The sequence below is a fragment of the Crotalus tigris genome, unplaced genomic scaffold (assembly GCF_016545835.1).
Source record: "Crotalus tigris isolate CLP2741 ecotype Arizona unplaced genomic scaffold, ASM1654583v1 scf7180000020518.712944, whole genome shotgun sequence".
In the NCBI taxonomy this organism is placed as follows: Eukaryota; Metazoa; Chordata; class Lepidosauria; order Squamata; family Viperidae; genus Crotalus; species Crotalus tigris.
Genome location: NW_024098057.1, coordinates 24522 through 312879, shown reverse-complemented (window position 1 = coordinate 312879; position 288358 = coordinate 24522). Strand labels below are relative to the sequence as shown.

At 37.6% G+C, this 288358-nt stretch overlaps 1 protein-coding gene across 9 annotated transcripts; it reads left to right on the top strand.

Moving 5' to 3' along the window:
* Positions 1 to 58979: 58979 nt before the first annotated feature.
* Positions 58980 to 232883, top strand: SEMA6A (semaphorin 6A). 9 transcript variants are annotated; one of them, XM_039366991.1, is made up of 19 exons: positions 58980 to 60193; positions 159458 to 159593; positions 163186 to 163303; positions 173559 to 173619; positions 177941 to 178003; positions 179418 to 179519; positions 184020 to 184110; positions 186608 to 186727; positions 188804 to 188892; positions 189789 to 190006; positions 194082 to 194213; positions 195884 to 196039; positions 197631 to 197807; positions 199307 to 199447; positions 199566 to 199646; positions 201022 to 201080; positions 205772 to 205792; positions 213602 to 213766; positions 230369 to 231558. In XM_039366991.1, exons 2-19 carry the CDS (start codon positions 159494 to 159496, stop codon positions 231556 to 231558), a joined length of 3084 nt encoding a protein of 1027 aa, XP_039222925.1. In that variant the 5' UTR covers positions 58980 to 60193; positions 159458 to 159493. The 9 variants fall into 9 exon arrangements, with proteins under 9 accessions (XP_039222925.1, XP_039222931.1, XP_039222932.1 ...); XM_039366996.1 differs by lacking the exon at positions 58980 to 60193 and adding an exon at positions 60781 to 61371 and having other exon boundaries at positions 230369 to 232883; XM_039366992.1 differs by lacking the exon at positions 58980 to 60193 and adding an exon at positions 62202 to 62814.
* Positions 232884 to 288358: the final 55475 nt, after the last annotated feature.

Below are 288358 nucleotides of genomic sequence, written 5' to 3'. Positions count from 1 at the left end.
TTCAAGAGTGAAACTTGCTTATTCATATCCCAGAGAGAATAAGGAAGAAATTCAAATGCATTTCCTCCCTATTCAGTGGCAATCTTTTAAAAATATAATTATATTGATAGTGGAATTTATTTTGCTAAGTGGCTTCTACAGATTTGAATAGGTTAAACTAAAATGTCTAATTTGTTAAGCATTCAAACTATAATTGGGAGGAAATGTTTACACTTAACAATTTTAAAAAATTAATTACCATACAAAACCAGGGTACTACAAAAGTAGATATTTCTTTTTCATTTTCAGTTGCAGAAACCTCTTGCAAGAAACCAATCAGGGTTTTTTTTCCTGTCAAGTCCAAATATTATCTAACATTTTATATCTTTGATAAAGATTCCATAAACCTAAAAGCTGTCATTTATTTGTTTCTTTTAAAGAAAAATGCAGGTGTTGTTAGCCGTTGTGTTTAGTGCTTGAATATGAACTAAAGTATCAAATGGTTTTATTTTGCACTTGGCATTCTCCCAGACATTGATTTGGTTCTACTCCCTGAGTTCATGCTTGGCATCTGGAAAAGTGTTCTAATCCATGTAAGTGAACTCAAAAGGGCAACTTTTGAAAGATTATAGAAAAAAAAATTGAAATTCTGGTAAGCTTCACAATATCATCCAGTCTAACTCTTAATGGAAACACAGACTTGTTCTTTACAAGTGTGATGGAAAGAAATTCACTATCAAGCCTTGAAGGTCTGAGAAAAGGCAGGATAAAGAAATTTCTGAAGCTAAATGGGATCCAAATCATGTTTGTAGATATTTATAATCAGTCTGAGTTTATGTACTTCTTATCCAGACTCTGTGAATTCTGCTGAAGCCAGCCAGAAACAGCATTAACACCAGAACACATTCTGAATATTAAGAAATACTAATGTTTAGAACCATCCAAAATCTTATAAAATTGTCAGTAAATGTTTGTTGGGTTCTTCCTAAGGTTAAATATTATATTATAGTGGAGATCCAGTTTGGTGTAACTAAAAAAGAAGGAGATGTGAGTTCTTAGTCCTGTCTTAGCCATGAAAGCTGGCTGGGTGACTTTGGATCACTCACTCTCTCTCTCAGCCCAACCCACCTTACAGAGTTGTTGTTGTGGGGAAAAAGAGGAGGAGGAAGAAGAAGCATTGTGAATATTTGTCACCTTGAGTTACTTATAAAGTAATAAAGGCAGAATAACAGTCAAATGAATAAATTATAGAGAATTGAAAAGGGGGATATGATCGGAAGCAAGCCTCAATGTTGCAGTGCTGTAAGCTTTTTCATGACCTCTGAGATTGTGTTTATGGGATAAAACTGTAATACAAGTATATGGAAGCAATCCAAGTCTTGAGCTCCCAGTGATTTCCAGTATCACTACTGACCACTTGAGAGATTTGGGAATAGGAGGAACTGGTTTGCAGCTATTAATTCCTATCTCTCTTGTAGGTTTCAAATAGTTTCATTTGAAGACAAGTTATTAAAGCCATTTCATTCCTTCGGCAAGTCTTTTCAATATGAAACTACTGAAGGAGATCAGTAAGAGTTTTCCAGGTTGGATAAATGGAGGTTGAATCATTTTAGTTCTTTGGTGAAGTCAGATTTTCAGTTAAATGTTAGAACCTTGGAAGTGCATCTGGATCCAGATCTGTCACTGATTCCCTTTACAATTGTACTATTTTCTGAATGAAAATTCAGAGATTCATACATTTTCAGTATCACCATCTGAAATACAGTGATTAATTCTACTTATGACTGTTTCGGTATTTGGCCCAGAAACTTCAATTGGCACCAATCCCAGCAGCCAGACTAATCTCTAGAAAATCTCAATAAGATCAGATTAGGGAAGAATAATACTGGCTATCCATTTGTTTCCTGGAAAAAATGCAAGATATTAGTTGTTACCTTAAGTCCTTTAAAGCTTATCTTAAAGATTTTTTTCTTTTAAATGGTAGATAGGGACCTCTTGGGGTCTGGACAAAATTTGGAAATTCGAACTGTTATCACATGATAATTTGCTTGTTCACAAAATGGCTGCTGTGATTATGTGTCTGTTCAATCACTAAAGCCAATATTAGAGGGCAAAAGAGTCCCTTATTTATATTTTTATATTTTATAAATATAAATATATTTATATTTTTATACCATTCCAGTGTGAATTTTTTAAGATCCAAAAGCAAAATTAAAAATATAATACTATGGATCAGTATTTCTTTTTGTATCCATTTTCAATTGAAAGAATTCTTTAGAATTAATCAAATGGGGCAAAATTAAGGTTTTTTTTCCTATTATCTCCCATTCTCATTGTTGGATATATAATATCTGTCCACCAAATTGTATCTTTTCTGGTGCGGAATACAGTAGAGGAGCAAATTCCTGATGTCTTTCCATCTCTATTTTGCTATGTAAGTAAAGGAATTATATACATAAAAATATTAAAACTAAAATCATTAAAGGTCATCTCATTTGACACTAGTAATGTTAATTTCTCATGGTATTATTGATCTAGAAAGCTCTATGGAGAAAGAGAAAGAGAGATAGAGACAGAGACTGAGACCCAGACAGAGATAGAGAGAGAATTAAAAATTGTTGCCTGTAATTCATATCCCTCTCTCCTTATTTTTGCCTGCTTTTTGCCCATTATTGCTAGTTAATTGTTTTGTTGCTTGCTGATTTTTCAGGAACATCAACTATAATTTTCGTAGCTGAACTGGGTGGTATAAATGCTTGCTCGGATACACCTATTGGGGATAACTGGAAGTACAAACCAATTTTTCAAGAAAAAGATTATGGCCCCAGCAAGGAGGCAGAACTAAACTTTGAACATTCAGAGCACCTCAAAACACCCCAATAAGAAAACATCCCAGTTTTAAATTATTTCCAGGAACATAGTGAAACATACAGATAAATCAACCTTCAACACCCTACATCATAAAAACTCATTTGGACCAAAACATCCTAACAGGGAATTTTTTTTTTCACAGCTAAAATCTAGCATGGCAGTTTTTGAAAAATGGATTGACATCAGGATGGATCTGATGCTTGAAAATTGGAAAGAATACCGTCTCTGGAGCATGAAGTTATTCTCATTTGAAAAGCTCGACCACTCAGAGGTTTAAGAGGTGCCATATGCAGAAGAAACTTAAATCACGGTAGCTTGGATAAAAAAGGAGAGATTCTTGAAATCTAAAATATTGCTGAGGTTGACAAACTGTCACTTGACCAAAATTGTGCTCAGGAAAGGAAATCTGAAAAAAGCAACAGACATGTTTATGTATGCTCATAAATGAGCAGTAGTGCAGTAACATACAGAAAACCACTGTAGCAATTTTGAAATTATCAGGAAATGGAAGTTTAATGGAAAATGTGTCTGGTATATTTTTGCTAGCTGATCTGAATGATGTGTGTGCTGTCTCCAACCTGGATATAAGGGTTGACTGGAAGGACACTGCATGCAAACTAAGCTAGAAATTACTCACAGTTATTTTCCAACACTCATAGATCAGCTAACCCTAGTCCTTTTATGATAGTTGCCATCATATCTTGGGGGCAAGCCTTTGCTGCAGCTGCCCTACTTCTGACCTCTAAGATAAGGAGACTAAACTTAAGCTAGACCTTTGAAGACTTTTGAAATGAACTTTATTGTAGATCTGAACTTATTTTTAAACATTTCTTTGGTTTTGTTTTTACCAGGAGACTTCAGCCATAAGCAGAATGAAATACTCTAAATCTATAAAAATAAATGCTGTGCATTTGTGCAGAAACTTCTTGAATCAGACAGAAGAATGTCAGAAGCAGAAAGTAGGTGTATCTCAAATATATGCAGAAAATGTATCTCTGTTTAACTTTACCCGAAACTAGGTTTATCAGGATTTCCACACTGCAAAATTACTCTGTCACAGGAACATCTACCTAATGTTTGTTCTCCTGATGCTGAAGAAATCCCACCTCAGATGCAGATTGTATGCTTGGCTCTCCCTTGTTTTTTTAAAACAGAGAATACTATATTTACAACCTCACCCAGGAAGGTGGTTTTTCCATTAGAAGGAATTCTTGCTTTGGCTGTCTTTTTTCATTAAACAGCAGTTTCAATGATGCATTTTCAATGATGCATTTTCACTTATAAAGGTTCAGCACTATGCTCCAGTAGTTTCCGGTACATACACATATAACTTATTTTGTTATATTTTCCCCCACCTGTCATAGCAACATGCAAGACTGGGGTTTGCTATCATGAAAGGTGCCAAATAAAATAAAAGCTTGCCATAACTACAAATTGGGTTTGAATGCAAGAGTTGACTGTAGAGCTTCTTCTGCTCCTTCATAACAGCATTGAGTTTTTGAGATTGCAGAGGGGGTTTTTTATTCAAAAAACAATGTATGCAAATAATTTGTAGAAATGAATGGACTGTTGGAATGTTAGCGGGAATGTTTGTTTATTCATGAACCCAATGGAATCTGAGGGGGTGGGATAAGACACTCAGCCCATTAATCATTTAAGAATGATACTGATTGAATCCCAGGAGGGGGGACAGTTCTCTGTGTTAGCTATTGGTAAGCTCTTTAGAAAAAGCAAATTGGGCAGTTTTCTTCAAGTCCTGAAATCCCACAAGTATGTTTCTAATGATCTTGTTTAAATGTCAAGTAAAAAATAGGTAATAATGAAGACTATCTGATCAATTTAAGTGGTTCTGAAATGGGCTGACAAGGGGTGGAAGGCAGAGAAATTTTGTAATCCAGAAGACACCGTAGAAAGGCTAAACATATAATGCACAGCCCTGTTTAACTCTGAAAGATGGGAAAGAAAAGGTCTAAAATATTTTGGAAGGCTTCTGTCCTTATTTGTTTATGTGACTACCCACTCCATCACAGCTCCGGGGGCAACTTACAGTATAATTTTAATTTAATAAAATACTGATAAAGGCCCCAAAAAGGAAGACCTGGAGAAAGACCAAACTCTTAAGATTATTTGAATAAAATTAAGGTAGGGTATATAAACCTATAAGAAAATATTATTTTAGACAGTGAAACAAGAACAGTGAAAATTGTCAAAGATCATCTAATTATATTTTTAAAACACAAGCTATGATATAATTATGGTTTAAAGGCAGACATTACCGCTACCATAAGAGTCTTTTTGTAACTAATTTTTATTAAAGATTTTTTACAGAGCAAAAATAATGCACATTTAAAGAAGGAAAAGAAAAGTAGAAAAAAGAGATAAGTAAATAAGAAAGAAAAGAAAAAAAATATAATGAGAGTTCTTAGGTAAGTCAGTAATGTTCTTTTTACATTGCATGTAGACCACTTGCATGATTTTTCTTGCTCAGACATTGATTGCTAGTATATCATTGCAGCCAAATGTTTGATTTCAGAAGCTTTTGTTACTGAGTTTAAGAAACAATAGATTTTCATCTGATAGCTGCTTCTAGACTAGAAACTACTTTGATAATCAGGCACACTATTCTCTTTCAGATATCTTTTGGTTTGTCACAGCACAACATTTTCCAATATCCTGGGTTGTTAGTTTACATATGTAATAAAAGCATGTTTTAAAAATAGAAAATCCAGTAAAGATATCTATTTATCAGCTAGGCAATCTAGTAGACACAAACCTAGTATACAGTTGCGTTCAAAAAGTATTCAGACCCCTTCACTTTTGTCAATTTTGTTATGATGCAGCCTGATTCTGCAGTTTTTGAAATTCATTTTTTTTCTCATTAATCTACAGTCAGTACCCCATAATGACAAAGTGAAAACAGAATGTCTGTACAACTATTAAAAAGAAAAAAACTGAAATATCACATTGGCATAAGTATTCAGACCCTTCACTCAGTATATTGTTGAAGCACCTTTGGCAGCAATTACAGCCTCAAGTCTTTGGTGGTATGACATGACAAGCTTTGCACACCTGGACTGGGGGATTTTCTGCTATTCTTCCTTACAAATCCTCTCAAGGTCAGTCAGGTTGGATGGCGACCGTCGGTGGACAGCCATTTTCAGGTCCCTCCAGAGATGTTCAACAGGGTTCAAGTCAGAGCTCTGGCTGGACCACTCTAGGACATTCACAGAGTTGTCCCTAAGCCACTCCTGTGTTGTCTTGGCTGTGTGCTTAGGATCGTTGTTATGTTGGAAAGTGAATCTTTGGTCCAGTCTGAAGTCCTAAGCACTGCGGAACAGGTTTTCATTGAGCATATCTCTGTACTTTGTTCCATTCAGTTTTCCTTCATCTCTGACCAATCTCCCAGTCCCTGCTGCAGAAAAACATCTTCACAGCATGATGCTGCCATCACTATGCTTCACTGCTAGGATGATATTGGGCAGGTGATGAGCAGTGCCTGGTTTCCTCCAGACATAACATTTAGAATTGAGGCCAAACAGTTCAGTATTGGTTTCATCAGACCAGAGAATCACAGTCTGAGAGTCCTTCAGGTGTTTTTTGTTTTGTTTTTTTGCAAACTCCAAGTGGGCTTTCATATGTTTTGTACTGAGAAGAGGCTTCCCTCTAACTATTCCATCATAAACCCAGATCAGTGGTGGGCTGCAGTGAGGGTTGTCCTTCTGGAATTCTGTCTTATCTCCACACAGGATCTCTGGAGCTCAGTCAGAGTGAACACCAGGTTCTTGGTCACCTCTCTTACTCCCTGATTGCTCAGTTTGAGCAGGCAACCAACTCTTGGAAGAGTCCTGGTTGTGCCAAACCCCTTCCATTTGATAATTATAGTCAGAAATTATACTGTAGCCTTCTCAAGTTCTGTGCCTTGCAATAATCCTGTCTCTGAGCTCTGCAGACAATTCTTTTGACCTCACGGCTTTTGCTCTGCTACAGCACGCATTGTCAGCTGTGAGGCCTTCTATAGAGAGGTGTGTGCCTTTCCAATCATGGAGTAGAAACATGTCAGCAATGATCTGGCAGGCACCTGAGCTAAATTTCAAGTGTTGTTGCAAAGGGTCTGAATACTTATGCCAATGTGATATTTCAGGGTTTCTTTCTTTTTAATAAATTTACAGACATTTCTAAAATTCTGTTTTCACTTTTTCATTGTGGGGTGATTTACACTGAGCATAAATTAATGAGAAAAAAATGAATTTCAACAATTGTAGAATCAGGCTGCAGCATAACAAAATTGAAAAAAGTGAAGGGGGTCTGAATACTTTCTGTATGCATTGTAGATTATTATGGAAGTTCCATTGATAGCTAAAAAAAAACATCAAAATCATTGCTATTTGGATAGTGGGCTACTTTGCCTGTGCATTCCCATCTTGTTAAACCATACTTATACCATGCTGAAAATACATATCAGGGATCTATATTCTTATGTTATAACAGTTTAATAACAAAGGCTTTAAAAGCCATTTGGTAGCTGAGCTCCTGGTCAGTAATGCAATATTAAACTAAAATCCTGCCAATTTAAACGTAAGAAAAAAAACTGCAGTTAAGCTAGCCAGAATCAGCAGACCAAGGAAGTGATGGAAGTGCAGCAGTAGAAGACGTAAGCTCAGAGTTAATTTTTGGCAAGCAATAATACTTTTGGCAAAATTTTAATGTACAGGCTCTAAGCCAATCTTTGTTTCTCCTTATGATTACCCAGCAAGGGAAGAGCAAATGTGCATACGTATTTTATATAGATAGTATATGGACAATATCACTTGCTGGAACTGCATTTAAATTCTATTACACATACATTTCTTACCTAGAAGTTATATTTATTGGAAGACATTTCATGAATTATGTGTGTAATTCATAGATATTTCCACATGTTTAATTAGAACTAACCAGGCCTGGATTCTAAGTTAAGGGAATGGAAGCATGAGGATTTTGAACAGCCTTCTCTCCTTCAGCCATCAACATCTCTGAAAAGCTATATTCACATCAGAGGGTGAGAAAAGGAGGCAAGAACTTTCAGTAGAAAGTTGCTGTATCTATCCACTTCTGTGCTCACTTCTGTGCTGAAGAGGACAATAGGAAGAATTAAAAATAACTATTTTTTGGGCTTTTTGGATGATTGCACCTTTGTCAAGTTATCTTTGAAAACTGCAGTTCTTTCCACCAGTCACTTGCTTGGTGGAACTCTCACTCAGATCATTCTTAATCCTGCTGGATCTCCAACTACAGTGGATTCCTCCTCCTTGGTACATACAGTATTATCAATCCATGCCATGCCACACCATAGGAATTTCTGGAATGCCCAATATTCTTTCCCACCTTTCTTCCTCAATCCTTCAGCCCTTTATATGTTTACTTCTTCTAAAACAAACATGACTGCAGCAAGGAGTTCTAACCAGGTATGAAGTCTCTACATAGAAGCTTTTTTTTGTTACCTACAGGGAAAAAAATTAACCTTGAGATCATTGCATAAGCCACAGTTCATCATTATGTTGGGATAATTCTTCCCAACATAATCCTTCAAAAGAATGGGATTTCTGAATAACACAGCTGGGTAAATACGGCAATGGGAAACTTTCCTTCGTTAAAAACCACAGTTACCACAGTCTTGCACTCAAAGCTTTTGCCTAGTACAGTGTTTCTCAACTTTGACAACTTTAAGATCTGTGGACTTCAACTCCCAGAGTTCTTCAGCCATCCATCCCAAAGTCCAGAGTTCTTGAAGTTGACCAGGTTGAAAAACTATTCTCTTATGAAATAGCTTTTGCAAAACTGCACCAATTGCCAGTGAGAATCTTTGGGATCCTCAGTAATTTTCAAAGCTGGGAGAAGACAGGTTTAACTTTTACTTCCAACAAAGGAAGTTAATGTTACTGTTGCCTTTATGACTCACAATGTTTTTACAGGAAAGGAAGTTATCATTTCCTTTTCACACAGGGAAAGGTAGTCCCTATTGCCCAATGTCAGCTAATGAGTGATAATGTTAGTTTGGAAATTCAGAGCATAGAACCTGTGGAAGAGCATGCTAGGTTCTTCTACAGATAGCTCATAAAAGCTTAAGTGAGCCTAGTGTCATGTGGATACCCTCCAGATGGGTGGATTTGAATTCCCAAGATTTTCAGTAAGGGCCACACAGATTTGGGATAATGGAAGTCAAAGACCACACATTTGAAGGATGGCCTTTTTATAAAATGCTAACCTAAGCAAGCCAGCTCTCTGTTGTATTCATTTTTTATATTGAATGGGCCAGGAATCTAGATTCTTGGATTCTTTTAAATTATTTAACATTAATGTTGCTAATCAATATTTTTTAATTAATTAGCTTAAATAGTGTCATCATGCCAGTAAGAAATTCATTAGAATTAAGCTTCCTGAATGTAGTATAACATTGCTGTTTCTTTGTTTAAAGAGAAATACAGTGAAAATGAAATGCTTATATCTACTGCATGTGAAATCAAGTTATCTTTCTTTTCTTTCCATCTGCAGATTAGAATAATCTCCTAGGATCCTGCTGAGAATGAATTTTCAGATGCCACATTAAACATATTTATAGTAAAACTTCACTCTCAAAATTTTAGTCATCTGCCAAGATTTGTTCTAATGGGACTCAGCCTGGGGATCTTATTTTCTCTCCATTCAGCAGTGATATCTTTAAAAAATAATTAATATTTTCATCAGATTCTCCACAGTTCTTTAAGAGGACCATCAGGACACTGAAGCTAATTGAAGAAAGAGGAAATGTCTCCTCATTTATTTATTTTATAAGCAGTTTTCATCAACTAGAAGAGGCTTTCTTCTTCAAAAATCTACATAATTTAACACCAGGAATGCTATTTCCATGCCTCAAGACAAGAAGAGTAAGGATGCCACAACTGTAGAAAATCTTCTACCCTCTGTGTCAACAGTTCCAATTAGTTACATCTATTTCCATCTGTTTCAGTTGTGAACTTTGTGAGCAGCTGCATCCTTTAGAGAGGTACACTGAATCAATAAACTTCTGAAGCACCTGGCAATTTACACCAGTTTTTATTCTACTATTAAATCACATTGCTTTTGGCCAAATAGCTAAAAGTACATTCAAAGTCATGATTTCAAGCAAGTGTGCCTCTTTGTGAGCTTTCTAGCACTTACACTATAGAACCATTTTCTAGAACTTCAGAGTAATCTATAGTTTTTTGTTCTGCATGAATGCCTAGCTGATAAATAAATATCTATACTGCATACAGTGTTGGATTAATCAGAATGTTGGTAGTCTCATAGGTTGATTATAATCTTATGCAAAAGATTACTCTTTCATCTATTTCAATGGCTACTGGATTTATACTCAGAATTAGAGTCACGTGGGTTTAGATCAGTTGAAGAAATTGCAAAGCTGAACTAAATATTATGTGAAAAGGGACAATTGCACAGGGCTTCATTTTAGAACTCTGACCAGCAGGAACAGATTTTCTTGTAGGATTTTGTATACTTTCAATTGGCTTAGTTTACCAAGGAACACAAGGATGATAGCATTTCTTGAAGCACCTTGGTATTCCTAATTCCAAGAGAGACCATACATCTTTTTTACAAGTTTTGCTTTTTAAAACTAAACTCAGCTTCATGTATTCCCCAGCTTTATCACCACAATCTGGATTGCATGGGTAATTTTATTGAACTGATTTTAAATTTTGATTTTGACTGTATCAATTTTGCTGTTTTCTTATAGCATGCATTTTGTTCTATTTCATAAGCTTCTTGGAGTCCTTATATAAGTGGAAAAGCAGGATATAAATTTAATAATAAAATATTTCAATGATTAAAACCAATAGTTTGAAAATAATTTTTTGAAATACTAATTTAAATCTAAAATAATTTCTTGAAGTGTTTATCTTAATTACATTTGAAAGATCCAAAGTTTAGTTTTATTAGCATGGGTTCCATAAAATAATAATTTTTTGTTGTAGTTGTTATTGTTGCCATTGGGTTCCATTCTCCCATACAACCAGCTACCAATTCCTTCAGCTGTCCAACTTTCAGGGACTATATATAATTCTGGCCTTTCATTGTGCATTTTTGAATAAACTGGGAAAACCAAAAGGAGTAATCAGTGTTACACCTCTTCGTTTTCTTACAAAATTCCTTAATATTTTACTCTGTCATATTTAGTTTATTGAAACAAATATTTTTCTCCCACAAGTGGAAATGTGCTCAAGGTCAAAGTTCAGTATACTTATTTGCTTATTCCTTCACTTTTTACTAAATATGTCTGCATGTGATTCCCAAATATTTATGCATCTTTTCATATTTTTCTTATAGATGAAGTCAATTATTTACTTCCTCTGCCCAGACATGAATTGTATATATAATTGCTTGCTCAGAAGTTGAAATCTAACATGTGTAGAGGATCAGCAAATGTTTGGAATTAGCTCTTATTTCATTACAAATTATTGTTATGACATGCTTCAAAATTCAAATTCATTCTTGCTTGTTTTCTACTTTTAAAATTTAAAGCATTCCAGGTCACTTTGAAGCTAGACAGCCTTTATGTTTAAGTAATAAATAAAATGAATTTATTACTTTTTGGTTATTCCTAAGAAAGCCTTCAAAGGTTTATTTCCTGTAATTAAGCTGAATTAGAATGTTCTTTAGATGATTTTTTTTATTAAAATAATGAATTTACAACAAAAAACTCACTTTCATTTAATATTTTGAATTTTCTTCCAATATCATATTTATACAAGTAGTCTAGCAAGCATTATTTCATTCTTGGACATTTGTTTTTATGTCTCAAAAATATTGCTTATTGTAGAATTAAATATTTTTCAATAGTTGAATTTTTGGTCAGAAACATATGACTATTGTTGTTAATTGCGAAGTCGTGTCCGACCCATCGCGACCCCATGGACAATGTTCCTCCAGGTCTTCCTGTCCTCTACCATCTTCTGGAGTCCATTTAAATTCACACCTACTGCTTCAGTGACTCCATCCAGCCATCTCATTCTCTGTCGTCCCCTTCTTCTATTGCCCTCAATCTTTCCCAGCATTAGGCTCTTCTCCAGTGAATCCTTCCTTCTCATTAGGTGGCCAAAGTACTTGAGTTTCAACTTCAGGATCTGGCCTTCTAAAGAGCAGTCGGGGTTGATCTCTTCTAGGACTGACCGGTTTGAACGCCTTGCAGTCCAAGGGACTCGCAGGAGTCTTCTCCAGCACCATAGTTCAAAGGCCTCAATTCTTTGGCGCTCAGCCTTTCTTATGGTCCAACTTTCACAGCCATACATTGCAACTGGGAAAACCATGGCCTGGACTATACGCACTTTTGTTGGCAGGGTGATGTCTCTGCTTTTTAGAATGCTGTTTAGATTTGCCATAGCTTTCCTCCCCAGGAGCAAGCGTCTTTTAATTTCTTGGCTGCAGTCCCCATCTGAGGTGATCTTGAGCCCAGAAAAATAAAATCTGTCACTACCTCCATTTCTTCCCCATCTATTTGCCAGGAATTGAGAGGGCCGGATGCCATGATTTTGGTTTTCTTAATGTTGAGTTTCAAGCCAACTTTTGCACTCTCCTTCTTCACCCGCATCAAGAGGCTCTTTAGTTCCTCTTCACTTTCTGCCATTAGAGTGGTATCATCTGCATATCTTAGGTTGTTGATATTTCTCCCGGCAATCTTAATTCCAACTTTTGATTCATCTAGCCCTGCCTTTCTCATGATGTGCTCTGCATATAAGTTAAATAGGCAGGGTGACAGTATACAGCCTTGCCGGACTCCTTTTCCAATTTTGAACCAATCAGTGGTTCCGTGTTCGTTCTCACTGTTGCTTCTTGACCCGCATATAGGTTTCTCAAGAGACAAATGAGATGGTCTGGTACTCCCATCTCTTTAAGAACTTGCCACAATTTGTTGTGATCCACACAATCAAAGGCTTTTGCATAGTCAATGAAGCAGAAGTAGATGTTTTTCTGGAACTCCCTAGCTTTCTCCATGATCCAGCGTATGTTGGCAATTTGATCTCTAGTTCCTCTGCCTCTTCGAAATCCTGCCTGTACTTCTGGTAGTTCTCGATCCACATACTGCTGGAGTCTAGCTTGTAGGATTTTAAGCATAACTTTACTAGCATGTGAAATGAGTGCAATGGTGCGATAGTTTGAACATTCTTTGGCATTGCCTTTCTTTGGAATTGGAATGTAAACTGACCTTTTCCAATCCTGTGGCCACTGTTGAGTTTTCCAAATTTGCTGGCAAATTGAGTGTAGCACTTTTACTGCATCGTCTTTTAAGATTTTGAATAGCTCAGCTGGAATACTGTCACCTCCACTAGCTTTGTTGTTGCTCAGATTTTCTAAGGCCCATTTCACTTCACATTCTAGGATGTCTGGTTCGAGGTCAGTGACCATCTCATTGTGGTTATCTGGGATGTTAAGCTCATTCTTGTATAGTTCTTCTGTGTAGTTTTGCCATCTCTTCTTAATCTCTTCTGCCTCTGTTAGGTCTCTGCCATTTTGGTCCTTTATCATGCCCATCTTTGCATGAAACGTTCCCTTCATATCTCCAATTTTCTTGAAGAGATCTCTGGTCCTCCCTATTCTGTTGTTTTCTTCTATTTCTTTGCACTGTTCATTTAAGAAGGCATTCTTATCTCTTCTAGCTATTCTCTGGAATTCTGCATTCAATTGGGTGTATCTTTCTCTTTCTCTTTGCCTTTGCCTTTCGCTTCCCTTCTTTCCTCAGCTATTTGCAAAGCTTCCTCAGACAGCCATTTTGCTTTCTTGCATTTCTTTTTCTTTGGGATGGTTTTAGTTGCTACCTCTTGTACAATGTTGCGAACTTCCATCCATAGTTCTTCAGGCACTCTGTCTATCAGATCTAATTCCTTAAATCTATTTGTCACCTCTACTGTATATTCATCAGGAATATGATTTAGTTCATACCTGAGTGGCCTAGTGCTTTTCCCTACTTTTTTCAATTTAAGCCTAAATTTTGCAACGAGAAGCTCATGATCTGAGCCACAGTCAGCTCCTGGTCTTGTTTTTACTGACTGTATAGAGCTTCTCCATCTTTGGCTGCAGAGCACATAGTCAATCTGATTTCTATGTTGACCGTCTGGTGATGTCCATGTGTAGAGCCGTCTCTTGGGTTGTTGGAAAAGAGTGTTTGTTATGACCATCGTATTCTCTTGACAAAATTCTATTAGGCTGTGCCCTGCTTCATTTTGTACTCCAAGGCCAAACTTGCCTGTTATTCCGGTTATCTTTTGGCTTCCTACCTTAGCATTCCAATCCCCCATGATGATAAGGACATCATTTTTTGGTGTTAATTCTATAAGGTGCTGTAGGGCTTCATAGAACCGGTCAATTTCATCCTCTTCAGCACCAGTGGTTGGGGCATAGATTTGGACTACTGTGATATTGAATGGTTTGCCTTGGATTCGAATTGAGATCATTCTGTCATTTTGGGGATTGTATCCCAGTATTGCTTTTCCTATTCTTTTATTGACTATGAAGGCTACTCCATTTCTTCTGAGGGATTCTTGCCCACAGTAGTATACCTGATGGTCATCTGAGTTAAATTCACCCATTCCTATCCATTTTAGTTCGCTGATTCCTAAGATGTCGATGTTCAGTCTTGTCATCTCTTTTTTGACTACGTCTAGCTTGCCTTGATTCATGGATCTTACATTCCAGGTTCCTATGGAGAAAAAATCTTTACAGCATCGGACTTTCCTTTCACCACCAGATATATCCACAGCTGAGCGTCCTTTCGGCTTTGGCCCAGTCGCTTCATTCTTTCTGGCGCTACTAGTACTAGCCCTCTGCTCTTCCCCAGTAGCATATTGGACACCTTCCGACCTGAGGGGCTCATCTTCCAGCGTCATATCTTTTTTCCTTTTAGTACTGTCCATGGGGTTTTCATGGCAAAGATACTGGAGTGGTTTGCCATTTCCTTCTCCAGTGGATCACATTTTGTCAGAACTCTCTGCTATAACCTGTCCGTCTTGGGTGGCCCTGCACGGCATAGCTTATAGCTTCATTGAGTTACGCAAGCCCCTTCGCCACGACAAGGCAGTAATCCATAAAGGGGATATGACTATTAGGAAACCATATTTCACTTTAATGCATTGCCTCAATATTTGAGTTACTGATATTTTATTTCTCTGGCACTTTTCTATGTTTGTATGTTTAGCAGTTTTTCTATGTTGATAACTCTGTTACAATTTTTTTTTACAATATACTTTTAGACTAAAATAAAGCTGTGATTTGGGTTTTTTTTTGAGAAAGTATATGATATTCATTAATAAAAGTTTAAATTATACCCTAAAATCATTTTTTTCTTTATTTCTGATTATTTTTAAATCCTGTACCCTCTTAACTTTTCTTCTGCTAAGATTAATAAAACATTTGTCTCCTGTATAAAATTAATTTTCAGTAGTTTTGTAAATTTCAACATTCTACTCCCACTCAGGAAGTTTCTTTCTTCCTGCATTTAAAATATAACCTTGCTACAGACTAAATGCCTTTTGTCACTGCAGTATGTCACTTTATAAACTCTTTTGTGCTGACACATATTTCAACTGGAAATTTTTGTGTGGATTAATTTTAGCAATACTTTTTTGAAAGAGTTAATCGTAGCTTTAAATATGATTTTGCACTATAACTGAAGCTTGCTAGACAGATGGAAATGCAGTGGGGTAAAAATAGAGATAAGTCAGAAAGAAATCCTGGTTTTCCCCCACAGCTGCATCTCTACATGATCTATGAATTGAATTCACAAATTCGCAAAACGGGGGGGGGGATCACACAAGTGAGAGAGAAAATGACTTTCAGTAACTTCTTTTTCCTCTTGAAAATCTGTTCTGGAAGGTTGGAATACAAAGGGAGAAATAATATTTAGCCTACAGAGGAGGTTGGATCAATGAAAATCATCAGTCATTCTTCCAATAAGAAAGGTGCACTGGGTCTTAATTTTCCCTGTTGTGAATCAATTAAGTCCAGATATTGTTGATTGTTAATCATACCACTCGCTGAATTGAAAGATGACAAAGGTGGAAGTAAAATTAATTTCACCAAGAATTTGTAACTGAATATCACAGACCTTTCATCACTGTGCATAACACATATACTGCTATCCATTCATCCTTGAGTTGAGAGAAAACTACCTTGGCACAAACTTTGATGGCACTACTGCCCATCCCTATCCTATTACTCATGCTTTTATTCCCATTGATTGCCCATCACCAGACTTTTTTCCAAATAATGAGTAGCAAAGGCTAATAGATTTTACACACCAGAGTCTACTTTTGGATAGTATTGTAATAAAGGGGAAAATACTATTTTAACAGCAATGACAGCTAAGGACCCCCTAAGTTTCTCTTATTCATTGGCTGGGAATAAGATGATGATAATATTAGGAGCACACAACTGAAAAAAGGATGTTGCTAAGGCCTTTTTATGATGGGTTTACAAGGCTGGATAAAGTCAATTTATAACTGCATGTTGTTTTAACATCAGCCTGCATTTTAATAGCCTTTGAAAGCCGTTCATAATTTTTACAACATTAAGCATGACAATAAAACAAAGTCAGCTCTGAAAGATGTAGGTGATCTTCTGGCAAAGGATGCAGAAAGGTAAATAGGCCCTTACAGGTCAATGCAGAGATGAAGAAATGCTACCATATATGCAGTGACATCACACTGCCATCCCTTCCTTTTTAGATGAATGTTCTGACATAAGTTGCAAGAACGCAAGTCATGGAGTCTTCATCATGATGCCAAACTACTTCTTTCTTCACTCTTCTGTTCCTTGTGGGGACCTATAGAAAGGAGGAGAAAAAAGAAATGATCTTGCTATTTTCTTACTTGAAAAGTTGGAAAACAGGTTTTCCTTAAGAAAGAACCAATGTGCAATAAATGTGGAATTCTTTTATCTAATTCATTACTGGTTTCTTTTCTATTATTCTGGGTTTTTTTCCTTGTTTAGTATTTTCTTATAAAAGAATTAAATAAAAAAGGAAGAGTATCACATATATAAATAATGGCTGGGTAAATGTTCTTTGCTCTGGCAGGGAACCCAGCCTGCTAGACCAAGTCACATACAGTACATTAATATTTTGGGAAACAGCTTAAATTTAGCTCAATATAAATTCCTGTAGAAATAATTCAGACTAATGACACATGTATAAATCAATGAAACACTTCTATCTGTGAAGGTTCAAATCTAGAACCAACCCAATATGTACTTACTTTATTACAGTTATAAATAGAGCCGTACAAAGCACCCTCTGGAGATTGCTTTGTAGAACAGCATGTCTTGTTCATTTCTAAGAGTGAAAAAAAAATGGACACATATTGCTTCATTTGTTCTGCTTTGCTTTTTTTTTTTCAGTCTCTGGCACTTGAAATAGATGGAATAGATTATTAAGGCAAATCAAAGCCATCCTGTATATATCCACAGTACTTGCTGGTAAATTCAGCTTGATCCACAACTGCTGCAGTTCTAACCACTTTTGCATTTGGAGCTTTTGGAACTTTTGGAGTTGTGAAGAACTTGTAAAAATACCGCTTTCAGAATTAAATAGCATATAAAAGTATAACAAAACTACTGTTTCATAAAACAAAAATAATCTCTCTGCACTACCAACATGTCAATTTCATTTGAGAATTTAGAATTAGGTTTATAAGATGGACCACTTCTACTTGCTTACCTCTGTCTGCTTCCTCCGGTCTGAAACATAAGACACGTGGCAGATCCCATCTGCCAAGGAATTACATATGGCTGGTCCCAGGAGGTGGGACTTCTCTGCTGTGGCACCCACCTTGTGGAATCACTCTCCCACCCAGAAGTGAGGTTAGTTCCATATCAACAAATCCTTCAGGATCTGGTCCCAGGAGATCAGGAAGATTTTGTTATAGCTCCCTTATTGTGGTTAATATTGCTCTCTCTTGTGTGCCTTTTTATAGTCATTTTAACTATGTTTTCTATGTATTTATTTATTTAATTAAGCATTGTGAATCACCCAGAATCACTTTCTTGTGAGATGGGCAGTACAAATATGATAGAGATATCTATCTAGCTATCTTGCTATCGAGAGAGAGAGAGAGAGAGAGAGAGAGAGAGAGAGAGAGAGAGAGAGAGAGAGAGAGATAACACATGAGAATCAGAATCAAATGTTCTATGTCAGTGCTTTTCAAACTTGGTAACTTTAAGGTGTGTTGATTTCAGCTCCTAGAATTTTCGATCTAACATACTGGTTGAGAAATTCTGGGAGTTGATATCCACATGTCTTAAAGTTTCCAAATTTGAAACAGGTTCTATGTAATATTTTTAAAAGACCTTACCATAACTGGAACAGACCAAGAAAAGTAATATTATTAGTATGGCATATTATTAAGAGCTGTGTTGGCACAATGAGTTAGACTGCAGTACTGCAGGCTACTTCTGCTGATGCAGGCTGCCTGCAGTTCGGCAGTTCAATTCTCACCAGTTCAAGGTTGACTCAGCCTTCCATTCTTCCGAGGTCGGCCAAATGAAGGTGGTTGGGGGCATCTGACTCTGTAAACCTCTTAGAAAGGGCTGTAAAGCACTGTGAAGTGGTATATAAGTCTAAGTGCTATTGCTGTATATTACCATAAGAGATGAGTACTTTAAATTGTCCATCCTGAGACACATCTTGTTTATAAACATTACAGTTTTATTGTGGAGTGCATTCTTCAGCAGCAGAATACTTGAATCACTCTACCTAGAGGTCCTTTGTTACCTCACTTTTGAAATCTAAAATATTTATTCAACTTTACTTCTGCATCGAGGAAAGGATGAGCAGCTTACCCAAATGCTGGGTATCTGAATTTGGCATAAAGATTCAGTTGCCCGTGTCACCAACATCTATCAACTTTTCTCCCAAATTTCAATAGATGCTGTAATTATGCCCCTGTCAGCTTTAAAAGAAAACCCCACAACTTTAAAAAGTGATTAGGTGGCTGTTATTGTGTGCCCTCTGGGTACAGCAGCTGCTCCCAAACTCTCAAGTGTCAAAAGTGTTACAAGAAACTTTACAGTTGAAATGCAGATGGTGAATTCTAATAGGTCGCTATTTAGTCTTGCCATTTCTACTAATGTTTTTTTCATGGTTTGCTTTTGTAAATACTGTGGCTGTTGTTGTATTGTTTTAGCACATAACTATATTTCTAAACACAAACAGTATTTATAAAGGCAGGCTGGTTTTCCATGCCACATTAAGCCATGATTTGCTTAATTATGTTGTATTTAATATACTACAATTGACAGGATTCACACAAAACATTAAACCAAAATATCTGCTTCCCAGAAGTAAAGTATACATATGAAATCTGTAACTTTTTCATTAAAGCCAAGTGCATTTCTACTTTGGTCTTATATAAAAAGTACCATTAATTGAACATTCAATTGAACTTGAACATTTGGAATGCCAGCTAAAAAGATTATCAAATAAAAACAAAAAAAGTAGCTTTGTGCCCACAAAAGCCTTTGAGAAAAACCTTTAATTCTGCAGGGGGAGTAGACAAGAATGCAGCTTTTATCGTATTGCTCATAGCAAAGGTTAGCATTTCCCTCAGCTTTAAAAAATGTTGAACTGTTGTATACATCCAACCATTGTCTTGGAAAAGGCTACACTGAATGTTAAAACCAAGATCTGAGACCCTGTTTCAAAAGAAAGAAGCATAACCGACACTGTAAACTAGGACACAGAAGTCTCTAGAGTTCAGTGTGACTGTTTGATTGTACAACAACATGAACTTCTGTCTTTGAACATTTCTTACAAGAAAAAAATGAATCCCTGTGAAACTCAACCTATAATTTGTTCCTGTTTGTTTTTAATCCAATTATCATCCAAATGACAAACATTCAGAAGCATTTAACAAAATCCTGAATACACAGAGCCAAAATATTGTGCCCTTCAGTACCAATGTATGGTCTTCAATCACCAACTGGGACTAAGAGGGAGAGGACAAGAGAAGATAAGAAGACATTCCTTTGCTCTTCTTTTCCATTTCCTTTTAAGCACAGTGACTTTTTCAAGCAATTACCTATAAAAGTCAAGAAATCTGCCTAGCAACTACCTACTTCAATCTCTAATGTTTAGAATTCTATGGAGGAGCTAGCTTGCCTTTTGGGGAACTAAAGAAAAGCAATAACTATAAGTCTTCACCTAGAAGTTTAAGTTATCAACCCCATTTCACAGGTAGATGAACAGGTTGAATGTTAATGTAAGTGAAAAATTCTGCACAAGCAGTAGCACACTCTAGAAGCAAAGAATGAAAAAGATTCTTGCAAAATGATTGTGATTAAACCAACCATCTATATTTGGTACTAGAGCTACTGATGTTGCACATATGGTTCTAGGTGGGGAGTGTTGTGAATATACTCAATTGCAGATATCACAAACATTTAATTTAATTATTCAGTTTAAGATTTTTCACCCACTAAATCACAGGGCTTGTTTCAGACTCTCAGCTTCCTAGGTTGCTAAACATTCATACAAAGGGATGAAACAATAGGCTGCTTTCAAGAGGGCACAGTTTATTCTCATAGACATTGTTAAAGCCACTTAACCCTGGAAGCTGAAGTCATTATTTCTGACTTAGTAATCATTATTAATTGTAGCTTATCAATTCTGATATTACATCTAGTTACAGACATGTTTCTTGAGCTTCAGCATGGTATCTAACTTGAGTCAGTGTTTACAGAGACACCTACTGGGTTTCTAAAGATCACTGATCTCCTGAAGATATATGACCAGGAAAGTTTCACATGCATTTCACAAAGTTTCACATTGCATTATTTTCTAACACAGAACTACCATTTGCTTTTAAATATCATTAATTATGGCTAGAATAATTAAGTGAAATGAAAAATGGCAAGCAATTTGTAAAAGAATTACATTCAGTGCAAATAAAAAAACTAGGATTCACTTTGAAACAACCATTCTGAAATTTGCCTAGGCAACTAGCAGATTAGATCCTTTTCAGATTAGAACATGGTATTAATTGAGGATCTTGAACAAATACAGAATTATGTTGGTAGATCTAGTTGCAAAGATATCATCTATATGTCTGCCCGTACACAGGTACATAACAAGTCTAAGTCTTGGTTCATTACTGTATAAAAAGATTTTGGAATTCTGTTTTTTAAGCAAATGCATGGGACACAAATAATTATATTTACCATTTACAGATAAAGTAAAATAATCTACATTTGTTATAAGCAAAACTGTCTAGACTGCCCAAGAGGAAATAGGAATTGGTGTACCATAGCATATTTTAAAAACTATCAAATTCAAAAGCCACTATTTCAAAACATATCTTCATTTCCTGGGAATTGTAAGCATTTTTTCTATGGTAAGCCATATCTCAACATTTACTATTTAATCATTTATTCAATTTATATCTTTTCTTTAATCTTAAATGCTACTTCACTTCCATTAACAGGAATGAGTCAAAGGGAACCAACCATATTCTCGTGGCTCCTTCTCTTATTTTGAGATAATTGTGGAAGGGATTTCTAGTAGGCTTCTTCTCCATATTTGACTGATCATATCTATTGCCTCCTTCAAACATTAACATTGATTTGCAAGAAACCAAATTCAAAACATACATGATGAAGCTAGCTCATTTCAACATTAAAATTCATCACATATGAAATGAAATTAGGATCATTCAACAAATGGAAGTGAAAGTTTAAGCATCTTCAAGTCTGTGATGGGGAAAGTCTGAAGCTTATTTAGATTTATTGCCATGATGATAAATCAGAATTTTAACTTGATGTGTACAATAAATCATGATAGAAAAACTGGGTTGAATCTGTGCATTCACTCCTTGAATGAGTTTTATTAATCATGAAAGGAATGCTATAGGAAATGTACAATCCTTGCAGAATTAAAAGTTAAGCTTCAAGGCATTATCTTAAGGAGAAAGAGAGACCACCTTTTTTTAATATAATTTGGAAAGATTTTTTTAAAAAATGCAATCAATTTCCTCAATTTAGTAACTGATGTATTTTACTTTCAAGTCACTCCTGATTCCCAGCAGCTGCATGGACAAGTCCATGCAGTTTCTTGGTAACATTTTTGGAAGGGGTTTGTTTTCTGCCTAGGGCTGAGTGAAAATGATGGCTTTGTGCCTAAGGAAGGACTACAACTCATAGATTCCTTGCTACTAATTCAGCACCTTAACCGCTAGACTGTTAGACCAACTATAAGACTGGATACATATGTGATGCTGTGGTGTTAACATTAATTAGTGATTGGGTCAATTTAACTAATGTAGATGTATTCCTTTTGGAGGGATGGGATTTACTTTTTGGATGGCATGCCTATTTAATTTTTAATAAAAAGGTCGATAGGGTTTTTAAGTCTCATATTTTAAGAACTTCCTTACTTTAGGTTTGGAAGAAATATTAGCGAAGTGACTCTAGAATTCCATTATGGGCTATCCCATGGCATGCGATAGAAGTGATAAGGAGAGGAGTTAAGATGGATAGTATCTCTTATACACAATTACTTAAATGGGAAAAATTGGCAATTAAAATCTATGGAAGATTTAATACAAGAAAACATCACTTATTCATGGTTTCAGTATAGACAATTATTGGAAAGGTGAAAGATAGATTGCAAGGTGGGTTTGCTCAGAGAGGATGAGAATTTGTTAAAACAAATAAAAGATCAAAGACGAACTCATATTAAAAGAATTTATGGGGTGTTAGTGGAATTGGATTCAGAAGCAGAATTAGTTAAAGATTGTATGGTTAAATGGGCACAAAATTTTGATGAATTGGTTCCATTAGATACTTGGGAGATTATTTGGGTGAGAAATGTCAAATTTACACAAGCCCAAAATTTATGGGAAAACTTTTATCAAATGTTTTATAGATGGCACCTTGATCCACAAAAAATGTCTCGTATGTATTCAAACTTGCAGCCTAAATGTTGGAGATGTGGTTGCTTGGACGCCACATATTATCATATTTGGTGGTTATGCAAAAACATAAAAGCTTTTTGGATTAAGATATGGTGGAATATTCAAAGAATTTTTAAAAGAAGGATAAAATTTACTCCACAATTGTTTTTGTTGGGTATTGTTTCCGATTGTGACAGTAAAGAAACTATATTAATGTTAAATCTAATTACAGCGGCTAGGTTGTTAGTAGGGCAATGTTGGAAGAAGGAATCTTTGCCTACTTTGCATGAATGGTTTCTTAAAGTTTCTTATTTAGCGGAAATGGCAAAGATTTCGGCTTTCTTGAAAGATCAATTGCAAGAGAAGTACCTTTTGGTATGGAAAAGATGGATAAATTTTATACAATACAAGTATGATATAAAAAATATTATTTAGCTTTTGAATAATTTATATTTAAAGTTTAAGATATTCTTTAGATATATTTTTTTCTTTTTCTAAATTTTTTTTTCTTTCTCTTTCTTCTTTTTTTTGTTTCTTTTCTTTTTCTCTTTCTGTTTTTTAAATATTGGTGTTAAAGTATTTTATGATTTGTTTAATTATTGTAACCAAATTTGTATATGGTTTATTTGTGTTTAAATTTTTTTCTTTTAAATTTTAATCAAGCCTGTATTCAGCTCTGGGAAGGTTGGGGGAGGGTTGGGGTGGGTTGGGAGGGTTCGGGGAAGGGAACTTTTTTGTAAAATTTTAAAAATTTTCAATAAAAAAAAAAGACTGGATACATATGACCTTATTCTATGTTCACATTACAACAATGGATGTCTTTACTAATATTGCCACAGTGGCATATTTGTATTATAACTCATATTACCCTCAACCAGCATGGTGAAGAAAATGCATTGTGCAAATGTAATCCATACCTCTTGTAGGGTGTCGCTTCTGAACTGCTTTGTACTTTGTAGTTCAAGCCCCAATGAAATATGTAGCATTACATAAAAAATGTGTCTCTAAAGATCAAGAAGATGACACAACATTTATAAGCTTCAAGCCCCACTGATCTCAATAAATGAGGATTTTGAAACATTGGCTTCATGTTGCCACTAAAACTTACAGGGATTTAAAACATGCTTGATTTTGTCTGGATTGTTCTTCAGCTCTTCTACCCTGTAATTAATCCAAAATGAGATTCACTAGACTGAAGAGAACTTGCCAACGGAGCCTGTATTGCAAAAGATTTGTGGGATTTCTTTCTCATAGGATTTGGAGGGGGAAGAGGAGGAAGACAGGTGTGGTGGGCCTTTGCTTAGCATACAGACAATCTCATGCCAAACATTGTTTGGAAGCCCCCTAAGTATAGGGCATTGTGCTTTAGTGCAAATTGTAAGGATACATTGTGCATCTGCTGGTTGATCATTGCTGAGCGCTTTTAATCATTGATGAGAACTTTACCCTAGTTTCTGTCTGGAAAGGATCTTTTTGAATCAGTGGAGGCAGCACAAAAGGAAGAAGTTTAAATAGTAGAGCCAGTTTTCCCTAATCCCTCTTCCAAGCCTTCTCATGGAACAGAAACAACAAGAAGCTTGTGAACTTTCCGGTAACAAGCCTGTTCTTTAATATATTGTTACTTATTTGTAGTCCAATATAAATCTTGCCAAACTGTGTGTAAAGTCAGCAGGGTGTGTGTGTGTGTGTGTGTGTGTGTGTGTGTGTGTGTGTGTGTGTTTGTGTGTGTGTGTAAAACCTGAGTTATCTTTTATCCCTACTACTGAATAAATGATTTCAACCCACAAGCTCCAGAGACTCATCCTCATTAGTATGTATGAGTTGTTATAGTGTGAAATGAGTGGAATAAAAACTGAGCAATGGAGATTGTTCTATATTTAATGTAATTTAATTAATAAGGAGAACGTACTGATTTTTGATGGGGGTGAAAGAGGCAATGTCCGTGAATTTTCACACTGTTGCTGTAATTAGCAGTATAAATCTATCATGGGCATAGAAACTTTAAAAAGTATCTGTATCATTTCCTTTATCCTGATAAAGCCAGTTTTTCTATGACCATATTAGTATGTGCCACCCTCAGGAAGTAGAGTTTTCATCATGAAACCATTTTCCTTCCAGAAGTATAAGTCTCAGCAGGAATATTTTAGGGGGCAAACAGGATACTGACAGCTTTTTTTAAATATGATGTGAATTGCACCTGTTCGTCCTGAATTCCAGAGAAATTATAATCCTTCTCCAAAAACAGAGGGGGGGACATAAAAAAAAACATTGTAAAAAAATAATTCTAATTAGCAGCATAAGAATTGCCACAACTTTATCATTGAGTGTTTAAGAAAAAATTAAATAAACTTATCTTGATGTGTGTACTATCACCAACCTAAATACACACCAGTCCATAACCAAGCTCATGTGTTTGATTCCTGTTAAACAAATAATTGACCCTGAATAGTTTGTACAATAAGCAGTTCAAGGTCAACTTGAAGTTCAACTTGAGCAGTTCTCTACTCTCACTTTATAAAGATACCCAATTAAAGGTAGTCTTCAACTTACGACTACAATTGAGCCCAAAATTTCTGTTAAGTGAGATATTTGTGAAGGGAGTTTTGCCCCATTTTACAATCTATCTAGCCATGGATGTTAAGTGAATCACTGCAGTTGATAAGTTAGGAATACAGTTGTTAAGTGACTGTGGCTTCCCCATCGATTTTGCTTGTCAGAAGGTCGCAAAAGGTGATCACGTGACCTTGGGACACAGCAACAGTCATAAGTATAAACCAGTTGGCAAACATCTGAACTTTGATCACATGATCATGAGGATGTTTTTCATAAGTGTGAAAAGTGTGAAAAGGTGTCATTGTAACTTTGAATGGTCACTAAAGCAGAGGTCACCAACCTTTGTCGGTTGGTGGACCAGAGGAAAAGGGAGGGGAAAGCATTTTACATGCATGTGGGCATGTGCACAGGCCCACAAGCACGTGCCTGCAGCAAATGGGGTGGGGCTAGCACCCACGTGATACGCACTAGCCCTTCCCCATTCTTGTGTGGCACAGCACCTTATTTCTGGACCCCATGGCATGGCAGTGGCTATTTTTGCATCCTCTGCCACAGCAATAGTGCAAGTGATGGGGTGTGCATGCACACATGCACACACTGACCAGCAGGCCATCGCCCACTACCGGGCCTCAACCCACAGGTTGGGGACCCCTGCACTAAAGGAATTTTTGTAAGTTGAGGGCTACCTGTAAATTCAAGTATGGCAAATACTCTCTGGATTAGACAATGAATGCAGCTGTGTTACTCCTGTATCTCTCAATAGCTTTCAGCCCCATTCATCATGCTATCTTCTTGAGGACTTGATGGAGTTCAGGTCTGGAGGTGCCACTTTACCAGCTGCCTTTTGAGCCCACGCAAAATACTCACAATATTGTTGCATTTCATTAGACCATTGCTTCAACTTTAAGCCTGATAGAGAAAGATTAAAACAACACATTGCTTTTTGATAACATTGCTTTATAATAGATTTTAGACAATATCTAATTAGAGCAGAAAATAACCAGAACTTGCTGACTATAAGTCTCAAGCCATGCCTTTCCCCAGGTTCAAATCTTATCATTTTTTCCATCTCTGCATCCCGAGAGCTGGTTGCTTCTCTGAAGAGTGTGGGCAGTTGAATCTACAGAATTGTAATTTTAATCTATCTTGCCTAGGGCTTTTTTGCATCTGATCTTCATCTTTCCAGACTTTAAACAGATTAGAACCAATCATCTTGCAGGACCACTTACCCCCATCGAATGCTCCCTGCACTCAAGGGGCAACCTACTAGAGGAAAATAAGCAAGTCCCCTTCTTATTCAGTTCAGAAGGGCATTCAAAATACTTTTTGCTAAAACAAAAACTGTGCCTTTCAATTGTTTCAATATTTGTTTTATGAAGTATTGCTTATTGGTTTAATAATATTTTAATATTTGTTTTAAATTACACTTCTGCTTTAACTTGTTTCTGTGGGCCTCTTTCAGCAGTTAAAGCAGTGGGGGTCATACAAACAGACTTCTTTCATAAAAGCAATATCACTGAGGCTAAGAGATAAGAAATACACATATTAAGTGTAAGACTGAGTTGATAGAGCCCCAAATCCACAAGCCTCTGGACATGGTTTGAGGGTTTTATTGTGTCCTTCCCCTTTTCCATATTGACTTGCCAGAAACAAGATGCAATGACAAAACAGTATCCAAGGAAGGACACAAATAAAAGAGAAAGCAATTCTTTTCATATATAATTCATATGTTTAAAGGCCGATTACCAGTCCTATAAATAATGCCAAACAGTGCATTTTCAGAATTAATAAAACATGTCAGTCTTCAGTACAGCTATAGAAAACAAGCTACCAAAATCCATCTTAGCTCTATACAATGTAAGGAAAACAGATACTTGCATATTCTTCATCCTTAAGAGCCTTGTGTTTCTGCTGCTGTTGCTGAATTGAAGTGGAGGAATAGAATAGCAGAATACCAGAGTGGGAAGGGACTTTGAAGGTCTTCTTGTCCAACCCCTGCTCAAGCAGAAGACCCTACACAATTTCAGATATATGGTTGTCCAATCTCTTCTTCAAAACCTCTAGTAATGGAGCACCCACAACTTCTGAAGGCAAGATTTTCCACTGATTCATTGTTCTTACTGGCACAGAATTTCTCCTTGGTTAGAGCTTGGTTCTCTCCTTGATTAATTTCCAGCCATTGCTTCTTGTCCTGCCTTCTAGTGCTTTGGAGAATAGGTCAATCCCTTCTTCTTTGTGGCAGCCCTTCAAATATTGGAACACTGATATTATCTCACCCCTAGTCCCTCTTTTCATTAAACTTGACATGCCCAGTTCCTGCAACCATTCTTCATATGTTTTAACCTCCACTGTGATTCTGTATAGCCTGGGTTCCCAATATGAAGCTTGTGAGTATTAAGATGCCCATAAATACTCCCTTGGAATCAGTGGTGGGATTCAAATATATGAACAACCAGTTCTCTGTGTGGATGCCACTTCTGGAAGTCCATTCTGGGCCAGGGCAACAAAAATCAGCTACCGATTCTACCGAAGTGATGCGAACCAGCTGAATCCCACCACTGCTTGGAATCCATTAGATTCCATGTTGCATCCATCTTTATTTTATTTAGAATTTTTATTTAAAAAAAATACTGCAAAGCAAACTTACAATCTTAAACATAATCTTTACTGATAAAAAATAGCTCTGGACCTTGTATATAGCCCAGAGAGATTCTTCAAAAATAAAGGAGTAGTAAATCAGTGCTATATTTATGAATGTGCATGTGCTAAAAAAAAAAAAAAAAAAGATAGAAATGAGTGAAAATAGCAGATAGTTTCCTGGAGCCTGTAGAAAATTATAGGGAGACATATATGGGATTCTGAGTCTAGTGCTCCCACTGTGACTTTTTATGAGACTGGCTGTATTTGCTTATTAGTCCTCATAAACTGGGGACCCCTACAAAAAAAGCCTCCTAATGCTGACTTTTATCCACTAGATACTAGCAATGTTGATGTTCCTGTGGTATGAAGGGATAAAGCTTCACAATCTGTATGTATAGTTTTTTCTTTGGGAATGCAGAATGTCTTATATCAAAACAATGATAAGAATAATTGAGCAGCTAATGAAGCTAACAACCTAGTTGGGACCACCACCAAGGGGGGGTCATTCATGTCTATTCATCTCTTTTCCGATGTATAACATTACAGTAGGCTTACAAAGAGACAATAAATGAGTGACTGCAACCACAGCAAAGCAAAAAGAGAAAAAGTACTTGGAATGGTGAGTAAGGGGTTAATTGATAATAATAGCTTCACTGGAATATCTGTAAGAATGATCATGTCAGGGTTGAAATGTGGGTTTTTTAGTGCTTTTTGAGAGCACCAAGGATACACACACACACACACACACACACCAGTTATCATCTGCCACTAATGAAACACTGGTGGAATCAAAAATGAGCAAATTGAAATATTGTGTGTTTTCCAAATACAAACTGATAAAGTCTTGACTCCTTACAAACCAGAGTTGACTGTGGTTGAAAAGAAGAAAGTGTGGATAATTGATGTGGCACAATTCCAGGGTATAATAGAAGACAAAAAATTGGAGAAGATCACAAATTATCAAGATCTGAAAAAGATCAAAACTGAAAGATTGTGGCATAAATCAGCCATAGTGGTCCCAGTGGTTATAGGCATAATGGGTGCCATACCAAAAAACTTGGGCAGCACTTAGGAAATCTGCACATTGACAAAATTTCCATCTGTCAATTACAAAAGGCAATCTTATAAACTGTATTATATTTCTAGTTAAACTGCATTCATCATATTTCCAGATTTGCATTTATACATACAAATTAGCAGAAGCTAGCTTTGTGTAAATCACTCCTTTGTCCTCTTTTTTGGGGGGGAGGGGGGATACTTTGTGCCTGTCTCTAATGATGTGTTAGCAGGTATCCCAGTTCCTTGTGGGCTGACAATGAGCAAATAGATTTGATCAAAGTAGTCATTTCAGTAGGCAATTCAGAGTACAATGCATACCAAATGTTATCTGATTGGGACTTTATATCCTTTTTCCCCTTTAAAAGAACTCAGCAAAGACAGCTACAGAATTGAATCAGAACCAAAGAAGCAAAATTAAATATGCAATTCTATACCTGTCTACCTAGAAGTAACTCCCACTGAGTAAATGGAGCTTGCTGCCCAATACGTGAATGTAGAGTTGAAGCCTTATTATAAAATGGCAGGGTACAAAAGTATTTGTATATAGCAATAATATAAAGCAGATAGTCAAATAATCAAATATCTGCCAGCAGTGAAACAATCTAATGCACCAAGTATTTTTTTACAAGAAGAAAAAAAAACCACACAACAGTTGAAACCCCATTCCTATACTCCCAAAATTCTCCAAAGTTTTGATGCTAAGAAGCACCAAAAGAAACCCCTTCCCATCTTGAGAAGCATTATTGAGTTTTGGCAGCATAATTTCTTAGGAAGTCAAGTTACCTAAAGAATATCTTCCAAAGCTTTCCCATGTCTCTGGCTAGCTAGCTGCTTGGAAATAGGCAGTTCTTCATATATATGTTGTATATGTACGTATGTATGTGTGTATATATATATATATATATATATATATATATATATATATACACATACACACACACACATACACACACACACACACACACATATATATATACATATATATATACATACATATATAATATATATATACATACATATATATATATATATATACATATATATATACATATATATATATATATAATATATATATATATATATATTTGTTTTCTGAGGTTTTCGCGGGTGTTTGTATGTAGGTCTTTGGTTGTTCGGGTTTTCTCCCGCGTAAAATTGGAAGTGTCTTGGCGACGTTTCGACGAAGTCCCATTCGTCATCTTCAGGCTGGTAAAGTATTCATCTCATTATCATCCCTAAAGTTATTTCCTTGATTTAATAAAGTACCACTCAAACAGTGTTGTTTATACAGTTTTTCAGCAAGTTTGCACAAAGATAAGTGTATATATTATTTGAAAGCATTCCTAAATTAAAATTATTTACATAAAACACATAATTGATATTTAAGTTTATTTTCCCCCAAATTTTAACCAATTTGCTGAAATTTTAGTTTGTCCCAAATATTTTACCTTTCTCTGATGAGATGTTCCTTGTATGGGCCTCTAATTAACACTAGGATTTTGTGACAATCCACAAATTTCCAAAAAGCTTGCACAGTTTCCAAGATTTGGAAGGGCACAAAGACTAAAATATGAAATGTCTAAAATGAAACATGAATTGTGCAGGCTGGGAATTATGACTCCTGAAAGCAGTGGTGGGATTCAAATATGTGAACAACTGGCTATCTGTGTGGATGCCGCTTCCAGAAGTCCATTCTGGGCCTGGGCAACAAAAAATTAGCTACCAGTTCTGCTGAAGTGGTGCGAACCGTCTGAATCCCACCACTGCCTGAAAGCCAATATATCTCAAAGATATCAGACTTAGGACAAAGTAGCTTAGAACTGGAGAACTGGAGAAAATTTTATTAAAATTCCAAAGACAAGATTTGCTCCTGAGATCCTTAATTTCTTTATCAGAATCTCTAGTGCAGATATCAAAAAGCTGGCACTGTGCATTAAGCTCTAGAACAGTGTGGTGAACCCATGGCACGCATGCCATAGGCGGCACTCAGAACCCTCTCTGTGGGCACATGCACATCACCCCAGTCCCGCCTCCCCCACGGCCCTCTCCTCACCAGCAGCCCCCCAGAAGAGAGTCACCTGTGCAGAGCAGCGGGGACAAGACTCCACCCTCACACTCCACCGCATACAGAGGATGCTGCAGGACATGGGCAGAGGGCATGGTTGCCATGCACTGCTGGGCCGCCTGGGCAATCTGCTGCAGTGGGCCGTGCAGGCAGTGAGTGGCCCTGCAGGTAGGTGGGGCAGAGAGGAAATGGGAGGCAGGACAGGACAGGAAGTAGGCAGGGCGGAGCAGAGGCGGGCAGGGCAGGGGCAGGGCAGCTGTGGGGCACTCGGTCTCTAAAAGGTTTGCCATCACTGCTCTAGAATATGCAGTCTATTTAGGATTCTACATATTAAACCTAATTATATCCTCATCTGTTCAGTTAGGATATGTACATAATTTAGAATTTTAAATCATACAAAAAATGCATATTAAAATGTTTAAGTACATAGAATTTCTAATCTTATATATTTATGTACACTGATATTCTGCCTGGTTTCTAGTCATTCAGAGTTATAATTTAGTTTCCTAGCTCCCTGGAGAAGTAAATTTTTCTGTGAAGTTATGATTTGCCAAGGCACCCAGTTGAGCTTCACAGTTCACAGGGTCTAATAGCTGTTTTTTTTTCCCCGTTCTTGGCATTCTGGTTTAGCACTCTACCTAAAGCACCATGCCGGTTCTAAGTGATTTGGAAATTATGACAGAAAACTTCCACAATATGTTTTCCATTTGTGGGAACATAAAATTAATTTTATTTACGATAACATTCTGTTTATAAGTGCATAGGTTTTCTAGATGATTTGCAAAGGACATTTCCCCCCTACTGATTAAATCTCAGTATAAAAGAGAAAAATATCCCTATCTCACCCCTCAGATTAAACTCTAATGCACTAAAAAGCTCTTACAAATACCTAAAGTACAACCTTCGGGCAAAAAAATGAATATCCAAACCCCTTGATTTAGATTAGAGCTCTTTCAATAAGGTATTTATTTTCTATTCTACAGATCTTTTATATATATACTATCCTTCAGAATTGTACAAATTCAGAGTTCTTAAAATATCTTGCTCTTTCAAAATCCCAAGCTCTCTGAACTGTTGTTATCTACACTTACCTCAACAGTACTTCAGGATTTATTCCCGATGAGAAATTAAGCTTGGCTGTCCTAACAACAAGAAATTATAGTCAAAGATTATTTGGAAATTTAAAGTAAAGTATGTTGAAACCAGTTCAACTCTTTTCCATCTAATTTTGACATCAAACAACTGTATGTAGTTAGTAGTGGGTTGGGCAAGGACTAAGTAACTAAAGCGCAATTCAGGTAGGTGAGGCTTGCCTTCCTTGCAGGATGGGAAATGCAAAAGGGGGCATGACAAATCCACATGTCTCCTGTTACAAATGCCCATCTCACCCTGTCTAGCAGGAGAGGCATCTTCCTGTCCTGTCTATTAGGGAATGTCATCTGTCAAGAACAAGGAAGAGTCTTTTCTGTTGTGGTACCCACCCACTGGAACATCATGTCTGCAGAGATTACATCAGCTTCAATGCAGCTGGCCTTTTGCAAAAAAATTTAACTTCATGGTTTTGTAACTAGGCTCTTGGATCTTGATGTGTGGCATAGCCTGTGCAATAATTATGTGGATTTTTTTTCTTGCTGGTTCTGTATGGTGGTTGTTTTTTTATTTTGGCTGCTGATTCTATGTATGTCGCTTTTACAGTTCTGTATTTTATGATGTTTTTCACTGGCATTAGTCACCCAGAGTCATGAATTTGAGATTGGCAGCCATACAAATAAAGTAAATAAATAAATCCATACTGACACCAGCCAAGCACCCACTGCAATCTGGATTGGAATTTTTGGATTGGACATAGGTGATTTTAAAATTGAATATGTTCAGCTGCACTGCAGAATTGCCAAATGAATTTTCTCTGTCTCAGATTAATATTCCAGCCACTACATTCTGCTAATAATATATCCTTTCTCCATTAGTCAACAGAATAACTGTACAATTCCTTTTGTTTGGCAGCATTATAATCTTTTCATTTGGAAGTGTCCTCTGTCCTTATGCTTCTTCTGCTCTCTTCTTCTCATTTCTTCGTCTCTAATAAGTAGAAAGATGAGCAGGATTGTCATTATAGGTAGTGGTCACCTCCTGAATTTGCTTTTATTATCTGTTCCTGCATTTATCTTGAAGTGAACCTTTAAAAAGAAATTCTGAATTCTGCCATGTATTTCAGGTTTTCTAAGTGCATCTGACAAGCTCATATGCTAATAAACACTCAGTTAATTTTGTTCTGGCAACACAGTGATGCCTTATGTCTGAGGGTTCTGCTCTGTCCCTCACCCTTTCATTTCCTTGTTGCAGCCAAAGTAAACAGAGCTGGCACCACTGAGCCATGTTGAGGAAGCAGTTCATTATAATGTAGATTTTCAAATGATGCACTCAGTTCTTTACGCCAATCCAGTTCTAAAATGTGCCTAATTGCATGATATTTTTAACCAGATACCTTTGGTGGATATACAATTATTTCCTTAAGCCCAACAAAATGTGGGCTCAGTTTTAGTTCATATAGTATGTCTCCAAAAGATTTTGATTAGAATTTTATCTGCCAAATGGCTATAATAAAACTATGAACAATGAATTAAAATTATCGTTAGACCTGCCTGTCCAAAACATATCTTTAGACTTTTTGAAAAGTTTCTAAAGAAATGGGATGATCTGAAGGACCTGGGGTAGCAACAGAGAAAGTTAAATCCAGATTTGCTGCGAAATGCAAAATACCCACTCAAAGGAACTTTAGAGAAATGAATTCTTTCAGGTAATCTAGACCAAATCATATAGGTCTTTAAATATGATAACCAGGACTTTGTATCCTTTCTGGAAACAAATTTGACAAGATATATGTGGTCATAAAAGGAAACTACTAAATGAGAGATCCTTGATGCTCTCTGAATTTGCTTGTTTTTTTGCAGACATTTCATTACCCAAACTAGGTAATATCATCAATGCTACTAAGGAGTGTGGTTTGGTGTCAGTTTATATTCTAGTGGCTTGTCCTGCTGGAGTTGGTCTGCATGGTCTTAGATATTCTTTAGTTGGACTGTTTACGGTTGGCTTCTTTGACAGTTACTTGATTGAAATATTGTTTACTTGATTGTTGGTTTGATGTTAACCTTAGAGTTAATCTATGTTGATCTGGGTGCTGATGGCTGCAGAATATAAATGGACAGCAAACCACACTCCTTAGTAGTACTGATGATGTTACCTAGTTTGGGTAATGAAACATCTGCAAGAAAACAAGCAAGCTCAGAGAGCACCAAGAACACCACATTTCAACCCTGAACTACAAATATTCTCCTTTATTGAAACTATTAAAGAAACAATCTTTCATTCTTTGATCTGCCAGCAACATTTCTTCTTCTTCTTCTTCTTCTTCTTCTTCTTCTTCTTCTTCTTCTTCTTCTTCTTCTTCTTCTTCTTCTTCTTCTTCTTCTTCTTCTTCTTCTTCTTCTTCTTCTTCTTCTTCTGCTTCTTCTTCTTCTTCTTCTTCTTCTTCTTCTTCTCCTCCTCCTCCTCCTCCTCCTCCTCCTCCTCCTCCTCCTCCTCCTCCTCCTCATCCTCCTCCTCCTCCTCCTCTTCTTCTTCTTCTTCTTCTTCTTCTTCTTCTTCTTCTTCTTCTTCTTCTTCTCAGTAAAATCTACCCCAGCTAACAGCATTTTTAAATTGAATGTATTTGCTCCTACTCTCCAGAACTATTGTGTCCTTTGAGAAATCAGGAAATTTTTTTTCTTGATGCTCTATATACCGTAAGTTATTTATATCTAGTGTTTTACCTATCTTTCACCTTCTCTTTTGATCGCCTACATAGAATGCATTATAGGATGTAATCTAAGAGGAATTATATTAATTCTGAGCTAATTCTGTCCTTGTTCAGGGAATGGCAAAAACAGGCAGCTCAGGAACAGCAGTAAGCAGAGACCAGGCTGCACTTTCTCATAAATAGAGAGTACAGGCCAATCTAGAAAGGGAAGGAAAATATAAAAAAAATATGATATTGGCAACTTTAAGATATATAGTCTTCAATTCTCAGAATTCCCCATGGAGATGGGTTATTTGAATAACTGCCTCTCCCCTGTTAGATCTACCTGTCCCAACAAATCCAGCAGAAAAAAATTGTATTATAGGTCCCATCTACAAAACAGTTTCATCTGGAAAGACCCAGGAGGAGAGTCTTTTCTGCTATTGTACCTTCCCTAAGGTTAGACTGGATCCAACTTTGCTAGCCTGTAGGAGATCCCATAGTGGTCGGGAACCTGAGAGATGGCCATATTGTTTGTGAACTATTAGTTGGCTCTGTCAGTTTACTCTTTTAATGTCTTTGGTTAATTGCGTTTTTTTAAAAAATATATATTATTTAACTTGTAAGCTGTCCAGAGTCATGTATGCAAGATGGGTGGCAATATAAATTGAAAAAAATTAGATATGCAGGTGGTCTTGTATTGTTACTGCCTAGATGTCATAGTTCTTCAGATTTACAGGACTTTTTTCAAAATGTTTCAATCAAGCAACATAACACCTGAGTCTGGCTCTAGTGTCTTTTGTTTTAGCATAGAAAAGACACAACAATAGAAATGAAGCAGGATAACTTTAAAAGGCTCCCAAGATTCATCTCTTGAAGGGGAGAAAGGGCAGCCAAACAAAAGCATGAAGCAATCAAACAGAACAGTTTACAGTGGGTAAAGAAACAGAAGGATAGAGCACAGCAGGATGGCTAGCTTCAGTAGAAACGTGGATATGTTCAACAGTATCACAGATGACTAGACATGTATATATAGAGAGACTTGAATGAAGCTTGGAGGCACACAAGACAGTTGCAGAATAAATAATGCCAATATTACTGAGTAATATGGTAGGCGAAAGCAAGCCTTTCATAAAAAGGCTGCCCCAGCAAATCTTCACAATTTATTTGTGCAGAAATAGTAAAAAAAATAATGTTGGAACAATCAGTGCCAGAACTGTTATTGGCTGTAGAGTGTTTTAGGTTACAGAATTTCAGATAAAGAAGAAAGAAAGTCCATTGTAGTAAATAAAGCTGGATTTTTAAAAATGTCTGAACATTGCATATTTGGTAAAGGGATGAATGATATACTGAGAAATCAGCTAGTCAGTAGAATTAGGGAGGAAATAAAAAAAGTTCTTAACAGAGAAAGATCTAACATTTAAAGGTGTTTGAAATTGCTATCTCCACAGAAATTGCTTCTAGAAATATTATAAACTGTTTGGAATAAAAGCAAAAGTAAATAAGTTTGCAATACCATATAGAGTGCAACAAGTCAAAATGTATTATGCTATTGTTCTGGCAGACGTTCATATGTCAGCTTGATGCAGATTTAAAAGAAAAACCAGCAAAATATGCACTACACTAAGATACATTCAGAGAGCTTGTCACTCAGGTAAAAACACAAACCATTTGCAGGCAGTAAAGTATTGATAAATAACAATTGCACTTAGACTTATATACCATTTTGCAGTGTTTTACAGTCCTCTCTAAGCAGTTTAGAGAGCCAATCTATTGCCTCCCAAAAACTGGGTTCTCATTTTACCGACTTCAGAAGGATGGAAGGCTGAGTCAACCTTGAGCGGATGGAAATTGAACTGCTGATTCAGAAAACGAAAATGAAAAAGGCACAATTAATTTGGAATTGTGTCACATAAAAGTAGGATCAAGTCAACAACATGGCTAACAGCAAAAGTGAATCACAAAAGTGTACTAATGCTATTGGACACTGGTTTTGTCCTACTGGTTATAGTTCAGTATGGTTTCAGCAGAATTTCAGAGAGGTGCTGAACTAAAGCCATCAGAAAAACAGTTAAAAACATATGCTGGAGAAAATTAACATTCCCAATGATATCTGTAAAATGTAATACCAGAAAAGGAGGTTGCATTTGTCAAAATAGGGGGACCAACTCTGGAGCCAATATTTGGTTGAGGAAGCTGCCAATTGCTCAACAAGCTATACACTATATTAACTATAATGGAAACCATCAAGAGTAAACTGAAAAAAGTACTGAATAATTCAAAATGGCATTGGCACATTCCAATACAACAAAGGTAAAATAATGGCAAAGAAGAATGCTGCCCCCAAGTTTCAGAAGGCATGTTCAACTGCATATGCTTTACACAAAAAGAGATAAACTGAACTGAATCCAATGATAGTTGAGGGATTTTTTTTTAAAAAAAAAAGTTTATTGGAGCCCATGGGTGATACAATAGCAAAAAAAAAAAATGCTGTCATGATTTGTACTTTTAAAGTTTTCATTAACCCACTATTATTTTTACTTATTACTGAAAAAGTTTGCTAACCTTACTGAGATTTAACCTTTCAGCAGGATAAAACTAGCAGAAGCTTATTTACAAAATGCACAATGATTCCAAAGTTTTCCTCATAATAAATACATATAAATCATTATAAAGTATACAGTACTCTTGTTTTCAGAGTAGCATCTGTATCAGTGCTTTGGCAGAGAGCGCCATGTGCTACAAGACTGTCTAAGAATCCAGTGCTATTTAACTGAAATCATTGCCACCAGAAAAAACAATGCAACTGCATCTGAACACTGTATTGGAAAGATTGGTAGACTATATAACAAATGTGAATTATTTAGCTTGGTCCTACATATTAGAGTCTCATCACAAGTAGAAAAAAATCGAGCATTGTGAATGCCCAAAGGGTACAAAATGTGTCACAGCTATTATTCTTTTTAACTAAATTCCATTATGCATTCCCTGGATGGTACCAAAAATGGGACAAAACAATGAAAAGAAGTCATACACACCACTCACACATTATTCACCAATGCAATTGGCTTGTAATGCCTCCCAATATAGCAATGGCACACTTATGTCACATATTGTGAAAGATAGCAAATGTCCTATACTGCAGAGGAAAAAAAATATTCACAATTAAGGACATGTTGAACTTGTTTTGAGGAATTATATTTCAACCAGTGCTGATGTGGACAAGAGTTTAGCTCAGACATGTCAAACTTGTGATGTCATGTGATGTCGCGCAACGTATCAGGATGGTTTTGCCATTGCCGGCAATGGGGAGGGCACGGCTTCCAGATGATACGTCCGGCCCATGGGCCGGCAGTTTGACACCCCTGGTAGCTTCATCATTTTTCATTAGGCACTATTGTCAGTCTTCAGTGCTCCTCCCCAAAGGTATTCTGTTTATATGAGCTGTTCCAATGCAGCCCTGAGCTTTATTTCTTTGAGTATACAGACACAATCATGCATGTGTAGATTAATTGTCTTATTTACCTCTGTAGAATAAACAGTCTGAGAAATCCACAACAGGTAGGGATTCCTTTGACATGTTTTCTCTCATAGAGATTGAAAGTCTTTTTAGAAGACATTGTAGGAGAAGAGACACGTGGGGTCCTTGATGCTCTCTGAGCTTGGTTGTTTTCTTGCAGACATTTTATTACCAAACTAGGTAACATCATCATATCAGCAAGAAAACAACCAAGCTCAGAGAACACCAAGGACCCCAAAGTTCAACCCTGAGCTACAAAGATTCTTTTTTATCAAGAAGAACTATGTTAGCCTTTGGGAGCCAAAGATCAGAAGGCATCTGGTAGCACTTTTTCAAATGAACAATTTTTTATTAAAAGGTATAAGTTTTTGTGAAATCGGGTACACAGATCTGATGAAGTCCATGTACCTTATAAGATCCATACATGTGATGAATTGAGCTATAGTTCACAATTTTAGTATAACCTTAATATTTCCTTCAGTATAAAAAGTTGCCACCAAATTCTTCCTGATTTTCATCAGAGCTTAGATGATGAAAAGTTAGAAACCTAATACTAGTAATAGTGCTTAGACTTATATACTGCTCCTTAGTGCTTTACAGAACTCTCTGAGTGGTTTACAGTATCAACATATTTCCCCCAACAATCTGGGCCCTCATTTTACTGACCTTGGAAGGATGGAAGACTGCGCAACCTTGAGCTAGTCAGGATTGAACTACTGGCTGTGGGCAGAGTTTGCCTGCATTTCTGCATTCTAATCATTGTGCCACCCATGGCTCAATCTGGAATACACCTGACTAATTTCAGTTTATGTAGTTTTATCAGTGCCACTATAAATTTACATACTTTTTAAAAGTTATTATAATGTTTAAAATAGAATAAAAAACAGTATACAAAACATATTAAAAGAAAGAAAAAAGTAATATCTAACATTAAAATTGTAATACCAAAATGAATAATAATAAAATAAACAGAAAAACTTAAAAGTTAGAATATTAAATGAAATAAATCACCTAAATATATCACATATTCACTTAATCACCTGATAACACTCTATCCATGTAAAAATTTGTTCATTCTTGTAAAATATTGTGAGATATGTATACAAAGGAAACATATCAGGTTATTGGTAGAATTAGATGAGTAGAAAAGATTGAAAGTCAGTTCAAAATGAACAAATTACATATTTTAAGACAGCCTTTAATAACAGAGGAATGGTAATAGTGGTGAACCCATATTGACTACAGTTGTATGTGAGGACTGAGGATAATGTCCAAGGTGAGAACTGAAATAGAACCCTTTGCACTCTCTAGCCTTGGTTGTTTGCTTGCAGACATTTCATTACCCAACTAGATAACATCATTAACGTGATATTGTAATCCTGAGTTACAACTAAGTACTGGTCTACAGCATGATACTTAATATATAACTAAAGTATATTCTCTTTTGCTGAGAGCACAAGTATTACAGGAGCTGCATGATGGATGTCTTTGATAATCAGGAATAGATCAGCATCTTAAACAGCAATCTTAAACAGTTCAGGTGGCCAACATATTCTAAAGATGCCAAGAATAGTAGCCTTTCACCTATGCCCTGCCTTGTCATGACAAAAAATTCATACATACAGGACCATTGATGGGCCCAATATTTGTAGTTGGAGTGGATGCATATTCAGAATAGCTAGGAGTGTTTTCATGACTTCAAGAATTGCCATGCAAACGACAGATGTATTTAAAAATTCTTTGTGAGAGCAGGTATTCCATAGTGAGTAGAGTTTAGCAGAGTAGAGTTTAGTGAGTATAAAGGATCACAGTTAGTAAACGAAGAACTTCAGGCATTCTTGGAAAAAATGCAATCAAGCATTATTATCATCTAGCTATAAATGGATTGGCTGAAAGTGTTGTTCAAAGTTTCCAGACTGTTTTGTGCTCAATGTCTGAAGAAAACAGCACCTGAATCAAAAGCTTGATTTTTTTCTTAATTTGCATATTGCAATGCAGTACATTTAACCAAGCAATAAATTTATTATTTATTAAACAAATATTACAACTGTAATCAAGTATAGGGCCACCCGACTCATACACGGTGGCTCTGGATGGTGTAAAATAATGAAAAGCCACAATTTAAAATCCTCAAATACCTCTACTTTTTTCCCTCAGTGGCTCCTTATTACCTCATGGTCTCCAAGCCCATTAACAGAACTATGTTTTCAGGGCCTTTCAGAAAAGTAACAAGGTAGGCCAATTTTATCTACAGAGAAGGGAGCCACCAAAGACCCTTTTTCTTGATACCATCAGATTTATTTCCTTAATAAAAGGGATCCGCAACATGCCCTGCCTTCCTGTTTTGATCACCTGAGTAGATGTAACTGGGGAGAGATGAAATGCAAATGATGTTGTTCTTAAGCTTTAAGTTACATTCAAAACTGGACCTTCTGAAACATAAATTGAAAAGTGTTCAGAGCAAACAGCTAAAATAAGCTAAGCAATTTTCTTACACCAAAGCATGATTCATTGACCCAGTGAAGAGAACCATAGTACAGAATGCAGATGTTGTACTTGACATGGTTGGAAACCCAATTATAATTCTACTACCAGTAGAATCTTCTCATGAAGCAGACAAACGACTGGCCGGAGGAGAACCAAACCAGCCGGAGGAGAACCAAACCAGCCGGAGGAGAACCAAACCAGCCGGAAAGGTAGAATTTTCAAAGCAACAAAAGAAGAAGCAGCGGCTTCCCTCCCTTCCTCTGGCTACTCTCCGCTCCTCGGCCCCGTGGCTTTGGCCGAGGCTTTCAAGGTGGCACAGCAGTTTGGTTGTAGTACTGCAGGCCACTTTAGCTGACTGTGTTCAGCAGGTCAGCGGTTCAAATCTCACTGGCTCAAGATTGACTCAGCCTTCCATCCTTCTGGGGTAGGTAAAATGAGGACCCAGATTGTTGGGGGCAATGTAAATATATATATATATATATATATATATATATATATATATATATATATATATACATTGCTTATTGGTGTACACCGCTTAGAGAGTGCTTGCACTTAAAGCAGTATATAAGTCTCATAAATAAATAAGTGTTCTATAGTCAACAGTACCATTGGACACAATTGGTTTCTGGTGATAAATCTGGTCCCATTTACACATGAACACAATGCTTAAATTTGTAAATATCATAAAGTCTGTATTTTCGTGAGAAGGGGTGTGGTGGATTATGTTATTGTTATCATCAATATTAAGCATGTCTATGGAACTTGTACTGTCACTTATTTTTGGCTGCTTGTATCTTGGTTGGTGGTTGGTTGATTTTATAATATGGAGGCCACCTGACTCCTGATGATAATGGGTGGCTTTACAATTCAAAAGGAGAAAAGAATTCCAAAAAACCATAAAAACTGTCATAAACGGCCTAAAGGCAAGCATCAAACAAAAACCCATCTACTGAGGTCTTCAATGGCTTCTTGAATGTCATCAGGATGAAAGTAATCCATATCTCTGGGAAGTGGAATATCATTCCAGAGGGCAGGTGATACAAGGGATATAACACATGTCCTGGGTCCTGCTAGATGACATTGCTTAATTGATAGGACCTGAAATGTATCCATTCTGCCCAGTCTCACCAGGTGGACAGAAACAGATTGAGACTGGTCATCCCTCAACTGTCTTTACCTTGGTCTTATGCTACAAAGTGCTTTATTAGGTGATAACCAGCAACTTGAATTGGACTTGGAAGTCTACTTCCATATAACCCGCACAGGTCAAGAAACACTGATGTGAATGAGTAAAATGAGGTTTATCTACAACTGCCCTCATCTTTGAATCCTGGAAGAATTGTATCTTCTGAGTGCTCTTCAAACATAATCTCATTTAAAGTACTAAGGCATAAGCAACTGTCTGAAGAGCTCCTGATTCAGGAAATGGCACAACTAGCACTATATATAAATGCAAAGGCCCTCTTGTATCCAAGGCCATCTTAGTCACAGCTTCCACAAGCTCCTTGAGCAGAATTTGTCAGTCTAAGATTACTTCCATCCCATGCACCAATTATGAATAGGGAAATGCAACCACATCCAATATGTGTTCCTTGTCTTAGGGTTCCTAAATATGGGCAACTCCTCAGTCTTGTTAGTATTTAGGCTACATCTGTTCTTGCCCATCCAGACCTGCATAGCCTCCAGACCTTGAGACAGTATCACTTGGTTGGCCCAGAATGTCCTGGAAGTATTGGACACAAAACATCAAAAACTCACGTACACATCAAAAGAAATTACTCAGAAACATATTTTCCATGAGCTGTGGGTGTTCAAATTTGTATTCAACAAGAGTTCTCATTGTTTTTATTGTCAAGCAAGGATTTTAGAACTGAATTTAATGGTAAATGTTTGCCCAGTTATTTCTGCAAGAAATGGTAATTATCGGACTTCATTATCCGCTGATTGAATAGTAACCTGCTGGCTAATTTCTGAAAATTTTTCCAAAAGGATACTTATCTTTGCAAGATAGTAATTATTTCCTGGACATTCAAAAATGACTTTCTGGAGGAAAAAAAAATTACGTGGTGAGCTTTATTATTATATTTGATGCATATTATGGTTAGCCAGATTTAGACTGGACTTGGCATTTTTATCCACCTATTAAGTTTTTCTCAGGGATAGGCAGATGTTGATTGCAGATATTAAATATATCATAAACTGCCTTTTGCAATTGACTGAAATGATTTTGTCAATGCCAATGGTGTTCAAGTGGTGCGCCAATTATTCTGGGATTGCATCAAAGGTGACTATCACGATTAATAATATATTTGCTCTCTTTTGCTACAATTATTCTATTTCTATTTGCTTTTGTATTTTATGATTTTTTTTCAAGTTCTTTTCCAATGAATGATTTTAGAAACTTGGTCATAATGCTGCTTTTGTCAGTTTATGAAATTTTGCTGCAACGTCTGGTCAATTGTTTCATGCTTTTGATTACAAAGATGATGTGCTGTTTTTGTTATATCTTGAGTTTTCACCTTCATGTGATTAATTGGCAAAGCTTGTTCCTGAGCCATTAAAATATAGTCTTCCATTTCTTTCTCTAATATTCCTGATCTTAACCAATCCTATGTGACCATGCATTGGGTTATTCTTCCAATTAACAATTGGCTTTCTATTGTTCTTTTCTATTTTCAGCCTTCACCTTATTTGTTTTCAAGAGCTTTCCTTAACTGATTTCTTTCAGCAAGAACTCTTGGCTTTTCTTAATGTAGTCATTCAGGCCATACGTTTCTTCCTGCACAATTTATTTCACCTATAGGAGTCCTCTACCTGCTTAGGGTCTTGGCAAATATAGCTGTTCAATATCATATTTGGGGTACAGACATGGTGCATTATTATTAGTTTTCTTGCCATCCAATCCAATTTACTAATTTCCATCTGGGTCTAGTTAAGTAATCCTACTGTATAGTGATATCAGAGAATGGCCAGATATTTATTGCTTTAGTGATGTTTCCACAATTTAATTTCCAAAATTCCCAATTTTTTCTGGTTTTTAGTCTTTTGGCCTTTATCAAATCTTCATGGTTAAGCTATATTTGATTATCTTCAACAATTTTGCCTAGGTTTATGACTGTGTTTACACACCTGCTGATGCCAAATCACATTCTAGTGATTACTGGATTATTTTACAATTTTTAATAAGGAATCTAATTCACCTTTATTTTTCCAAAGAATTTTAAGTCATCAATAGGATAAATGCGACATTTTTTACTTCCTTTTTGGCCAATTATATCCACAGTTCTCAACTAAATCAGGTCTAGAAAGTCTAGAATGTGAAACAATATGTTTTACCATATCTAAATCCTCCTTTAGCTTTGGTAGTCTTCCTTCTCTATTAAAGCTGATGTCTTCTTCGAAATTTAGCTGAGAAGTCACTGAATCTTTGTTTAATGCAGCATTTTCCAAACTTGGCAACTTTAAGATGTGTGGACTTCAACTCACAGAATTTCTCAGCCAGCATTAGAATTGAAATGCACACATCTTAAAGTTGTCACGTTTGAAAACACCAGTTTAGACAGTTTGATGTTGGATCTGTTTCACTATTGGCTGCAATCTGTTTGGAAAGTAGCTGCAAATAACTTTGATTTTTATTGATCTTTACTATGTTAGTGGATGGTTTTAAATGCTTTTTTTTTTTTACTTTGATCATTTGTGCTGCATCTGTGATTTGTTAAGCAAGCATAGGGGCTTCCAGTTTGGAATTATAGTTGCTTTACAGCTGCATAAATTTTAAAATTTATTTCAATCATTTCATTGGCTAATAAGCGCCCATGAAGTGCCTTGTGATAATACCACTGTCTACTTAATCAAAATAAGTCTCACATTTTTGGTTATGCTCATTTTGTCTTTGAACTCCCCACTTTTGGAATAGGCTCATAAACAACAGAGTAGACTAAAAAGATTCTGAAATTCATTACAAGGAACATTACCTAAAATAAAGAATCATTAACTCTTCCAAAGAGAAAGAAAAGTTACTTGGACTTCTCGGCACCATAATTAGTCATTTCTGCTCTGTGGGCAGGTTACCAATTTTTATTTCTGTCAATTGCCTTCTTCCAAAACAATCTATTTCACCATTTACTTTTACAGGCAAAAGCTATCCAAAGGTATTTGGATAAGAATTTTTCCTATTGTCTCTGGGAACATCTAAATTTGAGTCTGAAAACTATTCATGTTCAAGCTGCATCATCTACCACTAAGTTAAACTCTTTCTTTAAAAACACTTCCTGAACTCTGAGACCAAATTAATTTATAACAAGTATGCTCTTGGAGGTTGTTTCTCTGAACAATGAAGCTGCCTTTAATACAATCAGATAACCTGCCCATCTAATTGAACAGCGGCTTCTTTTGCAGCAGTGATTCATAACTTCAATCCAGAATTTTTGCATCCAAGTTGTATTCAACTTGGATATAAAAGTAACTTTCAATTAACAGCTTGATCTGAAATTTGTATAGTTTGATAGAGAAAGGGGCGTTGTCTTACCTGAACGCCTTTTTTCAGCATGATGATGGAGAATCCACGGATGGGTTGTCTTAATCTATCTGCTCCAATTGGACTAAGTCTGAAATTGGTAACGCCCCCTCTGTGCCAAGTGCACCCCAGTTTTAGACTAAGGCGATACCCAGACTTTAGTCCGACGCGTCTGAACAAATGGGAACCAGGCCAACTGACCTAATGGGAGGGAGTGGATTCTCCATCATCATGCTGAGAAAAGGCGTTCAGGTAAGACAACGCCCCTTTCTCCAGCATGATTGGATGGAGAACCCACGGATGGGACATACCAAAGCCCTGTGTCCCTAGGGTGGGAAATTAGATTGGGCCTGGGTCCCATCCAATGTTAATGCGTGTTCTAGTACCTTGCGGCCGAATGAAGCCGTAGAGGATGCGTATACATCCATCTTGTAGTGACGGACAAAGGAGGAGGGCGATGCCCATGTTGCTGCCCTACAAACTTCCTCTATGGATGCCTGGGTAGACCAGGCTGCTGTAGTGGCTGCGCCCCTGGTGGAATGGGCCGTGATATGGCTGGGAGCTTGAAGTGACTGAGTCTGGTATGCCAGAGAAATACAAGCTCTAATCCACCTGCCTATAGTGGGCGAGGAAACCTTTTGTCCTAACGACGATGGGTGAAATGACACAAACAAAGCCTCAGTCTTGCAGAAAGATGAGGTTCTCTGTATATAACAATATAAGGCCCTGCGAACATCCAATCTGTTCCACTGAGCCTCTGTGTTATTAGATGGGTTCGGACAGAAGTCTGGCAAAACTATGTCCTGGGACCTATGATATAAGGAGTTAACCTTGGGCACAAAGGAGGGATCTAACCTGAGAGTAACCCTGTCCTTATGGAAAATACACAGGTCCTTTCTTACTGACAGGGCAGCCAGCTCAGAGATCCTTCTGGCTGAAGTTATAGCAACCAGAAATGCCACCTTCATTGATAAATGTTTGAGCAAACAAGTGTCAATAGGCTCAAAGGGTGGTGAGACGAGAGCCTGTAGAACCTGATGAAGGTCCCAGGAGGGATATCTATGTACCGTTGGTGGTCTGGCATTGTTAGCTCCCTTTAGGAAGGAGCGTATCATAGGGTGTTGTGTTAAGGGCTCCTTGCCATAGGAAATAACCGTGGCAAGTGCTGCTACCTGCCTACGGATGGTACTTGTGGAAAGACCTTTGTCCAGACCATCCATCAGGAACTCCAGGATAACTGGCACTGCAGCTTGTAAGGGTTCAATATTGTGCGCTAAACACCAATTACAGAAGCTCTTCCATGTGGCATCGTATATTCTATTCGTCGAGGGTCGCCTGGATTGCTGGATCATGGCTATGACCCTTGACGAATATGAGTCTAGGCCTAAGGCCTGCCTCTCAAGTGCCAGACGGTTAACTGGAGCCATTGAGGGTCTGGATGATGTAACTCCCCCTGAATGAGGGAGATCCAATTGGCTAGAATCCTCCATGGAGCCGATGCGGAGAGCTCCATCAGGTCGGCGAACCAAGGTCGTCTCGGCCAATGTGGGGCGACCAGGAGAACCTCTGCTTGTTCGCGAAGGATCTTCCTGATCGTGGCCGGTAGGAGAGGTAATGGAGGAAAGGCATAGAGCAGTTCCCTGGGCCAGGGACTGCGGAGTGCATCTGTTCCTTCTGCTGATGGAGACGGGAACCTGGAAAGGAATCTGGGAAGCTGTGAGTTGGCTGGGGAGGCAAACAGATCTAGGGTTGGGGAACCAAACCTGTCCATGATCTCTCTGAAGATCTCCGGATTCAACTGCCATTCGGAATGGTCCACGGTGGCTCTGCTCAGTGAGTCCGCCTGCTGGTTGGCCACTCCGGATATGTGCTCCGCCCTGATGGAGGCAAGATTCAGTTCCGCCCAAGACCCCAGCAATCTGGCCTCTTGCATGAGAGGCTTGGACCTCGTTCCCCCCTGTCTGTTGATATGGGCCTTGGCTGTGATGTTGTCGGTTAAGACCAGGACGTGCTGGCCCTGTACTAAGCTGCTGAATCTCTTTAGGGCCATGTGTATGGCTCTTAGCTCCAGCCAGTTTATATTGTTCTTTAGATCCTGCCTGGACCATTGCCCTTGGGCCCAGCGTGTGTGGAGGTGTGCCCCCCACCCAAATAGGCTTGCATCTGTGGTGATGGTGATCCTGTCTGGTTCTTTGAATTCTGCTCCCCATGACAGTGCTGGAGAGTCCCACCAACGAAGGGAGTTCAACACCGCCTGTGGAACTCGGACCTTCTGGTGGGATGTGCTGGTATGAAGTCTCTGAAATGGAAGGAGAAGCCACTGTAATTCCCTGGCATGGAGACGTGCCCATGGCACAATTTGCACGCAGGACACCATCTTCCCTAGTAGCTGTGAAAGGGATGCCAATGTGACTACTCTGTCCCTTCGGATCCGACGTACAAGAGTCTGAATAGAGTTCCGTCGGTCCTGAGATAGGTATACCGTGCAGTTGTCTGTGTCTATAACTGCCCCCAAATGGAGGAGCCGAGTTGATGGTACAGTCTGACTTTTCTGGAAATTAACGGAAAACCCATGCTTCTGCAGAATTTTGATGGCTAGGGCGAGATCTGCTCGGGCCCTCTGCCATGATGATGACTGAATTAGAATGTCATCTAAATAACATTGAATCCTGATGGGAATTAGTCTAAGGTGGGCTGCGATCACTGCCAGTACCTTTGTAAATACTCTCGGTGCAGATGAGAGGCCAAATGGAAGGGCTCTGTACTGGTAATGGCGTCGGGCATAACTAAATCTGAGGAATTTGCGGTGTCCAGGAAAAATGGGAATGTGCAAATATGCCTCAGTCAGGTCTATGGAGGTAAGAAAGTCACCTTGCCTGACGCTAGCCAGGATTGATTGAAGTGATTGCATCTTAAATTTCTTATACCTCAGGTAGAGGTTTAGACCTTTTAAGTTCAAGATCGCCCTCCAGCCCCCTGAAGCCTTGGAAATGACGAAGAGGTCTGAGTAAAACCCTCGCCCTTCTTGTTCTTTTGGAACTGGTTTAATTGCCTGTATTTGCAATAAATGAGCTATTGCTTCTGACATAAGTTCAGCTCTGGCCCTGTTCGTTGAAATAGGAGAAGAGCGGAACCTGTCAGGTAGATGGGAATAAAACTCTAATCGTAGGCCTTGGGAGACGGTGTCTAACACCCATGCATCCATAGTAGTGGCCGCCCAAATGTTGGAATAGAGGGCCAGCCGGCCTCCTATGGGAGATGAGGCTGCAGACTCACTTGCCTCGCTTGAAGGAGCGGCTCCCTGTGCCCCGAAAGGACCGTTTAGTCTGGAACTGTGGTCTGCCTCTGTATGCTGAACGATCTTGTTGTCGTTCCTGCCTCTGAAAGGAGGGGCGAGAAGCCTGGGCCCAATCCCAGGATGGCGCTGGCCGAAAGGGCTGCCTTCTGTAGTTACTCTGCGACAAGTTCCCCCAGCGCCTATCTCCCCTCCTTGATGTATTGACCAAGATCTTGCGTTTATCCTTACCTTCGGTTAGGTATGGCTCTAGCGCCTTACCAAAGAGTTGTCCACCTGTGTAAGGCTTGGAGGCCAGACGCCACTTGGCCTTGGTGTCTGCTCGCCAGTTTCTGAGCCAGAGGAGCCTTCGTGCTGAAATGTCTGCCGCGATGGTCCGGGCAGTGTATCTGGCCGTGTGTAAGGAGGCATCGGCCAGATACTGGGACGTGGCCACCAACTTACCCAGATTCTGGTGGACTCTGAGCTGGTCCGGAGGGATCATATCCTGGAGCTCCTGTAACCACAGGACCGAAGCCCTGGCAAAGAAGGCCATGGAGGTTGCCGCCCTCGTTGCCCAGGCTGACGCTTGGTGGGCTCTGCGTAGGGCAGACTCGATCTTCTTATCCTCTGCTCTTAGTGCCTCATTTATGTCCCCAGGAATATTGGACTTGGGAAACAATGAGTTCAAGGGTTCATCAATTTCGGGTATCTCCAAAAGGGAGGCCAGGGAAGGAGCGACATTGAACAATTGTCTTTCTACTGCCCCAGGGCTCAAGGGGGATCCTAGCTTCTCCCATTGTTTCTGGACCATTTTTAGAAAAAGGGGAGGGCAGGGAATATGATTCTGTGAGACAGAGGGTTCAGTGTAAATGGCATGGGGACCTTGGGATGTTGGTGGGGTCTCCTGTTGTTGAGTGAGGTTAGCAGTAGTACAGGCTTTGAGTAAGAGGGAATTAAAGAAGGAATGGTCAAAGAGACCAACAGGAGGGGTGGGCTCGGATGGGGCGATGCCCTCGTCCTCAGACAAGATCAGGTCAGGTTGTTCAGCTCCTGTAGATTCCAGGTCCGATGTGGGGTCATCCATCCAGTCCGGAGATTGTGAGTGATGTGTGGTCTGGGGGGGTGGCTGTGGAGTGTTGGAGGCCATAAATTGAGCCACAGCCTGGGCTATCATGGACTGGAGCAAGTTTGGGTTCAGGGCCTGGTTCTCAGGGAGGCGAAGCCCTGCTACAGTGGGTGTAAATGTGGCCTGGGGCCCTGAGGTGTCCTGACCAGTCATACCCCTCCCTGAGGTCACAGCTATGCTTGAATCTGACTCGGTAATTCCTCTGGGGGGAGACCAAGCCCCTGGGGCCGAGGCACTATGTGAAGAAAGGGGCTCAAATATAGACCTCCCCCTTGTGCCTGCCAGATCTGGGGATACCGTTCTCGGTCCTTGGCCCCCTTCCTCTCTCTGTGGCTCCCTGCTTAGTCGGGCTCGCTTGGTGGTGCTCTTTCCACTTGCCTCTGATTGACAACTTCTCTTGACCGGCTCGTTGCCTCTCTCTGCCATGACGGTTGCTCTGGTCTCAACCTTGGCAAAACGCCCCTTCAGCGCTGTAGTTCACCAAGGGAGTCTACAGAGATAATTCAGCCCTAGAGGGGAAGGGCAGGGAACTGATGTGGGCACCCCGATCACTTAGGATCGATCAGGCCCTCCCCGGTCGGAGCTGCTCTCTGAAGCGTTGGCCACCGATGATCGAATGCTGCCTTCAGAAGAAGGTTCCAGGCAGCCTGGACTCCGGCCACACCCAAAAAGGCCTCCAGTGGCTTTAGCCACGCACAAAATGGCCGACGATGACTTTAGTAACAATTAAAATGGCCGCCGAGGCTTCAGCCCCACTCAAAATGGCCGCCGAGGGCTTCAGCCCCACTCAAAATGGCCACCGAGGCTTTAGCCCCACTCAAAATGGCCGCCGAGGGCTTCAGCCACAAACAAAATGGCCGCCGAGGCTTCAGCCCCACTCAAAATGGCCACCGAGGGCTTCAGCCACAAACAAAATGGCCATCGAGGCTTCAGCCCCACTCAAAATGGCCACCAGTGACTTTCGCCACTCCCAAAATGGCCGTCACTGGCCTCAACCACCTACAAAATGGCCGTCGGGCTGAGCCACACCCAAAATGGCCGCCGGAGGTAATTCAAAATGGCGGCCGCCAATTTGGCGCCTTAAAAAGGCCCAGAAAACAAACGGCCGTTGGAAGGAGGCCTTGAGGCCCGGGGTGTAAGCTGCGACGAGCCCTCGTTCGGATGAATCGCCTGGGCTCCTAAGCAGCTGGTGGCATGCGATTAGGCCGGCTGAGCTCCGAAAATTGGGTTGCGCCCAATTTCTCACCTGTTGCTGTCGGCTGGGATCGAGGGACCTGGGAAGGCTCCCTGCCGGCCTGACGAGGCTCGACGATCGTTGCGGAGCCCTCAGTGCGATCGGCAATGCCTCCGACGATCAGCTGGCAGTCGGAGGATCGTCAAAGCAGCTCCGGATGAAAGCGAGTGATTTTGAAGGTTCGAACTGCTGTCCCTAACTGAGGGAAACGAACAAGGGGAAAACTTCCCCCCCCCAGGGGGAGGGGGTGTGGGTCTGTCAGCCTAAATAGGCTTCAGACTGGTCTAATTGATCCTTTTTCCTAGCTAATAATCGATTCAAATCAATAATAAAAACAATACTAATAGCCTGAGCTAAGCAATTAAATGGAATCTAACAGTCTTCTGCTCCAGGAGCGAAGACAAAACGCGTCTTAGAGCAAATAAGACTAAGTCTAAAACTGGGGTGCACTTGGCACAGAGGGGGCGTTACCAATTTCAGACTTAGTCCAATTGGAGCAGATAGATTAAGACAACCCATCCGTGGGTTCTCCATCCAATCATACTGGAGAATCTGAAATTTCATAAATCTTCAGTGTTCCCATTGAAAGTTTGTGCTGCCTAGTTTCACACTGTCTAGCACAGTTAATAAGGACCATCATCAGTTTTTCTGATGATTCACTCAAATATTCACTAACCTCTGATTCATTCATATTTGGACACATTATACACACACACACACACACACATACACACACACACACACACACAATCAAAGCCAATCTCTTAGTAAATTAACCATCCTTATTATAACTCTTTAAATTACCTACTCTAAATCTTTGTAACTTCAAAAGGAGCTGCCAGGATCAGCATGATGAAAAAAAGAAATTCTCAATGTGATGTGACTATCTATGTGGTATATGACAAGTTATTACTGGAATAGTCATTTCCAATGAGGAAGTTTTCCGACCTCAAAGATACATGCGATATTCATTCCTCTAAACTATTGGATGGGAAGAAAAATACAAAGTACAACTATTTTCTATGTCAATGCGTGCGTTTTTTCCCCTTTTGAGTATAATCTTGCTAACAAAATGCACCCATCTTCATCAATTGTCCTTTTGAGTAAATTCTGTTTCAAGTTTTCATTCAAGAGCAATATAAACAATATATAAATTTTCAGTTCCCTTCTTTTGGTTTGAACAGTTACCTTGCATGCATATTGAGTTTAAAGTATCTTGAGAAGGAAACATTTGCTTGATCAAGAAGAAAGCTTTTCCTTGCAATCTAACATTGGAAGCAAATGAATGTATGTGTATCTTAGACTGGGAAATCAAAGCAACTCCACATTCTATCTGTCCTTTCATTATCTAAAAGCAAAAAGCAGACATACAGCACCATGTAATTATTTTAATTTTAATGCTATGCTTCTTGTAACCACATAGTAAATTGCTGGAATGTTTTCAATCTGTTCACTTCTCTGGATTTGAAAATATAAATCATCTTAAGGCAATTGCTTTGTGAGTGAATCCACTGGAAAATAGGCACCTTCCAAGATGAAATGAGTTGAGCATGTCATTGTAAAACCAAGTCAGTTGAGAATTGAATGCTGCTTGAGATGTGGGATGATTCTTTGCCCATATTACTCATTGCAGGATTTTAATAAAATGAAGGGTCTCTTTTAAGAAATCTAAAGGCTTTCCCCCTTTCTTTGTGGTTCTTGAATTTATATTGCCTTATTCTTTTCCAGTATAATTTTGAATTTGTCTAATGATAATTTCATATCAAAAGTGAATAAAGCTAAAAGGAATAAATGAAAGGATTTAACAAAGTACAGTAGAATGATTGTTGAACACAAAGGATAACACAGAGCTGAGAAGCTATTCATGGAACAGTGATATACTGAGGGCAGTGTTTGGAAACACTGGCATATTTCTGCAAGCAAAATAGAAGGGAGATGGTCCTCTTTTTGTCCCACATGAATTCAGATTATAGCTGAGCTGCTTCCCAGGATTTTATAAGTTATGTTTTCTATCCCCATTAAAAAGTATTAAGAAGCCCCCCCCCCCCCGTGTTCTTCTGAATTGAGGTTTCTTTTTCCCTGGAGACTGGATTGCTTCATTCCTGCCAGGAAGACTTTGATTCAGGCATCCCCTGGCAAACAGCTACCATCACCGCTTTGCTCCCAAATTCCTGCTGGTAATAAAGCTTATGCCTGCTTATTCAGATATAAGTTCTACTTTGTTCAGCAAGTCCTACTTCCAAGTAAGTATGCATAACATTAGAGTCTAAGGCTACACAACAAAGCCTTTCCTCTGTTACCTTGTTAAATTATTCTCCATCCATCTTGAACTGTTGAAAAACTATATAGGCATCTAATGTTCTTCCTCTATCTTACTTTTATTGTCTTTATTCCCAATTTCTGCAAGTCACCTAATTCTATACAGGTAATCCTCAACTTACAACAGTTCATTTAGTGACCGTTCAAAGTTACAACAGCAATGAAAAATGTGACTTATGACCATTTTTCACAACTATGACCTTTGCAGCATCCCATGGTCATGTGATCAAAATTCAGATACTTGGCAACTGGCTCATATTTACAGTCGTTGCTGTGTCCAAAATTCATGTGATCTCATTTTGTGACCTCCTGACAAGCAAAGTCAATGGGGAAGCCAGATTCACTTAACAACTGTGTTACCAACTTATCAGCTGCAGTGATTAACTTAACTGTGGCAAGAAAGGTCGTAAAATGGGGCAAAACTGACTTAACAAATGTCTCAGTTGTGCTCGTAAGTTGATGATTATCTGTACTCTGAGGCATTTCAGAATAAGGGGGAAATGATAGTTTAATTCCTATAAACAAAAACCACTGAAAATTTGGTTTGTCTGTTTCCATGATCCTGATGAAGTGATTGGTAACATACTGTGTCGATATTAATTTTACCTAGTAAAACAAGCATTCTGATTCAGTACAGGCATGTGCACTGTGGTTTAACCAAAGCAAGTGAAACACATGATTTGAATCAGCAGATAGATTGATTATACTCTGCAATTGGAGAAGCAAACCCAGACCAAGAAAAAGAGATCAACAATATGCCATATAATGTCCATGTTATTATTATGTGTTGGCACAATTGCTCAATACAGCCCGTAATGTATGTGTATGGCCTAGAGGTTAATACAGTTGCCTAACATGCAAAGCAGCCCAGGTTCGAATCTCAGAAGGGTATGGCTAGCTGATGAGAGCTAAATAACTCAAAATAGTTATACTAGTCTCCCTTTAACTCTTTGTCGGCAAAAATCCAAATTGAACATATACGTGTATATATGTGTGTATCTGAATCAGCAACCAGGATTTGAAAAACCTAAATAGTTATCAAATCATGAATAGGAAATGGTAATTCGGGGAAAGTGGATTGGGATGTGCATGGTTTTATAATTTTAAATAAGTACATATACTATAAATACAAAGCAGAACTGCCGACAAAATATTGCAACATAGAATGCTTTCACAAGGAATATCAATTTGGCATGCTGTTTTTCAGGAGAAAGAAATTTTACTCCAATAGTTTCTCTGGTTCAACAGCTAATCAACATTATGGGTTCACTTTGTATCTGTCAATGTTCTGTTTCCCTTTTCTTTCTCTTCCTCTCTCCATTCAGCTTATTTTTCCCTCTCTAAAGAGTGTTCTGCAAAACTCAGAACTTCTGCAATAGCCAATTTCTACCTTGTGTGCCTTCCTTTTGGCTACAAGAGGAATCTAGAGCATCCATAGATAATGAGCCTTATGAGTCTGTTATTAGTAGACATGATTTATTTTTAGAAGAGGCAGAGTGATTGATTTCTCCCTCTACCCACTTACAGAACTCAGGGTGTGGCAAACTGGCTACATCTTGTGCTCAACTCACATTTCATGTCAAAACTGATTTCTTCCATTCTCTGTTAGAGTGCATTGGATGGTTTTGAAACTCAAAATGGCATATATATGCTTTATTCCCTCTCTTTAAAAACAATAATGGTACACAGACTGTGAGTGGAGAAGCAGGAAAATGGCACCAGAGGCATTTTTGCTGCATTAAGATTCTTGTTTTCTCAAACTGGCTAACAGATGATGCGCAAAAATGGTGGTTAGCTAGATTCTTTTTTAATTAACTTACTATAAATGAAGGTTGGGAATTCCCGTATCCCGATTACCAATGTTAAAGATACTTTTCTAAATTTGGGGCAGTTGTTGCTTCCTTGATCTTGTCCAGGTGTGTGGGGCTCAAAAGTTGACAGCCTGACCCTTTCCTTGTTCTTCCCTCCACTTGTTGATTGTTTTCCCTGGAAAAACAAATAAAAAGTGTGGTGTTTGTTTTTTTTTTGTAGGGATACAGCAAAGCCACCCCTCTGAGTTGCTAGAAAGCAGCAGAGGGAAGGCAGAAAGATGCCACAGTGCTCTTGTGTCAGGATCTGAAGAAACCTCAGGAGTCAGGAAGAATTGTGGGCTTCTGCCAAAGGGTAACTACCTCCCTGAATCTCAGCTTCAGAGGAAATGCAGCAAATCTGTCCTCTCTGATTTTTTTTTTTTTTATGGAGCAGTAGCTGAACTGATTAAAGTTAATTGGCTCAACATGTCAAGCCTGCCAAAAGCCCTACAGCATCATGGGAAACAACAGGGTGTTTCAGATTCAGAACCAGTGCTGCCCTTGTTTTTATCGTTTTTGTTTTTTAGAAATAATTATTATGAAGATTATTTAAAGGAAGATAAAAACTAATACAAATGAACACAGTATAGGAAAAAGAAAAGAGAAAAAGAAATCAAAGAGAAGCCAAGAGTGCAATAAGGAAAAAAAGAAAAATAGAAAAGAATGTAAAAAGGAAAAAGAGAAGTAGCTTATAATCTTTATAGCAGTTATGTAGTTACAAATTCATCTCTTACTCTTGCTACGATGACAACACAGCTCTTTTCTTTCTCTAATCTAACCTGTCCAATCAGCAGAGACATAAATCATAAGTAAAACTTTTCTGTTTTACACAAAAAGTCTAAAAGGGAAAATTCTGTGCTGTTCTTAGATGTGGAAGTAACTTTCTCACGCAGCTTCAGGTGAATTAAGCTGCATTGGTTATTACTGGTTTGCTCTTTTAAATTTATTAGAATTACTAGCTGTACCCAGCCACACGTTGCTGTGGCTCAGTCTGGTTAAATGGAAAAGAAAGAAAAGAGAAAGTGCACATTTGTAATATGTTTAATTTCACAATGCTTGCAGGTATACAATATTTTTTGTTGTTCCATTGTCTGTGCAGATAGATTGTCTGAAATCGTAGCGTGTATTGCTTTTACCTCCAACAGACCGCGCTGTTTTTCAAAAAAGCATGTTTTTGCCTGTCACAGGTGTGACATCTATATAATATAGGTATATAAAAACATGCGCGTATTCAAGTGCAATGTTGTGTCAAACTTCCAAAGCAATCGGTGAAGAACTTTCAGAGATTTAAGATTTTGAACAAATGAACATTTACATTTTTATTTATATAGATTTGCTGACTTATTTACATTACCGATTTTGGTATTGATCAGCCTGAAATCATAAGCACCAGAATTATTTTATTAATCGATACTACAGTATATGTCATTATTATTCTATTGCTTTATTAATAAGAATACAATACATCATCTAACGCAATTGTGAGATAATAAAAATAAATTCTGTATATAAAGCAATAAATACACACAGTTTTCAAATTTGCATGCAATACTGACACTTGATCTTCCTCCAGGTTGGCTCCCTTTGACTAACCTGTTTCACAGGATTACACTGAAGATAAAATTGTGAAAGGTGGAAAGTTTTTGCTTGTTTGTTTTAGACCATGCTGCTGCATCTGGTTAATATGAATGAACAATTTATCTCCCAAAACTTTTCTACGATTCAGCATATTTCTTTATTTGAAGCCTGATTATTTATCGGTTTCAAATTTCTCTTAGTGCTCTTGTACAGTGTGGTGAGGATGATCCAAAGTCAGATAACATGCTTAGAAGATGGTTAAGGTCAGAGATAAAGGAGTGGTGGCCGTGGTCATCCATGGGAGGTGGGGTGGATAATGGTCACGCTATCAGATCTGCCATGTCGCTGCTTCAGCCTTGCTTCACTGATTGCATCCTGCTATAAAGCATGAGGAGAGGGGAGCTGTAGGGAGGGGGAATGATAGAAACCACTCCAAGATCCCGCCAAAGACATCAGTTGAACGATCCAAGGACACAGGCATGGGAACGGCCCATCAAAGAGGTGCCAATCCTCAGAACTGTTACCAAAAACAACTAATTTGAATTTTATTGAACACTAGGGAGATGACCAGGAGAACAGTTAGGGAGAGACCAAGGGGAAAAACAACCTGGGCTTCTGCAGGAATCTTTAGATCTGGCTTTCTATCGCTGCAACCACTTGGCGTTAGTAAAAGTTTACCTTTCTACAAATGGAGTCGAAGGCCTTTCTTTCCTAAATGACCAAGCTGGGGTAGACCTGACACACACATCCCTGATGGCATCATCCCCTATATGGACTAACTTATGTACCTGCACCAGATGTCAGGTGGAAGTGTATAATGAAATCATTGGCATGATGATGTCATTGTGCAGATTTTATTTATTAATCAAAGTTATAAAGCCACCCATCTCATAAGAGGTGACTATGGGCAATCAATAAAAACAATACGTATATTTAAAGCAAAACAAATATTTAAAAAAATATAAAAAGCAACATAAATAAAGATGAAAAAAATTACAAGCCACAAACAGAGAATGAGTGCATCCAGCCTTAACAGAGGAACTATCTAAATAACTTTCCAATTCCTGGTCTTTTTGCAAATATCATTTTGGCATCCGCAGGATTTGCTGGTATGCACTTGCATGCATATCAACCAGACACTCTTGGAAGAAATAAAGAAAATAACAGAGCACTGCATTGTCTTATTCATATGTCTTGAAACTCTTCAAACTTTTAAAAGATTTTTTTTTATTTTACCTGTATTATTTTCAGAAATAATTCAAAGCAGCAAACATACTTAAATACTCCTTCCTCCTATTTTCCTCACAATAACTCTGGGAGTTGAATTGGGCTGAGAGAGAATGACTGATCCAAAGTCATCCAGTCATTCAAACCTAAGAGGGACCAGAATTCACAGTCTCCCAGTTTCTAGCATCCTGCCTTAGCCATTAAACCAAACTGGTTCTCCAGTTTGCCTCACCACTTATCAAGACTAACCAGTACACTTTAACACGATTAGAGTTTGGTGGCTATAACTGCATGCTGCTACACATGAATCATTTTCTGTTTTTAATTTAGAACTTGAATTTCAAAATTGACTGTTGGAATCTACCGATGGATGGATCCGTATGTTTAAACTTGGCAGGTTTCTCAATTCAACCGGATGCATCTGAGAAAGGTAAGATTCAAATTAGAACAAGAAGAAACAGAGAAGAAGAGACCCGTCTAACTCTGAAAAAGTCAATGCGTCTGACATTCAAATGTAGCCATAGAAAGCAAACAAGACAGCTTAATTGTTTGTTGCTCTAAGGGAAGGAGCTAAACCCAGAATTAATTTGGCTCCGCTCGTGGAGCAATCCGTTTGCTCTGCTTAATTCTGGCAATTAAATAAGCTTTTTCAGACACAATTAATATGTAAATCAGCCGCGGAGTGAGGGGTACGTTGGAAGGAAACAGGAAAACAAGAATAGGAAGCGGGGCAAAGTGGCATCTTTCCTCTTGTGTTGAGCCTCCTTGTCCGCTAGGGGCGCAGATGACTTTCTGAAGGAGCAGATAAGCGGCAGTCAGTCAGTTTTCTTGGCGGGAGGGGCTGGGCTGCCGAAGGATTAATTTATTACTGCTGCTGCTGTTCCTGCTGTTCGCTGGGCTGATTGGCTTCGAGGCAAAGACGGATTAACCCAGCCAGTGGCTGTTAGACTGCGATTTGGGTATACGGTGGGGAGGGATGGGGGGGTGGAGTGGGAAGGAAGGCGTGGGAAGGTCCAGACCGATATGGCAGAGATCCCCATGAAAAGATTGCGACGAGATGGCCATTCCGGGACGTATTTGATTAGCATTCTCCACGCACGCAACTGTCTGCGTATGGCCAGTGGGGCTGGCACGTCGATAAACGCTGCCATTTGCCTGCGAGGACAGTGCTTACCCCGCGTTAGTCAGCATCGCCAGGAGTATCGCCCGAGACCGAGAACTTAGCCAAAAGACGGTCTCGCTCCGGCACATCGGCTCCTCATTACGTGATGAGCCCATCCTGTTCCTTATGGGGGAAAAAGACGTCCTGGAAGCAGAGCAGCCCGCATTTGCATTCGCACTAAGGCTTCGGTCAAGAGTTGGACCAGTCATTGTAGGCGCCAAACTTTTGTCGAATTGATTAAAGCATCACTGGTGTAGCGTCCCTTTCTGGCAAAAGCGACGAACTGCAAGAGGCAAAATTACTATTTCTCTCCCTTGGCGGTAGGACTTTCGTGGTTACGTAGATTGAAAATACACGCGTATGCTGCGTACTGATGATCTCTGAGCGTTTGAGTGCGCGTGACCGGACGGGAAGAGGTTGCGGCAGAAAGCTTTCGTCTCCCTTACTGCTTCTCGATTTCTTCAGCGATTTCAATTGGGGTTTTGTCCGCTGATCCTTCGCTGGGCAGGAGCAAAGCCCGGCAGTTCTGTCCCCCCGCCCGTTTTATTTCTTCAGGACCAGATAGACCTTTTTCGACGGCTTTTCCCTCTGCAAACTCCTTCACAAACACATTTGAGTTAACCTCCGTTTTTTACTCCTTTGTTGACACACCATCCGTTGAGCCGCCAAAAGTTTTATGCAGGCAAGAAAAAAGTCGAGTAACTACGGCACGGTCAGATAAGGGAAGAAAGTTAATTTTTAACTGCTTTGGACCAGTTTTCTAAGATTATTTTAGGACAAGTAGTGCTGCTTCCTCGTCAATAGTTTTTTTTTCTTTTAAGAACAATGGCTGTGCATTTTATTTATCTTGTATGTATTTCAATAGTGTGCGCGCGCACGGACGCACCGATGTCCCAGGGATGCTTCTGAGCTCAAAAGCTCTTGATCGGGGTGAATGCGAAATGGTCAGCCAAAGTATTATTCCAGAGATCTTTATATCGTGAAGACTTGCACGCCCTTATTGGTAAGTTATCTCTTGTCAGGCATGGAAACACCAGTTCATGTGCATGCGTGGGATGCTTAATGTATATAATATTGTAGAGTTAGTTAGTTTTCTACTTACGATAGGATTGCCATTGCTTTAATTTTACACGTGCCTCTTGCGCTTTGTTCTTGCGGATGATTTCTTCAATCTTCGGTACGGTACGGTAGGCTTGTTTGGAAACTATTTCCATTTTTTTAAAAAAATCAAACTCTTCTTTACAGTTGTTTAAAATAAAACTATTCTCTAAAAACCTAGAGGTTTAAATCTTCAATTAAAGTTATCCTAAGAGCGTGGGATAGAAAGGTACCGATTTATCACTCTTTCGTTTCTGTTTTGTCGGTGGCGGTGGGTAGGGTGAACAAATTCTGAAAGAGATCTGACAGTGCCCACACCTCACACATACCTCCCACCCACGCACCACAACTAACCCACTCTGTCGCCCAATCGGCATACACTCATTCATGCGCAGAAGTGGGTGTAGGTGGAAATAATTATTGGCCCGGTCCGTTTCCACGGAATCCAGCCCGGGATTTGACTCCACCCCCAGCCAAGCTGCTTTCCAGTGGCAGAAAGTATTGGGACGGAGTCTGGCAGGGAGAAGAGGCAGGGCAGGGGAGATCGAAACACAGAGGGAGAGTGGCGCTGCTCCGAAGTCATCCCTAAACACATTTCAATGACCAGGAGAGCTTGGGAAAAGCGCACTTTCCTGCCGGCGCACGAACGAGGCTACTTCCCTTGGAGGAGTTTCCACAAAGCAATTTCGCCAGCCGGGAGCACTTTTGGGGAAGGGCAGAATAAGACAACGAAAGGACTTCCCAGGTCTGTCGGAAAGGGACTTACTGGAGTGGAAATCAGAGTGGCATTTGGACGAGGAGTAATCGAAGAGCCTGTATTTTCTCCCCGCACCTACCCTTCTCCCTCCCCCCCTCCAGTAGAGATGAACACATTGCGTTTGCCTTCCCCAAACTAGTACGGCTACTAAGCTTCTCTCCCCCTCTCCGTTTCCCCAAGAAGCCCCCCCCCCACGTAATAATGACAAAGGATTGCAAAGGGGAGAGTGGATCGAGTTTCGCTGAGCGATCCCCTTAACTGGATTACTAAATGGGACGCTCCATCAGCTAGTCTTCTTAAGGCTTCCAAATACATGCACCGACGAGGTACGTGCACTCTTCTTCCATGCCGTTTGTCTGCGCCTAGAGATCCATGCAGGGCATTGTTCGCGAGTCGGGGGGGAGGTTGCGCGGCGAGGAGCTTTGCGAAGTCCTGCAAGGCTGCAGCAGAATGAGGAGCAAGTGGCGGCAGCGGCGGATCCTGGAAGGCGAGGCAGGTCGAGGCCACTTTTCCCACCGGCCCTCGTGCTGGGCTCCCTTTTTAAGACTTATGTTTGCCGGAGGGATGGAGGAAAAGAATGGTTGCCACGCTCTTCTTTGCCCGAGCCGCCAGCGTTGCGGAATTGCTCGGGGATCGTTCTCCCTTCCCCCTCCCGCCGAAGTCCCTCTATTTTTGCAGCTTTGGGCCACTTTGTCCCGCCGGCCGGCCGAGCGCTGTGGAAGGGGAGGCTGCTCCGCGGAAGCAGCGGCGAGCGCGCACAATGCGCTCCCGGTGGGAAGAGCCGCCGTCGCGTTTCTGCCCGGCGCTGCCCATCCCTTGACACGAGGCTTCCTTGGGGGGCTTAGCTGGGCGTGGAGTCTTTTGTCTCCGAGACAATGTGGCAGGCGAAGGCGACTGCGGGGCAGGTTGGCTTGCTTTTCCTGAAGGCGGGGAACTTGGGGCTCAGGCGCCCCCTCTTCTCCGAGCCAACGCCTCGTAGCCTTCTTTGACCCTCTGTTTAGTGCCCACCCTGGTCTCTGGGGTGCTGGTGTCGACTGGCGCCGCCGCCCGCTTCTGGCTTTGTTTGCAAAGGCAGGAGCCTGGGGTTGGCGCAAGCTCGGAGCTACTCTACCCTCTTCCTCGAGAAGCTGGGGGGGGGAGTGGGTGCGTGCGAGGGGCTGTCACTCCACTTCGCTCGGGAGACCTAAGGGGCTAATCTGAGGCAAAGGGAATGGAAGTGGGGTATTTAGTTGGATGTGTCAAGGGAAGGGAATGCCTGGCAGTTCCTCAGCGCCTGTCAGCTCTCGCGCAGTGCAGGGCTCTTGCTGCCACCCTTCCTTCCCTCGCTCTGTCGCTGGGGCAAAAGGGGGTCGCCCGGCTGGGCTCCTGTTGTCATTCGCGCAGACGCACACGCTCCGCGAACTCCGCTTAAGGGAGAGTTAATTGGGTTATTGGGCCACATGTTGGCTTACTTCCTGCCTTGGAAAGTGTAGACTGGATGTGAGGCGGGGCTCACGTTTCGTTCGCATCTCCATACCGCCGCCGTCCCCCCCTCCCACCGCCCACCCGAAGTCCCAAAGCGGAGGGTTTCGCAGCTGTGCGTCTGGAGGCAGAAGAGTTATTTGGGCGGCTCAGCGGCTCCAGGATCCCTCTGACTGGTGTGGGCAGGGTAACTTAGGAGGAGGGAGAGGCGAACAGTGGAAGGAGGTGTGATTCGAGGTGATTAGGAGCTCCTTCCATTGGACAAAGAATGGAAACGAGGAGCATAGAAGAGATATTTCGGTGCTCAGGTAATGAATGGGGTTGGGGAAAGGGCACAGTTATGAGAAAGAAGTAAAGGAGGCGATGCCGGAGAAAGCAACAATTGCAAAGTGGGCCTCTGGGAAAGGAATGTCCTTGTTTAGTTTGTGTGAATATTCAGTAGACTGAGCAGGCTGATCTAAAGGCAGAGAGGGAGGGGTCCCTGTGTGTGTGTGTGTGTGTGTGTGTGTGTGTGTGAATATCTGCATGTGTATGTATAAATGCACCTTGCATTCAGCTACTTTAAGATTGGTTTAACAGAAACAGAAGTTTATCAGCAATACAAGAAACAGACTCTACTCAGTCACTGTACTGATTTTTGGAACATCATTTGGAATTATAATAACAAAGGGTGTGTCTTTAAGCATATGCAGCATGACTTTCCGTGACCCCTGGAACAATTGGTCAAACTGATCATTGGACACCAGTGAACAGGAAACCCAGAACAGAAAACAAAACAAAACAAAAAGCTTTCCTGTGCAACTGTGAACCTCATAGGTTTGTTCTCCCTTGAATTCCACAAGCGAACATAATACACTAAGGAATTGGGGGGCAGAGTTGTGATTCCCCCTTCTCCTTAATAAAAGACTGGGCTGCATCAAAAGTCTTAAGGAAAAAGGATAAATGGAAGTAAGTAACCAATGTACTGGGGAAAGTGCAATTTTAACTGCCCTCACATTTTTTTCCAAAGCTACCTAGATTCAAAGAAAGCTGCCCATCATACCAGCAACTATCTTAAGCCAGTAGGAGACGAAATTGATGCTGAGGGCAGAAGATGGTGCTGTTGGGAAGAATTTAGGTTGTGTTTGTGTGTTATGTCAGTATAAACAGTTTTTAATTGAAAGTTTTGTGTATTAAATGGTCCAGTTGTGATTTTGCATGAGTAAAAGTGGGAGGTTTCAATCCCCTGTGAATTGTTTTCCCTGGCTGCTGGTCTTTTGGAGAAATGGAAAGGAACTTGGGCATTGGGGGGGGGATCCCTTTGGGATGAACAGAGTGGGATTAAGAATGGCTGCTGGATCATTCCATAACCCAAATACAGTAAATGGTGTGGATTTCAGATCTAAGAAGTGCATTTGGATATTATCAGAAAGTTTTACTGAAAAGTTTGGGTTTCTTACATAGGAAAATACGTTTGTAGAGTTCCTTGTTTTGTACAGAATATTGTTTTGGAAAAGTTTCATTCAAAAGAGAAGTAAAAATCTATAGGATTAAGTAATTAAGTTGTGGGTTTGGTATTGTTGTTTCCTCACATGTATTCATGATTTTATAAATCAATCCATCTTTTTTGCTAGGAAAAATTAGTGGATACTTATAATTGTATTTGAAAAGATCCAGATCTATGCCAAATTAATCATCAGTTTAAATATTGTTAGCAGGGATCAATATTTGGTTATGCACAACATTGTAAGAGCAAAATGGACTTTAGGTAATTATAAATTTATAAATTATTATAAATTATAAACATATCTTGAAAGTAACTGCAAGTACTATGTAATTTCTGTTAAACAGAAGTAACTATGCCAAATATTTCAGAACCAAGATTAAATATTGACCTAAAATTAAAATGGCAACATTCTCTCTCTAGCTAGTATCCTTTTATGTTGTTATTATTTGTCTTTGTGAAAGCACTGTGGAGTTTGCGTTCCTACATTTATAGCTTTCGGTAGAAAAGAATCCTTCTGATTACCACAATCTGACAATGAACCAGAAAAATATGAATCTATAAATCTTTACAATGTTTTTTTAAAAAATTAATTAGATGTGTTTGTGTATGTGTGTGTGTACACACAGACATGTAAACATATGTATGAGGAATACTTTTAAGTGATATTTTTCTACAAATAGAATATTTTTAATTGGAACATTGATTGCTCCTAGGAAAGCTTCAAATCAAAATTCATGGTCTTCTGGGTAACGATTAAAAAAGTAACATACAGACCATTGTTCCTTACTGTTTTTTATTTATGAAAATCTCTTCCAAAATAGCTTAATACATATAGGCTATTGAGGAGAGAACATCCTGCCAGTAAAAACTAAAATATGAAGGGCGGGGAAGGAAATATAATAGAAGATAGTTGGTTCCATTGTTTTATGCAACAAATCAAAGAAGATCTGAACCATGTGTAAAAAGAACCTAATGTCCACATATGTTGCTCATGCTTTCCATCATAAAAAAATGTTTATTTTTTTCCTAATGATTAAAGAGATGTACTTTATGTTCTAATCCACTGTTCCTGAGTGGGAAATAACTGGCAGCAGAGGAATAAAGAACAGGTCTACCAAGAATCTCCAGCTGTTTTAATACTAACAGACTATATAATTGGAATAGTTGAAGTTATGCCTGTTAAATTCTGAAGAAAAAAAAGGCAGTAGGAGTTAAGGGCAAGGACCTGCTTTAATTGATTTTTTTTAAAAGGTCAAATTAATGGCCTGTGATAAATTCAAAAGAAAACTGTTCATTAAAAGGAAGTGGGCAGTCGTAAAGTTATTTGCTTCTCTGGGAAAGGAAGGGAGAAAGCTGTTACTTCAGCAAGAGTAGGAAGAATCTTACATAAATGCAACAGGAAGGCAATCACATTGTTTCCTACACTGAAGGATATAAAAGAAATTCATTTGAACTCCCCTAATAGATATATTACATCCTGCCTACTGACAAAAATATACTGTTATGCCACACATAAATTCCGTATTATGCCACAATTCCGTAAACAAGTACTACTTAGTCTGAAAAGTTAAAAGGATAAGTTTAGTATAATATTGGAATTTTGAATGTATTATATTCTAAATTCTTGAAAAATTAATATGGACAGAAACAAAAGATAAATTCAAAACAAAAGTAATGCATTACCTTCAAGACAGATAATAAGTGATGGGTTTAATCTTTCAAAGGCTAAAACATGTGAGATTGAACAATCCTATGAATAGGAGAATGGCTACATTGAAATCAGTGAAATCGAATGCATGAAATAAAACATAGTTTACAAAATTCAAGGTTTAGAGCAGGAATAGGAAACTCTTGGTTTTCCCCAGCATCTCTTACCTGCTTAGAGCAGTGAAATAGGCCGTGAGGGTCATGTCCCGGAGGAAACACAAGGATAACTCTGGATTCTGTGACCTTGATTAATATTTAAAAAGTATGCTACTGTGAACCAGTAAGGGATGTCTAGAATCCCTGCTTCACACATTACAATAAGCTATAATATATTTTCAGTTTAGCGTGATGTGTAAATCATTCATTATGACTTATTATGGTATGTATGAACCTGATGTTGTAGCTTGCTCAACAAATTATGGCTTAGTGTTTAAAGTGAAAGCAATTAAAATTGTCTTAATAAAGTTGCAGGCCATTTGTTTCTTTGGACTATAAATTAGCATGTATCTTAGTTACTTGTTATCTACTTCTACTTTATAGAAACTAAGCTCCCCTGAATTTAAGTAATTTAGAATATTGATAATCTTTTCAGAATATGGAATATTGTACTCACTGTGACTTCAAACTGTTTCATGGAACTACCCAGCATATGTCAAAGCAAAGACTATTTCCTAGAGTATGTTTAACATGTAGGTCAGTCTGTAAGAGACAAAAAAACCCTAACCTAACAGAATAGAAAGTGTCCAAAATGGTATAGGGTTTCCTGCCTGATCAGGGGGTTGGACTAGATGACCTCCAAGGTCCCTTCCAACTTTATCATCATCATCGTCGTCGTTATTATCATTATTATTATTATTATTATTATTATTATTATTATTATTATTATTATTATTATTATTACTACTACTACTACTACATTGGTCACCTCCTCAGTTGTCAATCTGTCTCTTGATTTTCATCTTTGCCAACATTTTCTCTATACCAGCAGAACAAGTTAGAAGCTAGTCTTTCTTCTGCAATGTCTTTAATTAGCAGGTCGTGAAATGCTTTCAGTAATTAACTAATTACATTTCAAAGCAAAGATAGGTAAGAGATATGCTGCGATCAATTCACCTGACAAAGATACAGCTGCCTGTGGATTTGCAGCTGCTATTTTAACCTATGGTTACAACATGATTATTAACAACAGGAATCAGATTTATAACACTAGAACCTGTAGCCTTCTGGATTCTAACCTATAATCCTGTTTCACTGTTCTTAAAGTTAACACATTTTCTGTTCAAGACTTACTTGGCTACTCTTTAGCTAATTTTTCACCTCTATCTATGAAGCCTAAACTCAACAGATCCTTACTAATTATCTATATGACACCTTGCAGAATGAATAGTTTTATAGGGTTGAGTAATTTCCCTAAGTGATTAGCACCAAGTTTAAATGAATTTGGTGAGCTTTTAGAGCAACCATACATTCATTATTGTAGTATGAACTTTAAAGATTATTTTTGACTATTTTTGGCATTAACCTCAACTGTGTGAAATTTCTTTTGCTTGATAATATGCCCTCATAGGACATGATTTTAGTGCATCTTTGTGTCAACAATGAAGACAAAAAGCCATAGATGCATTGCTTTGTCAATCTGAAAATGTTTCATGATAAAGACTTAGTTTCTTTTTTTTAGAAATTGGCTTTGAACAAATATGTCAAATTTTGATTATTTGATACCAGTAACATTGTTTATATAACTGGATTTATCTAATTGGTTGATTATCTTACTCTTCATAAAGTAATCCAGTAAACTAACTGGATTTAAGCTGAATAATTATACCGTCAATTTCACTGATGCTCAATTGGCTTAAATCCAAGAACTTTGTAAATTGTGCTGGAAGAAAGGTCAGCAGTTCTTAATCATATGATCAGGAATTTAGTTTCAAACAATGAATTCATATCTCAATTTTCTTGGTGGGTTTCTAATACTGCAAGTCTAATAATCCCAGTATGGAAAAACAGAGGCAGATTTGTGGAATCCTCAGTTTAAAAAAATTATTGACTTTTTTAATTCATTCATTCCAGATGATTGTAATTTTCCATTGGGTTATTGAACTAGTTTAGTGTATTTATTAATAGAGTCTTAGTGGAATGTATAGTACAGTTAGCACCTTAGAGAACAAGATGTCTCTGCTGAATTACATGCAAAATAATTGCAAAATATTTTTCTTAATAATTAATAATTATTAAATAATAATTATTTAAACTCCACCTTTGGGGTAGCATTGTAACAGGTTCAGTCTGTCACTAAATTAAAACACTGGCTTAATTTTTTTTACTAATAACTGCATACCAGATATGTAGTGCTCATGTTTAACGAAAAAGCATTTGGGGAACTCTTAATAGAAGCAGTCACAACTCAGATAATGTCAGGACATCTGATGTTATCCTGGGCTTCTGAATCTTGCTGTGAAAAACTGAAAATAAAGCCTTTGAGATATTCAGATTGTCAGAGGATAGTAGTACATGCTTCCATGTATATACAATCTAGAAAACTTGGCATGGAGCATAAAAGCTACTAATGTTAAATTAAGAACCAGAGCAGGATTTTGGAAGCAAGATAATGTAGATATATATATAGTTAAGTATATGGAGACATTATGTATTAGCAAATACATGTAAAATAATCAGAAATGAAATTTCTCAATAGTCAGTTTTCCTATTTTAAACTTAACTCAAGCTAAAGTTTAATCAGAAGTATCTTAAGCACTTTTGAACTCTTCTTGACAGACCCATAACATATCAGTTTGCTGGGAAATAGCACAACAATTTAATTTTCTTGAAATCTTGAAACAATTTCACATGGAGTTTTATCACCCCCAGTATGTTTTTGTTTGGTATACTGAATAATGTAATTTCTCCTTCCCCACCCCTCAACCCATGGTCTATTTAAAACAAAATCCAAAACTAACTGTGTGCATACTGAACAAGAAATGGAAAATAATAAACCAGCTATAAACAGAACTGACAGTTGCTGAATCTCAAGAGAAGAGACATATGGTAACTCACTGAATTCATTACTGACCTTTTCTTCTAAGAGTATTTTTAATAGTAACTATTGCTATATACACGGTTTCGGTGCAGTGACTTGGAATTCACACTGAATATGTTGGTCTTCCCAGTTCTGTTTTATAGCTACAAAGCAAAAGCTGTGTAGGAAGGAATCTATAGAAAGGTGTGGTATTTTTATTTCTATGTGCATGTCAGTCTGGAGACTCATCCAGCCTTATTTTAAGGAGTTTATCTTTGTATCTATGTGCAACCATCACCCTATAGATTAGGCGTGTCCAATGCCATCCCATAAGTTCATAAACATTTAACATTACTACGCGATTTATATACATTAAGTATATTATATATTTTATATGCAACCTAAGACATTTTCTTTTCACTCAGTGCGTCTAGGCAAGCCAAAAGATTGGAAAACCATGCTATGGATTTTGATTTTGCCTGCCTTCAGCGGAAACCAAATACTTCAAAGGGAACAGGATAAAAAAAAAAGCCTGATACTTTTATTGCAGGGATTCAGCCAGTCTGGGTCAAGGATATAATATTTTATAGGGTGAAATTGCGATTATCGTATTGATTATGTCCTTTAAAAACACGATTTGTTCTATACATAATCCATGATTGCTGGTGGGCATGACATAAAACTTTCCAGCAATTAAAATGAACACTGTTTTGCAGCTACTGTAAGGGAAAGTATTGTTTTTGTCTTTGTAATAAAATAATTAAAGGTTATACCTTGGCATCAGAAATCTCAATTTTCCCCTCCAAATATCACATTTCATAAAACTCTGTATCTCTTTACTGCTTGAGTCTTGATCATGCCTTTCGAAACATTTGCACAGAAGGCATCTTCTAAGGAAGAGAGAAATAAGGAAGCACATAATTTGTTATAACTTAATCATATATCTGTAAATAGCCACTTTTTATTGATAGCTTTCAAAATCATCTGCTTAGTGCCAGTTTGACAGGAATCTATGCTAATTCCTCTGCCTTTCTTAAATTATAGTTTGGCTTGACACTGTCCTTGGCCTCTTCATCTATTAATCATGGAAGCTGTTTTCTTATTCAGTTGCCATAGTTTCAGTGCCTCTGATAGTGTTGGGGTGCCTTGGGAAAGGCTGAAGAGATACTAAGACTTGCAAGCCTTGCAGTTCTGGCTGTTTTGTGGCTCTGAAAGTACAGAAAACATATTCTAACATAATTCAGCATTGGATTAAAAGAGGCAACTTCTGGATATGTCTCTCTGGACCTTGTTATGTGCACAGCCAGCTGATATTTACTTCAGGATTTGCTTCTTATCAGTTCAGAGAGTAATGGTTGCTTTCCTGGACTTCAAGAAAAGGAAAGACTTTTTTTTCCTCTTAAATCAGGGATGTTAATGAATATTTGCATAAACTTGGGCTTACCAGGTGAGCTCGATAATTTATTTCAGAAGGTTTTATGCCTATTTACCATGATAGGTCATCATCATTTGATACGGCAAATTTTAAGCTCACTTGAACTATTTTCCCACAGCAAAGAACATTTGGCTGGCATCTGTGGCTGTTTCATTTGTCAAAGTTGAAAGAAAACTGAACTTCTGACACCTCAAGATATTACATTAATTGGAAACATCTTTTGGTCCATCCATCTTTTCATACTTTCTGCACATTCATTTCCAGTTTATAAGCTACCTGAAGCTTTGACACTCTTATAAAGCAAATAGTGTTTTAGATATAGGAAGATCAATCTGGAGAGATAATCCCAAAATAATAATTCTTGCACCTTTTAAAATAATTAAAAATTCTTGATTTAGCTTAAATCCATTTATAAAATTTCATTTAATTTTTAAAGAAATCCTGATTAGCAATATTAAAGTGCTGGGGTAGTGTAGTGGTTAAAATACAGTATTGCAGGCTAATTCTGCTGACTGCCAGTTGTTCAATTCTGACCAGCTCAAAGTTAACTCAACTTTCCATCCTTCCGAGGTCAGTAAAATGAGGACCCAGATTGTTGGGTCAATACCCTGATTCTGTTAACTGCTTAGAGAGGGTTGTAAAGCTCTATGAAGTAGTATATAAGGTTAAGTACTAAGTGCTAGTGCTATAGATCTTGGGACTGCACTTTGAATAATAGCATTCATGCCCAGCAGGGTTGGCACACTATGCTGTCATGCCTGATTCTGCTGAACTCCAATTCCTATCACACCTTGACATCATAGGCAATAATGAGGGAAAGTGACTGCCATTCAGCAATATATGGTGAGCCATCCATTACCACCATGTAGTACAAGGTAGTTCAAAGTAGTTGATGGCATCCTGTTTTAACACAAAAAGGGGATGAATGCTTTTGAAGGATGCATAATTATACTTACTACTTTCTTCTACCAATTCTCCCTGTGAGTTCATTTTTCCTCACTGAATTTCAGCAATAGAGGTAATTTTGGTTGGTTGAAAATTATATGGGAGAGACTAGCTATGAAGATAGAAACAGCAGGACAGGAAGTGTTCACTTGAATTTCTCTAATGTTGTTAAAGTTGGACTTTTACTTTTTTATGTTCTAGGAGCCATTATAAGTTTTAACACATGGAAATTCTGCAAACAAAATTTGACTGGCTATTATAAGTAGGCTTCATTTTCTTTTTTCTGCATAATAAATATTAAAAATGTATTCCTATATGTTAAAGCTGTGCAGAATTTCAGATGAGAATGTGGAAAGCTGCTTCAGGATGTGCAGGAGCATGTATTTAATACCTATAAGCAACTGAGTAAACTAAATATATGTTTTCCTGGAATTGCATAGCAGCTTTACAATACCCAAAAAAGATGTAGCTGTTTTAAAGAAATTCAGTTAATATATGCATCTCTATGTGCTCCAAAGCACCTCTTTGTGTTTTAATCTGAACTTCTGCATAGTTGATTTAATGCCTAATCTGAAATTACCCCAGTTAATTCAATAAAATCGCGATGTATCAGTTGTGTATAAGATTGAATCTTAAAACTGTATGAACTCTGTGTGAATTGTAATATTGTTTGAAAGTTGTATATAATTTTCTCTGGTACAAAGTAAAGGATTTGCTTTCCCCTCAGTTGAGATGAAGGTATGAATAGGTTTGCATCTAACTATATATTATCCAAAAGATCAAAATCTGACAAATAGTTATACTGTAACTTTGCATGAATACAATTATATTGTGCTATGGGACTTGGAAACTCCCATTCACATTTGTAATTACTGAAAGTCTGAAAAAAATTAAACATTTTTATTTATTAAAACCAAAGGGCCCCATATCAAGTTGAAAATAGCAAATCTAATCTGTACCTGAATAAACAGTCTAAACCAGAGTTCCCCAACCTTTTGGGCACCAGGGACCAGTTCCGTGGAGAAAGGTTTTTCTGTGGACCGGACAGTGTGTGGTTTTGTGTGCTGCCTGCACCCCAGAGATGGGGCTTTGCTTGTTTGTGCGGACCAGTTGTTGGCATACCGCGGCCTAATACCGGACCGGGGCTTGGGGACCAAACAACTAACTAGTTCAATCCTAAAACAAATGAAAGATAAGATTTTGTAGTGCCTCAAAAATGCAATTAAAATTAATTGTAGATCTTATAGAAGGGAATTTATTGCACAGCTTTTATCAATTATTGTAAAAGCCTGCTTCACATTTTGTATAGAGTTGAAACTTGAAGCAGCATATGAGAGAATGGTCAATATAAGAGATTCTGTCTCTGAAACATAAGTATCTCAGGCTATACAGGTAGTTTTCGACTTACAACCACAATTGAGCCCCAAATTTTTGTTACTAAGTGAGACAATTGTGAGTTTTTTGTCAGAATTGTTAAGTGAATCATTGCAGTTATTAAGGTAGTAACAAGGTAGTGACTCTGTCTTCCCATTGACTTTGCTTGTCAGAAGGTCACAAAAGGTGGTCATGTGCTTCTGGGACACAGCAACTGTTATAAATATAAACCAGTTGCCAAGCATCTGAATTTTGATCATGTGACCAAGGGGATGCTGCAACAGTCGTAAGTGTGAAAAATAGTCAAGTCGCTTTTTTCAATGCTGTTGTAACTTCAGATGGTCACCAAATGAATGGTTGTAAATGAGGACTCTCTGTATTACTACCCATCCATCACCTTTAGTACAATACTATATATATATATATATATATATATATATATATATATATATATATATATATATATATATATATATAGTATTTTAATACTAATTTTAAAATGGTATTTTAACTGTTTCTTGCTTTATTTCTTGTTGTCCATCCAGACGAAGTTCATCAAGTTTTTCTGTTTCCAGAACTTGGCACTGTTTACCATCATAAGAGGTTTAGATTGAAGAAATATTTTTGCCTGTAGGACAGAGGTCCCCAACCCCTGGTCCGTGGACCAGTACCGAACTGCAGCATGCCAGCAACCAGTCCGCACAAACAAACAAAGCCCCATCCACGGGATGCAGGCAGCACACAAAACCACCCTCCGGTCCGCGGAAAAACCTCTCTCCATGGAACTAATCCCTGGTGCCCAAAAGGTTGGGGACCTCTGCTTTAGGGAACCATTGTTCTTGAGCACACATTTGTTAATAAAAGCAGTTGTTAGATGCTCAGTTCTAAAAAGTATATACATATCGTAGGTATTCTTGGGCTAGTTTGCTTCAAAGGCCAAGTGGTAATAAGTTAAAGTTATATCACAGGCTGAAAATTGCTTTCTGTAGGGCAATTATTCAAAAATTGTTGTTTTGACTTAATTTAAATAGTATCTTATTCATGTATTAAAAACAAGGCAACTATCTCTTTATACTGAACAATTTCTGATTCTATGCTTGTTTTCTGCAATAAAAATTGTGTGGGAAGTTTTTGGTGTGTGTGTGTGTGTGTGTGTGTGTGTATGTGAAGGGAGCTCTCTGAGCAATCTAGGTAAATGAGTAATAAAATGCTGTTAAAAGTCTGAGCATGATGGAGAGTGCCCTAGTACTCATTGGCTTATTTTGAGAATATGGCTTCATTATTCCTGACAAAGATTGTATCATTTCTGCATTTAAGTTGGATATGTAACTGTAACAGAAACAATATAAAGAAGTTTATTTACAATTTGAGAAATAACTTTTCTTAATAAATTAAGTAGTTAATTATTTTAAAACACTGTTTGCATTCATCTAACAGTAGTGAAAAGAATAAATTAAGTGTTTACTTCTTACAAGTAATAAACTGTTGAAGGAAAAGTCTTTATCATGGTTCAGTCCAAGCAGGGAATAAACAACACGGCGACTGCTTTAGAAAGAAGGTTGCAGTGTATTGAAGAGGAGAGCCAGACAGAAAGATGGCTCCAGAAGAAAAGAGAGCAAGCATGTGTAGGGAGTTGGTTTTTATACCCTCTAGAGCCTTTTGTTTGAGTTGTTCCTGTGGCATGAACTTTGACCTGAGTCTGAGTGTGCCCTTCGACATCTGTGGGTTAATCCTATCATGTCCTGTCTTAGAGTTTGGATGGGATATGTAGATTTTAGGTGTCTTTGTCTTCCTAAGCTTCTAGTTGGGGGCCTTCAACCTTCCTGGATTGTTTATATCTGCATTTCTACAGAACTGTTTCTGCTTGGGGGAAGGGACGCTTGGGACTATTAAGAAAACTGGGCATTCTTTTCTGTCTCTTTAAAATCCTTTGAGAAAATATATTTTTCTGCCCTTTTAATATTTCCTTATCTGGGAGGCTGACTTCCCACAAACCTTTGCACTTTAGACTCATTCAACCATGTAAATGATAAATAAACTCAATAAATTTGATTTAATATTTTTTATATACAAATTTTATTTATAATACAGTTAAAAACAAACAAACATTGGATTTAATGTGACATTCCAGTATATACATTCTTATCAGATTATTCCATTTTTTACAATCAATTCTTCATCTCTACATATACATCTAAGTTTTATATACAATACTTGTTCTAAAATAACATATATTTCTATCTTAACATTCATCTTTAATCCCGACCATCCTCTTCAAATTCCTCCAGCGGTAAAATTTATCCCAGGTTTCATAATAAACTGATCCACATTTGTCTTTTAATATCATTGTGAGTCTGTCCATTTCCGCACATGCTAATATTTTATGTATTAACTCTTCCTCTGTGGGAATTTCCTTGCTCTTCCATTTTTGCGCAAAAGCAAGCTTAGCTGCAGTCAGGATGTGTAGCAACAGGTAGATTGTTCCCTTGTCGTATTTTTCTGTCGTTAGTCCCAACAAGAAGAGTTCAGGTTTTAACTCTAAGTCCAGTGTTAATACACCCCTCAACCAGTTTCATGTCTTTGGGCATTCCCACCACATATGGTAATATGAACCTATTGCTGTTTTATATTTCTAGCATAGGGGTGAGATGTTTGAACCCATTTTGGCTAACCTTACAGGTGGGAAATGCCATCTATAAAACATCTTGTAAAGATTTTCCTTATATGAGGTAGCTAAGGTGAGTTTTCTATTCCTTTCCCACAGTTCTTGCCAAATATGCAGGTCAATACTGAAACCAAAATCCCTACTCCAAATTAACATGGTCTCCTTAACCTGTTCTTCATACATTGTCTGATCTAAAAGAAAATGATATATTTTTTTAATCATTTTATCCTCAGGACCTAATAAAATTTTATCTAGCTCTGTCGGTTCTATCTTTATACCCCACTCTTTTTTATCTTGCTTGTAGTTGGAGGTATGCCCACCATTCTAATTCTATCCCTGCATCTTGGAGATTCTTCCTCGATTTTAATTCTCCTTTCTCGTCTAGTATGTTTTTATAGGTTATTACTTTCCCCAACTGAATAAACCTTGGGTGTATGTACATTTCTAGTGATGAGATCCAATTGGGGATTTGCCTATAGTTCTGTCGTCAAATTTTGATCCATACATCTATTAGTTCCCGTCTGATGTAGTGCCTCCGGAAGTACTGGTGAACTTTTTGCTTCTCAAAATTTGATTTAATATTTATGGCTCTCTTTTCTAGAAAAATGACTGGAACATAATTCCAGAAGGATTGTCTGGATAAGACTGATTTTTAATAGAAATACAATCACACTTTTTCCCATTTTATGAATTTGAACAAAGGGAGGAAACAGCTTTAATTTTAGCTAAGTAAAATGTAAAATAATTTTGAAGCCACTTTTTGTCTTATTATTATGACATTTAAAGAGGAAAAGGGAACCTTTACATATTGTGTTCCTAAACTCAAATTTGCCATGGTGATATTGTATTAATGGAACTACTATAGGGAAGCAATTTACGAATCAACTGAAAAAGTGTTCCTCTTGGTAGTTCTGTATGTAAAATAATTCTGGCAAGAGGGGAAGAAATACCATGAAAGGGAATCTACAATCTATAATCTACATTTGTCAAATTGCAAATTTATAGCAGAAAATTCAGTATTTCTGTCATAATCACTATTTTTGCCTAAAGCTAAGTTTAAAATTATACCAGGTTTGTGTTTTTCATTGTAAGGGTTGAAAGATTTTTTTTTTCTAGCAACAGCAAAACACTGTTATGTAAACTTTTGCAATAATTTTATTATTTTCAAGGTGTTTCCTTTTTATTTTAATGAACAGAAGTTCAGCACTGCTTTTATTTCCTTAGAAGAAACATGTAATGTTGTCGTCCCAACCTTTCACCTTGATTGGCACATAAAACCAAGACATTTTGCCAAGTTATCTCCTTACTCTAACTGGAATAGGTTGTGTTTTTTTTCCTTCTACAAACAAGTGCATTTCCAGTTTCCATTATTAAGTAACCCAAGTGCATTCTGAAGATTGGGATTATTCACAGACCTTTGGATTACTTGCTTTGGATATAGAACTCCGGGAAGGAAAAGGAAAGGTTAGTAATGTTACCCTTCCTGTTTCTCCTTTGCCTTGCTCAAAATACCATTTTCATACCACCCAGTTTAGAAGAGTATATGATTTCCCAATAAAAGGGGAAGTTATAAATTCATTTAACAGAGGAGATAGGGAAATTTGGTGAACCAGAAAGAGACAAATATCCTGAAAAAAATCATAAACCTCTATCAAAGAAGGGATTTGTTTAGATTTTGTTTATTAAAGCAGCAAAACTTTTTATAAATGAAACTGCATTCCCGGTCTCAAGCCGTATTATTTCACCTTTACAAGTGGTTTAAAAGTGTATTTGCCAAATATTTTACAAAACGTTATTTTTATCTGTTCTTGTGGGAGAAGTGCTGAAGGTGACAACATTTGCAAAAATATAAATAGCACTAACACAAGTAATTGTTGGTGACAGAAAAAAGAATTATCTCCAAGTAGCTTTTTTATATGTGTCATAGTGCTGGAAATTAGTGTGCCTTTTATAGGAAGAGAACGATGAACATTATAGTGTTTATGAGATCAGTTGCAAGGATTTAAACCATTATGTGTGATGGCTATAATATTAAGGTATATGAATGATCTGTAATTTGCAAAAGAGATGCAATATAAATTTATGGAAATATGGGAGAGGTCATAAAGTTCATCCAGTGATGTAATAGTAACAATTTTTATACTAGGGTTGGACATACAAATATTAGGAAGCTTTCTTATATTAATTAGATTCCATATCAAATAAGTCATAATATGGTTTGTTTGGTTTTAACATAGAGTGCTTAGAAAATCCAGCCAATTTTGACTTGGTAAGAGGGGAGTTTTACTCAGGTATTATATCTGGAATCTTCCTTGTGTTCTCTGAGATCTCCCCTCTCAAATTTGCCTTTAAAAAAAAACTCCAGTGCTTTTTTAATGTTTTGATGTGAGACTCAGTCTGGGTATTTTGATAGATTATGATAAATGGCATTAAGGAAAGGGTTGAAAACTTTTAAAGAGAAAGTATTGGTGATAAATTGATAATGTTAGTTTTCACCAAGCACATTTACCAGCCAAGGAGTATGCAAAATAATTAAAGTGGCCTCACCCTTCAGCAGAAAGTAAAGTCCCCTCAGATATGAAGGCACCTTTCAGTAGCAGTCAAAGAAAGATGGAGCTTTACATCAGGGGTCTTCAAACTTGGCAACTTTAAGACTGGCTGAGGAATTCTGGGAGTTGAAGTCCAAAGTCTTAAAGTTGCCAAGGTTGAGGGCCCTTGCTTTACATCATCCCAGGAGGACAACTTTTACCCTCACTTTCATAAAAGTAATTATTTTGCAGTAGGTCTAATTAAATTCAGTGAGATCTACTTCTGAGTAAATATATATAGATTTGAACTGTCAATTATGTTGCTTCCTCAGGGAAATAGACGTTGCAGTCCTGGTACTCTTTAAAATTCCTCTTGGCATGAATGGACTTGAATAGATTTTGCTTTATCTCAATATTAAATTAAGATTAATTTAAGAAAGAAATAGGGAGTCAGTATTATCCTTTCAGCAATATTTTTCTAAGTTCATAACAATTCTGAAGTGGCTTGAGATAATAGGGATTTAAAATCAAGAATATATTTATAATGTAGTTTTTTTTCTGCTTTAGATTTTAAAATGCAAGTGTCCAATCTTATTGCATGCCTTTTTCCTGCCGAAATTTAACTTAGGATTTTGTTGACTGGTGTAATAAAAGTGTCAAGGAAACAACCATCTGGATAATATTTATCTAATTATATGGTATTACTTGTTGAAAATCCAGGATTTAAGACAAGGGGGAAAATCTATTTTATTTTCTCCCGGCTGCCCTCTTGTGATAACTGGTTTCATTGCAACTTCTTTTACAAGTTAGATGCTTAAGAATATAGTTTAAATTAAAAAATGTGCATATAGTATTTTTGAAATCTAATTATTTTTGAAATGCATTCTTATGCTATTTATATCTAAAAAAGAAAGACTTTTACAACTTTTTGAGCAAAATGTTTGGTAATGCATTTTGAGATGTACAAAGTAATTTTTCCCCTTTAACAATAACATTAATGCTAATATAGAACTTGTACAATTCAATCTCTGGGTTTTTTTATTCTCATTAAATTCTGAAAATTAAATTCAACTATAGTCAAATGCTTTTAAAAATGACACCACAGGAAAGCTCGCTAAACCTTTAAATAACAATTTTCTTGGCACACTTGAGGGTAAAAATTACTCTTAAGATATTAAACAGTTCCTGGAAAAATCCCAATTCTCCTGTTCACTGAAACAAAGCATAGCTTTATTGAGTTGAAAAAAAAAATCTTTTTGTTTAAGAAATGTAGGAACATTTTCAAGTATGTAAAACAATTGCCCGGTAAAAAGAGAGTTATGCCTATTTCCTGTGATACAAGAAGCCTTGTCTATGATGGGCAGTAATATAGTTTTTCTCTTATTTGTTAACTATGATTCACATAATTCATTTCAACTGTCCAAATAGAATGGGACTGTATAACATGCTGTCCATAACACACCAACAACTGCATTTGTTATGCAAATGTAATTTAAACACACCAACAACTGCATTTGTTATGCAAATGTAATTTAAAGAACAGAATATGGTATATGAAACAGCATATGGACTTAATGGAAGTAAAGTTAACTTTCAAGAATAAAGATTAGCTAATGCTAATAATATAAGTGAGAAGTAGATATAGGTTTCTTTTTTTATTATTATTATTATCTCAGGCTTTTAATTTTGAATTAGTATCTTTTACATTGTTTACCCCCAAATCAAATAATATGATGGACATGTATGTATATAAGGAAGGTCAAACTAAAGCAGTTGAAATGGTTTTAATGGAATATATGAAGCTGGTCAATTATTTGAATGAATCCTGATTGGTTAACAGGATACAATGTGGGCTGATGTTAAAAAGGGGCAGTTTATGGAATCAGTACTAGGTAGATTCACGCATGCATATTAAGTTTGGAATGGGACAACTCGCCGCAGCCAACTCACCGTGGCCAACTTGCTGCAAGACAACTCTCCATGGCGAACTCGCCGCAGCACATTTTGCTGTGGGACAATTTAACAGTTTAATTATTTTAAATAAATAAAAAAATATTTTATTTTTTGTCATTCACATTTCATTCTGTTCCTCCTTTTGCATCCTTACTTTAAAGATTCTATTCCACTGTTTCTTTGATATTAGTGTAATTCTTATCCTGCGGCGAGTTGGCTGTGGTGAGTTGGCTGCAGCAAATTGTCATTGACCCTATTAAGTTACCCTGTCACCACTGTACCATCTCATTGGTTACAAGTAGCTAAAATTCCAAATCTTTCAGAGCTTTCCCAGATATCTTTCTAAAACGTAGTACAAAAACTATCAAGTCTCAGTATTTTATTTAAATTGAAATTATTCATCATCACACCTTTGCTGCTATCTAGTGGTCATTTGGATTTTTGCAGACTAGATCTGATAGCTCTAACACTTCTAGGGATCTCCGTATAAAGCTGGATTTGGAGATTGGCAAGGAAAATATGTAGTCAAATGTCTACTTAGTCTTGATGCCCCTGGATAATCCTAAACTCCTGGAATTTATTATGTGCATAATGAAGGGTAAACTATGGACATTTTACAAATAGGTCTCAACCTACAACCATTCATTTAGTGACGTTCAAAATTACAGTTGCACTGAAAAAAGTGATTTATAACTGGTTTTCACACTTACGATCCCCATTGGTCACTTGATCAAAATTTGGATGCTTGGCAACTGGCATGTATATATGACAGTTGCAGTGTCTCAGGTTTATGTGATCACCTTTTGTGACCTTCTAAATAAACAAAGGAAGCCAGGTTCACTGAACAACTATGCTAACTTAACAACTGCAGTGATTCACTTAACATAGGGGTCCCCAATCCCTGGTCTGTGGACTGGCACTGGACCGCGGCATGCCAGCAACTGGTCCATGCAAACAAACAAAGCCCCATCAGTGAGATGCAGGCAGTACATGAAACCATGCCCCTTCCGGTCCGCAGAAAAACCTCTCTCCATCGAACTGGTCCCTGGTGCTCAAAAGGTTGGGGACCTCTGACTTAACAGCTGTGGCAAGAAAGATCATAAAATGACACCACGCTCACTGGACAACTATCTTGCTTAGCAATGGAAACTTTAGACTCAATTATGGTCGTAAGTCAAGGGCTGCCTTCATATATTTAAATACTTATGCAAATTGATAATTTTAACAATTTTAAATTCATTTTAATATCAAATTATCAGTCAAAGACCTTAATAAACTTCCATCCATTCATTCATAATATCACAGTGGTATATGATTAGTATTAAAAATTGAAGTTTTTTTTTCTGCTCAAACTTAACAGGGTTATTTGAAGATTTTCCTTTTATTTTTCTATAGGTTTTTGGGAGTTTATTATTATTCTATCAACCCTATTAAGTTCTGTTATACTGTTTTACAGCAAGTACCTGGTTATGGGTCTGTGAAAAATCTTCACTCAGTCCTTTTACCTGCCTAGAAACCAGACTTTCAAGTCAAGCATTTCATTTGTTTACATTTGAAAGATGTGTTAATTAATAATCTCGGCACATGAGAAAGCTTAAGAACAGTAATTATGCAGTCTGAAACATGTCCCAGTGCCAACAAAAGCCTTTATAACCATTGACTCTGTAGCCCTAGGCAACATCGCTCTTGCCCTGTTGTTAACATCACTAGACTAGAAATAGGATGTGAACAACATCTTATCTAGATAAGGGTTGACAGAGGACAGACTTCATGAAATGTAGGAAATTTAAAATAAACACTTTGGATTACTAGCTTCCCAGACTATGAGTCCAAAGTCTTGTAATAATAGCTTTATGATTGCTGGGAATAGTGGTAACAAAAAGATTTGCTTTACCTTCAGAGATCCCAGGTTCAGTATATGATATTTTTAGTAGAAAGAATAAATACCAGTAAACGAAAAATATCGTTGTCAATGACACTGGAGAACTGCTTCTAACTGAGTTCTCAAATCTCCTTCCAAGAATGCCAGTTTTGTTTCTATATTAATGATTTCCCAAAAACTATTAAGAAGCCTATTGTTTTAAAATAGGGTGCTTCTATATAATTTAATTAGGATTTTTTTTTGCTTTCAGATATTTTAAAGCTTTCATCATTGTTCCATTCTACTTCCTGCTGTTCTTTGTGTTTCAATATATAATATTAATTTTTAAACTTGAAAGTTGTATTGAAGCATTAGTGAGGCTGAAGCTATCTCTATTACTATGGTCCTGGAATTTGTACCTATTTTTATGGATCAATGACTGTTCTCTAAATGGCCTGATGGTGATTTATTCTAAAAAAATGTCAGGGTCAAAAGAAAAGTGTATGTGCACGTATCACATAGATCAGTGGTGACAAAGCTATGGCATGGGTGCCAGAGGCAGCACTCAGAGCCCTCTGTGGGCACGCGCACTGTCACCCCAGTCCTAGGCCTTCATCTGGGTTTTATAAAACCTTTTCACTTTAGGCCTCCGCCACCGTGTGCAAAAAAAAAAAAAAGTTCAATCAGTCAATTTCAACTTCTTGCGAGAAAAAAAAGGTCTTGCAAAGTTGGAATGGATTGATTGAACTTTTTAGTCCCACCCAGTCTGCCGTTACCACCATAGCCATGCCCAGCCAATGGGCCACGCCCAGCCAATGGGCCACACCCACCCAACACTCAACGATGCATAAATGGGTTTTGGGTTGCAGTTTGGGCATTCGGTCTCTAAAAGGTTTGCCATCACTGACATAGATTAAAATTTCATATTTGCCTAATAGACTTTGCATGCAATGGGGCAAACTATTGTGATCTATCTTAATTAATAAATGACAGTATTATGCAAATGACAAATACCCATGGTATTTATTTCATTTACATAATACTGATTCAGTGGACAATATGATGATACCTTCTTCCATTCTCCCATTAAAATGATATTTTAGCACATGTATGTTTGTGAACAAAAATAACTTCCTCACTGTTGGTATTTTAGATGTTTTCAGCTCAAGAAAACTTCAATACCTACCACTTTTAAGGGAAATTAACATAATCTACAATGATGATGATGTTATCCATTCAGTCATGTCCAACTCTGAGCAATTCTATGGGCCAGGTCTCTTTCACATCTTCCAATCTTGCACTACTTCTTTGAGTTGTTCTGTGCTCTGGCTGGTGTCATCTGGTGTCCAGCTACTGTGTTCTTTGATAGCCTGGTTCCTTTTACTGCTAACTCTTCCAAGCATAATTGCTTTCTTCAATGAATTCCCCTGAGTGATAAGGCCAAAATAAGTTCTGTTATTTTGCCTTCCAGTGACAAGTTTCATGTTATACTCTCCAGTACTTGCTTATTAGTCACCTTTGCTGACCAAGTATACACAGGAGCCTTCTCCAGCATCACAACTCAAACAAGTCGATTTTCTTCTTGCTTTGTTTGTGCTTTTTTAAGGTCCAACTTTCACAACAATAGGTAGCTATGGGGAATTCAATAGAGCAGTGGTGTCAAACTCTCAACGTCATGTGATGTGTCGTGATGTATCACAACTTTTTTTCCATTGCCAGCAGTGGGTTGGGCGCAGTTTCGGCATGACGGATCCAATCCGGAGGCTGGCAATTTGGAATTTGGAACTCCTGCAATAGAGTGAACTAACCTGAATTTGGTTACAGGCTGATATCCTTGATTTACCATATTCGGCTCATGTTCCTCGTTCTTGTGCGACAATTGCAATCTCATGTTTTGTTTTCTGGTCTTCAGTCACTGCTTTGAGTGATCTGTCATCCTAATAAATATTTCCATGCATTCTATCTTTGATCCTATCTAGTGGAAAGGTTAATACTATCTAATAATGTAGGCTAAAATTAGTTCGGAGTGTTTATTACTGAGCATCATCTTAATATTTTGTGTGAACAGCTTGTCACAATTAGCAGTATTAGGGCTTATTTCTTTGTGCACATAATGAAAATATAGCACTTGTGTTTTGAAAACCTAGGTTTAATGCTTTGTGTGAACTCAGCTGTAATATTTTCATAGTGAAGGAAGCATGAAGAAGGCTTTACCTATGAACTGGAATTATTCTATAGGCTTGTAGCTGACTTATGTACATTGATATAATTAATAGACCCGTGAAGTGCTTTGTAGAGCACGGGAACATAAATATGTCTGTGACTCTTTAAACCAGGCCTGATCTTTTTTCTGGATCATAAGGGCTGCTTTAATGAATTGCTCCATCTGCACTCCCATATGCTTTGAAGTCATCTGTCTTCAGACCCAAAGTGCTGCACAACTATAATGATTACCCCTGCATGGCCATCCTGCTGGCACAGTGGTTAGAAAGCAGTATTGCCGGCTAATTCTGCCCACAGCAAGGAGTGGGGCTCAAGGTTGACTCAGCCTTCCATCTTTCCAAGGTCGGTAAAATGAACATCCAGATTGTTGTGGGCAACATGCTGATGTTGTAAACTGTGAATGAACTGAGTGCTGGAAAGCACTATGAGGCAGTATGTAAGTCTATGTGCTATTGCTATTGCTATTGCGATAACGTGCATAGAACCAGTACTCATAAACAGAGAATGGCATTGATAGAACTTAACTTTCTTGTTAACTTTTTAATTATGACTCCCATTTACATACTAGAAATATAATACTATAATAATAATAATTAGGATCACAGTTTGGTCAAAATTTCTTGGTAATAACGGTTTTAAAATGAATTGAAAATGCTTTTGTTCTTGAACTGTTTAAATTAGATTACAGTTAGCATATTAAATATCCTTTTCTTGGTGGTTTCCTTTGAAGGAATGGAAAGGAGGTAATTTTTGCTGAGTTTTCTTTCTCTAAAGCCCTGAAGGCTTTTTGAAAAGCTGTTGGAGCTCTGATCTGTAACTATTTGGAAGATGACATAAGAGAGAGCTAGAAGACATCTTTGAATTCTTGAGATGCTCATTTTGTAAAAGATTCAACTTATGTTATGTGTATTTGCTTCCTGGTATTTGATGGGTAAATACATCTTATTTGGTGTACGGATAAGGTAGCAGGCTAGAAAGAGGGACTTTGGGCTAATCATTCTCTCATAACCCTAAGAAGGAGGTTTTGGCAAACTACTTCTGATATTTTGCCAAGAATACTGCAGGGACTTGGCCAAGCAATCTCCAGAAGGCACCCAAAAAAAACAATGGGGGGGAAATAATCCATATAGATCATGAAGTAAAGTGAAGGAATGTGCCTATTTATTAATTTGCATATTATTGCCATAAATTAGTTTATCGAGATTTAATGGAAGTTTCATTTAACACTACACTTCTGTATAACTATATTATGTAGCAGTATGTGAAAGTTGAATTTATCTTTAGGATATTATTCTGATTAGAACTTTATAATCAGAGAAGCAGATGTGCTAAATTTCTTCTATTCTTGCCATCATATTTACATATTTCCTTTTGCAATTATATGACCTTATCATTAAAAAAATGGAGGACCCCCCCAAATTGTTAAAGAACATGTTTTGCACAAGAAAAAAAAATAATGACAACTTTGGTTATTTTTGAAGAGCCCTGCTAATATAATTTTTGATATAGCCCTGCTAATATAGTGTAAAATAGATATTTTGCCTAGGAAACCAATACATCAAAAACCGGAAACCAATGTGATATATCTAATAGAATACTAAATTAAGATTTGGAAAATCCAAGTTTAAATATCCATACAATCACAATACTCAATGAGAAAAGCATACAGTATAATAAAAAATGTTCTAATACTTTTGATTAAGGTGCTAGAGTGAGAACATCTGTTATCTCTCTCTTAGGTATGAAAACCAGCAGGGTGATCTTGGACCAGTCTACTGTTTCTCATCTCTAGGAAGATAGATAAAATTTATTTCATAAAATAATCGGATGACAAGATAAATCAGTATATAAATAAACAATATAGCATTAAAACAACCACATAATAACCAAAAATTGAAAATCTTTGAAAAATTGATAACAATTTCCCAAACAAAAACTGAAAATTGAAATTAGATGAATGTATTATGAATTTGAATGTCCAAAGTATTGAAGCAATTGTTAAATAAGATAATAGAGTAATGGGAGTCAGTATTCCATTCCTACATAACCAAAGATAATAGGATCAAGTATGTATGGTAATCAATTATTTGTGCACATTCACAGCAACTATACCAAACTTTTTATATTACGGGTGATAAAATTTTGCTTGCCTGATAAGAGGAAATTAACATGGAATTCCTCAGAATAATTTGGTGCTTTCCATAAGAAACAGAAGCTATTAAAAGGCTAAAAATAGACTACATCTGGCTCTGAAGAATAAGTTTTGTTGGGCTGGAGAGATGAGTGAGTTGACTGATTGCCACCTAACATGGTTGAACCAAATTTGGAGTTCTGGTGATGCAGTGGTTAGAATGCAGTATTGCAGGCAAACTCTGCCCACAACCTTGGGTTCGATCCTGATGGGGCTCAAGGTTGATTCAGCCTTCCATCCTTCTGAGGACCGACATTGTTGGGGGTAATATGCTTACATTGTAAACCAGCCAGAAAGTGCTGCAAAGTACTGTGACGTGGTATATAAGTCTAACTGCTATTGCTATTCTGGGACTCAGTATCTGGAAAGTTTTATTTAGTAACTTTCCTAGCCTAAGTAAAATGAAGATAATAATAATAATAACAACAACAACAACAACAACAACAACAACAACAACAATAATAATAATAATAATAAAGCTGGAAGGGATCTTGGAGGTCATCTAGTCGAACCCCCCTCTCAGGCAGGAAACCCTATATCATTTGGAATAAATGGCTGTCCAGGAGTCAAGGAAAAGGCCACATGATAGAAGTTTTTTAATGCATTATGTCAGTCCAAGAAAACTCAAATTTTCCAGATAGAAGGGATAAAATCAGCCCAATTTGAAAATAATGGCATTTTAACCATTAGGGATCTTTGAACTTGCCTGTTTTCTTGCAGATGTTTCATTACCCAAACTAGGTAACATCATCAGTACTAGTTAGTGATGATGTTACCTAGTTTGGGTAATGAAACATCTGCAAGAAAACAGGCAAGTTCAGAGAGCACCAAGGACTCCTCGTGTTAACCCTGAGCTATAAATATTCTCCTTTATTTAAACCGTTATTTTCAACAATTGATGCTTTAACCTTAATCTGCCTCTCACCAGTTTTTAATCTCAAAATTGAATTGGAACTCTTCTAAACTTGGTTTCTAAAATTTCCACATGTGTGTAGTTTAGAAAGGGCCTAGCTGGAAACAATATAGCAACTGAGAAAGGAATTTTGCTGGGATATATTCTCAACGTTTTATAGAGAAGAATTTTAGTATGACTGAAAAGTTTTTTTGAGCCCATACAACCAACACACTGAGATATGCATTCCATGACTCTTGAAAGGCAATACCTAAATATTTGAAAACCCACACATGGTTAATTTCCTGATCTTTTGTTACTCTGAAACTTCCTGAATGTTTTAGCAAACATTTTGGTCTGTTAGAAGTTTGGACAAGGTGATTTTTATTACAATAAGACACAAAGCTTTTGATGGTGATCTGGATCCTTGAGATAATGACTGCATCATCTGCACAAAGCAGAAAAGGAGCATCCATATCTGCTATTCCAAGTGGATGGAAGTTTGGATCTGAGAATTCTTTGCTAATTAGTTGATGCATATAAGGTAAATAGAGAGGGAACTAAAATACATTCCTACCTGACTCCCCTGTATAAGAGAATGTGTCTGAAATTAGACCTTGTGGATCAAATCTTTTTCTGACGTAGAATTTTGATATAACTTCCAGATTAGGAACTATAGCCTCAAGTGAATGTCCAACTCTCTTCTTAGTTGAATGTTTTATAAAAATTAAATTCTGCTTTGCAAATAAATAGCACACTTAGCAATAGTCTTACTAAAATCACATGTTGATGACAGTAGGTTTTTCGTCACAACTTTTGTAAATTAAAATGAAAAATATATTTATTTCAGCATCTAAAAATGAAAAATGCTATGGATGCATTTGACAAGCCACCCCTTCATAAGGTGGAGAAATTGTTCATTCTTGAAAAGAGCCGAAGTTGTCTTCAGTTTTGACATTTGTTTTGTTTTCCAAAGATCTTTGTGAGTATTATTGAAGGTTGACCAGCTGTCCATGTGGAAACCAAGTGCTAAAAATCTAGTTTGGCTGACTGCATGGTGTTTTGTTACATTGGAAACCTCAAGACAATAACACATCTATGTGCATGCATTAGTGTGTGTGTATATATGTGTGTGTTTTTAAAGGGATGTGACTCAGGTCTGAGTATATTCATGGTACATTCATGCAGGAATCCAACAGTATAAAATGTAAGCTCCTTGGTTTTTGCCCTTTTGGACCTTCCCTTCAACTTTCTCCCTGTGCACCATAGAAACCTGCCCTCATTAAAAGAACATTCTGCACTATAGGAGAAGAGTTAAAACAATGGGTTTCATAGTTCAAAGCCAAATCTGGTTTTATGGCACAATGTGTGGTTGAATTTTTACTGGATTCTCTATTTCTTCATTCATCACTGTGTTGTCTTTGCTTATACTATTTATATACTAATATTCAGTAAAGACTATGGATGCTGTGAACTAATCCAACAAGTACATTGTTACATGTAATTTATATGCTTAAGTGTTACTAAAATTAATGGCAATGAAATCTATTTAAATCAGAGATGAAATTGAAGCCTGTATTTGCTCCCCATTTTCTCATTTATAATTTTCATCTTGTTTAGAGTTCCAGGGTGGCCTCACTAGAAAACTGCTGACAAATATTTGTGATATGTGTGTGGTATCTGGAAGAACAGAAGTTACTAATTTGTAAAATTAACAATATACTTCTTTGTAAGCATTATTACAGCTTCAACAATACATTCAGATCAGGTCTGTGGCTGTCAGCCCTCCTGGGTAAATCAGACAGCGAACATTTGACTAGATGAGCTAAATCTACTTTATTTGTAAGGTTACATTAACAAAATCTTGAAAATCTGAAAGTACAAAACTTTTCACTGCCATTTTTAACTGCTTGATCCATTAGGACAAGTCAGTGTCTAAGTTTCTCTGACTGAAGCTACTGGGGGCTCCTGACCCTCTTATCTGATTGTTTTCTAGGCAGCATTTCTTCTCCCCCTTCTTTCACCAAGGTCATTCCCACATTCCATTTCAGTGATTCAGACAGAATAATACATTTTCAGAACTGTAGAACTGTTGTATGTTTTTGAGAGCACCTTATAATTTTTAACTGTAATACAAGCCTTGTGAATACGTCTGTGCAAAAAATGTCCTTATTATTCATTTTAACCTTCATTGTATACATTTTTTCACATCAGTACATCTTTTTTTAACTATTTCTATTATTCTAATTTATATTACAGATGATTCTCCTTTAAAAAGGCCCTCAACGATTACATTTCCATAATGGGTTATATGTAGAATTATTATTTTCAAATTAGGTGGATCTAGACATTTTAATTTGGCATAGCAACAGGCCTAACACCAGTACTTTATATTAGCTCTCCTAGAATTTAAAATACTATGTCATGGGAACTATTTATCTGGAATCCTGGAAGTTTAAAGTCATGTTGGAGAGGACTGCTTTAAAGAAAGGAAAAAGAATAAGTGTGAATAAATAAATAAAATACAGATCTTTCCCTCTCCTTTAACCATCTTACCTTTCTGTGGCCTGTAGACAATGGGGATATAATAGAAAACATTTAAGAGGACTAAGTGTTATTTCCATGAGTTACTTTGAGCATAATTTTGAGAAAGGCATAGACTGGTGTTTCTTGAACATTTTTTTTCCTTAGTATCCTTTCCCACTGTTAAAATGATGGAGTATCCCCAAAGATACTTTTGTTTGGATAGATTATATTGATGCATTTGCTGCCAGTGCCACTTCTTGTGATTGGTTGGTGAAATTTTAATACTGTATTATTTTTCAACATAGGCTGGCAAATAATTTTGATTTTGCAGACCTTTGAGAAGGTCTTAAGGGACCTCAGAGATCCTGGGAAGATACATTAGAGATCAATGCCATAGACAAAAATTTTTTCCACATTTAATTATTTTTATAAGTCACTTTGACATTTTCATGAAATTCAAAAACAGTATACCTTTTTGGAAAATATATCATGGTGATGATGGTGAATATTTCTGTTCCAGGTCTTGCATTTCTCTGTAAATGTTTGAAATTATTTCAGATATGAAGGGAAAGGCATACCTATAGAAGGATGAAGTCTTCTTTAATTTTATATACTGTATCATTTTTCCCTTATTAACTAGAAAAGTCTAAATTATTTCAGATAGCATATGGAGCTACAAAATTTCTAAACTACAATTTACGTGCAGGTTGAGCAATGAACCGTGGTTGGCTTATAGATAGTTACTTGCAGGGAGCTCACAGAGAGCTTATATCTTCCAACATGAGTAGTACTTGCTCTTTTTAGATTTATGACTCTAACAGCCTCAGTTGAAAATAAAAGGAAGAATGGAAACATTGCAACAATGATATGCGAATCACAAATACAATGATTAATATAGGGGCATAGTGTAGCTAGTGTTAATTTATTGTGCTTTAGCCTAAATCCCAAACAAGGTACATGTAGTGTTTACCTACAGAGCTCATATCTCAGATGTTGACTATTCTTGTTCGTATGCTTGATATTTATAAGCTGGACCATGGAAATATATGCCTTTTTATATTATACATATAAAATATGTATAATATACATATTCACTACCTGAAAGATATGGCATCTAAGTTTTACATTTCTAGTAAGTCATAGGGGTATGGTCAATGACTGAATAATATGGGCATTGTAGTCCACAGTAACAGGAGAATATCAGGTTGCTTACCTCTGACCTATAAGAAAAGTCTTTTTAGTGGATTTGGCTTTAACATTTGCTATTATGAGAAACACAACATTGTTGAATTGATTTTATTCCCTGCCTGAAATAAGGTGATTACAGATGCTTGGCAGTATCATTTGATGAAAGTATTGGGCAAGCTGAATATCTGGATATAATGCAGTGTTTTATTGTTAAGGGGTAGATTAAAATGGCTTAATATGAAAAACTGTTTACACAGTATTAAAGTGGTTGGTTTCTACATGTGTTACAAGAGAGATCTTAAGATTCTCTATAATACCCATGATACCTTTTTATGGTATCTAGAATTGGAAAGCTTTGCTGCTTTAATTTGATGTTCTCGTCAGTTCCCAAAAGTATGAAACATACAACCATTAACTATATACACTATCTTCCTTGGAAATACATTTTTCTTTCTTACATAATCACAGTATCAAAAAGTTGGATGGATCTATTTAGACCATTGTGCTTAACCCCTGTTAAGTGTTGAAATTGTCTAGGACAACTCACTGCCACCATCTCGCCGCAGTCATCTCACTGTTGCCAACTCATAGCAGGACAACTTGCTGCAGGAAATCCAGGAGGTATAGCTCAACACACTAAATGTTATCCATCACTGTTTATTTTCCATTTTTCCATTTTCGTCAATGGAAATAATGTTGAAAAAACAGTGACAGATAACATTTATTGCACTGAGTTATCCCTCGTAGAATTCTCCTGCGGCAAGTGGTCCCACAGTGAGTTGGCCTGCAGCTAGTTGGCCATGGTGAAATGGATTTGGTGAGATAGCCATGGTGAGATGGCCACGGTGAGTTGGCCACATCGAGTTGTCCCATTTCACCCAAACAGATACCTGTCCAGCCTTTAACTTACTCATTACTTTTCTAAGTAATTCTATTCTTAAATTTTCCACTAGGCTTGTTTTTGTTTATCTAATCCACTTTATTCTTCACACACTTTTCAAGCCTTGTTCTTGTCACCTCAAACATATCCCTTCATTTTTCATAATGACGTTAAAGTGGCTCTTGCCAAATCAGAGCCTTTTGTTATAGTTGGCATTCATAAATGTATTCATATACAGTAAATAAATAGATAAAATCTCTTATAAGAGATGATATAAGCACACAGAAGTAACTCCAAATTCATATACTGAAAAAAAAACACTATTATATTGACTGTAAGAATGGATTCCAAAAATTGCTTTGACAAGATTTGATTTGCTGTTATAGACGAGTGGGTTCTGGTTTGCAGCGCCTCTAGCCGTACGAAGAGACTTGTCTCCTCGTCGGCTAGCTTCCCTCCACCGGTAGACCCTTATGCGGGTTGAAGGTTGCCCTGGAGGGTGCGACTTCTGTCGAGGAGGCTTTGCTTGGCTGCGGAGGAGCAGTGGCTCCTCCAACTGTCCAAGCTATCTCTGAGGGCCGACGGAGGAGAAGATCGGCGAGTAAAATGGCCGATCACCCTGCCGCTTCAAACCGCAAGTCAAAGAACATCTAAGCTGTAATAACGCCCATGGTGAATCCGGGTGAGACTTTTCCTTGCTACTCTCTCTACTCTATCTTGTTTTTGGTGCCTGTAAGAGTCTTGTTGGAATTATTTCCCTGGCTTGAAAAAGCAGCTTCTGCATGTTTGGGAAGAAAGGCGAAAATAGAACAAAATTTTAAAGACTATATTTTATTTCCATATTTTTTGGGATACAGAAAAAATTTTTTCTCTTTCTAAGAACTGTACTATCATCTTATGCTGGAAGATTTTTTTTTCACATATACTTTAAAAGACAGAAAAAAGGAAATGGTGTCTGGAAAATATCTTTTTTTTAACCTACTGAGGACATCTAGTGGCAAAAACGTAATACTGTAACTTCTGGTTACTCTTTGAAGATGGAATAGACCTGACCTTCAAATTATTTTTGAAGAGAAAAGATAAGCTGTGCAGCTGTGGGAATTGTGGGGATGAACACTGCCTAACTTTTATTAAATATAGCCTCTACAAAAAAGAAAAAAGAGACTCTTTTTAACTATTGTCAAAATGGAGAAACCTCAGTTACAATTAAACTGTAAACTTATATTGGAAAAGATTTATGAGGCTACTGCAGAAATATGTGCTACAATGAAAGAGTTTACTACAGAATTAAGATCCAGAAATCTCACTTCAAACATTCAAACTGATGTCCAGACTACATCTGACTATTGTATAAATCAAAACATACTAGAAGAGGAATCAATAGAGATAAAAGAGGAACTTATTCTATCTTATAAACTTTCCATCTGTAACTTTCAGGAACAGAAGAAGCAAAGACTGAGATTTGAAACTACAAAGCAACAATGGTTTAAGGATGAGAGAAATAGATGCCTAATGCAGAGGATGGGACTCCTATCCTTTCAAAGGCCACTGCAAGCAACAAAAATAGATCTACTGGCTAAAAGGGAAGCGTGGTTATGGAAACTTGCCTGGCACAGAAAAAAAGCCAGAATCAGACTGAAAAGAAAAAATTAAAATTGTGTAATGGATTAAAAGGCAATGTTGGATTTATGGACTGTTTTAAGGATTAAGATTTAGAGTTAGAAGTAAGGGAAAAAAAATATAGGAGGGTGATTATTAGAATAGATATTTTAAATAGATTAAGAATGTACCTTTTGGAATAATAGGTTTATTTTGATGAAAATTATTATGCATTGGCTTTTTAGATTTGGATGGTTTCAATAATTAACTGAGTGTCTTAAATTAGTAAGATGACCTTTCTGTATGATAACATAGATGTGATAAGGCATGATAATCAACTGGATGAAATTTGAATTTTGTTTAATGAATTGAAATGATTTAAGGGTTAACATTATTTTGTTATCTTAAAGAGACTGATTGATTGTGGGACTATATATGTATAGGGTAGATTAATATTTTATTTTAATTAGGATATCTATTTTGTAGTGGAAGAAGAAATAAATGAGATTGGTGATAAAATGAGGGAGGTGAGAGATTAAGAATTAGAATATATATGGAAGGGATACCTGAATTAATAACTTCTTGATTTAAAGTTAAATTTGATTATGGTAATTGTAAACTGACAAAGTTTTAAAACAGGTTTAGCAGTAATAGAAATTTAAATTAGAAATGGAATATTTTAAACGTATTATGCTATTTGAGGGAAATAGAGAGGGGACAGTGAATGTATTGAGTTGAGTTGTTTATATATGTTTTCACTTTTGAATGTTTGATTACCCAAACACCACGGTGTGTCCTGAGTACTTTTTCTTAAGAATTAAAAAACCAATAAAATGTGTTTAAAAAAAAATAAGAGTAAGTATAAAAAGCCTGATGCCTTCATGTTTCTTCATATGTTTCCCTCTTCCTGTTTGTTCAAGGAAAGATATTAGAAACTTCTTGTAGAAACTTCTTACAGCAAATAATATATGAATCTGAGAAACTATGGATTGTATTATCTCATTGATTTGTGTAAACTGTGTTCACACTTCAGGCTCCAAAAAGCTTTGGTAAATTTCAATTGTAGGTAGGACAGCTGGAACAAATAATGGCACAAAATGAGGCAACCTGGAAAGATATTTCAGGCTCCAGGTCAGACAGAAGCACTTACTTACCTGGAGAAACCATGATCATGAAGGTGGTTTTCCCAGGGTCAAGCTCATATATTCCACATATTTAAAGTCAATTCCATTCAAAAGAACAAAAAATATGAAATTAGTGGGTGTTGAAATATGCATGGTATAGTGGTTAATTTTGTACTATGTTGTACTATATTCATGCATGATATAGTGGTTAATTTTGTACTATGTTGCAAAAGGAACATAAACAGCAGAAGAACTGGTTGAATAATACTACTTTGGCTCTCTGGAGGTTGGTAAATCTGATAGAAGAGAACAGAGGAGCCATATTGGTAACTAAATTCTTTAATCTTGTTTCCTATATTCAATGTAGCATTCTATACAGAGGCAATTCTGCTGCTGTTTTGACCTAGTGCTGATTTTAATTCCCAACCCAGGAACAATAAAATATAATAGTATCAAACAATACTTCAAATAAAAATTACTTCTCTGACCTTTCTGCAATTCAGAAGAATATTGCTGACAATGTACAAATGTTATAGCCAGCCTTCTATCTCTCTGGGTTATTTCTGTTCATTTATTATGAAATGCTGATTGTGGTGACAGCTATATATGAAATTGGAATTAAGATTCCACTGTGGGGAGCATCTATGAAAATGTAGTTATGAAACAAAAAGATAAATGTATATTAATCCTGTAGCATCTGATTACTTTTAGCATCTCATTAACATTCTCTATGCAAAACTGATACAAACTCTGTGAAGTGAAATGGAAATGTGGATAATCTCTCTCTTTGTGGATTAGAGAGAAATATGCAGCTTAATTATACACAAGCAATTTATCTACAGCATATGACATAAGAAAGTGATGATATATAAAATCCATGGTGTTAGAATTAAATTATTCACATGATACCTCACCTTTTACAAAATAGTATAACCTTCTCAAGATCTATGGCTGCTTTGCATTTTGTTAGCTACTCATTTGATGCAAGAAGCAATTTAGCACATACATAAAAATCTGAACTCTTTATATGACTAAGAGGTTATTTAAAATATTGCAAACTTTCACACTTTGGGGTTTTTTAGGTGGAGTGTAAAACAAAGAAAATGTTAGGGAACAGACATTTTTCTTCCCAAGTGGAAACAAATTCTTTGGAATGCAATGACACTCTTCTGTAGAGTGTCTCATTTCACAAGTTAAACAAACACTTGGGGAGGAAAACATTAATCTGGCCATACAATTAACATTGCCTACCTTTTCCTTTCTTTCACTGTTTGGAATACAGATGACAAGTTTCTATCTGCAGATAGAAGTACACCTATAGTTTGAATGAAAACAAAGATTTCAGGATAAGAGGCATCTGCAGAGAGGCCAAAGAGGGCAAATGAGAAAATCATGATCATGATAGAAGCTCCACCCCTTTTATACATGTGTCCTAATATTGTATTCATGTATGAAAGGACTGGAGCTTATGCCATGAAATTGCTTTCATCATTTTGATTAAAGTGTTAGATCCAATGGATGTCTCTAAAGGGATATATCATATATATGCCTAACGAGCATGCATAAATATCCTATCTTTTTTCTTTGCTTTTTAATAAACCAAAACTCCATAATGATAGCTGTGGAGAGGGTCTGAAAATGTTGTATTATGTCATATTATTTATTGTGCAAGTTTTTTGAGGGATATTTGATCTTGTTTGAAGAAAGAATAGAGAAGCACCTCATTTTAAAATGATTTTTCATCCGCCAGGCCATTTATAATGAAGTTACTATTTATGCTTGAATTCAATTAGGTTTTGTAGTTACATTACTTTAATATTACTATTTTCCTTGCTGTTTCTCTTTCTGCATCTTTTAATCTATGCTTTTGAATTCTAGATATCTAAATTAGGAACTCCCTTTGTTTTTTCTTTCTTTTAGATATATGTTCATTCTGGATCCTATTACAGAATGCAGTTTGAAGATGTAATTCCTTTTATAAAGTTCTTTTTTCAAATCCATTCCAAACAGCATAACTTTGACAGCCAGCAATATCCTCATTTTTTTTTCAATATTTCAATCTTAAATCTTTTATTTCTCTTCACATACCATTCCAATGTATAAATATAAAAGGCAACATCCATGTCCCAACAAGTTTGAAAATAGTAAAGCGTGATTATTCTTTGTACTAAGCGCTGAGCATAGATCATATCACAGTTTTTCTTGCTGCCACTTAAATATTGCCATTTGGTATATCAGCAATCTTCAGATGTTTCTTTAACTGTGTCAATAGATCAGCTTCCATTAAGTGTCAGGAAACAAAACTGTCCAAGGATTGAAATATGCCACACCAGAAATTTTAATAAGCACCTTCATCAAAGATTTCTACAACTTATCAAGAAAAAATATTTACTTAGCTGGCTTATTAAGCAAGCCTTGAGCAATCAGTGTTTGCCAGGAGATTATACCTTTGTTTTTTCATCACTCATTGATTGTCAAGATACCATTACTGCCAACAAAAAATCAGAGGCTGTTATGAAAAAATCCTCTGTAAAATTTTGAAAGGAACTTTTTCTTCTGGCTACTTGCTTGATATACAGCAGAGTAAAAAATAATCAAGTTGTCTTTTAGATAGTGGTATTAAATAGATGCAGTTTTAATAGCATGATAAAAAAAAATCAAAATTACCCCAAGTGGCATGAATATATATAACAGATTTAACAGATTTTCTAAAAGAGTTGAATCTAATGTATAAATGTCTACTTAGAAAGTGTATTATTTCTGAATATACATGTGTACAATTAATTGTTAATTAAGGTTATTTGAAGTTATACTATAACTAATTTTGTATTTATTTCAGCCCAATGTAGCTATAACTACCTTAATTTGAATCTAATTATTTGTTTAGTAATTCAGTTAATATTATTGCTATTGTTTAGTAATAATATATTGTTGCATATGGTACAATAATCTATTTTGTAGAGTGTTCCTGAAGTCAATATGAATGCAGCACAGGGTTAAATGATAGTAAAGTTGCTAAACCTTAATATTTGGCATGTACAGCACCTTGGATTAAGAATAAAGTATTTTGAAATGCAGAAGATGTATATGTAGCACTTAAACCAGATATGTTTTTTCCAGGATTGTGTGGCTACTAAGATATCTGAACAATCCCAGAAAAAGAGTAATGTGCTGTAGGGAGTTAGAGACAAGTTTAACATTAGTGTCCTTGTGTGCTCCAAAGCACCTTTTCATGATCAAATCTGAAATGCTACACAGGTAGCCCTCTACTTACAACAGTTCACTTAGTGACTGTTCAAGGTTACAACATCACTGAAAAAAGTGACTTATGACCATTTTTCATACTTATGACAATCGCAGCATCCCCGTAGTCAGACAGTTGGCAACTGACTCACATTTATGACGATTGCAGTGTCCTGGGATCATGAGATCACTTTTTGCAACTTTCTGACAAGCAAAGTCGATGGATAAACCAGATTCACTTAACAGCTATGTGACTAACTTAACAACTGCAATGATTCACTTAACAACTGTGTTAAGAAAGGTTGTAAAATGGGGCAAAACTCAGTTAACAAGTGTCTCACTTAGCAACATAAATTTTGGGATCAATTGTGGTCATAAGTCAAGGAGTGCTTGATACCACTCGGGATGGCATCTGAGCATAACTTAGTAGTGTGTAAGGCTAAGTTTGTATATTAGATATGTGAGATATAAAACATGCAACCAATGGCCATTAGAAAAGGGTTGCTGTGTTGCTTTTGGATAATGATATTAAAGTACAAAACCTTAATCTGGCACAAGAGTCATAGCATTGACTTTAAAAAAAATCATATTTTTGTGAGTCATAAAAACAAAATAAATTGGCAAGTCTGCCCCAGGTTTATTTATTTATTTATTTATGAGACTTATATACCGCTTTAAGTGCAAGCACTCTCTAAGCGGTGTACACCAGTAAGCAATGTATATATATATTTACATTGCCCCCAACAATCTGGGTCCTCATTTTACCTACCCCAGAAGGATGGAAGGCTGAGTCAACCTTGAGCCGGTGAGATTTGAACCGCTGACCTGCTGCACACACAGTCAGCTAAAGTGGCCTGCAGTACTGCACCCTAACTGCTGCGCCACCTATCTCCAAATTTTAATGAAATTGAAATGGTAGGGATAAGATCCCTTCTAAGTAAAAGTGCCTCTATAATAGCACTTTTTCCCCAGAGAAATCTGTTGAGCCAAGTACAATGAAACCTTTGTGAAAATTATAAATTTTTCAAAGCCATTCAGTAAGGGCTTAGGGTTGTGGCAAGGTGCTAACCTTTAAACTGCTGCTCAGTTGTTTTATGTTGTTAACAGTTTACATCTGGATTTGCTTAATGAGGTGTGTTAATGTATTTTATTGGCATTTATTTTATTGTCCCTAAAACTGTTTTGAGGCTTTCTTTGAGGCATATTACAGGATTTAAATATTAAAAAAAGAAGCTGAAATAGGTTCCATACAATTGTTGAAAATATATCCTGCATTAACAAGGAAAATATTTTTAATAGCTAATCTCAGACCCTCAACTCTTGTTTGTACTTGCATTTTCCTTGCTAGAGAAAGAATATTCCTACAACTTTCTCCAGCACTGGAGATGGATAATCCACTCAGTGGGTTGAGACTGTATTCCTTGCCCAATCAGATCAGTCAGCCAAAGTTGTCACGCCTGTCCTGGACCACGACTTCCCAGTCTTGACTGATCTGGCCCAGAGAACAGACGTACAACTTTGGCTCCTAGGCAGGTATAGTTCCTTTCCTTTGGGGGATTATCTTCTAGTAGCTGAAATTGCTTAGTTTAAAAGTTAATTAGAGATAATTTAATTCAATTTAATTGATTACTCTAAAATTCCCTTACTAAATTGTAAGACTCAGGAAGTCAGATTCCCTACAGGGGAAACCACCCTCACTTAAAAGGGGGAATTCCCTAACTCCCCTCCCTCACCCAAACCCCAACCCCCTACCCTCCCACAGCCGGAGCAGCCGGCAGCCGCCTTAAACAAACGGGGAAGCTCGTGCAACCCCGTGTGTTATTAAAAAAAAAAGAAAGACAGAAAGGCAAGCAATTAGTGAGGGGAGCAGAGGACAAATGGGACGCATGCCGGGAGGGAGATTGATTACGGGAAACAGCTGGCGAGCGAAGGAGCAGTTTTTTTCACTCACCAGGCTGCTCAGGGTCATTTAAACGAGGCGCCATTGTCTGGGCAGCTGGGAGCACACGCGGCTCTTTGTTACAACCGCACGTGGCACTGGCAGCTTCTTTAGCACAGGCGCAGTAGTCTCCTGCCTCTTTAGCACATGCGCAGTAGCGTCCTGGCCTTTTTAACACATGCGCAGTAGTTTCCTGGCAGCGGCGGCCATATTTTTGTGCAAACAGGGGATCCAAGGCTCCCTGAGAATCCTAGGTCCAGCTGCTGGAGTAAATTAATAGGCAAGCAGTACTAAGGTACTAGAGCACCTATTATTCATTCAGAGACATTCAAATCAGACACATAGCTGCTTGTTCCAGGACTTGGTGCCTTCAATCCAAAGTAAATAAGAACCTTTCATAACTAAGTTGTGTTCAGTTGCCTTTGGCTCCTTCCGGACTTCGGGTCCCCCATTAGTGGCCCATACGCTTCTGGATTTAGTGGTGGGTTCCAGGCATCCCCAGTCGCGTGCCTGTCCTTACCCACCATAGTCAAGCCGGATTCCAGGCATTCCCACTAGTGTGCCTGTTCTTATCCGTGCACAGTGACTAACTCTGACAATTTTGCAGAGTCTGCTCCGGAGTTCCAGACGCCCCCTGTAGTGCGCCTGTCCTTACTCAAAGTTGGAGCTCTCCTACTACCTGGGTCCCCCCTATCGCGGCCCGGCGTTAGTGGAGAATGGAGGAAGCAATCATTCCCTCCACTGGAGCCCTGCCTTCATTCTCTGGAGCACCCGCTTCAGAGGATTCGGAATCCTCTGCAGCCCCTAGAAAGACTGCAAGGAAGTCATCAAAGAAGGCTGACAAGCAGGCAATCAGAAGACACCAAGCCCTAGAAAACGAGTTCAACAGAGCCCAGAAATTTCAATTCTCAGAATTGAAAATAGGCAGAATGGGGGGGATAGGTCCCGAACTACCACTGGGTCTCCCTTCATCCGCAAGGGGCGTTTGGTCAATAGGGAACTCATCACAGTCCCAAACAGAGGGCGGAATAGGCGAATTCTCATCGCTCTCCCGATCCCCCTCCCCACGGAGGTTACAGGAAACCCCGAGGACCACGCTAACCACAGCACCTGCGGGGTCGCAAGCAATGGTTACTCCTCCTGCACTGACGGGGGATCTGCTAGCTACCCTAATAGCACAGGCAGTAGACCGAGCATTTGAGGCTAGGGCTCAAACTTCCAAAGCCAAGCCTCTAGGACTTAGAACAAGGCATCGGGAGGAAACGGAGGACCATCAGGACCTTTCCTCCTTCTCAGACTCGTCGGTCTCGGAGGAAGCTTACCTGGACCAGCCCGGTACGTCACAAGGGATTCAAATGTCTGAGGAAGAGGAGAACACCTCACCTCAAGGGCCGTCCTTCAGCGGCCTGTTTAACCCTTCTCTTTTTGTTACCATTCTGCGCAAGGCTGAGGCCACAGCCCATCTGGGGCATGGGACACCAGCGGAACCTGTCACAGTTGACACGGAGGCTGAGCCAACGTTCGCCGAAAAGGTAACCACTCAACACCGCATACCATGCCCGACCATGTTCCTAGACACAATAAGGAAACAGTGGGCAGTGCCAACCTCCCTACCGCTTCCTAGCAATACGGAGAGGAAGCTATTTAACGTAGCAAGGGAGCTAGAGGGAACATTGGAGGTGCCGGTGGTGGACGAACCCATAGGTCCCCTGATATCGGACACGGCCATATCAGGAGATTTTGCTGAGGCTCTTAAAGCCGAGGACCGAAAGAGTGAGTCCAACTACAGGAGAACGCACCAGGCAATAGCTTGGGCTACCAGGGCAACTACCTCCGCTTCCTTTTTCACCAGAGCCACACTCTGTTGGCTCCGCGAGTTACAGGGCCGGGTTCCCATGGAGGACATACGCACTCACCAGGAACTCAGCAAAATGGTAGCGGCCACGGAATATGCGTCGGACGCGACACTTTTAGCGACCAGGTTTTCAGCCAAGGCAATGGCAGCAAACAACACAAGCAGGCGCCTCCTCTGGCTAAAGAACTGGCAGGCGGATACCAAATCCAAGTGGAAAGTGGCTTCGGCTTCGTACCAAGGGGCAAAGCTGTTTGGTGAGGCACTAACGCCATACCTGACAGAGAACAAGGACAAGCGCAAGGTTCTTAAACACATGCTTAAAAGGCAGGACAAGAGACCCGGCTCCTGGGGAAGGAAACAATCCTTTCGTACGGAAACCAGGGTCAACTATTTTCAAAATTCCCAACCCTTCCAAGCTAAACAGGATAGGGAAAGACAGGGGGACAGACAGAACACAAGACATAGGCAAACGCAGGGAAGACGGCCCTTTCGGGGGAACAACCGCCCCTTCTGCAGTACCAGATGACTCCCACCCAGACCTTCCCATAGGGGGCAGACTAGCAGGGTTTGCTCCCCAGTGGGAAGAGACCACCACGGACGTATGGGTCAGGAACACCATACATCACGGTCTATCCCTAGAATTTCTCTCAAAGCCCCCGAATCGCTTCCGCCCATGCCCCTGTCCCACGAACCCAACAAAGAGAAAGCTCATGAACGAGGCCATTCAGCACCTTCTAAACATACGGGCCGTAGAGCCGGTGCCTATGAACCAGAGAGACTAGGGGTTTTATTCTATCCTCTTCGTGGTCCCAAAACCCTCAGGGGGTTGGAGAGCCATTCTGGATCTAAAAAGGCTAAATTTCTACATAAAATACCACAAATTCAAAATGCAGACACTACGCTCCATCCTTGGAAGCGTAAGGAAAGGGGATTTTCTGGCATCGATCGACCTGACGGAGGCATACTTGCACATCCCTATCTCTCTGGCTCACCACCGCTTTCTACGGTTCGCCTACAGGGGGCACCATTTTCAATACAGGACACTTCCATTCGGCCTGTCATCAGCACCCAGGGTGTTCACCAAGATTCTGGCGGTTCTGGCAGCACGCCTAAGAAACGTCCCGGTCAGAGTCCAGTGCTACCTGGACGATATTCTAATCCAGTCATCGTCCACCCAACAATCTCAGGCAAACCTAAAGTTAGTGATAAAATTGCTGCAGGACCACGGCTTCTCGGTGAACTTTCCAAAGAGCCACCTAACCCCAACTACAAGAATACTCCATCTGGGAGTGGTCATAGACACAAAGGAGTGCAAGGTGTACCTATCACAGGAACGCCTCAGCAGCATAAGTAAAGCCGTAAAACAGGTAAGCCGCGGTCAGTCAGTGACGCTGGTCTGCCTCTCCCAGCTGCTAGGGAAGATGATACCGACCATAGCAATAGTTCCTTGGGCAAGGCTGCACTCAAGAGAACTGCAGTGGTTCATGCTCCCGTTTCAGAGACGGCAACTCAGTGCATCCCGGAAGAGGGTAGGCATACCTCTGAGAGTACGACACTCCCTCAGGTGGTGGCTATCTCCAGCACTCCTCAGAGGGTCCCCCTTCAGGGAACCAGACAGAGTAGTAGTCACAACAGATGCGAGCTTATTCGGCTGGGGAGCCCACTTGGGGACCAAGTGGACACAGGGCCGCTGGTCAGCGGTGGACCTCCGACACAACATAAACTGGCTCGAGCTGTGGACTATTCACCTAGCGTTAAGGCATTTCCAGGGCATCATAAAAAGCAGGCACGTACTGGTCCTGACGGACAACGTGACAGCCAAGGCCCACATAAACCGTCAGGGGGGCCACACACTCTCGCTCGCTCTCGGCCGAGGCCCTCCTACTGGGGGCCTTGGCGGAACAAAATCTGGCCTCCATAAAGGCCGACCACATATCGGGGGAGGCAAACATCCAAGCAGATCTGTTGAGCAGATCAACAATAGATCACTCGGAGTGGCAACTACACCCGAGGATCTTCAGGGAGATCTGTTACCGCTTCGGGCTTCCCCAGATGGACCTATTTGCCTCTCCTTCCAATGCCCACCTAACTCTCTTCTTCTCCCAATTCCCATCCAGGGGAGCAGAGCAGACAGATGCGTTATGGAGCCCATGGCCAAGGGGACTCCTGTACGCGTTTCCACCCTTACCTCTCCTTCCGGCGATAGTACGCAAGATTCTGCGGGAAAGAGCCGAGGTAATCCTTGTGGCCCCTTATTGGCCAAGGAGACCTTGGTTCGCAGACCTGAGGAGTCTCTCCCGCACGAATCCATGGTGTATTCCTCCGGAGAGGATCTCCCTCAAGCAGGGGGAGATCTCCCACCCAGAGCCACAATGGCTACAACTAGCCGTCTGGCTCTTGAACGGTCAATTTTAGCCAAGGGGGCTTGCTCACAGGGTGTAATTAGGCTCATAAAGGCATCAAGGCGCCCCTCCACAAACCGTATCTACGAGGCCACGTGGAGAAGCTTCCAATCATGATGCTCTAAACAGGAATTGTTACTCGAAGGGATCACAGTCCCCAAGATCCTAGAATTTTTACTAGATGGCCTAGAGAGGGACCTCTCGCCAAACACGCTGCGCAGGCAAATCGCTGCCCTCTCAACTATACTTTCTGCCAGCCCCGGTGAATCCTTGGGCAAGCATCCCTTAATACGATCCTTTCTCAAGGGGGCTGCGAACATCAGACCACCAACCATGCACAGGTATCCATCGTGGGAACTACCACGAGTACTACAAGCTCTTACCAGAGCGCCCTTCGAACCACTCAAAACATGTGACATTCGCTACCTGACCCATAAGGTAGCATTCTTAGTAGCTATCACGTCAGCTCGACGGATATCCGAGTTAGCTTCTCTCTCAACGAGGAAGGATCTGTGTCACTTTCACAGGGACAAGGTAGTCTTAAGAATAGACCCTTCCTTCATTCCAAAGGTCAACTCCCTTTTTCACAGATCACAGGAAATAGTCCTACCAGACTTCTGTCCAAACCCAGCTCATCCCCTGGAGCAACAATGGCACACCTTGGACGTACGAAGGGCACTAAGACATTACATTTCACGCACAGCGGAATTCCGACGCTCAGAAGCGCTTTTCATATCCTTCCACCCCCCTACTAGGGGCCGGAAGGTCTCGTCCTCTACCATTGGTAGGTGGATTAGGGCATGCATCACTGGGGCATACCAGGCAGAGTCCTTGCAAGTCCCCAAGCATATCACGGCCCACTCCACAAGGAGCGCTGCCACCTCAGCAGCATGGGCCATGCAGGCTTCTATTGAAGAAGTATGCAGGGCAGCCACTTGGGCCTTGCCCTCTCCATTCATTCGCCATTACAAAATCGACAAGTACTCCTCTACAGAGGCCTCCTTCGGTAGGAGGGTTCTCCAGCAGGTTCTAGACCAAAGTTACACACGGGACCAGTCTATTCCCCAACCCAAGGGACAATAGGCTTTGGTATGTCCCACTGAGTGGATTATCCATCTCCAGTACTGGAGAAGGGGCGTTGACTTACCTGAACGCCTTTTCTCAGCACGGAGATGGATAATCCACACCCACCCTTATAGACTAGGATAATAGGGTATATTTAGTTGAGCCAAAACGTCTTACTGTCAGTCAATGGCTGCGCTCGTGTCAAGACTGGGAAGTCGTGGTCCAGGACAGGCATGGCAACTTTGGCTGATCTGATTGGGCAAGGAATACAGTCTCAACCCACTGAGTGGATTATCCATCTCCGTGCTGAGAAAAGGCGTTCAGGTAAGTCAACGCCCCTTCACTTATAACACACTTCTTCAATCGAACAAGGGAAGTGTTTTATGAAAATTATCAAAAGGATACCACCACCCCTTCATGTCATTTGACATGAAAGCAATCAAATAGAATTCATGCAGCATTTCCTAAGAATGATAAACTAATTGAAGAAGAAATAAGATGACTCTGTAAATCATCAGATACATCAAAAGCAGAAAAAAGAGCTCTCTCTTTTTAGCTCTTGCTACAAAAGCAGACTAAGAAAATGTAAAGGTAAAAATGCTTCCATGGTTAAATTATTTAAAGCATTTAAAAATAGAAAAACCTCGCCATCAGCTATTTCATGAAGTAAGGGGCAGGCAGTGGATCAAATTTTCAGTTTCCACTTTCAAGCAATGGGATTTATATTTTGAATTTGTCTTTGCAGAGAGATCTGCAGCTAGCCACAATGATGCTAAAATGACAAAATGTCATGACAAGCTCCAAATTTTTCTGATAGATCATGATGTCACAAGCACATACATGTTGTGTAGACTTGTGTCATGATACACATTTTGTAACTTGGGCCCTTACTGTATTGTCTTGGGGATATTAAAGGCGGTGTGTTTGTACCTTCTTTGATGAATTGAATTTGAAAAATGCATACTCAGTAAATGTTCATTTATGCTATTCCTCACATAGCTGGAGATAATTGTCAAGAGCTAATTAGTGCACATGTAGAGGGATAGACATGCTGCTGCTCTTTATTTTATTTTATTTTTACAGTCTTAATTGATAGAACAGTTTTTAATTATTCTCAAGTAAGTAAGCACATGAAAATATGTGGTTTAATATACATATAATCTGTAGAGTATAAGGATGAATGTTCAAATCTCCTGACCCAAAATGTTTCTAGGTCTACACTACTGGGATCTGCTTCTTGCAGTAACTTTGTAGTTACTATTGTTATTTTCTGTCTTACAAGGGATGCCTCATGTGGTATCTTTCCCAACCAGCTGCATGTGAAAAATAGGGTTCTGTGTAATTTTCTGATAATTTAAAATGCAAAAAAGAGAGGGAAGTGAATCTATAACCGTTCTTGATTTGTAACACTGATGTATGTGGCTAGAGAAATTTCTTCCTCTACATTGTGTGGCAATAGATCAATTTCACAAGTGAAAAATAAAATCAGACTTTTTTTTTAAAAAAAAAAAAAGGAAAAGAAAGCATAAATCCTGTGTTTTGGCTTTAAATTTTTCATAAGCAAAACATTCAGAAGCAAAGGAGATTAAAATACTGAGTTAATCAAATCACAGCATTTGCAGACAGCATCTGCAAAGAACCTCCAAAAGGGAAAAAAGTGAAGAGAAATATAAAGTTCTGGCAGGCCAGAAGATAATGTTAGTTTGCTCCAGTTTAGATGCATTTCTGTTGCATAGAATTCTAGGTTGGTTTATTAAAGTGCCACCCATTTGCCTAGAGGTGACTCTAGGTGGCTTGCAATCAATAAAGTAACAATCTAAAACATTAAAACAATAAATGGTAACATTAAAATGGGTTTAAAATTGACAGAGATTGGGAAGAAAAGGGAGCAAGATGCATATGGGAAGGAGTTGGAGTCTTTTCTTACTTGCAAAAATAAAATAAAATCATTCAGCTAGATAATAAATACAGAGGCAAAATATTAAACATGCAAAATAAAAATCATATTTAACATTTCTGTCTAACACTTCCCATTTCTCTAGAGAAGAGAGTGAGACTACCCTTGAAATCAAATTTCCTTTTATTTCATTGTTACCTGGAGATCCTTTTATTCATGCTAGCAGAAGAAGCTGATAGCTGTCCCTCCCCCACTTCTTATATAGCTCCCTATATGCCTGCCCGCGGCCTCACAATAGAACAAAGCTTCTTTCTCTTAAAGAGGGAAGGCTGTGTCACAAAGACAGTGCCTTAGAAAAAGTTAGGTACTGGGTATATGTGAACCTGAACTTATCTGGCATAAGGGTTGGGAGGGAGAAAAACCTCATTTCTGGATTATGTCCCAGTTTCATGTATTTCTGTTAGGGGTCTTCAAACTTGGCCCTTTTTATGACTTGTGGACTTCAATTCCCAGAATTCCTCAGGCAGGCATGCTGACTGAGGAATTCTGGGAGTTGAAGTCCACAAGTCATAAAAGGGCCAAGTTTGAAGACCCCTGATTTATGACTTTGGCCTGGGACCAATATGCCAGCTGAATCATGTTTTATCTATGTAGGCCATACCCTGACTCATCTTTTTTTCTTGTCTTCCCTCCTTTCCTTGAATTTTTCTAACAACATGATTATTTTCTGATTTATCAGGGGTCTTTTTGACTTCAGATTGGTTGAATTTTGGCTTGCGATCCCAAGCCATATTGCTGTATTCATATATTGCCTTAACAAGAAATGAGGCTTGTTGGGTTTTATCTTAGAGCACAGGTCGGCAACCTGCGGCTCCGGAGCCGCATGCGGCTCTTTGAGCCTTCCCCTGTGGCTCCCAGCCTCCTCTGCCTTTGCAGAGAGAGACAGAGACAGAGAGAGGCAATTGCGCTTCCCTGCTTCTCTCTCTCTCTCTCTCTCTCTCTCTCTCTCTCTCTCTCTCTGTGTGTGTGTGTGTGTGTGTGTGTAAAAGAGAGTGCACTCACGGTGTTCTCTGAGGAGCTGAGAAGCTTAGTGGGCAGAGCTCCTCCCTTTGCTGCTCTCTGCAGGAAGCAGGAAGGGCAGGAGAGAGCTAGCTAGCCCAGCTAGGCTGACTCAGGAATTCTGGGAGTTGAAGTCCATGAGTCATAAAAGAGACGAGGTTTTCTACCCCTGAGCTTGTTGGACAACAGCTTGAAGCTTGCCAGGTGAGCAGCAGATGGGGGGGAGAAAGAGAGAGAAAGAGAGAGAGAGAGAGGGAGGGGGAGAGAGAGAGAGAGGAAAGAGAGAGAGAAAGAAAGAGAGTGGGGGAAGAGGAGTGGCAGACCAAGGGCAGATAGAGAGGGAAGGAGGGAGAGAGACAAAGAGAGAGAGAGACCCTTTTGACATCTAAAATGAAGATAACACCGCATATATCCTTTTTTTACCTGTGTGTATGTAATTTTATTCTCTTAAAGCATTCTCTTGGTGATCATTGTTTTAATAGTATGGATATTCCCAAGAGTCATATTTTTACTTTTATTTTCAATGTGTATGTGTGTGTGTGTGTGTGTATGTGTGTGTATATATATATATATATATATATATATATATATATATATATATACATACACACACATACATACATACATATATACATACATACATATACACACACATACATACATACATACATACATATATATATACACATATACATACACACACACACACACACACACACACACACCTATAATAAAGGTAAAAAGGATATATGCAGTGTTATCTTCATTTTAGATATCAAAAGGGTTTTTTGGCTCCCGGTGTTTTGTTTTCGGTGGGAAACGGGTCCAAGTGGCTCTTTGAGTGTTTTGGGTTGCCTACCCCTGTCTTAGAGTATTGTATGAATGCAACTACTGTGATTTGTAAACCACAGTTATGCTTAGCACAGGTATCAGTGCAGCCCCTTGTAGAGCTTATTTGACAAACCATGGAAAAACCAATAGAGGATAACTTTATGAAATCAGTGCCTCTGAAACAGAACCCATTTCTGTATATCTTTTAATCTTTTTACCAGTTAAATTGTTTTAAATGTTTTATTGTACTATAAATTTGCCTCAAAGAGGGTGAAAAAGCAAGGTAGACATTGAGTGAAGAGTATTAAACATTTACAAAATATGAAGAAATTGAACTAAAATACACCAGGAAATCACCTGGAATTATTTTAACAAGGCAAAACTGAAGAATACTGTTTCACTTAGCTTCTGGTCTTTTAAAATTATTGTTACTCCAGTCTTACTCAATCTGGTGCTTCCTTTCAGTCTGGCACTGTCATTTCTAGATGTCCCATTCAGCTGCTGCTTTCATCTATTTTGCAGAAAGCTGTTCTTGTTAGATATGTTTCATTTCAAATCCTTAATGCGATTGAGGAAGAATTCAATGTTTGACATGCTTTGTGAAACATTGCCAGCACAATGGAAAGCAGAATTTTAAGATGATGGGACTGCATCTGAAAACAAAAAGATAAAAGGAGATTGGTGCCACTACTGACTAGATGTGATAGGAAGAATTGCCCTGGATTAAATTCTGCCTGGATTAGCTTTTTCTTATAATATTTTAGCAAGCAAGATCTTTTGAAAAGAATCTTGACTGTTTATCAGCAAATGCTTTCAAGCAGTTCTGAAAACAAATCTGAATTAAAGGAATAAAGCAATTTAAATGGAGTGCCACAATCATCAAAAGTGTGAAGATAGAGAATTCTAATTCCATAAAGAGATGTTTAATAACCAGTTTGCCTACTTTCTCATTATCCCATACAAGTTTATCATTCAGGTGATGACCTTTGCAAAGGAACATACACTTTTAGGCAGAATTATCTAGTTTTTTTCAGTATTTTCTCTATAAAATGACCAGTGTACAAAAAAAAATTAACATTTGGTATATATTCATGGAAAGAGGGTTCAGCAGATCTGGCTAGACAAAGAGCTAACTACTGGAAAAATCTGCTTTTAGGTATCTATGAAGGGTATGAGAATGTTATCCTTTTTCACAATTAGCCACAATCTTTCTATATCAGTTCTTGTAGGAAAAAAAGAGGGGGAGGGGAGGGGAATGGTTTCCAGCACTGATTTAGAGCAGGTGCTGAATGCTACCAGGTGTTCAGATCTATAGCAATTGCACAAGTTGTCATTTTAAAATGAAAGAAAGGGAAAATATTCAGTATATAACTAGAGAGCAATCATATTAACTGTGTTTAATTAAATTTAAAACTGAGTGAAATAAAAGCAAATGTACTTTTTCTCATCCTCTTGTTACTTTTGTATCTGGGTTGCAAAAATCCAAACACTATGGAAACACTGAAAACAACAGCCATTTGAATCAATTGGCCACCCAACTCCAATGGACTCTGTCATGTAGCGATCATCTAGATTTTGGCAACTCAGACATGACTTACCTACATAGAAATGGGTCTCATCTTCTAAGTGATGGGAAGAAATTGCAAAAAAAGACCATGAAGCAGTTGGCTTCTTAATAATAGTATGTAGAATTTGTTTTGCAGTTTATGTGTTCAGAACATTCCAGGGGTAGTATATGCCAGCAGTGGCACGTAACTTTAAAGAAAGCCATTTCTATTATTATTATTCATAATGTTTGGAATGGAATGTCATATCTAAGGAAACCTAATGACCTAAAGGTAGAGGCAAACTTCAAACAAGGGGCTGACTTATTTCTCATTTAGTCTCTTTATTAGACTCTTGGGCCTTTACAAGAGCATCTACATCATTTCAGTTCAGAGCCATTATGCTTTATCTATCTCTGTGTAACTTTCCACAACCTTGGTGCTCTCCAACAGTTTAATTCACAACATTTTTAATCTTTGTGAGCATAGATGCATCAAAATATCTGAATATTTTTTCCAAGGCCTTCATTGCCACCCTATCAATTTATAGTCTGAGACATTTATGTGAACTGCAAGTTTCTTTACTGTTGATAGTTAATCCTAAAAGACAGAAGCAATCTACCACTTAATGCCTTCACCATCAATTCTATGACTGGTTAATGTACTTCTTGTGATCATTTAGTTTTTATATAAACTGACTTCTTTTGTTGCCATCTTCTAGTACTAGAGATTTTTGTAAATGAGAAATATTGGATGTTGACATCCCTGTGATGCAGGATTTCAATGTACACCTTCCCTCTTTGCTTGATGTTTTGTATCAGATACCATCTATCGGTTGCCATCCCTTGACATCCTTTGGCACAGCGATCCTCAAACTTTCTGACATCAGGGACCGGTTCATGGATAAACATTTTTCTATGGATGGGATGGGGTGTTTTCACACACAACTTAGATCCCGCACATGCGCAGATGAAGCTTCACTTGCTCGCCCACCACTTGTGATGCCCAGTTCCTAACAGGCCACGGACCAATACCACTCTGCACCCCAGGGGTTGGAACCCCTGCTTTAGCATACCAGTTGCTTACAACTTATTTGAATTCATCCTGCAGTTCTTTTGGCTTTCCTCCACAGTTCTATTCATTCATCCATCCATCCATAATCAGATTTATATGCTATCTCATGAAAAAGTGACTCTGGTAGCATACAAGACTATAAAACAATTAACAATTATTTTTTTAAAAAATGCTAAGAAAAGATAACAGATATTAATAACAATTGAGCACCTCAGTACCCGACTGGTCCCCTACAGCTAGCAGGCCTGGGATAACCAAATTTTGAGGAACTTCCGGAAAATCAACCAGAATGGAGCCAACCTTAATTTGGGAGCCAGAATGTATCCATAAGATGGGCACCATGGAGAGAAGCCCTGCTTCCTGGGACCTGCCAACTCTAGCTATTAGCAAACAGGACCCATAGCATGCTTCTTCTGATATGATGGGCAAATATAAATCAAGCAGAGGTAGGGCTTTAAATGAAGTTTAGGGCTTCAAAGCAGTTCTTGATTTCTCCTTGAAAATGGGGAGTTTCTGCTCAAGATTATCTGCTCAAGAACCACCCAACTGGGTGGCTTGTTCTTCCACTTTAGCTTGACTTGGAATTTGCACATAGGCTGTTCATAGCATCTTCTGCAGTAAAATATCCTGGCTGGGTCTTTACTGTTGAGTTCTTCCACTTCTTATGTTCCATCTTCCTACTGTAATTCCGGTTTTGTGGTTTGGGATTTTCCTTTTGTGCATAACATCAACAGCAACTATTTTAGTAACTGGGTGAAATGGGGTGAGTGCACTTCAGATCTCTTCCCTTAAACGTTGCTAACTAGCAGAACCTAGGCAGCAGTGCCTTTTTGATAGTGGCCCTTGCCCTTTGGAGCACCTTTCCCCTGAAATCCAACAGGCCCCTGCCTTCCTAGTCTTCCAGTGAAGTTTTGAAGGCCTGGCTTTTTCCCACAAGTATTGTGAATCTATATGTTCTTTATGCAAGTGTGAAGGTGTATTGGTGGGTCAGGAGTTTTGTGATGATTTTTAAGGTTTTATTAATTTTAAATTGTTGATTATAAACCACTCAGGATTATGATCCATAAAATGGGCAACTTTATGACTCTTTTAAATAAACATATCAGCAATTAGACATCCAGAAGGTTTTAGCCACATCATAAATGCCATTAGTATTCTGAAACATCATCAGCTCTTTGGTAGTTAGCATAGTGAGTGCCATCTGATTTGAGGAACCCATCATCTGGCACTATATTGTTTATCATTTTGTCTTGTCTATTCAATGCTTTTCTTGTTAAAATACAGCAATGGTTTACCATTGTCTCATCTGGATAAAAAAAATGGGGGAATTTGATGTACATTTTGCCTTACACAGAAATTTTATTTGTTTTACTTTTTTAAAAAAAAATCTACTGTGCTACCTCCAACTGAAATTGGTGGTTAGGAAATACTGCTTTATCTGCATGATGTTTTCATTTTTCCCCATCTAATTACTGCCTATACCTTAATAGTAACCAATGTTATAAAACAAGGTATTTGAGAGACTTTTTGACTTGTGGTGAGTTATTACTCTGATTTAAATAAAAATTGTTTGACAAATTTCCCATTCATATGAATGAAAAAAAATACCCTATGAGTGGGTTTTCATCAAAGATATATTCAGAAATAATAATGTATGAAGAGATTTATTTTAAGAATAGGAGGCATTGCTAGAAGATCTTTAAAAACACTTAACTATTGTCTGTAATAAGTATATTGCTGGAAACACTCTATTGGTCTTAACTGAAACCAAAGTTAGAGAAACATTGGAGCAATTTCTTAATTAAAAATATTTTTTTAAAAAAAAGACAAAGGAAAGATCAATAAAAATAACATTGATATAGTATATAAATTATAGCTGAAAGTAGAGTTTTTAACCTCATTAATAAGGAATGACTCTGAAGAACAGTTTTGAGAGTTTTACTCCCTAAACATGCTGCAGTTATTGGTCAAACCTGTCATTGCCTTTGAAGGAATAATTTACAGTTCATTTTGCTTTTAAATGCACGTGTTTGATCCTTTTGTTTTTTTCTAATGACCGTTTATGATCCTAAATCACATGAACTGTTCTCTTTCTGAAACTTGTATCCTTGTATCATCATTTATGAAAGCTTATTTTACCAGTTCGTCCTAACATGCCAATTATTAATTACAAGCTGAGTGTGGCAGTGGGAATAGTGGGAGAAATGGCAGAACTTCTCATATTTGTGGTTAAGCTTGAAAACTTTTAATTACTAGCATTACATATTAAAAACAGAGCAATAAAAATAACTCTTAAATATTTTTAAATAATAAAGGAGATGGTTTTTTACCATTGCTACTTAAATGTTCAGGGAAAACTACTATGTTTAGATTGTGGGTACTTGTTGTTTTGGAATTATAGGGGTTTGAGTTTATTTTTTCATTCTAAAGACAGATGAATGCTGCAGAAATGAGAAGCTAGTGGAAGTTGAAGTGGGTTGTTTTTAGGAGATATACATTTGTAGGAATTTATTAGCTTTTGTTCAATCTCTGTTCAATACTGTACTTCTTTCTTTCTTTCTTTCTTTCTTTCTTTCTTTCTTTCTTTCTTTCTTTCTTTCTTTCTTTCTTTCTTTCTTTCTTTCTTTCTAGGATTGCTAGACTAGGGGTCCCCAACCTTGGCCACTTTATGACTTGTGGACTTCAACTCCCAGAATTCCTCAGCCAGCATGTCCACAAGTCATAAAGTAGACAAGGTTGGAGACCTCTGTGCTAGATTATAATTTTGAAAATAGTCCAGTGACTAGTTGGGTTATTAATTTAGAAGAGATTACTTGAGAACAAAGAACATGCATCATGTTCTGTTTAGCATTAGCACTATTAAGTAAGATATATTCCTGCAATATAAGAGGCATTATTTGAATCAGGGGCAACCTTTTTCAATTGAGATATTTGGCTCTTGAGTTATGTGCTGTTTGGCAAAAAGTATGCAAGATGAGAAATTAAAAAGGACATTACTTTTAATTAGTATTAACTTAAATACAGATAATATGCCAAATTTGATTATATGGGATGAAGAACATTTCTGGCTCTAGAAGCATCTGAAATGTTCAGAAGATTATTTTGCCTAATTCATAAATGCTGGCTAGGACAAATATCCAATATTTTAGTTGTGCTCTACTGCTAGAAAAATAATCTTACATTTCAAGATGTCCTTGGTCTAAAGATCTGTCCACTCCAGGTCTTCTTTCAAAATAAAGAAACCTTGAATTGCCCCTCAACATGTACATAGGCAAGCATACCTATCACCCCACTGTGGTAAAATATATTACATTACAGTGGTTTGCTTGTTTATACATTTATACGTACGTACGTACATACGTACAAATTCTGTTCTCACCCCTCTGGGTGGTATGTATCTTCCTTAATTTTGGGTCCTCTACAAGAGACCTGGAAGTTTGAGGGTTCTGCTCAGTATCTTAGCTGTTCCTAACACTTTCAATCTTCTCTAGACTGAAAGCTCCGATGTTGTTCCTGGCATCTTTTCAAACTACTGTTCATGCTTAGGAGTCACCAATTTTTCCTTTACTTTTCACATCCTCTCGAGTTCTTCCTTCAAGCTCTGATACTTCTCCAGCTTCTCCTATACCTCCTATACCTTATTTCTTTGCTGTCACTTGGTAACCATTTCATCTATTACCACATCTGTCTTCTAATCCTTTTTTAGTTGATTGACCAGTATCTGTCCGTCTGTCTGTCTGGATTTGGAAATTCCATAGGATCTTAGCCCTCTTATTCTCCACAACTTTCTGTGGAATCCCCATCTGGACTTGGGAAGGTCTAACCCATAAGGAAGTATTCGTTTATTAGTCTTTTTGCAACTCTCATTGATAACAACTCTGATAGGTATTCATAATTAAAAAATCTAAACAGGATTAAAACAATTGACAATAAGCAAAACAATACATTCATATTGTGGGCCAGAATACTCAAATAAGCAGTCCCAGTTGTATAGGAAACAATTTATACGGTGTCTATTCCCCTGTCAATCTTCTTAAAATTAGAATTAATATGATACGCTATACAATATATGAGTTTTAATTCAGTATCAATTTTTATAAGGCTATTCATATCCAAGAAGATTTGTCATTTGTTAGGTTAATGACAAGTCTTCTTGGATATGAATAGCCTTCTGTCCCTTTCTTGACTAGTCACAGAATCATTACAGAAAGGATATTAGAGTAAAATATTGACCTTCTGCTGTTCACTTTAGTACAAGAAATATTGCTTTCAAGAGATTCTTGCCAGGCTTTAAAGGTTATAATACAGATAGTCCTCACCTTTCAACCATTCATTTAGTTATAATGGTACTGAAAAAAGTGACTTATAACTATTTTTTCACATTTACAACCATTGCAGCATCCCTGTAGTCACATGATCAAAATCCGGATGCTATTAAGAGGCTGGATTTAAACAAATAGGGACATTAAAGTTTTCTAGAGTTACAGAAAAATGAGAAACGAATTTAACAAAAGTTTTGAAAACTAATTCCATCCTGGAGATTTGCTCTTCAGTCTGCAGGGAACAAGATTACCCTTGTTTTGGTAGTTGTGCTCCATTGAGTCACAGCTGACTCCTGATGATCCTATGGATAAAAACTCATCAAGCCATTCTGTCCCTCACCATATTATGCAATTCTTGCAGCTGTCTTCCTGTTTCAGTACTTTGTTTATCCACTCCATGTCACCCTGCCTAGCATTATAATTTTTTCTATAGATAACCTTTTTATCCTGGTGAGTCCAAAGTATGATACTTCTTGTTTCCTGAGGCTTGATTTCCTCTAGTATTTAATGGTTGATCTTTGGATATCCAAGGAATGCAAATCAGCCTTCACCAGGACTATAAACTCAAGGTGTTTATTTTCTTCCTCTTGCTCTTGTTCAAAGTCCATCAGTTGCATTTAGAGGTTATATAGAAGATGTAAGTTTAAAGTTAAATTAGGAGTTTTGAGGATAATTTTAGTTACCTTTGGAATAAAGCTTCAGGCTTTATCACTGTTTGCAGATCTCTTGATCAGGAGACTCTAAATTATATAATACCCTGATGGATATATTTATTTAAGAAAAGTACACAAAAAACTTAGACATTGTGCCTTTAAAATATCAATTTCTGAGGCTGCCTCCTCCAAAAATTGGATTATTGCCTAACAGTAGTATGATGCCTGCTTTGTGGTTTTGGCAGATGCTTCCTGCGTCAAGAGTAATAGTGAAAATTACACCTTGTTTATTTTGCTAGTCCTTTCAGCCACCTTTAATACCACTGATTCTGAAGTGTTGGCTATAGTAACTATGTGATTTGATAAAGTTCCTGAAAGTACTCTCGAAGTGGCTTTATTTTTATTAACAAGAAATAAATTACAACAGTGATAGAAAGTTTATTCTCCAGTACAGGAGATGGATAATCCATGGATGGGTTTTCTCTGTCTGCCTGCTCTTGAGACCAAGTAGCCAAAGCTTGACACGCCCCCACTTCCTGTGGAGTCCATTCTTAACTTGGTCTCTGCTCGGAGAAGACTCGTTTTGGCGTGGCTCTCAGCTTATCAGGTTAGACAAGAAATCCATTGATTGATTATCCCTTGATAATTGGCTTCCCCTTCCCAAAAAAATTTTCCACCTATAGGAATTTAACCACAAAATTTTCTGGGGATCAGTCCTGATCTCAAACCTAAAATTAAAAAGGGGATTGGTGGGGAGGGAAATTTCCCCACAGATATCAGCCAGCCCCAGGGCTCTGGGGGGTGAAAAGGGGGGGAAGAAGGCATCAGCAGAGACTACTTGCTGAACCTTTTCCCCAACCACTAAGTTTTCCTTGGGATCATCCCTGATCCTATATTAAAATTGAAAAAGGGGGTGTGGGGGGGGAAAACTCCCCACGGATCCCAGTCAGCCCCAGGGCTCTGGAGGTGAAAAAGGGGGGGGGGAACAAAGGCATCAGCAGAGACCACTTGCTGAGCTTTTCTCCCCAACCTTCCAAGGGATTTTTTCCTCAAATTGGGGGAAAAAATAACAATCTCCAGGTCCGGATTCAAACTTGAATTCGGATCATCGGAGATTCCCTAGCAGCCCAGGGCAACCGCGGGCGCCATTTTAGTTGCCGTTTTCAGACAACAAAGGCAATCCCTGGCTGGGATTCCCTTAAAACGTCACAGCGCGCCAAATTTAAATCCCCGGGCACAAGCAGCTTCTGGGAGGCTGCGGAGCTTATCTTCAGAGGGAAACGAAGCACAGGAAGGGAGTAAGCCCCAACCAAGAAACGGAGGCTAGAGAACCCTCCTGGGATCTGCAAAGCCCTTTTTCAGGGAGAAACGAGCTGTGGCTGCCATCTCTTGCCAGAGAAAGGCAAACCGAGCTTCAGGAAGCTCTACATCATATCTGGAATCACTGATAGAAGCGGAATAGGAGCACACAACCAGCGCTCCACCCCCGATACACACATATAATAATAGGACAAAATACAATAATAATAAAAATAGATACATAAATTTTAAAAATAATAATAATAATAATTAAAAAAAATTTTTTTTTTAAAGCTAAAAATTAAGCGACTGCAGGGCCAACAGGCCTAAAGACAGAACACACAATATTATCATCATCACCATTGTTGTTGTTGTTATTATTATTATTATTTTACTATTATTGTTGTTCCTATTATTAGTATAATAGTAATAGTATTAATAAGAATAAATTCCGCTCTAGGTGACCGCCATTTGATACCTGCTGTGTATTAAGTCAGGCCTACAGACCCTTTTGAGGTCGCCACTGATATTTTTTGCCTCCCTTTTCCTTTTTCTACTGGTGCACGTTGCCTGGTCACCTAAGGCCTCCGGGCGGAACCCAAAGAGTGGTTCCAAACGTGCCTTCGGTACCTCCCTCAGCTACCGTGACCTTAGCCCAGAGAGAATATTTTTGTTGTGGTCGGGTGATCAGGGGAACAGTCCTGGTACTTGTTCCAATTTCGCTCCCGCCAATACTTGCCTGCCTGAGCGTCTTCTCAGTTTTTCTGGGACTGCTCAAGCGGAATGGAGGGACCCTCGTTGCCTCAATCCATGAGCACGACCCCTCCACCTCCCAATTACGGCTGCAACACACCTTCTGACCAGAAGGCGGCAGGCAAGTGCAAAGCGAAGACAAAACACTTGCTCAAGAGGCCCTCCAAGTTGGCGGAAAAGCAAGCCAGCCGTAGGCACCAGGCCCTGGAGAAGGAGTTCTCCAGAGCGCAGAGGCAGGCCCAATTGGAATTGGTTCAAATAGCGGCCACCGAGATGGAATTACCATTGGGTCCATCCACATCAACCCAGAGCGCGTGGTCCATTCCAGGAACACCGCAACCACTGGATCCGCCATCTACATCAGCCCAACAAACAACCACGGCGGCAGGCACAACCACTGAGTCCAACTCTCCACCTGCGGTCACCACACCCAAAGGTAATGACATAGGGGACATCTGGGCAGATGGACGGCTAGAGGCCCTATTAACCAAAGTGGTGGACCGAGCCCTAGCACAGCGCTCCGCCCACCACGACCAGGGGCCCTCCATCTCAGCCATGCCACACTCGGAACTCCCCTCAGAGTCCTCAGGCATTCAGGAACCCGTCTCCCCGGCCCAGTCCTCCATGAGTGGTTATTCTTCACCACAAGAGGAGGATCAACCTGGGATCTCTATGTCAGAGGATGAGGAACTTCCCCCTGAGCCCCCCTCAGGGGGATTATTTAATCCCAACCGCTTCCTCACGATACTACGCAAGGCCACAGCCATTGCGGACATGGGGACGGATCAGTTTTCTCAGCCGCAAGCGACACCGGCCACCACATCCAGACCCGTATTCGTAGAAAAGGTGACAACGCAACACCATATACCTTGCCCCGCCATTTTCCTGAAAGGGATCAAGAAGCCATGGGACTCTCCCGCTTCCTTCCCATCAGTGAGTGGTACGGACAAAAAATTATACAGCACTGCCACAGACCTCAATGAGGCCTTAGAAATTCCTAAAGTAGATGAAGCCTGGACCCCCTTGGTCTCCCAGACAGCCATGGCTGGGGACCTAGTGGAGGCCCTTAAGGCAGATGACAAAAAGTGGGAACAAGCCTTTCGCAAAACCCACCAGACAGCGGCATGGGCCATCAAAGCAGCCACCTCGGCCTCCTTTTTTGTCCGGGCCACCCTCATCTGGTTGCAACAACTACAAACCATAGTTCCTATGGAGGACATACGAACACACCAGGACCTGGCTAAGATGGTAGCAGCCACGGAATACGCTGCAGACGCAACGTTCCAATCGGCCATTTTTTCATCCAGATCCATAGCATCCAACATAATTGCCAGGAGAATGCTATGGCTAAAACACTGGCAAGCTGACACCAAGGCTAAGTGGCGGCTAGCGACCGCCCCTTACTCAAGCAACGGTCTGTTTGGGGAGGCCTTGGACCCCTATCTTGTAGAGAACAAAGACAAGCGGAAGGTCATGGCACACTTGAGCAAAAGGTCAGACAAACGTACCACACCTTACTTTCGTAGGCAGTCCTTTCGTCAACCGACAACCACGCCTATCAGTCAGGCACCCAAGCCATTCACTCCCAGGCAGAACAAACCGTACGGCCGCCCCTACGACAGACCGGGGTTCCAGCCCAGACAACAAAACCAGTCGAGACGACCCTTTCGTGGAACGGGTCGTCCGTACCGGAAGACAAAATGACTCCTACATAGACCTACCCATTGGAGGAAGACTAGCTCACTTCTTCCACCAGTGGGAGCAGACCTCCACGGACAACTGGGTACTACAAACCATCCAGTCCGGGCTGTCCCTGGAGTTCCTGGTCACACCCCCAGACCGACTCATCAACTGCTCGGTCTCCAGGAACCCCACCAAACGCAAACTCATGCAGGAGGCCATCCAACACCTGTTGGACATTCAAGCAATAGAACCGGTCCCAGCGGAATACAGAGGCAGAGGATTTTACTCCATCCTCTTTGTGGTTCCAAAGACTTCAGGAGGATGGAGGGCAATCCTGGACCTAAAAAACCTCAACCGCTACATCACATACAAAAAATTCAAGATGCAATCCCTTCAGTCCATCCTGGGAAGCATCAGAGAAGGAGACTTCCTGGCATCGATAGACCTCACGGAAGCCTACCTTCACATCCCCATCCACCCAAACCACCGCCGGTTCCTACGTTTCTGTTACGGGGGAAAACACTTCCAATACAGAGCTCTCCCCTTCGGTCTATCTTCGGCACCCAGGGTATTTACCAAGATACTAGCAGCGGTAGCCGCCAAACTGAGAAAAATCCCAATACGCGTCCAATGTTACCTAGACGACATACTAATCCAAGCAACATCCCTACAGACAGCTCAGGCGGACGTAAGGACCGTCATTCGCGTCCTCCAATTACACGGATTCTCAGTAAACTTTCAGAAGAGCCAGACAGTTCCCTCGTCCAGGCTGCTGCATCTGGGGGCCATGATAGACACAACCAACTGTATGGTCTATCTCTCCCAAGACCGGGTGGCCGGCATCAGGGAACTGGCTCGCTGGGTTCACAGGCAACGTTCAGTTCCGATACTAACACTTTCCCAATTATTGGGCAAGATGGTATCGGCCATAGCCATTGTACCCTGGGCCAGGCTCCACCTACGGGAACTACAGTGGTTTCTGCTCCCGTACCAACGGCAGAACACCAGCGCATCCAACCACCTAGTCAGGGTCACGGCACAAATCCGCAGGGCGCTACGCTGGTGGTGCTCTCGGGCCGTGACCAAGGGGTCACCCTTCAAGGAACCAGTCAGAGTTACCATCACTACAGACGCCAGTCTGTATGGTTGGGGAGCCCATCTGGACTCCCAGTTTGTACAGGGACGTTGGTCCGCCACGGATCTGAGAAACAACATCAACTGGCTAGAACTCAGGGCTATCCACCTAGCCTTGCAACAATTCAAAGACAGAATCAGAGGCCACCACGTTCTAGTCCTAACAGACAACGTAGCAGCCAAGGCGCACATCAATCGGCAGGGGGGGACCAGATCAAAAACCCTGATGACAGAGTCACGACTCCTATTCAGCTGGGTAGAGCCCAATCTGAAGTCACTAAAAGCGGAACACATATCGGGGGTCAACAACCAGCAAGCGGACTTCCTAAGCCGCACCACAGTGGACCCTTCGGAGTGGGGGCTACACCCGAACTTGTTCCTAGACATCTCCCGCAAGTTCGGGTACCCGATCCTCGATCTGTTCGCATCATCAGACAATGCCCAGCTCCCCAGATTTTACTCTCGTTACTTCAACCCGCGAGCAGAGGGGACGGACGCTCTGAGAACTCAGTGGCCTCAGGGTCTGCTTTATGCCTTTCCCCCACTACCACTCATACCGGCGGTCATCCGAAAGCTGATTCAGGAGCGGGCAGAAGTGATCCTAGTAGCACCATATTGGCCACAGAGACCGTGGTTCGCCGACCTGATGAACCTGTCTCAGTCGCCCCCATGGAACATTCCCCCTCATCAAGTGTCCCTACACCAGGGAACCATCAGTCACCCGGAACCCCAATGGTTACAACTGACCGCCTGGCACTTGAGCGCCAGATAATGGCACAGGAACTATTCTCTCCCGGGGCCATTACCATAATTCAAGCTTCACGCCGTCCGGCAACAAACCGCATTTATGACTCCACTTGGAAAAATTTTTGCCTTTGGTGCAGGGAACGGCAGTTTGACTTACACAAACTCTACATCCCTCAGATAGTAGATTACCTCTTGGAGGGACTAGACAGAGGCCTCGCCCCCGCGACCATCCGCAGGCAAGTGGCGGCCTTGTCCACCCTCCTCACCTGCACGGATTCGGTTCCCTTAGCTCACCACCCCAGGATCCGCGCCTTTATCAAGGGCGCCTATAACACCAGACCTCCAGTAATTCACAGGTACCCGTCCTGGGAACTACCGCGAGTCCTTCACGCACTCACTCGGTCACCATTTGAACCATTGGCGACCGTTTCCTTGCGACACCTGTCGCTAAAGGTGGCGTTCCTGATTGCCATCACATCGGCCAGACGAATTTCGGAACTGGCCGCACTGTCAGTCAGAAACGACCTATGCATTTTCCACAAGGACAGGGTGGTCCTTAGGTTAGATCCTGCCTTCATACCGAAGGTGAATTCACTCTTTCACAGGACACAGGAAGTAATTCTCCCAAACTTCTGTCCAAATCCAACACATGACCGGGAGCGGCAGTGGCATACATTGGACGTCCGCAGAGCCTTGCGGCGTTATATAAAGCGTACAGAACCCTTCCGCAAATCGGAGGCCCTATTTGTGTCCTTCCAAGCGGGCACCTTGGGGCGGAAAGTTTCCGCGGGCACCATTGGAAGGTGGATCCGAAGCTGTATCGCAGAAGCTTACAATGTATCATCCCTGCCGCCCCCAAGTCATCTCACAGCCCATTCCACCCGAAGCGCTGCAACTTCGGCGGCATGGGCTACCCAGGCGTCAATCGAGGAAGTTTGCAGGGCCGCGACATGGTCCTCGCCTTCCCCGTTTATACGACACTACAAGATAGACCGCTTTGCATCGGCGGATGCCTCCTTTGGTAGGAGGGTCCTCCAGCAAGTTGTCTCAGAGATCAATCTACCGGCCTTATCTGTTTCCCACCCCTTGGGACAGTGAGGCTTTGGTACGTCCCATCCATGGATTATCCATCTCCTGTACTGGAGAAGGGGCGTTGGTCTTACCTGAACGCCTTTTCTCAGTACGGAGATGGATAATCCACACCCACCCCAAGGCCAGCAGGCCGCTAGTAGGGAGCTGAGAGCCAATACCTCGTCAATCATCAGCCAATTCGCCCTCGTTAAGAATGGACTCCACAGGAAGTGGGGGCGTGTCAAGCTTTGGCTACTTGGTCTCAAGAGCAGGCAGACAGAGAAAACCCATCCATGGATTATCCATCTCCGTACTGAGAAAAGGCGTTCAGGTAAGACCAACGCCCCTTCCATACTAGGCACTTTCCAAGATTTTCTCATCTCTTACATGTTGTGTAATGCTATTAGTGTTTATTCAAAAGATATTTTGAGAGAGTGAGATTATACTTTCAGTTTGCAGTCTGAGAACTTGATTTAGAATTAAATTTTTATAAGGTAAATGCTGCATTGAATTTTGTCTCTACTGAGGTCTAAGTTCAAAATTTTAATGTGCATAACTGATAGTTGTATGGGTAAGGATAAGTTTCTCGTGACATTGTGACAGTTAAGATCAAAGGGGAAAAACCTGAAGTAATCAAAGCTGGTTGTTTTCTGGACACAAGATCATGTAGTTACCCTCTACCGATTAATTGCATATAATAGCTTCAGCAGGTTCTGCAGGGGCTCATCCCCAGTCTATTCTCAATTTTAAGGGGTAAAAGTGTCTCATTTTTTATTCAGTCCTTGTCAGCAACCATGATTCATACCATCAAGAGTGTGGATATCTCGAATCAAGGGCTGAATATGAAGTGCTGTTGCTTGCTATTGCATTGATCCTTGAATCTAATTAATCTTATTACAGCAGTGTTTCATGGACTGAGTTGTACATTCTTTCAGGAAATGCCAAAGAATTCAGGAGTGTTTCTTCCCATCCTCAAGGATGAAAAAGACCACTTTTTGATGTGTCCTTGATTGAATGAAAATACTTGGTTGCACAGAACCTCTAAAAGTCCCCCCCCCCCAATGCCCATGCCCAAGTCTGGAAATAACACAAAGTCAACCCCACTTTCCATCTTCTGAACATTTACCATAGAAAACACTTTTGCTTGGCCTGACATTTTACAGGCAAAATTAAACAAGATTGTTCTATCTTGTGTCTTGACCTTTTGCCATTTGGAAGTATTTTGTGTAGTTTTTGCTATAAAGTGTAAGGTCCCAGTCCCTTATTTAAGCTTGAGATACCATATCAATCTAATCAGATAACCCAAGTGGAGACTTTTTGATCAAATTAAGCAGCTGGGTGGCCAACAATCTGGAACGTTGGCAGAGTTATGTCCAGAAGTGCCACGCATTAAAAACTTGTTAGCATTGCTTTATAAACTTTGTTAGGCAATGAAAATCGGACAACAGAGCCTTTACATCATAAGAAAGACATCAATCATTCCTGTACACTCCCTTATTCTCTCCTTCGGTATATCCCATCCATGTACATGTTTCCCATACTTGCATGGAATTTCTCTGGTGAAAAAGCTGATTACAAAAAGCAAGAAAGCAACAGTTAAATTAAACAATTTCCCTTTGTTCCAGAACCCTTCAAAATATATTATTACTCAGAAGTGGGCATATTCTGGAGAATATTTGTAGCTGAGGGTTGAAAGGAGGGGTCCTCGGTGCTCTCTGACCTTGGCTGTTTCCTTGCAGGCGTTTCATTACCCAAAATAGGTAACATCCATTAGCACTGATGATGTTACCTAGTATAGGTAATGAAACGTCCGCAAGGACCCCTCATATTCTAGTCTACTTTTCAATAGCCAAAACAATAACTGTTTATTATTTTTGGTGTTTATTTTGTTAGGACAAAATTTATTTAGAATTTACATTCTCTGACATGGGTGTGGTCAATTAGCTAAAATTCTTCTCCAGCGCTTTTTATATCTGCTAGATTTTGTTCTTGGGAACTGACAAAGAAAAGAGATCCCAAAATCCCACCATCCCTTCACTTTGCATCTCATTTACATCAGTATGCACTACTACACCAAGAGATATTGTTACATGCTATCTATCTTCAATTACAACTGACATAAAAGCTGCACATGGCTTTCAGCCAAAGCTGTAACATTGCTCCAACCCCACATTTCACTTCCAGAATGTCACATTCCTTTCTTGTTATACATATATTCTTTCTTTTCACAGCCATGAAATTTCTGATACTCATACGCACACAGACATACAATCCTTTGTGTGTGTGTGTATGCATAGAAACCTTGTTAGACTTAATTAGCTACAGGCATTATGCTGTTTCTTTAAAAGAAATGCTGGAACCATCTTGCTTTGACAATGCAATACCTGAAAGAAACATGACCAGATTGAGGATTTTTTGGTGAAAGTGACTAAGATTATTTTATGTTTGTGCATGTTTATATGCATGTGCTTCTAAATCTTTGCTATATCCAAAAGTCCATGTAAATAATCCGCATGTCTCAGTTTGCCTGTCAACAGTTGTTTCAGATATTTATTTTTGGAAAAACTTTGTGATAAATGTAGCGAACAGTCTTTGTGAGTTTGTGAATAGACTTTTGATTTTCATATTTTGTAAATAAATCAGTGCACTAACTTTGCGTTCTTATGAATGAAGACAACTTAGCACACTGGTTCTTTCTTCTCCGGTTCGCTCAGACTTGTCTCTTTTCTTCCTGCTAACAGTCTTTAATTAGTGAAACTTCTCTCTTAATATTAACTGTATACAAGAGATATAGCTTTCTAAATTGCTGCATTAAGAAACTTCTTTGTATTTTAAACTGGGGGGATTTAACCCACAAGAAATCCAGAAGTAATTGGAAGGAAGACATTTCTAATAGCAGTTTGAAATTCAAGAACAACTTTTTTCAATTCTTGTAATTAACAGTTGGACTAATTTTGAAAGAGGGAGAGAAATATTTTTATATCTTCAGAGAAAACTTTGCTATTTTTTTAAGCTATATACAGAGAAAACAAAAACTTTATACTGCTTTCCAATGTTGTTAGCTATTGTTTTTTCTATTTAGTAGGATTAGCAAATCTGTTCATTTTGGGGAATATGGCTGAGTTTTCTGATTGCCAAAATTTCTCAGTTGAATCTGATTTGGAACAGCTGAAATGCAATTTCAGAACTTCCTGGAAACAGGAGCTTATATTGAATTATGATGATGAATATTAATTTTTACAACTTTGTAAAAAAGGAAATACTTTGTGAATTTGATTACTTATTCTTTAAAAGGTCCTACAGTACACATAATGCATTTCTACTTTATCAATGTTATTTCCTGACGTTTTCAAGTGTAGAATTTATATTTGATGTGCACAATACAATCTCTACATAAAAATGTTTTCAGACAAATGATCTGTCATATACCCTTCAAGATGATATATTAATTGAAAAGGACTGTTGTATTGTACCAAAATATGCACATTTGACAGTTCTGGAAGGTTTATTACACAGAAGTGTAAAAAAGGAGAATGAAATCTTTTTTGATGTTTAGAAATAAATGATACCTTCAAAAATGAGTTCTGAATATCAGCAGGTCACAAGTGCCCATTCAGGAGACCAGCCTGTCTAAAGGAAAGAGATTGAATCCAATATATTCTAGGCAAGAATCATGAAGTCTGAACTACCATCTTAATAATTACCCCAAGTCAAAATAAGAGTAAACATTTTGTATGGAACATATGGAAATGGATTAGCAGGTGCCATAAATTCTATCATAACTGTAACTGTACTATTATCGTGGGGATTTTTGGTTGCGCAAAAATGGCTGTTGGGGTTGAAGAAAAAAGCCTACTTATTACTATTACAAGTAATGGACTAAATGGACCGAAATGCAAGAAAAATGCATGAGAAAGCATAGGAAAAAACAAGTAGTACATTTAGGGAACAGAAGCTTAGTCCATGCATATTGCTATTGTGATATAACTATAATGCTTCAGAAGTCTGTAAATTATAAGAAAAATGTATGTATTATAAAAAGTATAGGAAATCCTTGTCTTACAATCATTCATTCATCCAGAGTTTGAAATTATGGCAAAGGGACTTAGACTGATGCCTGAAGTTACAGTTGTTGCAAGACCCTTACAAAGACTTGAACTTCTCCCACCCACCTGTTTCCCTCATCTATGCCTATTGGACCTCTGCTGCCCTGTGCCACCCCAGCTGACATTCCTGCTTGTCATTCCTGCTGCTGCTGAAGGCTGGCCTGGCCTTACCTGGCCTTTCGCAAAGCAGCTGCCGGCCATGTATTGGTATCTTCCCCAGGTGTCACAGGTTAAACTACCATGCACAACCTGGGGAAGATGCCACATGGTGAGCAACTGCATTGCTAAGGGCCAGACTAGGCATTCTTTGTCAGCAGTGAGAGCAAGAAGATGGTAATGGTGAGTTGGGAGGGCCAAGTGCAGAGGAGCACAGGATTTCAGGAATGCCAAGGGAAACTGCAGCTGAGACGCTGGGATGACTAGGGTTTCTTGTTGCAGCCCAAAACCATGGTGTGCCAGGAAGTCCCTTTGTGTCACAAGAAGCCCAGATTCTGCCCAGCAACACGGTGCAAAGGGGCTTCCTGACACACAGCAGAGATTCCCTGAGATCTCAGACTGTAGTCATATACAAAATTGGATATATGAAAATGACTTTATACTTTTCAGGTACATCCAGATTTGAGGGGAACATAAACCAGTTTGGTTCCTTGTTCTTGGTTTTATTGCTGGCTCTTCAAAAATTTACAAAGAAAACTAACCTGAAGGCAAAAAGGTTTTAGGGTTTCTTATATTTGTGGATTTTTAAAGATAGTGGTATTTTTCATGAAATGACTAGAACACTTTGCTAAAGTAAATCTTTGATTCTCATAAGGCTTCTCAGAGACAATAGAAAATTTTGTATATTGTCTTGCGCAACTGTAAATCCTAGGAAAGTCATTTGAAATACACACACACATATATACACACAAAATTCTTATTACTATAACAAAGAATGCATATACTCTTTTTCCTACTGGCAAGAAAACATTAATTATATGAATCCTAATCTCTCTCTCTCTCTTACACACACACACACACACACACACAATTATACCTATTTCGACTAACAGCTGATAATCTCCTGAATGTTGGCAGTTGTTGCACAATTATTTCTTTGTAGTTGGTGGAAGTCAGTGCTGCATATTAGATGCTATCATGTACAAAATGTGGATATCATTAATCTTTTGAAGGCCAGGTACTGTTCTCATTATCTACACATTTACAACATCTGAAAGAGGAGACTAGATTTCTTTATCAGCTTTGTCTCTACTCTGTCCATCCTGTTACCCAACTCTACTTCTAGAATGGCATTTGATTGCATCTTTTATTCCTACTCTAAAATTTTATGAGGAAACAAAATCACTTGAAATTACTGGGAGATTTCCAAATAATATTTTAGATCAGGTATTAACTAATAAATGACATCAGTGTGATTGAAATTTGATTTGAACTCTGGTTATGGAATTATTTCCTCTTTTTTCTTTTATCATTAGTCAGAAATAATGTAGTCTAACATTTGGTTCAAAGACAAAATCTAGTAGAACAGCTAAAAGTCCCATGGAATTGGCATTTTTTGATTCATCACTGAGGATATAAGTAACTGGTTGAGCAGCATCCATCTTGCAACACTTTTAAATAATTATGGGAAAGATAAAACTGCTTTTAGGATTGCAAACAGGTCCTGGTTCCCAAGAATGATTTTGTTTATCAGATCCAAATTACTGCACTGCCCTAATGTGTACCAGTTGCACCATACTGTACAAGAGTACAAATACTGTACTGTTTCTGGCTCCTGGGATTTTCACTGAATTTATTATTTAAATATTATTCTGGTGACAATAACTATGTGATAGCAATCTTATTTCACTATACAAGTAGTCTTCGATTTATAACCACAACGGAGCCCAAAATTTCTATAGCTTAACAAGATAAATGTTAAATGAGTTTTGTCCCATTTTACGACCTTTTCATAAAAGGTTAATTAAATCACTGCAGTTAAGTGAATCATGTGGTCGTTAAGTGAATATGGCTTCTTCCATTGACTTTGCTTGTCAGAAGCTGATTAGGAAGGTTACAAATGGTGATCAGATGACCCTAGGGCAATGCAGTTGTCATAAATACATGCCATTTGCCAAATACCTGAATTTTGATCACATGACCATGAGCATGCTGCAACGGTCATGAGTGTGAAAAACAGTCGTTAAGTCATAAGTCATTTTTTTCAATGCTATTTTGTTTTGGACTGTCACTAAACAAATGGTTGTAAGTCAAAGACTACCTGTACTTTATTGATAGTATTATTGTAAATCTATTTAGTATGTATCATTGACAATCTTCAAATTATGGCTTCTCAGATAAATGATTGGATCAAAATTCAAAATTAGTTAAAGTAAACTCAATGAAACAAATACAGATAGGTTGATTATAACTAACTTGGACCATGATTCTACGGGTTCTGTTCTAAATAAAACTAAATTTAAATACTTCAGTTGAAACGGTGACCAAAAACTGGAGGACAAAGAATCAATAATACATATGCTCAACATTAAACAGAAGTGGCAAACAGATCATCTTGCCACAGAGTTTTCCAGAAGCTATAGTCTGTTACTTAAATTATAATATTTATTTTAAATGTGTATCTGTTCCTACGAGTTAGGACATACAAGCTTAGCATAGATTGTGGCCTTTTTTACTGTGTATTTCCTTTTCTGCAGTGTATGAGTGTATACCCTAAATGAGATCCTCGTGGGTTATATTTGACTTAGTGGATCATGAATTGCACACAGTTGCAACAGAGGAAATGTCCTTATCAAAAATATGTACTTATAAGATTTCTGTACCAGTTGCACCCAACAAATTCTTAGTTGCCTGCTTAAGAAATAAGAAATTCTCATTTCCCATAAGAAAAAAAGAAAACTGCTAACAAATACAATCAAATAAATTCTGATTTCTTTTTAAGAATAGTATGCATCTCATCTTGAGGTGTTTCCAGTTTGATTTCTATAGTTCTATACACACACATTACAGTCAAAAGAGGGTTGTGAACTGGGGGATAGTGAAATGACAGATGCTACAAATGAGAGCTTTAGAATGTGTATTTGTCACTGCATTTATTTCCAATGAGGCATAAAACTCCTCCCAGGGAGTTGAGGAATGTATAATCAGTTTCTGCAGTAAAGAAGTGCTTTTAGAGCTTTATGGAGAGAAAAGGAATAGAAAAAGGAAGGCGTGGGGTTTAATCTGGCGAAGGAAGGAAGAACACAAAGAGCACTTCTTTGTGGAACGAGGCTTTAGTGTAAAGTTTTCAACAATTCTTGATCTTTGGTGCCAGAGTGGGACAATTTACTGCAGCCAACTTACAACAGGCAACTCACCAAGGGACAACTTGCTGTGGACAATTCAACATTCAATTAAAAATCAATAATAATTATTTTAATATTTGTCATTCACATTTAATTTTGACCCTCTTTTGGCATGATTCTATTCCACTATTTCTTCGATATTAGTGTAACGCTTGTCCCGCGATGAGCTGTCTTGTGGTGAGTTGGCCATGACAAATTGTCCCATAACAAATTGGGATGTGAGTTGGCTGTGGCAAGTTGTCATAGACCCATCCTATGCATATCATACATGCAAGAACTTTCTTCACATCTATTCTGATGCTTCCTGGGCTAAAATAACACTGACCAGAGGAAATGCAGTGAGAAACTTCACTCCAGCTAACTTTATTTTTTCATAGAAAATGTGGAATATTATGGAAGCTGGATATAGGTGAAATTATTTAGCTGGGAACTTCAATTCAAGATTTACGAACAATCATGGAAATATTCACTGCTACTATCAGATGTTTCTCACATCCAATCCTTCTCCAGAATATATCTACTTAAAGAAGGAAAAGTGGCGTTTTAGTCACTGATGTGCTGTCAAAATGATTTACTTACTGAATGTCGCCTCAGTATATTAATATACATTTGATGATTAGGCACTGATTCTGAGGGGATTGGAAAGTTATTTCATAAATCCATTCCCTCCTGTTCTAAATTGCCAAACGTTGACCTTCACTGTGGCTTTTATGATGGCATAATCTGAATATGTATTGTCTAGAGCAAATCACATGGGACTATAGTTTTAAAAAATGTATGAATATTTCATACAGACATACTTGAACAAAATGAATTCTTATATAAAGCAGGAAGGGAGATGGGAGCTCTTATTTCTAATGCTATACTGTTACAGTATATTATAGACATTTGGACATTTCCCCCGTTTAATTTCTCAACACAATTACCTAACAAAGATGTCTACTATGAGTCTTGGAATGTGTCAATCAGCGGCTAGACATGTTTTAAATTTATGTTCCATGTTCACCATTCTGCCATAAACCAAAGCACCAATCACTACAAAGAGCTAACACATGGTAGTTCCAGATAACTAATTATCACATGATAATGGGATTCACTACATGAAAAAAGCTTGCAAATTGCTTCTAGTTAACTGATGTGTATGTTACCTTATATCAATGTATAATGCATTGATTTATAACCCAATATATATAATAAAAAATTTAAGCTATGCCTTTTGTCAGTAAGATGCCACATACAAACTACAGCTGAATTGAATTTCCCTTTGTCCCCCCTCTCCCGCACCCTCCATTTTGTACCAGCACTGGTCCTCTGCAAAAGCATTAATAGGAAGGAGCTTTTGCAAGGCAGGCGGTCTCTATAATTTTTCAAAAGAGAAGTTAAATTTTTACCAGATTGCAAGCATTTTTTTCAACAACTAAAAAACATCAATACATCTTTGCCATCACTTTCTAGTGTTATTTTGAAAGAATAATTGTAAGTGGCTTCTTCTCCTAACCACTTTTATATTATTGTAATGATAATCAGCTACTCAATCTTTCTGAGGTGTTTTTGTTCCCGCTTTGAGAGTCAGGAAAATCACAAATTCAGCAAGGATGTAAAAAATAGCTCAGCAGAATTTCCTCCGGCAGACCACATATTATTAAATCTACTTTACTTTCAGTCTCCAAAACAAGGTAAAGTATTAGTGTTTGTTGCAAAATATAAGTTTTCCAGAATTTTGTCACAACAGAAATGCAATAAAGCATCCATATCATCCATAACTTTCTGTGAAATTATTGAAGGGTGACTGGAGCTTCTACAATCATGAGAAAAGACAAGGTCAATAATGTCAGAAACCAAGTGACAAAATGTATATGCAATGAATAGGTTGCCACAGGGCTGGATGACACATTTTTTGTAGAGAATGTAGTTGGGGGATAGTACATTTGTTCAAACAAAAAGATAAAAGATAAACTGGTTTCATTTAATGTGATAAATGTTTGCTTTGCACAATTCCTCTTCCCACTTTATGCACAAAATCAAAAGCTTCTATCATTATACATTTATATCCTGTTCCTTTTTTTCCCTCATCAACTGATCAATGAAAATAGACAGGACCAACCTAAGGTCTCTAATTATGATTTTGCCTACTAATTTGACACCAATAAACTGCAATATGTTCAGATGCTTTGGGGAAGCATGATGAGTTTTAAAATGAGAAACAAAAACATCTGGTAATCTTCTCTGAAGCATAAAACAGAAGAAACAAGTGCAACACTTTATAAAGTCTGATGACATTGGAAATAATCTTAATTTCCTATTACATTCAAAACATTCAATAATAGGCACTGTATGTTCATCAAAATTGGGACATTTATGATATCAAGATTCAATCGCAAAGCTGTACGTAATTGGGATTCATTCCAACTGCTTTTTTTAATAAGGATTTAAAAAACACAAGAAGAAGCCAACATGATATGCTTCAAATTTGCATAGTGGCTACAACTAAGCAGCTGGAAATTTAGTATTAAAAATTCATGGGAAAGTCTGACGAAACAGTTTTCTCTGTTGAGAGGGAAGCAGCATCTGACACCATGAAATAATCTGGGATCATGATGATATGGCATAGCATTTTCATTTAAAAAGCCTCCTTAATAATTTTATATGGTATTTCTTTTATAATTATTTTCAATTGATAAAATATTAAAGTAAAAAACTAGATTTAAATATGAGAATCATAGTTTAATCTAAATCATTCAGGAGCTTTTGAGTCACATATTAAATGCTTTCTTTGACAGATATTTCCATATGGGAATATTATCTTTGTTTCAAATACATAGAAGATTACCAGAAAAAAGATGTGATACTTTCCAGATATAATAAACAGGTGTGCATATCCATGAATATGTTAAATTTTCAAACTAAATTTTAAAAAGGCTTTCATAAACCTATTATTAAAGCATCACCTTTGTTCAACAAGGGGACCAGGAGCAAACCTACTTTGCAAGAACCTGTAGGATAGATGCTCCTGCAAATTATTTGTTCTTACCCTTCAAGACCACCCATTTATAGAGGTCTTAGTTAATCTACATTAAAAACTTAACGAGTCCCCCATGATATAGAAAGTGTGTTTTTGAGGCTACACCCTGATCCTTACATTTTGAAGGCACATTCCAAAACTATAGGGCCATAAGTTAAAGAACATACTGTAAGCTAGTGTCTTATGCTTATCATAATAACTAGTGAGGAACCTGATAAAAATTATAAAAGGAATGTTTACAAAAATGGAACTTAACGAGTAAACTATGGAATCTATGGCACATGACCTACAATATATTGTACAATATATTGTACAATATATTGTTTATATATTGTTTAGAAATTGATACTTTTTGCAGCATAAATTGATAATCTAAGTAACCCTGAATCCCTTGCATGCTTTTACTCAGAGCCCATGCCAATCGTGGATTCCAAAAGTAAGTGTAACATCATTTTTAGGTGGGAAGCTCATGAACATTACATTGCAAGCTTTAAAACAGATTTAACATGTTTTTTAAAAAAAGCATTTTCCAGGATAGGAGATGGGGAATCCACCAGTGGGTTAGCTCTTTCTTCCTGTCCATTAGACTAAGTCAGTCAAACTTGCCACCTGCTCCAACTGTACTAGTCTAATCTGCCAGAAGGTCTTGTCACAAATTGTACTTGGCTCCATAGGCCTGAGTTCCCTCTCAGCACTACCTGAGATATCTCACCACATGATGGAGGACACCACGGTGCCCCAATCTCAAGATGCCGCCTCTCTGCCCATTAGTCAAAAGAGGCGTAAGTCCTCCAAACAGGCAGACGGCAAGATCAGGGCCAAGGCAAAGACCATTTCAGGAAGGAAACCTTCCAAGCTGGTGGAAAAACAGGCTAGCAGGAGGCACCAGGCTTTGGAGAGGGAATTTTCCAAAGCGCAGAAACAGGGCAGGGCGGGGGGGAACAGTCAGAGACCTCGATCTTTGACTTCCCACTGGGGCCCTCCACTTCTGCTCAGGGGGTCTGGTCCCCGGAGGGGATCCCCTCACACATCCCTCCTCCTGGGGAGGTTCACAATCCAGACACCCACTCGACTCCACCTGCGCCATGGGCCCCACAGTCGGGCCCAGAGGCCACCTATACTCCCACGGCAGCTGGGCTCAGGATGGCTGAGCCTCCAGGACCCCTTTCCATGGAACACCTTCAGGCTCTAATGTCACAGGCAGTTGACCAGGCCTTTGCGGCCAGGTCTTATCATATGCCTAGGCCTGAGTCGGTGGCATCCATGGCCCCATCGTATCTTCTCCAGTCTAGAGCACCCGAGTACCACGGTTCTCCCTCACTGCCCCGAACCTCCCATAGTAGGGCTTCATCTCCTGAGGAGTACGACCAAACTGACATTCCATGGTCGGAGGAGGAAGACCTGCCTCTCTTCTTGCCTTTCTCTTTAACCCGGCCCTCTTCTTGCCTTTGCTTTGCAAGGCTAGCATCACCACTAACATAGGCCCTGGTCGAGTTCCTCAGCCAGGCCCCTCAACCAGTACAGATCCAAACCCGGTTTTTCCCGAGCTCTTTGTGACTCAGCACCATGTTCCCTGTCCCCCCCTCTTCCTGAACGCAGTTCAGAAGCAATGGGCCTCACCCAGCACCTTCCCTTCACTGGGTGGAACGGACAAGAAACTGTTCAGCGCAGCTCCTGACCTGGCTGATGCCCTGGAGGTGCCAATGGTGGATGAACCCTTGACCCATCTCTTGTCTTCTTCTACGGTGTCGGGGGATATGGCCGACGCGCTAAAGGCCGAGGATAGGAGATGGGAATTGACCTTCTGCAGAACTCATCAGGCTGCGGCGTGGGCGGTAAGAACTGCTACTTGCTCATCCTTCATTGCCAGGACCTCCCTCCTCTGGCTCCGTCAACTACATGTCAGAATCCCTCCGGAGGAGGTACACACGCACCAAGACCTGAGCAAATTAGTTGCAGCATTGGAGTATTCTCTGATGCGTCACTGCATGCAGCCAGATTTGCTTCCAGGACCATTGCCTCCAATGTCACAGCACAGTGATTATTGTGGCTCAAGCATTGACAGGCTGACACCAAATCCAAATGGCGCTTGGCTGCAGCCCCTTATCAGGTGGTCAGCTGTTTGGAGAGGTCCTGGAACCTTATTTGACTGAAAATAAGGATAAATGGAAGATCATGACCCATCTTAGTAGGTGAGCTGACAGGCGTTCCAATCCATATGCCTGCAGGCAGTCCTTTCGGTCAGGGATAGGCTTGGTTTCTGCATAGCCCCCCTGTTCCTTCATGGCCAGACAGGACCGCCTGTCGGACAGATCAGGCTCCAGACCCAGGCAGCAGTACCAGGGCAAGTGGCCCTTTTAGAAGGTCCAAGTGACTCCCAGAAGGCTCCTCCCATAGGGGGCAGGCTGACACTCTTTGCCCACCAGTGGGAGGTCACCACCACAGACTCCTGGGTCCTCCAGACCATACGGGATGGTCTGTCCCTAGAATTCATGTCCAATCCGCCAAGACACTTTATTTCTTGCCCGCAATCCAGGAACCCAATCAAGAAGGGCCTCATGCACGAGGCCATCTGTCATCTCCTGGACATAAGAGCCATAGAACTGGTGTCAGCAGGTCAACGGGGCAGGGGATTCTATTCCATCCTCTTCGTAGTTCCCAAGAGGATGGAGGGCGATTCTCGACCTCAAAGGTCTCAACTCCCACATTGCATACAGGAAATTCAAGAGCAAACGCTCCAGTCCATCTTGGGCAGCGTAAGGAAGGGGGATTTCCTGACATCCATATACCTCACGGAGATGTACCTCCACATCCCCATCCTCCCTGACCACTGGCAGTTTCTCAGGTTCTGTTATATGGGCCATCATTACCAGTACAGAGCCCTGCCGTTTGTCAGCCCCAAGGGTGTTTACCAAAATCCTGGCAGTGCTAGACACACATTTGAGGCTGGTACCGGTACACATTCAATGCTATCTGGACAACATTCTTATTCAGTCATCCTCCCTTCCAGCCACCCAGATGAACCTAGCGTTGTCCATCAGGGTCCTCCAGGACCACAGGTTCTCGGTGAACTTTCAAAAGAGCCAGACATTTCCCTCGACCCATCTCCTGCACCTAGGGTCCATCATGGATACAGACCGTTGCCAGGTCTACCTCTCCCCGGACTGTCAGGACAGCATCCGAGCTCTGGTCCTCAAGGTCCGCAGGGAGCACATAGTCACACTGCCGTGCTTTCCCAGTTGGTGGGAAAGATGATTTCATGCATAGCGATTGTACCTTGGGCCAGACTACATTCCAGGAACCTCCAGTGGTTCCTGCTCCCTTTCCAAAGGTTGGACACCAGCTCCTCCAACCAAAGTATAAGGGTCCCTACCCAGACAGTCTCTCCGTTGGTCCTCACCAGCGGTAGCCAGAGGGTCCTTCTTCAAGGAACCCGTTCAGCTCAAACTTATGACAGATGCCAGTCTGTTCGACTTGGGAGCGCACCTTCAGTCTCAGTTGGGGCGGTGGTCCCGGTTAGACCTGAGACACAACATCAATTGGTTGGAGCTCAGAGCCATACATCTGGCTCTCCGCCACTTCTGCAACAGGGTTACAAGGCAACATGTACTGGTCCTTACGGACAATGTGGCGGCAAAGGCCCATGTGAACCGGCAAGAGGGTACCCGTTCCAGGACCCTCATGGCCAAGGCCCAGCTGTTGGGCTCTTGGGCAGAAGCCAACCTTGCCTCCATCAGGGCCAACCACATCTCGGAGGCAAACCGACAGAATGGTGCCTGCACCCGGACCTCTTCAGAGAGATATCGGAGAGGTTCGGGCAACCAGTCCTAGACTTGTTCGCTTCTCTGTCAAACTCCCAACTCTCGAGATCTCCTGATTCCCCTCCCCAGGGGCAGAGAGAGCGGATTCTCTTCGGGATCCATGGCCGGGGGGGCCAGCTCTACATGTTTCCCCCTTTCCCTCTGATCCTGGCAGCTATTCACAAACTGCTGCACGAGCAGGTGGAGGTGATACTCGTGGCACTGTATTGGCCTCAGAGGCCATGGTTCACCGCCCTCGTGAATCTCTCCAGGTCTCCACCATGGGTCGCATATCTTTCAGCCAGGGAGTTCTGCATCATCCAGAACCCCAGTGGCTTCAGTTAACCGCCTGGCACTTGAATGCCAGATCCTGTCTTGGGAATCCTGTTCACCAGGCATCATTTCCATGATTCAGGCCTCCCGAAGGCCGGTGACCAATCGCATCTATGATTCCACATGGAAAAATTTCTGTCATTGGTGCGAAAGACACCACTTAACTATCTCGGATTTGACTATTTCAAGGATCTTGGATTATTTACTGGAGAGTCTCAATAGGGGCTTAGCGCCTAATACCATATGCAGACAGGTGGCGTCTCTATCCACTGTACTTATCTGTGACAACTCGGTGGCGTTGGGTCAACATCCATTGATACGCTCCTTTATCAAGGGTGCCACTAACACCAAGCCCCCCGTGGTTCATAGGTATCCCTCTTGGGAGTTGCCATGTGTCCTAGAGGCCCTCACCAAGTCACCCCTTGAGCCTCTCGGAACCTGTGCCCTGCGGTCCTTGTCTCTCAAGGTCGCTTTCTGGTAGCGATCACATCAGCCAGGCAGATTTCTGAGTTGGCAGCGCTTTCTATTAGGGGTGACCTATGCATTTTTCATCGAGACTGGGTGGTCCTTCATTTGGATCCTACCTTTATTCCCAAGGTCAACACTCTGTTTCATAAGGCTCAGGAGATTGTACTGCCTGATTTTTGCCCTAATCTGTCTCATGACTTGGAACAGCAATGGCATACACTGGACATCCGCAGAGCCCTCTGTTACTATATCAGACAAACGGCTGTCTTGCGCAAGTCTGAGGCCCTTTTTATTTCTTTTCACCATTCCTCTATGGGTCAGAGGGTGTCTACCTCAACTATAGGCAGGTGGATCAGTGCTTGCATCGCGGCAGCTTACCAGTCACATTCCCTGCCAGTTCCAAGTCGTGTCACAGCACATTCAATGCGCAGTGTGTGGCTACCTCCACGGCATGGGCCACTCAGGCATCCATCAAGGACATTCGTAGAGTGGCTACATGGTCTTCGCCTTCCCCATTTGTGAGACATTATAAATTGGACAAATTTGCCTCTGTAGATGCCTCCTTTGGACGGGGGGTCCTCCAACAAGTGGTACTTAGGGACAAGACACGGGCCCTGACTTCTTCCCTCCTACAGGGACAGGGAGAATCCACTCCCTCCCCTTAGGGTCCGTCAGGCCCAGTGTTAGGGATCTGGGAGCCAACACGTCGGAGTGTTGTCAATAGCTTTTGCCCTCGTCAAGACTGGGTGTGTCCTGGTTCAGGACGAGCGTGGCAGGTTTGACTGACTTAGTCTAATGGGCAGGAAGACAGAGTTAACCCATTGGTGGATTCTCCATCTCCATTTCCAACAACGCCCCATTTCCCCTGTTCTCAAAAAAAGCAGGGAAAAGGTTAATTTGACCCTGTCCATATTGCTCGAAGATCCACAGCTTTGACTAACTGATGCACTCCTCTCCAAAGGTTGCCCCTATCCTCTTGAAATGTGCTGATTGGTTATCTTTTGATCTGTTGCAGGAAAATTACATTTTGTTTCAGTAATCTATAACTGTTCAGCTGACATTTTCTGTGTCATCTGTTGCAATTACGGATCTAAATTCATAACGTAGTGTTTGGGATGAAATATCCTAGAATATAGCATTGAAATACACTTTCTTCTATAGGCCACAGATTATTGATGACTTCTTGCGAGCAACTTACTTGTAAAGAAACGTCACTTTTCCATAATTAATTTGTAATTAATTAGAATTATAAGTTCTACTTAGTTTTTGAAGAAGAAATATGGTGTACTATGTCAAAGCAAGAATGGAAGCAAAAAGTAAATGAAGATTGTGACCAATAATATGGGAATCAAGTAATGCACGGGAAGTATCAGCAGCTACGGCTTTCTAGTTCATACTTTGTACATTTCTTTTTCATGTGGATAACACTGAAGTTTCTGGAGAAGCATCTCTAAAGTTCAGAATACAGGTACAGGTACAGTACAGTCCTCAAGTTATGACCAAAATTGAGCCCAAAATTTATGTTGTTAAGTAAAACATTTGTTAAGTGAGTTGCCCCATTTTGTGACTTTTGTTGCCCCATTTTACGACTTTTCTTTCCACTGTTGTTAAGTGAATCATTGCATTTGTTAAGTTAGCAACATGGTTATTAAATGAATCTGGCTTCCCCCATTGACTTTGCTCATCAGGAGGTTGCAAAAGCTGATCACATGACCCCAGGACACTGCAACCATCATAAATATGGGTCAGTTGCTAAGGATCTGAATTTTGGTCATATAACCATGGAGATGTTGAAACGGTTGTGTGAAAAACGGTCATAAGTCACTTTTTTCAGTGCCGTTGTAACATTGAATGGTCACTAAGTGAACTGTTGTAAATTGAGGACTACCTGTATATTAAAAAGTATAAGTCAAGCCCCTCATTTGACCTGTCAACATCCCTTTTACGATCTGCAGCATGCCACCTTAGATAGGACCAAGGTATGATCCCTTTCTGCATGTTGCGGTATCCAGGTCATGCAGATAAACTCCAAAATGGCCGGTGTTTCTGCCCAGTTCAATGTGGCCTGTGTAAGAGGCTATTGAAAACTCCAGCTGTTATGCTCATGACACTCATAATGACTGTAGCACCCTCCTGGACAAAAAAGGATTGAAAAATGGCTTTGGGAGCTGGTTAATCTTTGCTCCGACATTTTAAAAAATCTTTAGATTATTCTTTAATTTTGACATCTGCTTTTCAAGTTTGTCTTCTTTGGTTGTAAGCAGTTCTTCAGTCCCAGTGACCAGCTTTGATCTTTGTCTCTGTCAGTTTTTTATAGATTTCTACTTTTTGATTCATGGCTTACCTCAGATTACAGCTATTAACTTAACCCATGTAGGGGAAAAGCAGCTGCGCACCTGTATTCATGATCACTAGTTGTCAGTGCTTTCTTTCTAATGGTAATCTACATTATTTTAACAAAAAGAGACACTTCTGATGTCTGTTATAATTCCCAGCAGTTGTACCTTAAGCATTTAATAGTATCTTCCACATGTCCCAATACAAAGCAAAACTGTAAACCCTTAGCACATATTTCCTTTCTATTCTGTTATTTGGGAGATATTGGAACAGTCAACTTTTGTTTCATAAATTTGGCATAGCAATAGATGACAAAGAAATATGAGTATTTGAACATTAGAAAGCTAAATAGTCAGGTTTTTCTCTTTTATGTTTTCTAGGAACATTCTGCTGATTCGTTGGGGTGACCTTTTTTTAATACTCTTTTGCAAACCCTGCGTCTTGTACTTGAAAGGGCAGGGAATATTTCCTGCACTGAAAGAGAATTATTTTGACTTACTCCTCCAATGATTCAGCATGTGGATTAGCAGTTACTCCTTCTCAAAAGGTAGCTCATCCATCATTGCCAATTCATATATCCAGGTACTGCAACTTTACAATCTGGCCACTTGCAGCAAGCCACCCAGCCGAAATGTTTTGAAAGGAGTAGATAACAATACAGCTGTGTTCCTTTTTTAGATCCTGATTTATTTGGTGCATTTTTCTTGTACGTCCATATATTTGTAATGCATAGAGACCCGCTATTTAAAATTGAGATGAAAAAATTCAGAGAAAAATGGGCTTTGGGTACAAGCATAACTTCCATGAACCTTGTGGGATGGATCCATAAACCTGAATTGATGATTATAATGTCAACTCTCTGGATAAAAGAGCCTTACAGAAGGCCTAATCTTCTGACAGTAAAATAAAGTCTATCAGTGGGCCACACTGGGAAATACTGTTAAGCTAGAGAGGATTAAAAAAGCTGCCCTAATGAACGGCCAATGTACTACTTCATTGCTGCCGACTTACTTTCTCTGGTTCCTTGCAGCCAGCAGGAATGCCTAAAAAAAGACAGAAGGCTTGGTTCTTGTGGTATGTTTATCTATTTCCACTGCCAGAATTTTCAGCCATTCTAATCTAAAATGATATCTTTGAAAGACACCAATTACTGAAATTACTTGTAGATCAAATTATGCAATGTACCTGAGAATAAATTCAACTATAGTTAGTAGACTTATTGTCTTAGAGTTCATTTCTTGCAATTTATGACTGGCACAGTCTTGGAAGGTTTTAGACAAATGCAGGTAGTCTTAGCTTAGTAATCACAACTGGAACCAGCCATTATGCTAAGCAGCATAGTCACTAACCAAACATCCCATGCTCTCAATGAGCTTATGATCTCATTTCTCTTTCAGTTGTTGAGCAAACCTCTATGGTCATTAAATGAAACATGACTTTATTTCCACCTTTTCTTGTCCCAACCAGTTGTAAAGCACACAAATGATGATCATGTGACCACAAGATGCTGCATCAGTTGTAAATGTGAGGATTGTTCCCAAAGCTATTATTTTTTTATTATTATTAAAAATTTTATAAACTTTTACAATAAAATCCCTCCCCCCCTTCCCTCCCCCCATCCCCCCCTTAACCCTCCCCCCCTAAATAGCTATTATTTACATAAGTATAACTTTGAACAGCTACTTAATAAGGCAGTCAGAAAGTGAGGACTATCTGTACACCGATAATGTTATAATAAAAGAAATTGCCTAGGCAGAAGTCTTGTAGACTTTTGAAAAAAGTCCTTTAATGGCTTTATGAGATGATATCTACAGGATTGTGCTTTTAAATTTCTTTAAATTGGCCCTGCTTGAAGATAAATAATTATTTGAAATACCTAACTTCTTCTAGTTCCAAAGTAATTCTGCTAAATATTGCAGCAATTAAAACACTACTTAGTAAAACATTAGCATTTTCACATTTGACATAATTTTAAACTTTCACTTACGTACTAAACATCCAAAATTTGTTTTTGTTCAAATTTTGCTTTATTTAATGGCTAATATTACTATTAATACTCTTTTATTACTTATTGCTATACAGCAGTGATGGCGAACCTTTTAGAGACCAAACTGCAACCCAAAACCCACTTATTTATCGCAAAGTGCCACGGCTACATCAGCATTGTGGTGCTCTCAGGGGGGGCGTGGTCCACTGGTTGGGTGTGGCTGCAGTGATCATGGCAGCCTGGGTGAGCATGGCAGCCTGGGTGAGCATGGCCAGGGCTAGTCCCTCGCCATTTTGGGGGCATCCCTGGGGGGCCAATGCTGCTTGCTCACTCACTTCCTGCCCTGTCGCTTCCAAACGCCATGTGCTTGCTACTCTGGCGAACTCTGCTGGGGCAACAGTGTGCGTGCCCACAGAGAGGGCTCTGAGTGCTGCCTCTGGGTAGTGCCACCACCACTGCTATACAGTATATGGAAATGAGTCTCATAGGTATATAAGGAAGTTGAATGACAATTTTCTTACAGAATTGTTTGTTTACATAGAATTTTGATCTTTTTGGAGTTACATAAATTATTTATCTTATTTATTCTTCTTTTCTAGAGGAAATCTGTATATTGTAGAGAATCGGTACTATATGGTATAATAAATTATGATGTAGGATTAATATCTGGGTTTAACTTTGTCTTTAACCTTGAAAGCTCATTGGCTGACTTTGTGCCATACATTCTCAGACCAACCCACCACAAAAAGTTATGAGGAAAAAAATGTATTATTTTCTAGGAATGTTGGAAAACAGCCTCAGGGTACTTTCCATAGAATTTGAATTTCTAATTTGCTTTTACATAGCAATATCACTTTGCTTGAGTAGATTTTGGATGTTGTGCTTTTAAAATGTTGCCACTCTCATATACTGGATGTTGTGCTTTTAAAATGTTGCCACTCTTGTGACTATATTAGAAATACAAAGCAAGGATATCCTGCATGAACAACTGGTATAATCAAGTTCTGATTTATATTTTAAAATGATGAGCATTTTTGGATGGTTAGCATAGCTTTGATCATTATTTTTGTTTTTCTAGATGATGGTTGCAATACATGGTAAGTTTCAAGCTTCTGTAAGAGAACATTGATTATTTTTGAAATGCATATTACAAAAACTTGCTTTTCTAAAGCTAAATCAAGGAAAGCTGATGAGCTTCATTTCTTAATGAACTGCACCAACATAAACCAACATGAGTTATGTATAATTACAACAAGATGGAATAGGCACTTTCATTTTTCAACAATTGACTTAAATGTGAAATTTTTCATTTATTATATTCATTTATTATATTCACTTTAATACAAGTATACAGAAATCTTTTAAAAGAAAATATGCTTAAAAAATTAAAAGATATCACGTTTCCCAATTTGTCTTGAAAAGTGCTATCTTTAAAAATGTTCAAATCATATTAAAATTTTGGCTGTGATGTACTGTATATTATGAGTCAGGCTTCTATGCAAATTTTTCATTTCTCATTGATTAGGTTTCTAGAAAATCTCTTCCCCTCCTTAAGCCTCTAAGGTTTCCTTTCTTAAAAAAACAATAGCTACCAGTTAAACCTGCAAAATAGCATGCAGCAAAATCCTTATCTTCAACAGTAATTGATCCCAGAATTATGGACATAAGCCATGGCAATTGTTAAGTAGGTCACCATGTAACTGCCCCTGATTTTATGATTTTTTTGTGGTGATTGATAAAGAGAACCCATTATACCCAATGGGTGTTTTTTGCTAGAAGTTTCACCCCCCCCCAAAAAAAAAATTATAAGCACTGTAGTCATGTGACATGGGATGCTGCAAACAGCCATAAATGCAGGATGATTGCCAAGCTCCCAAAATACAGTCACATGACTGCAGATGGGTGTAGCTGTTGGAATTTTTAAACCATGTTGTAAAAGTAGCTCTGGGGAGGTCTGTCATAATTTTGAACAGTCACTAAACAACAGGTCCAAAGTTGAAGATTACCTATATATGCATTTAATTTAATCTTAAAATTACATTCCATATGGGGAAAAAATCTAAACAAGCAAAAAAGATCAGGTCTTCTTGTCTATAGAGGTTGTCAGATTAGCTTTTCAAACTGGAATTGGTGTAGCTTTTAGCTTTGAAATCGTTTATTAGAGAGGCTTTACCAATTTATTAAATGGAACTAAATATTTATGTTATTAAATGGTCCTTGTTTTAAAATCGTTTTTTCCTATTCTTGTATATGTTGATAATTAATTGTGTTATGAAGGAGAAAGCACAAAAAATGCTAGTTTGTCATTGGTTACTGGCAATGTAAAGAGAATATGCATTAAACCTGGTGGTCTCTAGCTGAGATTCTCATAATTACAGAGAGAAACGCAAATCTGCTCATAGAACCATGAGAAGATAGAAGAGAAGCTTATGCTGTGCAACTGGGAGAAATTGGCCTAAATTGCAAGTCATTGTAAAGAAATTAGAATTAGAAAATGTTGCCATGTTTTCTGCGGGCATACAAAAATATTGATTTAGTTTCTGAAATTTAATTAGTAGAATTGAGCAATGTGGTCCTGAAAGGTATAACAAGTTTCATTATTTCTGCTTTTCCCTTATTTAAAATAAAAAATCTCCCCCAAAATGTTACACTTGATCTTTGACATACTTTTACATATATCTGTACAGAAATTTGTATATTTTAAAAATACCTGTGCTAAAGGAGAGCATAGAAAGCCATTTGAGTACAAAAATGTTTCCTATGCAAGCATAGTACTGAAAAATATCACTGTTTTTACCATTAGTGTATTTATTTCATATTAAAGATGTAGAAATGAAACGGCTGACAATACAGTTTTTCTCATGTCAAAACAGCATGTGGTACTGCATTTGGTGCTTAGTTCCACTAAAAATCTTGACAGACTTGTGGAACTTCCACAAATTATTAATAGATCTACTTTTATTTCTTAAATGAACATGTATTTCTCCCATCTCCCAAATTATTCAAGCATCTTTGTAATTCTCTAATAGAAGAGAATATCTGTAGCTCAGGATTAAATTATGGTGCACTCTGAGCTTGGTTGTTTGCTTGCAGACATTTCATTATCCAGCTAGGTAACATCACCAGTGCTAGTGGGTATGGGGTTTTCTCCCTGTTTATAAACAGTAGCTTGCTAATGTTGGTGGGTGTATAGTGTAACTGGTTTCAAAGTTATATTTTGTCATTTTAAGTGTCTCTGCTGTTAAGTAAAAGAAATTGTGCTTATGCTCCATCATCATAGAGTTGAGTAGCAACTATATCTAGGCATAAGTGATGGAATGGTAGTTTGTTGCTGGAGTTATTAATGTAAACACCATGAAGTTAGTACAAAGCAATGGCCTTAAATGTTTGTTTCCTGCATCCATTTGTCAGTAGTCTTTTCAGCAAAGTACTCACTACAATTGTTCAAATTTCAGAGTAATGGTCTCTGATCAATACTGTTGAATCACACAACTTATATATTAAGTATATCTCTTCAAAGAAAACAAAAGCCTAACTCAGTTCCTCTAACTTTATATACTCTTTCATTATATGTAAAGAATGATTGGTAAATCCTTCCTTCTAGCAGCATTCATCAAGGTCTAAATAATAAGAACATTTTATTATATTTCTCTAGCATTTTTGATGGTGGTGGAGCGATCCACGGTTCAACATTCTTATAATCTTAGGTTCCAGTTCTAGACACAAAATATGCCTATACCTTATATAAGGTATACCTTATACTGTCTTAAAACAAAGATGTTTACAAGAGAACAACAATGTTCTGACCTTTTAGCTTTTGTATTGAAGCCAGAATATATAAATGCATCCCAGTGTTTTTCTGAATCAAGATAAATTATTATGTTATCTTTATAAACTGTGTTTATCTTGGATCTCAACACAAGTAAATGTGATGATCAGTTCTCATGTAATGTCCTGAATATAAGATTAAGATTCTGTTTAAAAGAATGTTTCACTGAGTGTTGGCATTTTAGGAAATGTTTATTTTCTAGTATAATTTTAAGAACTGACAGAGACATTTGATTTATATTAAAATTAAACTTCCAAGTGCCATCCAACACATAGATTGTAATTTATAAAACCCAATATGGTTTGCAATCTTGTTCAAACCACTGATGAGGTAATCCTAGAAGATTGATAACCCTCAATTTCCACAATGTACATGTCACAGAAGTTTATTTTTATTTATTTAATATTTTTAATCCACCTTGATTATTTTTATAAATAATTTGAGGAAACAAACGTATATAATACTCCTTCCTCCCTCTATTTTCCCCACAATAACAACACTGTGAGGCAGATTGGGCTGGGAGAGAGTAACTGACCCCTAATCACCCAGCTTTCTTTCATGTCTAAGGCAGGAATAGAACTCACAGACTCCTGGTTTCTAGCTTAGTGCCTTACCAACTTTTTTTTTTCTGGTTTTATAGATGCTGCATCTCAGTAGCAATTTCTGCTCTTTGAAATAATCGTTGCCTTTATTATTAAAAATGATTGTTTCAAAGAGCTTTCAATTATTTGTATCTAAATTGATTGTAATTACAATTCTGTTTCTAATGACATTATGGTTAGTTCTTTTAATTTGTACCATAGATAGATAGATTACTGTGAACTCCTGAGAATTTGGGAATTGCAGGAGGTAAAAAATATCTAATAACATTCACTTTATCAGAAAAATACATCCATACTTAAAAGATAATATATTTCCTATTAAAAGCTCTAAAACAAATCTTCGCATAGAGAATTGGAGGCTGAACGCTGGGGGTAATGCAGTAATCTCTCTAAATCATGGGGAATGAGGGGATGCAATGATAGGAATGCTCTTGGTTGGATTGCTACACAGCCAAGGATGGATAGATTGAGTTGTAAAAAAGGCAGAGAAATAGAGTGGACGTGACACTGCAGGTATGTAACTTTGGTTGGAAGCCTAAACCCTCACCATGGTTTGTTTTTAGCATTGGATTAACATATTCTGTGAACCCATCTGCTTTTTTCTTTTGTTTTGTTGTAAACTGTGGTTTAGGGTTTTATTGTAATGTGTGAACTCCACAAGTGAGATTGGCCATACTTTGGTCAAAGGATGAACACACTCACTGGGCTTGCATCAATGATGTCACCCTCACCTTCCTCCATCCTGGCATAGAAGCAGCCTGGAATTGTAGTTTTCTGCTCCACTTCAGAGTAATGTTCTCTGGTTTGCACTATCACAAACCTGGTTGTGCTGTTTCTTTGCTGCACCTTATATTCAGTCAGTGTCTGTGCTAGCAATAATAATTATATAGAATGTTGGCATGCTATCTCCCCTCTAGTCTCTGGTTTCTGCCTTCCAGAGCATTTTTACTTTTTTGTGCATCCACATAAAATCTGAAGCGCACTGTGGTTTATGAAGCGAATCTTAGGCATTTCATGGGGTTTTCTGTATATCCAATAAGCAATGTTGAAAAAAACAGTTTCACTGCTTCTTATATTCTCTCTGGTTAGATTCACTGGACCATTTTGAAGAAGTGATCAGTTTGGAACCACAGATTTTTTACACTGTTCTTCAGCATAAGGAATTTGGAATGTGATTTAAAAAATTTGGATCCAAAGAAATATCTTGATGACAATAGAACTATGGGGATGTTATAAAGAGCACAATAAAGTATATACTGCAGAAGATATAAGTTAGAAATTAATAGTTGTCAGATATCATCTTTTCCTTTTGATAGGAACTATAGTCATTATTTGAGAAGTGAGCCAAAAATATTAAAATAAATGCAGTTCACAGATCTATAGCTGACAGCAGCACTTGGAAATAGTTGGCATATGGTCATTTGTTTATTCAACACCTGGTTCTGTATACTGAATAATGAAGGCTAAAACAGCAGGATAAGAAAACTCAAAAAGTTGTTGGTTTTTGTTTCCATTTATTTCACAAAGAGTGAGGCCTTATACTGTGATTAATATCAGCCTCTAGCTGTAAAAAAAATATGTGTTAGTTGAACAATTTCAGACAATAATTTCATAGCTACGTTCTGATCCACTTAATTTATCTCTGCAATTCCATTTGCAATTTATTATGGTAAAGTAAAATCTGCTCTAGGGCTATGAAATCATAATACTGATGTGATTGGTCATACATATTAAATTCAGCTGTCTGTTTATCTCCAATAAGGCAGAGGAAATATAGCTAAGAATCCCATATTTATAGTCTAGTAAGATTACTAAAATAGGCCAGGGCTCCATGATAAAGAAAGAAGCTTCTCCTGTGATCTCTTGTCACACTAGTTGGGAACTTGAGGCAGCATGGGACTGTTACTATCATGCATATATTGTGGTAAAGTGCAACAGGTCATGGCATTCTCCCATTTGACAATCCCTCATGTACATGAAGAATGCTTTCATACACTGTTTCAGCCATCTTTTCTCAAAACTACATAATAACCTTCATTGCTTTGGTTGATATTCTCTTTTTTATTATTTAGTTCTGAAGTTATCTGAAGTATTGTTGCTATTATTTGCCCTGGATAAAATGGATTATCTATATTCTTGATAGTCTAGATATAAGACTCCTTGGTTACTGTATATAGATGACGAGGTGGGGTATGAATAGAAGGAAATGGGACAGTTGTGCTGAGCCTCTCCAGCAGCCTACTGTACCATCCATCACAGCATCCTTCTGGATTGTCTCAAAGATTAGAATTGGAGATTATACATTGTGCTCTGTGCTGTAGTGGTTTTTCTCCTTTCTGAGAGGACCGTTCCAGGAGGAACGTATTAAGCAGTCCTCAACCTTTTTGGGTCTGCACACCAGCAGTGGAGATAGGTGGCAGCGACAGTAAAGGGGATAGTTGCGCACATGTACAAAAAAGCTTTGCATGCTCACCCGCCACCTGTGTGGTCTAGTTCACAGTGGCCCGGGAGTTGGGGGCCTTTCAGTTGGAATATTAAGCCTTTTGATGCTTCCTTGTAATGTGCTCAAGCATTCAGCATTGTCCCCATTTGCATGAAACAACTGAGAAGACATCCATCAGCATATCGGTGTTCTGATAATACTGAGCTTTATATATCCATCTTTGGCCAAAACTAGAGCGGGAACTCTGGTGCTGGGAATCTATTGAAACTGAGCAGCAGAAAATTTCTACTTGGCAACTCAGTTTCAGGACATTTTATAAGAATAGATGGGGAATATGGAACTGCTTTAGTTCTGCAGAAGTTTTTCGTTTCCATTTATACCCGTTATTTTGCTGCTGTTTTTCAGCGGCACAACAACAGAGTGTTGACGGACAGCAAATAGCCCATGGCTATTTATAGTTAAGCCAAGCCTAGTCCCAGCATATCAAATCTTAGTAAGCTATTTTTTAAAAAAGGATAGATTTAGAGACCATATGATTCTGTAAAGTTATAGACATTAATAAAACAATATTTGAATATGTCAAAATAATTATAGCTCAATCTGAATGCCCGCCCTGAAATAAAGCAGTATTTTGCATATGGTTTATAGAAGTAGACAGTTTAGAGTCCTTCATATGTGTTATACTGAAATTCTCATAGGCCTTAATTAACATAATACATTTTTAGAATGATATAAAATGCAACCCAAAATATTCAGTTGCATTTTTCTAAATAATATGCAAATTACTAGCTAGATTAACTAGAGTGTCAGTTTTTTAAGAATTATGAGAGTATTGAACAACAGTGCATTTTTATTTTTGATTCTGGCCTTTATTCTGTTTCCACTGCATTTTTGTATAGGCAAGACATACCCAGCGATTATATATGCAATAAATGGTCATAAAATGAGGAATTTATCATTGAATTAAGAATCTTCTACTACCAGTTTCATTGGATGCAGCATTGTTTACTATTCTCACTGTTGCTATGAGTTGCTCCTAAAGACACCAGTTGATCCTTAGGGGAAATATTGTGCTAGGATAGATTTTGCTTTATTTAGAAAATGTACCTTTTCAGTATGAAAGCAGCATAAGGGACACGTTAGCTATTCTATTTTCAGGACAAAAAAAAAATTCAAGTTCTTCGCAAAGTGGAGTTTCAAAACAACCTGGGATTTGCTAGTAATACAATATGTTTATAGCTGCATAAATGTGACTTCAGTAATTATAAAGATATTCCAGCTTCTGATATTTAATTCCTCTAATTCAGAAACTAAATCTTAGTGGTCCCTGCATGGTTAATACATATTAAGAAGAAATTGTCAAAACTGGGACAGATGTCATCTTTTCAAGAATAGAGATAGCACTCCAGATAATCACTATAGAAATATGACACAGCATGAAAACCTATAGCATCATTTCTATAATCAAGTGGTATATTGCTGACAGCTATTTACCAAATAGAACCAAGGTCACTAAGGACTTAGGACTATTGATTTTGCTACAGAGAAGGACCTGATTCTGGCTTTAGAGAAAGGACCTTCTCTGCTTCTCGCTCTAACGCCAATGAATCATCAGTGCTAATGGAGAAATGGTATCAGTGACATGGAAGAAGAGCTATGGGCTAGCTATTTTAAAATAAACTAATACACAGGCTTTTTTACCTATCAGAATTTCTCTTGTTGTAATGTTGATAAGTTGTTCTGCAATATTTTACTGTCTTAAATTTCAGTTTAAGATGTTTTTGTTCACAGCCACAGACCTATCATCCTTTACATTCACTGTCTACAACAGCAATAGCAATAGCACTTAGCAATAGTGGTGAATATCTGTAGCTTGGGTGCAGGCTGAGGGTCCAGATTCATTCTTTGAGCTTGTGGATTGGTTTCTGAATGTTTCATTACCACGCTAAATAATATCATCAGTGGAATTTAGGGGATATCTGTGTCAGTGTTCTTAGCACTCAGACTTATATACCACTTCATAGTGCTTTACAGCCCTCTCTGAGTGGTTTACAAACTCAGCATATTGCCCCAGCAATCTGGGTTCTCATTTTACTGACCTCAGAAGGATGGAAGGCTGCGTCTTGAAACAGTCAGGATCAAACTCCTGACAATTGGCCCAGTCCATATTTTGTACTAAGTCATAAATTATGTTTTACAAACCTTATTGGCTAAATTTATGTAGCATGCTAAACACTGTAAACCAAATGTGGGCTGAATGCCTGATTCCAGGCAATGCCAGCATTTAGTTACGAAGAAAAACTATGGATTATTCAGATGCCAAAAAATTGTTTAAAGGAACATTTGCTTTAAAGGAAACGCATGTATGAAACCAGCTCTGCAAACACTACTAGTAAGATCCAGTTTTCAAATAAAGCTGTAATGTTTCTCATCAAGGAATTAGAAGCTACAATGACGAGCACTGTCATTCTCTAAACTCAACAGGCAATATTTAAATAAATTTAAGGAGTCAGGCCTGAATTATGCCAAGAAGCTCTTACAAGTAGTCCTCAACTTACAACTTTAGTGACCATTCAAAGTTACAGCAGTATTGAAAAAAGTGACTTATGGCTATTTTTCACACTTAGGACTGCTGCAGCATCCCCATGATCATGAGATCAAAATTTGGATGCTTGGCAACTAGCTTATATTTATTGAGCCAGTTGCAATTTCTCAGGGTCATGTGATCATTTCTTCTAACCTTATGACCAATGGGGAAGCCAAAGTCACTTAACAACCATGTTACTAACAACAACTGAATGCTTCACTTAACAACTGTGGCAAGAAAGGTCAGTATCCCATAATGACAAAGTGAAAATAGAATTTTAGAAAAGTCTGTACATTCAAAAAAGAAAAAAAACTGAAATATGACATTGGCATAAGTATTCAGACCCTTTGCAACAACACTTGAAATTTAGCTCAGGAGCCTCTCAGTTCTCTTGATCGTTGCTGACATGTTTCTATTCCTTGATTGGAGTCAATCTCTGGTAAATTAAATTGATTGAACATGATTTGGAAAGGCACACACCTTTCTATAGAAGGCCTCACAGCTGATAATGCATGCTATAGCAGAGCAAAAACCTGAGGTCAAAGGAACTGCCTGCTGAGCTCAAAGGCAGGATTATTGCAAAGGACATTTCTGGGGAAGTCTACAGTATAATTTCTAATGCACTGAAGGTTCCTAAGAACATAGTGTCCTCCATATTTCTCAAATGGAAGGAGTTTGGCACAACCAGGACTCTGGAGCAATTGAGGGAGAAGGGCCTTAGTAAGAGAGGTTAGTTCCAGAAGGACAACCATCACAACAGCCCACCACCAATATGAGCTTTATGGCAGAGTAGCTAGACACAAGCCTCTCCTCAGTGCAGAACACATGAAAGCCCACTTGGAGTTTGCAAAAAAGCACCTGAAGGACTCTCAGATTGTGATTCTCTGGTCTGATGAAGCCAAGATTGAACTGTTTGGCCTCAATTAAAATGTTATGTCTGGAGGAAAACAGGCACCGCTGATCACCTGCCCAGTACCATCCCAGCAGTGAAGCATGATGGTGGTAGCTTCATGCTGTGGTGGTGTTTTTCAGCAACAGGGACTGGGAGACTGGTCAGGGTTGAGGAAAAGCTAAATGGAGCAAAGTACAAAGTAGTTTTCCTCAATGAAAACCTGTTCCACAGCACTCAGGACCTCAGACCGGGCCAAGATTCACTTTCCAACATGACACTTTCCACTTTCTAAGCACACAGCCATGATAACACAGGAATGGATTAGGACAATTTTGTAAATGTCCTGGTGTCCAAACCAGAGCCCTGACGTGTAACCCCTATTGAGGGACCTCAAAATGGCTGTCCACTGACAATCTCCATCCAACCTGACTGAGCTTGAGAGAATTTGCAAGGATGAATGGCAGAAAACCCCCCAATCCAGATGTGCAAATCTTGTCGCATCATACCCAAAAAGACTCAAGACTGTGATTGCTGCCAAAGATGCTTCAACAAAGCATTGAGTGAAGGGTCTGAATATTTACGCCAATGTGATATTTCAGGTTTTTTTTTCTTTTTTAATAAATTTACAGACATTTCTAAAATTCTGTTTTCACTTTGTCATTATGGAGTACTAAGTGTAGATCAGGGTCTTCAAACTTGGCCCTTTTATGACTTGTGGACTTCAACTCTCAGAATTCCTCAGCCAGCGTGCCTAGCTGGTGTAGATGGTGTAGATTAATGAAAAATGAATTTCAACAACTGTAAAATAAGGCTGCAGCATAACAAAAATGACAAAAGTGAAGGTCTGTATACTTTCTGAATGTACTGTAAATGCATATATTAATGTTGCTGAAATCATAAAAATAAGACCAATTGTTGGCTTCCAGTGGTTAATACTTAACACTAGATAAGCATAATGATATAGCTCCAGATTCAGAAAACTGAATTCTCCCTCATTAATTAGTAATTGCATTCATTCTAAACAGATTCTCAGAATTGAAGTATTCCACAGAAATTTTCTAAACATAGAATATATTTTCTGAAAATATTTTCCAGATATATAAACTAGACTTCCTCTCAGAATATAAATTAATCTGGGAATAATATTCATTTTGAGAACATTCACCTTATAGGAGTCCCTTACATTTGTAAAAAAAAAAAAAAGAACTTTCAAAAACAGCGTTTTGTTGGGAGTGTAATAAAGATAATATTTCTTTAAAACACATGTTTTTATGATGTCCTATACTAATCAAGTTTGAGAAAAAGCAGTAGATTATATAATATGGTGTTCCGACAGAAGCTAAATTCTCAAAGGATAATCTTCTCTTTAATACAAACAAATTTATGGCCCCTTTCACTCAATGGATTGAAGACCTGATTGTACATGACATCTATGAATAAATTGCCTATAGATGTAGACTTTGTATGGTCAACTATAATGAAATGTGGGACACATTTACACAGAATATGGTAGGTTAAAAAAGATAGCCATATAAATGCATCAGAAATACATACATCTTCACTAATGTTTGCATTAGACAAGATTGTAATTGTTTACTATTATAATGACATATTTTATGTGTTTTGGGAATTTTTTTCATCTTAAGAGCGTTTTTATGTGTTCTTTTTTTATTCTCTTTGCCAATGTATTACCGTATATTCCGGGGTATAAGGCGACCCAGCGTATAAGATGATCCCCTTCGGCGCCAAGTCGCATGCCTAGAAAATCATCTTATACGCTGGAAACTACCGTTATTTCCAGCGTATAAGACAACTCAACATATAAGACGACCCCTGACTTTGGTGCCAATTTTAAAGCTTGCAAAAGTCGTCTTATACGCTGGAAAGTACGGTATTACTTTCACTATTTTTGTATGTTCTTTTTTATAATTTGTCTAATGGAAATGAAATAGTTTGGTAAATGAGTGAAAGCATACTGTACATGAGCCGAGGTGGCGCAGCAGTTAGAGTGCAGTACTGCAGGCCACTTTAGCTGACTGTGTTCAGCAGGTCAGTGGTTCAAATCTCACCGGCTCAAGGTTGACTCAGCCTTCCATCCTTCCGAGGTAGGTAAAATGAGGACCCAGATTGTTGGGAGCAATGTAAATATTGTAAATAATGTAAATAAACTCCAATACATTGCTTACTGCTGTACACCGTTTAGAGAGTGCTTGCACTTAAAGCGGTATATAAGTCTCATAAAATAAATAAATAAATAAACAAACAAACAAACTCCAGGGGGAAAAATCACCATTGGCAGTATTTTTCACCTACTAAAATAAACAGTGTAAAGGTCTATTTTGGTTTGCAACCAGAGTTGGAGGTCTGCTCCTTCTTTCTTAGAATGTCTGAACAGGGATTTGGAAGGCAATAAACATATAGTAAAGATGACTTTCTACTCATGTTGATAGACATCTTCCTTCTCCAACTTGGAACTTTCTAGATGTGACTTTAATCAGTTTGGGACATTAGGTTGGGAAGTTGAAAATGCATGAATTGTGAAACGAATCTGGTTGCGTAATATCAAAACTGAAAAGTTGCTTATGAGTTAGTCCTGATTTACACAGGGTTACAAATTTGGGCTGCAGAAATTAGTTGGCAGCAAAGGAATCCGGAAGGCTATAGCTTCTTGCTGCCATCTTGTGATTATCTGGATTTTTGTAGCCCAGACTTTGTTTTAAAATAAATTTATTTTAATTACATGCAAAGAATGAGCAACTCTTGTGCATGTTTAAGTTGTTTAAATTCAGTATTTATGATGGTTCATGCAACTGCTTCCTTCTGATGTGAACATCATTGGCTCTGAAAATGTAGTTCCATGTCTATGTAAAAGACATCTCTCTTTTACATGCATTCCTAAATTAGTAATTTTAAAAATTATGTGTATAGTTAAATACAAGCAATTAAAGTAATATAATTTCATATGCATAATTTAAGATATTTCATAGTATATTGAGAAATACTCAAGTCTGTTTCTTGACTGCATTAGGTGTTATAATTTAAAAGCATATACCATACTTTCCGGCGTATAAGACGACTTTCAAAAGCGTTGAAATCTGCGCCGAAGTCGGAGGTCGTCTTATATGCTGGAAATAACGGTAGTTTCTAATGTATAAGACAACTTTCGATGGTTGCAAAGGACTTTGCCGTAATTTTGAATAAAGAAAAAGAAGGAATACTTAGTGAAATTGAAAAACTATTTAGAGTTAATTCTGCGGTGGCAGTACAAAAGAATTTGCCAAGAGATGTGGTAATTTACTTTGGGAAGAAATCTTTACGCAATGAAATTATACAAGCTTTTTATAAGAAGAGATTTCAAATTGCTTCACAAGATGTTATAATTTTAAAGGAGATCCCATCTAAAATTTTAAGAAGAAGAAAGGAGTTTGCCTTTTTAGCAAATGAACTTAAAATGAGACGAATTTCGTTTAGATGGGATGTTCCGATTGGAATGGTGGTGAATTACCTGGGAATATGTTATAGACTTAATACTGTTTCTCAAGCAAAAGATTTTTATACTTCAGTATTGGGGGTATGTTCATCTCCATCTATTAAGTTCAAGACTTTGGAAGAAATGGATGTAGAATTACAGTTTGAAGACTCTAAAATTGGGCAACCCCTGTTTAAGAGATCTCAACATGTTCAGATTGAGGAGCAGGAGACAACCTGTGTAGCACAAAACTGTAAAGAAAAGCAGCAACTGAAGAAGAGTAATGAAATTTCACACCTAGTGATTGCTGATTCTGTGGGAGAAGCAAGACCCATAAATCCTTTGGAGCAATCTTCAAGGATGGAAGGGTCACTTGAGATGAAAAAGGGGAAATTTCAGCCTGAGGGGCGTCAACAAGTTGAGAAGAAGGGGCAGAGGAAAATCTGTGCAACATATAATTGTAAAGAAAAAGACCAACAGAATAAGGAGCTTAAGGAATCCCCACATGTACTGGCTTCTGAGTCATTGGGAGACTCAGAAAATTTGGAGCAGCTTTTGAGGACAGATCCTAAAGCATTTGTTTTAAGCTTTATAACGAAAATGGACAATCGAGGCTGACGATAATAATATCAGTATGATAATGAATGGAGAATGAAAATGGACAATTGAGATTGATAAGGACTGGGTTTTTTGTGGTTGTAACTTGTTATTGATGAAGATTTGAATATCTATTGTGTTTATGGTGGATGGAATTTGTTATAGTGTTTTTTGTGGGTGGAATTTGTTATAAACTGTCTACTTTGGATGGAATCTGATAAGATTTAAATGAGTATAAAGGTGTCTTGTTTCCTTTTTTCCTTCTTTAAGTTTTAAGTAATGTATAAATTTGTGTTTTGGGGGAGTTTATGAAAATGATAATAATATTTATGATATTAGAAGGATTGGAGTATATTACAATGTGTTTAGTGTTTGGGTGGGGTTTTTAACGTTTAAAGTTTTAAGTAATGTTCAGATTTGTGCTTTTGATTGATTATAATTTGTTTGTTTTAATGTTTTAAGTTCTGATGGTTTAAATTTGTGTTTTGGAGGGACTATAACTTGTTTAACTAAATGTATTTAGATTTGTTTATGATTTATGCTAGACTTTATATTGTTTAAAGAAAGTAGTGTTTAAAATTGGTCTTGGAAGAAATTTATGTAGAAGGATGGATAATATTATAAGTAAGATTAGAAGATTTCTAGAGTATATTATAATGTGTCTATTATTATTTTCTAGAAATAATTCATTTAATTTAAGGTATTTAGGATTGTTTAGGATTTATAGGTGTTTTAAGTTTTATATGTGTTTTAAGTTTTTTTTCTTTTTTTTCTTTTGAAATATTTTGGATAAGCCTGTAATCAACTCTGGGAGGTTCAGGGGAGGGTTAGGGAGGTTTGGGGTTGGGGGAGGGTATGGGTGGGTGGGCGGGTTTGGGGAGGGGATTTATTTTGTAAAATGTTAAAAATTTTCAATTAAAAAAAAAAATAAATAAAAAATAAAATAAAATAAAAAAAAGACAACTTTCTAGGCAAGCGACTCGGCGCCGAAGTTGGGGGTCGTCTTATATGCCAGGTCGCCTTATACACCGGAAAATACGGTAGCTGAATCACAGAATTAATCACTGTTTATAACTGGACAAATTAGCCAGTATTGGCTGTGAAATTTCATTCTGAAATGGAGCAAAACTTATTAATGCACGTTTTAACATAGGGAAAAGTATTAATATTAGATAGAGTTTCAAAAGGACACACTAGCAGTTTATTTATTAAATTGATATGCTATTCAATTCACTGTTGAAGTGATTCTGGGCAACTTACAAAATTATAAAAAACAACATAAAAAATAAAACTAATAAAGATATGATAGAAACTAAAAAACAAGAGAAAGGGTAGCACAGGGGTAGGATCTTATTTCTACCCTGTTAGCCATCCCTGGCATAGAGCAACTGTTTTAGTTGCAAAACTTTCATTTCCTTTGCATAAATCAAAATTTGAAATTTTGTAAACTAATGAGCACTGAACAGAATAGAATTAAAATCCCTCCTATGCTGATTTATCCTCTAGGTTCCACACTCTCTATGGTATCACTTTACATGTGAGAATTTGTGTAACAAAGTTCTTCTTATATTTTTTTAATTAAGCAAATTAATTAAAATCAATGCGTTACATAAAGTTAGGTTAATTCAATAACTACACCTAACTTGGCTTTTAAAACTAGCTACGGGAACTAACGCCCAGAGGGCTATCCATTTTTTACTGGATAGTAAAACACCCATGGGAGTTAGAAAATGTTCTCTGGTAGTTCATATCAACTTCTAGGGGCAAAGAAGATGCCATTGCTGCTTTGTATTAATTGCTTATTGACCGACCACTCTTTTTCTTTTAAAATGAATATGTATAATATTTTGCTGTTTATAACGAAAAGGCAGGAGAAGCTTCCCTTTATTACTCAGTGCTTTTGGCAACTTTAATATATGGGACTTCAACTCCCAGAATTCCTCTGCCAATATGGGTTACCACAGAGCCATGGTGGCACAGTGGTTAGAATGCAGTTGTTGTTGTTGTTGTTGTTAATTGCGAAGTCGTGTCTGACCCATCGCGACCCCATGGACAATGTTCCTCCAGGTCTTCCTGTCCTCTATCATCTTCTGGAGTCCATTTAAGTTCACACCTACTGCTTCAGTGACTCCATCCAGCCATCTCATTCTCTGTCGTCCCTTTCTTCTATTGCCCTCAATCTTTCCCAGCATTAGGCCCTTCTCCAGTGAGTCCTTCCTTCTCATTAGGTGGCCAAAGTATTTGAGTTTCAACTTCAGGATCTGGCCTTCTAAAGAGCAGCCGGGTTGATCTCTTCTAGGACTGACCAGTTTGAACGCCTTGCAGTCCAAGGGACTCGCAGGAGTCTTCTCCAGCACCATAGTTCAAAGGCCTCCATTCTTTGGCGCTCAGCCTTTCTAGAATGCAGTACTGCAAGCTAATTCTGCTGATTGTTGATTGCCAGCAGTTTGAATCTGACCGGCTTAAGGTTGACTCAGCCTTCCATCCTTCCGAGGTCGGTAAAATGAGGACCCAGATTGTTGGGGGCAATAGGCTGACTCTGTAACCTGCTTGGAGAGGGCTGTAAAGCACCATGCTATGGCTGCCCATGCTAGTAAAAGTTACCAATGTTAAAGCACCTGAAAGCAGGACAAGAAGCAACGGATGGAAATTAATCAAGGAGAGAAGCAACCTAGAATTAAGGAGAAATTTCTTGACAACTAGAACAATTAATCAGTGGAACTACCTGCCTCCAGAAGTTGTGAATGCTCCAACACTGGAAGTTTTTACAAAGAGACTGGACAACCATTTGTCTGAAACAGTATAGGGTTTCCTGCCTGAGCAGTGGGTTGGACTAGAAGACCTCCAAGGTTCCTTCCAACATTGTTGTTGTTGTTGTTGTTATTGTTGTTATTTTATCAATGTTGAGTGGTTTATAGTGTCTTAAGTACCAGTTGGTAATAAAGACTTTTACTATCTTGTTTGTCTTTCACAGGGTGAATTGAAGGAATAGTTTCCCAGTTGAACTACTATGAGGTCAGAAGCCTTGCTGCTATATTTCACACTGCTACACTTTGTTGGGGCCGATTTCCCAGAAGATCCTGAGCCAATCAGTATTTCACATGGCAACTGTAAGTATAAAAGGCAGGAAAATGGCAGGAATATTTTTTTTCTCCATCCCTTCCCAATATCGGATCATAGCTTGTTGACAAGCAAGATTAAGAACTGCAAGCATTAGCCAGGCAAAAATATCCTTTCCTCTGTGCCCTGTCATGGTATCACATTCCCTATCACTATTTTTTGATATAAAACAATTCACAAAACCACTGTGTTCTGGGCCAGTATATGAATGTAGAACAGGGGTTCTCAACCTTGGCAACTTTAAGACTTGTAGACTTCAACTCCCAGAATTCTTCAGCCAGCAAAGCTGGCTGAGGAATTCTGGGAGTTGAAGTCTACAAGTCTTAAAGTTGCCAAGGTTGAGAACCCCTGATGTAGAAGAACTTTTAGTTATCATTTATATCTATAAATCTTGTTCTTCTCCAGACTCATGTGATTCTTAGATAAGATAAGATAACCATTGTCATTTTTTTACTGTGGGCACAACGGCACACATCAAAAATGAAATTTAGTTGCCCACTCTCAAAGTGAAACGCATACATGACACACACCTAAATATACTATATACAACATATGTATAGACCCACACATTACATAACAAATAAATATTAAATACTGTCCATCTTGAATATATAATGGAAGGAGGAAGCTTGAGACTTCACAAGGTTAATGCTATATGGAATGAAACAATGGCTGAATCTGGATGTTCTGCTACATATGCCACGAAACCTCCTCCCAGAAGGTAACAAGGAAAACAGGTCATGAAGAGGATGTGTAGTGTCCCAGATAATCTTACGAACCTTGCTCAAGCAATGCTTATATGCTATGTCCTGGATGGGAGGGAGGGAACTGCCAATGATCTTTTTGGCCATCCTCACCACTCTCTGCACCACCTTCCTGTCTGAAGCAGTGATGCTTCCAAACCAGATTGTGATGCTGTGTGACAAGATGCTCTCGATCGTCCCCCTGTAGAAAGTGGTAAGGATATGAGAAGCACGTTAAACTTTCCGGTCACATCTTTTTCTTGAAAAATACTTCTTTTATAATCAAAATGAGGCGGCCAAAACAAAAGCATTCCATTCCGTGAAACAAGAGAAATTAAGCTTTGCCATTGATCCAAACTAGCACAATTCTGAACATAATGTTAAGAATTGAAAGATTATTCATTTAACTAACTTGCTCTATAGCTGTTTGTTTATTCACACATACATAGCAATAAACATACCACTTCTTTAACTTTGCAATTCTATTGTAAACAGAACTAAAGAAAACAAAATAGTTTCCATTTGAGCCAGAGAGAACATTTGCAATGTTTAGCTTTAAAAAGGTAGATTATAAAAAGCTTAATGTAGAACTTCACTGTCACAAGTGCTACAAATTGAGAGCCTCCTCCTTACAAATTAAGTATGAGAATTCCACCGGAGTGCACTGAAGAGTTTCTAACTATTTCATAGTTCATAATATTTAATGGGGATGTACTGTAGTTAAACAGAATAACAAATGAAAAATCCAAAATGTTTTTTTTAATTTGATAAACATATAGGAGAAGTTATAGTTAGGTAGCAGAGATCTCAGAAGATTCTTTTTCATCATGGCAACGACATGCCTATGAACCTCTTTTTGAAGAAATAATCTTTAATTGATCTTTAAAGACAAAGAAGACCAGGTGTGTCTGGCCTACTGGCAGCATGTGGCCCTGGGCAGTCAGTAATGTGGCCCCACAAGATCATAAACTTTTAACATTGTTATGTGATTTATATAGATTAGCTATATTATATATTTTCTAGGCAGCTCAAGACAATTCCTCTTCAGTCAGTGTGGCCTATGCAGTAGAACTTATACAGTAGACCAACCAAAATAAATGTAAATTGACATTGTCCTGGGCTTTCTCAAGTTTAGAGATTGAAGAATTTCCCATAAGGATGTTTTTGGTGCAAGCCTTAAAAGAAAACGCTGAATTTGATTTGAGAGCACAAACTCATCTCATTTCACATTGACAATCCACATGGAAATCTGAGCTCTTGTGTTTTAAATTAAGGAAATCAACTTTCCAAAGTACCTGCATCCAGATTTCATTCAAACTCTAGGCATAAACATTTCATTGAACTTTAACCAGCATTACACCAAGTCAAATCCTAAACTTTTTCACTGTTATATGAGAAAGAAATGCATCCCAGTAATACTGATTTTAAGTTTCCTGTTGTATTAATTCTGTATTTCAGTGTTAAAGCAGAAGGACAAGAAATAAATCCATTAAATCAGATTTGGGAAATTATTCTTCAGCTACGGATACACACACATACACACATACACACACACACACACGCATATGAGAGAGGGGGGGGTAAAATAGAAGTAACATTATTGGAATGGGGCTTAGATTTTATGAGTGGAGGGAGAATAGGCACATAAGTGTTTTCTGCACACCAGTTTACTTGTCCTCTGCTATGAATAGAGGAAAACTGTGTTTTAGTGGGTGGTCATGATTAGTAAATTTTGACATGATTTCTGGATTTGCAGGTTCTTTTTTCCTTATGTTGAGCAATAAGATACTGAACTGCTCTAGTGTACTTAAGCTTTAAGAAGTATGTGAACATAAGCCTATTGAATTGGACAGAGTACCCATTGCTTCTAAAATTTTACAAGGTTTGCCTCCATTTGAGGGCACTTGAGACATTTTGTAACATAATAAAGTAAAACAGAATTTAATTAACTTCCAATAAAATCCTTACAAGACAGTCTGCAAAGGAAATAAAACTAAATTCACTTCACCAGTACAAAACTGAAATTATTGAAAAGTTCATTGAATGAGTCTGTCTCATCCTTCCCAGAAATATGGTTAGTAAGTTACCCTTGCAAGCAGCCTGTAGACATGTCCATTTCATCTAATCACAAGACTCTGTGGCTTTTTGATTAATTGATAAGATTCCAGGGCAGCATTTTATCCTAACAGAACAACTTTTCTAAGCTAAATCTAACTATTTAGATTGCTGCAAAGATTGACAAGAAAGCTACATATAAGCGTTAAATATTGAAATCCCCAAAGGAAGTTATCTTAACATAGGCACTCTAGATATGTTGAACTACAAATATCACCACTACTACGAACTATAGGTACTTGTCAAGGATAATGGAAGATGTATGTAGCATTTATGAAGAGCATCATGTTCTGAAGCACAGTGGCCTATAGGTGAAGATGCTTACCTCCCACTTGGAAAGCTGAAAGTTTAATTTTAGGCAGCAAACAGATGTTTCTCAATCAGGAAGCAAACAGAAAATATCTGCTGCAAACTCCACATAGGTATCAGGAAGGGCATCTGGCCAGTAAACACCCAGCTCCATTCAGTTGCCCCAAGTCCACCCCAAATAAAGGGATTAAAGGGTCATAAAAAATCATATTCTGAAGGGAAAAAAACAATGATAATTGATCATGACGATGAATATGACAGCCACTTTTCTTACAGTCAGAAGATTGTGATCAATTAGATTGTTGTGTGCAATTTAACTATAATCAGAACCATGTTAATTATACAACTAGGAGTCTGTCTCTCACTGTATTTAGTTTTTTATTGCTTTTCTTTCAATCTTCTGTGCTTTTTGTAGATACAAAACAGTATCCAGTGTTCGTGGGTCACAAACCGGGACACAACACTCCACAAAGGCACAGACTTGACATCCAGTTGCTCATGATAATGGACAGAACCCTCTACATTGCTGCTAGGTCAGTATTGTTCAATGTTTTAGCATATATACAAGTAGAATTGTGGGGATTGGTTTCATTAATGTTTTCTTTGGGTGACAAAATTTGAATCAGTTTTTTTGTTTATTTCCTCCTCAAGCTGCTCACATGCTCTCAAGTGGTATAGTTTGCCTGTGTTCAGTTTCCCCAAATTGCTGGCCTAAGCTTTCTTCAACTGGTCAATAAGCGATTACAAAAATGGCAGATCAGTTAGTGTCTCACTCTTGGTTTTCCTCTCCTTTATTGCATTTGTTTTTCACAGGGAAAGCAGGATGACAGTCAGTTTCTTTATGAAGCAAGAAGATGCAAGTTCTGGCCATTGGAATGCTATTTGCTTCCTAAAAAACACTGCAAAAATGGCTTGGCTCAGTTTCCATAGCTGCTCCCAAGCCCCATGATTTATGACAATCTGCCCTAACCTGACATTTTCCAGATGGCTTAGATTACATCTTCCATCACCTTCAGCTAGGGATGGGATGGGAATTGCAGTTCAGCACATCTGGAGAACTTCAGGTGGGCTGACCAAAGTAGAAACAACTTATTATTTCTAGTACTGATTGGTAGAATCAAGATAACTAGTGAATGCTTCCTGGACTATATTGGAAGAATTTTTTTTTTTTTTTGAGAGTGGGGCCAGGTTTTTTAAGTAGCTACAACAGTGGTGTCAAGCTGCCGGCCCACGGCCCGGTTTCATCATACCGGAGCCACGCCCTCCCCATTGCCGGCAATGGCCATACGTTGCGTGACGTCATGTGACGTCGCAAGTTTGAGCTACAATAAGGCCATTGAAGGATTAATACATCATTTTCATTCCTTTGAATGGAAGGTTGGATTACAGTTATTTGGTAGATTGCTTCTATAGCATAGTCCAGGGGGCTTCAAACTTGGCCCTTTTATGACTTGTGGACTTCAACTTTCAGAATTCCTCAGGCAGCCACACTGGCTGAGGAATTCTGGGAGTTAAAGTCCACAAGTCATAAAAGGGCCAAGTTTGAGGACCCCTGGCATAGTCTTTCATGGGCTATGAAAAGGGGGCTGCAGGTTGCCCATCTCTATTTTAATCTGTATCTGAAGTGAACAGATTGGACTCTGGCTAGAAATCTTTTTAAAAATAGCAATAATTTTATAATAACAGAAGCAGAAAACCTTTGGCCTTCCAGATGTTTTTAATGAAAGTTTTTACAGTTCCTTCACATTAGTGTTGCTGGCTGAGATTGGTGGAAATTGAGGTTTAAAAAATTTGCAAACTACCAGGTTGCCTAATCCTGCATAAAAAGAATGTTCCCTCAGAACTGAAAAATAGGAACAATCAGCAGTTGTTCTATAGACTGAAAAATCAAGCTCTCTCCCACCAACTCACCCATTTGGTATGCTAGTCAGAATGTAAATGTATATGCCTTCACTTGTATTGCCTTAGTAAAATTCCTGATCAGAAGGCGCTAGCTGATAGTTTCAGCTCTTACCAACCCAATTTACATATTTATCTAGTATGTAAGAAGTTAAAAAGAGCCCCACTGGACCAATCTAGGCTAGTATTCTGTAGTGGACAATGGCCACTTATAGGAATTCAGGAAGCTTAGCAACTTAAGCAAGAAACAAGGCCCTCTGTTACTGTTGCTCCCTTGCAGCTGGTATGTACCATGTGATGGAGCAGTAAAATAGGCATAGTAGTTACTCATTCATCTGGAATATTGGCATCATTCTCCTATATTTATAAAAGCAACTAACTCCATGTTTTGGGAAATAAGCAACAATGTTGTATATTCCACAAAGTTATAAAATTAAATTGTAACAATGGTAGAAGTTTAACCATTTTTTTAAAAAAAAATTATAGCAAAGAGAGAGCCAGACAGAAAAGAATGGGAAATATGTTTATTTTCATATTTGGCACATTGGAAGTTTTTTAAGAAGAGACTGGACAGCCATTTGTCTGAAATGGTATAGGGTTTCCTGCCTAAGCAGGGGGTTGGACTAGATGACCTCCAAGGTCCCTTCCAACTTTACTACTACTACTATTACTACTACTACTACTACTACTACTATTATATTTGAAGTTTATCTATATTACGTTATGCAAATTATGAAAAAACTTTTTTTGTTTTATCTTCAAAATCTCATATACTGTATGGGGCTGCATCTTGGCCAGTCTCTAGCTAATAACGTTCAGGGATTTTAATAAAAAAAAAAAACCCAAGTCACAAGGAGTAAATCTTTTTCATTAATATGAAATAAAATATGGGCTGTGGAAAGGATGGATGTTTCCTAAAGCCAGTGGCCTATCTAGCACATTTGACATCCAGAGCAGATTTTTTTTTTTTTTAATATCCCCACCCCTTCAGTGCTAATAGCCAGTTTGGTATAGTAGTTAAAGCCTCAGATCAGAAACAGGAAGTTCACAGTTCTTGTTCCACTTTAGTCACACAGCTATTTGGATGATCTCGGATCATTAATTTCTCTTAATCCTAGGAAGAAGGATTTGGCAAACTATTTCTGAAAAATACTGCCAAGCACATTGCAGAGGGTGGCTGCCAGGATTCAAAACTACCTTGAAGGCACATTTTTTCTCCTTCACTGCTGTGTCACCACTGACTACCAAATAACAGATGGTGCACAGGCACCATCCTGTGAGTCCCACCATTGGCCTCTTCAAACATTCAGCATCAGCAGCCCCTTTGGGTCTGCATCTGAGGCAGATATCACTACTACCACTTGATATGCCACTGCCTAAAGCACTACTAGAATTGTTTCAATGGAAACTAACTTAGCAGATCATTATTAACCCTCTACTTCAGGGATGTCAAACTGCCAGCCCGCAGGGCAGATGCTCATCCAGAAGCTGCACCCACCCCATTGTCGGCAATGGCAAAACCGTCCTGATATGTTGCGCAATGTCACGTGACGTCGCGAGTTTGACATGTCTGCTCTACTTTGACATCTCATGTTTCCTGAATTGAGTCAAAATGTGTTATATACTGTGCTAAACAAAATCCTCAAGAGCTTCTATATAAGGACCTTTGTATGTGACTATATGAAGACAAGCAGTCATCACTTAACATTAGCTGTAAGTGTGTACAGACTTTTTATCCATGGGAAACTAATATGCAGTAGACATCTCACCATACATTTCGTTACTCACTTAGGGTGATTTGAGCTTGCATGCAAATTGTTTGTCTCTAGTGATGCCTTCCTGTGACCTGTTATTATGGATAAGTAGGGAAATTATTTCAAAAGGATTTCTAGTAGCAACTTCTTCTAAAGCTGAATTTGAGCATGTGCTAATTTGTATTCTATTGTAGAAGAATTAACATGGTTTTCCATTTAAAAATTAGTTAGGCTTAGGCCAATTCAAAATAGTTACATGAAATGGCAATTGAAAATGGAATTAGTAAAAAAAAATTATTCCAGAACAATATTATTCAAAACCAGAAGTATTAGAATAAATAAACTGCTAAAAGGTTGTCTCAATAACTTGAACATGTAAAGATGTTAGTTAGTGGTTTGAAAGTTATCCTAAGTTCTTGCCACCTGCTGGACTTGGGCATCCTTCAGTAGAATAAATTTCTTTTAAAGAAACCTAAAGAGTATTTTCAGCGATGATAAACTAATCATGCATCAAGTATTTAATTACGCTGAAATTGCAAACATCATATTAACTGAAAAATCTTTATTAGGGCATGTCTAAATTGTGTTTAGGCTAAATGTATTTTTATAGAATTGGAAAGGTCCTTTTAGGTCAAAACTCCAACAGCTGCTCAGAGGACATTCTTGACAGATGGCTGTCTAACCCTTGCTTTTATGGTTAATTTTTTTTTCTGGCATCACGTTTGAATTCTGCCTTATTGTGATTCCATGTCTTGCACACTAAAATGACAGAGAACAAATTTTGGCCTTTTGTCTTACAGGAAAGGCAACTTTGACCTAAGTAATCATTTCCTAAATCTCATTTTCTATTTAAAAAAAAAAAAAAGGTCAACTATTGATGTCTGGAGGGCCCTGTTCTTGCTTTTCTTTGCTATTACTACTGTTTCTGTTCTCTTTCTGAGTATAAGAACACTACTAGCTTTGGAGGACCCTTCTTCTGCACATCGTCTCTTCTATTCCTCTAAGCCAGGTGTGTCAAAGTGCCGGCCCGTGGGCCAGATGCATCATGCCAAAACCACTCCCATCCCATTGCTGGCAATAGAAAAAAAAAGTCACGATACATCATGACATGTCACATGACGTTGTTAGTTTGACACCCCTGCTCTAAGCACTTCTGAGGCTTGGGTCACTACAAAATTATCAAAATTATCACCTGGACAGATGTCAGAGTGAAGGTTTTGGAATGCTCGACATTCATCAGTAGAGTAACAACATTTTTCTGCACTGAAATTACACAAAAACATTTCCATTCGAAAAATGATTCTTTTTAAAAATGAATAAGGATAAAATGGAGCAAAAGTCACTTTCATCTTTAAGTAATAAACTTAAAAAGCGAATCAACTTTTGATAACTATTATGAATGAAAATTTATAGTTGCTTCTGCTTTAGCAATTTGGTGTAACTGTCACAGTAACAAATAGGAATTCCAATGAAAGGAATTTAACAAGCAACTTAGTATATTGCATTTCTTTACCCAAAATAAACAATCTATTTTAATATTACATAGTTATAGCATGAGAAGTTACCTCTATTCCAGGTTTATAGGGCTATTTGGCTACTTGTTAGGTAGATTTCCATCATTTTGCCATTATTTAAAGGATAGGGAATAGCCACATTTCTTCTTTTTCATCCTTAATTGTCTGTTCCACTTTTTCGTTTTAGCAGAAATTGTATTAGGTGCTGTGCTTGGTGGTGTCAGAATTTCAGCTAATGCACAAGACCTAAGGGAAAGCCAAATTCTATGCTCCAGATTATTTGAATGTTCTGAAAATCTAATTTGTTCTCTGATAGCAAAAGGAGGTATTTTAAAATAAGAATTCGTAGAGTAATAAATGTCTACCCATTTACCCATTTGTTGGACCAGTAATTCAGATGCTTTCCTCTACTGTACTATTTCTATTTCAAGAAGTTCAGTCTCTTCTTGCTTGAAAGAATTAATGTATCTACATGAAAATGCAGGTTTTGTGCCTCCATGTGTATTTGAATTTTGTGTAGAACACAGCTGCCTGTGCGCTTCATAGGTATATTTTTTATAAAACCTAATGACAAACACATCAAGCCCTGATTATAATGTGTTAAATTAAGAATTTGAACATTCCCTGCTAGACCAAGGAAGAAATAATCTAACATAGTAGGTTTTGTTTGTTTGCATTCAGTTACAAACCCTGAGGCTGCTTAACAGCTTATTGGACTTGCAGAATGGAAGGATAATCTATTGAGGATAAATATCATGTTAAATATTAATTTTTACCCTGTGCAGATGCAGAAAGTTATGTAATCATTGTTAATTAGCACCCTACTCCAACTTAAGGGAAGGGCACAAAGGATCAGCCCGTTTCATGAATGAATTTAGAATAAATGACAAAATCTTCAGCAGTATGCGGGAGCAGACAGATGATAATCAAGACTACATAATATGGAAAGTGTTTCTTGGACAAAATGTTTGAAAGTCTTTGTTTCGCCCAGTAATAGGTCAGGAATGGGAACCCATTGCTGAGCTATTGATACTGATAAGCATTGATATAATTTGCAATTCAACAGCATCAGAATAGTATCTGATTCGCCATCAAAATGTAAAGTGGTTTGTGTGACTCAGTTATTATCCATAAAAACTCTGATTATATTATACTGATTATAACTGTTCCCAGAATCTTACATAAACTTTCCTCTTTCGTTTTTTAATTGGACAGAAACTGATAAGAACCAAGCATCCACAAAGTTCCAGTTTTCCCTGTTTAGTCCTTTGGTAATTTATGCATAATTTGTTTTCAACAGACATAAACTTCAATTATTTCCTTCCTTGTTCATTATTTTTGAAGGCAAGACATTCTTTCTCAGCTTTGGGGTTTGCATATACAATAAAACCCTAGCTGTGTCCCGTATACATTTACCCCCTACAGTGCTTTATATACTAGGATGCTGGATTGTGTTGCAATCTGGCTTAAAGCGAGCATTGTTAATTCTGTAAGTACAGTATAACATTTGGAGAAACTCCAACTAGCTTAAAGAAATTCCAATAAATGTGTCTTTCTCCAAGCTAGTAACACAAACTAATAGTTCCCACATGAAATTTCCTAAAGCAGGGTTCCCCAACCCCCAGTCTGTGGACCAGCACTGGGCTGCAGCATGCCAGAAACCGAGCCATGCAAACAAGCAAAGCCCCATCCGCAGGATGCAGTACATGAAACCACACCCCCTCTGGAAAAACCTCTCTCCACAGAACCGGTCCCTGGTGTTCAAAAGGGTTGGGGACCTCTGCTCTAAGTAGCAGTGAATCCTTGGAGCACTTATGTCATTAAGTATAAACTGCATAGATCCCTGGGTGGTTAGCTTTACTAAAGTATTGTGATCTGAACTCTCAAGGGTCAGGCAGAAATCTTGTTATATACTTTAGGACTCTATTGCTAAAAAAAATGTCATAAGAAAGTTAGATCATCTTGCTGATATGAGGCAAGTGTTGAAGAGAATAGTACATGAAAGACAAGCAGAATTTGAATAATTAAATAATGCTTCCTATAATAGCTACATGAGAAGATTGATTTTTTTCTTTCTTCTTGCCATCTTCACAAATACACTTAATTTTTTAGGTGTTCATTTTGCCATTTTCTGTTCCACTACATCTTTTGGTAATTTTCATATCTTCCAGGTGCACACCAGAATCATAACTTGCATTTAATGCCCATAGCTGTGGCCATGGGTCAGAAAGAGGCAGCATTATTTATATTTTATTCCCCTGTACAAGTGTGCCATAATGACATCTGTGGCACTGTTAACTGGGAAAAACAGAAGTGCTATAATTGGTTTATTTGTGTAAAAAAATGAATTAGCAAGATCGGGATGACAGAGACAATCAGCATAAAACATAACAGCACAGATTTATATCTTCAGTTTAGCAGACCCTTTTGGTACTTGGCAGTTCTTATATGGAAACAACTGTGGATCAAGTAACATGTATGGAAACATTTTTTTTAACTTATGTGGAAATCAGAGCCCACATAGGTCCATCATTCTGGCGTTTCCTTTTTCTGACAATTGACTGGCAAATTTGTCATAAGTCATTATAGTAGGGGTTCCCAACTTGGGGTACTCGTACCCCCTGGGGGTGTGAGACGATATTCCAGGTAGTGTGAAAACTTGGATTTTCAAAATTATAGTGTACATGCAAAATTTGTTGCCGTTATTTTGAACTTTTGTGCGAGAATATATCAGAAGCGTTGTAGGGATGCAGGGTGTAGAAAAGGTTGGGAGCCACTGCATTATAGGGTTCCTCAGTTAGAAGGGAGTGAAATACAAAGCTGTGCTGACTCTTAACGTTTTCTTTTTTTTTCTGGCAGTCACTATATACAAAACATATAACTGAGGGTAAATGGAACATTTTTTAGATATTCCCAAGGATAAATAATCACTTATTAATTTGCCATTGAAATGCATATTTTTGTTTTTAACTTACTGGTTTATTTTGCCAGAGCTTTACAATGAAAATCTGCAGAAAGAGGACAAAACAAAAGAGTAGCTCTGTATTAACTTTGGATCAAAGTTCTTCCAGTGGAGTCAAGGAAATAATAAGCATTAAACCCGTCATAAAAGTAAATGGCAGTTTTTACAGAAGATTAAAGAATATAAAAATAAATAGAGCCACACCTTTCTTGGTATGGCATCTTAGAAAGAAAGCTGCTTTCAAAGGGGAGGAAATTCAGGAAAAACTTATGAAAACCTGATTTTGTTAATAAACAAACGCCTTTTCTCCCTGTGGGAAAATGTTGTTTGTATTTTGGCTTGCTGGAAATGTTTTGAATTAGCTTTAGTTAGAAACTAACCTTGCTTCTTCCATATAGATTTGAAAAAGCTAGTATGAATAGAAGATATTTCATTATATATACTGGACTATTTTAAAATAGCAGATACCAATTTCAATAGCAGACCTATTGTGCATAAGAAGTAGGGGGAGAATTAATGTTATTTGAAAGACCACTCTTTACAGATTTATTCTTTTTTAATCAATCTCATCCTCCTATTTGCTCCAAATTCATAGTCAATCATTTACGATTTGATTATACTGATTCTGTCTCCTATCTTATAAAATGATATTTCCCTTGTTTTTCACATTGTTTAAGAGGGTGTAGAACAGAGATCCCCAACCCCCAGTCCATGGACCAGCACCAGGCCGTGGCATGCCAGAAACTGGTCTGCACAAACAAGCAAAGCCCCATCCACGGGATACAGGCAGTACATGAAACCATGCACCCTCTAGTTGGCAGAAAAATCTCTCTCGGTCTCTGGTTGGGGACCTCTGGTGTAGAAGAATATCATATCTGTGTTCCTTGACCTTAATTTGTCTCTAAGGAGAAAGTGGCAACTAAGTTTATTAATTTATTAATTCTGAACTCTCAAAGAAAGAAAAAAGGGGAACACAAACATCTTACATTAAAATAAGTCTTACCTTCATAACTTAACTGTTTTCTAACTTAACTATTTATTTAACAAAACAAAAACCAAACAAAGATGTTGTGTGCTTTTCTCCCTGTTTATATTATAAATCAAGCCACACTTCTGTTGAACGTGGAGAAATAATGTTTAAAAACAACACCACATTAGCATTGCATATACTGTTGAGCACTTCAGGCTCATTGAATGCCACCCAAAAGACGTGAGAATAGACCTTTAAGCATTTGAAGAAAAATAAACATCTGTGTGACCCGTGTGATTTATTGGGACAGGCAAATGATACAAAGTTCAAAGTTCTACTTGTACCAAAATGTTTTACTGTATATTTCTGCTTGTGAAAAAGGAAAGGATGCCCTTCAACACACATCGTTTTATAGTGTTATGTGTCTTCTGTTTCTCCCATATGTTTTTCCAGTATTGTTCAGTTTCTGCTGTTGGTGACTGTGCTATTACTCTGTTGTTGCCCTACAATTGGAAGTACCCTTTGTGAACAGGGCATTATCTTCTTGGCCTGTGCTTCTCTAGTGCATCTCCTTAGCCTTGTAGCCAGGACTGTGAGCCTTTGTTTAGAAGTCTACAGGGCTTCAGATGGAGTTAGGCCCCTTTTTTTTTCGGTAGCCAGTTCTTTTTCTTAATCCCAACACCCTTCTGTAGTTCCACAACTTAACTAACCTCTCTCCAAGTTGTCTCGATCTTGACCTCCAACTTCATTATCTGGAATGGGGGGGGGACTGGTATGTACTGCTGTTCTTTTTATCATATAGCTAAGCATCTCTAGGATTATGGGAGCTATAGCATATACAAACTGAATGGCTGTATTATGGTGGTAGAAAGGATTGTTGTGAAGGCTCTATTGCTATCTTTTAGCATTCTGTCTGATGGTACTTCTCCAGTGAGCTTTGGTAATGGGTTCCAAGGGTCAACTGCAGATTGTTTGTCCATGATCTTATTTATTTTATTACTTTTAAGTTTAGCTGACATGCCCGGAATTTCATGTTGTTCTCCCATCCAAAGTCTAACCAGTCCTAAACTTGCTTACCTTTTAGGCTTGGACAAGATTACTTGCATCTGCCACCTACTAAAATCTTACTAGACTATAATGCAAAATAATGAGAAATTAAGTTAAAGATCAAAATGTCCATGAATATATGTTCAGTCCAGGTATGTGTTTTTGTATTAGGAGCCACAATTCTTAATAGAAATATCTGTCACAGATTTTTTTAACAATGATAAGATTGTTAAAGGATTATAGGAGTCAAATATTTTCCAAATTGTGCAAACCTTACAGTTATCTTACAATATATCCCAATCTGCAATCTTTCAGGTTGACTTGTTCTGTAATTGCAAATATATATAAAACATTATCTATACCAAAATGATTATAGGGAACCTCTTTCTTCTCAGTTAATTCCTTTTTATACCTTTTGTTCATTCATAGCACATATTGAAAGAATTGTTCATGTTGAATTTGTATTGATTGTTTATCTTCTGTTACACAAAGAAAGCATAAGATATGTTGCCTAGTATTCTTTGATATTATCCTTAGTTCCTGGCTAAGGGACAATGATTTATTTGAACACAAACCACTCTTCCTGTGAAATATGAACCATCTGAGTTTATCTTGGCATTCTTTTTTCCCCTTTGTTTACAGGGACCATATTTATACTGTTGATATGGATTCATCACATACAGAAGAGATTTATTTTAGCAAAGTAAGTAGTTTCTGCTATTCACAAATCAAGAACAATAAAAATAAAAAGTAGAAAATAAATAAGAAAAAATACTCTTGCTCCTCAGGTTTTCCAGACCTGTTTTAAAATTATCATTGTAAAAGTTTCAAAGTTATCATATAAGCGAAGTGCATACATTTGCCATTTTCGTTATGTACTTTGAGTAAGTAACTTAGCTGAAATTATAAGCACGATTTTTGCATTACAATAGAGGTACATTCCAACATTTTTACTTGTCATGTAGTTTTGACTGACTTCTGTGATATTATAATAAATATTAGTTACTCAACAAACTCTATTTAAATAGTTTAATGGTCACATTTTTCTAAGGAATTAAATAGATATATAGACATATAGATAATAAACACAATAATTTTATGATTTTTATAATTTTTCCTCAAGACTACAGATACTCAAGAGTATAGATAAAACTTAGAAGGCTGCCACAATATTTTGTTCTGTTAGTACTGCATTAAATATTCCAAAATTAATAGGATATGTATATGTGTCATAGTTAAGGAAGGGCTGAAAAATTCCATTCATTTCAGCACTTGAACACTTCTAGTATCCTAGATATCATCTAGTACATCATACTCAAGACAGATGATACAGCTAAAGTATAAGATAACACAGCTGAGGGGAAAGAACAATGATGCAGTATCATTACAAGAGCCAAGGTGGCACAGCAGTTAGAGTGCAGTACTGCAGGCCACTTTAGCTGACTGTGTCCAGCAGGTCAGCGGTTCAAATCTCACCGGCTCAAGGTTGATTCAGCCTTCCATCCTTCCGAGGTAGGTAAAATGAGGACCCAGATTGTTGGGGGCAATGTAAATATATATATACATTGCTTACTGGTGTACACTGCTTAGAGAGTGCTTGCACTTAAAGCGGTATATAAGTCTCATAAATAAATAAATAAATTGAAAAGTATTTAACTGCAAAAATGCTTAATCACCGAATTATAGATATGGGTGGAAATACTGTCCAGAATCCTAATATAACTGTTAGCTTTAATGCATGTTATATATCATTTGTTTAGCATTACATCAAGCTACTCAGATTGTATATAAATAGCTCAAGTTTTCAGTGTTTCTCCCTTAAGAGCAAGTAACTTAAAACTATTGTTTTCATGGGGTAAAATCAAGCAGAGCAATAAATAAGCTGGGCTGAAATATTTCAGGTAGAATAGTATACAAAATCTAAGTGGTTTTTAAAGACAACCTAAGTAAAAATGAAAAAAAAGTTTTGCATTGGCTTCCGAATGAAAAATGCATACGTAAAACAGTGAAAAAAAAGCTTTTAACATTGCTCTGCTTGCTTGACTAGGAATGCATGTCTTTGTGAGAAGCTAAATCTGCATAGAATAGTGTATTTCCTACTTCTGTTCCCCATTTTCTGTTGGACTTGGAACCAAGAACCATGTAAAATAAATATTCAGATTTATTGTAAATGTTTGATGATCTTGTGCCTTGAAACATATCATTTCTGAAAATTAGAGCAGTATATGAAATGTTCAGTTTAACTGAAATTCAGATACTTCTCTTTTTTAACTGACAATTGGCAAAGGTATACAATTTCTTCACTAAGATGGCAAAACACCATCAGTAGGTACTTTTAAATCCAATTCTTCATTGTTTTTTCCTCATTCAGGATCCATTGACAAATAGTCTGTTGCAATTTTGCCTAGGTGCATCAAATTTTTCACTCATTATTAGAGTTTCATGAAAGTCTTTTTATAGGTAAAATCTACTGAAAATGCCTTAGACAAGTAAAATCATTGGCCTTCTAGCTGGGATCATTTATAATGATTAGCAATGGCTCTGTGGTCCTTCCAACACTACCTGGGAATGTAGATATTTTTTACATGCAAACGTGTTCTCTGGCAGAAGCTGTCAGACTGGGCTCCAGCTTAGAATTAAGAGATAACTCTGGGCATATTTCTTTGTCATTCAGAATAAGCTCAAATGACTGCTATGCACAACTTTGAATCAATGGAGAACATTTCTAACTCAATAGTGCTTATTTCTCTAAACATTTTATTTGACTAAACACTACTTCCCCCCAAAAAAACACCAGGGTATATTTGATCTACTGTATATGAGTGTGTTTTAATTTTTGTTAAAACAGAACAGAACAAGATTATATGTGGGGTCCGTGATGCTTTCTGAGCTTGGTCGTATTCTTACAGGCATTCCACTATCAAACCAGACAACATCAGTGCTAGAAAAACTAGGTAACCTCCACAGTCCTTTTAACATTGATTATGTTACCTAGTTTAGTAAAGAAACATCTGCAAGAAAACCACCAAGCTCAGAGAGCACTATAGAGCCCACAGTACAACAGTAAGCTATAAATTCTACTCTTCTACTGGTACAAAATTATATGCCTGTATTTGTATGTCTGTTTATTTATGTATATGTCTGTTTGTGTAGGTGTGTATATGCATACAGTATATACATACACATGCATATGTGCAGACATATTTATATACACATACCCATCTTTCTCTCTCTGTCTCTCCATATATTCACAGACACAAATTTTATATATATATGTTTTCTGAGGTTTTCGCGGGTGTTTGTATGTAGGTCTTTGGTTGTTCGGGTTTTCTCCCGCGTAAAAATCCTCGAAGCACGAAGCTGAAAACACCAGCCTGAAGATGACGAATGGGACTTTGTCAAAACGTCGCCAAGACATCGCCAAGACACTTCCAATTTTACGCGGGAGAATAAATAAATATATATATATATATAGGTCTTTGGTTGTTCGGGTTTTCTCCCGCGTAAAATTGGAAGTGTCTTGGCAACGTTTCGACGAAGTCACATTCGTCATCTTCAGGCTGGTGTTTTTAGCTTCTTGCTTTGAGCAGCAATGTGTGCTCAAAGCAAGAAGCTAAAAACACCAGCCTGAAGATGACGAATGTGACTTCGTCGAAACGTTGCCAAGACACTTCCAATTTTACGCGGGAGAAAACCCGAACAACCAAAGACCTATATACAAATACCCGCGAAAACCTCAGAAAACATATATATATATATATATATATATATATATAATATGGAATGAATAAAGCGCGTTCACCAGGAGAGTTTAAAGTTAAAATACTTCAATTAAAGTATTTTACTATATTAAAAGGTTGCCAAGCTTTCGTTGGGAAAACTCCCCAACATCTTCAGGGCTGAGAGACCGTTTCTAACAAGGTGATTCAAACGGGTTCCATAGACGTCTGCACGTGGTTCCTAGACTGTGCTAGCATTCCCTGCTGAACAGCTGATAGGTGGGGGGGGAATCGGAGTAAAGATTTCTTCTGTCGTTCTCTCGAGCACTTTTGTTCACATTTCCGTCGACCTCAGGGGGTATTGTTATACCTCAGCAGGTATTGAATAAACGCGCTTTATTCATTCCATTTATAATTATGCCCGGGAGTCGCATTTTCACCATCATTATTGAATATATATATATATATATATATATATATATATATATATGAGGGAGGGAGGGAGGGAGGGAGGGAAAGTGGTCTTTGGTTATTTGGGTTTTCTCATAAAACGACCAGAAACCAGACCACAGCTGCATCATTAGCCACTTTAAACCCCTCCAATCCATACATGAAGCAAATTGACACCCACCATGAAGATGAGCACGACCACGAACGCGAAGCCAAACAACAGCAACACAGCTTACCACCTCAAATCCCCCTGCAACTCAGACTAACCCAAGCACAACAAAGCCCCCACCCAAACAGAACATTCCCCCAGCCAATCAAAACACAACCAAGCTCCCACCCAATCAGTTCATACCCCCACTGGCAGTTAAAAGGAAGAAACAGCTATGATCACACATTGCTCCTAGAAGCACGAAGCCGAAAACACCAGCCTGAAGATGACGAATGGGACTTTGTCGAAACGTCGCCAAGACACTTCCAATTTTACGTGGGAGAAACCCCGAATAACCAAAGACAGATAGATGGATGGATGGATGGATGGATGGATGGATGGATGGATGGATAGATAGATAGATAGATAGTCCGAGAGAAAAACAAAGATAATGTGTTGATTTGTAATATTTGCCTGTTAACCAACACCCTTGCAAGTAAAGAAAATATTACATAATTTGAGATTACTAAATAGCAGTCAATTCTAACTAAATGTTCTATATCCCTAAGTTTTCTGTGCTAGAATAAGTCAAGCATAGAATAAGTATGGAATGTTTTTGAGAATTTTATATTTAGTAGCTAGTTTTCCTTTTAAAATTAAATACAAACACCCCAGGCGCTAATTGATTTCTTTCTTGATCCTTGAAGAAATTGACATGGAAATCCAGACAGCTTGATGTAGATACATGCAGAATGAAGGGAAAACATAAGGTAGGCAAATTTCATTTCTCCAGCAGATGCCACTTTATTCAGTTCCTTGCCTGTTATCCTACACTGCTCTCTGTGTTGGAGATTGGATCATACCATTTATTTCCTAGCTAATAATTGTTTTTTCCCCCAACAGTTTATTGAAGGTTTTACTTTTCAAAAAATAGTTTACTTGTAATGTAATGAAATATTATAACAAAAAATGTCAACTACTGGGAAATGAAGAGGCATTAAGAAGCTTACTACCCCTGCTAACTTTCTACTAGGAGCTGATATAATACAGTTTTTATCTTTAGAAGTTTAAATTTTGATTAACTGTGAATGAGTTACATCAGATGTATTTTCTGGGCTTTATTTTTTTTCCCCACTCTACTCAGATATGGTTCAGTACATGAGATAGAGTGTGCAAGAACCATCAGTCATGCTCCTGATTAGATTACTGTATTTAACCCTACATTGATCTGTCCGCAAAACTTCACACGATGCAAAATGCAGCCATGTTTATAGTCTAATCCTAGTACACAAAGTCCTTGATTAATAACCGTAATTCAATCCAGAATTATTGTTGTTAACTAATTGCTGTCATTAAGTAGGTCACTGCGTGTCCACATGCCTTTTTGTGACATGTGACCACTGACTTTACCACCTATTTTACAGCAGCCATTAAGCAAAAGCTGCCCTAATTAAGTAAGTCCATTTCATCCAATGGATATTTTTTGATAAAAACTGGAAGTAAATATCAGAAACCAGCAAAAAAAAATTGTCAGAAATCATGTCTGTGATTGTAGAATGCTGCAAACGGCCATAAATGTGAGCCAGTCCCTAGGTGCCCAAAATGTGATCAAATAACCTCAGGTCTATGCCTGGTCAGCAACAATTCTAAATTAAATAAGTACTTTTTAGCGGGTTCTTTGTAACTTTGAATGGTTGCTAAGCAACAGGTCATTAAGCAAGGACTACCTGTATTCCAGTGTCTTACACCTGCTGCAATAGCCGCGTTTTCTGTGGTATTTTCCCTCATCTGAAACAGCCTCTCTTACTTTTAATGACTAAATGTAATATGTTATTTATTATTGTTGTTTTTGTATCTATAAACTGCCTAGGACGCACCAGGGTATAAATTGTATACATACATACAGACATACTAAGGTCTTATTTGTGATTCATGACTGTCATTAAAGTACATTTTCTCCAATAAACAGCAGTATAAAAAGACAAGTATAATCCTTAAATTCCTGACAGCCATGTTGCTTTAATGCCACTCTGAGGAAATCCATTGTTCCCTTGTTTTCCAAATGGCAGGAAAAATTGCTGAAACCAACAAATTGGTATATTTTACTTAATTGTATCCAACTTTTATGATGTTAATTGCTGAAATAGTAGTTCAGTTGTTTTCCTTTTTTAATCCTTTTGGCAGGATGAATGTCATAACTTTATAAAGGTTCTTCTAAAACGAGATGATGATACGTTATTTATTTGTGGGACAAATGCCTTCAGTCCTTCCTGCAGGAATTATAAGGTAGGTATTGCATTTATAAGAGAGCATAAGTAATTGGAGAGGTTTTTCCATTAGTTTTTATAATGGTACAAAAGCCAAAAAGTACAAAACTGTGTTCAGTGAAATTTCTTCTCCCTCAGAATGTTCTTCAACTAGAGCAGGGATAGGCAACCTTGGCTCTTTTATGACTCGTGGACTTCAGCTCCCGACTTCCTGAGCCAGGAAGTCATAAAAGAGCCAAAGTTGCCTATCCCTGAACTAGAGAAAGTAACACCAGACCTTTTGTAAAGTTGCTGTAGTGTAACCACTCCCATTCTGAGGCAGAGCTTTGAGGCATGGCAAGGTTCATGAAGTCTCCTCCCACAGAGAGGACCTTCCAATATAGAATTGAAGCAGAAAGAGTATATTTGCATGGAACTTAATATATAAAATGCTCGATTCTGAACTGAAAGGAAAGTTGCTGCTGAATTTTTTTTTCACAATTCTTTTGGGACTGATATTTAATACAGAATAACCCAGATCATATTTGGTTATCTCATAAAACATGATACTGCAATTTGGTACACTCATGTTATCCCTTTGGTTGCTGCTAATTAAAATGCAGAGACTTGAAAGAAGATGCCTGGAGCGAAGAATCTGCAGTTAACCCAAGCATATGGAAGTAGGAGGCTAATTGTGGCTTTATGCCCAGCCCACAGCAGTCTTGCACACAGCCAACAGAGAGGACAGTGTAACAGGAAATTGGCTCGTCCAAAAGTGAAGAAGTCAGTACTGATCAGCATTACTGGTCAGTTATCCAAATTTGTTCGTAATAAAGCCAGGCACTTTTCTCTTCAGAGAATAATACTTCCTCAGAATACAAATAAAATTCTCTTCTATTGCCAGCATTTATTATTTAATGTTGGCTTTTCAAATTTTGAATTAATTCTTCTTTCTCTTATAACAAGTGATTCATCAAGACAGTTTCCAGGATCAGCTTCCTAGAGATCAGCCAGTTCAGCATTTGAGAAATAAGAAACAAACAAACAAACCATTGTTTAAAACATTTTAGATTGAAACATTTCAGATTCTAGAGAAAAGGCTATAGCCTGTCTCCATAGAGTAAGACGTTTGAACATCATAATAATGAACTCAGCTTGTGAATATGAAAAGAATTATAATCAGAATGGGGTAATCATATGACCCCATGGCTTGCAAAAAATGTTTAAAAAGAATCTTAGTGGGCAACCCTCCCAGGTTCATCTACTAAGGAATGCACATACTGAGCACTCAGTGGCCACATAATGCTAATTGTCAGGGAGAGAGGCAGAAATTAGGCACAATGATAAAAGAAAGAATAGTTTGTTCATATGGCATATTGCTCGATTATTGTTTACTATTTCCCTTAATCATTGGCTCTGCCTTTTCTAAAATCACATAAATGCGTGTACAATTAATGTTAGCCTCAAATTCTTAAAAAGTGCAGGATATTCCTAGAAGTGATTTAACATTTTCTCCTGTGTCCTCTCAAAAATATATCTTGGGTAAGCCTGGAATTAGAATCTAAGCTGATTGTCAAAGCAATTGAATATTGTAATAATCAGGCACTACACATTCACCTCAAGGGGAAAAAAAACTGGTTCCATCTAGCTTATTGTGGACTCATAAAAATTATTCCTTCCTTCCTTTAGTAAATGTTTGCTCATAGGGGTATATATTGAAGTCTCTTCTATGTGAGAATGTGTGGACACTTAGGATGTTCTGTTTTGTTTTTACTTTGAGTAACTTAAAGAGAATGGATAGGGAAGTGCTTGGAACCTAACTCAAAACATGATGTCTGAACATATTGAATTGGCTATATTCCAATAATACTAAGTTAGAAATATTTTTATTATTTGCCCATAGAAAACAGTGAAATTTTATTTTTTGTACTAAGGCTAGAAATCTGGGTGGGTGGTAATCCATTCTGAATGCTGCTTACCATTTATTCTCTAGAAAAATGGGTCAAAAAGATTATTCTTTAAAAAAAGATGTAGTCAGGTTGGCAGAAACCTGACTTTATTTTTATTTCCATTGTTTCCTATGTTAAAAATATAGATACAAATACAGATATAGATATATCTTCCTTCCATTCCTCCTTTGGTCATTTTTTTTTTTTTTGAAGTTAGGATAATAATAATATTTAATATGTAATACTGTTCTGTTTATTTTTTCAAGTTCTGAATAGTTAACTTGACCACTGAATGTTTCAAGTTCAGAATATTTTGCACATATAGTTCAGGAAACCATTTTAGTACTTTCTGAAATAAATTTGTCAGACAAATTTCAGGCACCTCCTAGTGGAAAACTGTTATTTTTTACATAGGTCTTTTAGGATGGAGATGGAAAGACAATGTGAAGGGATATTAACAGTCTTTGCATTATTTTTGCAAATATTTCATTTCCTCTTATAAATAGAATTATGCTGGATTTTTCACATACTGCTTTGCTGTTAGAGAGTTTGCCCAGTAAGACATTGAGGTTTTAGAAGACCAATGAAATAACTAAGCTAATATATTAGAACATTTGATCTGCAAGTTGGCACTACCATCAGATCTCAAAAGCCTGGATGGGCCTGGAATATTATGCGCTATACAAAACTCCTTCCCTTCTACCTTTCCTTTAAATATGTTTCCATTCTAAGAAAAACACAAATGATTCCATTTAGAAAGTCTAGAGAGAAAAGAATACATGACAGGAAACAAATGATGACAAATCATCCAATGCTTGAAAGAGGTCTCTCAACCCATGGGACTGACAATTGATTAGATAAGACTAATGATGCTTAGTTGCTTTATTATCCACACTGGTTTTTCAAATTCCTTATCTTACTTTACTCTGTTGAAGTAAATTGAATTTGCTAGGTAGATCTGAACTGATACAAAGCAAAAGTCAGCACTGAGTAATCAAAAAACATTTGAATCTTAAAGACTGTAGGCTTTGCACTTTTCCCTGTGGCTTCCACTATAAACCTGCTTTGCGTTGAGATGCTTATTTGTATAATTATTGCTGCTCGGTAGAATATTATTTTCCCAGGGGTTGCACTTAAAGCTGAGATTTTAAATACTTCACAGATTAATTATTGACAGCTAAAAGAATGATTTACACATGATACTAATTCAAACCAATTCTGTAGAAATTTTTCTGAAAAAGAATTTTAAAAAAACTCATTGTAAATTATATGGGGGAATAAGAAGAAGAAGGCTGAAGGATTGAGAACCATAAATAAAAAAATAAGGTTGATGTTTTTGATGATAAGTCCTGCACGCAGTATAGGGATGAACAGGCCTCTACCACCATCATATGAGAACTTTATCATTTCTCATAATCACATTTGCTCAGCCTTACTTATAATTCAATAGCAAGATTAATTTGAAAAATGTTCATAGGAGAATGTTTGCCCAGCCTCTTTACTCCTTGTACAAGCTAGCTCGAGGAAGATGCTAAAGATGTGCTGATCAGTTGTCTTAAATTCTGGACTCCACGGTGCATTTCCAGGCATGTGCAGGATTGGATTGAAAAGTAGATAGAAACTAAGGCAGCATGATGCCTGGGCTTGTCTCTCCTTGATTAATTTCAGTATATATGATGGGATAGATTATCTGATCCTTGTTAGTTTGTTCTGTTTCACATCTGTGAGTCTTGCATAGACCCAATTTTTAATCATTTTTAGATTTGAGGAACCACCACACACACACACACTGCTGACAAAAACCCACATTCTGAAAGTTAAAGGGATGCTACACAGCACTGTTCTTCAACCAGGCGTATACGGTACTACTGGTAGTACGAAGTAGTAATTCAGGTGGGATACCGCTCCCCTTTCCAAATTAGAAAATTGCATATGAGAGAAAGAAAAGCAGAGGTTGGCAAAGCAGCCAATATTCACTTGACTACACTGAGGTGAAACAATCTGATATTCTCAGTATTATGTTTACTGGAATTGAAACAGTTTTTGAAATGATTGAGCCTAGGAGGAAAAATAAACCCCATAGCCTACCAAAAGATAGGTACCTTTAATTATTTGGATATATTTTGGTCTTGGGCTTAGGAGAAGACTGTACTCATAGTGACAAATGCTGCTTTAGCATCAATTATCTTGGTAGGACCTAGGTTATTTGACCAAGAAATTGAGACTATAACTTCTCAATGTTTGTGCAGTTTATTACCATAGCTTTAAAATGGTCTTACACAGGTAGGTAAAGAGGAAGTCTCCTTCATGCTGACTTAATTGTTTATAAGTTCATGGATACATCCATGTAATTTTCTTGCCCACCTTTTTTCAACTTCCCAATATAGCCAACAGGCTTGAAATTGCTCCCTGATCTCACATTTAAGTAACAACTAACTGTAACCCTTCTTAACTTCTTGAAATAGCCAAGGTCAGTTAGACACAGCCATTTAGATAGATTCTTTGACACAAAGAACTCTTCAAACAATTCTCATGCAAGATCTCTGCCAGTCCTATTAGTTTGTAAATAAATATGCTGTTTTGTTTTTCAGATGGATACTTTGGAATTTCTGGGAGATGAATTCAGTGGAATGGCTAGATGTCCTTATGATGCAAAGCATGCCAATGTCGCACTGTTTGCAGGTAACATAAAAAGAGAAAAAATATACTCTAAGCACCTCTTATAATGAGGTGCTTAGAGAGTACAATTATAGTTCCTTCTTGAGATATGTTTATGGGCAGTAGGGGGTGGAATTATCTATTTATTGGGTATCACATGGCTTAAACTAATTAGCTAATAGTCAAACAAATAAACATAGGATTCTCACTTTGGAAAATAAATTCATTTTCTGTTGCATACTTACAGTGCTAAAGTATATTAAAATAACTTTGAATTAGAGTAGACAGAAAATTATTTCATAAGGTGCAATACTTTATCTCAGCTGTTAGGATAACAAGCTATTATATGTGCCTTCTACTCTTTTCTGGATAAAATAGAAAGGAGAAAAAAGGAGTAACCTGGTGAGATTAAACTTCTTGATGTTTTGTTACCAGCTGAGGCAAGGGAGGAGATTGAAGTGGCAACTGTGGATTTAATCATGATGTATTATACATGCAAAGAAATGCAATTAACTCTTAATTCTTTTTGCAATGGTTTAAAAATATGAGTATGTGTGAGTGGGGTTAATTTGGGCCATTGATTATAGAATGGTATTTTAGAATTTTGTTCTTTATAGATTTTAGATTAAATTGTCTCATTACTGAAATTCTGGTAGCATCAACCCTTATGATCCCATCTCAAAATAGCCATAAAATATTCAGCAATATTATGGAAATACTTTTGACTAACTATTCAGACTATTTTTTTCACAAAGCCATAAGCAACTATTGTAGTGTAATGGCGTGTGGGAAAGACCTTGGGAGATGGAATGAAGACATTCTGCCTGGGGAGCAGTCAGATAAGAGAGAGAATAGCCTGCAGTTGAATAGTGGGCAGGGTAAGAAGTTCAGAAGGGACCCTCCCTAGTTTCTTGGGCTGTAAAGGAGATGGAAGAAAATTGTACTTTCAGACTTTCAAGATTGATGTCAGCTTTGCCAGTAGACCAGACAGGAAACAGATAAACTAATTCTACTTTATTATAAAGCTCCATTAACAGAATCTTGTAAATCTAAAAGTGTAAATCTCCCACTATCTCTGAGTCTCTTCTGGTCCATCCATTAAAGCTGCTGTAGACCACAGTATACCCTCTCTTATTTGACTGTTGCCTAAGCAGCATCTCTTTGTTCTGTCTCCCAAGGTCTTTTTCACATACCAATACCAGCACTGCATTAAAGTAAAAATGCAATGACTCATAAAAATATATTAAGTCACAAAAAAAAGTAGGAACTTGAATCTATTTTCATTATACTCCCACTCCTGATAAGTTGATTTACTTAACTGCTCATGTAGCCTTCTTCAATCTGGTACAAACATATTGAACTACCTATTGCAACAGTGATCATCCTGTTTCGGAGGATGAGATTTTTGGGTCAACATCCCTGGAGGTCACCAAGTTAGAAAAGCCCGGTGTACAGCATTGCTGTTTATATAATAAAAAGTGGAGGAGTGGAAGGTGACATTCAGTGGGACAGTTAGGTGTGGACTCCAGAAGGACATTTAAGTATTTGAGCTTTTAGAGAACAATAAAGCAAATCATTCATCTTCTGCTTATAAGTGCTAGGTTCACATCCTGAAAATTAGTTTTGGTTTAAAAAGATCCTCAGTGAAATAGGTGAATTAGAAAAAAGAATGGCTTAATTTTTCGGATGAGATCTGCTCCTACCCTTCTGATACATGTTTCTGAAGGATTTTAAGACCTGGCTCTGCCATTTAGTTTGGAGCTCCAATAGGGATGTATCACTCTGGAGGTGGTTGACAGATTAAGAGAAAACCCCCACTGCCTTCCCCATGTGCATTCTGTTCCCTTCCTCCTCATCTTCTTAACTGTAATCTTTACTGTTATTAGAAATATTTATTTTTTGTGGTTGTATTGGCTTTTAATGTTGTAAACTGCCCATAGTTACCTCGAGGCAAGATGGGCAGCAAACAAATCTAATAAAATAAATTTAGGCAGAGTTGGATGAATAACTAGAGAACTGAAGGTGATAGAGAAGCAGCAATTTCTTCTTAATTAAAAATAATAATTGAGGTAAGAACATAGTTACGTAGAGATTCATTGTATTATATTCATTTTCTTTTCAAATGCATAGTTTTCCCTGAAAAAAGTATTAACATACAGTTGCCTTCTCCATAATTGAATTAAGATGTCGATCTGAAGGGGAAGGATACAAGACTCTTTTAAAGTCTTTTAAAATTATCTAGTTGCATTACTAGGAACATATATTGATATATTCTACTGTTACGATTAAATCAGGCATGTGATATCTGGAGTCTGCAAGCAGGATATAATCCAAGGAGGGACCTTTTGCCCAGGGAGATTCTTCTTCAGACTCTTCTTCTTTTTTGAGTGCTGAGAGGGAACAGTTTTCATGCCTTAAGACCCCTTGGATGGGCTGTTTCCATGATTACCTAGCAGATACAACTATGCTGTTCTTTTTTTTCCTTCTTCCCTATTGCTGATTTCCAATTCCACCCCAAAAGAGGGAAAGCTGTATTCTGCCACTGTGACAGATTTCCTTGCAATAGATGCCGTCATTTACCGGAGCCTTGGAGACAGCCCGACGCTGCGGACAGTCAAACATGATTCAAAATGGTTGAAAGGTAAATAAAGAGCTACAGGAAGAAGGGGGACATTTTGGGTTACACTGTTGGATTCTCTGTAGACCTTGTTGTCTTATTTTACTTACTTTTGCTGTGCTTCTTCAAAATCTCATTCTTTAGTGATTGTTCAACGAACAGATTTTTAAAGCACAAAGAAGCCATACTTTATTTCAGCAACGCATTCTGTCAGGTAGAGATACTGAATTGCCTTTTTTTTACAGTACCCTTGTTCCACTGATTTTTTTTTTTTTAGTTGCTAGGTATTCATACAAAATTACAAGAGCCATCAAAATAGATAGCATCCAATTAATTTTTAACAGCTAGATATTTCATCAAAGATTGACGATAAGGAATGGGTAAAGAGTTATTTTAGAACAACGATGGCACCATCAGCTCTTCCCTCTGATGGGCCTAGGCAATCTAGGGTTTGTGAAGCGTAGAAGATTTGTTCTGCAGGGTTGAGATACACCAATAAAAAATAGAATATCAGAACCTCCATTTTATTGTCAAGAAATAATGAATGAGTGCCACTGAATTAGGCAATTTGTATGTTCTCAATGGCCCTATTGTTAAAAAAAAGTTGCCATTCATTCTTTTCCAATGGCATTATGAATGAATGCCACGCAGTATTATGTTGTTGTGAAAACAGGGGCTTTTGTTTATAGACAAAAAATGCAAAAGAGAGAGAAAGAGAAAGGACACAGTCTGTAAATGATGTTATTTCCATTTTTTTTTCTTTATGAGCAAAATGCAAAAATTATTGCATTTTTATAGTCGTGTTTTTATTACTTCAGTTTGTTATTAATTCTCTTTGATAAGAATAATCCTGTGTGGACAAATAAAGAGAACTGGAGTTCCATTTTTGGAGTAAAATGCAAATGAAATAGTTATATCTCTTGATTTATGGGCCTATTATCTATATCTATACACACATACAAGAATAACTTCATATTTTATTTTAGTCATATGTGTATTAATAATTTATCACAACAGTGCACCTAATATAGTCTTTTGTAGTCTTTATTCTGGGCCATACAGTTATCTGAAGATTGGACAATAATAAGTGTGGAGTCTTTCCTCCAATACAGAGATTCACTTGCGTTAACATCCCCCACCCCAACCCTAGAAAAGACTCCATTGAGCTAAATGCTTGCCCATGAATCTGGCATTAGTTCATCTCATCAGTAGAACTCTCTATAGTTATTTCTATTAACTTGAAAGAGGCTGTATATGAGTTGTTGGTCTCAGATCATACAAGCATTTCAGCACCGTTTCATTTGTGAGTGTATGTGTGTGTGCATAGGGGGTTAAATAGGATATTTAATGGCTTAGCCTTCATTTGGTCACCCATCCATTGCCAAAATTAAAATTACATTTGAATGTAATATCCATTGCTTCATTACAAACAACATAATTCTTAAGGATATTTAAGCAATTGCAGCATTTTGAAGTTTTTGAATCTGTATACAACTAAAACCTTTGTGTCTGTTTATTTGTAACCTTCAATTGGGTGAAACAGTGCATCATTAAGCAACAATTTTAGAAACAATACTTCCCAAATGGGCTAATTTACAAAACGTTTCCAAAATTTGAGATCTATGGCTCCCATGGCATTGAAATTTGGCAAAGTTGTGGCTGTTTCACTGCTGCTCCACCACTTTACTGCTGCTGTCACCCATGGTCATGTCATTGTATTTACAAGGTTCCCTGCTAACTTTCTACAAGGAAAATCAGTAGAAAAGTTGGCAGGAAGTTATAAGCCAGTCCTGCTTCCACTGCCTTTTTTGTGCCCTATGGTCATTCTGTTTCTCTGTGTAGATAAGGAATTATGTCTGAGCCAACAGACAGTCCTAGATGAAGCTAATTTACTTTTTCCATATATATGATATTTTCAATAGCTTTCAGAGATTTGACTGACCATCCTCATACCTAGATCCTGTTGATTTATAATCACCCTGTATTGTCAAATAAATACGTCCTAGAAAAGCCAATGAAAAATATTCAACCCAGGTTAGATTGATTTTACTATTCGTTGAAAGTGTTTCTATTTATGACCACATGTTGTCTTTCTTTCAGAACCATATTTTGTTCATGCAGTGGATTATGGTAACTATATCTACTTCTTCTTTCGGGAAATTGCAGTGGAATATCACAGTATGGGGAAGGTAAGGAGAATAACCTTGAAATGAGAGCTATAAATCACAATAACAAGGTCACTGTTGTGAGAAAGATTCTGCTGTTCATGCCAAATTTTGGTAGGAATGAGGCATGATATTATCTTGATATAAAACACCTTTCTTATGATGGCTAGTGATAGCGGGAATTCTATAAATCTGAAGGGCACCAGATTAGAGAAAAGCTAATATAAAATATTTTGGCTTGGAATGATAACAATTTTGGGGGGGAAAAATGTACCCCCATTAAACTGGAAAACATATGGCAAATTGATTTAATTCAAAGTTCCAAATAATCACTGCAAGACTGACTTTAAAGCAAGGGAGCAGCTGCATTTGAAAGACCTTTCTATGAACAACAGAAGTAAATGAGGAGAAATTTCAGTCTTGCCATGTAATAAAGCACAATGAAAGCCTTTACTGAAAAGACCTTTTCAGGAATATTTCCACAATAAAAGGCTTACAAGGTTAAAAAGGAGAAAACATGAATAAAAGCTTGATGAGTCTTCCATATTTTTTAAATAAAATATGCTGGGGATATGGGACTCCGGCTGGCAGTACGGGCCACATGGATTGCAAATACAGAATGTCCTTTTGTTTGTAGGAAGAGAAAGCTGAGTGGCCTGCATAGAAATGAGTTTTACATGGGCCGAGAACATCTCCTGAAGGATTTATGGCTGGATGTGAAATGTCAGAAGCTTATCTTTCATAGCACACAGTTCCAAAACTGAATTTTGTTCTGTTTGTTATTTGTCACAGTATTATAGGAAACTGGAGATCCAATTAAGCACTCAGTTCTGCCAATTCTGCTTTTTTTAAAGGAGGAAAACAGCAGAATTCTAGTAAAAATATATCACAGGTTCTTTATTCCCCTTTCCGCATTGCAGGTAGTTTTCCCCAGAGTAGCGCGGGTTTGCAAGAATGACATGGGTGGATCTCAACGAGTGCTAGAAAAGCAGTGGACTTCCTTCCTGAAGGCACGATTGAACTGTTCAGTACCTGGAGATTCGCATTTCTATTTCAACATACTGCAGGCAGTTACCGATGTTACCGATGTTAATGGCCGGGACATTGTCTTAGCAACTTTTTCTACCCCTTATAACAGGTAATGGTTTTAATAGAGGAGGGAGACTGTTTTCAACCCACTTGATAACATTGCCTTAAATAAAGAGAAACTGGCTATTAAATACTAACTCGCATAAAATACCGGTATCAGCTAAAGCATCTTTAACTTGATATTGCAGACAAGAATTTTGTGTTCTTTCAACTTACACTAATTTGTTGAGAAGAATACACAAATGGGAGTCTTTCAGTGCATAAGATTTTTTGATTCCTTCCCGTTTTTCCTCGTAGCTCTTAGAAAAATCATCTATAGGTAGTCCTTGACTTACAACAACAGTACAATTAGTGACCATTCAAAGTTACAACTGCACTGAAAAAAGTGACTTATGACCGTTTTTCACACTTAAGACAGTTGCAGCATTCCCACATTTACATGATCAAAATTCAGATGCTTGGCAACTGACTCATATTTATGACGGTTGCAGTGTCCCGGCCTCATGTGATACTCTTTTGCAGCCTTCTGATGAGCAAAGTCAATAAGGAAGCCAGATTAACTTAACCATGTGACTAACTGAACACTTGCAGTGATTCACTTAACAACTGTGGCAAGAAAGGTTGTAAAATGGAGCAAAACAAATATCTCACTTAACAACAGAAATTTTGGGGTCATAAGTTGAGGACTACCTGTTTTATTACTGACTTGCACAGCTCCTTTTCTTCCCATTGTTGAGAATGGGCTTTTCTGCCTGTTCTAAAATTTCAGAAAGTTCCTAAAAGCCAGAAAAAAGTGTTGGTAATGCAGTGTGGACTGGGGGTTTGTTTTGTTTTTAGTTAAAATATTTTGAGAATACTTGTCAAAATCTTCCACTGCATTGCTTACATGCATGATTGTCTACTTGTCAATAGGGAAACTGTAGCTAAAACTCAGGGTGCATAAATTTTGAACTCACTCCTTGTTTCATGTATTATCATTTGCACACTATAAAAAGCAGCTAATAACATCTGCTTCCAAATTTGAATTAATCACAAGCCATCTCAAATGATATTCAGGTTCTAGGAACTATGGTTTGCCAAGCTTTGATTAGAATAGATAATCACAGATTACTGTTTGCTTGAAATTGTTCCCACTACTTAAAATTTAAACAAATAACACTTTTTCAAATTAAATTGTCATGGGAAGACTTTAATGTTGATATACTAGTGCATAAAACAGAAGAAAGAAAACTGAAAATTCATTCATGTGTACAGCATTTTCACTATAACACATGTTCACTTTGTGGAGCTTGTCAGTGGCTGTATGGGGCCTTTGACAAGGGTATGAAGTGAGAGGTGTAGGTGTCCAGAGTAAAAACAACATACTTTCTAAAAAAAATCTGATTCCATTTTTTCATAAGATGAGATCTATTCTACCATTCCAGCTTCTCTTTGTGAAATCATCCTTTAAATTATTACAGTTAATTTTAACCTACTTTCTGAACATTGGCAGCAGCTGAAAAGGTCATTGGGCAAATGTCACAAGATGCCAGAGTTTTCTTTGAGGCTCTCACCTCAACTTCATAATTGTTCAATCTTTCTAAATCTATCTCCACAGTAACAATTTCCTTCAAAATATGAATTATTTTTTTATTCATCCTATACAGGAAATCCAGCCACTTGGGTTTCCAATCTGTTGTATTCTCACATAAAGTATTGTGAGATGCTAATGGGTAAAATCAAACAATTGTAGTATTACAATCAACTGACCATATACTATAACAAAATCAGTAGGCTAGTTTGGAAATGGCAGGCTTTTGGGAGCAAAGCTTCATTTAAAAAAAAAAGAACTTTCTTTCAATCTTTGAATTATTCAAGGAATGTAATCATGATAACCTGGGAAAAAGCTGGAGTTTTAAAAAGCAAAATAATGGCTAAAAACTGCTGCGTCCTAATACATACATTTTTTGTTCTTCGTAAAAGAAATATGTCAAAAATTGTACTATTAAAAACTAGTATTTTGTTATTAATTTTGGATGGCAACTTCAATAAATTGGATCAATAATACATTCCATTCACTATTGTTTGGTTCATAATTGATAATAATGACAAGGTCATATATGATTGTGATTGTGCATTTTTTTTTCTTAAATATGAAAGGGATTTTTTGTGAACTTTCCTTGAGCCAACTGTTTCTACATTTGGAGTTCATGTATCATACACAAAAGGGGATTTGCTAGTTTCTGGTGTGTAAGAATTAAATTGCATGAGCTTCAGCTCTAACCATTTTGTATAGTGTTGGAAACAATTCTCAAGTATGTCTGGCACAATTTGTTGCAAGCATCCTCTGCTCAGGCACTATTAAAAACAAATGGAATTTGTAGGCAGAACAATGCATTTCTGCACAAGCTGTAGCAGATTGTACTCCTTATGAATCACAGGGAAATAGAGCATGCCAAGGAAAATCATTCTACTTCCTCATGGACATGAGTTTCCTTCCTTCTAATGGATATGCCTTTCTTGTACAATGTCCAGCACAACAGATGGCTTGAATGTGGCTATGTCCTTTGCTTCTTACCATGTACAAACAAAAAATAAGAAGAAATAATAGGAGTAATTCTGATATCAGGTAATGAAAGGTATTACAAGCATTCCCCTATCACTTAAGTTTGTGTAAGCACTGGTATCTCATCTTACTTTTCACTTATAGAAAAATACCAAGATATCTTGTTCTTACATTCTCTGGAAAACTTTAGCTTATTAAAGTGAATTTAGGACTATGGTAGAACCTATTTCTTTCCCATGTCTTACAAGATATCTGAAGAAAAGGGGAAGGAGTTAGTATACTCACATTTCATTGCATGTTTTGGTGTATTCATACACCACTGCATGTTGGCTACCTGAAGTCAGAGATGACCACAGCAAAGTTAGTGGTAAATCACCTGTCATTTCGCATTGGGATGAAATGCCAGCAATGTGGCATAATAGGTCCTATTGAGAATCAAATTAAAGCAGCTGCTTTGGGAATGTTTAAGCCATGAATTGGAAATACTATACAGTCAAACACAGGAAATATACATATTTTATTTGGAAGGCAATCATTGTTCAAAATGAAATGTATTTACCCAAAAGAGGGAAAAAGGAATAGAAGAAGGATTGAAAAGACTTGTTGGAATTTGGTTTAACATTCTTTAATGTTGATTCTAGCATTTTATTACATTTTATAAAGTACAAGGCATAATTATGGAAATTTTTGGATATTTGATCATGTCATCTTTGTAAATAGAAATTACTTAACATACAGCCAGATAGTGCTTATTATCTGATCAGAAGCATGTAGCTTAAGTCAGATACAAAAGTAATGTAGCAGGCTGGGTAAGCAATAAAAACAGATCAATAATTCATACATGTAAACCATCAACAAAAAAGCTTTTCCAGAAGTGTTTGTATAAGACTGTAATTATATTTGATGATTGCTATTATTGTGTTACATGCAAACAATCTAAATTTAAATTGCACTGGGAGTAAGATGAAACTGCATTTGCTTCTTTATAGTTGACTGAATTAAGCAAATCCCTGTTCATAGGAATTCAACCAGAAAAATCCAGGAAAATGGAATGCCACAACTTCAACAGCCAAATAGGTTGTGACTGAGCAATGTGCGTCTCTGCAAAATATACCTGCTCCGACACATGAGTGCTTTCTAGATTGCAACTAGATAACCACTAAGGGTTGAGACAGTATCACACTGAGCATGTGTTCATTTTCAACACCAGTTTCTTCCATAAAGAGGTTATAACTTGATAATACATTAATTTTTTTAGTTCATGTTACTAGAAGTATGTTTCGACATCTTAGGAGTCATCAAAACTATTACTGTGTGTTATTACTTTTTTTTTAATCTTTTGAAGATGAAAACTGATAGAAATTGGCTGCCCCACTGAATGTTTCAATAAAATGTCTTCATAAGGCAATCTTTTACCGTCAATGCCAAGAGGTTGCAAGATTCAGAAATGAATGGCCTATGACAGGAAGGCTTCTGTGCTGTGTGTATCTCAGATCAAAGAGAGAGAGAGAGAGAGAGAGAGAGAGAGAAATGCATAATTTCAGGATGAGTAACTATTTCTGGAAATGTCACATTGCAGCATCCCTGGCTCTGCTGTCTGCGCTTATGATATTCTCGACATTGCCAGTGTATTTACTGGAAGATTCAAAGAACAAAAATCTCCAGATTCAATATGGACACCAGTTCCTGAGGAAAGAGTGCCTAAACCCAGGTACATTTCTCTATTGCATGCACAGTAATGCCAGGGATGGAAGTCCTTTGGTTTTCATTTCATGGGAGACGTAATATATAGTGTAAATGCAAGAGTTGAGAAGTAGAGGCAAATGCAGAAGCAATCAGCATGGTTCATACAAAGGCAAAAACCAGAACCTCTTATTCTTGATAAAGGATTTGGTCAGGCAAGTGAGGAAAATTATGGTAAGCAAGCAACCAATCTGTATAATTTATTTTTAGAAAAGGAAAACTCAACATTTTCCTAACAAAAATATCAAGGTAAGAATTTGACATACAATGACAGTGCCTCAGTGTAGGTTATTCTCAGTCATCCTCATTCATAGGCAGAAGCAGTAAGTTAATTCCTCCAGCAATAGAAAGGATTGTCTGCAAATATGATATATTTGTATTGTTATTCTCAGCTAAGACGATGTTGATTCTTTTTTTCTCTAATTTTTAATCATATGTTTATAATTGATATAATAAGTTTCATTATTAAAAAAAGGAAACTAAGCAACATTATAGTACAAACATAAACAAATGTATTGATTTGTTGCTTTTGATCTTAACCTACAGAAAAGAATTGCTCATTTTTGTTTCACCTTCTTTCTTTTTAGATTTTTTTTTATATTTTAGTCACTTCAGTTTTACCCTTCACTGATTCTAATGACAACCTCTGCAGTTTTCTCATATACACTTTGTTTGTGTAATGGAAGAGACCTTTTATAATCCAATACCGCAATCACACTTATAATTTACAAAGAAGATAGAGTTTTTATATTTAATTCCCATGTACGTGTAGTTACTCAGCTTGATGTTGATTTGCAGAGATTTCCCCACCCCCTCAGTTCAAAGTCTGGACAATCAGCATTACCGCAAACAAGAAAAAAAGTACAAAAAAAGGAACCAAGGGGAGGGCATAGTCCGCAAAAGAAAACAGATTCTTTTGCTGCCAGCGTATAACTATTTTGGCCCAATTGCCATAAAATATGGGGAGATTCCAGGAATAAACTGAGCCTATTTCTACTGTAATCCAAGATAGATGACACTGTGTCTTACCATTATAAACCCTACATATTAATGCTTTCAAGGCTCAAGTTTTCATACTGACAAAAATAAAATATTCTTGGGAACCACAGAAAAGAGGTTGCTTGCTCTTTGCTGCTGACTACATTTAGCCTTCAAGCTGTGTATTTAATTATTACACTTCCAGGGGAAAAATGTAAAAATTTTCTTCTGCTTTCAACGTAGTTTTCTTAATTCTAAGAGATTTACGTTTGAAATATGCCTTAAAAATAAATAGAACATTGCCAGACTGTGTGTTTGTTGGCGTACCATGTGGGTGGATGCACTATGAGCACATCTTTACAAATTATAAACTTAACAAATTTAATATTCTGTTAAATATGTTTATATTTACTAAATAGTCCTAAATGTAATATTCACGGAAGTGACTGCTGAATGCTGAGTTAGGATCGTGGAAAGACTAGATCAAAGAGAAATACAAGAGAGCTTCAATTTGGAAGCCTTATGTATCGTTTGGTTTCTTCTACAAAGCCTCTGGCATATTCTCAGCTAATAGCAGATGCTTATAAAAACAGCTTGTCTAGAATATTTGCAATAAGAAGCAACATAATCATATTTCCTTCCAACCTGTTTTTGATTTAGACCGGGTTCCTGTGCAGGCTCCAGTTCACTTGAAAAATACACATCCTCCAATGAATTTCCAGATGACACACTAAATTTCATCAAAACACATTCTCTCATGGATGAAGCAGTACCATCAGTTGTGAACAAGCCATGGTTTCTCCGTACTATGGTTAGGTAAATAACGTTTCTTCCTATTTATTTCACTAGGGGTTCTGTTCTATCTTCAAATTTGAAATTACGCTCTAATTTAGAACTCGTGCATGTCTGTCCTGGTTCTCAATAATCTAGGACTTTAACTGATAATTGATAATTAAGCAAAAATGATAATTAAATTATAATTAAACAAACAGGACAGTTCTTGTTCCCCAAAATCAGCACCGGGAACAATATTATTTAAAATATTGTTGTAAAATAATCCAAAGTCAGGGTATTTAAGGAAAGGAAGTAAGTATATAGATATGATCAAATTATTTAAAAGCCTTTGAAGAGATTTAATAGAATCTCTCTAAAATGAACTGACTATCTAATCTAATGCTGAAATAGATGGGCGATTAAAGTAGTCAGTTATGGCGTATTTCAAGTTTTTATGAACTAGAATAGGCATGAGGTAATTGTTATAGAATTGTAGTGACTAGAAGAATGTTACTAATTTTTTTACCAGGTTTCCTTCAAACCATATCTCAAAGGAATTACTAACTTCTGTGTTTACATTTGAATCATAATTTTAAAAGACTCCAATTGAAAATTCTAAATAAAATAATAGGTAGATGAAGGAAACATTGGCCGGATATAAAATTTCTGTGGGATAATTTCAGGATGTACTGAGGTCTGTCAGGATGTGTTAAGGAAGCTTCAACAATTATACAAATGTTCAGAGGGTAATGTTAACATCCAAATAGTCCTGTGTCAGCATAAGAAAAGAAATAATACTTTCCTCCTTCAAGATCATATAAACCAACAGCCTTCAGAATCTGTAAACTGGGTGTCTGGAAAATATACCAGCTGATATGTAAACTTCATTTTAAAAGTAGATTTATACATTGCTATATTCATACACATTCACATGTATATGAGTGTTTACTTATTTAAAGATCTCTGGGTGGGGAAAGGGTTTTAAACAGTTTGAAAAAAACTGGTTTTCTGATTAAGAATCCAACAACAATAAAATATGTTAATCATTATTTTCACATTGCAAAGCACAAGCTTTGTACATATGCATGTCCTGTATTCTATATACAGCTGTGCAGTATTTTGATTCAAAAAGGTGTTGCACATTGTTCCTTCAAGAAGCTGCTGACTGATATATTGAAAGTGCACATGCCTGATCCAAAACACCTTTGTCAGAAAGAGAGAAAGTTATAATCTGTCAACTGTTCAGATGTTTTGTAAAGCAGCGAATAGATACATAAATCAATCTTGTGGTAGGTTTATCTTGATCCAGGCTAAACCTGATTTTATGCTGGGAAAAGACTTTCACTCTGTGAAAGTGCAGAATTACCGTAAATGCCGGCGTACAAGGCGACCCGGTGTATAAGACAACACCGTCTTTATAGCCGGGCCGCATTCCTAGAACGTCGTCTTATACGCCGGAAACTACCAGTATTTCCGGCGTATAAGACGACTCGGCGTATAAGATGACCCCCGTCTTTGGCGCCGATTTCAGCGCTCGCAGAAGTCGTCTTATACGCCGGCATTTACGGTACATCTGAACAGATTTTAAAAAGAGACTATTGTAATGATTAAAACTATAATGCTGTCATTCCAGATACCGCTTGACGAAAATTGCTGTAGATAATGCTGCTGGCCCGAATCAGAACCATACTGTGGTTTTTCTTGGATCAGAGAAAGGAATTATTTTGAAGTTCTTAGTCAGGACAGGGAACAGTGGTTTTCTAAATGACAGCCTTTTCCTGGAGGAGATGAGCATTTACAACTCTGAAAAGTGTGTATCAATGCTTCTTTCTTTTATTACATTATTTAGCAACAAATTAGTTCTGAATTCCTATCTATTGCTTTTTTCCTGATTGGGGAGAATCCCTAGCGCAATTATTTTTTATTTTTAAATAAAGGATTCTCTTTTATATTGCTATAGATTTATGAAAAAAGGTTAAAACCAATACTTCCCAGTAAATAATTATACTACAGACAGGATTATATACAGTTACCGTGTTTCCCTGAAAATAGGACCGTCTTATTTTTTTCCCCTCCAAAAGAGGTACCAGGTCTTATTTTCAGGGGGTGTCTTTTCCATGGTCTTACCTTGTGGCAGCAGCACTGACAGCCTCGCCCAGCTGGCCCAATTCTGCAGCCGAAGGAAATATCTCTCAGCTGAGAATGGGGCCCCAAATTGACACGTGTCGTGCGCTCCCCAGCCTGCATTTAGCCATCAGAGGCCTTTCTGGAAATGCAGGCCAGAGCTCCATTCTCAGATATATAGGCATTTCCTTTGGCCGCAGAAGTAGGCCGTTGAGGCAAGTGTCGATTCATGGGAGTCCTGGCTGCAATGATAAGCGGGTGCGGGGCATGTGGGGTAGGTCCACTCCCCTTCCCTGCCCCAGCTTGATTTTTAGGTGTGCATCTTGTCCCCAACTAGGGTTTATTTTGAGGGTAGGGCTTATATTAGGCCCACCCCCAAAAATCAAGCTAGGGCTTATTTTTGGAATGGGTCTTACTTTTGGGAAAACACGGTATATAGATAAAATGCAAATAATAGAATGTGAGACATTCAAAGAAGACTCTTTCTCATCCCTGAGAAAATTATTTCAGATTTTGTTTGAACTTCACTCCAATTGTAACTGCATCAATACAATTTTTCAACAATCACTTGCTGTCTCCACTTCCATTTTTTTTAAAATTAATTAAATACTTTTATTTTTTATTTTAAATATATATAATATATTCTAGTTGAATGCCTCACATGAAAGGCAGAATGTGTTTGTGTGTAAAGATGTGGGGGTACGACGTCTTAGAATGAGGGTGAAGACATTTTGGCCAAGCATAAAACTATATATTTTTGCTCGTTTACTGATGCCAAAATGGTTCGTAAAGGCTTACTTTCCATGTAAAAAAATGAAAACCAAGGCTATTCACTTTCTCAGTTTATGACAGCTACGAGTTAGGATATTCTTCAAAATATGGCTCAATCATATGATGGTTTTAGAGCAAAAGATGAGGAATAGATCCTTTCCTCCCATCCTTTCTCCAGCACCTTCTTCCGTTGGTTGTCTCAAACCATACCAGAAAGAAAAAATCATACCTGTGACTCTCCAGCAACTTACATCTCTTTGGTGCACTCCATCAAATCATATAATAAAGGATTTAAATTAGATCATCCCAATATATTACTCTAAGTGAGATATGTGTATGCACCTATTCTATTTTATATTTGTTTTATAATCAAAGTTTTCAAGACTGATGGAAATTATTATTCATCCAAATTAGGTGCAGCTATGATGGGGTGGAGGACAAGAGAATTATGGGCATGCAACTGGACAAGCAAAGCCGTGCCCTCTATGTAGCATTTTCAAACTGTTTGATAAGAGTTCCTCTGGGAAGGTGTGAGCGTCATGGCAAATGCAAAAAGTACGTATTCCTCAGTATCACTTCCTCTGCAGGACATACACTGACATGTTGATACTGACATAAAAGTAATAATAACAAAGTATTTATAGAATGATTTGTACACGTTTCCTCTGTTAAGGGCCTGCATAGCTTCTAGGGACCCATACTGTGGATGGATGAAAGAAAGTGGAGCATGCATGCAGCTTCTACCTGGAGCAACGTAAGTTTGTGTTGGATATGGGAGAATGTATTTATTTCAGTTATAATACTGAGCAATATTTTAGTTAGGAGCTTCACTGAAAACTATAGACAAAAACATGCATGACAAAAAAAAGGAAGTGACTTGATTGCATGCTTCTTATTGCCTCTGTTTCCAGAGTGGTATTTCAGGTGGACTTCTCTCTGATTAAGGATGAAGATACATAAATATTAGGACTGTGCAATGCTTTAGATTCAATAAATTCTGTTTCTTTTAAGCAAAAACACTCCCAAAAACAAGCCACATTCTAAATTGAGATAAGAATTATAAAGTTTCTATTACATCTTCATCAAAGAGCTGTGCAGTGGTTAGAATGCGGTATTGCAGGCAAATTCTGCTGACCAATTCTCACTGACTCAAGGTTGACTCAGCTTTCCATCCTTCGGGGGGGGGGGGGGTCAGTAAAATAAGGACCCAGATTATTGGGGGCGATATGCCGACTCTGTAAACCGGTTAGAGAGGGCTGTAAAGCACTGTGAAAGGCAATATAAAACTAAGTGCTATTACTATTGCATTGTCGTAAAGAAACTAACACTGTGTTAACTCAACACAGGATTGATCTAGGACTGACTTGGTGCTTGGTTCTTTTCATCTAGCTTAAAAGATCCTCTCGAGACAGATCAGATTGTTCCCATTTTTTCCAGCTCAAGACTAATACTGACCTGCTAGTCTTGAACATTTTCTGTCTTCTTCTTCGGAGCATGACCCTTGGATGCCCTCTGATTTTAGAAAATAAGTGTTGCTGTGTTCAAGTTTGCCAAGGTTTTAGCAAGTTTGCCAAGTAATTATAACAGCATAAAGTTTAACCGTAACCCTAACTCTATCATGCTTATTATTTGTATGCTATTTGGAGAAGTTTACATGGGGAGCCATAAAGAATATAATGGAGTTATTCTTGATGGGTGAATTATTTTACCAGTAATCTGTCTGCCCCAATTTGCACCAGTTGTTTTCAAAGATCACATCAGCATGTCCAGCAATAGTTTAATTAATTGATGACCAAACCATGAGTGGTCCATATGGAGTTGCAACTGGTGAATCAGCCAAAGCATGGTAAATGACTTCCTGGCCACAGCTTCCATCTGTTGCTTGAGAAGGAGTTGAAAGTCGATCAGGACTTTTAAGTTTATATTTTATATTTTTAAAGAAAAATATTCATATACACATGTTCTCTTAAAGAGATAACTGAAAAGTCAAGCAAAATGCATTATTTTGTGCTTGCATTTGTGCAACTATTAAAAATATAAATTTCTTTTTTATTTGTTTTGTTATCTCTATGAATTCTGTGTATGGAACACATATGTCCATTAATTCTCTATTTCTTTCTGTTGTTTAGATTGGCCTTTGAGCAGGACATAGAACATGGCAATACTGATGGCTTAGGTGACTGCCAAAGTAAGCAAAAGCATTTTACTCATTTATTTTAATTTTACATTAGAGAAACTGTATAAATGTTTCAGTGCTGCTAACTCTGAATTAGTAATGGCAGAAATTTATTTAAAAAATCATAGCAACAATGGAAACAGTGCAAGGTACATTACCATATGTTCAAATGACAGTCATTCTGTCATTAAAAACTAGCTCTGAAGAATAATTAGAAAATTTCCCTTGAGTTGTATGTCAAACATGAATTAATAATGGTGATTTCTTTTGAAGTTTGAACAAGAAAGCAGAGTTGTGAAGCCATCAGGAAGGAAAGCACATATTTAACCAAACAGACACAATTCTTTCATTTTTTATGTATGAGTAAAACCAGAATCCCTGACATGCAGATTATGACATAGGGGACAGTGAGCTCTTTCAAAACTTGATTATGATATACCTCAATACTATTTAATTTGAAATATTGTTGCCAAAGGCAACAATAATACAATCACAAAATTCAACCAGATTTAGCTTAAACAATGAAACAGCAATTTAGGCATCCATGATGACCCTATATTTCATCTACTGACCTTCAGATTTTGATACTGAGGATGATTACAACAGCAATAACAATGACAATCAAATATACTAAGATCTTTATGTTCTTATTTGGAGTCTCATGATATTTTGGCCACTTTTAAAATTATTATTTGGGGAGGGGGTTATGATATTTTATGCAAAATGATTTGTAAATACTTGTAGTGCAAAGGTTTTCTGTCGTAAGTCAAAGACTTCACCAGGCTCACTTTGACAATTATTGTAGCCTAAGAAGACTGGAGATTCTGGCATTTGCTCTTGATTCCACATTACTGTTGTTACCAATGTTGTTGTTCTAATTATTATCATAATCATCTTAAATGATCATTGCCATCCTCTTTGCTCCACTATTTTGTCTTCTCTAGAATTCTTATTAAATCAGTCTTAATTACTGTCTGTGAAAAAGAGCACAGTTCTATATTTTTGCAGGAGAAAGCAGTCAAGCATGAAGTTACCATTCTCTGGCAACTGTTAGCTTCCTTACACCAAGTGTTTCAGATTATTGGAGGAAAATCAAAGGACATCTATATGTCATTCAATCTTGATACATCAAAAGAAGAAAAATAATATTAAAATAATAGTTTTTATTTCTCTTATTATTATTTTAAAAAGTGGCCCTAAAATAGGAAATAGTTGGGGGTCAGTGTTGGCACTTTGTCCCTGGGTCTCTTAGACTTAAACCTCTTTGGCTATGTATTAATACAACAAATTTTCATGCAGAAAAACAGCTGACTCTAATTGGAGCTACAGATGTCTGGGGGGAGGAGGTTTTTTGCATATTCTAAAAAGTCCCCTTTCCTGCCAGAATTGTTCACTTCTAATCATTCTGGTTCAGCCCTGTGAAGGTGAAATAAACATGTATTCAGAGTTAGATTCCAGCTACAGATGTTTAATGCAAATGTACATTTGTTTAATGCTACTTTAAACAAATAAGTGATTTATTTTGACTTGGATTATATTTCTGCTTGGAAAAAATTAGTATGCCGTTCTCTTTATGTACATTTTTACATTAGCTCTGTTTATCTTATATTGTAATTTTAATATTTTGAGATGAGTTCAATGCTTTTTCTGTGTTTGCGGTTACATTGATTTTTGCATTCACTGCACAGAAAAATAGCATACCAGTTAGGCTTGGTGAATTGGAAGAATGAGTTGGAGGGTGAGCCAAGGTTTATATTTAAGTGAATAGGGTTAAATATGGGTGAAAAGAAAATAGGCACAAAAATAGCAACTATATTAAGAATCTGTTGTTTGCTTAAGATTAATGATAGAACAGTGATCTTCACCTGAAGGAATACATTTAGAGTACAAAGGATGGAAAATGAGAATTGGATTCCAAAGTGAATTCAATTTATGTGATGCTGCTTCATTTCTCTTAAGAACATCTTTGAAACAGTTTGTAAATAGAGATTTATAATGCATTTTAAATGCATCCCTTCTAAACAAGTTAATAAAACTTTACTAGAAGTGTTATAGTACTGTTTCAGTTTTAGCGAAAATATACTAACTTCCAAATAACCTTAAGTTATTTGTCTGTTGTTTCTTGCTCGTTTTTACTCTAAATGAAGATGAGAACAATTCAAGGTGGGAACACTTCAGTTCAGATTGGCAGAGTATTTAGAATGCTTCTAATTAGGTCAGAACATCTGTCTTGAGTTGAAGTTTGAAATTTACACACCTCTAATACATGTATAGGTAGACTTTATAACAAGATTAAAGCATATATGTTATGTTTTCTAATGTACATGTCTGAGAAGGTCAGATGTTCTGTTTACAAAAAAATAAAATTGATTTTTGTAAAAAAAAAAGAAGAAAAGCACAACTGTGACTAATCATAAGCATTCTCTGAGATTAATTAAATACTTAAAAAAAACATACACTTCTCCATCTTAGTGCCTTTCATAGAAGGAATTCAAGAAATCAAGTCAGTATGATCAATGTTATGCGATAAATTCTCAAAGTTGTCATTCAAACCGTCTGGATGGTACTATCAAAGTCAGAAAGTCTGTTGAATGTTAAGTAAGAGGTAAACTGAGATCAGAGATTATGTGATTCCTTGGTACTTTCACTTTCTGCCTTTTCACTATTCCAGTTTTACAGGATTCTAAATATGAATTTTTCCTTTATTCTGCTATCTTTAACCTCCCTTGAAAATATCCTGCTTCTTAAAAGGCCACAAAAAGATCACAGTAATCTTGTTGCAGAATAAGAAAATGCAGTTAACATAAACTGATTATAAAATACCCTTGAGATTTTTTTTTTAAAAAGGAGAGCAGCATTTAACATTCAAAACTCATTAACGGCATTGAAGAAATTAACTCCTCCTTAAAATTGGTCTATTGGCGTTAACCTCAAAAGAAACATTTAGATGCCAAAAGTCTTTTAAATTATTGCTTCTATGCCAAGCCTCTTCATAAACCAGCCAAATTTTAATTCCTTTAGCAGCAGTTAAGGATAATTCAAGATACATTGTGATATCATTTTAAATATTTTTCTTATTTTAATTAATTAAAATGAAAAAAGATACATAATGTGTGACTCTACAGAGAAAAAAATGATTCATTATATATTTGGCATATATCTAGTCTGACTCCAAACAAGCATCCAATCTATGAAGATTTGGAGAAATTTACTTAGCGACTCAAATCTTTCATTCAAATCCTAAGCACTTTAAACCCACAGATTGATCAAATTGATTCTGAAATCCATGAGAGGTCTTTAAATAAGGCTTGAGCTCAGTAATGTTGCATCAAAAATATCAAAATAATGGCCACATCTGTGCAAGCCTCATCACCTCATCACTTTTTATTTACATTACAACATACATAAAAAGAGTGGGGTTTAGATACCATGGTTACAGCTGCCATCTTGATTCTTTTTACCATCCTCAATCACCAGGCTCAAGTTTGTTATCTTTAAATATATATGCACTTCTTGATTTGTTCAAGTATTTGAGGCTCTGAAATTAATATATGAATTATAATACATATTGTCAGTATTTATATCTGTTTTATAAAAGCCAGAAGTTAGTCTATTATAAATATAGTATACTTAACACAGCTTACTCAATGAAAAACGCTGCTTGTGGTTCACAATTAGTTCTGGTTTTCAAGGCTTACACTTACACTTAAAGATTTTTAAATCTTTAATCACTACAGCATATATTGTTTTTCTATTCTGCCTATCCTTTATTTTTTTTTCTCTTTTATTGGAACTCAATCTGATATGTATTTCTGCCTTGATTGGAAAGTGCATATTCTTGGAACATCAGCCCTTTGAAAGCTCACAGAACAGAAGGAATATCTGAGAATAGAATTCTCTTTGCTGGGGTTGAGAGATATCTCAGTTTTAGGTGCTACAGAATTACACTATATGATTTACAGTAATTAGGACTGCAAAAGCAGTATGTTTGTTTTGAAGGCCTAAATGGCCCATCTAATGTACAAGCATTCCTTTATATTTAGATGATCTGCTACATTGCAGGTGCTGTTTCTCATAAAATTAACTTTGATCATGCCAAGGGAATGTTGTAGATACAGCAATTGTGGTAAAATGGATAATTTCAATATTTTAATATTGAAATGTTAAAACAGAAATGTGTAAACTTAAGAGTAACAATCCTCAGTACAGAATCCCATCGAAGCTAGCATTTTAATGATCTCTTTATAAAATAAGAAGATACATTATGGAAGAAAACTTTTAGGTACTGATCCAAGAAGAAGTGTATAACATATATAAGGCACTGATTCTAATCTTCCTAAGGAATTTCTGTCTGAGATTGAGGAGTAGTAATGATTTTCCCGCTGTCTGCAGTCAAATAGAAGTTCTCCTCAAATGCAGGATCCATTGCTTAATTCAGGATCCTTATGCTTCTCTTTAAAAACTACCTCCCCTCCAGCTTTTTTTTTTTAAGTACAGTAAACAATATTTTTAAAAGTTATGACAAAATCCATTCTGATAGGCTGATTTCAGGACTGGATGTTGTCAAAAGATCACCAAACAGTAGCAAGGATGTATGTAAATTAGTACCTGTGGAAAGAGAATGTAATGATATTCAAAATAATTCTTTCCCTTTCCCTCCCCCTCCTTTTCCTTTTCCTCCCCTCTCCTTTTTCTTTTTTCAGATTCGTTCGTAGCACTGAATGGTAAGGAAATTCCCTAATAATTTTGTATGAATACCTGTCTGTGCAGATCAGTTTCAAATGAATCATGTTTATAAACTTGTCCAATATTTCCATATTTTTTAACATTGTGCAATTTTTTTTCATAGACCATATAATGTCTTACACTACAGTGTATGGTCAGTTTATGCATTTTTCAAATAATCTTTGTTCAGTTCCTTGTCATTATATTAGTTTTGATCCTACAGCAGATATTATCATTTCCATTTTGTGGCCTAGTTCACTAAACTGATACAAAATTCCATTAACCCTTGAATTATTAAATTATATTAGCCATTTCCCAATTGGAAATCTTCCACTGAACTTACTGTAAATTCAAGCCACGTATCTTAGAAATTCAAATGTTTGGAAACCCTCCCCACCCCCCACCCCCAATTTTTTTTTAATTCAATCTCTAAAAGAGTGGCAGCTTTATTCTCCAGAGCAAGACCTAGGGATTAGAAATACAATATTTTTCAGCATTCAAACGGGTCAGAATTGATACTTTGATACAGTTAAAAGTATTACAATTTATGGAACCGAATCAAAATATTTTGTGATGTTGGTCCAGAATCCTTTGTACGGGATAGAAAAGGCAAAATAAAAAAGGATTTGTATACAAGGAATGAATATTAAAATACATGACATATATTTATTTAATTAATTAATTAATTATCAAATTACTAGAGCTTCCTATCTCAATCAAGGTATCTCGGTGTGGTGAATAAAAATCAATAAGAATCATACACAAAACAAAATCCTTATTAATAAATATCATAAAAGTGAAAATACAAACCACAGGAGAGGGAGGGTAAAAATAGCCACCTCAACAATGGAGTCATCTGAGCAGGTCTCCAGCCACACGGAATCCCTAGGCCTAGCAATACAGCCGACACTTGAAGAATTTTGAAATATAATTATTCCTAGGTACTGGTTGGTCAATGTATTATTATGAATATATTTGTCTACATTGTATGCTCAAACAAACAGCAGCATTAAGAGAATACTGAATGTTGAAAAGAAGAACAGTTTGAGTCTTGTATAGTTTGGATAAACAGCAGTTCAGTTATGACATTTTGCTTTTAAACTGCTTGTACCCAAAAGGTTTATCGTACACAGTACACAAATAAGGTAGCCATTTATAAAAGCTGTTTGTTTGACTAGTACTAGGGCTACAATGACAGCCAGTTTGGTGTAGTAGTTAAGGCACCAGACTAGAAACCAGGAGACTGAGTTTTATTCCTGCCTTAGGAACAAAGCTAGCTGGCTGACCTTGGGCTATTCAGTTCATCTCAGCCCTGGGAAGAAGGCAGTGGCAAACCACTTCCAAAAATGCCTAGTCCAGGTAGTTTCCAGGAGTCAACAGTGACTCAAAGTCACCCGAAAGTGGGGAGATATGTTACAACATCCAGGTTGGAAATATCTGGATGAACCATAGACAAGCAGCAAAGGTAATAGAACTAAGTGGATAGAACCAAATCAAGTTAGTGTAATTCAATTAAAAGGACAATTTGGAGGACATAGACAACACAACATGCAGTTACATTATTCATTTATTCAACATATTTAATTAGAAGTCCCAACTTTTGAAGAGAACAATCTTCAAAAAATCAGTATACATCCAGGATGTCTCCCAGACCACAAAAGCATATGTTTAGGACAAAAACATGGGAAGTGAAGGGGGGAGGAGTAAGAGTAATTCTTAATAATAATGATAAAGTTGGAAAGGACCTTGGAGGTCATCTAGTCCAACCCCCTGCTCAGGCAGGAAACCCTATACCATTTTGGACAAATGGCTGTCCAGTTTCTTCTTAAAAATTTCCAGTGTTTGCAACTTTCCCCTTAGAACTGTACTTTTTAACTAACATATTATGCATAATAATTCATATTTTTAGTAAACATTATATAAATATTTCTTCCCAAATAACAAATTCATATCATTTGGAGTTACTGTCTGTAGTTTATTGCCACAAAATTCATAGTATGCATTCAGTTGAATCTAGCATCTCTTCCTACACTGTGGGATTTTGTAAACAGGTTTTTACTAAAAATTCTGGCCAGAAAAAAAGTATTTTGTCAATTTTTTTCCAAATTCTGAAACAAATATATAACTGAAACAATTAATTTTAGGGAGGAGCAGACAATACAGCTATTCTCATATGGCATTGCAACTTCCCCAAGGCTAGCTGAATAGATATGGCATCAAATAATTCTTAGCAGATGATTGCATAAAAGAAAAAATACAACTATGATCCCAAAACAAGAGAGGAAACACCTCAGTCAAGAAAGACAATGTGTTTTTTAATTTTGGCCATTGAACTGTTGGCAGCAGATGAAATTTCAACCACCATTCTGATCACTTGCCAAAATTAAAATTATTATAGTTGCACACATTTCAAAACCACTTTGGAAAAATTGCTTTGTCACTTAAGATTAGCACCTATAATCAAAGCAGATACATTTTTTTCCAGGTTTCAATGTAAGCCTGAAAAAAGGCATGGATGCTTTAATGAGTTGAATTGATCCCAATCCTTAAAACAACTTTTTCCCATCTCTTACAGCATTCATTCAGAACTATTTTTAAGTAAAAATATTTTTTTAATTTTTCAAGCTCTTTTCTTGTATAATAATGCACAATATCACAATATTGGCAGTCATCCTATAGTGTAATAATACAGCTAGAAGAAGTAAATATCACTAAATTCAGTTAGCTTATTTCCCTTCATAAGATAAATCCATTTATGATATCCAACATGCAATTGTTTTGTTTGTAAATACTTTTTTCTATTTCAACCATGTAAAAGCAAAAAATTATTTAAGTAATAAAGAAATTATGTCTGTTTGAGTAAACATTCACATAAATCTTATTTAGCATATTTCCAAATGCCCAACACATAGATATCTTTGCTCGCTATAGTCACTTCCCTGCTCATTAAATCTCATTTTGGCCTCTCCACTGGAAGATCAAACTCCAGTAGTTTTTTTATATTTATAAAACTTTGCTACAAGTAAAAAAGCTGCACATTTGACCTTTTCTGCATAATGATTTCCCACGTCCAAACTGTGCTAGCTGAGCAAAATACAGTACCTCTTTTGTTAAGAAGCCAACTGCATGTGCATATGAACTGAAGGATACAAAAGGCTTTTTTTCCTTTAAGACTTTGTTCTTATCTTCATCAGTTTTAGTGAACCAAGCCTTCATGATACATTTACATCTTCCCTACCTCTGCACCAATAATTTAACTTATTTAGTTCCTTTAGTTGCTGTAGTCACTTAACAAAATAATGCATTGGGCACCTGAATATCTGCCATCTTGCAACATATACTAACTACCTTCTCATAAATTTTCCAAATCCTTACCTTTCAGTGCTCTAACAAAATCTAATTTCTCTTTTGTATACTACTGTACTACTGAACTATATAAATTGTATTGTTGTATTCCACAAATAACTAACAAACAGTAAAAAGGACTCCATGGACACCTTTCAAGCTACATCTTGAAAGTTGCAAGTAATAATTCTATGCTACAGAGGGATTACAGGTAGTCCTCAACATACAACAGTTTGAGAATGAAAGTTTGTTCTCCAAACTTGTGGGTTGGTTTCTGAATGTTTCGTTACCAGGCTAAGTAACATCTTCAGCAGAGTTCAGGGGATATAAGTGTTCTTCTGTGTGAGGAAGAACACTGACATCCCCTGAACTCTGCTGAAGATGTTACCTAGCCTGGTAATGAAACATTTGGAAACCAACCCACAAGCTCTGCGAACGAACCTTCACTTTCATCCTACACCCAAGCTACAGATACTCGCCACTATTGCATACAACAATTCATTTCGTGATCAAAGTTACAGCGGCACTGAAAACAGTGACTTATGACCTTTTTCAGACTTACACTATTGTAGCGTTCTCATCACGTGATCAAAATTTAGCTGTTTGGGAACTGGTTCATATTTATGACAGTTGCAGGTGTCCTGGGGTCATGTGATCATATTTGGTAACTTTCTGACAAGCAAAGTCAGTGGGGAAGCCAGATTCACTTAACAACTGTGTTGCTAACTTAACAATTGCAATAATTTTCTTAACTGCAGCAAGCAAAGTTGTACAATGGGGCAAAACTAACTTAATCAATGTCTTGCTTAGCAACTGAAATTTTGGGCTCAGTTGTAGTCGTAAGTCAAGGATTACCTGTATATTTTATAGCCTGAAATTTACACAATGTAACTGTATCATAAAAGATGTAAAAGTATAAATCAGTAGCCAAACATATGTTAAACCATTTAAGGACTCAATATATTTGTTTAAAATCCTTTAAAAAGTTGTTTCTGTTATCAGTATTTTGCTCAGTGAATTGTGATCTGACTTGGCAATAAGTATTTTCTTATGTGCTACATAGAAATGCATATAAATAATGAATATCGCAGTTTTGTGTTAACCCAAGGATGAGCCAAAAGAAATAGCTTGCTAATGCAAAGCCAGATCAATGGTGGCCAGTTAAAAAAACTGCCAAGGGGAGTTTTGGATTTAATCCTTATGTTTATCAGTAAATCTAGGCCAGTGATGGCAAACCTTTTAGAGACCGAATGCCCAAAATATTCTTTGAGGGCCTCCAGTAAATATGAAATATTTTCTAATAAATTACTCTCATTTTTAAATCAGAAAAAGTATATCTCATATTTCTTCACACCTGCACCAACTGATTCTCCAAAATTGGGTATTTTAATTTTTCATTCTACCACTGAGATATATAACTATTAACTTTCATTTTACTTTTTAAATTCTTTATAAAATTAAATTGTTAGTTACCATTCAAACTCTGTTTGTCTTAAGCATCCTATAACTGCAGGTAGCTTGAAGTGTCTTAAACCACCCAGATTATACCAGTTAATCAAAAAGTTTACAATGTTTCAATTGCATCTGTTGCCAAGTGAATATTGTAGGTAAGTCATATTCAATATGAAGTCTCTCAAAGTTTAAAGCAACCATTAGAAATCCTTTATCTAACCCAAGCAGTCCAGTAAAACATTCCACACTATTTCTAAATTGGATTATTTCACAGTGTCTGTTTCTTGTGTGATTCAGGATAAAACTATAATCACTTACCTATTAATAACCAAATCTCCCTGGCAACTTTCCAGATTGGAAATGAAAATCCTTGTTTGTTTACTTGGACTCTAACATTTGCCAAGATTTCTTAGGTATTATAATTTTCCACATAGGCCCTAATGTATTAATAACAGAGGGAAAACCTTATTTCTATGCAGCTCTTTCTAGTTCTGCTACCATCTGGTATCCATTACTTCCTTTATATAGTTATAGTTTTCCATTATCACTGAATTCTGCATAAAGCTGAAGCACATGGTTTGTCTCAGAAGGAAATATTTCCTCTAGATTATCACATTAACTATATGAACAGATTAAACATAAAATCATCCATAGATCTTGGCTAACTGAAGACTTCTATATTGAATGTAGAGCAAAATGAATATCAAAACTAGATATAAACTATAAATACTATTTGTCAAGAGCCACATGCATTTCTAATTATTTTGGAAACAATTGCTTTCTTGTGCTGAGAACCACATCCCTTTTAAAGATAAATAAGATGTAAACAAATGTTAGGACTTCACAGAATCAGTTCAGAGAAGGCTGAGTGAAAAACCCACAACATTTTATGGGATGAACATGAAACTGGTATTCAGCATAAGGACCCTTTTTTAATCACTCTGATATCAAAACAACATTCCTTCTGTATTTGTAGGCAATCTTGAGAGATGTTTGGTCACATGCAACCTATACTCCCCCCTCTGAAAGGATCTCTATGAGGTTCAATTTTAAGGATATTAGTTGCAGTAATCCCACTTACATAGAAGTCACGTTTTTTTTTAAATAGTAACTAAGGCCTGAAGCCAAGATTCAGTTCCTCCTTTGCAATTATCTTTGAATTATGTTTCCAAATGACTTGTAGATAAATAATATGAAGTTTATTTTCTGTAGCTCCCCATTTTTATATTTAAAAAATTATAATTTTTATAGTTATATAATAGTTTAATATTCTGTAAAGTCCAATTATATCAGTTCTGAGACCAGTATTAATGGCGAGCTGATGAAACTAGACTCAGAAATTAGACTTAGTGATATAGAATAATGTAGTGCTCTTGTCGATGTGATTTCCAGGTGAAAAACAATTATAAACCCATTATATCAGGGTTTAAGTTTTGTTCCTTATGACTGTAGCCAAAAAGAAACTCTTTGAATCTGACTTGATTTCCTTTATCTAGTTCAGACATCAGGAATGGCAAGAGTTCTTTAATTGTAAAAAAAAAACCTTATATGAATTGTATGAGAAGCATTAATATCAGTTCTGTAAAGCAGGGATAAGCAGTCTGGTGCTTCAGATATTTTGGGCTTCAGTTAGTACCAGCTTTATCCTAAAGATTTTTGGAAACTATAAAGAACCTGACTGATAACTTTACAAATCCTGCTGGTTTGTTTGACATCCTCCCCCTTTGTCCTTAAGTTACCTACAGTATAGCTTTGCTCCTTTGCTCCTCTCTACTCAGTATTATTTAGTCCACTGGACTTCCCATAACAGATGTAGGGCCTGATCATCCCAAAGCAAGCCATATCACTTCGTATTACTGAGATTAAGACCAAGAATGCACATTAGCTAAATGAGTTTTGCACTGGATGTGAAAAAGAATCATTATTCAGTCCAGAAATTTCAAGTAGTCTTTATGTCCAGTACTGTATTCTATGTTTGTCTCATCTGCAAAATAAAATCTCATTGTCTACCTTTCATTGTAATGTTTTATTCCAGTTGATGCAAATCTCTCAACTTTGAAAATGTTGTTATGTATCGATTACAATACCAACTGCAGCACTTGATTTCCAGTGGGTGGAGGATAGGTGGCAAAAGGAGATGGGTGCTCCCAATTCATAAGACCTTCTGCTGGCTTTTGTTGTTTTTTGAGGATAAGTCACTTTTAAGTAGAATCTGGCTACATTGATTGGATCTTTATTCTCAACTTGTATTTCGTGAGATTGTTTGGCTTAATCCTCCACCACATTTCATTTGAAGGCATTTTCTATGATGGGCTGCAACAGCTCTAGAACCTACTTTTTAGAAAGAACCATACGAGGCCTCTTTTATTGTTTAAAAGATACAGCTCAAGCTTTTTTTTTTTTTTTTTACTTAAATCTGTGCAATAGAATCCTCTTAGAGAGCCACATGGCTCCCCCCTTGGCTGTTCTCCCAGTGATTAGTGAGCCACTGTGGATTTTTTTTTTTTTTTTTTTTTTTGGTCTGTTATGTACAGTTTCCTTTGGGGAATTGGTGGCCTGCATTCTTATTTTATTGTTTCCTGATTTTAAAAAGATAAGCCACCCGGAATTGTGTAGAGTCAGTCGCTTTCTTAATCATATTATTTATATATTTAAAAATAAATATTTTTTTTCAATTCTACTTTATCATCTGATAGCATGGCAAGACAGGATATAAATCAAATATATAAATTGTACTATTTATGCCAAACCAAGCATAAGTGGAACCAGAACGGCCAATTTTTATGTAGTCCTTTATTTAAGTTGAAAATCTTCTGCAAAAGACGATGGCCCAGTTTATTTATTTGTTTGTTTGTTTGTTTTTCTGTCAGATGTTGTCCTGAGAGCAGAGTTTTGATTTACAAGAGTGCACATTCCTTCCTTGATCTGGCTATACAAATACCTTTAGAAATGTTGCTTGCTACCAAACTGCTTGTTCTCACTATCCTTAACTGTATTTATGGTGCAAACAGGACACTCCAGTTCGCTACTTCCCAGCATGTCTACTTCAGATTCTCCAGCCCAACAGGGTTATGATGCTGGAGGGCACGTACTAAATTGGAAGGATCACATTGGCTCATCTGAGAATACCAATCCATATGTGGCTGTTTCGTCCCATAATCACCAAGAGAAAAAGGGTAAGGCCTTGGAAATCATTCTTCCTGTGGGAGCAAGGGCGGGGATTGACTTCAGTGTAACTGCTTCCAGCTACTGCCCAGTACCATGAAGTAAAAGTCTTCTTCTGCTATTAAAAGTATATCACACACATACACAAACACATCAAAATGAACCATTTTTAAAAAATAATTTAAAATTATTTATTTAAAAATAAATTTTATTCTAGCCATTCAGTGGCAATGAAAAACCACACAAAACAAATGCAAGATTATAGGTTTGAGCATGTCTTTATACAAGATTGGAAGGTTTAATTAAGCTCAGATAGTAATAGTGATGAAAACAGTGATGGTGATAACATATAAGTCTTGGCTTTACATTAATCCCCACTTGCACTTCCAGTGGAGTAAAAGTACTTTTGATTTTTAATTAGTTTAAGCAGCAAAGCAAGTTCAACCCATGAAGTAACATTAAAAAAAATCATTTGATATTAAAGGTGCAATCTACAAGAGCTTCCATGATTCAAATTCAACTGAAATGATATTCAGCTTGAAGTGTCTCCATTCATTTTGAAAGAAATTTTCTGAGCAGATTGTGCTTGAAGGAATTAAACAGAGTTGCTGATGAATGGCTACAGTAAAATGCCACTTTAGTTGGGCTTTTCTTTATCTGTAGTTAATTTAGCAGAGGGGGTCTTTTCTCTGTTGGCTTTTTAAATTTCAGTTTCAGAGTTGTATTAAGTTTTTAAGCTCTTTAAGTTGTCCACTAAGTGAATTATCAGGTACATTAGCATATTCCTTTTCAGGCAGGTAATCCATAAGGCAGCAGTATATCTTATGTGATTAATATTTTTCATTAAAAGCTAGAATGGGGTAGTCACGAAAGAGCAAGTATTTAATGGCAAAAGGGGGCTTTTGGATGCATCAATTACTAACTTCAACCTTACTCTTAATGAAAAGAAACTGCTAATTTTCAAATGGAATGATACAGAATCAAAAATGCTCAGATCATGAAAATAATCTGCCTCACCAATTCAGTAATGCTTCTTAACAGGTAGCTTCAACCAATTGCTCAGTCTCTACATTTAAAAGATAACAGTTAGAAAATTGATAAAAGCATCTTGTTCTATGTGGTTTTTATATATATATATATATATATATATATATATATATATATATATATATATATATATATATATATATATATATATATATATTACAGCAGTTGTCTTAATGGACAGGCTATTTACTTTTCACTTCCAAATTCCAAGTCTTTGATCAATTTATCATAAGTGGAAAGCTGATTGGATCATAATTATTTTGACTTGAAATTCTCTGAATGAAATTACCAGAGGGAATTTGTCAGAACTTAACTTGCTTATTTAAATACCATGGAATCTTTGGGGTCTAATTAGGAATATTAACAAAGCTGGAAGCAGTCTGTACACGTTAAAGCAAGCAAACAATGGTGGCAGAGGTGTCTGCATGGTTGTTTACCATTATCACATATCTCTGTGCTCTTCTTCCTTCCTTTGCCCACCTCAGATCCATTTGCAACAAAACAAACAATATGTTGCACACCCCAAATCACTTGCAGCTTATTCCTTGTTCAAGGGCAAAGGAAAGAGACATTAAACACTTTCTAAAGAGAGTGTTATGCTTAATCTTCTGTGTGTGTTTAATTTGGTTGGGGATTTATTTTCTTGCAAATATTTTTTTTTTCATGCCTTGAATCTTTGATTTGCAAAATGCTTTGTTGGTGATTTGGTTCATTTTGTTTTGTTATTCTTGTGAAAGGTGCTTTCCTTTACTTTGTTTCACACACTTCAAAAATGACATGCCTTTAATTGTACTAATTCTTCAGTCACTTGCTGCTTTGTTTCCAATGCCACTGATGCCTTGATGATGTCACATCCATATGTTCAGCTTTTCAATTCTACGCAAACATCTCATGGGAATTTATCTTGAGAAGGAGGGGCTAATTAAATGGATTTTACTCATGGGAATGTGACATTTGTGCACTCTGCAGCTTTAGTCGCTAAATATACTCCAGAAGTGCTGTTGGGAGAAGGCTTCACACAATTCTTGGCAAGATGAAAAACAAAGAGATCAATATATAGCATATAAACTCTGTGTTGCCTTTCTTCTTTCTGGTTTGAATTTTGACCATTGAAAAATCCCTTCCATTATGCAACAATGCTGCTTATTTGAATTGGCAAAAATTTACAACTTCTGCTATCACATACTTTTCCGGAGTATGCTTTTTGTTTTATTTGTTGTTTTGATTCGGTTTTTGCTTTTTGCAGAATTTGCAGTGTTCTTTTATTTCTGTCTGTCCTCATTTTTTATTAAAGCTTGTATTTCTCACATAGCAATCTAACCTTCCCCTCCTGCTACCATTGTACATAGTCTTTCCCGCTGCCTGCTTCCATAACAGAAAATCATTCCTGTGGAATTTCCAAGGCTCAACTCTTGTTTACTATAAAATAGTATTTAACTGCCGTGTTTAGATATCCTACTAACTGAAAGAATGTAAAGATAGAAAGTAGAATAATATTCTCCAGCAATAACAAGTCATTACTGTTTTGTTGTCTACTGTCCCTTGTCTGTTACCCTTTTCTCTTCATTAGAAATTCCTGATATATATTGTGTTCTTCGGTTGCTGTTCGCAGTGTAGATTTCTTAAGCTGTTCTTTTTAAGAAGAAACTCAAGCATAAATCCAGGTCCAACTTTGTTGTTGTTGTTTTTTCTAAAGTTGTACTGCTCCCATCATGCAAACAATGAAACGATTTGGGCTTTTCTGTATGCTTGAAAAATCAATTCTGAAATTGATTAAAAAAGTTATATTTGGTGAAAATAATCTTGATAATTTCTTTCAAAGCATGAGGTTAAATAGTCACAGTGTTTCTCCCATTTGGCTCTGTTAGCTCATTTTTTACAGTTTACTCTTCAAATAAGAGATTTAGACTCATGAGTGGAATTATTTTGGGGCTCCAGTCTCATTTGACCTTATAAGAAGCAATCCACTAAAATAAAATATTATTTTACAAATGAGGACACAATTTGAGGTAAGTTCATAGCTAAGCCAAAATTATTTACAGTCCCTTGCACATTTAAAGTCTGAGAAATGGAGCATAACCATAATAGTAATAAATATTATGAAGTTTGTGTAACATTCAAACAGCTTCTTCAATCTTTTCCCCATTTTTTCAATATTGTAAATTTATTTATGTATTTGTTTATATCCTGCTCTTACTATTTTTACAAATAAGTCAAAGTGGCAGACATATCCTACACACCTTTCTCCTTTTATTTTTCCCACAACAATTCTGTGAGGTGAGTTGGGCTGAGAGACAGGAACTGGCCCAAGGCCACCCAGCTGGCTTTCGTGGCTAAGATGGCACTAGAACTCACAGTTTCCTGTTTTTTAGCCTGGTGCCTTAATCATTAGATCAAATTAGTTCTCATAACAGCAGCAAAGTAGACATAAAAAAGTAGCTTAAAATCAAACTCTTCTAACTTACAAAAAGAAACACAATCTCCTCAGTGTGTGTGGTTTGTGTGTATGATGAGAACAAGACAACTTTTTAAAAAATCTATTAGGTGTTCAAACTTATATTTGCACATAGAGTACCATATTTGGTGGTACTCTCCTTCCTCTCTTAAAGTTGTATGGAAAATGTTACGTGCCAAGGAGGCTGAACTAATAAAACAAAGGTGTTTTTAACGAAGATGCAGAAAAAGATGATAGTCAAATCTTCCAAGCAGCTATATATCTGAAAAGAGGCAAAAGGTATTTCTTACTCCTTTTCTTGGGTTTCTTATGCTTGGGTTTTTGCACTAGTAAATTTCACTTCCATTTCTGTATTTAAGAATATTTAAAAAAATGTCTGCATAATATCTGTTAATGACTGCTAACCAAGTCGTGTATTAATATCTTTATTTTTTATGATTTTTAAAGTCACTATGGATTTCAGTTAAAAGGATGTTGGAAATAACATTTCCAAGGTCAGCTGAATACTTTGCATCCCATTTAGGTTATGTAAACTTGATAAAAGGACCAAATAAAGTCTATCAGGCCAAATGGCAATTTTATAATCAATTCCATCTTTGAAGGCCAAGGAACTAGGACTAATTTTTAAGATGTGTGCAGCTGGAGTCATTCTGATTTTAGTAAACCATTTTGACAACCAACATCAAAAGCAAACCCTTGAATATGTGAAAATATGTTCAAGAAGAAGGCAGATTTTCTTCTTTGTTTGGTGGATTTTACAGCAGTGAGTTTCTCACACTTGAGGTGCTGGGATTTCCAAGTAGCATAACAGAGCAGAATTAGTGCTGTTGTGTCTCTGTTTCCGCCGTTTCTTCAATACCTGGCAAGGATCTATAATTAGAATCCAAGTAATAATTTATACATATTTGTTTTTTATCAAATTGCATGAACTATCTTATATTTTAACCTACTACATCCTCTTTCAGATCAAGACACGTCTTTACTGTTTATAATGAAGCCGAAGTTTGTTTAAATTAAATAACACCCTATCGTGTCCTTTTTCCTCAGTATATTTTTTATTAATAACTGCCCAGTTCTTGTAAACATCCTTCATGTGTGTCATAAAAGGTTTATTTTTAAGTAAGAGATTTAAGCCAAAGTGGAAAAATAGATTAGAAACAAAACATTTATATGAGTCAATAGAAAAACAGTTATATTTGACAATATGGAAAACTGACATAAATCTTGCCTAAAAGCAGTACTCTACAACAGTATATACAGTATGGCTTTACTATGAGGACAGAAATATACCCATACCAATTGATTGTGAAGATGAAGAAAGCAAGACAAAGACTATACCATAGGCTACACAATTACAGAGCATTCCATCAATCAGCAGTCCATATTCAAATTAGACAAACTAATGTAAATAAGTCAGCTTATTTAGGGTGAGTACATAGAATAATATAGGATAATAGGGACCTCGGAGGTCTTCTAATCCAACCCTCTGGGGACCATACCATTTCAGACAAATGGTTGTCCAGTCTCTTTTTGAAACCCTCCAGTGATGGAGCATGCACAGTTTCATTGCTTCAGTTCCAGCAGCTGCCCCAGGAACCCCCCAGTCCCAACCCTCGGCGAAACTCACTTCAGAGTCACCCTCAGAGTAGACACATATAATATATATATGCATGCATATATTATATGGCTTTTATAATTATATTTCCTTCAGAAAGAGAAAGGATGATGTCCCAAAGTCATCCAGCTAGCCGTTTGGTTGAAATTTAAAATTTGAATCTCCTCAGATCTGACCCAACACATAAGAGTCTACAAAACAGAAGAAAAGCAAGTGACAAAATGTGTGACAACTCCATCAATTAGGTATTTGCTTGTGTCATTGCAATTTAATATGAAAGGCCAGAGCTTGCATCATGATATCATAATACATATTTTGTCATTTAGCATCATTGTGATAATGAATAGATGCTCATGATACATCTTAAAGGCTAAATTATATCCATATGTATTTATTTTTACTTAGTTATTAGACTTAAATTGACATCTGGATGCAGAACTATAATAAGAAAAACAGGTCTCACAAATATAAGTTAGTTTCATTTAGCCTTTTTTAATCTCCCATTCATTTTTAGAAGGCATATACCACAGTAGTCTAGCAAAACACAAATACTCGCTGTTGGCAATTCTCTTCACATTTTGACAGCTGAACAGTATTGGCATTGGCGAGATTCAATGTTTAATATGGTTCCAAACTAAAGTAGTTCAACTTTGTGAAGAATTTAGGCATGCATATAAACTCTGGTATCCTAAGCCCTGTTCTATAGATATATCTACTATATGAGATAAAATGAGCCATAAACTTTCCTTACTTAAGATTGTGAGTCCTTATACAGAATTGCCTCTTTTATTATTCCCTATTGCTATAGCACAGTGGGATACAATTCCTACTATTTTGTGTATGTGTGTGTATACAAACATGCAGTGCTTTTTTTGTAAAAAAAAAAAAAAAAAAGGTGCCGGAACTCACACATGTCATACAACCTACCTTGCCTACCCTACAAGGTTCCATCCAAAAAAGGTGCCGGAACTCCATTCTGGGCGTTCTATGACAAAAAAAGCCCTGCATGTAAAATCCATAAAAAAAAAAAAAAATTAAGGCAACCTCATTTCAAGAAAACAAAACCAACCCTTGTACCAAAACAAGTCTATCCTCATCAACATTCAGATGATCTAAAGAAGCCCTCAAAAACACCTAGGAGATGCCCTTTGGATATCCAGAGTCAAGGTTTTCCACAAGAGAATGCACCATCTACGGCCTTTAGACGCTTAAAATTATTAAGTACGGTCATTGTAAGACATGATCTTGTTTCCAAATATTTATGTCTCCAGTTCCACTGGAAAAATTATTTTGAACTAAACCATAAGTCATGAAAATTCTTTATAAAAGTAATGGCAAAGTTGAGTTGAGGAAGAAAATGTAGCTTAACTATCTTTTATTCCCTTCCTCCAAAACAACTATTATTTCTGCAGCACACATGACAGTTTTTATACTTGCCTTCCCCCCTCTCCCAGCCCCTCCCCCCAGTAACAGCTTCACCCAGGCAATTTATATCTCAGAAAGGATATAGAAATAAAAGGTAAACATGTCCTGCCAGAGCAACTGTCTATTCTCCAAAGCATTGCATGTGACTTCCAATTAATAAAATTAAAAGCAAATAATTTAGTTTAGGAAAGGGAGCTAACAGTGCATAAATAAAAGAGTTCTAAATATGCTTAATATTAACTGATTTACATGCAAGCTATATTTATACAGACAATAATTCATCTATTTCTTGGGCTGTTTGGAGTATCCAGTTTTTTCTTCTGAATCATAGCTCCCAGATTTATTTGGAAAAAAGATTAAAATTGCTTATTTCCACATCCAACTCATGAAGATGTTTAAATATGTTTTTATTTTAGCATTTTTGTGGTTTGTGTTTCTCAGTGATTAATATGGATGTGTAATATTATGATTAATTTAATTATCTAATTAAAATCTTATTTATTGCATATTGATAATTGTTTCAAAGTACTTAAAATTTATCCGGTTAAAATTATATTCAAGAGTATTTCTTTTATTTTTTAAAATTATTCATAAAGAGAATATAAGCCACAGATCCTATTTGTTACTTAAAAAGAGATGGTTTCCCCAGACTATGAATGAATGGGAGCAAGGCATGTATTACATAAGTGAAAAGTACAGAAGATGCTGTTGAAAATAACAAATGGGAGGACTGGAGAATGGATGGAATCTGAGGGAACCAACAATGGTTTCTTGGAGAGAGAGATCATAGCCTCCCTCAGACCTGACAGAATTACCTTCTCCCTCAAAGAAGCACCATCCACGTGTTGTCTCCTGAGAGGCCTTGACAGCCAGGAGAGACATGTCCCTTTATGGATCTAAAATACAGGTGGCCATTCCTTAGAACACTGCCCATTTTATCAGTAGTAGCAGATTGAAACCCTTTTGGGGCAATCAAGGAGGACCATGTCCCAGTTAACTCCATCTATGCTAATACATTGCTACTGGTCTCCTTTACAGCAGTTATAAAAATTACCTTTTATTATATGGTTGTGTAGTTTGTCTTATGGAACTTCCAAGAGGTGACAGAGACCATGTAATGATATAATAATATTTCCAAAGAGGTGGAGTTGAAATTCTATGCCTTATTTCTTTGCATTTTTCAGAGAAGGATTTTAGAATAATAGTGGGATGGAATGTCCCTCAAAGGTATCTTCCATTCTAACTTGAATGGAGTTATAACACTTGGGGAGGAAGAGGAGGAATAAAAATCATATTGCTCAAATTTTGCCACAGATATTAGGAAGGGAATGTCAGGATCTGGGATGCTACAATACTAGCAAACCGTCTGAATTGCTATACTCCAAATTAGATATTTCTCATTTTTGTATAGATACAACATTTTTGCTGCAAGGTCAAATAGCTAAGCGATTTAAATACTTCTAATTATAGTCTGTTAGCATTCACATGAGGTTTGTGATCCATTCTGAAGATTTCCCAGGTATCATAAAATACTAGAAAAATGAAGTTTGAGGACTGAGAAGGAATTTAAAAAAAAACATGCATCGAATGTCAGTGTTTTACAAAACAAACCTGTGGGATTTCTTTTTTCATTCTAAAAACAGACTCATGTAAAGAAGCCGCTGGTTTTACCTCCAAAAATAGAATAAATTACCTCTACCAAAATTTATTTTAAAACTATAGCTCTCATTCTATTTTTCTTTAAGTTTCTTCTTGATCAAAGTGCAACCAATATAGTTATCAATTAAACACATGTCATTTCTAGGGCATGCCCCTGCACTCAGATGAAATCTTTAAAATACTCAGAGCAAGTGAGAGAATATGTGCCTACAAAGCAATGGTGGTTCCATTGTGTCTCTTTTAACTGTCATCCAGCTAACAATTGAGATAATCAGTTGTGTCTGCCTTTACCAGTAACATTTCTAATGTGCCAAGAGGGACACAGATCCATGATTATATATCCATTGTTCTCACAACAGGATAAATTATGCTTAGTGTTGTTTTGTTGCTTGTATGTAGGAAACACAAAGGTCAGTGGAATCTCCAGTTTTCGTCTAAGCAAGATTGCAGCAGAGTGGAATCATTCCTTCCCTTCAGTAACTGGGAAAAAACCTTAGGCTTGTCTCAGGAAAGCTTGCCTAACCTCTTTCCATGACAAAAAGTGTATGTCATTGAATACTATATATATATGGGGGCAGGGAAGCACTGTAAGTAGATCTTGGTAGCAAGTACATACTACCTAAAATCCCATTTATCAATAACCAGGTTATATATAGACAGAGGCTATAAAGCAGAGATGTCAAACACAAGGCCCGGGGCCCGGATGTGGCCCGTGAAATGGTTTCATGTGGCCTGCGAAGCCATCCTGGAAACAGTGAGGGAACGCCCCCTGCTGCCTTGGCCTTGGCCCAAGCCGGCCGGGAGCCAATGTACAATTTTGTGGTGGCCATCTATGCTGAAACGCATTCAGTCTTAGCTCCACAAGGCTGTCTAGAAACAGCGAGGAACCAGCCCCTGCCACATCAGCCCCGCCCCCTGGGTGCATGCTGGGGAGGTGTCACCCTTTGTGAGGAATGAAGAAATGGATCATCCCTTGGCGCTTGCCCCGGTCTCACCCCTTTCTGCCAGAGACCCTCAGATCTGTCCCACTCCTGCCCAGGCCCCCATAGGCACCCTTGATGCAAACGATGTAGAGCTGGCCATGTCCACCCAGTAGGCCACACCCATTCCATCCATGCTCACCCAGTAGGCGCACCCACCCTGGCCACACCCACCCAGCCCCCCGAGGGGAACCGCAATGCTTATGTAGCCCTCAATGAAATTGAGTTTGACACCCCTGCTATAAAGCTTCTAAATGTGCAGAATCCACATGCATAGACGTGATAGCATGCTCTCCCTTCAATCATTGGACATTCATTTCAGCATCTAGAACAAGAATAGTTTATGTAGGTTTCCCAATCTTATGGATGTTTTTAAGTTCATTTCAAATATTAAAATAAATGCCTATAAATTAGAGTCTTTGGGATCCATCTCTCTTCTAGTTATGCTTATTGATGATATAATGTCTTACAATTTATAATCTGGGTGATTGAGGGATTGGGGAATAGGAACTGGCCCTTTAATCTCATCTTCCCTTTACATATTCAGCACATATGCAGTCTTATTCTGTGAACAATAATAATGGTGTTCATCAGAAAAAGTGATCCAGAACTTAATGCCTTAGTGAATTTCTGGCTTACATTTTTCTCTGAGCTATTTAAAGCCCAAGCTCTGAAACAGTTTCCAGGATTCTATCATTTGTTTATTTTTTCCTTGAACACAGGAGAGTGCTTTCAAAAAGACAGAGGAAAAAGGAATAAATACCTAAAATAAAATAGCTTAGAGTATCAGTGTCATTAGCTAATCCAAAAACATAGTGATAACAAAAGCCTTGGCAAATGTTGTTCTTCCAGTCCTACTCCAACTCATTTATACCAAGCAATAGGCCTTTGTTCAAAAGATGGCTTCCGCTCAAACTATTTGCCAAACACAAACAATTCTCTAAGCAAGTCAACAGCCCATTTATTGACTGACACTAGATGCAAGAAAGGCATTTGAGCAATCTGCTAATAAAGCAGCAGAAATTTAATTTCTGGCTTTATTTTCTAGATACAACTCCACAGTTTTCTGGCTTTCTTTCAGAGAAGCGTGAAACAGTTCCATCCTCTGCCAGGCTTTTAAACTTTAACTCTTCTCAGATGTACTAATCTGTGTTCAGAATAGTTAGACAACCTGTTGCCTTTCAGTAGCCTCATATCTGTGGAGACTAACTACCTTAATACCTTCCAGGCTTCTAGTCCATCTTATCTCATTTTTAAAGATTCATTAAAAGAGAGATATAAGCTGATCTTTAACTTGTATGGTTCAATATTATCTACCTTCAATATGTTTAGGTCCACATACCTTGCTTTGAACTAACATCCCAAATTAGAAGCCAGATTCTGTCAACGTCTCCGGTGGGTATTAGGTTAGGGAAGATTGGTCTACAGTTATAATAGCAGTTGGTCAGAGTTCCAATCCTTAGCTAAAGAGAATGGATCTGGACAATGAACCTAGGACTTTTGTGTGCAAAGCATATGCTTTTCATTGTTTTCCATAGAGACAGATTAGTAATTTTAGCTAAGAGGCAGTTCCTTTGCAGCATTTTTATATAACAATGCAGATCTATAAAAATATTCTCCCTTTTAGGAATCTTCTGAATGTTTGCATTTCTTGACCCTGAACATTATCAGAAATCTGTGGGTCTTACTGATTCTAACCAGGGAGTCTGAGTGGACAGATAACACTGGTCATTCAACATGTTCTGAACCCATATGAAAAAATTATTCCCCATCCCAGTTCGAACAATTCATTTAAATGGAAAACAAGGCCAGTTGTGTCAGCACATCAATCAGTACAGCTGATTCGGCTGAGACCTGTTTTACATAATTCTCACAAACTTTAGCTCCTGTCATAACAAATAAATTTTCACCCTACAGATTTCTTGAGGTGTTTCATACACTGCTCCCAAGAAATTTCTGTAAAAAAGTTCTGAAACTCTGGGCTTCCCTCAATCCACAGTCACAGTCCAATATAGATTCTTCAAAGAGAGAATATTTGGGACAATGTGAACCTTCTCAAGAGCAGCTGTGCTGTAAAATGAATCATAATAAAAAGACCAGAACTCATCCAGGAAATAATAAAAGATTCCAGAAGAACTTCCAGGAATCTGTAGCACTCCCTTACTTTAGCTAAAGTCTGTGTGCATGAGAGAGGGTAAAAATGGGATAAATATTGGAGAGGAGCTAAACAGAGTTATTCTCCCAAAGAAGAACAGCAATGTTCATCTTAGTTTGTCAGAAAAGCACCAGGATGACACACCAGATTTTTGGAAGAGCATTCCTAGGACAAACCAAAGAAAAAACATTTCCAACCACATGACTGTCACAAGATTTAGTGAAAAACAGACAGTGTATAATAAGGTTCTAATACCAGCTGTCAAACATGAAAGTGGCATGTCATGCCTTGAGGGTGCGTTGCTGCCTCAGGGTTTGAATGACCTGAAATCATTGAAAGAAGCATGAATTCTGCTTTGTATCAGCGAATTGTACAGGAAATATCAGTCCACTTGACCTGAAACCAAAGGAAAAATGGATCATAATAGCAAGACAAAGGTCTCAACCCATACATACACATCTCTAAGAGAATAAGGTCAATACAGGTTTTTGGAATGGTCGACAACATTCAGATCTAAAGCCCAAAGAATGTTGTGACAGGACCTAAAACAAGGTGGATCATACTAGAAAAGACTGAAATGTTACTGAGCACTTCACCATGGAGGAAAAGACCAGAATTTCTATGCAGTTATATGAGAGACTAATCACAGTTGTGGGAAAAGCTTGCTTGTAGTTATTGCTCTTATAAGTTACTAAATCTAAAAAAAAAAAATCTTTTTTTCCACTTAGGCATGTTGGATTTGTTTACATTGTTTACAAAGTACAGGAAATGATAGCAGGACCTTTATCCTTAGTATTATTTAATCCCTCAGATTTCCTTTATAGGGCCCATAGGAAGTTCTGATGGCATTTAATAGCAAAGATATACAAAAAAACTCAGACAATGTGAAAGAGGGTAAATAATTTTTCCTAGAACTGTACGCAGAAATCCAGCATCCAGAAACTATTTTTTGTACGTTTGCTAAAGCTACCAGAACTGAATGGCAAGTTGATCACTAAATGACAAAGAGATTTGCAAAAAAAAAATCTGTTTTCATCTAGCGGTCATCCAGATTCTTAGCCGTGTCTGAAAGCACTAGGACTTAGACAGGAAAGTTACAAGAGCACTGTCTTATTTTTATATCCTTAGAGGAATACTATACTCAGAAAAGAACTAATGAAACTGGGATGAACTAAAATTATCTAGTAATCTGCAATGAGCCATAATCGCATATTCCAATCTAAATCTAATAAATGTCAGCTGCCAAGAGCTCTCCCAAAATAAACAGATGCCTTCAGATCTCCCAAAATAAACACTGACCATGTTTTATTTCATCTCAGCCATATCAGAAGGGTTTTACAATGTTTAAAAAGCTTTACATTCTTTTCAATTTAACTAAAATACTCAATTTCATTTCCTGTTTGTCTATAATAAGACTTAAATCTGTATTAAATTTACAGTATAGAAAATCCTGGATGGGGAAGGAAGGGAAGTGTGAAAAATTCCCTATTAATATGGCATTTCCCTGACAAAAAGTAATTTCAGGCAAACAATGTGATCGGAGCCCAGTCCTGTTATCAATGGAATGCTAAGACCTTTATTGACTCTATTTCAGAAATGAAATTACGGTGCCTACAGGGATATGTTTCAAACACAATAAAACCTGTCACTTTATGAATGAATTTTATTTTTTTCATTATAAACAAAAGGAGCGATGCAATTAGTATAGAGTGACTCAGCTGCCGAATTGACCGACACCCTGAGAGATTCCCTGCCATGTCTGGAGTTGTAAGGAAAGTGGATAAGAGACACTTCCTAACCAACTACAGCAGGCATCATTCCAAGTTGGGAAGCTAAAAATAACTGCCATGTTATTTAGACATGTACTTTTCATGTACAGTTTCTGGTCAGAACTTACAATCACTGAAATGCTATACACTTAATTAGTGGCTTCCTCCCCATCCCTTCCAAAAATCCCATTGTATTTCACTTACCGAATTTTGCTCCCATTTCTAAGGAAGCCAGCATTTGCAAAGACTGGAAGAAAGGTGGCTGTCTTGTCGTCTTCTCCAGATTAAATTCAACAACAAGGAGAAGATGACAGATCCCTGCTGTGGAAGCCACACTATGGCCACTTTATCCAGTCAGTGGGGTTGTTGTTGGAGTACTGCAAATGGGAAGACAAAAGGTTACCCTTAGTAAATATGTGATCACAAAAATAATAGGCACATCTGGTACTATTTTGTTGACATGTATGTAACATACCGTATATGCCGGCGTATAAGGCGACTTCCGCAAGCGCTAATATCGGCGCCAAAGACGGGGGTCGTCTTATATGCCGAGTCATCTTATACGCCGGAAATACTGGTAGTTTCCGGCGTATAAGACGACGTTCTAGGAATGCGGCTTGGCGACAAAGACGGGGGTCGTCTTATACGCCGGGTCGCCTTGTATGCCGGCATATACGGTATATAATATAAGGTAATAAAAATATTTTGAGTAGACTGAAGCAAAGCGAATCAAACATCACTGATAGTAACAAATAGTTATTTATGCTGCTGGTGTGCCCATTTTGTAAAGGTAACTCTATTTTTCTCCCACTAAGCCTTAACATTATTTATTGTAGTGCTTAAGGCATCAGGCTAGAAACCAGGAGGCTATGAGTTTTAGTCCCATCTTAGGAACAAAGCCAGCTGCATAACCTTGAGCCAGTCACTCCATCTTAGTCCTAGGATGCTGGCAAGAAAAAACCACTTCCAAAATTTTGTCAACAAAACTGCAGGGACTAGTCCATATAGTCACCAAGACTCAACAGTGACAGCCAAAAGAAAAAAGACAGGAAAACTCCTTGGCAAAACTCTAGCCCAGATTTGCCTTTTGTAGAGATAAGTAGAGTTTCACCATCAAGATGCAAATGGCAACTTTTTCTAATCCAATGCCTTTACCCAGATATGTTTTGGTTGCCTTGGCTGGGAAGTTGGATTCATTTGGAGGGTTACACTGCAAAAATGGCACTACAAGAATGACCCCATTTGTATTAGTCATCTGTCCTATAATTTGACAAAGACAAGCTTGTTTGTTTCCATTCACCAATGCCTGACCCTAAACTAGTCTTCTATTTGGCTTTTCTACTATCATCTACCCTTCTCTAAAATCTGTTTTTAGAAAATCTACACATCAAGGGTTTTATTGGTATGTTGCCATTTCTATTTGTGATTTCAGAAACAAGTCTGTAATGAGTTTGAACAGTCCTTGCCTCTCATTGCTGTCTGCTTTTTTAAAGATCCATTTTGTCAAGTCCGTAGACGTTGTAAAGCTCTTTTTGTTTCAACTACTTTAATAACTTCACTAGTGAGAAATGTCAAGCACCATGGCATATTTAATATTTTTGAACATAGTGAAGCTAATGATATTTTACAAAATGAACAAAATCATACTATATTCCTATATTCAGTTAGAGCATACGGTTGATTTGTACATGATGCCAGCTGTTTCCTTAGGATCATTAATCTGAGATTACTTGGTGACTTTTCATCAGCTATGAACCCTTCAGAATTGCCTTGTTGAATTGGATCTTGGAGCATTGTTTTTTTTTTCATTGGATCCAGCCTTTCTTATTGGGTCATATTTAGAAAGTGATTCTGGGGTACAGCTGTTTTTAACCTATGAGATTAATCTGAGGAGTGGATTAAACTTAAAGCTGTAGAATTTGCATAGTCCAATTCGGCCATCAATTCAAACTCTTTGTCCAATCCAAAAATCCAAATTAAGACATTGCAGACATATGTTGGTCTAATATCTACTTGAATGCAACCAGTGCAGTTGGGAACATTAAAAAAATGAGAAGGGACAGGGAGCAGAATGGAGCTTATGGAATCCTGCACTCCATTTTCTTTCAGCTTCACTTGCAGTGGCCCTACTTGGTAAAATGAATAAACAGTCCATTAATAATGAGTTCACCATGTTTTATAGATGTAAAAGTAATACGCTAAAGAGAATCCCATTGTATTAAAAATCTAAAACAATATTCCAGAACAGCCTCTTTGGATCCTTCAATACAATAACATTAGTTTTTTTTACTATTATTATTATCAAAATATGTGCATTGGAAGCATATTTTTCTCCACCAAGGAGAAACAAGACAAAGATCTTTTTTCATCACATGCATGCTTAATATGATGGGATTTATTGCGGTATATGAGGTGATGAATTTAAATGATTAGACCCATTCATAACAATTCCCAGGAGTGTCTGTTATTTCCCCATAAGAGGTGGTTTGCCTCTAACAAGGCTGTCTGGTAGGTGTGACTCATGGACTTAGAAGAGCTCTCCCCAAGAGAGAGACATTCAAAAACATATTTCTATCACTAAACTTTTGACTTAATTATTGCATTGATACTGATTCTGAATTAGATTTTAAATGTATTGATTTTACTGTTGTGTTTTAAATTATGTGTATTTCTTGGTTTTGTTTTTAACTCTGTTGGAGATACCTGAATGTGAGAAAGTTAGAGAAGTTTATTCTTCAGGTTTATTCTTAGCTAATTAGTCCTTATATGAAATATTAAATTTCTTATTGCAGCATACTAATTTCCACAGAGAACTAATATTAAAATTGGTCTTATTTAAAAAAACATTTCAGCTTCTAAAATCATAAAATTTACATTACCATGCATCTTTCATGACACTTGTATAAAAGAACAACAGTTCAATTTCATAGTGAGTAATGAAACACCAGATTCATTAAAATATTATTCTAATTAATTATGTACAAAAAATCTGGGCTTTCTGTAAAACCTTGTCATCCAAGATAATCAGCTTCATTGTTGTTCTGCTGCAATTTTTTTTACCTGTAATTATAGCAGTGTAGATTTTTACTACATATATTCAAATAATGCAAAATATGATGACATTGTTAAGCAAATGTTGATCACAATATAGTTCTAGTATCACAGAGATGAAATCGACCTCACAGATCATCTAGTCATAACTCTGTTCAGTGCAGATCTCCTAAAACATTTTGGATACATGAATTTCCATCCTATCCAGAAGAGCCCATGGTTGGCTCCTGGCCAATTAATGGAAAGTAGAGGAACAACATACTGGCAAAAATCCAGAGTAACTACAGACATTAAAGTACCGTTTGAGGAATTTTCTACCAAATATGATATAATCCAAACCAGTTATTCTGCCAGAGCACCAGAGCGGCATCTAGTGTATTGTTGTAGTGTTGTTAAAGTGAATCATTCTATTTGAGCATGTACTTTTCTGCTTACCATTTTGTGATATCTGTTGCAGGAGTGATCCGTGAGAGTTATCTCAAAGGGCATGATCAGTTGGTGCCTGTCACCCTCCTGGCTATAGCAGTCATTCTTGCCTTTGTCATGGGAGCTGTCTTCTCGGGGATCATAGTGTACTGCATCTGTGACCATCGGCGTCGAGATGTGACCATTGTGCAGAGGAAGGAGAAGGAGCTGGTCCAATCTCGTCGAGGCTCAATGAACAGTGTCACCAAGCTCAGTGGTCTCTTTGGAGACACTCAGTCCAAAGAGCCAAAGCCTGAAGCCATTCTCACCCCTCTCATGCACAACGGTAAGCTTGCTACTCCGGGAAGCACAGCCAAGATGCTCATCAAAGCTGACCAACATCATCTGGACTTGGCTGCTCTACCTACTCCAGAGTCCACCCCAACACTTCAGCAGAAGAGGAAGCCAAGCCGTGGCAGCAGAGACTGGGAGAGAAACCAGAATCTCATCAACGCCTGCACAAAAGATATTCCCCCTATGGCATCACCGGTGATTCCTACAGACCTTCCTCTCAGGGCTTCCCCCAGTCACATCCCAAGCATTGTAGTCCTGCCTATTTCTCAGCAAAGCTATCAGCATGAATATGTTGATCAGCCTAAAATGAGCGATGTGGCACAGATGGCCATGGAGGACCAAAATGCTACTCTCGAGTACAAAACCATAAAAGAGCATCTCAGTGGCAAAAGCCCAAACCACGGGGTGAATCTTGTGGAAAACTTGGATAGTATGCCACCAAAAGTCCCCCAGAGGGAAGCTTCTCTTGGTCCCCCTGGGTCCTCTCTTGCTCAGAGCAGTCTGGGAAAGCGACTGGAGATGCATTCCTCTGCTTATAACGTGGACTACAAGAGAAACTACCCCACGAACTCGCTTACGAGAAATCACCAAACATCAACACTCAAAAGAAATAACACTAATTCTTCTAATTCCTCCCATCTTTCAAGAAATCAGAGTTTTGGCAGGGGAGACAACCCTCCTCCTGCCCCACAAAGAGTGGACTCCATACAAGTCCATGCTACTCAGGGTCAGACTGTGACTGTTTCTAGGCAGCCCAGTCTCACCACATACAACTCGCTGACAAGATCAGGGTTGAAACGCACACCATCGTTAAAACCAGATGTACCCCCCAAGCCCTCCTTTTCCCCTCTTTCAGCATCCATGAAGCCTAATGATGCATGTACATAATCACCGTGGGGTGGGGGGGGACAGCTGTGTATCATGGAATATCCTTAAAAACCAGGATTCAGCAATGGCAATGCTAGTTTCAACTGACCAAGAAACTGCAAAGCTGAAGAACATTCTGCTCTGGGAAAAAGTGGAATATTTTTAAGGAATTGGGCCATACAGTCTATGGTTTGCAACTGTAGGACCCACCCCCACAATACAACAGCTCTTCATTCAAAAGACTAATTGCAAACATTGAGCCAAAAGCACACACACACGAAAGATGACTGTGATCCTTCACTTTTAACTGCACAGAACATCCTAGAACTGGGAAATGAGTGCTTTGAAAGCAAAAAATGACCTGAGAAAGGAATAACTCACAAAAAGACAAAAGGAACCCATTGTTTAAGCTAACTCTTACTGAACCATGACAGACTCTTACTGTATGCAGGTACTGTGAAAGCCCATCAGTGTTACAGCCTTTTGATTATAGCAGATTTGCCATGTTGGGCAAGAACAACTCTGTCATAGGTTATTGCTACTCTTCTCTCTTAATGAATAACATGTGACTGTTAACGCAAGTAATTATGATTATTTATTGTTCATCTTTTTTGTCTTTTTTTAAATCCTAAGGAAATCACTTATGCCTACCATCATATGAGCAACTCTTTCCAGAAGGAAAAACAAAATACATTGAAAATTATGCCTATTTAACGAGAAACCCCATTAACTAGAGTAATTAAAACTCCTTTTATTTTTTCCAATAAATTCACTGAGTTAAATAAGTCGGTGATGGAATTCTGAACTTTTCTGTTTGAACTCCTTGGTCTTGTATGGAAAGCTAACTAGAGGGAAATGCTTACTTCAGTGTCAGTCCATTCTGCAGGCTGGCTTCCAACTTTTAAGGTCAGGTTGCAGACCAAGGAAGAAACCTCCCACTGTGCCATTTTTCCCTAAAGTTTTTTTCTTCCTAAAATACTAATGTCTTACAAAATAAACTCTTTGAACGCTCCACTTCCAGGCCTCGCTGTCATGAACACAATTTTTGTCAGTAGTTGATCCTTTCTGTGAAGGCACCCACTCGATCTCTGCCATCTCATTTCATCCTTGCATGGGAGATGGCAAACCGACAAACAAAAATGCACAGTGCATTTTTCATCCGCACACTGGTTTCCCCCCAGGCATAGTTTTCAGTTCTATCACACTGAGTTTGTTTTGATGAGAATACATCTGTTTTTTCCCCACATGTAAATTTGTGCCTTACACCTTCAGTTGTGTATATTTGTGAACTATAGTATGTACAATCGTTTCCCTTCTCCTTCAAATAAATCAGATATTTATTTATCTCTACCCTTTCTTATTCCCCTAGGATAAGGATCTACCAAATTTGGCAACTTTAAGTCTTGGACTTCAACTCCCATGCTGGGAATTAAAATCCATAAGTCTTAAAGTTGCCGAGTATAGAGAGCCCTGCCCTAAAGAACTGGAGGATCGACAGTTTCACATTTTGGTTTGCAGAATTAACAGCCCTCTGATCCGCAAGAAGACAAGGCTTGGTGACAATATCTGTTGCTTTGATGTAAATCCCAATCATGCTCCTTTTGGCCTTCATACTACTTTTGTGCTATCCTGGCAGTTTAGATACTGTTTGGTGATAGCATATCCATCTACCTGGATATTTTGGTATCACTTCTGTATGGAAACCATCCTTTCTCATTGCCAGTAATGTGATGTATCACCAAAGTCAAGCACTGTGTACTGTTGACATTCTGGCCCAAAACAATCCAGGCCTAAGACTGTATAGCCTATAGAATAAAATGGAAAAAAACATAAAGCAGGCTGGCTCCTGCTGGTTCTCAGTGGGAAAGCAAACCCAGTTAATTGTTACAACCTACTGTTTCTTGTAAAAAAGAAATCCAGCTTTCATTTGTATGGGTGGGTGGGGAAAACAGGCAGAGCATGTGCAGGAATCTGTAGTTTGACAAAGTCTCCGTTGCTTGTGCTTAGCTGTTCTAATTTAAATTGTCATTACAGCTATGTCAGCCTACTGTGGCAAAAAGAAAGAGAGAGAAATTGATGTGCATGTTTGATATTGTCTGGACAGAATGTTTGGGAAGGAGTAACGAGGCTTTAGAAGAGAAGACACTCCAATGGGGCTGGTTTCGTTGCCTCTAAGAGGAGAGCATTCACAAATGGTTTCCCTGGAGGGGAAAAATCTTCAGGCTGGGAGCAGCATATTTAGGAAAATCAGGACGATTGGAACCAAAGGGACCTGCCTCCTTTCGTCTTTGCCTCTTTGTATGCTCTTGGTGGGCTGGATAGTGTAAAGTCAAAGCAAGCTTCTTTCTGGGATTTTCTTTTGTTTTCCCCTTAACCACCACCCCCAGCCTCTTTTTAAACTATGAGGGAGCCATATGAAAAGTTAAGCAAACTTTTGTTTTTCCTCCTTGAAGCTCAGTCCCTAAACTCTGAAGGGCATGGTATCCCCTGCTACTTCTTAGCCAAGCCGTGTGTCCTAATGGAGAAATGAATAATTATTGCAGTTTTGTTCAGGGATCTGCCTTTGTAATATACATCACACCAATGACGGGGTTCACCTTGAGATGGCCTTTTTTTTTTTTTTACTGTTTTGTTTTCTGCTTAGACTCTTTCGTCTTTCCTCCTCCCCCTTGCCCCATTTTTACCCCTTTGTGTGTAAAGGTTCTTAGACCTATGTGTGCCTTTTCTTTCCACCTTTGGTATACTCCGGTAGATGCAGCCACGTCAGACACTCTCTTTTGTTGTAAAGTTGTAAAAAAAAATACTGTGTTGTCACCAACTTCCCTACATCTCCACAAACTCCTAACATCATCAGATTCACAGTTTAATGTATGTTGTAAACAAAATGAAGAAAAAGAAGAAGGGGGGGAAAGAGTTGAAGTGTTTTACAAAAGAAATAAAATGGTAAGGGAAGGGAGAAAAATGACTCTTGATGACAAAATAATAAAACCAGACTGTTCTACTTTATATTTGGTTTCCTGCCTCTTATTTACTTGTAAAAAAGATATAAATTAACATACCCTGCAGAATTTTTTAAAATAAATAAAATTAGGTTTGAATAATAATAGTGATAGGTTCTCTTTTTTTAAAAGCAGAAGAAACTTACAGTGGAAGTCTTAGCCGAAAAGAGATAAAATTGCAGTCCTCCTATTTTAAGTGTTTAGAATTTGCCCTGGTGGAGAGCAGCAGTGCCCTAGGGAAGTTGTTAATAATAATAATAATAATAATAATAAAGTTGGAAGAGACCTTGGAGGTCATCTAGTCCAACCCCCTGCTCAGGCAGGAAACCCTATACCATTTCAGACAAATGTCTCTCCAGTCTCTTCTTAAAAACTTCCAGTGTTGGGGCATTCACCACTTCTGGAGGCAGGTTGTTCCACTGGTTAATTGTTCTAACTGTCAGGAAGTTTCTCCTTAGTTCTAGGTTGCTTCTCTCCTTCATTAGTTTCCATCCATTGCTTCACTAAATCAGTCTTTCTTAACCTTAGCAACTTTAAGATTTATGGACTTCAGCTCCCAGAATTCCTTAGGCAGCCTACTAAGATAGTGTTTACTGCAATAATTATGCAGATACAGGGCTTCCCAGCCGAACATCAAAACAAGTGTTCACTGCATGGATTCACAAAGAACACTAAGACATAATTTAGTCTGTTGGTCTTGGCTTAATGTGTCAATTGTGCATAACCCAGCCATGGTTTGCTGATTAGTATGATGTGTCAACCCAACAAATTGTGATTTAATCAAATTGTGCTTAAACCCTAATTGGGGCAAAATGTGAATTGGGCCACTATATCACAAAAGTATAAAAATATCTCTCAAAGAACAGACCATGGTTCTCAAACTGATGTCCATATGTCTGTGAATCACCAGAAAAAAATTGTCAGAAAAGGGACACTGCAAAAGAAAGTTCCATAGGAACAAAATAAGATGTTGCCTAAGTACCACGTTCACCGTTTAGCACAAAGTTTCTATAAAGGAAAAGGAACTGCTACACCTCTAAACTGGTAATTCTACTTCAGGGGTGTCAAACTGGTAGCCCATGGTCCGGATGCATCATGCGCAGGCCACACCCTGACTCCACAAAGGCAAAAAAAATTACACAATATGTCATGTGACACGATTGAGTTTGACACCTGTGTTCTACCTGGTTTATCATCTATTGCCTTATTTATTTTGTCTTGTACAACATGCTAAATTAAATTATCTCCTAGCTCTATTAAGATAAAGTGCTCAGTTGATCTCTTCCATTCTCCCTCATAATCTCACAGAAAAGTTTATTTTAACAGCATTTGAAAGCCAACAATTATTTCCTTGTTTCTTCTCAACAGAAGAAGCTCTGTGAGATTTCTTGGTGGAATCCAGCTTCTCACAAGGCCCACTTTGCATGCTTACTCCTTTAAAACTCAAACATCGATTAGACACTGCTCTTTCTTGTTCCCTAGTTTTTGCCTGTAGATGCTTAATCATATGGCTTAAAGAAATATACCTGAAAGTTTAATTGTTTGCACAGTCCACAGCATCAATGTAATACTTAATGAGATGTACAAAACTTTCACAGATTTGCTCACTGACAATGTTCCTAGACATAAATGCTCCTCATCAAATAGATTTAAAAATTCAGCTAAAGAAATGTGTTTCACAATAGCACAAGGTACAAATGTACAAATGCAAAATAGCACAATGTACAAATACAAAATTAATTGATTGGCCTATTGATATTGTCTCCAAAAACACTTCCTCAATAATGTCCATAGGTGAGTAGGGAGAACTGAAAATCAGAAGATATAGATTTCCATTTTCAAGGGCAAAATCACAAAGTACACAGCTCAGTTTTTTTTCCCCAAGGTTGTATAAAAAAGTTTTCCTCTTGATGCCTCCTATATTCAAATTCATAATGCATGAATAAAGTAGCATAAGTTGCAGCTACTTATGTTCACCTCGATCTGGAGCTACAAAACTATTTCATTGGCCAGATTGGTGACATGCAAAATTACCTGAAGAAACTTCAGACTAATTGATAACTATAAGTGAAATGAACAATAATTTCACATATAAAATTCCCATACTGTGATCTACAGTACAACTTTCTGAAGCACTGAACACCAAAACCAGCAAACTCCAAAATGATATCTGTATGTTGATGGGGTTTGGGGGGGGGGTCCAAAATACTTCTTTTGCTGAAATGCCACATGTAAATTTACATTTCTAGTGTTTCAAATTATCCAACCAAGGAAAAAATAGAGTATCTTATCTATTTCATTGGAGATTTGGTTAAGTTAGAAAAAGAAGTGTATTTCAGAACAATCTAAAATATCACATTGATATATGTACATAGAAATTATTCTTAAATCTTCCAAATTTGTACAATACCGGGTAGAAAGAGCATGAGCAGGCACATGTAGGGGAAATAGTATCTGTGATTTATTTCCATGACACCTTTCATGTGTGTTAATATTTTTAATTTGTTTATTTTAGAAGACATTGACCAGCAATCTGTGAATGTTAACAATTAGGTGTTAGAGGAAAACAAGGGGCTCATGAATGCTCAGCTGGAAAGTACTTCAAAGATCATATAATGGTGGTGGAAACAATTAGCAACTACCTTATGTGGCTAGGCTTAAAGTCAGAGCATTTGACATAGTTTTGTTACAGATTACCTTTTTAAGAGCAAACAACATCACAATCTTTGTATACTTCTGTGTATTGACTTCTGTTTTGCATTTCCCCAAGAAATTCCAAATGTAGTACATCATAAAATCCTCTTTCCTTTATTATACTAACAGGTTTCTTAAGGTAGGTTATTTTGATATTTGGTTTGCTCATGGGAAACCAATGAACTTATATACCTGAGTGATTTTGTTTTCCTCTATTCATTACTCAGTTTTCTAATTATCACCACGTTATTCATTTCATGTAGGCTGTTTTTCCTATCCAAACAATCTTAATTCAACATCTGCTGTCAGTTTAAAAACTTGGAATTTAGACTATTTTGGAACAAGCACAAATTTCAAATCTTGTGTGTTTATGAAACACTTTGTCCTCTCTAGATTAGATGAATATTTAGCTAAATATTTGCTATAAAAACACATTTCTGGGCTCTTTCAATGTGGAGGTGATAGCTTTTGCTTGGAAACAAATGATAAAGTTACTGTGGAAAGAATCAAGAAAGGAGGGAGGGAAGGAAGGAAGAAAGGGGAGGGAGGGAGATAGGAAGAAAGGAAAGAAAGAAAGAAAGGAAAGAAAGAAAAAGAAAGAAAGAAAGAAAAGTTTTCTCTCGTTGCTCAGGATATTATGAAAAATTAATGTTGATAGCAACAAAATCAGTGAATGTCTTAGCAAAATAATGATGCTAAGAACTGTTTCACAGCAGTGTCAAGTTACACATCAAGCATAGAGTTTACATATAAACAAAAAAATGCAACTGCCTTGTACTGTATCATGAATATCTATTGAATACTTGAAACAAATGTAGCACCTAAAATACATGAGTTGAGACATTTCTTTAGAAGGCTTTTCTATGTCTTGACCTGTTGGAAGGGGCAAAGATCTAGAACACAGATGGAGACAATTTGATAAGCTAAACAATGTGAGGAAATGATTTTATGCCAGTAGATGACACAAATTAATTTCTGGTTTTGTTTATGTTATTGCCCCCCCCCACCTCCCAAGACTATTCCTCTCCGAGTTTCTCAAAAATATTTGGTGCAGAAATAGATAAATAGATAGATAAACCCATAAAGTTCCCTGCGCTGTGATTTCAAGCTCTACAGAATACAGATTCAATAACTGGCACCATAGATCAAACACTATGGTTCCATTGAAATGCCACCAGCTAAGTCCTGCCCTGGGCCTTTCTTATCAAGTAATTGGATCTTTTTATTATATGTTAGTCACTGTCTCTTTTTTGACAAACATTATGAAAGACGAATTAGCAGCTTCTAACCACATCTGAGTGTTTCTTCTGGTGGGAGGTCATTCCAAGCATCCCCCATTAAAGACCTATTTGTTCAAGACACTCATGTATATCGTAGGAGCTAGCCTGGGATAGAAATAAAAATATGTGACACGCACATTTGAAAGTCAAGCTTAAGCTGCATGCTAAGAGAAAAGTCCATCTTCCTATCATAATTAGCCTTCCACTCTGACTGGACACCAGAAAAAAATTACCACTTTTCTTAATAACTTCATTTCACCTGTAAATTGCTATAAGAATACCCAGTTAGGTCTGGAAATTAATGAGAACCAAGAAAACATAATAAAATATGAAGCATTTTCTTTATTGAAAACTAAAGAGACAACACAGCAAAGAATGAATTATTCAACAGTTCTAGATTGGATTAATTTATCAGGTGGGGCAAAGAAGGTAGGACAAAAGCAATGGGATTATCAGCTTTTTAATCAATGCAACAGCAAAATATTTACTGTATTAATGGCCATTATCAGGACAGTCACATTTAGAATGCCATTGTAAAATATGGATGCTCATTGCAAACCTGTGTATATCTGCATAATGGCATTAGCACACTAAAACCGCTATTAAGTAATCACAGTTCAGTGGGTTTTATTCACTCCTGCTCATCTGCCAGAGGAAGGGACACCATATGTGAAACAGATTATTTCTCCTCCTGTCTACTCTTCTAAAAATTTGGCCCATAAAATTGGGAGAGAATCTGGGATAGATTGGAAGGGAATGCGGGGGTTTACAAGGAAGAGATTTTGAGCAGAAGTAGAAAAGATTCTTATGCTCTGCTAGATGGGTTCTAATGTAGAGAAAAACACCAGCAACATCAACATTTGCTAGGATCAACAAGTTACTTTTTATACAAATTTAAGTATGAAATCAAATCAAGTTTGCATTTTTTTTGAGTTTCGAGCAAGAAGTCCAGAAACAGTTTCCAACTAGAAACAAAATTAGATATAATCTCTTTAATTAAACAGTCAGTTTTACCATCTCCATCAACTCCATCACCTTTACTGCTCCATTGTGGCAATTAGTGTGTCTTTCTGTCTTTGTGCATACTATAAGATTCTTGTTGCTGTCAATTTATATAATTACAAAGTTCCAAATGCTGTTTCCTGGGAAAGATTGAGGGCAATAGAAGAAAGGGACGACAGAGAATGAGGTGGCTGGATGGAGACACTAAAGCAGTAGGCGTGAGCTTAAATGGACTCCAGAAGATGGTAGAGGACAGGAAGGCCTGGAGGAACGTTGTCCATGGGGTCGCGATGGGTCGGACATGACTTTGCAACTAACAACAACAACAACAAATGCTCTTTCAAGTTCTGTATCCATCAAACTAAAGGGAAAACTTCTATTTCAAATTTATATTTAGTTTTAAGAAACTTCTGAATTAAAGCCAATGATGTCTTTGCTTCCTCATAAATCCACCAAAGATGATAAAAAGTATCCTTTTTGCAGTTGAATTGCCAACATAGATCAACGTCATTTTTGATGACCTCACTGTTCTTGAAGACAGCACAAGAGAAGAGCGTTAAACAATAGAAAATACTGTAGTAAAAAAAGTAGCTTTTTTTCTCGAAGAAAATCCATATTGAAGCTATTGCAGTGAAATAACAGAGCACCTTAATACTTTCTTTGTGAAATTAACTCTCAAGGCCATTTCAACAGAAGCATCAAACTACATTATATCTCAACAGTATACTATTTGAAGAACTTCGAAGAAAAAATCCAGAATTAAAATGAGATTTTGATTTTGGTATTAGAATGAAATTCCTGCAAGATAAACTTAAGAAAACTATTAGAAATTTATGACTTTAACTTAATCAATATTTATATTCTTTGGACATCATTATATACAATTTTCTCTGCCTGCATCAACCAACAGAGATAACCACTTTATTACATCAATATAATGGGCTGTAATTCATGAAAGTCTGTGTGCTGCAAATATACTTGTTCATATCAAAATTTCACAAAATAATTACTTTGATTAATTTAAAGCAAAGATACCATATATACATAGAATCCAACAGAAACATGTCATCACAGCATGGAAGAGAGCTCAGTATAGATCTTCCTTTGAATGCCAGAAAGTATCATTTAACAGGTATGTAGTAAAATGTCATACCAAATTAACAAAATTATATGAATATATTACACTAGAAACAATATATGATAGTATTAAAAATAGTGATCATAACAAAAGAAAAAGAAGAAAATCACGTATAAAATTATGTTATAGAACAAAACAAGATACAGATCTTATTGTTTAAAAATCTTTATAAAAGTCTATATTTTAAAAAAATAATTGTAAGGGTCCATTGATGAGGATCAGATATAGTTAACTTCTGAGTATAGCAATTTAATCCTGGTGCCTGATAATTTAAGAAAAAGAGGCTCATTGTAAACCGATGACTGATCTAGAGTCACATTTACAATCCTATTGATTTGAAAAAATCAGACAAATGCAAATATGTTAATTAATTAATTAAGCAAGCAAGCAAGCAAAGGAGAATAGGACAAGAAAATCCTGCTGATGATGTTACTTAGTTTGGTAATGAAACATTCAGAACTTATATTGAAACAAGCTTGGAAAACAAACCACAGCCAAAATTTAAATTAATGCTCCAATTCCTGAACTGCATCTTCAACACCAAGACAATTGCAGCCAATCATTGCTAAGCATTCTGTGAGGATCCCCGATATACATAAAACAAGTTTTCATCCATTTTTTTTAATTTCATATACTTTAAAGCAGCTTCCAGGTAATTTACAGGATATGCTATTCAAACTCATATTCAAGTGATATTAAATAAACGATATCATTTTTGTTAACTTCTTAAAAATAGGCAATTGATTTAGAAGACATAACTGATTTTTCTAAAACATCAAGCCATTATGGAATTCCAGCCACAATAATGTTATCTGGAACAAATTCCCCAATTAATAATTGCCTGAGTTGAATAAGTTGCTATTAAGAAAATAAATAACTTTTCAATTCTGCAAAAGTTTTAAAACAAATTTCATAGTTTCCAGAGTTTGAGTATTGTGCTGAGGGAAGAATTAACATTCTACGAATTAACATTCCAAGAATTTCATATACAAATCGTTAATCAAAAGTGAACAAAGCCTGGAAAACTCAAATTCTAGGCAACCAACTGGGAGTAGTAAAGTTTCTTTTTTAAAAGGAGAAAGGTCTACACCAGGAATTTCCAATTTGGCAAATTTAAGACTTGTAGACTTCCATGACTGGCTGGGGTATTCTGGAAGTTGAAATCCATAAGTTTTAAAATTGCCAAGGTGGGACACTCCTGGTTTGCACCATTTTGCAAGTGTGGGGGGGGTTGTTTTGGGTTTTTTTGGGGGGGTTGCTTCTAATTATGAGGGCTAGGGGTTTGTTTTGTTACTTTGACTCCTGTCCAGAAAGACACACTCCCATCTATAGAGGTGTTGGAGAAGCAAAAGGAAATAGCCATCTAAGGAAAAAAAAACACCTCTAGATTTGGTTGGTGAAAGAGTTTAATTTGGAACTGAGGGTTAAAAAATCACAACTGATAACTTCCCAGCTTTCCTATGGAAGTTTGGGGTCAGAATCTGTAGTTGTCTAATAATGACAAGATAAATTTTCTTCAAATTTTATCACTTTTTGCATTAGTGATAGGTCTCTTCCATTCACTTCCATTTTTCTTCATTATTGTCCAGTAGAAACAAATATCTATATGGAAAGAAATACAAGGAAAGTAACATCAAAAATTAAACATAGATTTAGACCAGTGTTTCTTAACCTTGACCATTTTAAGGCATGTGGACTTCAACTCCCAGAATTCCACAGCCAGCAATGCTGGCTGTGGAATTCTGGGAGTTGAAGTCCACATGCCTTAAAATGGTCAAGGTTGAGAAACACTGATTTAGACTATAGATATAGATATAGCTTTTAAATTGCACCAAATAGAATGAGTTAGATTTTATGACAAAGAAGTAATATATATGTCAAATAACTATCTATGTGCCATAAAGAATAACGGAATAACAGAGTCGGAAGAGACCTTGGAGCTCTTCTAGTCCAATCTCCTGCTCAAGGAGGAAATCCTGTCCCATTTCAGATAAATGCTTGTCCAATCTCTTCTTTAAAATATCCAGTGTTAGAGCACCCATAACTTCTGGAAGCAAATCATCCCACTGATTGTTTTAACTGTCAGAAAAATTCTTCTTAGTTCTAGATTGCTCCTGTCCTTGCTTAGTTTCCATCCATTGCTTCTTGTCCTGCCTTCAAGGTCCTTTGGAAAATAAATTGATAACCCTCTTCTTGGTGGCAGCCCATTAGATATTGGTACATTGCTATCATATCACCCTAGTCCAGCGGTTCTCAACCTGTGGGTCGGGACCCCATTTGGGGTCGAACGACCATTTCACGGGGGTCACCAAACAACGCAGTCCACCATTTTTTCCCCTTTTCCTTAGCTGTGCTACTCCCTTTTATTCTATTGGCTTTTGAAAGCCAATAGAATAGAATCTCTTGAATAGAGTCTAATTCCATTGGCTTTCAAAAGCCAATAGGAATTGTCCAGGCTGTCTCTGCCCTGCTGAGCCCGCCAAAAGCCCCAATCTGCAAACGGTGCTGCAAGTTGTCTGCAACGAAGGTGAGCTGTCTGGAAGTTTCCACCCCTCCCTGCTGAGCAACTACTAAAACTGTAAGTAAAAGAGGGCCAGGGGTGGGAGGTGGGGGGCCGGTGGGCGCAGGGAGGGTTGCTGGCGCGTGTGGGGCCCGGCAGGTGCCTTACCTCCCTTGGGCTGGGCCAGCTGGTGACCCAGCCAGTGGTCGGCCTGTGCCGTCTCTGCCGCTTGCCAGCTACGCCTCGGCCGGCGCAGGGAGTGGCACCATGCATGTGCAGTGCTCCCAGGCAGGGAAAGTCCTCGACTTACGACTGGTTGGGTAGTCCTCGACTTACGACCGGTTGGGGGTCGTGGCATTAAAAAGGTTGAGAACCACTGCCCTAGTCCTTCTTTTCATTAAAAGAAAAGAAAAAAAAAACTTGTGGACTTCAACTTCCAGAATACCTCATAGCTGGCAGGGTTATTCTTGGAGTTGAAGTCCACAAGTCTTGAAGTTGCCAAGGTCAGACACTCCTGGTGTAGATTTTACCTGATTAAAACAGTACAGTTGCTATAAATATGGGTCCCCATAATTTCTTTATGCAAAAATGTATTCTTATGATTGCAACATCCCTACATTTCCAGTAGCTCAAAAGAGCACTGAAAGAGGGTGAACTCCAAACCTTACGCTGCTGGGTTTAGCTGCCAAGTGATCTCTTTCTTTTCTTAGATTTTAAAAATGAATTTATGCTCTTTCCAGAGTGATATTGAAGCAACAATCACACATTTTGCAAAGAAGAAGAATGTGTTAGACTTCTTTATGAATAGAAACAGGTGCATTGTCATGTACCTTCTGATTTCATAATTTATACAGTGTAAGTCTGCAGGGAAGGGTTATAATTGGAGTAAGTAAGTGAGGTGAAAATTGCTAGGTAGCACAACCATCCGCATCTTTCTTAATTAGGCAAGTTCATCGCTGATATGCAAACTTTGGGTTAGTCATCTCTAGCATATTTTATCCATCAGACTAAGAAGTTCATCTTATAGGGAGATACCTGTAACTAGGGATATACTGTTGATATTATACCATTTTTTCTTTTTACCACCCTATAATCCCTTTTATCAGGGTGGAGTCAGGGCAACTGAGCAATTACTGGCCGGATGCCCTTCCTGAAGCCTTTGTGCAGTTCACAGCAGATATTTTATTTTTGTACCCTGATACAGAAACATCTGTTGTTGCCTAGGATTGAACTCTCAACCTTCCAAGTGGGAGGTGAGCATTTTCACCTCTAGGCCACTGCACCACTCAAATACTTGTGGTTATACCTAATAACCACAAGTAATGAGTTTTATATATATATAGGTTAATATACACAACATTTAGTATGTAAGTATATTTGATCTCTCAGTAGCAAGGATATCTATTTTGCTTAGACATTATTATGAAAGAAAAGGCAGAAAATGTAATCAGATTGTTGATTTTGGAAATAAATATCCATCATGCATCTGTGACTGCCAATACCCTATTCACTGTATTAAATAGCTTCATTTTGCCTGCCTTCTTGTAAATCCTTTTATTCTTTTTTGTACATTAAACATCAATCTAGATTTTGCAACCAATAAGAATGTGGCAAATACGGCATAGTTCCTAATATTTCTTCTATTCTATGAATTGCTTGTGTAGAATAGTGCATTCAGTTTTGGTCACCACACTATAAAAAAGATGTCGAGACTCTAGAAAGAGTGCAGAAAAGAGCAACAAAGATGATTAGGGGCCTGGAGGCTAAATATATAGAATAGTTACAAGAACTGGGCATGGCTAATCTAGTGAAGAAAAGAACCAGGGATCACATGATAGCAGTATTCAAATATCTGAGGGGCTGTCACGGACAAAGCACTTGAAGGAAGAATGGATGGGAACTGATCAAAGAGGGATTCAACCTAGAACTAAGAAGACATTTTTGACAGAATAATCAACTAATGCAACAGATTGCTTTCAGAAGTTGTGGGTGCTTCATCAATGGAGGCTGGAAAAGGCTGGAGAAGAGACTGGACAGCCATTTATCAGAAATGATATAATGATATGATATGCTTGCATAGGGGGTTGAACTAGATGAACTACAAAGTCCTTTCCAATTCTATTATTTTACGTTCTAAGTTCTAGAAATAATAATTGGACTAGAACAAATGTGTGTTTGGATGGTAAAGTTTAACAGGTGATAGTTGTAGCCCTAGGCCCATTTTCCCAGGCTAGTGTTTCCTAACTGTTTTGTTATTCTCAGTCAGAAAAGCAAAGGTGGTTGGTGCTGCAAATCATATCCACAAGTTTCATGAAGAAAGCCTCAAGTCTAAAAAATAATATTTAGGACAGAAAACCCCCTAAATTCTCAAATATTTCAGGATCAGAAGCATTACAGATACTTTTAGATGCTCAACATTCATGCAAAATTAATTCCAAGGCTGAAAGTTTGAGGTGAAAATTATATAGAGTACAGACTTGATAGATTCATCGGGCATTTTCTACCAGCAGGTAACATTGTGAAATCAAGAAAGAAGTCATTCATCGCTACAATTCCACTTTTATTCTTCTTGCTAGATTTATTGTCACAGGAGATAAGTTACACATTTGTAAAACACTGAATAAGTAAACTGCCTCTACTCACTTGCTCAGTTTGATTTTGATGAGCAGGAAGAGCTAAGCAAGAATTCATTTTTATGATATTAAAAATCTTGATAAAATCCTTTAGAGAAAATTTAAATGTTTTCTCCCACTCCATCCTAACCAGTTTGTGCTTTAAAAACTAGTTTTTTAAAAAAAACTGAATATAAGAAAGATATGCTTTATTGCATTTATGCCTCAGAAATGAGAATATAATCTTATCATTTTTCAGAAAAATATAATCTATAATGTTCAAGGTTCTGATAAATGGAATTTTACTCATTCAGGCATCAAATTGGAGATTACATTCTTCCTTTATTCTACACAGGGAGAGAGAGAAGCACAGATTTTATGTTGCTGGGAATCAGCCAGGAAGCAATGTTCTATAAGATGGGATGGTTCAAACAATTTTGCAAAGAGCAGGAGACAAAGAATTCATTTTACATTAAACTGGTTCCCTTGGCAACAGAAAAAGAAGAAGAAAACAAGATGTTTTAGAAAGAGTTCAAGGATCTCTCTAGCTGTCTTGTGATGTAGCATATTTCTGTCTAGTTTCTATTTAAATCACATAAGGACAAAACAAATTTTGTAATACAACATTACAAAATCATTGTCAATTTTATTTTTAGACACAAAGACAGAAGCATCAGTTTTGAGTAAATTATACTTGAGTAAATTATACTTTTGGTAATAATTTTCAAATGTAAAAGAAAACTGTTCCATACTTCAAAATAAGATAAAATAGACCTTAAAACTATCTAATTTAATCCTTTCTGGAATTTATTTAAGTGAACTCAAGAAGTAGTATTTTGTCCTTGACCTTCCCTTCATTTCCAAATTCTAGCGACCAAAAGGAAATATCATTTACTCTGGTTTTGTTTTCTTCTCCTCGAGGTACATATAAACCATCAGTCTCAATCCACTAAGTGAATTGCAGAATTCTCCTCTACAGTCAACATCCTCCATAGTTCTTGTCTTAACCTTTCCTTTCAAATATCTAAAGACCACTTCATTTCTTTCCATGGCAACCTCACTTAAGTAATGGAATGATATGTTTGCCTCTGGCAACCAGATAAATTTTCCAAGATGAATCAAAATGCCAGCAATTCACATTTCTGAGATCAATTCATATATTCTAATTTATTTATATTTATTCCAATTTTATTACTTTTATAAATAACTCAAAGCAGTGGACATACTATACATAATACGCCTTCTTTCTCCTATTTTCCCCATAACAATAACCATGTGAGTGAGTTGGACTGAGAGGGACTGGTACAAAGCCACCCAATCGACTTTCAAGTTTAAGGTGGGACTGTAGGCTTGGTATATAGTATTCCTACAGAGGTTATAACTGGTGGAGAGTACAACAGTCTCAGAAAAAGTGCTTTACAACCTGTACTTGCACTCATGGCCATTGTACTATCTTGGCAGTCCCATGATCACAATTTGGGTATTTGGCAACTGAACCTCATGTAGTCTTGCAGTCATGATTTGAAACCCCATTGGGGAAGCTGTATTCATTGAAAAATTATGTGATTTGCTTAATAATATCATGATTCACTTAACAACCACAGTGATTCTCTTTACAACCATAGTAAAAAAAATAGTTGTAGAACCATGTCTGTTCGACCGCACCGATTTATTGTGGAAATTCTGGTCCCAATTGTGCTAGTAAGCCAAGGAATACTTGTAATTGAAATGAATCCATTATTCAGGGTCGCCAAATGGAGGCTTTCTCAGTATGTGGAGTCCTTGGTGTTCTCTGAGTTTGGTTGTTTGGTTGCTTATTTTTGGTATTGGAGAAGATTCCTGGGAATACCATGGATTGTTAAGAGGACAAAATAGAACAATTTAGTCCAGGGTTCTGATTCAAGACACAAAGGACCTGGCTCAAATTAATATGAGAAACGTATAATCTGAACACAGGTTAAAAAAAAAAAGAGGAAAAAGAGGACAACCAGCACCAAGGTGAATAGACTCGATTATAACTGCTAAGAATGCATCATTGGAAGATCTGAAGGAGCAGTTTGATCATTTGGAGTAAAATCTATTAATGTGGTCACTAATAATTAAAATTGACTTGGCACATAATTATCATCAATCATCAATGTTATATGCATAAGGAAATATGGTCATAAAACTGCAGCTAGGTTCTTGGGAAGATTGCTAAACAATTTCTCCAACATTTTTATAAAATTTCAATAACAATAACTGATGAACCAGACATTGCCTCCCCAAAATATTTGCTGAAATAAATAGTGAAATAAAACAACATGCAGTGTACAATATTGGAATCTTGCTGTTAATTACCCTGATTAATAAGCTCTAGATAGGTAACAAAAATTCATGTTGGTTGATTTGGAACTTGTGACTAATCCTTTTACAAAATATTCAGTAGTATGGGTTTCCATCAAGGTATTTAAAAAGGAAATGAGCAGCAGGATAAAATAGTTTCCACCTACCTGGAAAAAGTTCAGGAAGGACAACAAAGAGATCAGGAACTAGAAATTGTGAAGAAAAGAAGAGATTGAAGGAAGATGTAATACCACTCTTTGGAAGGATATCAAAATAGAAGAAGCTCCAGACCTGTTCTCTATCATTTCAGAGCTACAGAATAAAGAATTTGAATTAGAGAATGATAGATTCCAAAATGATTATTAGGAAAAGGTTCTTAACATAATAGTTTGATAGTGGAACCAGTTCCCCAGAGAATAGATATCCCCTTTCCACTAAATATGTTAGAGCAAAGCTAGAGAAAACATTTATATGGAATGCTTACATCTGGATTCCTGCACAGGGCAGAGGTCTGGACTTGATTACCTAAATGTCCCCTTCCAGCACTATTATGATTACTGGATTTTTTATCTGATTTTCTTTTATGTCATTCCAACATGTGAATTGTTTAAAGGCTCACATAAGTTAATGAACAAGAATATGCAAAAATTTAAGATAATTTCATGTAGGGTTGTGCTGCAGTTAAGGGCAAAAGCTTGTCTCCCACCCTGAATAGCAGGATCCAGAGTTGGGTGGAGGTTCCTAAATTGCCCCGTCTCTTACTCAAAATCCTCTCTCAAGATCAATCTTTTAAATTTGTTTTGTGAACTCAGGGTGTTGAAAAGGGTGGTGCTACATGCTGAAAAAGAAGGAGGAAAAGAAGGGAGTTTAAATTAGAAACAGTACTTTTGATGTGTTGTCTGCAAAATATCTTGCGGGGAGGAAAAGCAGAGAGAAGAAAGAATAATATTGGATTTAGACTTCAGCAGGTCTGTCTTGTTGCTCATTGAAGTGCAGTCAGGGATAAACTGCTGGAAACAGCACACTGTTCTCTCACACACAAACCTGAAATCGACTGAAGGCACGTTAGAAGGAGACTAACCATAACGTGAACCTTTTTCCCTCTGTGCATCTTTTCATCAGGAGGGACGCCTTGATAGCTCTTAATCTCTTGCCCTTTGTTTTGTCATTGGAAAACTGATTTTCCACTGCAGCCCCATCTGCCAGTAAACAGATTACGAAGAGTGGCATAGACAATCAGCAGTCTGGCTTTACTCTCCATTGGGGACAGCATGCACTCCCAAAAGGATTGCAATATGGAAGGTTTCAGAGATGTCTATGTATTCACTGCCATTGCAATCCCAACTCATTGTTATTGGCTTTCTAAGTTTGATGGCATTATCTCTTCAAAAAGACAAAGCTGTCTTTTCTTTTTTCAATTCATTACCGTATTCCCATTCTCAGGTGCCTTCTTTGAGTTAGTTTATGTTACATTTTAATTCTCTGATCCATTTTTCCTATTCATTCTTCCGTTCCTTCCTCTCTTCCTTTCATTATACAATCTAATGTTCTATTTTTGTTTGTAAAGACAATCATTTCTCCATGACTTTACATAGCCTTCATTCCTTGCTCAATTATTCATTGTATTGCTACAGTATGATTTTTTTTCTGTTCACTGATTAATAATTGCAAGTATGCATGTACTATTTTGGGTGTCCCCATCATCCTACTTAAAGACCAATTAATAAGTCTTTATCGGTATATTAGGCAGAACTGTATCCTCTATACATTTCACACATTTTGCACCAATTTACTTATCTCGTTACCAATTTACTAACCTGCTGTAACTAACAGAGCTTGGTGTATCTAAGGCAGGGGTTCTCAACCTTGGCAACTTTAAGACTTGTGGACTTCAACTCCCAGAATTCCTCAGCCAGCAAAGCTGGGAATTGAAGTCCACAAGTCTTAAAGTTGCCAAGGTTGAGAACCCCTGATCTAAGGGGAAAAGAGGCAGAGACAGAAATATTAATGACAGAATCGTGTCTCGCAAGTGATGCTTCTCAGTATCTTGCACAGATTCTGCACCATGTGGATCTTTTAAAAAAAATCAGAGATTATTGTGGTTGGGTTTTTGATTTAAAAAATGAGTAAGTATTCAAAATATCTTAACACAAAAATATTTTAAAAAGAAAAATATTACACGAATATATTTAAGTAAATAACAGTGAAATGTAGTTTTAACATGGATGTTCTATACTGTTTGTTTTACTCAAGATAAGAGATGAAAGATGCTTGCTGCGTTCAGCCAGTTTGATTGTTAGAATCTGAGAGACTGTGAGTTCCACCGTAGGCATGAAAGCTGGGTAGGCGACTTTGGACCAGTCATTCTCTCTCAGCTCAACTCACCTGACAGGGTTGTTGTGGTGGGAAAAGGAGGAGGAGGAAGGAGTATTGTACATATTTGCCATCTTGAGTTATTTAGAAAAATAATAAAGGCAGGATATAAATTAAATAAATAAAAATAAATAACGTCTTTTAAAATTTAAAAGCAGTATCGATACATATTAATGATGGGTTCTTGAAATTAGCAGTAGGCTGGATGAAAGTGAAGAAGTAAAACTTCATCCCAAAAACATAGTTATTGGTAGTCAAGAAAACCACCTGCCCATATTTTTCCACAAATGATCAGGCATCCTGGGATCAGCCTTGCTGCTTGATTTTTAGATTTGGCTATCACATTCAGTTTCTTTTTTCAGCTGATTTACCTCTTTCCTAAAAAAAAAAAAAAAAAAGAATGATATTCATAGCTTGCATATATCAGCCAACTTACTTTTGCCTACATTTTGTAGGGAGCTGCCATAGAAGGCAATAATGGGTACTTCCATTTATCCTGATCTGGCAGTTAAAACATCAAGAATTTCCATACTAGTAATTTATAACATTTCCCGCCATTACTGCAGCAGTCTGAAGCCTGTCAGCATTAGGGATATATCACTACAGCAATGGCTAGATGAGGTTATAAATCATGAATATGGAAATCTTCATTGAGCCTTGTAGCTGGAAGTACATCATGCTCTCGTCTCAAAAGATTGGTTACTGGTCAGTTTCCAGGCTACGTTATGGAGGATTTGGTAGCTGAGAAAGCACCATATATGCTGTTCAATTAATAATTAGAGATAATCATTGTAATCAATAATCACTGACGTATTTGATGTGTGGTATTTTAACCCTTTCTCAAGCCCACCAGAAACTAAAATTATCTTACTTAAACCATAAAAGTATAATACTATTGCCTGTTAAAGTAGCTATATTAGTATGCAATCAAGCATAGCTGTACAGTTTTAAAAAATTATCACATTTTGTCACAAGCTTCCATGTCTTGTATACCATTCAACACAGTTATAAAATATTGTCCCGAGCTTGATGAATTCAGATGTACTGGACCTTTGAAGATCCTTTGAATTCACTTCTTTATCTTAAATATTAATTTCTGTTTGTGTTTATCTTGTTTAAAAATCTAATAAACTTATTGCAAAAAAAATACCTTTTGATTTATTGTGCAAATCATCATCAAACAAGTAGCTATTCACAAAATAGTTCCTGGTCACAAAAGAGTTGTTTAGGGATTAATGAGATGATTAATACGTATAGTATACATACAGATAATACTTAGTCTAGAATCATAATGATAAATTAATTGGTCTATTATAATTGGTCATTTCTGGTGAATTCTAGAGCCCTAAGACATAAAACAATTCCTCCCCTCAAATCCAGGATTTTATTTTTTAAGAAAAAGATTTCTTGATCTTGGTCTCAAAGAATATCAAAGATTAGAGCAGTGTTCCAAAGGATGGCAAGTCACAAGTGGTTACAACTGGAGGTTGTTTTTCTTTTATTCACAGTTGTCAAGTATTGAGTAATTCTTCTCTTTCACATCAAAAATCCCAGTACTCTTTTTTTTCCCCCATGAACTGAACCTGGGCCCATAAATGAGCTAAAGAGGCTCACATTGTCCAAGATCAAAAACAAGGGCAGCATTAGGTAAGAAGGCTTTGAAGTGGTGGTGGTGGGGAGTGGAGGGGAGTCTTCCTCAAAGAATATATAGAAATATTGGCCAATGTAGAAAATCCATCCCTCAATAGGGGTGGAGGCCACAGACACAACCTGTTCCCCATTTTGATGCTGCCCTTTCATCAGTCCCTAGGAAGATTAAGACCACTTCACAGATTCACCAGGGAGGCCACACTTAATGATTCACTTTGGGTAAGGATTTAAGTGTTGGAACATTTACATCCCAACAACTCTTTGCCTACTCAGCCAACGAGCAAATCCTATCAAGATTAGGTGAGAAATGAAACCTCTCTAGAGGACATATTTGGTGTCCCCCTAAGAAACTTGCTCAGATTAAAGAAACTACTTGAATAAGCAGTGAAATGTTTCAAACCAACAAGAAAAAAAGCCCAGTTGCCACAATTCAACCTCCAGACATGATACTATAGTGCTAAAATGTAATAAGTGATGCAGTCAAGTGTCATTATCCAAGTTATACATTCATATGACAGAAAAAGGCGACATTCATTCAGTCCATTCCTTTAATGAGAAAAGCCCACATACCTATACATATGAACATTTCTTCCTCTAGTAGTTGGCAATATAAACTACACCAGGGATCCCCAACCGCTGGGCCATGGCCTACTACCAGATCACAACATGTTCTAAACTGGGCCATGGACAAATGGACAAGCGTGTGCACATGAAGCTCCACTCACATGAGAAGAGGGCATTTACATTCGCCTGTAAAGCTCCATTCACATGAATAGAGCTTCGCGCGTGAGTACAAGCACTGTCCATTGAAGTGCCCTCTCCTTGCACAAGTGGAGCTTCATGTGTGAGCGCAAGCATTGTCCACTTGCGCACTAAGTTCCATTTGCGCAAGTGGAACGGCGGGTGCACCACTCTCACAAATTCACCCTGCACGCACAGGGTCAGGCCACCAAGCTGGAAAGGTTGGGGAACGCTGAACTATATAGATGTTGCCAGACTACAACTCCCATCATCCCTTTTAAAATATATTGGAGTAAAGGGAATGACCAGGAAAGGTCAATAAAATCTAAGAAAGTGGCTGTGATGATATAGAAGCCCTTATTTATGTGACACACCAACGATACTTATAAACGGGTGTAGCTTCATTCACATCATTATAGCTGACTTTTTTTTTTTTACTCTTTCTCCCTCTGTAAACACCATTGCCTTTTATTGGAAGGCTTACACCATCAAACCACAGGAGACAATATTACCAGGAATAATATTTAGAGTAGATGTACATGGCCAGAGTTCTTTCTCAGGCGCTCAAAATGAGATGACCAAGCTGTCTCTTAGCTGAATGTTTCTCACGATCCTATTGTGATGATAAAAGTGGTTTGTATTGCTGTAAAATCTGACCTCTGAAAGGACCTGAGGGGAAAAAATACTCAAGAAGAAGGTCACATGCATAAAGAACCACTTGTTTTGTATTATTTCACACTGTTACATAAACTGAAGCCAAAATGAAAATGTTACATCATTCTGTGAGCTTTTTCTGCCAGCACTTGAGCTAATTAATGTTCTTCTCCTTATACTGCTATCAAGTACAGCACTCAACCTAAATGCACTGTCAGCCCCATGTCTCCTTGTGCCAAGGACAATGAAGTCTGCAGATTGAAGGTAAGTGTGTTTCAGTGGTCAAGGTTGTGACCTATAGTATGGAGACCAAAAAATGAACTTTCATTCACTTACACCTGCCAAGCCTGCAGCTTGGCATAAATCATTCTCTATTAAAATGCAATTTAGCACAACTTAAGCTTGTGTAATTTATTGGATGCTTGATTCGTACTTATTTTATAATATGCTGGTCAACTGCAAAGGAATTTTGAGGTTACTCTGAAAAGAAAATGGAAAGTATTTTATTCTCAAGTGTCCTCTGCTTGCCCTCAGTTAGCCAGTTCAAAAGGATCTTCATCTATCTGGGAACTGGCAAAATAAAAGACTAGAAATGTAAGGAATTCTAATGATGTAAGATTGCCCAATAGGCAATGCTTTGTACTTTTTGATTTTAAGTAACACCAGAATAAAATAGTACTTAAAAAAAAAGTCCAGATAGAAAACACTCTCTATAAAAAATCTATTTCAACATTTATATTTAAACACTATTTTTTAACAAGGCTTTGATAATATTCAGGATCAGACTTCTGATGTCCTCCAGGCCAACTTGCTTGGGAATTCTGAGAACTGCAGTCCAATACATGTGAAGGGAAACAGATTAGCAAAGGCTGATCTAGAAACAGACTGAATACAAATAATTGTTTACCGAGTGGTCTTTCTTTTATATAATTAGGCTCATGGAGAACAGTTCATATTTGAAACTTGTCCCACATGGGAGAAAACTTTCACAACACATCTGCAGTCAATCATAAATCCAGAGGAAAAAAAACTTATTATTTTCCTTTGGGAACATTACCAAAGAGGAGACAATTCCCTACGTTACCACAGTAAATAAGCTAATTATAGAGAAATAATCATCTAACAGTCCAATCAAACAGCTGATTAAGTTTTCTTGACCTTGAATGTCTATCACTTGATCAAAAAGCGAATCAGCAGCAGCATCTGTAACAAATTGGAGTGATGCCAAGTGAAAACATTTGTGTGATGACATAATATGCAAACGCTGTGATTATGCTCCTGTGTCAGGAGGCCTGACGCAAGTACATACTTTATGACAGTTATATGATTGTGCCATTAGGCAGATTGCATTTGCTGCTGCTATAGACATCCACAAAAGCATGGATTACAAACGATAAGACTAATTTGTACTAATTTGTATCTGTAGGGACCTAGCTTCTTCCAAGAGTATGGTTGCAATGTATTTCTTTCTTCAGTGAAAAAATACCTCATCGCTGGCGTATTGTTATTCTGACCATGAAAGGCACAACTGTTGCATTAGCCAAAGCTGGACAAAGTCCCTCCTGGCCATGGCTTCCACCTGCCAATCCACCAGGAGCCAAAAGTCCAAGATGACTCCCAAACTGCAGACCTGTTCCTTCAGGGTAGTGCTTTCTCATCAAGAGTCACAACTTCTCAAATACTTAACAAACAGTAACTCCATCTGCTATGGTTCCATTTGGGCCTATTCTTTCCCATCCAGAATCTCACTGCCTCTAAATACTCAGACAGGAACTCAACTGTGTCACCAGAGTAAAGGGATAAAGTGGGGTATCATCAGCATATTCATAATACCAGCCCCTTATCTCATTCAGCAATTTCCCATTAAACAGTCAAGGCAGAAAACTGATTCTGTGCATTCCACTAGGGAGCAGCTACTAAGGCAACCTAACTTCTCTTACCACTACCAACTGGAACTGCCCATTGGAAAAGGAGTAGAACCACAGTAAAACACTGCCTCCAATACCCAAGTTGGTCCAGAAAAATGCCATAGTCAATGAATATTGAAAGCTGCTAAGAGATCTAAATATATCAGGACAAAGTACAATCACTCAAATCCAAACAGAAGTCATTTATTAGTGCGACCAAGGCTATTTCTGTCCTATACTCAGGTCTGAATCCCAACTGACAAGGATCTAGATAAGACATTTTTTCTAGAACATTCTGTAGCTTGTCCTTCATGCCATTCAATAACCTTTGTTAAAAAGGGAAACTTGGACCGATTATGATTAAACATCTCTGGATTTAGGGAAGGCCTCTTGAGGAATAGGTGCACCTGAGTCTTATTTAAGGCTAGCAGTAACATCTGCTGTAACAAAGAATGGATAATCTCCTGCAGCCAATACAAAGAATCCATGTGGGAAAAGGTTACAGATCACAAATGGCAGAGGCTAAGAAAATAGCATCATTCAAGATTCAGCCCAAATAGAGTCAAAACCTTAACAACTTGCTATGTCAAGTCACCAGGCAGAGCTCCCACAATTAGCTGCTTCCCAAAAATGAATTGGCAACTCTGAAAATGTCTGTTGCATGACAGCCTACTGAGGTCATATGAGAGAAGAAGCCCAAACTTAGGCATAACCCATGCTCAGTAATTTTCACTTTTCATTAATTAATTAATTAATTAATTTGTATGGCCACCCACCTCATCAAGTGGACAGCAATTTTTGAACTTTTTAAAATAATTTATATCATAAATACAAAAATTAAAATACACAGCAGGCAAGAAAAGAAACCACAAAAATAATTAACATAGCTAGGAGATGTGCTCTTTTACACAGTCAGGGGCACAGGCATAGAATCAGGTGTCTAGGGTCTTTCAAAAGGCCAGCACGGTGAGGACCAATCTTTTTTCCAGAGGGATATGTTCCATAAGGGCATTTTTGTTGTGTAGGAACATTTTGCTTCCCTCTGCCTATACTATAGGCCAGTGGTGGTGAACCTATGGCACGCATGCCAGAGGCGGCACTCAGAGCCCTCTCTGTGGGCACGTGCACTGTCGACCCAGCCCTGCCTCCCCCCGCTTCTCACCAGCAGCCCCCCTGGAGGAGAGTCACCCAAGCGCGGTCCACATGGAGTAGCTCAGCCAAGGACATGGCAGCAGGCAGTGGGGACAAGACTCCGCCCTCATGTCCCATCACGCGCAGATGATGCTGCAGGCATGGGTGGAGGGCGTGGCTGCCATGGCATTGCTGGGCCCCTTGGGCAATCTACTGCGATGGGCTATGGATGTGGTGGGTGGCCTTGCAAGGGAGCAGGGATGGAGTAGGCAGGGCGCGGAGCGGGCAGGTGGGGAGGCAGGGGCAATTTTTGGGCACTCAGTCTCTAAAAGGTTCGCCTTCACTGCTATAGGCATTATGTCTGTTGCTTCATTTCCTGGAGACCCTCGGGAAAGCAGAGAACTGCCTAGAATTGAGGTATAGCTAGAGGCTGGTCAGGAATGATTTCTTCAAGGGCTAAAGTCACTCCTTGGTAGTGGCAAGCCAGGTCCTAAGCAAAGTCACCTATCATATTGCCAGAAAAATCCTAAAACCTCTTGCAGGCAATCCTTGGTATCTGGGGCAGATCATTTGAATAAACCCAATCTTACTGAGGTCACAGACAGGGCCAGGAAATTTGAAATAATAATGGATATGTAGTTTAGGAAGTAGCATTGTTGACAATGTTTACTAGTAAGTTAATGAAACATCTGCATCCCCAAAACTCAATTCTCAAAATATTTTAACAATGCAACTAGATTCTTTGATTTTTATTTGTTTACTTCTCAAATGGGGTTCTATCTGAGGCCTTGTGTCTCTGGTTTTGTGGGCCTCCAGCCTTAAGATTAACATATTAACCCTACATTTAGGCTACACTATTTAGATCCTGGTGTCAGGAAACAAATCTTAACAATTCATTAGAATTTCCAATTGTTAAGCCTGGAGTCAGAAGATCACTTTTATCCTCAGTATCGTCACTTCCCAGGGCACTCCAGTTCCTCTCTATGGGAATTGTTTATTGTCAAAATATTAGACCATTGATCCATGAAAGCAAATTCTTTGGCTAAATTTACTTATTCCAATCAGCTTTGTTATAAATATACAGTAGGTCCCTAATGATCAGTTATGGGATGACTTCACTATAAGCCCTTCATTTGGGATAGTCATTCTCAAAAGGGGAGTTAGGTGACAGATTTACTGGAGGAAATGTAATGTGATTTTGACTTGGCTTCTTCCCTCTTTATATTCTTCCACTACTCCAGATTTTAGTTCTAATCCAGGTTAATGATAGTTATCTTTTCTGCAGGCAATCCTGAGGACCATTTTCAATATTTAAACAATAACAGCCCTCCTTCTCAATCACTCTTCCATCCTCTTGCAGTAAGTGCTCTCAGCTTTACTAACTGGCTACCTGTATTATGATTGGGCAAACTAAAATAGGTTTTTGTGAAATAAGATGTTTGGAGGTCCATCCATTCTTTGTTATATTATACTTCCACAATAACTTAGTTTTTCTCAGTCAAACCAGAGCTGATATTGATGCTGAGCGCTTCAATTTAAAAACTCCTACTTCATATTTATATTTATAATATAAAAATTAAAAGTATCATATGGTGCTCACATACATACAGCTTCTTGCATCACTACTTTATCTAAAGTCCACATTTTCCTTTGTATTTTTAAAAAAATATTTCAGAGCAGGTAATGGACAAAGCAAGATTTTGTACAACAGACATTGTCTCTGAAGACAATCAAGGATATGTTTTCTGTGATCCTTATTTACATCCCTTTTTTTTACACCTGGAAAATAAAGCCCAGAGGAATGAACTATTCATGATACTATTACATGCATTGAATATTACAGACTGTACCTATTAAAATCACCATGCTTCATCTTTAAACAGAAGAATAAAAAGAATGGGAAAGAGTTGTCAACAGAACAGGTACAGTTAAATAGAACATTAAAATTTCTTATAAGACACTAAATTAGTTTGTTTTAAGCAAGTTTTTTTTAAAGTTTGCAGAATTTTAAGATTTCAAAGTAGAAGGCTAAATATCTATATTTGTACAGTTAAAAGTATCAATTTTCCTATCCCAGAAGCTCATAGCCTGCCTTCTACTTAGTGTGATAGTTTTTCCTGCCACTATCTATCATCTAGGAAAGACCTCACCATGTGTTCTCCTCACTAACCCCACTATGTGATAGAGTTATAGTTTATATACAATGGGTTACTTTCTGGCAAAATTGTGAGGAAAAAATTAGAAAAATAAATTCACTTACATAGCGTCCTCCTGGCATGAGACTAGGATAATAAGTCCTTTCCTTTCTTTTCCCATTTGGGAGATAGACCAATCTCACACAAGAGCTAAATAAAATCAAACTTTATCTAAAAAAAAAAAAAGGAAAAGACGGAATATAAAAATCAATTTCACACTTTAAGTGGTCCCAAACAAAATATTCATTAGCAAAGGTATGTATTTATTTATCTACTCAAATCATGAATAGCAATTTTAAAAAGCATCTCCCCTTTCAAAATATAGGGCTTTGGGCAACCCCTAATAACAAGAGCTGGTCTGCTCTTGATTTTAAAAGGAACTGTGTTTTAAAGAGATTCTAAGATGAATAAAACATACATTTAGTGTGCTTGCAGAGAAATACCAGGGAAAAAAATATTAGGCTTAAAGACCCAAAGACCAATACAAGTTTTGAAACAGTTTTCTGTTTGTCTTAGTTATGCTTGGACTTTGAGGGGGCTGAAGAAACAGATTTCATCTCCAGTCTTTTGCAAGTGTTAGAAAACCTTCCTGCATGAAATTCTACATGGTTGCTTCTCATCAATATAGTCACTGCTGAGGTAAAGGGATAAATAGTTGACCAGGCATAATATTGTTTCCTACATTTCTATGTTTTTTTTCTTCTTTTCAATCATGTTTGACTCTCAGAGACTGCCTAGACAAGTTCCTGTTGTTTTCTTGGCAAAGTGTTTCAGAAATGCTGTGCCATTGCCTCTTTCCTAGAGCTGAGAGAAAGTGATTGGACCAAGGCCACCCAGCTGGCTTTGTTCCTAAAGCAAGACTAGAACTCACAGTCTCCCGTTTCTAGCCTGATGCCTTAACCACCACACCTGAACTTCGTTGAGATGAAAAGATCTATCACAGAATGATCAGAGCCAATGCAACTTACTACCTTTGACACGCAAAGCACAAAGTTACTTAACAATTCACAGCCATTGTTTAATGGATTCTTTTTTATGATTATTTGTGACTATTAGGTATGAAGAGATCATACTGATATATCGAACTGATTCAAATATATGTGGATCTGACCAGAAAATAATAATTCATTGATACAGAATTCTAGCCAAAAATGGCAAGATGGGTATGACACTTTATGAACTGAGGCTCTAAAAGCTCTACAAAGCCAGAAACTCTTCAAAAAGTACTTTATCTCCATCATGAGGCATACATGGCAATTATAAACACAGGCATTTGGAAGTGACAGCCTAGGTGGATATGTGACAGGGATTCTGCATTAAATAAGCTATGATTTTCCATTGTAGTTTACAAACATTTTAAACAACCAATCTTTAGGAGGATGTTTGGATGTCCGCACTACCAAAGAAATACCTTGCCAAGGAGAAGAATGGTTTTATCATTGGAGCAGTTCAAGCAAAACATTCATTGAATGCTAAACCTGGATCTAAGAATAGTATACAGTATATTCAAAAGTAGAAAGAATTAGGAGCAATTTTAAAACAAAACAAAACAAAAAGTTACAATACTGCTCCTTTTTCTCCCTCCAAACATAGCTGCGGTCAACCCCCATCTACTTCTAAGTTTTTAGAAATAGTGCTGCATTTATCTATAAAGTGGGTAGAAATTTGTATATCAATATTGTATTCTGTTATACTTTACCAGAAGGAAGCTGGAAGGCAGAATTAATAATACAACAAAATCTTAACAAATTTAAGGTTCACAGATTTAAATTCCCAGCAAGTTACTGTTATATTTATAGTTTTGTTTAAATATTAATAGAGACAGTCCCCAGTTAAAGTCCAGCTTATGGACAGCTCATGTTTATAAATGAGCTGCCTATTAGTTAAAAATGGTGGACAGTGTTCTTATTTGAGCCAATGAACTCTGAAGTCATGCAATGTTTTCATGAACTGCTGAAGCTGCACAATTTTAATATACAGTCTGTTTTCAGCAGTTTATAAAAACAGTGCGCAGCTTCAGTGGTCCATTGACCATCCCCCATTTTAGTAATCAATGGTTACTAAAGTATGTAAGCATGAATTCTGACTTACATACAAATTGAGTTAAAGACAGACTTAAGAATGGAATTCATTCTTTAATTTGGATACTGCCTGTACACTTTTTAATGTACAGATTGGTATCCTATCAGTACATGGGAAACTTTGCCTCAATCACTACCGTAATTACTGTGTCAAATCCAGACAAGAAAATTGTCATGCCTTTCATGCCTTTTTAACTTCCATGACTGTAAAATGTTGCAATTCTGCTGCTAGTAGGGATAAAGTGCTCAGGGCATAATATAACAATTCTATAACTACTGTGTTGGCTCTCTGTTCTCTTCTAAGCTCAGTTCAAACTGTAGGTGCTGATGTGGGCATAGGTTGGCTCATATAACCTAGTCTTAGTGTTGATATTTATTACTTGCTTCACTAGGAATAATTGAAAGAGAAGACAAGAGACAGTAGTAGCTTAGAACATATCTGTGGAACCTCTTGTTGCTCAGGAGTGAGCAATACTTTAGAGACCAGGAGCTGCTGCTAAGATTTGGCATAATGTGGGAAAGGTTAACGTGGCAAAAAAAGGTCAAACCTCATTATGTGTATGGGCTAGTTGAGCTTTACATTTTCCCTTTGGTGCAATAGAGGTTTTCCTCATTTTCAAAAATGTGTTAAGCCTAATTTTATGTCTTGTGCAGCATCATTATAAGTGTCTCCTGGCTCAAAATTTTGAAACCAATTAAATATGGATGGATCTAAGGAGCATCTCCTGCCAACCTAGCAGTTCGAAAGCATGCAAATAGATAAATAGGTACCACTTTAGTGAGAAAGTAACAGTGCTCTGTGATGGCATGATGGTGGCCACATGACCGCAGAAATGTCTTCAAATAGCACTGGATCTGAAACAGAGATGAGCACCTCCCCCTATAGTCAACAACTAGTGGAGTAAAATCGGCAGAGACTCCTTTTTACTCCTGCGGAGCCAAAGCCACTAAGAAGCCTTAGTTATACCCACAGAATGAACCCTGACAGTGGCATGGAGTTTCTGAATGGATCTAAAATAAGGCTTCTATGGGGGGGAAAAAACCCCTATTGTAATCAGCTGATATTGTCAGATGAGTTCACGCACAATCCCACAAAGCAAATTAACTCACACAAATATTTATCTCTTTCATAATTCCTACTACATTTTGAATGGCTCATTCTTTTGCAAAAACAAAGACAAAATGTTTTAGGACATGTGTAACAAAATGTATGTAATGCTAGTGCAGCTGCTTTACTTGTGTAAGCTCATGTTGTGGTTTAATATAGCAAATGTTGCCCTTGTTGCTTTTCTCTGCACTCTTCCTATCCTATTCAAGATAGGAAGTTGGGATGGCTTTTGAAGTGCTGGAGAATCTGTAACATTATTTCCTACAGCCATTTTACTTAAATGTAAGTAAATGCAGCATCACATAAGGAAACAAAATTCCTATTTTCTTTGAACATCCAGTAGAAGAATCAAAGCAGGGAAATAGACTGAGATACATATAATTTCACATACTTCATGAAGACCGAGGTTGCTACTTGTCATAAACATTAGGACAATATATTATGTTACTGGACAAATACACTGTTCCAGAGCGCTTGCCGTTTATCCCTCTTTCCGTAGAACATTATAATTACACTGTCCTGAAATGGACAAAGCCTCACAGGTTCTAAGGCAGCATAAAAATTGACACCAAACCCTTAGCAGAACAACTACTTTAGATGATTAAATGAAATCTACTCTAAGAAAAGCTTTCACATTTAGCAAAGAAATATTTTTTTGTTTTGATCTTGCTTGGTTTGTTTCAGAAACAAAAGACCAGATAACTTGGATCAAAAACAACATAAAAAAACCCCTCAACATGTAATGAAGGATATGTATCAATGCTAATGTCTTAGAATTCCCTTTTAGAACATCTGTCTATCAGAGGAAAATCTCAGGAAATCCTAGGTGCTAATGAACATTCCTTATGCCTGAGGGATGGTTTTGATATAGCATTGGCAGAACTGAGAAGGGTGTTTCTGCAGTTGTGCTTTCCAAGCAAAAAGGGTACTATGTTATTTCTAGTTTCAGTCAATAACTGAGCCAGAACACTTTGAAATAGCAATTCATTCAACTTCCAAACAAAATTAAAATATTTCCTTCTTTACAGTGAAATAGCCAGAACTCCCACCACCCATCTCTAAAAGGAATCTAAGTTGATAAGTAGTAGAGACAACATCATCATTATGACCATCATTACCATCAGACATTATCTGGATAATTCCTAAATGACTAGAATTAAAATTTCCAGAGAACAACAGTCAAAGAAGTTATTCTTGTTTTGGTCTTTATACTGTGTCCTTCCTTCCTTCCCTTCCTCCCTCCCTATCATCATTATTGTCATCATCAAAGATTAAGTCATTGAAATGGATTTTTAATTTTTCTGTTCATTTTCTTAATGAACAGAAAATACTCATACGTAGCCTGATATAAAAACTTTGGGTTTTTTTCATAATTCATTTCATAATTCCTTTTCTTCCATGCCACAAGAATACAAACAACTGAAAATCAGATTTAATAAAAGGCCAAGAAATTACATAAATTACATTCTTATTATTAATTATTTTCCCTAGTGTTTTGTTAACATAAAATATAAAATAAAATAAAATAATAAAATAAGGTCTTCCAAAGAAAGCAAATGTTAAGCAATAGGCTTCCCTGGTCAAAGGGAAGACCAGGAGATCATAGGTCAAAACAAAAAAAAGCAACAAGAATATTCAGAGTTAAAGGGTGGATCCAGCAACTTGAACATTCATCATTTCTCAACTCACCCACAAATGTTCTGCAGCCATTAGCTAAGTGATCTATTCTTTCTCCATTTTTATAAACAAATTGGAGGTGAATATTTTGAATCTCATGTGAGCATAACAAGGATTCAATACTTTTAAGCATACGGAGTGCTTAGAGTCTAGGCACATTTAAGCCAAAAATGCTGATCTTTAGCTTTGTATTTTCCAGTTGTTTAGCTATCTTTTTTCTTGCAGCCTGGGTTTCAGAGTAGGTATATTGGGCATGAAATCAAATAAAGAAATAATTAAAGTGGTGCACTTATGATTCATGATTCACAGGCTGGCCAAAGTCCAGAAAAACCTGAGGGCTCCAATTTCTTTCTTTCAGAAAGGTGAAATTCTAGTAATTTAGGATTACCCACCTGGACAAGAGGTTTTTTTAATAAGGATTTACAACTTTTGTTTATATGCTTCATTGACTCCTTTATCATAGGATAATACAGCTCCTTTTTTATCTTTCTCCTTCTCTCTCTCCAGATTTCTCATTCCTCTGGATACTTTTGCCAAGTGGCAGCTGTTAGTAGAGAAGAAGAAAAAAATAGTAGAAGGCCCAAACATGCAAATGCAAATACAAATACAAAAGAAGCTGGCAATTCCTCCAAACATCATCTCAATTGTGAGACAAAAAAATGATCCCTCTTACTCAAAACCAATGTATGTGCTGTGAACCCGCTATATCATTGTTTGACTTAATTTTTATTTTGTGTTCTATTCAAACACTGGCCAATTCTGGAAACTTGCCATTGAACAGAATAATCAATATTGGACTACATGGACAAATAATTTGCCTTGGTATAAGGCAACTTACTGTGCTCCCACAATAAAAGACTCTGAATAAAAAAAAATCCACAGTAGTAGCGATTTTGGGGTAGCTGTTAAGGCTTAGATATCTATATGACAATTCTGGAAACATCTGGGGTGCTGTTATTGTTGGTCTTCTTCATTGTCTAGTTTAATGAAGAGAAGAATGAGGGAGTGACATGATAGCAGTGTTCCAATATCTCAGGGGTTGCCACAAAGAAGAGGGAGTCAAGCTATTCTCCAAAGTAGCTGAAGGCAGGACAAGAAGCAACGGATGGAAACTAACCAAGGAGAGAAGCAACCTAGAACTAAGGAGAAATTTCCTGACAGTTAAACAATCAGTGGAACAACCTGCCTCCAAAAGCTGTGAATGCTCTAACACTGGAAGTGTTTAAGAAGAGACTGGACAGCCATTTGTCTGAAATGGTATAGGCCAGGGTTTCCTGCCAGGGGTTGGACTAGAAGAACTCCAAGGTCCCTTCTAACTTTATTATTATTATTATTATTATTATTGTTGTTGTTGTTGTTGTTGTTGTTGTTGTTGTTCATCACCATCATCATCACATGTTTTGCGAAGGCTTTAAGAAATGTTATGATTTAAATCTTGAATTAAATCTTGGTGATCTATGGCCATGGTCCGTGGCCACAAAAGGTATTTAAAGGGGATCCATGGTGAAGAAAGGTTGAAAACCACTGGCCTGTATCAATGAATAGAAACTCCTTAGGGACGTTCTGCATGAAAAGGAAAATGCATTTTCTTCTGGAACCAAACAAAATAGGCTTCCCAGAATCTTTTTTAATATTCTGGAACCACTACTTCTATTTAAATAATAATAATTATATGTGTATCTTTAATGTAGGAAACTAGCTTATTTGGGATTTATTCAGATAAATATACAGTAAGGTTCCAAGACTAATGCAGCAAAATGAAGAAACATTCACTCAACATAATGAATCTTTCTGAGCCAAACAGAGGGAGGCATTCTTTAAAAATAATACTTAATGATGCACCATACTTAGTCATAATAAATATATGCAAATGATCATAATTGGACACACCTTGTAGTAAAATCCTACTATCCACATCAGTTATATTAATGAAAACCAATGTGATTTTAATTTATCCTTCCACTACCAAAGAAAGGAGCTCAGTTAATAAATTCTTGCTTCCCAATTATAGCATTCTTTAAGAATCCCATTTTAGTATATACTAGTGAAGTACAGAAAATCCATGCAATTATTATATTTTCCCAATAGCCTTTGCAACTCATGTTACCCCATCACAATTCATTCCAAAAATAAGATTACAGCTTAATATTGCTTTCACATCTCTGGATTTTCCTGATCAGGTAGGGTTTTGTAATCATAAAGTAAGAGATAATTTTGTAATTGTACTTATATTTGCTGTATAGAAAATAAAAAGCTTCTTTGTATTCTTCCCACACTTTTGCTGTTTTCTTTCTCTCTTTCATTGCTTCTTTTATTTTCTATTAGTGTATGTTAGTTTTTAAATTCTCCAGAAAAGTTTTAATAAAAATTAGATATAGATAGATGATAGATAGATAGATAGATAGATAGATAGATAGATAGATAGATAGATAGATAGATAGATAGATAGATGAGAGATGGCAGAGTAAATAGTAAAGAGTGCCAATTCATTATTTTAGTTATTCATTCTATCTAAAATAATGAATAGGCACCCTTTACTATTTATCTAAATATCTGGCACCATATCAGAAAAGATTGAAAGTAACTTCTTGCAGAAACCTCTATGCTTCATCTTCTTTATTTATAAAAAAGATATATAAATATTCCTTTGAGTCTATGAGTTCCATGATATAGGACAAACTTAGAGTTTCATTAAAATTGCAATCATCTGATACACTTTGCAGGACAAGTTCCCAAGCTTTTGGGGCCAATGAGCACACTCAGAAGTTTGCGGGCAAATGATGGGCACTCTCACAAATGGTTACCAGGGTAAATGTAGCCAATCACAAAATATCCACACAACATAAGGCAAACAAAGCACTGGACTGCACTTTTTTCACCATATAAGAATATCTCTGAAATTGCTGTTGCACCCCAGTGACATTGCTGGAAAGCTAGATCAGGTGAGAGGGGAACGTTTTAATTGCAATATTTTAACTTTCCTTTTATTTATTTTTTCATTAAAAGAATCTGAAAAAATGTTTTGCAGGTTTGCATATTACACTAATTCACAGATGTGATTTGTTAGATTTTTGACTGAATGTATGCTAAGTCAGCCACTGCAGATTTGGTTAAAAACACCATGGCTAAGTAAGATGTATGAAGAACATACTCCAAGGAAATTCAAGAGATTAAACCAGTATTAGTATATGTTATACTTTATGAAATTTGTACCATCTTTGAGCAATCATTCAAGCCTTAGTCTCTTTTGGATAAATTTCCAATGATGTTCTGATTGATACACAATTATCAATTTGTATTTTATAACTATAAGATCAAGGGTCTCAATATACCCACAGCCACTTCCCTTGGCATATTTCAGTGTTCTTGAGTTTCATTAATAATTTTAAAAATATTAAAATAAGGGGAAGGCTTATTCTGCAAAACAAAATGGCAATATCACCTTTCTTTCCACTACTCAGATGACCCTGATGACAAAAATAAACCCCCAGGTGGCCTTAATGACTCTCTGAAAGAATGCAAATGACCAGCTGTCTGCAGGGAATATAAATCCTTCCATTTCCTACCATCCAGTCAGAGCTGAAGAAGTTTCTTGGATGAAAAGCAAAACATCTTCAAAGAAAAAACAGTTGCCTCATGAAAACATCTTTGGGGCAACAATCACCTGGATGATTGAGAATCTCCATAGACATTTCTTTCCATAAAAACATATCTGGTTTCCAAATGTGTCCTGCAAAGTATGATTAGTGAATAGAATATAATGGGTTGTTATTGTTTGGAAATGTGCATAACTGCCTTGAACAAAACCTAAAGTAATCAAAGGAATAATTCTGCAGAGAGGGATTACATTAATTTAGACTGAGATAGCATTATGGTAAACCAATGCATTGTAACTAATTTCTATCCATTATGGATAGTCCCTTATCATCACCAAGAGCAAACTGCTAAAATTCTCACTAATTTCATCAGATACTCTATATCCAGTTGGAAAGTTAGCAATTGTTTAATGAGCTTTTAGCATTTCCCCCCATATTTGTAAATAAAATCATGGACACTCAAAAAAAAAAAAGAGAATTTGAGGGTTAAAAGTGATCTCACAAATTATTTAGTTCTATGGGAACTCAATCAGCTATCAAGCTATCAAAGACAAAATATCAGACTTGGGCTGCAAAAATATGGACAATCACTAGATGCCAGAAAGTCCAAGATCTGCAGCTTTAGTCAAAGTTGTATAATGCTCAGAAATTGAAAGTGAAGCTTTCTGAGAAGTTACTATTTATAACATGGTTGCTGCTGACTATAAAGCAGCTGCAGTATATATTGTCCTAAAAAGATGGCTATATTTCTTCTTCACTACATATATTCAGATATGTATCCTATAAATTCAAAATATATCAAAATGTAACCATGTCATCTGAAAGCCATTATGATATTAAGTCCTAACCTATGATGAATTTACTGGGCTTCTGCAGGAAACCTGTCCTCAACAATGACACAACAATAACTTCAAACCACCCAGGGATTTCTAAGGAAGACGTGGCAAATGAAGTTGTCCATGAAAATAGAGGGATGAAATTATAAATTTGTCCCTGAAAATAGTAGGATGATATTATGGCTGAAATCAGTAGCTGGATGCAGTATTCAGACCTATGAAATTTCTTAGGAAAAAGGATTATGAGACATACTCTGGACAACTGCTTCTCCTGAGTAAACTGCAAGAGCAGATATTTTTGCAGTCAGCTAAGTTGAGCAGCTTGAAATTGAAGAAGTACATCTAAGTTCATAGCCATAGTGTAGTCTTTAAGGATTCAGTGGAGATTCTTATTCATTCAGATCATAATTGTCTCAAAGGTGCTTTTTCACTGGACTGTTTTTCCTTGAGGAAAAAGATGTTTCGCTTCTCATCCAAAAAAAACTTCATCAGTTCTAGCAGGATAGTGGGGGTAATTGAGTGATTAGTTCTAACAGAATGGGGGGTGGAGTGTGGGTTTGGAAGGATCCTATTTCTTTGCAGTCATCTGATCATTAGCACTCTCCCTGAGAGCTGTTGAGGCCGCTTGGGAGTTTATCTATGCCCTCAGAATCATCTGAATCAGAGTGCAAATGGCAGTGGAATCTTCCTGGAACTGTTGAAATTCTACAATTGCTGTGTTGTAGACAGGAGATAGGTGGTGAGCTATCCCTCTTCCTCTGTTGAGAGAGGGCTGCTCAGTGTTAACAGAAATGACCTCTTTTACCCCTCTTTCAAACCAATGGTCCTTTCTATCCAGAAATTTGGCCAATCCTCATTTCTTAACCACTTTGGAATTAACTTTTAATTACTTTTTAATATTGTGAACTTCCAGAACAGCAAAAATTTTATGGACTTCATTGGCTATGTTTCCTTCAATCCATTACAAAAGAAGTTTTAAATACATGTTTCAGGATTTATTTGTTTGTTTGTTTGTTGGAATTAACAGCAAAGGGAGTGATTAGACTTTTGATTTTAAAAAGTTATAACCGGACTAAGGGTCCATATGAATTTAATAAAATTTGAAAATGTATTATAAGTCTCCTTACTGTGGGAAACTATTCCCAATAAAAAGTCTGTTTATTCAAATATTTCTTCACACTACATCAAGCAATGATTAGAGAGGTTTTAATTGAGAGAGAGGCTTAATTATGAATGTTTTAATTTTCTATTTAAAATGAACAGGGGGGTACTATTTCGGTATAGTTGGCTTGTAAACTAGAATCTGTTCTGGAGATATTTTCTTTAGGGAGGATAAGAACATCAGTAACTTGGAGTTTCTACCATATCATCTCTAGAATAAATGCGGAGAAGCTAAAAAATCTTTTATTGAAAGCCGACAGCAGAATCTCAACAGTCTGAAATGTACGCATATTTTATATTCAGGTTCTCTATGTACATTTAGTAAGGTCAAAGTAAAGGTTTCCGTATCCAGTCGTGTCTGACTCTAGGGTGTGGCACTCATCTCTGTTTCTTGGCTGAAGGAGCCAAGACATAGTCCAAAGACATTTTCCATGGTCATGTGGCCAGCATGGCTATATGCCAAAGGTGAACAGAATGATATTACCTTCCTATCGAAGACATACCTATTAATCTAATTGCATTTGCATGCTTTTGAAGTGCTAGGTAGGCGGGGGGGGCAAGGAACAGAAGCTCACCCCATTGCTAGACACTCAGCTGACAAGCTCAGCCTCTTTAACCATTGAGCCATCATGCCCCCTTTAGTACTAACTTCTAATTTCTAAGTATACTAACTTCTAAGTATACATTACTTCAGCAACTGTAATGTTCCCAAAGCATAAAATGGAGAACACAATCATTATTTGCTAATGTCCTTCAAATTCATAATTAGGGAAAATGAAGTGTGAATTAAATCAGAGATTTTGTGATGAATCTATTCAAAACCAGGGCTTTTTTCCCTCATAGAATGCCCAGAACGGTGTTCCGGCACCTTTTTTGGATGGAACCTTGTAGGGTAGGCAAGGCAGGTTGTATGACATGTGTGAGTTCCAGCACCTTTTTTTTTTTTTTAGAAAAAAAGCACTGTTCAAAACTAAATGTAAATAATTGTCTAAACCCCAAACTATAGATTCAGTATTTTAAGCTGATGTACATTATCAGTTGAATGTACAGAGTATTTGTATTGCTGCTTCACACGAACCAAATTTAATTTTAGCTAGCTGGCTAAAAGAAGCCTGCCTTGATTTTCCATATGAAGCTTAAGCTTTATTTACAGGAGTATGTTTTCCCTAAAAAAGAATATTTCTTTATTAAATAAATCTGTAATTAATTAAGAATCTAATTTACTCTTTTTTAAAAAACATCTAAACAGAAAGAAAAAATGGGCATCAGTCTTTTATTTCTGATAAATAAAGGCAACCTGAAAGGTTCATATGAGCCAGGCATCACTAATGTTCACTCACATGCAGCTTGTGGTAAGGATATAAATCTTCACTTCTCAAAAAAAAAAAAAAACATGTTCTTGGTTTATCATTGTTCTAATTCTTTACATTAATGGGATATTGATCTCATATATATGAATGAGATCAAGGATTTAAGATCTTCTAAATCAAGTATTGGCTAAGACGCCCAATTATACACTGAGGCTGTATCTATCACAAGCAATTGAGAGTCCAAAATAAAAATATGTGTGTTCAGCCTTGTGTTAGATCTTTGTGGGGCAAGTTGTATACTAAGAACCTATCCAAGCTCAGTGAACATAACACTACTAAGTATAAATCTATCACACTCTGGGTTCCCTCAGTTCATATAGCTTGAAGGGTTGTGGAGGGCAAAATGAAGATGAGAATTCTTAATTCATCTTGATAACCTTCATATAGCCTTTGTGCCTTTGAGTCATTGTTGACTCCTGGAACTCTCTAAACTAGTCCCTGTAGTGATTTTGACAAGGTTTTTTGAGGTTTGCTATGACCTCCTTCCTGGATCTAAGAGAGAGTGATTTCCCCAAGGTCACCAGCTGGCAGAAAATAGTCTCACTATTTCAGAATCTCCCAGCTTCTAAGCTGGTAATTTAACCACTACACCAAACTGCTTGATAACCTTTTGGTGCACCTACATTTATAATAAATGTACTAATTGTAGATTAAGGAATCTATATAGTCTGCAGGGTTTGGGAGGGGTTCTTATTTTATATTGGTATAGTGGTATAGCACTTTATAATGGTAGTAGAATAATGCAAAACAATAGTGACCTGGTAGAGTAAGTGAAGCTGGAATTGTAAATTTTTTGATGGTCTCTGAACGTAATTGATTACTTGCAGATGTTTCACCATCAAACTAGTTAACATCATCAGGCTAGTGCAAAGATTGTATAATAGAAATGTGTGAGTACATCAGCTTTCCATAACCTGATACCCCCTAGATGTGTCAGTCCATAATATCCATAATCCCCGCAAACACTACTCATAGTCTTGTATTTAGGAGCCCTGATGGTGCAGTGGTAAGAATGCAGCATTGTAGGCTAACTCTTCCCACAGCCTGGAGTTTGATCCTGACTCAACCATCCATCCTTCTGAGGTCAGTAAAACGAGGATCCAGATTGTTGGGGCAATATGCTGACTCTGTAAACTTCTTAGAGAATATTGTAAAGCACTATGGGGGTGCTTTATATATGTCTAAGTGTTATTGCTATTGCTATATTATGTTCAGCAAACAAAACTTTTTTAAGAACCACTTTCATCTCTTTAAAGCAACTGTCTCTTCCAATTCTAATTAATCTATTGCAAAGTCTAATAGCAGCTTGTTCAGCAAGTGCCATTATTATACTTCATCCCTGACCTGAAAAGAAATAAGCAGACCATTAAAAAGCACTAACTGAATCCAAAGGATATGATTAAGTACTGATTTCAAATGTTCTAGGAAAATGCTGTGCAATAGTTTGTCCTCAGCTCATTTCCCATCTGATATAACGCAGTACAGCACAGCTCCACACAGCATTCCTGAGCACAATCAGGGTTCTAGATCCCCATCTCTTGGTCCAACAGTTACAGGAAAAAGAAGATGGAAGCCAGAATTCAGACAAGAGTTTACAACCTGATTCCAGTTTTTGTGCAGATCAGCTGGATTAGCTGAGTGAGTAATGATACAGAGTTCCTGAAGCGGAACTGCAATTATGAAAAAAAAATACAGCTTATGCAAATTGTTGAAGGAACACATGTGATACTTAGCAGTAGCAACAATTTATAAATACAAAGTTCATTTCCCCTTTGTGACTAGACTAGTAGCCATTGGCTGGATTGCCTTGAGGGTCTGGATGTTGAAACAAAGATCACATAAGTAGATTCACGGAAGATGTATTTTCTTCTGATGGCTGAGTGACTGATCCAATGAATTTGGATCATTGCTAATTTGAATGCTAATTTATCACATTGAATGAGTGATCTAATGCTAATTTATTCAAATACCAGTTGAAAAGCTTTCTGGTCCACTAGTGATTCCTGGTTTAGGATAATGTCTTGTGCTGAAGAAAATCCCTGTGGCATAATACAACAGCTGCAGCATGGCACAAGTCCCACTGCTCTTATGTCTCTTATATGCATACATACATAATAGGAGACAGGGTGTAGAAAGATGACAAAATTGTTTATTGAAGAAGAACACTGCAAGCACCCAGTTTTTATTTCATTGTTTACTAATTTCCAATTAGTAAAATATGTAAAGCAGACTCCTGCTTAAAGCTCTGCATTCTCTAAGGTTTCTTCCTGAGGCTGAGAGCAGGGAGGAAAAAGGAGAGAGAGGATGGGTTTGTATGATGTTCTTCATGCTTCTATTTTCCAATTCAATTAAATTACCTTGACTCCCTGCACAAAACCTAATGCAATGTCAGAAGCTAACTGTGATCAAGAATGACACAAACTGCAGTTGCATCACTAGGCCATAAATACGCTGGCAATGAATTAGGAGAAGTTGAGCATTTATTCCCTTTAGCACGCAGGCAATGTCTGGGAAACAGCAAGTTCTAAAAGTGCAACTGTTAGGAAAATGAGGCTTTTGAAGAAGACAGAGAATTGTGGCTTAAGGGGCCTCCTTTTACAGACAACACAGCAGCATGAAAGGCCAGGAGACCCTGTGGCTAGGGAAGGAAGGTGAAAAGGGGATTAATGAGGAAATGGCAAGGCGGACCCTGCCATTAGACAGAACGAGATATCTGCCTCAGGCCATTGACTTTGGGTGTCATTAAAAGGCAGCAAATTGTTGATTATGAATGTATTATAGTTAAAGTAGGCCAACCTTGGTCTCAATTTACTTAGACCTTGTTACTTTCAATCCAACCAACTTCTGCTGGAAGTTGAGAAGAGGTGCTTATGAGAATTTATGCCTCAGGTACCAAAATACATTAGTTGGGTTTCTGCCCTATGTACTAATGTGGACAGAGAGGGACAGGGCAAGAAGAATGCAATTTACTGGCCTGCTTCACGCAGCAAATTGTCCTGAGATGGCCCCTGGGGAAATATATGAAATTTTAATGGATGATACAATTGATTGGCAGTCTGTTACTTGCTGGGTTTCTTTCTAGAAAGAAATTATTTTTGTGGAAAAGGGTAGTCTAAAATATTACAAATTTATTTTCAGAAGCTTCCGTTTTTCATCCATGCAAATAGGAAAAGAAAGCTGAAAGAGTGAAGTTTGAGCAGATCAATCTTTTTTGTCAGTTTGTACCAATAATGTAAAACAGAAGCAGAGTGAGTCTCTAAATCACCTTCTACATCTCTCCAAAGACTTATTCAATACTTGCAGATCTGGTATCTAGATAACACTGTGGTGGAATTGCCAGGGCCCATTTGAGGTCACTCTTGAGGTCTTGCTCTACCCAGGTGCCCTGTTAAAATGTTTTTGGATGCACTGTAAAAATTTTCAAATTGCTCATTCACAGCTGGAGCATTGTGGGATGAATGATCCTATAGATTTACAGTAGGCTGAACAACCATAGCTAATGATTGGTCTTTAAGGGGTTTATGCCCACACAGGGGGACAGATGCAGTGAGGATTCTGTCCTGGGCCCAGTACTCTTCATCATCTTCATAAATGACTAAGAGGAGGAAATAGAGGGGATGTTCATAAAATTTGCAGATGACACACACTGGGAGAGGGGATTGCAAACACCTCAAAAAACAGGTTAAAGATTCAAAATCATCATAACAGAGTTGAACATTGGGTCCTATTCAATCAAGTGTAGCTGAAAAATATAAGGTACTGGAGTTAGAGAGGAAAAAACAGATGCATGATACTTGCAAGACCACAGATTAACAATAAGCCAGCAATAACCTGCAAAAGAGCCGATACAGAGATTTACAATAGTGGTGGGATCACAGAAAGCAATAGTTCTGTTATATAATGCACTGATCAGACCATACCTGTAATGCTGTATCCAGTTCTGATTACCACAATGCAAAAATGACCCTGAGGAATTGGAAAGATGCATAAGAGAACAACTCTATAAGGGTGATGTGTGGTTTCTAATTTGACAAGCAAACAAACAAGGATGGTAAATGTTTCAAAGGTTAAATCCTATGAAAAGCAGTTAAAAGATTTGGCATATTTAGCCTAAAGAAGATCAGGCTAAAGAGAGACATGATAGCACTCTTCCACTTCATGAAGGGATGCCACCGGACAGAGAGTGTGAATTTATTCTCCATAGCACCTGAGGGTAAGATCAAAAATCAATGATCAGTTTAATAGAGAAAGATTCAAACTTGAAATAATGAGGAATTTCCTGACTGAGAGCTATTAAGTAGTGGAGCTGTAAGTCTCCTGAAGTCATGGGTGCTCTATCACTGGAGGTTTTCAAGACAAGATTGGACATTTAAGAAATCCTGCACTGGGCAGGGGAGTGAACTAGATGTCCTCTAGGGTACCTTCCAAACCTATGATTCTATGATAATAGAATGGTACCATCTCATAATAATTCTAATAATTCATCTCATAATAATCTCTTGCTTGAACAGGGGGCTGGACTAGAAGACCTCCAAAGTCCCTTCCAGCTCTATTCTGATTCTATGAAATAACCAACCAATCCAACAGCTTCTGCGGATTGATACAAGTTTCCAGGATACAGTGAAGCTGTGGATCTTGATACATCCTGAATAACTTTAAAAAGACTGATCAGTTGGGAAAATCAACATACAGAGATTTTAATTCCACTTTGTCAATGACTTAGAAATATTTAGGTATGTCTATGCTATTTAAGATCATGGTGAAGTCCTGGCTAAGACTGACACCAGAAAATTCTAGAAGAATACTTTCCCATTGAAGACAGACAATTCTAGAGACAAATAAACTTCCAATGGGAAACCATTCCAGGGGACTGACCCCATCATCATCATTAAAAAATAAAAAATCCTTCTGAGTTTCCCCCCTCCCCCAACCTCCCAGAAATTGGGACAACCAACTGCTTTCCCTGACATGACTAAAATAGTTGGGTTACCTTTAGTAGTGAGATGTAGTCTCCAAGTAACCTGGCACCAGCCCATAAAGAGGTATCAGCTCCACTGCTCTTACTGTTTTGAAATAGTTCTTAGCATTCAGCTGGAATTCGCCTTCTTCTAACTTAAATTCATTATTTCATGTCCTATTTGACCTTCTTCAAGTGTGAGATCCTTTTAATATTTTAAGAGTGTTATTGTATTATCAAATCACCTCTGTCTTCTCAAAGCTAAATATTTTCAACTATTTCTGTTTCTCTTCATAAGACTTTTTCTACTCCTTTCATCATGTTGCTGCCCTGCTCTGAACTTTTCACAATTGGTCTGAATCCTTTGTAAAGTGTGGTGCCCAGAAAAGCATTCATTTCATAAGGTAGTATAAGGCCAAATAATTATTTCCTATAATTTGGAACATAGAATTCAGTGGAAAGTGTTTTGATATGAACAGATATAGAAATCAGATACATTTGTCAAAATTAATGGGTAACCCAGTGCAAGGCCACATTCTGGAGCCTCCTGTTACATTCAGCATTTGTCCCTGGCAGAGATTAATGGATCTTGGAATAGTGTATCTCTTGGTGTTAAATGTTTCAGACAGTTCAGCAATGTGCTCGATAAAAAGAAAAGGCAAAAAAACCCTGAACCTTTTTTAAAGAATTGTGTTTTCCTGAACGATGGTGGCAAAAATTCTCAGTTTCAGCAAAGAGATTTAAGAAAAGCTGCAGAGAAGTGTTTTTGCAAAGTGAAAATAAGCATTTATAATTTAAGGCCAAAAAAAAGTTGTTTAAAAGATGGAGCTAAACAAAGAAGATACCAAAGTGGGTCATACATTCTCAGTTTAAGCCAATATAATTTACTGAAGAAAACAACAGAGAATCTGGTATAGATTTTCACATTGACAACCAATGTTTTGATGTGTTGTTGACCACCCTGGCTGGCCTTTTTAGAGGTAAGATGGTTTGCTTTGTGGACCACAAACAAGTGAGAGGGATGATCAGGCTCCTTTCTTTATAGGCAGGTGGCCTGATTATTGGTCTTAAACTGAGATGATTTACAATTATTGTAGGAACCAGCCCTGACCAATGTGCACCAATCAGAAAGCAGATCCCCTTGCCTCTGAAGATGCCAGGAAATCTGAAAGTTTGAAGCTCAACATTGCCAATACGGAATCTTGTTGCATTTTTAAAAGGCGTAGAGAATTAAATCAAGAGTGCAGACCAGATTTAATTCTTTCACTTCTCCCAGTGGGCCAGATGAACTAAAGTAGAGTGTAGCCAAAGTACGTAGAGTAAGACAAATTTTGAACTTTTTGAATCAAAAGGATTATAGCACATTCATTTAAAAGGCAGGCAAACTGCTTCATGTTTCTTTTCAGCTGGAATGTATCACAGGCATTTGTCAATGTTACATGTAATCAAATCACAACCAGAGACATAAAGAAATAGTAGATAAGGCATTTTTGCAAAGATTTACACAGAATAAAGTATATGTAATTTGATTGTGGATATACGGGATTAAAGTTGAAGGAATTGCTGGTGATAAAGTGCCTACTGACTCCCCCTATAATCATAATCCACCAGTTGTCAATTGTACATGTTTTATAATATACAAGAATCAAACAATGACTAAAGGTTATCGATCTATGCTTTTTCCTGAACCGAAAAATCAGGTATTGACACTCACTTGGACAGTATGAAAGCTTTATATTACATCAGTCTTTTACATATATTTTGAATTCATACAGAATGGTTGAAGCATGTCTGTCTGAACATTTGGACACTGATTGATTTGTGTACTTTATTAGATTTTGGAAAGTTATAATACAGTATAAAATATGATCCATTCAATACAATTCTATAATTATACAGTTGTACAAATATAATACAGCCATGCATTATTTGTTTGTTTGTTTGTTTGTTCAATTTCTATGGCCATCCATCCCAGTCATGACTTGCATTATGGGATGCAAGTGGGATATCAGAAAAGTTTAATTTTAAAAAAATATAGATAAAAGTATAGATTTGAGGTGCACTGTAGCAATTTTAAAATGCTAATGGGAAGGTGATTGTATTCAATGATGATTCATGCTGACACAGAATTTTAATGTGCTACAACCACTGCCTAAAATGCCTAAATGTATCAAACCCATCAAAGAGGTTGGGTTCACCTTGCAGCATCTGTTATAGACTGAAAGGGCATATTAAGAAAATAGCCCTCTGTATTCTTAGAAGATCTACAATATGTTTCTTCTTCTCTGTCTCATTCATGTTCCTATTTATGAAGAGATATATATATATTGCAGTTCATTTAGTAAAGGTTAATACTACATTGGAATCAATTATGCTCCATATGATCAGAAATGAACATTCAGAATCCTCCCTTTCTTCCATACTAATTTTTATACAGCAATTTTCATCTGTCTTCTGAGGTCCATATATAATTAAGGGACAATCATTATTTATTCATACTGTTTACATTTAGTAACTTCCATGGTGGAATTACAGCTTCATTTTTTAAAAAAAATATGTTTTATTGATGTTTAACATAATCACCTTACTATTTGGTAAACAGCATATTGTCTGGGTTAGTATTTAAAAAGCAATCAATGACAATTAATTTCTATAATTCTATAGTCCATATTATGGTTTTGCTTGATTATCTCTTCTTCCAATAATATTCTCTTTGGCCAACCTTAAATTAATACAGTTCATATTATTTGAATAAATGACAGTTAAATATAAACATTTTGCTCATATTTCTGCAAATAATAACCACGTCAATATAAAATTTCTTTTCTAATTAATCATCTTGGTTATCTCATCATAGATCCTGTTTGCAAAGTTCTTATTAAAATTTGTTTTACCCACAATATTCAAAGCATTCTTACTGGTTAAGATTTTCTCAAAATTAGTTATAGTTAAGTATTTAAATCTTTTTTTTCTTATATAGGAAGGTTTTGCCCCTTCGTATTCATTGAGAGTCTTTTCCTTTCTTTCTTGATTTTATTTATCATTTTTCGTCTCTCAAGTTCTCGTAGTTCTCCTGACAGAATCCATTTTGTCAAATCTTTTTCTTGTCCTCAAACTTATTTTGTGATCTTAGAGTGTAGATTATCTTTTCCATATCCAGTATTTCCTGTAAGTTTTTTTCCTTCTGGGTTAGGTCATACTTTCTTCTGTTGTTAAATTCCTTCTTAAAATCTCTCTACTTGGTCTCGTATTCTATTGTCTCTTTTTTCTGTTCACTCTCTATTTTTATTTTCTGAGAATTTTTGTGTTGCAAAGTTAAATTGGAGATGTGTCCATTTATATTTTCAAAGTTATTTTTGATTTCCTCATGGTTTGAGATCATTGTTGTTTGAATTAGTTGCAACATAGCATAGATCTCCTTCTGGAAAGTATTTGGGTTGGTTTTTTTTTTGTTTTTTTTGGGGGGGGGGTACATTCTTTCTGCAGATCTCTGGTTTTTCATGATAGCCAAAAGTCAGGGTTTTCCTTTCTTTGCAGACAGCTTTAGAATCACAGTTGAGTTAGTATTTGTAATCCAGAAAGGTCTTTTTTTTTTTTTTAGAGTTTATAATTCTCACTTTGTAGATAGCCCCAAATGTTTTCTTTTTCTTTTTGTTATAGCTGTTGTCTGTTATTAAGACATTGAAAGTCATCAAGAAGCAGTTATCTCTTCCTGGGCTTTGCCAATCCTTGTAATACCATGTTTCCCTGAAAATAAGCCCCTCCCCTAAACTAAGACCTACCGTGATTTTTTGGGGAAAAAATAAGCCCTAATTAAGACCCTGCCCACTCTGTCCCACCTCGCTGCCACAATGGAGCAGGAGGCTGCATGGCACATTGCACTACTGCTGCCACAACGAGTCGAGCAGTTGGGAGAGGGGGTAGAGCTGCCCCACGTGCCCTGCACTCACCAGTACTTTAGCCCCCCCTGGCCAGGCCATTCCTTGATTGGTGACCTCTCACTCCCCTCCCAAGCCAGACTACCATGCTACGGCAAATGGGATGGGCAGGGTAGGCCCAGTCCCCCTCCACCAGGAGGGAGTGATGGCAAATGGCTCCACTTCCACTATGCACCGCTGGAGGGGCTTTCTTTAAGCTTCCCGGATGCAGCCACTGCTTCCTTGTCTGCCGCCAACTCTCCCAGATGCCTGCCTCTGCCAGCACTTTGTCACCTGTATCATGGAGAATGGAGAATGGAGAGGCTCTGCACAGGGATGCAGAGCAGAGAACAGCATTTGCTTGCTGCCCTGCATTCCCCCACATCTCCCTTCTCCCTTCTGAAAACAGCAGCCCCATTTCCTGCCACTTCTCCTCCTGGCACAGCTCCTCCTTCTTCCCTTTCCCGAAAGCATTTCTTTGCTAACCTGCTTTCCTGCTCTGGTGCATTTCTCTTCTGCTGCAGGGAAACGGATTTTTTGGGGCTAAAAAAAGTTCAGTCAGACCTTCCAACTTCTCATGAAAAATATAAGACATCCCCAAAATTAAGACCTAATTCCTCTTTTGGAGACAAAAATAATATAAGACAGTGTCTTACTTTCGGGGAAACACAGTGGAGCAACTGCTGTTGTATATTTTCATCCACCACTAGATGTCAGCACCAGTTCATTTTTTTTATTTTTCAGTAATAGACAATTGTTTACTTCTGTTTTCATGATTTAAAAAGAAAATCTTAACAGATTCCACCAATTTCAAACTTATCCAAGTTAAGTCTTATAATCCTTTCATTTCAATATATTTCTGTTCCCCCTAAATAGTTTAATTCACCGCTTCCATCCTTAGGAGGGAGGGGCCAAGATCCCCCTCCTTCTCACTTTTGGAGGCTTTTTGCTTTTGGGGGGGTTCTTTTTTTTCAAGTAGAAGAGAGAAAATCACTATTCTTACCCAATTCCAAACACGTTGTTTAGAATCAGCTTAAAATAGTGCTTTTGGACTTTTGGCTGCTTATAGCTTGGACTAAACATTAGCTAGCCTTTCTCCTGCCAGTTTCAGCGGGACTTCCTTTCTTCTTTGTTACCTCTACGGGGCAACTTCAGGCCCATTTAGGGTCCCCTAGCAGGCAGAAATTGGCCGTAAGGTGTGGAGCCCTGCAATCCCTTGGCTGCTGTACTACTGTGCAAAACCGGAAGCCGGAATTACAGCTTCATTTTTATCCTCACACTTCTTCACAGCAAGTTAAGGGAAATAATATTTTCTCACTGCTGGTAATAATATTCATATTCTTAAATATAATATGCTTGCAAGTGAAACATTTTCTGTGCTATTACTGGGCTAAAAATTAAGAATTCCAACTCAGAATTACTTATTTTCAGTATGCTCACATTAATGGTACAGTAATCTTAAATTAATAAAATTGGTATTTATTTATTTCAAACAATAACTGGAAGATATGCATATAATTAGGCATATGTGCACATCAGGAATGCAGAGTGCATATTTTTATCATATTCTTTGGGGATATTTACAGGAGAAACATATAGGTAGTAGGTGAAAAGCAGCACAAGTTGAATTTCAAACACAAATTAAAACCACTAAAGCACAGATTAATGAATATAATGGAATATAATGGGGCTCAAGCTTGATCAGATTTTAATTATGCTCTTTTAAACTTTGAATGTCCTCTGGGTAGAACAATATGATATGAATGAATATATGAATGGTGCTTACATGATTTTATAGTATAAAGATGTGGTATGATTATCCTACATTTTCACACATTGGTTTGGTTCTTATTTTAAACATCTGAAATAACCAAGTAGAAATAGCAGCCCTCTCTAAAGGATACAATACTTTGGCTCTAAGAAACTTGTGTCCAAATACAAGACCCATATCTTTGTTATTGCTATTTATATGTGATTCCATTTTTTCTATTAAAGGACTAATTTGCCCTTGGTCTCCCTGCCCTCCCCCTTCCCCTCCTAAGAAAAGCTTGAGAAGCAAAGACAGTATCAGCCAATCGCCTGCATGAAGCTAATAGCTTTTCCTTGTAAACTCTTGAAAAATGAGTGTTCCTCATCTAATTATAAGCATAGAGGCAGCAGCAGGAGTGGGCAATTCTATGGCAACAAAATTAATTACAGCTAATGGAGGCATGTTGAGGCAGATCATATGTCCTTCATTCCATAGTATAATCCACAGTTCTCCACACACTAAGGTAGTTGGACCCTGCATAACAGCTGCTTACTTTTTTAAAAAATGGGTTGTTTTGCTAAGCTCTGTATAGCCCTTATTTTGTCTTCTGTCTAATAGTAGAAAGACAGTGTTTTAACAAGCATTGTTGGTCTTCAACAGAGCCCCTTTCAAAGATCTTCTACACTTCTTTTTTTAGATTAATTTCTCTAAGAGGAAAAAAATAATCTTTATAGAAAATAGAGGGGACCAAAGACCCTTAGTGCAGACTTTTCTAGAACTTGCAGTGTCAAAGCAACAATTTTGCTTCATTGCTTTTGAACTCTGGTTCTCGGCATGTGGAATTTAATTTAAAATGAATCTCTCTCCTGCTGTGTGGATCAGCAGCCTGAAGTTTGGAATGAAGAGATATCATGCTGCTCTGAGGTCATAAGTGGTAAATTTACCTCAGTTTCTATTTCTGGATGAGAAACAGAGCATCAAGGATGTTAACCCAATGAACTTTTCTGACTTTTCTGTTTCTGTTTAAACAGTTAATTATATCAAAATACTGTATGCCCCAAAATAAAGCATCAATTAAGCAAGATAAATATCGGTGTCTGATTATTTTTGTTGCCTTTTATGTTAATAGAGCTATAGTGTTATTTCTCAGGAACAAATGCATTTAAAGCCATATTTTTTTCTATATATGTATCCTATTTCCTTATTCTAAAGGAAATAATCCTACAGTTTATTCACAGTTGTTCCTCATGTTTATTTCAAAAATACAACAAACTTCAGTTTCAATCCTCTTAATAGGTTATCAATCTTCATGGGCAGAAACCAACATTTGCCTGGGAAGGAACAGAATTGTCTTTTGTACCTTAAAGTCATCTGTTCTGACATGTAAAAATCTTCTGATGCTGCAAATCCCAATTAATGCTAATGTCAACGCTGTTAACTTCAGATGTTTTTGCATTAACAACAAATGGAAATCTAGCCATCTTTTACTTTTTGCTTGTAGAGTTAGATGATGCTGGGAGGGGGAATGTGAGCGAGAGTCCAGCGAGTCCAGCTAGACAGAACAACGCTGGACCCAGCAACAGAAGCAAGGTTATTGTAACCAGAGCTGATAAGAAATTGGCAGGCTGGAGAATGAGAGAGGAAGCCTGTGCTTCATGCTAATTGGGGAATATGATTTATGACTGTTAATTGGAGGAAGGAATTGTGCTTTGATAGTTCATGCTCAGGGGAGGGGAATTTAGTTTTTGGCTTTGATTATGCACTGCCGATGCTATGTTACTCAAAATAAAGAGTTTATTTCTTTAAGGTAAACAATGCCTCGAAGTTCTTTGAAGAGTTTCATCTGTCAGAACCATGAAAGCTAAATTATTATTCTTACTATAATTGATTCTATGGTATTAATGTCAGTTTAATTGCAGGCAGATTTAGAGACTATACATTTCTTTATATATTCAACTAGTATATATTCAAGTATTTGTTTTCAATTTCAAAATTTTAAATTGTTGCATGAGGTCAGACAATCTCTATCCAACTGAAGATATGAATAAAATATTTGAGGAAGAAACAAATTAAATTTACTGTAATATCAAGCAAATTCGCATTGGGCTTAATGGTTAATTTATAACATTATCTGATAGATCTACTACACGAAAAATGAGAATAACATCTACCAGGTATCTGTATATTCTCAAATACATATGAATATTTTTTCAGAATAAATAAAATCACTCTCTCTCTCTCTCTCTCTCTCTCTCTCTCTCTCTCAATTCATGACCTTTCTACATACTTAGATTTATGCTTTTTTATTTTCTGTTTATAAACAATAAAATGCTATTAATATAATACAGCATGCAATCACAAATTTAAAACAATGATTTGTTGACATTATTGTTACATTTACTTTCCTCAGTATGGCACCCTAGAAATGCAGTGGAACTGTAACTATAATAATTCCTAACCAATGTATCCAAAGATCATCTGGAAAGAGCAGACTAAGGAGGTCTCAAGTATGTTATGAGTCTTAAAATCATCCAGTAAGTGTCCTACAAATATTCAATAAAGCTCTAAAAACAATTAAAAACTAATGCTCATAGTAGGTTAACTATTGTCTACTCTTTGTTGCAGATAATCACACTATCTGTGTGAATGACCAGTAAGTCAATGACATCACTGCGTGTCTTAGAGAAGAAAAGGACTGCCCATATGCTAAGTCTTACAGGTGAAGATATCATCTGAACAGAGTTCTTATTAACAAGCAGATTTACATCCAAATGCTAATTCCTCCCCCTCTCTTACTTTCTGTACAAATACATTTAGAATTTTTTCCCATATAATCTTCAGAGTTCCAAAAGAGCAGCTATTATAAGTGGGGGAGGATGTACACAAAATAATTTTATATAAAGATGCTGCTGTTACTGGATGCCAGGAAGTAAAGCACATTTCTGTTCTGGAAAAACAAGAGATAGCACCTCCTTATATAACAGCCTCATTTTTTTTCTTCAGTCAGAATTGCTGTTGTTACTGACTTTGGTTTTTAAATAGACTGATACCCTTACTAAACACAAATAATTAAGGATATAACACTGAATGTTATTCCTTCTCTTTATCACCAGTTATTTAATAGGTTATTGAGGCAGGATATACTAGGATTTAAAATGGTACCGTTTAGATCATCATTTAACCTCCAGAATCTTGAATGTGACTGAAAGATATTAGCACAAAAATTGTAGCAACACAAGATATGGCTGTGCTCCCTCCGAAAATGACCTCAAATATGTTTTTGAGAGCTGATGTGCAAGAAAGCACATTGTGTTCATTAAAACAGTCTGACTTTTCAAGGTTCCATGAACCATAAATACAAAGCTTTCGCTGTGTCCCTGCACAACAGTTACAGTGCCCTTGCTGACCTTAATAGGGACATTAAGGAGACAGGTAAAGGTATTTGTGAAGATAACTCAAATAAGCAGGGGATTGTGGTCCGAGATGAAGAACTAGATTTTGACAGGGAGAAGTGTGAATCAGATATTGCACATCAGTCATGCAAGAATAGAAAGGCTCCCAAAAAGAGAAGCTACCTTCTGGTAGGTGATTCAATTATAAGGGATGTAAATTTAGGGAAGGACACAGAGGCTTTGAAAGAGGTCAGGTGTCTTCCAGGTGCTACTGCTAGTAGGGACAAGAAGCGTATTTCTAAAATAATCAAGAATGGCAGCAAGGACTTGGATGTGGAGGCTATTGTACATCTTGGCACTAATGATCTGTCCCAAAAAGATGTACTCTCTGTGCAGAATGATTTCCAGAGCTTGGGGAAGGAACTTAGCAGAATAGGCTGTAGGCTTACTTTCTCAGAGGTTTTACCAGTGTATAAGGAGCAAAACGGAAAAGGCCAGCGCATAGCACAATTCAATATGTGGCTAAAGGAGTGGTGTAAAGGGGAAGGCTTTGGATATATTAGTCACGATGTCAGTAGCTGGTCCAATCAAAAGATGTACAAAAGAGATGGTTTGCATCCATCAAAAAAAGGGACTGAGTTACTCGGCTATAAATTCACAGATTTTCTGGAGGGAAATTTAAACTAAACAGCGGGGACAGGGAGTTAATTGATACGGAACAACCCTGTCCCCGGCAATTTAAAAACTATAGGGCTATCAGTGCATGTAGCATAGATGTGTGTGTGGACAAGAATATCAACCTTGCTATCAAGCAAAATGAAGCCTCTAATAGCGAGTGCCACATAAAGTGCACTAACCAAATAGGTGGTAAGACAATAGGGGAACTCAGGCACCACACAGGTTATGTAGAAAGGAAACACAGGGCCACCCACAAAGGACTCAAATGTTTATACACCAATGCACAGAGTATGAACAGCAAACAGGGTGAACTAGAAATTCAGGTTAATGAGGGCAGATACGATATTGTTGCCATTACGGAAACATGGTGGGATGAAACCCACACATGGAACACACAGCTAGAGGGATTTAAATTATTTAAAAGAAACAGACCAAATAAAAGAGGAGGTGGAGTTGCTCTCTATATAAGAAATAACTACATCTCCACAGAAATAGAGCACAACAATGATAAAAACTGTCTTGAATGCATTTGGGTCAATATAAAAGGGGGGGGGAAATGACATTGCCATAGGTGTATACTACAGACCACCCAACCAAACAGAGGAAATAGATGAACTTTTTGCTAGTCAGCTAACTAAGGTATGTAGGAAGCACATCACAATAGTAATGGGGGACTTTAACTACCCTGACATCAACTGGGAGACAAACTCCGCACCAAGTGGAAGATCAAACAGGTTCCTGGCAAACCTAGCAGACAACTTTGTCTCCCAAAAAGTAGAGAAGGGAACTAGGGGATTAGCCATTTTGGATCTAATTCTCATTAACAGAGATGAAATGATAGACGGTGTTGAAGCCATAGGAACCCTGGGAGGAAGTGATCATGCAATATTAGAATTCAACATTATAGAAGCACAAGCAATAGAACACAGTCAAACTAGAGTCTTGGACTTCAAGAGAGCTAATTTCAATAAACTTAGAGAGGGCTTGGGAAGGATTCCATGGATGAGAATCCTCAAGGGGAAAACAACTCAAGAAGCTTGGGAAATTTTGAAAAATGAGATAATAAAAGCACAGTCTAGCACAATACCAACAAAGAGGAAAAACAACAGCTCCCAAAAGAAACCAGCATGGCTGCATAAAGAACTCTCTGACAAATTGAAAGATAAAAAGGACAAGTATAGAAAGTGGAAAGAGGGGAACATAACTAAGTCAGAATATCAGCAAATAGCCCGAGCCTGAAAAGATGAAGTGAAGAAAGCCAAGGCTCAAAATGAACTAAGGCTTGCGACCGAAGTCAAAAATAACAAAAAAAGCTTCTTTCAACATGTAAAAAACAAGAAAAAAGTGAAAGAAATGATTGGTCCATTAGTGGGTGGAAGTGGCAAGAAGGTGACAAGCAACAGGGAGAAAGCAGAACTATTTAACTCATTTTTTGCATCTGTCTTTACACAAAGGGAAAAAACAGACCAACCTATCAAAAATAGTGCCATAAAAAACAAAACAGAAACACAAATTAAGATAGGCAAGAAAATGGTTAGTGAGCACCTGTCCAGCCTAGATGAGTTCAAATCGCCAGGACCAGACGGATTACACCCCAGAGTTCTCAAGGAACTGGCAGATGTGATATCGGAGCCACTGAACTATATTTTTCAAAGATCCTGGAACACAGGGGAACTACCAGAGCACTGGAAAAGAGCTGATGTAGTTCCCATCCTCAAAAAAGGGAAAAAAAATGGATCCAGGAAATTACAGACCTATCAGCCTGACCTCAATACCTGGGAAGATCCTGGAAAAGATAATCAAACAACGAATCAACGAACACCTAGAGGCAAACAAAGTCATTACTAAAAGCCAACATGGGTTTGTCAAAAATAGATCATGCCAGACAAATCTTATTGCATTCTTTGACCAAGTGACAAAATTAGTGGATCAGAGGAATGCTGTGGACATAATTTACTTGGACTTCAGTAAGGCATTTGATAAAGTAGATCACAACCTACTACTTGACAAGATAGAAAAATGTGGGGTAGACAGAACCACCACCAGATGGATCCGTAGCTGGCTGACCGGCCGTACTCAGCGAGTGGTCCTCAATGGAACTGCATCTATATGGAGGGAAGTGTGTAGTGGGGTGCCCCAGGGCTCTGTTCTGGGCCCAGTACTCTTCAACATCTTCATCAACGATTTGGATGAAGGGATAGATGGGGAACTCATCAAATTTGCAGACGACACCAAGCTGGCAGGAATAGCCAACACTCCAGAAGACAGGCTTAAGATACAGAAGGATCTGGACAGACTTGAACACTGGGCACTAACTAACAAAATGAAATTCAATGGTGAAAAAAGCAAGGTTCTACATTTAGGCAAGAAAAACCAAATGCACAAGTACAGCATAGGTGGCACCATGCTCAATAGTAGTAACTGTGAGAGGGACCTCGGAGTCCTAGTAGACAATCACCTAAATATGAGCCAGCAGTGTGCTGCAGCTGCCAAAAAGGCCAACACAGTGCTAGGCTGCATTAACAGAGGGATAGAATCAAGATCACGTGAAGTATTAATACCACTCTTCAATGCCTTGGTAAGGCCACACTTGGAATACTGCATCCAGTTTTGGTCACCACGATGTAAAAAAGATGTTGAGACTCTAGAAAGAGTACAGAGAAGAGCAACAAAGATGATTAGGGGACTGGAGGCTAAAACATATAAGGAACGGTTGCTAGAATTGGGTATGTCTAGTTTAACGAAGAGAAGGACAAGGGGGGACATGATAGCAGTATTCCAATATCTCAGGGGCTGCCATAAAGAAGAGGGAATTAAGCTATTTTCCAAAGCACCTGAAGGCAGGACAAGAAGCAACGGGTGGAAACTAATCAAGGAGAGAAGCAACCTAGAACTAAGGAGAAACTTCCTGACAGTGAGAACAATTAATCAGTGGAACAGCTTGCCTCCAAAAGCAGTAAATGCTCCAACACTGGAAGTTTTTAAGAAGAGACTGGACAGCCACTTGTCCGAAATGGTGTAGGGTTTCCTGCCCGAGCAGGGGGTTGGACTAGATGACCTCCAAGGTCCCTTCCAACTTTACTACTATTATTATTAT

Bases quoted from the DNA above. Each gene is read 5' to 3' on its own strand.
- SEMA6A (XM_039366996.1), top strand. From the start codon at position 159,494: ATGAGGTCAGAAGCCTTGCTGCTATATTTCACACTGCTACACTTTGTT. The intron at 186,728-188,803 runs GTAAATAAAGAG...TCTTTCTTTCAG, and splicing joins TGATTCAAAATGGTTGAAAG to AACCATATTTTGTTCATGCA. The intron at 197,808-199,306 runs GTGTGTATCAAT...CATCCAAATTAG, and splicing joins AGCATTTACAACTCTGAAAA to GTGCAGCTATGATGGGGTGG.